Raw genomic sequence first — 284,578 nt, forward strand, 5'->3', positions numbered from 1 at the left:
ACAACAGCTATGCACATGTATTTTACTCTGTGTGTGTGTGAATGTGTATGTGTGTGTGTAACAGTGCTCATGGACACTGTGACAGCTGTACACACCAATTACTCTGTGTGTGTGTGTGCGTGTGTGTGTGTGTAACAGTGCTCATGGACATTGTAACAGCTGAACACACCCATTACTCTGTGTGTTTGTGTGTGTGTGCATGTGTGTGTTTGTGTGTGTATCTGTGTGCAGCAATGCTCACACACACCCTGACAGCTGTATGCGTATGTGTTTAGAGAAGCAGGTCTAGCTTTCCTTTCTCTTCTTTGTACTTATAAACACTTTGAAATGTTTATTTTCCTGAAATGTAAGTGAATAAATAAATAAAACTTTAAACCATATTCTTGGTCGATGCCTCTTCTGGTCATTTCTAAAGCAGAGGACTTTACTTTATATTAATGAGGATCCTGTTTACACTTTGAACCTTACCTGTAATTACCGGGTGAACTCGGGTCAGTGAGCTCATTACCCATTAATATCCATCGACAACAGCAGTGCTGTGAGATGCCCGAGTCCCAGGATCTCTGTAACAGAGCAGCTGTTCTTGTGAAGCAGAGGGCTCAGATCACTTGGGACTCTCCTTTGAGCCTCAGTTTTGCCTCCTGTACAAGATGGAGGTTAAGCAACAGCTGTGGTCACTGTGTGCCCAGAAAGGAGGAGACACCAGCTCACCGTCAGGGTTAACTGCAGGATCTACAGGGTCAATATGCCTCCTAGGGGTTCCCATGGATCAGAAAAGGAGTGTCACGTCATATACGGTTGAGCATCTCATGGGGGACGTCCATGTCTTCTTTCTCCAGGAAGGAAGGGCATAGCTGGTGCCAGCAGCCTAGCTACCTGTGTAGCTGCTACATGGGCAGAAGCCAGGGCAGCCATGGGCAGCCTGCCCTGTGGTAGGTAGCTCAGCCCTCAGGTGCTGTTTAGTCCTAGTCTCCAGTGTGGGGGATGCAAGCTGTCCCGCCTGCTTCTTGTCCCTGGAGAGCCAGCTCGCTTTTGCAGGAATCTGACAAAGAGCTTGAAACCTCCATGTTGCACACACCAATATGTGTGTGATGAACAGATACAAACACAGGGTTATGGGTGAGTGGTAGAGGGCAGGGTGAGGTCACAAGGCAAGGCAAAAGTGGCCACTGTCTGGGCAGGTGTAGGCTAGAAGGTGGAGTTCAAGTGCTGTGTGCACAGACACATGGAAAGCAGCTGTGTAGGTGAACACTGCAGATCACACATGCCCTGTGCCTATAAGTTTTGAGTGCCTCCATGGGTGGCACCCGGCTGTTCACATATGCAGCCCTGATGCCTGGGAGGGTCCCCAAATATCTGGGAGGTTAACTCATGGCGCCCAGCAGTGTAGGGATTGGAGGAGGCTGATAGGAGCTGGTACCACACATGCAGATTCCCAGATCTCTTGCCTACTGGGAATGGTCTTGAGGCTACCCTTACTTCGGGGCCTCTGCTTGCACTGCTCAGGAGTGTGGGACCCCAGCCACTATAAGGGTCATGCTCTATGGCTGCCTCTTCCTCTAAGGCTCAGGTCTCCATTTCACCCCTGCATCCCAGTCCTTGTTTAAAGGTCGGCTGCCACGAGGGGCTGACTGTGGAATAGATTTGTGTCTGAATATTTAACACACAGAGCCAGAGAGCTGCAATGCTGTGTGCCAAGACCATAAGGCCCTGAAGGAGTGGTGGCACCCCACAGGCAGACACGGGGTTCAGACATGGGATTAGAGTACCAGGATGTGTTTTGAAAGCGTTAGTAACAGAAATACCAGGGCAGAGTCCGTGGTGAGATACTTGTGGTCTGCACTCAGTGGGCATGTACTACACCATTTTTGTGTTTGGAAAAAGAGAGGGAAAGAAGAGAAGGGAAGGAGGAGGGAGGGAAGGTGCGACCGAGAGGGAGGGGAGGTAGGAAAAGAAGGGAGGGAGGGAAAGATAGGAAAGGAGGGGAGAAGAAGAGAGGGGAGGGAGAAAGTGGGGAGGAAAGGGAAGAAAAGAAGGGAGAGAGGAGGAGGGGGAGAAGAAGGGAGGGGAGAGAGAAGGAGGGGAGGGGAGGAAGGAGAAGAAAAGGGAGGGAGAAAGGGAGGGAGGGGAAGGAGGGAGAGAGAGAGGGGAGGAGAGGGATGGGTTGGGAGGGAGGGAGAAGAGAAGGGAGAAGAGGAGAGGGAAGGGAGAGAGAGAGAGGAAGGGAGAGGGAGGGAGAGAGGAAGGGAGGGAAAAAGGTAGTAAGGAGGGCAGGGGAAGGAAGGGGAAATAAGAGTCACAGCAACTTGACGTCTAACCTGGAGATGTTGAGCATAGTGAATATCCTCTGTGACCTCCTTGGTCAGAGCCCTGTCAGGCCCAGCTCCTAACCAGGCCACTCAGTCCCTCTTTTCAGAATCCACAGCATCTGCCTCCTTTCATCTCCAACACAGACCGATGCTGTCAACGTTGGCCAGAAACACCGAGCTCCTACCGCATGCCTCCTGACTCCTCCACCTACCCAGATCCTACCCAGACTCTCCTGTGTCAGGGACATGTTCCCCATCATGCCTGGAATCCCCCACAGACAAGTTTCCCATACCCGATGGCTGACGCCTGCTTCCGGTTCCCATGGCAGCACCTAGCACGTGCCCACGAGACCCCCTGCTCAGCTCTTACATCAGACCCGAGGCTTCTCTGGAGAGACTCAGAGTTCTGGAATCTTTGTCCACACTATACCACTCCCAGCCTCAAAACAAGCCAACCAAATAACAGAAAAAGCATCCAAAGTCTGATAAAAAAAAAAAAAAGCCTTCAGCAAGTCATCTTGGCACAACAGCAGCTTCTGTCCCAGTCAAGACTGTCTCAGGCAGCTTAATTATCCTAATTAGAAGCCACATTAAAGCATGATTATAACATAAAATTTGAATTAGCTGTATAACACGCCCAAATTTTTCGGTACGTTTATCGATTCTGTTCCTCTGTTCATCGGAAGGCCACAGTAAAGTTAGATACATCTAGTTCAATTAGAACAAGCCCCAACCAACGAAGCTCATTAGCAGTTGTCCCTTGTTGGGGACAGTGAGCTGGGAAGGTGCATTGTCACAGGCAACAGGGACCACAGTCCTTCTGGATCCTGCATGGGCCAGGCTGTGCTATCCTCCCTCTGGATAACTGTTTTGAAAACAGATGTGTGTTGGGAGTATGTTAAAAAAAGGAGATGTGGTTGGTCCTAAGGGAGAAGGTGTGCTCCACTGGTGACCGGCAGCGCACAGCATGTTCAGGTGTGGCAGTGTGGCTTTGAATCCCAAGAGCCTCACGGTCATGGCCTCACCGCCCTTCACTACCTCTGTGGCCTGAAGAGTCTTTCATTTGGGGCTAGGGAGATGGATCAGGCCTAGCCTAAGGCAAGTTCCAGACCAGTGAGAGATCTGGTTTCAAAAAGTAAGAGTGAACGGTGCCCGGGGGACAACACCTTCAGTTGTCCTTAGTTAGCCCGCATAGGTACCCACACACATGAACATATTCACACACACACACACACACACGCACACGCACACGCACCACACGCACACCACACACCACACACACACATGCACACACACACCACACACACACCCGCACACACACCACACCACACACACACACACCACACCACACACACACACACACACACACCACACACCACACACCACACACACACACACACACTAATGATAATAATAATAGTAATAATTTTGATTTTGCATAGCAGAACCTCGTCTCCCACAGCTGTGGGCAGAAGCCCAGCAGAAACCTTTCCTTCAGCAAAGAATTCATGTCAGGTGCATGTAAGCCCAGTGTCTGAAAGGCTTGGGACACAGTGCCTCAGGATTTTGGATATTCACACGTTCATAATAAATTACCCTGGACCCAAGTCTAAATCTGACACTCGCTCGTTTGTTGTTTTTTTTTGTTTTTTTTTTTGTTTGTTTGTTTTGTTTACGAACACTTTCCACACACAGATGACGATCGCTTTAGCAAATATTCTCAGTGTGATTCATTTTGACTGAGACCGCCGAGGTCAGAATTTTTCCACTTGGGCCTGACTGTTGTTATGCAACAGAGTTTGTGTCTTGGAGCACATTGGAGTTTGGATTTGGGGATGTGTGCCTCCCGCTGTCTCCTGCTTGAGAGTTGCTGTGATCTTCATTGACGTCACTGACACCACATCTTTAACTTCACCCGGTAAAACTACCCTGGCTCTGAAGAGCTCCACAGTACTGTGGAAACAGCACCGTAGACTTCAGGTCTGGGAAGCCTCCAGCCTGGGCCACACATTGGCTTGTAGCTTAGGTCTTCTGATCACTGCTCACATTTGCAAAATAGACATGACTTTCAGGTTCTGCGTGTGAGGAGAGATTGGGACCACCCAGATATCCTACCCTGTGCCCTGAGAGATGGTGATGACACACCTCAGGTGTCTGGTCACCTCTGCAGCCAGTGGCTTGCAACATAATAACTATACCTCAGCCCTGATCTTTTTCTGGGCACTGTTTCTATCCAGCCAGTGTCCCCTGTGCTCTGGTGGATTCCCCATCCTCCCCTGTGGTGAGGATGAGGTCATTTGACAAACTTCTGACCAGGAGAGCATAACTTGGCACCCCACTGGAAGGCTGTGAGCATGGGGCTTGGTTATCAAAGTGATTGGATCTGGAGAAAACTGAGCCAAACCTTGGAGGGGAGGGGCCTGAGTCGAGGGGCTTCTGTGAGGACATTTCCTAGGATTAACTGAGAAGGACCCTTACCAGAGTGGGAGCACCACCAGGGAAAACTCACTTTGCGTTTCCTCTTCTCTAGCTGCCTCTGCCGTCAGAACCCAGCTTCTTCAGCCTCCATCGTGGACTGAGGACTAACACCTCTCCAGAAAGCTTCCAGGCTGCTGGGACCAAGCTAGGGCTACTGAGATCTCCAGACCCTGGGTACGGCTTCTGAGAGAGCCCAACACCCTCTCTAGTAGTTGGAGTGCCAAGCTGTACATGTATGTTAATATGACAAACCTCTTTATGTGTACAGTTATTCTACCAGTTTGTCCCTCGGCTCCTAGTACGCAAGGAAAGGAAGAATCACCAGGATATCACACAGCCACAGCATGCAAGTGACCTAGGTCCTCAGGTCATCAAAGGGATACAACTTTGGGGAGCACTGAACCTTACAGACTCCAGTGAGTGGCCACCAAAGCCCTTCTGCACAAAACCACTAAGTCCTGAAGCCCTTCAGCATGACAGACTGATGACCCTGTAGATTGATGTCATTATGTAGGTGAAGGCAGACAAGATAAAGCGAGGCCTGTCACTGGGCAAGAAGGAAGGGTGGTGGGGAGAGAGTTTTTAGAAGGGAGGGAGAAGAGGAAAGAGGAAGCTGGAGTGAGGAGGAGGGAGCTGACGACGGCCGATGTTAAGATTCTTCTCTGCTCATAGATACAGGTTATTATGACTATTTTTAAGGTGTGGGTGTGTACAGGATTTTGTGTTATCTAGATGGGAAAATTATATCTTATCAACTGGACCAGAGGATATTGTATGGTGTGTTCTTTCATGTGGCAACTTAATTGAGTTGAAGAGAGTGTATGGTGGCGGGACACACCAGGCCCACCACGTAACTTGGATGTGTATGCCTGGCATGGTGGCAACCCATCAAGAGAGCTATGAGTGAGGGTAGGGTGGCCTGACAGGGTGCTGCGGAAATGCCTCTTGGACTGCCCAGGTCAGAAAGTACTTGGGGACAGCGTGAAGCCACTGAGACAAATTAGCGCTAGTTCCAATGGCCCACCAGAGTCATAACTAGCAAGAGCGTGTCCACCAGGGTATGCTCGAACCAGTTGTGCCTTTTTTATTTTTTACTGCAACATGACCCTGCCTCTAAACCAGACCTACCGGGAACTTCTGGGCCCAGGGCTTATGCAGCTCAAGGCTGGTCCCTCACAGTTCAGAGGCCACAGGTGGCCCAAACAAACACAGAAAACAGAAGAAACCCACAACATAGCTATGTGGCCCTCTCATGGAGCAGAGTACGCACACAAGTAAACACAGCCAGTGCCACCAGCATCGACTGCTTCCCCTGCACCCTAATTACACCTACTTCTACTTTGTGCTCATGTCATAGATTTGTATTAAAAAACCTCTTGTTGGTGACGTGGGGAGACGCTCAGTAAGAACCAAGTTCAATTCCTGCTACCTACTTCAGCTCACTCACAACCACTGTAACTCTAGCACTAGAGGATTGAGTGCCCTCTACTGATCTCTGACAGCACTGTATTCTTGTGCACATACTCTCACATGAGTGCATGCATGTGTGAGAGCATACATACACACACACACACACACACACACACACACACACACAATTTTAAAAAGAAAAACATAAAACTCCACTCACTGGATGCAAGCTCTGGATTTGCCCACTAATGAAGTTGTCTTAGTCAAAGTTTCCATTGCTACAATGAAACACCATGACCAAAAAGCAAGTCCGGGAAGGAAGGGTTTATTCAGCTTACACTTCCACATTGCAACATTGCAGTAGAAACAAAGTCAGGACAGGAACCAAAGGCAGGAACCTAGAGGCAGGAGTTGATGCAGAGGCCATGGAGGTGTGCTACTTACTGGCTCGCTCCTCATGGCTTTATCAGCTTGCTCTCTTATAGAACCCAGGACCACCCGCCCAGTGATGGCACCACCCACAGTGGGCGGGACCCTCCCCATCAGTCACTAATTGAGAAAATGCCTTAGGGCTGGATCTCATGGAGGCATTTTCTCAACTGAAGCTCCACCTCTCTGATGACTCTAGTTGTGTCAAGTTGACACAAACCAGCCAGAAGTCTTCCTCCTCTGTCCATGAAGCAGGCAGATGGCTCAATTAGGTGGTTGGCAAGTATAGTCATGGGCTCATGGTGGCTTTTAGGTATGCAGTGTCTTCAACAATGAGGAGCTTAGCACACTGTAGTTGGGACCTCTAGCACACTGTAATAAGGACCAATAGACTCTGGGGTAGATTTGGTTCCAGATGAGGCCCTGGACATTCATCTGTGGCTGCAGCTTGGGTTAAGAGCCTTCAGTCCAGTGTCTCAGAGGCTAGGTTGCATACTGTTTCCCAGAGCATGATGGGTAACCTTGGTTGGGACCCAGGCATGGGAAAAGGACTGTCAGAGGTTTGTTAACATCCTGACATGTATTCTGGAAGGATAAGATGCACCCAGGCACCCTTCAGCATCTCCCAGAACTTCTCTCCATTTTATGTTTTTTTTTCTTTTAATTCGGTTCAACCAGTGTTTATTGGTTTTCTACATGGTCCATATCCCGAGTTTCGCACTCCCAGATTCAACCAACTGTGGCCGAAAACGGTCAGTGACACACCTCGGATCGAAGACTGGCATCTCCTGCTGGCACCTGACAAACAATATGGGAGATCAGTACAATTCCACAAGACGCACGGCACCTAGAGGTGAGTGAAAGGATGGGCAGGCGCTGTGCTATTTGAATGATTTTGTGTCCCAGGAGGATTCTGAACCTCATCAACTGTATTAGACCTTGCTGGACACTGTACAAGACTCCAATCTTCTCCAACTGGAGAACCTTGGGGTTCAGGATCCCACGAGAACTAAAGTATGTTTGAAGGGACCATGGATGTCAGAGAAAAGGAAGCTACCAATGGAGAGGATGATCAAGGAAGAGGCGAGCAGATATGGGGGAAGGGGAGATGTGTGAGGAAGGAAGTAACCAGAGAGGGAAGCCAGAAGACAGGGGCTCCCAGCAGACAGAGAGCCAGAGACACTGATACCCATGCTAGGGTTTGCAGCCCCTGATAGTGTAGAGTATTGGGGAGTCACGGAAGCTGTACATTAGGGGCAGTGTTTATCCTACCCGTGAGACTTCAGGGCATGGCTGTTATTGAACTGCCAGCTTGAGACACAGACAAGGGAGAGCCTTTGTTTGACAATCGACAACTCCCTTTCCTGTCCTGAGCAATTTTGTATCCATTCCCTCCCATCAAGCAGAAACCTGAAGTTTTCCAGACAGCCCCGCTGCCATGGCAACATCAGGAGAAACAAACAAAGCTCACATCAAGCAACTAAACACAAAGCCTGTGCGGTCTCCATACCATTATTTTAATAATCAGCCATGGCCATGCAGGGCCTCGAGCAGCAGCAGGCTTTCTTGGCACTGCCGCCAACATGTGTTTCTCTCTTGAGATGGCTTCAAGTGCTCATGGACACGTGGGCCTTGGCACTCAGATCAGTAGCCAGGAGTAGTGTAGACCCTTACTGTCAACAGTGGTCACCAACTCCTGGGCTTGGGAAAGCCAGGTGGCCAAATGGTTAGAGGCCCCAGCCTCAAGCCAAGCAGCCCTTGGGTGTCCAAGATGCTTCTTCCAAGCTGATGGTGGTTCATTACATCACCCTGCTGAACCTCTGTTTACCTGGTGCAAAGTGAAGATCTATTCGGCAGTGGGGGTGGGGGTGGGGGTGGGGGTGGGAGTGTCATTCGAAGTTTAACCAGGCTTTGTTGAAAACCTGCTGGAGCTTCATGTTGCAAAAGGTCCCTGTGTTTACCAAGCCCAGTCTGCACAACATCAATAGTATGCATACAAGCACCTAAATAAACACAGAAGGTGTGTGGATAGTTTCCTAAGCTAAGAAAAATCTCAGAAACTGGAGGAGGCCTCTCTGGAGTGGAACCCCAGGGAAAGATTTGGCAGGTCTTAGGTCAGAAACTTCAGAAAGGGGTACAGACAGATCTGAACAAAGAGATATGCGATGCCACAAGGCCTTCCCTCCAGTACTGGGAAATGGGGAGAAGACTCTGAGTTCAAAGCCAGCAAAAAAGTGAGACTCTATCTTTTTTTTAAAAGGTAAACAAAATAATGGTTTTTTTAAAGATTTTTTATGCATATGAGTACACTGCAGCTGTCTTCAGACACACCGGAAGGTGTTGGATCCCATTACAGTTGGTTGTGAGCCACCATGTGGTTGCTGGGAATTGAACTCAGGACCTCTGGAAGAGTGGTCAGTAATCTTTACCACCGAGCCATCTCTCCAGCCTGAGACCCTATCTTAAGCGATGAGAAGGGATCCCATAAAGAGGGTTCTGTGGGTTGGGTAGGAGTTCAGCTTAGTATAAAATAGTATGACCTCTTTGAGTGGTTGTGAGGACTCGGTGGACATCAGACGTTGAACTGCTCACAAATGTCAGCTTTCTCTCTCACCAGGGTAGGTACGGTAGAATCTGTCAGTCACTGGGTATGAATGAAACAGTGTAGCAACATTGATGTTCAGAAGTGGGAGGTGCGATGCAATCCGAATCAAAGAGAGTGAGGCACATCTAGACTGAGCTCAGGGGTCAGACTTTTGGGGTCCACAATGACTCAGGCTCTTGAACTTTAGACTACGCCAAGGTCAAAGTCCTCTGGCACAGTGTCGGAAAATGGACCCGCACAGACTTAGTGAGCTTAGGTGTGTGGCTTTTCCCTGCAGGCCTCAGAAGTTCCACAGACGTTCCTGCCCTCTGCCCCTCCTCTTCTGTCCCCCTGAGTACTGAGGCTGGGCTTTGGCTAGGAACAAGGATGGAATACAGATTAGCAGGAGGCTGACCCAGCCTGACCCCTTCCATATCCCACACTGAAGAGACTGGTAAGGTTTGAGAAGGAGGCAGAGAGCTCTGGTATGTTCCCGGAATTGAACAGAGCAGGCTGTCTGTGTTAATTCTGCAGGAAGCCAGTCACCCAGAAAACGGATCTGACTGGCCGAGTGTCTGGAAGGCTTGGGAGCATTCGTTTCTCGGTGCCCTCGGCCTCAGCCAGACTTGTGCCTCGATTGAGATGCTGATAAATTTGCTTGGTGAACCCCACCTGAGCGGCTCTCTGCCCCCACCCTGTGTGAGCGGCTCAATACCCAGTGCTGACCAGCAACTCCAGAGGCAACAGCATTCACCCCTGCTGAGAGCCCTGCTAAGTCAGGCTGGGTGCTCAGCTCCCTCTGACAGTGACACTGCGGTCATTGATGATCCATCAAAGATGGGGAAAACTGAAGCAGCTCACAAGCTACGTCCCAGGATGGAGCTCTAGCTCAAATCAAAGAGTGTCTGACTCCAAATGAACCCACTGAGCCCAAGCACAGTCATGCTCAGGCCTTCAGAATCACGAGGCTTAGGATAACCCACCATGCAGAGAAAGGCTGCTCTTAGTGACCTGGAAAATGGGTGTGTTATGGTTTGCAACACCAGACTACGTAAATACAGAGTCCTTAATTAATGTTTCCTCCCTTTTGAGGCTGGGCACATAACCCTTCATGAGGAGAATCTCCCCCACAGGCTTGTAGATGTCAGCGGCTGTGGGGTGTTTCTGTCCCCCATCTTTGAGCTTTTTCTACGCCCGTGGTTGTGCTTTTTTCCATGCTCTTGGCTGTGCAGTAGCTTCCCATCCCCTCTGGCCTCAGGAGAATGCACATCAGTCAGCAGGCTGGCTTTGTGTTATGTCAACTTTCAGTTGGAAAGTAGAGGCCCTGTCTTCTAGCAGCACATCTCCAAGGGAGTCAAAGGGGCAGAATGTCCCCTGCAGGTGATATGGGTGCCTGGGTGGGACAGGCTACCTCACCTCACACTTGGCTATGTTCTTGCCGGCTTCCAGTCTGAGAGTGGTGTGGGCCCAAGCTTCCCACTAGGGGTTGCAGAAGCTGTGCTCCATGATGAAGACCAGATAAGATTCTGGAGCCTCCGTCTTCAAAGACATGAAGGGGGAGGGGTGAAGGAGGTCCATCTCCTGAAATACCTTCTATTGGCATTTTTAAATTAAACCCTGCTTGTCAGTGACCTCTCCTTTTATATTGGTTCCTCTCTGCTCAAGACAGCATATATTTTCTCCTCCAGTGTCAGGTGATAAAGTCTTTCGGTACACAGATGTTCCTGACAGCACACACTTCGTCTGAACAGCACATGAAGAAGCATGGACCTCGATGGCCTTGTTGAAGGAGACACAGTCATTAGTAGGAACATATTTAAACTGCAGGCTGTAACGTTTTGAAGCCCAGACTTCCAGACGCTGTGTGAAACTGATTCCCTGGCACAGAGCATTGGTCAGCTGGAAAGGACATGGGCATTTGGGTTGGCAGGCATCACTAGACAGCCCTAGAAAGCAAGAGATGATATCCACCGTGTTTGTGGCCTGATGTACTGTTTGACATCTAAGAACCATTCATTGAATGCAAAGAAAATGGGATGGTGGGTAGATAGATGGGCAGATGGACAGAGTGATAAATAGTGAATAGGGAAACAGAAGGAAGAAATGATGGGGCAGAGGGAAGGGAAGGGGGAAGGAGAGGCTAGTGGGTAGATCATGATGCTTGGATGGGACAGTATGTGATGTACCTTCATACTGTGAAGAGACAAACAGCTAGATGGAAAGGTAGTGCATTATAAATGGATGGTTAGAATGGGAGGATGGAGAGACAGACGGCTGGACACATTAATGAATGGGAGGAATGGATGGGTGTATAGATGTACAGCTGGGTGTGTGGATTGTTGGGATGAGTGGATAGTGAGTGGATGGATGGATTATGGATGGATGAATGGATGGGTGAATGGATGGATGGATGGGTGTGTAGATGGATGGATGGATTATGGATGGGTAGATGAATGATGGATGGATTTGTGGATGAGTGGATGGATGGATGGATGAATGATGGATGGATTTGTGGATGAGTGGATGGATGGATGGATGGATGATGGATTTGTGGATGGTGGATGGATGGATGGATGGATGGATGGATTTGTGGATGGGTATGCCAATGGGTAGATAGTGCATGGGTTGGATAGAATAGATGGTGAGTGCTTGGATGGTTATGACCAGATGGGTGGGTTGGTGGATGTATGGGTGGGTGGATGGATGAGTGGATGGATGGGTGGGTGAGTGGATAGATTGAGAGACCAACTCCAGAGAGGCTACACACTCACTCACAGAAAGACACTCAGAAAGGCAGAGAAAAGGTCAGAAGCTCCAGCTTCCTCTCCACTCAGTGTTGATAACAATTGCTCAGACTGAGGCCAAGCCCCAGACTATGCTTTGAGCTGACCTACCCCTGAGGTCCTCTCCTCACCCTGTAAGCCTGCACAGTGCATCCTGTCACAGTTTGAGGATACTGTTGCACATTGTCACTCCACATGGAAGGCATCATTTTTATTCCTACTCCTCTGGAAGAGGCAACTAGAACCCAAAGAACACAAGTCCCTTGTTCTTGGCCTTCTGCGAAGGCATAGCTGAGACCAGGGTCCAGCCTTTGTCCTCACTGCTGATTTTAACTGCACAAAGGGGATTGCACACACACAGCAGGATGTAGGGAGGTCGGACCTACAGGCTCACTCCAACTGCAGGAAAAGAACCTGGGGTTCTCAACCCAACTGGCAGTGGGCACAGGAGGTCCCCACTGATCCCCCTCCCCCAAGCGAAGGCCAGGCATTATCTGGCAGTAGACAGAGCACAAACCTGGGCACAGCTGGACCGTGCATGGTGTTGAGCGTGTCACCTCACCTCCCCACACCTCAGTTTGCTCTTCTTTAAAATGGGTCTGGCAGTGGGGAAGACCCTCCCCCCCCGCCCCATAAGCTACTTCTGTTCCCCCTCTGACCCCAGCTGGATCTCCTTTCTGGTGACCTTCATCTGCCCGACACTCTCAACACTGTGTCTTCAGACTACTGCCTTTCCCCCCTTTACAGTTTGAGCACACGTGGAACTAGTTAACTCCTGCTGTGGGCTCAGTGGGTTGAGAGTCTATGGCACTGTTGTGTCTCCCCTCCCTGACTAAGAGGTGACTGCAATGATGGACTTCTAGCTGCCTGCTGGGAGTAGGGGAGAGGGTGAACATCCAAGAGGAGCCACCATGTCTCAGCCCAGAGGCAGCCACCTTGTTGCAAGGAAGGATTGTGTTTGGGGACAGGAGTCTGATTTTCAACCCAGGCCCGGCTTTGAATCCATCCACCCTATCACATCCTGGGTGAGTGGCTTTGGTCAAGCGGGTTCCAGGGGAGATATTGATGATCACCGCGATCACTGCCGATCATTATCAAATTGAAACAGAGACCACTCCAGAGTCTGGCAAGCCGTGGGTACTGACAAGCCTTCCTACCCTGCTCTCCTATCTCCGTTCTCCCCTCCGTGTTTCTGTATCCCTGCCCTCTGCTTCTGATCCTCAGGGTTTACTGAACGTCCTGCTGCTAGTCCTAGGCAGGCCTGAGAGTGAGGGGGTGGGCCAGGCCCCTCTTCACAATGGGCCCACCCTCATGCTTCAAGACAGGACAGCATGTCATTCCCCTAGAGGAGGAACCAGGACTCCTGCATGTCCTTCTCAAACACCCCCCCCCCCCCACACACACACACTTTCTGAGACTTGACTGGCCAGGCAGAAAGCTTCCTTCAGCCCAGATGAGTATGGAGGAAAGAGGATTCCCTCCATCACCTTCAGCCCTCTAATCTGGGCTTCAGGCAAAGAGCATCCCAAGAGTGAGTGAGGGGGTCCTCGGGAACCAGGAGCAGAAGAGTCCCTCCTCCTCCCTGCTCCCCTCCCACCTCCCATGCTCTCCCCTCACCACACTCCTTTTTCAGGGATTCCCAGTCTCTCCACTCTGCTAAAGACTTTTTTTAACCCCCAATTGCTACAACCTTCTCTCCATCTGCTCCCTGCTTGAGCAGAGTGTCAAAGTAGGGTGGGGGAGGGAAAGGCGTCTAACTTGGGGTGAGGGGCCTGGGAAGCCAGCTGGGCCTGTTAAACTCTGCAGAACAAGGAGAGCAGTCTCCCTTGGTGTGAGGCATCTCCCGCCTGGCCCTTGGCCAACGCCTGGCTATAAGTGGCTGCTTGTCTTCCTCACCCACTGCGCCCCATCTCCTCTGTTTATGGAAGAAAGACGCGTTGCTAGAGAATTTGAACTGGACAGAGGCAGTCAGAGGATGGGCCTAGACCCAAAGCTTTCGCTGGGGGGATGGGGAAGGGGGAGGTAAAACAGGGCTCAGACTCTGGAAGCTCGAAGGATCTGCAGGGCCCTGTTGAGAGTGCTAATGTAGCAGATGGAGCTGCAGTCATAAAATGGGTGGTGGGTCTTCACCTAAGAGTCTGTGGCTGGGCGTTTCCAAGGTGAAGAACCTCTTGGTATCAGACAGGATTCCGTGGACCTGTGTATTGGTCCAGCGAGGTCCCTGGATGCAATCGGTGTGGCTTCCTAGGTCACCAGGACTCTCTGTGGAAGCACCAAGGCATTCGGCGGATAGGGAAGAGTGGGGGAGGGGAGGAAAGGGTGGAGGCGGGTGGGGCCCTCAGGGGCCAGAGAGGGCTGTACAGTGGGGATACAGGCCAGGCTGCTGGCGGACTGGGTTTGCAAGGACACATCGGGCACTCTTCCGCCTCATCTGACTGTCCCAGCATCCTCAAAGAGAGTGGGGACCACTCGGGACCGGGCGACATCACCAACTTCTCAGGGCCGGAGGGCCAGGCTACCCCGGAACGGCCCTCGGCCGCCTCCTCGTGCTCACTTCCCTAGCTCGCTCGTTCGCTCTCTCTCTCCTGCTAGCTCGCTCGGGCCCCAGCCCCCGCCCTCCGCTCGCTCGCCGCCCGCGGCTCCTCCTCACTCGTCCGTCGCCCGCGCCCGGTGCAGCTCGGCCAGAGCCACGGCGGGCTGCGTGTCCGCCAGGAGCCGCTGCCCTGATCCTACTGCCCGGATCCCTCTGCCTGAATCCCGCTGCACCAATCCCTCTGTCTGGACCTCGCTCTGGGGTCCGGCTGCTCAGAGCCTTCGGTCCAGATCTCTCCCTCTCCCTGGACCGCACTGCCTGATTCCGGCTGCCCGATCCTTCTGCCTTGATCCCACCGCACGGATCCCTCTGCCTGGACCGGCCACACGGATCTCTCTGTGCCGACCCCGGCTCCGTAGCTACAATGACTGTGGCACCGCCACAAGCCGCGGGACCCGACAGGATCTCTCTGCTCCTGGTCGCCTTGCTTCTGGGGAGCCCCGTGGCAGCTCGGGCGGAAGGTAAGAACCCTGAGGGCCCCGGCCCAAAGAGGGTAAAGTTGTTGCGGCTGACCCGAGCGGTCGGGGGTCTCGGCTGGTCCGGGAACACTCGCGCCACCCACGGGACCTTCCGGAATCCGGGCTGGGCACCTCGTCCCTGCCGGAGAGCGGAGGCGGGGACGCATCTGAAGGACTCCCGCCTTGGGTTGCGGGTCCTTCGTCGGTCTCTGGGCTGAGGACAGACTCCCTTTTGCAGTCCGGAAAAGCTTCCCGGAGAAGCTCCTGGGAGTGGGGTCCTCTCCAAACCTCCAGATTCTGGAAGCTCTCTGCAACTGCACCCAGGGCTGGCTGCCAGGCTATTCTGCCAAGCTCTGTGGAAGAAGATAGGTATAGGAAGCGGACAGCTGACTGCCTGTCTCCAGAACCAGATTCCCTCCCATCCCACCATCCCACGCTGTCTCGGACTATTCGGAGGGGTTGTCTCCTGGATAGAACCTAGCCAGGTGTCAGAAAATTGGACTTGGGTGTGGCTTCCTCCGATGGAGGGGAGCTCAGGGCTCCCAGAAGTTGGTGAGAAGAGAGATGTTAGAACCTCGGGGGATGGGCCCCTTTTTTGCCCTCTACAGTCTCATGGATATTAGGAATGAAGAGAGGGTGCTAGTAAACCCCACGTGCTTGCAGCTTAGGAAGGAGGGACTGAGTTTGTGGAGATTGTCGGTTCCTTCATCTACCTGGGGTACACCTTCGCTCCACCCTGCTGGGGTCCCAGGAAGTTATAGTGAGATGCTGAAGTGTCGAGAGAAGGGAGGCAAATAACTCACCGAAACCTGACCCCACCCCCAGCCCCGGAGCTATGAGGTGAGCTAAAGACATCTGGAGAGCCTACTGTGTCAGCTATCGGGGTTGGACCACTTAACCTCCCATTCTCTTGGCAAGGTGTTTCCTCTCGTGGTAACTTACAAAACAAAGCTGGGAGTCTGCCTGAGCTGGTCACAGCCTGGGGCGCTCATCCCCCACCCCTGTCCATCTGGAGTTCCATTTCATTGGGGTCTTCTTGGTCTGGAATTCTGGAAACAGACACGCATTGCCGCTTCACCGCGGGGAATTCTGGGCCCCTGAGTTCAGCACCAGAGTCCCCGGACAGCTCTCGGCTCCAGGCCCTAGCTCTGGGTCCCATCTCTTGCTCAGGGCCTGGAGTGCCCTCCTCAGCATACATTAGGCCTTTTATTCCCAGTCTGTTGGGCCCAGAAATGAACAAGGGGAATGATTTGCCCTCCTTTATTTAACAGAAGATATAATTAAGAACACCTCCCGCCCCCACCCCTTGTGAGACAATGGTATTTCCAATTTACACCATGTCTGGGCAGCTTCCCTAGAAAAGATGGGAAAAGAGATTTGGTTTGAATCAATGGTCTCTACCCAGCATGCCCTTTCTTAATTAGCTGCCTCTTTCCAACAATCTCGTGGTGGCCTTGAACCGGATCCAGATTGCCCTGCCCCAGCTCTTAAATACACATACACACACACACACACACACACACACACACACACACACACACACACACACTGAACAAACAGAACTCAAAGATGTCCAGAGGCTCACCATCTTCCCAAAGTGACCCTACCTCTGAGTTCGACATTCTTCTCTAAGGCATCACCATGGGCATGGGGGTGGGGTCCTAATGGCATGTAGGAAAATGTCACCCAAGATCAGAATCCTGTATCCTGATTCCTCAGTATGTGCCAGAGTGTAGGAGGGAGAGCAGGATGTGTGCGTTTGTGATTTCAGTTTTTAGACATTTTATATTTTGCAACTGCCCCACACCGTGGTTGGTGAGCATATAGTTTTAATTAACTTCAGGTCACTGCCAAATTAAAGTCCACCAATGTACTTCATCCAAAGGCTCGTTACTAACCGTGGGGTTCCAACTGAGTCATAAGAAGGGAGCTAGGGTAGCCCACGGGCACTGCCAGTTCTCATGGTCCATTTGGAAACAATTGATCTTCTGCAATAAATTCTATTTTTAGCCGGCAGCTCATATCCACAAACCAGAGAGGAGAGGCACCAGAGGAGCCCAGGGTTGCAGACTTGTCTTCCTGCTTGCGGTGCGAGGGGTGGGAACTTGTTGCAATGTTCCTATGCAGGGTGCGCATTCTCTGGGCCGTGGTTGCTGAGAATAAAATGTAGCTTGTTTTTCTAAGAGGGCCTTTGTGGCCTAAGACGTGCACGTGAGAGTAATGCACATATAAGCTAAGACTGCAGAGACTGACGTTTCTTTTCTTTTTCCCCTTGGACTAACAAAGCAAATTCAGTATTTTTCAGTAAGCCTCTGACATGTAGTGATAGGTATCATTGTTACGTTGGTGTACTTCCGTATGAATTTGCTATCCTTTCGCAAGGAGTTTTGGCTGCCCCCACCAGAGACGGCCGGACCCAAACTTGAAAGATTCATCTTTTATCCACACAGTTCTGCTGGGCATTAGGGAACAATACCGACTTCCTTTCCTTCCTCTTCCATGTCAGAAAAAGATATTTCCTGAACAATTTGGTTTATGACTTTGGGTTAGGAGTCCGTTCCTGCAAGCCGTTTTCAAGGGAGCGCAGTATACAGGTTCTCCTGTGTGCCGGTTGAGGCGGCATGGCAGGCCCATACTGCATACCTCCACTAGGGGCGCTCAAAGCTGCAGCTGGTGACTGAGGGCAGGAAGGAGGCAAACACGTGTATGTCCAGTTGAAAGCTAGGGTGTTCCTCAGCCTGGTAGCTTGAGCACCTGGCTCTACACCCTCCGGCTGGAGGTACTTGGTCCTTATTTCTCAGGGAGAGATTACTGCCGGCTTTTGGCATACAGTGAAAAGGGGGATGCAGAGAGGGGAAGTTTGCAGAGGATGCTCTCCTGGAAAGTGTCATTGCAACTCAGACTCCAGCTCCCGTTTGGACTCCGCTATAGAGGCAATTGCAAAACGAGGGCCGCGCAAGGCTGCTCTGGTGAGCGGTCGGGCTGAATTTGAAAAGCAGATCAACAGGGTTCAGGAAATTTTTTTGAAAATCAGAGCTGCTTCAGCCCAAGATCTCAGTCTGTTCATTGCTTAGGTGCGCTCGACCTTCAGAGAGATCATCTTGACTGGGACTCTATTCTGCCATCTGTGGGACATAAATAGAATGGGGGCTGATGGGATCAACCTGGAAGGGTAGTTGTAGGATTCGGTAACTCGTGTAAAAGGAACTAGCATACGTTCGCACACAGGCAATGGTTTCCTAGTCTCCTAAGAGCAAACTTCCTTCCAAACAAACAAACCAAGTTGGGGAGGAGGGCCAGCAGGCAGCCGTACTTCCCTGTCCACCGCCATTTAGAGAGGGGGATCTCAGTAGCACACAGTGTAAACTGCTTTTCTTCCCAGACACGGGACACTGCATGGCTTTGAACCCATGACCAGGAATCACAGTTAATGGCAACAAAAGATGACAGATTGGAAAGATGACATTAGAGGGCCGTCCTGTGTGCCAGTTTCTGATATGACTCGCTCTGTTAAAGCTACTGTAACCCAAAGGGTGAAAAAAAGAAAAAAGAAACCTCAGATTCTGTGGCTGGAATCCCTAGTCTATAAATCACAGTTCTGGCGGCTGGTAGTCCTAGTTCATGGAGCTAACAGAGTTTGTCTGGTAGGAACTGTCTTCCTGGCTTGCAAAATGTCCATTGTCTCATGGGGCTGCAAAGATAGTGGGGTCTGGTGCCCTCAGTTTGCAAAGGCAACCATCTCATTTTGGGGCTCAGCCTCCTCCCCCTCTCCCCCTCCCCTTCCCTTCCCCTCAGCTTCACCATAACTCAGTTGCTACTGATTGGTAATTTGTGTCTTTGATGTACTGATGGGAAGGGAATTGAGGAAAACTCAGGGCACAACTTTCCTTTGCTGGGCACCACTTCCTGTACCCCAGCAAGAGATCCACAGGGTCCTAGCTGTCAGCTGTGTGCTTTAGTGGAAGAATGGAGCACTATGGAATCTGACGGGTGGCTGTGTGACTTTCGCCAGGGCTCCAGGGCTGGCCCTGGAGGGAAGCAGCAGATACCAGGAGGAGAATTCTACACAAGGCAGGGAAACCCTGGAGCCGGCTTTACTCTTGGGGTTAAAAAGAGAACAGGAGACAGCAGGAGGAGGGAGACAGGCACACTTGATGATCCTCATCTCAAAGATATAGACTGTGATGGTTTCAATATGCTTGGCCCAGGGAATGGCACTATTAGGAGGTGTGGCCTTGTTGGAGTGGGTGTGGCCTTGTTGAAGTGGGTGTGTCACTGTGGATGTGGGCTTTGAGGCATTGATTCTAGCTGCCTGGAAGATGAAGATATTAAGCTCTCAGCTCTGCCTGCGCCGTGCCTGCCTGGATGCTGCCATGTCCCCCCTACCTTTGATGATAATAGACTGAACCTCTGAACCTGTAAGGCAGCCCCAATTAAATGTTGTCCTTCTAAGAGTTGCCTTGGTCATGGTGTCTGCTCAGAACAGTGAAACCCTAACTAAGACGTAGGCCGTTGTCCTCCCTGTGCCCTGAATCTCAGGAGTTCCCTAGATGAAAGGGGGGAAAGGATGGTGACTGAGTCACTCATTATCCTTCGTTATGGACGGAGAGTGGCCTTTTCATAAGGGACTGGAGTCCAGTTGCTAAGGACAGACTGGTTCCCATGCGGCTTCCCACTGGTTTGTATGTGGAAGCAGTTCTGAGGTGGCCATGACAATGACATAGAACAGACATGCTGACTTTGTAGGGGGCTTGAAGCAGGGGCATGGGGTGCCTCTGCAGACCTGTGTGGACTCAGTTAGCTGTAACAGACTGTGTACACAATGAAAACGCTAATTATGGAGTGTTGGTTTTGTTCCAAGCCTTGCACTGAGTGGTTTGTAAAGATCATGGAGCAAATCCTCACCACAAACCCACCAGGCAGAAGAGTGTGTTAGTCCTGCTGTGCAGATAAGGGAAACTGAGGCTCAGGGAGAACAGGTGAAGGGTATAACAAATGGGTCTCAGACGGCATTAATCCCAGTCCTGTACTCTGCTCTCCTAACAGGGAGGGTAGGTGTCATATTTAGGAATCTCATCATGGGAGGCAAGACATGAGAAGGGTGTCAGTGGATTCTGCTGGGATGTCTATTTCATTACAACCAGTCTCTTGGCTGATTGTGGCGGCACACCCATCATCCCAGCACTTGGGAAGCTAAGCAGAGGATTGCGATTTCCAGACCAGGCCATATAGTGTGTGTGTGTGTGTGTGTGTGTGTGTGTGTGTGTGTGTGTGTGAGAGAGAGAGAGAGAGAGAGAGAGATCTTGTGTGTGCTATCTTGTGAGTGTATTTGTGTGTACTATTGTGTGTGTATAATCTTATGTATGTGTTTGTGTATGCTATCAGGTGTGTATGTATTTGTATGTGTGCTATCTTGTGTGTATACTCTCATATGTGTGTGTGATCTCATGTGTGTGTGCTATCATGTGTGTTTGTGCTGTCTTGTGTGTGTGTTTTCTTGTATGTGTGCTATTTTGTGTGTATGTATGTGTGTATGCTCTCCTATGTGTGTGTTTTCTTGTGTTTGTGCTGTCATGTGTGTGATCTCATGTGTGTGTGCTATCATGTGTGTGTTATCTTGTATGTGTGCTATTTTGTGTGTGTATGTGCGTGTGCTATCATGTGTGTTTGTGTGATCTCATGTGTGTGCTATCATGTGTGTTATCTTGTGTGTGTGCTATCTTGTATGCATGTTTTCTTGTGTGTATGCTATCTTGTGTGTGTGTGTGTGTGTGTGTGTGTGTGTGTGTGTGTGTGTGTTATGCAGATACAGTCACCTGTATACACAGGTTTGGAGACCAGAGGCTAACATTGGGTTTCTTCCTCAGTAACTCTCAACTTTTCTTTTTGGAACTGAATCTGGGGTTCACTGATCCAATGACACTGGCTGACTAGTGAGTCCCAGGGGTCCATCTGCCTCCATGTCGCCAGTGGTGGAGTTGCAGACACACTTGCTTGCTGCTGACCTTCACAGGGTGCTGGGGTCTGCATTCAAATCCTCATGCACATCCTGCAAGCAATTTACCCACTGAGCAACTTCCACAGCCCCCAAATCGTATCTTCAAAATATACCTCTTGACACCAAGCCCCATGCTGTCTCCCTACCCAGAATCCTCTGACACAGCAGAAGCTGACTGGCTCCAGAGACATGGATGTTGAGTGCACTCTGGTGACTGGCACCATGCCTGGATGAGGAGGATAAACTGAGTCAGAAGTGAAGGTGTAGGGGGCAGTGCCAAGTTACTGTGATAGTGACTGGTTGGTATGTCATGGGAACATGCTGTGGTTATAGTTCCAGGTCTTAGTCCTCCCAGCATCCCTCCTTTCTGTAGGTGGGGAAACTGAGACTTAGAGCAGCAAAGATTTCACCTCTAGCTGTCATCCAGAGGGGACCAGGGAAACTGTGAACCCAGCCAGTTCTGTGAGAATGGCTGCTTACTCTGGGTCCTGACCTGTTGTAGAATCATAACAAGGGGGTAGGGAGAACTTCACTTCCACCAAGGTACAGCTACCAGGTGTGGCCATCTCTGAGCTCACTAAGCACCAAAGGCTGCTGGGATGGAGATCTCAGTCAGCTAGAGTTGCCCTAAGTTCTCAAGAACTTTGGAAAAGGAAGCTTGGGGTTTATTATGTGCAGACAAGAAGCCAGGCCAGGGAATGACCCGACCCCAGCAGCCTTGGTTCACATGGAAACTGACTGAGATTCCTCATTAGTTGAAGAGAAATCAAAATACAGGACCCAGGTTCAGCACGTCCTAGCCACAAGCCAGAGTCTTTCCATCTGCTGGTGGATTGCAGCAAACATATTGCCAGATTCATGAGGCTGCCCTCACGGGACTGGGAAAAGGCAAATCAGGAGCTTGACACTCATCAAGTAGTCAAGCTTCAGGAAGGTGTGGCTACTCTGGAAGCCAAAGACCCCCCAAAATACCAACTTCCTTCTCTTCTCATGAGGGGAGATGGATTTGAGAGTGTGAGTGTACTACATTCTTCTCTACATTCTCCCACACGATCTTTGTCTGTCAGCTGACATCCCTACCTGGGTTCTACAGAAGGGGAAAGTGTATCTCAGGAATTTCTCAGGCGCTTTCTCAGGATCTGTGATGTCTTGTTTTATGTCTACTTGAAACAAGTTAGAGTCACTTGGAAAGAGGAAACAGCAGTTGAGAAAATGCCTCCATCAGATTGATACGTGGCCAAACCTATGGTACATTTTCTTGGCAATTGACAAGGGAGCAGGGTCATCCCTAGGCTGGTGGCCCTGGGTTCTACAAGAAAGCAAGCCATGGAGAGAAAGCCAGTAAGCAGCACCCCTCCACAGCCTCTGCATCAGCTCCTGCCTCCAGGTTCCTGCCCTGCTTAAGTTCCTGTCCTGACTTCCTTCAGTGAAGAACAGTGCTGTGGAAGTGTGAGTCGAGAGTAAACCCTTTCCTCCCCAAGTTGTTTTGGTCATGGTGTTTCATCACAGTAACAAAAACTGTAGACAGAGGTCTCACGGGCAATGCATGACAGTGGCAGGATTCAAACCTAGGATCTTCAGATTCCAAAGCCTAGCCTTGTTCTAGATGGTGAGCCATCCTGAAGAACCCTCTGTCAGCACTCCACACTGGGATGTGTCAGCTTGCCCTGCAACAGAGCAGTCACCCCAACTTTACTACAGGATGGCTCCTATGTGAAATCTATGTCCCCACAGCCCTGACTGTCAACCTAGGACAACTTCCTGTAGGCTCAACTGAGACCACAGATAATATTCCCAGTGGGAATGTTTCAGAGGCCAGTCTGGAGCTGTTTGCTGCAGCTCCCTGAGCCTTGGAGATTAATGTTCAACTGTGTGGATGTGTCCAGCTCGTTGCTCAAGAAAATAGTTTCTATTGCTGCTATGATGATTTGACTGGCCAACTCCTATTCATCCTTCATCACCCCATTCCTGTAGTTTCTTCTCCTGTGAAGCTACCAGTTGCTTCTCTTCTCCGGTTTCAGCCTCCTCCTCCCACTTCATCCTTCAGTGATGGGCAATTCACACACCGTTTGTTCACATGCCTCCCTTTCCTTAGATGGTGTCCTCTTCCAGAGGCTTGGCTGGATGTTAATGTGTCTGAACACCCACCCCTCAGCTGGGTCTGGCCCCCGGTGAAAGGGCGCAGACCATTTGTCAAAGATGCCAAATTACTTTCATCTTTGTGGTGAGCTTGGGTTGAACCTCCCAGGTTTGTTTGGTCTCAGGCGGCCTCATCTTAAAAGACGGCAAAGACACGGTCCTCCCTCGTAGGGTGGCTGCAAGGAAAATCAATGAGGTAACAGAGGTGAGATTGCTGAAGGCATCTACAAGGAAAGGATGAACAGAGGGAAACCAGACATGAAGGAGGAGAAAAATACACCCTGTAATGAGGGAAGACCCCACTTGGAGCAATGCTGTACAATGACGGGTGTTCTGGAGGGCCTCCAGAAGCCATCTTTCTTTCCAGAGAGTGTGCTGGGTGCAGTCAAGCTCATTGTCAGATAGAGACTCTGCAGATGCCCTACAGGGTCTCAGGCAGCTCCAAAATCAGCACATGTCCCGCCGAATGCTGGGATAGCACAGCAACATTAATAAATGTCGGACTTCGGAGTCGGCAGCCTTGTTTTTTAATGTGCTGCTAGGTCCGTCCTTACGGGAGTCACTTTGAGTCCTGAGCTGTGTAACGCCAGCCTTTCCCGCTGTGCAACAAGCAGACAGTGGGCCCCCACACGAATCAGTGTGCAACCCCTGCAGCTGTATGTGGCAGCCCTGGTTGTAGATGTGCACCACACCCCTACATTAATCTTCAAAAGGAGGGCACAGGGCGCCCGCCCCCCATCTCATTCCCTGAAGATTTCTGAACAGCCCTCTACTTTCTGCACCCCTTTTAAAGCAGGTTTAGCAAGTTGTAAAGCTAATTTGGGGCCAAATGCCTTGGAAATTAATGCAAAATATGTGGAATCAAGCCTCATTTTCCAGGGCTTCGGGAGGGGAAATTTGCCTAATTTATGGCATAAATAAAAATAATGTGTCGAGGCTAATCTGCATACTTTTACTTCGATTGGGGTTAAAGACAAAGGTTTTCTTTTTATTATTTTGTCTTTGCTCTTTCTTCCTTTTGTTCTTGTACTTTTATCTTGTTTTTAAGGAGAGCCTGTGATCTCTCTTATTAGTCCAAACGTCAAAGGCATCAGCATGTAAACAGGTCCCCCACTATTCTCTGTTCCTAGCCTTCTCAACTATGAAGTGAGCATGACAATGGCCCCCAAGTGTGGCTACAAGGAGGACTTACATGCTGAAGAACTCAGAGCCCAAGCGTGTACTAACATACAACAGGACCCTTGTGACAGGTGTGCAGGACAGGTGTGCAGGGCAGGTGTATCACCATCAGCAATAGCCACACCTGTTTAGAAGTCATGCCTTCCTTCCTGTATCCTGTGATACTCCAAGGCAGGACGGAGCCTCGATTTTCTCCATTGTCAGCTCTCGCTACTACATGCAAGTGGAAATATGCCACCAGGGTCAATATTCAGGAAGTGTCTATGTTGGAGAGAGAGAGAGAGAGAGAGAGAGAGAGAGAGAGAGAGAGAGAGTAAGCACACTCACCTCTGCAAGCACAAACGGTGGTCAGAGGTCAACTTTGGATATGCACATCTTTTTCTATGACTTTTCATTTTACATTTTAAGACAGGGTCTGTCACCAAGCCTAGCAGTGACAGTTGGGCTCTACTATTTGGATAATAAGCCACTGGTCCTCTCGTCCCCCACATCTGTGGTTACCAGAATGCATAGGTCATGCCTAGTTTTAAAGTGGGTTGACTAGGTGCCAGGCATCCAAACTCAGCAAGCACTTCACACTTAAGCTGCTGTCCTGGGGAAGTGGTTCTTAAACACACACACACACACACACACACACACACACACACACACACACACAGAGACAGAGGCAGAGAGAGACAGAGAGAGACAGAGAGAGACAAAGACAGAGACAGAGAGACAGGGAGACAGAGAGACAGAGACAGAGACAGAGAGACAGAGAGAGACAGAGAGAAAGAAAATGGCAGAGAGAGACAGAGACAGAGACAGAGAGACAGACAGAGACAGAGACAGAGAGACAGGGAGACAGAGAGAGACAGAGACAGAGAGACAGAGAGAGACAGAGAGACAGAAAGTGGCAGAGAGAGACAGAGACAGAGACAGAGAGTGGCAGAGAGAACTGGTGTGCTCCTTGAAAACTCAGGGCATCAGCAGGTTTCCCTTGGGAGTCTCTCACCTTTGCAGAGCAAGCATGTACTAGAGATGTAACCATGCCCTCCCCACCCACCTGCCCGGTTTATGAGCTGGGTATGGATGAAAGTTGGGCCTTCCCCGGCATCTCAAGACAGCAGTATCCTCTCGGCTTATAATAACAACCAGGGACAGAACTCGCACTTTTATGATTCCCAGTAGATAAAACATTTTGTGTAGTGCTGAAGAGTGGCATGGCTTTACAACCTCACGTCTGTGCTCTCCTTCCCCAATTTAAGGCATTTTACAATCTCCTTTAATAAAATTGAAGCGCTGAGCAAAAGGCTCGGGTCCAGGTGAATGCATCCCCCTGCTCTCTCACTGGTAGCTGATGAGCAAAGATCGGCTCATCCTAGCCACAGGCCTTGGGACCTCCCTGAGCCTGGGCCCCCGTGTGCATGAGGTCCTCTCTTGGCCACTCAACTCCCTGAGTTCTAAATCAAGTAGCCCCAGGACGCCACAGAGAAGAGACTTGTGGAATGTACTAGAATCCCTATGGTTATTTCATGGACAGGTCCACAGTCAATGATAGAAAGCCACTTCCTAGTGAAGTCAGGATCTGTTCACTCTTGAAGATCTACTGTCCGTCTGAGACAGTCTAGCCGTGCTGAGTAGGTAGTAGGTGTGTGGGTCATAGCAATATATGAATAAGGAGTTTAACCTGAAACTGAATTGTTTGAACCCGGGTGACATTCTACTGCACCGCCTCTCCCGTCCCTGGTGAACCAGTTAACTCCAAGCCGCCAGCACCGGAGGCCCATGAACCCCAGGACTACTATCCGCAGCCAAACAACCTGGCTCTCTTTTCGGTTTGCCCTCTTCCCATCCTTATAAACGACTACCTAGTTAATGCTCTCTAATGAGCCAAATAAATGTGTCACTTCCAGAGAGCCTGCAATACCCATCCCAGAATTCACAGGGGCGGGAGCAGAGCCTGCTCTCTATGTGCCCAACTCCGTTGGTCACAGGAATGCACCTCCATTTCACTCTGGGCCAAGCATGGGCAAACATATCCCGATTGATGCTGTGTGGTGGGGTCCAGAGGTGCAGCCGAGTGTATCTCATAAAGTATTAACCTGGACAATTGGTTAATGAGATTTGTTCCCAAGCAAATTAATGATCCCAGGTCCTGGGGGAGGTTGATCGTAAGCAGCAATGAGAAGAGCCGTTCCTGATGCATGGCATGGGATCCTGCTACTGCGCCTGTTGTTCACAAGCAAAGCTGCAGAGCCTGTGCTGGGGAAAAATGAGTCCATTTTTCAGATGAGGAAACTGAGGGCCATGCAGCTCCATGACACAGCTGCTTGGCTCTTTGCTTTCCCAGTATGACCTCACCTGAGGTGTTCATTTACACCTCTGATTCTTACACACTGGTGGCCTGCCATTCACAGTGGTCTGTAACTAGTGGTCTCTTTTTTTGTGGTTGGAGTAAGATACAGGATTCCTCACAGATTCCCAGCAAACCCTTCTCAAATCCTACTGCAGCTGCCTCCCTCCTCCCACCACCTACCTCATCCTCATTGAACCTGATAGGTGTGCGGTCTCCTCATTCACAGTGTTTGAGCATCTCTTTGCCAGGAGGGCATCGAAAAGGCAGGGCCTGACACAGTGACTCATCCCTAAACAGCAAACAGTTCTGTTGTGTGGCTCCTTCCTGGGCTCCGCTCTGGCTGTTGGAGCAGGAGAGAGCAATACCACCCTCTGGGAGCGTTGACTTTCTCAGATCCACCCACCACTCATTCACAGAGGCCATCCGTGCGTGCATGCCTTTCAGTCCATCGCTACTCATTAATATTTCATGAGCTGCGCTGAATCCTTCTAGCATTTACATGGTGGGGTTAGTGATGCCCGTGTGTTCTTGGAGTGTCAGAGACAGGGTGGGCATGCTTGCCTGTGACCACACAACATAGGAACATTGGGACCAGCTGGTAAAGTGTACTGTATGATTTTGGAATTGTTGCTATTCTTCTCTGGGCCACCATGTCCTCATCTCTGGAGTCTGTGTTGAATCAGTAGAAATCACACAGGATATTTGGTAAGACCCAGAAGCCCTGGTAACACCATGTCCACTACCTGGAAACCACAGGTGGGCTTCTCACGCTGGCTTCTGGGTATTTCTGGTGCTTTGGTAGACTGTGTGTGTGAGTGTGAGTGTGTGTGTGTGTGTGCGTGTATGTGTGTATATGCATGTACGTGTGTGTATGTGTGTTCACTCGTGCATGTTCATGTGTGTGGGCTTGATGTTGACACTGGTGTCTTCCATCATTGTTCCTGGCCATATTGTTTGGGGCAGAGTCTCCTACTGAATGTGGGGGTCACCAGCTCAGTGAGGAGAACTGGCCAGTTAGCTCCAGGGTCCTGCCTGTGTCTGCCTCCCTGGTTCTGGAATTTCAGATGTGTGTTTCTATGATCACATTTTTTATGTGGGTGTGAGAGACTCAAACTCAGCTTCTCGAGATTGCGCGGCAGCAAGCTCTTCCCTGACTGAGCCGTCTCCCCGGCCTAGACGGCTGGTCACTAGCTATCCCCTCAGTGTGCGGTTGTTACATTTGTGTTTATGTTCAGTGAAGCCTGCACATTGGCCCTTTGAGCCAGCCCTACCTGTACAACGGCCACTGAGGCCTGAAGAGATGGGCTGACTAGCTGCAGCTCACACAGTAGGTATGAGTCCTGCCTCTGTGAATCTAGAAGGGTCACCTTTATCCCGGTGACATGTACGGGGTAGATTATCCTCCCAGCCACCTCATTCTGTTCTCAGTGCAGCCAAATTCCCGTGGCCCCTCTTCCTGAAAAACCCAGTTAACTCTTTTAATGAGCCACAGAGATGTGGACCGTGAAGTGTGTGGTCAATCACATGCTGACCTCCTGCGTGCTGGGTGCAGGTCTTTTGTGTTCCAGGGACAGCATGGCGAGCATGAGCCCATCAGCCTGCTTCTTTGCTCCTTTGTTTGCAAGAGAGCAGCTGCAGCTGGGGTAGGTGGGTGCCCCTGCCTCACTCCATGAAGAAGTGGTCTGAGCCTAAAGCATCTTAACGAGTGATATAAAGCTGGTGAGGTTGGTGTCCCCCAAGAAGAGGGCAGGGCAGTTCAGAGGTGATGTTAAAGAGAAAGGTTGCTCCAGGCTGGGGAGATGCCTCAGAGTCTAACATGTTTCTGCACTAGGAAGGGACAAGAGTTTGGGTCCCCAGAACTCACATAAATGCCAGTCCTCAAAAGGCAGAGATGGGTCCTAGCAAGCAGGCTAGGTAGGGAGTTGAATTGGGAGCTCTGGGTTGAGTTGTGAGACCTTGCCTTAGTAAATATGGTAGAGAGCAATCAAAGTAGACCTCAACACTAATGCCAGGCCTTCACACACACACACACACACACACACACACACACACACACACACACACCACATATACACCACACATATACACACACATACACCACCCACACACACACACCACACATATACACACACATACACACATACACACACATATACACACATACACACATATACACATATATACACACATATATACACATATACACATACACACATACACACATATACACACAAGCATACATACATACACATATATACACACATACACAGATATATACACACATAACACAGTTATACACACATACACACAGATATACACACGTATATACACACATATACACACATACATACACATATACACACATACACATATACATGTATACATACATACACATGTATGCACACACATATACACACATATACACACACATACACACACACACACACACACTGACACAAGCACACTAGGAAACAAAGGCATCCCTGAGGCCAGGTGGAGAGTACAGACTGAGTGGATATGCTGTGTTTTCAAATACTCGATATCAAGAAGAGGTGGCCTTGCTAAAATGCTATGATTTGAAGATGCAGTGTCCCCTACGAGTGCCTGTATTTGAAGGCTTTCTCCCCACCTTCTGGAGCTGTCTGGGAGACTGTGGGACCTTCAGGAAATGTAGTATCATCAGGGACTAGGGGAAGTAGGTTTATAGAACCAGTCATTCAGGCTTTTATAGAACCAGCCCCTCGTCCTCTGCTCCCTGGTTCCTGACTGTGGACATAACTTGAGCAGCCATCTCACACTCTTACCCTCGAACCCTCCTGGTTTCCACAGGCTACCTTCCTAAACCATGAGTCAGCATAGATCCACCTCCCCCTTAAGTTACGTCAAGTATTTGGCCCCAGCAATGAAAACCCTTTTAACACTAAGCAGATGTGTGGAGGTCTTCCTCTACATTGGGCTTGACACAAGGTTCTGGAAACTGAGGTGTTAGACAGACAAAATTGTCAAAGTAGAAGAGACAGGACCCCTCAGGAACATGTGAACAGATGGGAGATGAGAAGAGGGTCTATCTAGCTCAGTTCACAAGCAGGGTAGGGCCTGTTTGAGCTGGAAAGAAATGTTGTTTATGAGGCAGGCAGGGGCATTGACGAACAGGCCAGGTCCCCTGGGAGCTCCTTGACAGTTTCCAGACCCTGTGTTCCCCGTAATGTAGCCCATGGGCTGCTTTGTGCCCCAGCTAAGGTCAAGACATTGAAGTGCTGCCCCTAAAGCCCTCTCTGGGTACAACCTTTCTCCAGCACAGGAAGGGAAGGGTGGGTGGGTGTTCAGAGGCTGCTGGAAATCTACAGGCTTCTAACCTGGCTGGAGTCTCTCGCCCTTGCCCTCTCCCCTACATGCCAACCACTTGGAAGCCCTTCTTTGTTCCTCCCTGAATATCTCGAACACAGAAAAGGCAGCAGAGAAGGAACTAGAAGGTTATCAATTAAGGCATATGATAATTAGTTCACGGTCCCTCCTCCTGAATCCCGATCAGACCAGACAAAAAGAATTGGATGTATGCTACCTACCATTTACTGCCTGCCCAACGACACTAGGTAAATTAAATGACATTTATGGTACAGCTTAACTATAAAAATGTGCTTGGGGCAGAAATTAGACGTAGCGAGCTTGTTCTGGCAAAAGACATTTTTATAAACGCACGAACACCTGAACCAATTTGGAGGGCCTGTCGTTTTGATTTAAAGCAGCGATGGACGACGCTGGGCTGATCCCTATAGAGAATGTGTGATTATCCAGATGAGAGAAAGCTTGCAATGCCAGCGTCCTCAGGGGTCTGTCTCAACTCAATAGCACCATGAGAAGAGTGGGACTGACCTGTGACTGCAGCTTTGTCCCTGCATAGGCACCATACATATACCCCAAGTTGTCCAAACGTCCCCTCCTCCAGAGAGCCCTCCCAGGCCTGTATGCTGAATTAGCAGCATCCCAACCTTTGAGCTAACTACTGTTGCTCAATCCCAGAGCTTAATGGCTTGAAATAACAGGAGTCTCATGAGCCTGTTATTGCACTGGGATCAGCATGGAAGCTGCTTCACTGCACAGGGTACTTAGCAGAGCCCAGGGCATCCAGAAGCTTCAGTGGGCTGGAAGGTCCTTGGGGATCACCCTTGATGACTCTGCTCACCTGGACCTGTAAGTGGAGATCCCCTCCTATACACCCTGCCCCTGGCTTGGGCTTCTCCCAATGTAGCCCCATTCCAGGAGTCAGGGGTGAGCTTGTCTAGTAGAAAAAAAAAACCAAAGTTGTCCTCAGAGGCAGCATTAGGTTGTTCACTCTGCATTCTTGAAATCAAATCAAATTCCTGAGGCAAACTTGGATTCAAGGGGGTGTGGCAGAGACCCTGTGGCCTCTTTTCCCTTCCTCGAGGTGTTGTCCCTTCCTCGAGGTGGGCTGTCGACCCAACAGGTGCTACACTGTGCTCTCCTTTCCACACTGAGTTGTGGGTTTCTCCATGTCTGTTTATTCAGAGAGGAAAGCCCTTGGCTTGTTTGTTTTTGAAATGCTGTGGATTCGGCAGAAATACCACAATCCTGCGTGCTTACTTCAAGCACAGTCCCTCTTGACCCGAGAGAGTACTCTAAAATGTGGTGGGATCTAAGGGTATTAGTATTCATTTATAGAGTTGGCGGCTATAATGGTGGCAGGTCGTCATAACAAGGATTAATATCAGTCATAAGTATTAATAACGGAGGAACTCCAATTGCTTCAGCACTAACAGATGCGGCTCTGCCTACACTTAAACCGTGTTTGGCTTTTAGAATAGGCTTCTATTTTCATCCACTTCCTCCTCAGCCTGACCAGAAACCTTGTGAGCCCCACAGAGACATCCATAAGAGGCCTGTTTACACATATGGAAACTGAGGCAGCAATCGGATCCATCAGCTTGCTTGCAGATCGTTTATAGGGCGCTTACTACGTGTCCCTCACAGAAGAAAGTCAAGGTCCTGCAGCGATGCCGTGAGACTGGTGCAGAATGGTCATGGATGACCGTGTCACGGATAAAGAGACAATCATGCAGATGTGAACTCCTGTGCATGGCTTCACAGCTGAATTCACCTAGAACACAGAAGTCCACAGATCTTTCCAGAAGGCTACCCTCACTTTCTCCCAGATCATTGGTAGGGAAGAGGAGTGAGACTCGGTCTCACTGTGTAGGCCAAAAAAGCCTTGAACTCACCATGTAGCCTCTACCTCAGGACCCTCCTGCCTCAGCTTCCAAACACTGGATTTACAGGTGTGAATCACAAGTCTAGCCTCTAAATCCTATTACTTTGAGCTGAGATCGGAGATAACCTCTGTATAGAGAGGGCATGCCAGTGTCTGAGGAGATGTCTCAGGAGATACGGCACTTGCTGCACAAACCTAAGGGTCTAAGTTTGATGTCCAGAACTCCAGTGAAAGAGGAAACCTAGGGGCACCTGCTTCTAAATCCCAAAGAGCTTCAGGTCCCAGCGAGAGACCCTGCCTCAAAACCAAGACATGTTTCTGAAGAACTGCACTGTGACCTCTGACCTCACCACACACATGTACACTCACCCACAAACACCCACACATACAACATGCTAAATTAATTTAGGAAAAAGGCCCACAAAATACAACTGAGGGCTCTACCTTGCCAAGACCCTCCAGTTATGTCATGACCCTTTTTGGGCACATGAAAGCATTCGTTCTTGGTCTCTGTCCTGCCATTGAGCACTGCTGATGCTGATGTGAGCGAATACTAATTATCTGCCTGTGGGTTCCCAAAACAGACCCCTGTGATTTTGGAGCATTTTCTACACAGCCCAAGTTCAAGTCTGAAAGGCAGGTTAGTTCAGGGTTATGCATGTCCAGGCTACCTGAGTTCAAATGCCTCCCTGTCCAGTTGTGAACTGTAGAGCCACAGAAACATTATTTCATTTCCTGGTGTCTCAGTTACCTCATAATTAATGGGGGTTCATCGGTGTGTGCTTCACAGGGTTGTGGAGGTACTTAGGCCCCACAGAATGCCGTGGCTTGCAGACTCGTCCTTGAACAAACCACTGCAGCTACTGTGTGCTTCAGGAATCCATCCCCCACCCCTGGGTTTCCAGGATATGGACTGAGAGAAAAAGACAGAAAATGGGAAAGCCATCAGCTGAGAAACACCACAGGAGCACCAAGGAGATGTCAGGGAATTGAGGACCTCCCTCTTCTCCTGTTGTGTCTCAATTGACAACACCCCAGGGACTCAGGGAGTGAGCACAGAATAAAGTACCACTGAGTTAAGCAGATGCTCCTCCATGGAAGCGATGGCAGAGTGATATGAGACCGTCCTGCCTCCTGGACAGCAGGGGACTGAAGGAAGATGCTGGGGTTCACGGCAGGAGCTACTCTTGGTTATAAAGCTCACTCTCACACCAGGGCCAAGAGACTGGAGCTAGAGATCATTACGAAACAGCCATGACCCAGTGACAGCTCCCAACCTGCCACCAGTTGAGCCCCTTCCATTCCCAAGGCCTCAGTCTCCTCACCCATAAATGGCAAGATTGGATTGTACAGTCTCTCTCTCTCTCTCTCTCTCTCTCTCTCTCTCTCTCTCTCTCTCTCTCTCTTTCTCTCTCTCTCTCTCTCCTTTTGTATTTATTATATAAATATAATATAGCTGTCTTCAGGCACACAAAAAGAGGGCATCAGATCTCGTTACAGATGGTTGTGAGTCACCATGTGGTTGCTGGGATTTGAACTCAGAACCTCTGGAAGAGCAGTCGGTGCTCTTAACCACTGAGCCATCTCTCCAGTCCAGGATCACACAGTCTCTAGGATGCTTCCACACTTGACCTTGGGCAAACACTGGAGTGTTAATGCTTTTCCTGAAGGACAAAGTGTGAGGAGCCAGGGGACAGCCACAGACCCACTGTGTGACTCTGAGGAAGTCACCTCACCATTCCCTCCATGTGTCCTCCCGGTGATGTGTCTGTGTCTGTCCACGTGTCCACCCATCAGGATCTCCTACCCATTCATTGTCTATTCTACCCTTAGTCATCACCTAAGCATCTTTCTGACCTTCTGTCCATCCATGCATCCTCAATCCATGCGTCTGTTAACCCATCACCTGTCCATCACCCCGCCATCTGTCCATTACTGGGACATCTATATAGATGGTCATCTCTATCTCTATTGCCTCCGTTAGGGTTTAACTGCTGGGAGCAGACACCATGACCAAGGCAACTCTTATAAAAGACAACATTTAACTGAGTCTGGCTTACAGGTTCAGAGGTTTAGTCCATTATCATCAAGGTGGGAACATGATAGCATCCAGGCAGGCATGGTGCAGGAGGAGCTGAGAGTTCTACATCTCCATCTGAAGGCTCCTAGTGGAAGACTGACTTCTAAGCAGCTAGGACTAGGGTCTTAAAATCCACACTCACAGTGACACACCTCCTCCAAAGCCACACTTCCTCCAACAAAGCCACACCTACTCCAACAAGGTCACACCTCCTCTAACAAGGCCACACCATTTCCAACAAGGCCACACCTCCTCCAACAGGGTCACACCTTCTAATAGTGCCACTCCTTAGGCCGAGCATGTACAAACCATCACATTTCAAACGCATTATTGCAAGCTTCTTTATAATGGCGCAATAAAGAGGATTTGAATTTGTGGGTTTGGAGGCAAGTGTGAGCCTGTTTAGTCCAGCCCGTCTATATCTCAATATAAGCCAGACATCCACGGATCATTTATCCATCGGTTCCTGCTATCTATTCACTAACTCATGCAAGCCTCTTCAGCTACATTTATTGGTTTGTGTGTGTGCTTGCGGAGGTCAGAGGACACCTGTGCGTAGTTAACTCCACCCCGTAATATGGATTCCAAGGATGAACTCAGGTGGTGGGCGTGGTACCATTCATTGTCCCTTTACCTAGCCAGAGAGCTGTCTTGCCTTCCCTAAATTGTCCCTCTCTCTCTCTCTCTCTCTCTCTCTCTCTCTCTCTCTCTCTCTCTCTCTCTCTCTCCCTCTTAATGGTTCATCGAGGACACACACAGACCCTTCCATACCTCCGTGTATTCGCAGTGGCTTCCCAACCCCCCATTGGTTAACATATAGATCGTTTTATCTACCCATCCCCCTTTACACTGCAGCCCGACTCACACCAGACCATTTGACTAAACGGGCTCACGCTGGAGCCCCAACTCCTCCTCAGACAAGTTTAAATCCTCTTTATTGTGTCTTCATAAAAGAAGCTTGCAAAGTGGCTTTTGAAATTATTTTGTTAGTAGCTGTGTTCTCATTCTATATTTTTCCTGTAATTTCCTCAAAGTCACCACGTATCCTCAGAAATCCTTATAAAATGAGACTCTAGCCCATCAGCCCTCTCCAAACATAATGAAACTTTTATGAACACTAAATTTATATATATATAAAAATAACACCGACATAATGGAGTAGTCTAGAAACATTTCATTTAATCCTTTATTAATTTTGCCTCCAAATTCTTTTTTTTTCAGCTAATATATTGTTGGCAGCTCTCAGGTGTTTTCGTGGGCTCTTAAAAAGCATGTAGGCCTCAAGGCCTAATGGGTAAAATGGGACGTTTCCCAGGCTGTTCAGCCTGCAATTCCAGGTTCTCACTGAGCAGAGGGGGCAGCAGGTGAGGCAGAATGGCTGCCTGGTCACTGAGGGAGTGGGAGTCCAAGCCAGATGGAAACAGCCAGAGGGCTTCAACCTCCACAGGGCGTGGTGTGGGTTGTCTCACCTATCTCTGCCCTCTGGACACTCCTGTCCCTAACAGAAACACTAAATCCAAGTCTTCACTGTATTCCAGCCCCTCCTCCCACCAGTGCATGGGGTGGGGGGAGGTGAGGCAGGTTGATGGCATGTTGCGAAACTGCAGATATATTTCCTGTAATCACAAAGGGAACAGAAGGTCCCCCTCCCCCAACCTCCCGACATATAAAAGGAAGTTTAAAGAAATGTGAAAGGTTCAAGATGATGAAGGCAAATTGTTTTTACAGCAGTGGGGTTGGGGATGGAGTGTGTGCACTCCACACACATGTGCACGTGTGCATATACATGCATGCGTGTCTGTATCTGTGCATGTGTGTGCAAGTGTTTGTGTGTGTACACGTGTATGTAAGTATGTGGGTGTATGTATGTGTGTGTCTGTGTGTGTTTGTGTATACATATCTGTGTGTATGCATGCATGCATATGTGTGGGAGGGGGTGTGCTGCATGTGTGTGTGTGTGTGTGCCCCCGTGTACATGTGTGCATGTGTATGGGTGTGCCTGGATGTCTCCATGAATATGTGTGTTTGTGTGTGCGTGTATGTCTGTGTTTTTGTGTGTGCATGCATGCATAGGTGTGTTGGTGTGTTGGTGTGTTGGTGTGTGTGTGTGTGTGTGTGCGCGCGCGCGCGTGCATGGAAAGAGAGGAGAATTGTCCACAGAAAAACCCAGGAGAGACAAACTTGGCTCTGCAGAACATGCCTGAGCTGGTTTTACTTAAGGGCAGGGGGTAAGGTTGAACACTCCTGTGGTCTCTGCACTTGATGGGTGAAGGAGAAGGAGTCCAAGGTCTAGGCTGGCCTGGGTCACATCCAGACTCTGAATCAAGAAGCAAAAAAGCAGAGACTAGGAAGGCAGCTTACTTAGCAGACTGTTTGCCTCATAAGCACAAGGACATGAGTTTATCTGAAGAAGCCACACAAAGAAACCCAGCACTGGGGAGGAGTAGAGAGACAGATTCCTGGCCAGTTATCCCAGCATCTCCTGAACTGTGCCTGGTCTGGTGGTTTCTTCATTGTGTCTGCCATATTATCCAAAATAGCTGATGTGTGTTAGCTCACAAAGGGCTCTGCACTTGCTTTTCGTGTATTGTATCTTCTCAGGCATTTGGGGAGGAGTAGAAAACTAAGCATAGCTGTCCCACCCCAACTGGTGGCCCACCCTGGAAGCCCCTTGCAGACCTGTTCTGCCTGTAGTTTCTTGTCATGAGGGTTACTCAGACAGACTCTGCCCACTTCCCTGAATTCAAAAAGTGGGAGCTCTGTGCACTGGTGGGCCAGCCATCTGTGGTCTGTGGTCTGTCTGCACATCCCACCAAGCTGAGTGTGCTCTTTGGGGTCTGCACTGACTTGACCAATGGGCTAGTGAGTTATAGGGTCTGAGGGAGGAGAGAGCTGGGGACTCTGGCAAGGGTGAGAACATCAAGCCCACTCGGTAAGAGCTTGCACTCTCCACCTGGACCTTCCTCAATATGTATCCTAGTCCACCGATCACAAGCTTGGGCAGCCACATCTCAGACTCCCCTTAGAGGAAGATGATAGGATTGGGGCCCACAGGTCATGGGGATGCATCCCTGTCTGCAATCCCTCCTCAGGAGGCTCAGAAAGGAAGCTTGCTAGGTCGAGACCAGCCTGGAACTAGCTTTGACTGCCTAAGAAGACCCTGTGTTTAAAAAGAAATCAATCCCTGCCACCCCCTAACGGTACCCATGTGAAGGGATTTTGTGTGAGACACGGAAGACCATTCATCACATCCTAAGCTCCAAAGAAACAGAAGCGGCTTGCATGGTCTTATTTTAACCCAGCCTAAGTCCCCCTCAGCCTCCAGAAACCATTTGGAGCCAGCTCCCCTCACTGACACATTTAAAAAGCAGTTGGTGTTGGACATAAAGAGATGGGGAGGTGCGTGCTGCAGAGCGTCCCCACATGCCCCCAAGCCTCCCAGGCACGGTCAGGAGTGACTCAGGGAGCCAAGTTATTTCTGCTCACCCTTAGTCTCCTACATGCTTGTTGTTCGGATGGGCAGACTCTGCCTCATTTTTTCTAAGCTAAGTTGAGCCCTGGCCCTTGGGTTCTCTGCTACACACACCCCTGCTACCTGTGAGAGAGAGGCTGCCCTGTTACATACAGTGCAGGAAGAGGCCTGGAGAATGATGTTGCCCAACTGTGCAGGGAACACCAGCAGCTTCATCTGGTCACTGAGACAACGGAGAAGTCATGGGTACCTCATTGACTTATCATGAAGATCTAATTGTGTCTAACCTTCGAGTTCAGGGTACAGAGGCTTCAGAGACTTCCAGCAAACTTCCAGCCAGTCTTTGCTATTGCAGCTACACCTTTTAATTTTTTAAAGATTATTTTTAACTGTGTGTGTATGGTGTGTTGTGAGGTGTGTTTGTGTGTATATGGTGTATGTGATGTGTGTGTATAGTGTATGTGCGAATGTTTATATATGTATGGTGTATATGTGATAAGTGTGTATGGTGTATTGTGAGGTGTGTGTAGTGTATTTGTGTGTGTGTATGTATGGTATATGTGATATATGTGTGTATGTGGTATGTTTGTGTATTTATATATGTATGGTATATATGTGTTAAGTGTGTGTGGTGCGTTATGTAGTATATGTACGGTGTATGTGTGATGTGTGTGTGGTATATGTGTGATGTGTATGTGTATGGTATATATGTGATGTATGTGTAGTGTATTGTGTAGTGTGTTTATGGTGTATATGTGATGTGTGTGTACTGTATGTATGTAGTGTGTATGTATGGCATATCAGTGATATGTGTGTGTATGGTGTATGTGTGATGTGTGTGTATGATATATGTGTGACATATGTGTTTGTATGTGTGTATAGTGTATGTGTATGTGTGTTTTGTGCATATATATGTATAAGTTTATATGTATATAGTATGTATAGTGTGATGTGTATGTGGTGTATGTGTGATGTGTATGTATGGTTTGTGTGGGTGTGTTTGTGTGTATTTCCAGATGCTAATGGGTACTGGAACAATGTGACTGGGTAGGGGAGCCTTAAACTTTGATCTCCAGGATAAGGGGCTCATGGAGCAAGAGCAGTCAAAGCCGTGACAGCAAAAGTCCTGAGGAAACTGTGGGCTGATCCTGGTGGTGTGAGAGCCATGGCCAAGGCCAGCAGGGCAGGGATGGAATTTGTGGGTGAGGACAGGTATATTGGTGACTGAAGCGGGAGAAGCAGGCTCCAGAATGGACGGAGCCTTGCAAAAAGAAAAACCACCTAAGCCCAGCAAAGAAGTTCTGACAGACACCACAGAGTGGGTCTGAGCTCAGTGTCGGAGATTCATTTCAACTGCTTGGTGGAGAAGCAATCGGGGAGCATCTTCTATGTTGCGGGGAAGCGGGGAGCACAAAGCCATGGCTTGAACTTGAGTGAAGCTGTGCAGGCATGGGGAGGAGGCAGGCCGATGTCGTCAGTCCTGTTCACGGTGCATTGGACTGATTGGGCCGCCATTGAGCATAAAGAGGGAGACCCGAGAGCCTGAGGAGTTCTTGTCAGGTCTGGGTGGAGAATATCAATCCTCGGCCATGCAGGGCTAAAGTACGCATGCGCATCTCAAGATGCGTGCTGTCATCTCATGCTGAAGCGGGTGGACTGTGAGTTCCAGGCCAGCCTGAGCTTCATAGTGAGACCCTGCCTCTGAGTGACAAATCAAGGTACCCACAGATAGCCTGACATGTGGGCACGCTCCTCAGCCCTCCGGGATCCTCTCTGGGCCGTACTCGTTCCTTCAAAGCCTCTGCAGCAACCAGAACGATCCCGTTTATGGATTTTTTTCCCCCTCACTTCATGCGTGTTTTGTCTTGTTTTTATTAAGAAAAGGTCTCACTTTGTAACCCAGGCTAAACTCAAATTTTACTATTCTCCTGCTTCAGACTTCTGACTGCTGGAAAGACAGGTGCACACAATCATATCCGCCTGGGTCATCCACCCCTTTTCATTCCAATTCATCCAACATAAATGGGCATGGGGAGGGGCCGTGGGAGGGGCTGTGGGAGGGATTGAGGGAGGGGTATAGGGAAGGGGCCTGGGGAGGAGTCCTGGGCCTGCACGTGGGAGGGGCCAGGGAGGGGGCGTGGGAGAGTCACGGGGGAGGGGGCAGGGGGGAGGCACAAGCTACCCAGTTCCCTGTTAATCCTCTCTGTTTAACCTTGGTCTCCACACATAGTGGATGCTCATTCGTCACTGCCGGTGTTTACCCCACGGCCACCTGTACACATGGCTTTGGCTGCTTGCCAGCTGTTGTGTTCCAATCAACACGGCCCAGTGGGTTCTTGATGCTTCTCCAGCCAGTGGAGACTCTCCCCAGAGAGCTGCATGTACATCCTCCCTTGGGGGAGAGATCTGCAGTTCTGGGGCAAAGTGACCAGGACCATTTGCTGGTGTAGGGACAAATGAAAGTCGGTGTGAGTGTTCTGTTATGGAAATGGGGTGGTTGGTGGCCTTCCAGGGAGACCCAATGTCAACTGACTGTGGGAAGAGTTAATAACCACTCCCGGCCCAGCCAACTGGGCTCGGTTGCTAAGCAACTGCCTCCCGGAGTTACATAATATGAAAGAGAAACACTTATTTTTTCCTAAATGGAGCAGGGTTTCCTCGGTAATGGAGGCATTTTCACCTTGATGTTTCCTGTCTCCAGTGGACCTGGTGACTTAGATGTGACCATAGCCTTGTGGTAGCCTTGAAGCTGCTATGACCCCCATCTAAAAATGTTCCGAGATAGTAGCAAATGAGACAGACCACTGGGTTTCTCCCTCATGTACATGGAATTCCCAGGCACCCCCTGGCTCCATCTCTCTCTGGAGATTCCTGAAAGGGATCAGATGACAGCACTTTGACCCACCTAAAAGCTAGGTTACTGCAAAGTGGGACAGGGTGGAGTAGCTCCTGCCACTGGCTGTGTCCTTGCTCCAAGCTCCCAGATGTATCCCGAGCAGAGATAAAGCTGGTTATCCTTCAAGGAGTGGTATTGGAGATGAGACCTCACTGTTCTCATCTGTGAAATGGACTCAGTGTTGGTAGTGGTGGTATCCCTTTGTGATCAAACCAGCCTGAAGAGTCGTTCAAGACTGCAGCCAAAATCTGGTGGACTGAAAGCTGAAAGTACTCCAGAAACCCCGTATATGTTAGGTGTCAGGGAGGTGGGGCCAAGGCTAGAAACTGAGCAGAGGGTTCCTGTGGCCGCCTGGGGTGGACAGGAACTGCTGAGGCTTCTGGGCAGAAAGAGATGGCAAGAACAGATAAACCGCAAACAAGATTTGGCAGGCAGGAAATCACCACTGAAATAAAGTATCAGAGACTAAGGCATTTGTAAACAATAGAAATGTATCTCTCACCCACGCTGGGCATGCTGGCAACCTTGCTCTGGGATAGGAGGGCTTTCTCCTTCCGAGGTGTCCTGTTACTGCTGTGTCCTCTGGAGGGGACAAGTGGTCTGATTTTGAAGAAGCCAGAAAGCCAGAGAGGGTTGCAGTCAGGCCCACCACCACTTCATACAGTACTATCCCATTGGACCTTGAGTTCGGGTTTTGAACAAACGTTTAAATCACAGCAAGAAGGAACTACAGGGTCAAAGCAACTTCCCACAGAGATGGGACTATGAATATTCATGACAGGCACATCTGATTTGCATACTAGGTAAATGAGGAATTGATTTATAGAAAGCCCTCCCACTGAAGTCTTTTAATTTAGTCATTCTTGATTCCACGAGGAGCTGCAGAAGTTTTTTAAATGTACAGGTGGCCAGACCCCACCCTGCTGGTGGGTTCTAGAACTTTCCCTTTAATCCCCCCCATGCTGACACAATGTGAAGGGGCAGAGTGCTCTTCATCAAGGTCTCCACTGAAGCCAAGTGACTTGCCCAAAACCACACAGGCAGTGGTGTAGCTGAGACTCCGCTCTGACTCCAGAATCTTACTCTCACGTGTTCCAGGATTCTGTTTCTCCAGGCACATTGAAATCGTGAGTTTTGGCACCCTCGGTTCCTTTTTCCCGAACATTTCCAGAATCTTCTTTTTGGGTAGAACAAAATTTCCTTTACAGTTAGTGTTGGCAGTGTCCTGGTGACTGTCCAGACATCAAGGTCAATAGGTTTCTAGTGTACTTGAGGCAGCAATGAGTTGCTCTGCCATGCCAGAGTGGTCAGTCCTGAGCCAGGGAGGTAATTCCAGGTTATCCGGGGCCCAGGCTCCTACCTCCTCAACCTCTGGCTTCCTTTCATTATCAAAGATGGTTGCTCTAGAACCTGACCCTCATATGCATTTTTTTGGTCCAAAAACAGGGTAGAGAGGAGGTCAGGACTTCCTCTCCCATCAGAACTTAAAACTTTCAGTTCCACTTGTTTCCCATTGGCCAGAACATAGTCACGTGACCATAATCAATGCATAATTCTAGAACAGCCTCGTGACCCTCCACTGGTCAGGCGTGTGCTGAGAACTGTGTCACTAGACAATCCTACTATGAAACATGGGCTCTCACCTTCCCCCATGGGGCTGGCCTGGCACAGTTCAGCCACTGACTAGAACACGGTTGTGTGGTATGAGGCTGAGCATTCTCAGTGGCTGTGTCTTTAGTTGAGAAGTAGAGACTTCATCTAAAGTGGGGTAGAGATCCACAGGGAGGGGATGTTAACAGTCTCAGCTTTGCCAGGTTCTTGGAGGTTTCCTCAAGGACTTGGGGAAGATGATGATGATGATGTGTGTGTGTGTGTGTGGGGTGATCCAGGACATTAGGAATCATCAGTTCTGGACAGATCTGTGAAAGAAGGTCCTTCTGCCATTGAAAATATGAGGCTACTGATGTGGGGAACAGGAAGCATGTCTCAGGCCACCTGCAGATCAGCCACAGAGAAAACTAGCTCAAAGGCAACCCTGATCAGTTACTGTGTCTGAGACTTTGGTCCAGGAATGAAACCAAGGCTTGATCCCAAAGCCCAAATAACCCCAGTGCTGAGGAAGCAGAGACAGGAGGATTTCTGGGGCTCACCAGCTAGCTAGTGGAGTGAAATTGACAAACTCCAGCTCCAGGGAAAGGCCCTGTCTTTTGTCTCGTGTCTCTGGCTCTGGCTGCTGTTTCCGCTCTGGGCTGTTCTCCAGGCCCCTCTCTGGCAAGGGGAGAGCTTGTGACAGAGGATGTCTGAGATGGATTTATTTACCTTGCTTTTGTTCATCCAAGGAGATCCCATGACTTGACGGCATAGGAAGCCACTTTCTACACAACGATAACTCAGGAGAGAGGAGACACAATCTTTTTAATTACATTAGCTTCCTGATGCCCTGGGAGAGAGGTTAATTTAATTGAGCCTCTCCTATATGAAGTCCCATTACCTCTGGCTGTTTTCCAAACATATTGATGTGTCAAAACTTGAAGCAGAGAGGGATTCCCTTGAGATAGACGGGAAGACTCACCCGAATTGTCAGCTCAGCTTTGCAGGAGACTTGGTTACCTTTCTTCTACCTGCCACTCAGCAAACAGTGTCGATCGAGCACATCAACATGGGAGATGGCTGCGGTCTCTCAGCCCTCCCCCAGCTTTCAGGCCTAGCCAAACAGATAAGATTGCAGAGAAAGCTAGCACGCACAGGGGATCTCCTACATTTCAGGGCCTTATATGCATCAGGAGCCCAGAATTGACCAAGCATACCATGTGAATGCCCTTCAGATCTCTCCTCCGCCCTGGGAACTTGGCACTGCTCATGAAGTTTTATTTTAAACTCACAGATAATTGTATATGTTCAAGGAGGACAGGGAGAAGTGTGTCAATGAGGCTACAGGACTTGGTAGTCACCAGCAAAGATCACACTCACAGGAACAGGAAGTCAAGGCCCAGCTGCTGCCCTGCTCCTGCCTCAAACCCATCCTCCTCACTAAAGCCTTCCCCTTAACTCCCCTCCCCAATTCTAGTGGAAAACCTATGAAAATGTATGTGTGTGCATGTGAATGTGTGTGCACATGTGTGTGCATGTGTATGCACAAATGTGTGTGCATGTGTGGAGGGTGCTGAGGAATCTGTGAGGTGCCTGTGCGCCCAGCCCCTTCCTTTGGGAGACCACGGCTGCTCCCTGAGGCCCGAGACATCTTGGTTGCCAGAGTTTCTTGTTTTAAGAATAATTTCTTTTTCAAATGATTTCTTAAAGTTACATGTTTTGAAGGTTTATAAGAGAACAAGAGAAGGCCTTGCCTCAAACAAGAAGAGACTCTCCATCTCAAACAAGGTAGAAGGCAAGGACTGACCCCAAGGTTGTACACACACACATACACAGAAAGAGAGAGAAAGAGAGAGAGACAGAGACAGAGACAGAGACAGAGAGACAGAGACAGAGACACACATAGAGACACACACAAAGACACACACAGAGAGAGACAGAGACAGAGAGACAGAGAGACACAGAGACAGAGACACAGAGAGAGAAGGGGTGGGATGGGTGGGGTAGAGAAAGGGGGCAGCTGAGGAGTATTCTCTCTTCCCCCTCACTCCTGGGTCCTGGCCCATCATTATCAGCAGCTCCCCACTGAACAATCCCTATGGGTTCTTCTCTGTCAGAGGTGGCGGTTGCTGATGCTAGGGCATCCAGTAAGGCAGCAGGAAGCTCATTTCCTGCCTTCATAGCCTTAGCCAGGCAAAAGAGACACACGGGGCCTCAAATCCATGATGGCACACCCTCTGAGGAATGAATGGAGGAGGCCTGCCTGTGCTATCTGTGGAATTGTTCCTAACCTCTGAGAGAGATGGGTGAGCAGCCCTGTCTGCCTCCTCCCCCATGCCTCCCTTAGAGGCACAAAGAATCCTGAGCCAGAAGGACCAGAAGGCGCCAAAGGTCAGCTCCAATTCCCTTTTTGGTAAACACTTCAGGTTCCCTGTGCCCCTTTCCTCTGAGGAGGTTAGTGGCGGAAGAGAGGGATGGTTTAATACCACCCAAACACACACACACACACACACACACACACACACACAGAGAGAGAGAGAGAGAGAGAGAGAGAGAGAGAGAGAGAGAGAGAGAGAGAGAACAGAGATGGACCCTGTGCGATTGGGAACATTTCCACCAGCTGTGTCATTGAGCTTGTGGGCCATGGGTCATTAATTACCATTAACTAACATTTAATAAAAATAGTATAAAATAATAATTGTCACCGGGCAGTGATTGCTTTCCTTGGTTCCAATAAGCAAGGGCTTGGCATTTTGGCATTTTGCATTTTGGCAGCATCATTTTGTGGGGAGGTGCAGGCCAGTTCCCATCTGCATCTGAGCTGTTCTCTGAGGACAGGAGGTCTCGGCACCCTAGGACCGACCTCAGCGAGGCCATCTCTTCTCTTCTTAGTATTGATATACAATCCATCATTAATAATTAGCTCATTGTACAAGGTAGTGGGTCTCACTGTGACGTCTCCAGGCTTGTTCGTAAGGTGCTCTGATTGTGTTTCACCCCTTGGTACCAACATTTACCCACTCTCCCTCCTTGCAGTGCCCCGTCTCTCCCCACGAGGCCTCCCCCCCCCCTGTGTTCCTGTTTACAGTTCACACACAGAGAGAAACTTGTGTCCCTGAGCCTGATTTGTTTTGCTCTGAGGGCTGATCCATCTGCTCCCCGCCACCGTGATCATTTCATCTCTCTCTGGGGCTGAGCACAAGTCCCCTGTGTGTGTGTGTGTGTGTGTGTGTGTGTGTGTGTGTGTGTGTGTGAGAGAGAGAGAGAGAGAGAGAGAGAGAGAGAGAGAGAGAGAGACTTGTCTCTATGGCAGGCTGACTCCTTAAGGTGCGTACTCAAGAGCAATTATCGGGACGGCAGTAGAGCTGATTAGGGGGTGTCTTGGTCGGGGTTTCTATTCCTGCACAAAACATCATGACCAAGAAGCAAGTTGGAGAGGGAAAGGGTTTATTCAGCTTACACTTACGCATTGCTGTTCATCACCAAAGGAAGTCAGGACTGGAACCCAAGCAGGTCAGGAAGCAGGAGCTGATGCAGAGGCCATGGAAGGATTTTACTTACTGGCTTGCTTCTCCTGGCTTGCTCAGCTTGCCTTCTTATAGAACCCAAGACTCCAGCCAAGGGATGGCCCCACCCACAATGGGCCCTCCCCACCCATCCCTTTGACCACTAATTGAGAAGATGCCTTACAGCTGGGTCTCATGGAGGCATTTCCTCAAGGAAGACTCCTTTCTCTGTGATAACTCCAGCTTGTGTCAAGTTGACACAGGAAACCAGCCATCACAGGTTGGGTAGTTGGTTCCGTTGTTGTTTGTGTTTGAGGAACCTTCATGCTGATTTCCATAGCTGAAGGGAACCTGGCTGGTCCTCTGTCCAGCATCTCACTCAGCAAGAGGGTGTTATAGCCATGCCTTTGAATTTTGGGAGAATGTCTGAAATTCCCAAAATGCATTCTTGAGTAGCCCAGATCTTTGGGCACATGAGTCTAGAACCCAACCTCTGGGCCTAATTATGTGGTCTGTCCAAGACTTTGAGGAGCCTCGTTAAGATCATTCTCAGCATCAGCATCATCAGTCATTATTATTGTTATTATTATATTGTTATTATTATATTATTATTATTATATTATTATATTATATTATATTATATTATTATATTATTATTATATTATTATATTATTATATTATTATTATTATATTATTATTATATTATTATATTATTATATTATTATTATAATTATATTATTATTATTATTATTATTATTATTATTATTATAGTCAATACTATATTCCATCATGGAGCATGTGTGGAAACCAAAGGACAACCTTGTAGGAGTCAACTTTCTCCTCCTCCGACCACAGGTTGTTGGGTTCAAACTCCATTTGTCAGGCCTGACAACAAGTCCTCCTTCCATGCTGGGTCCACTCAACAGTCTCAAGCCTCTTTCTGATCACCGTGACTCCTCGGTTTCCCATTCATACCTTATTTCATCATGTACTGTCCTTCCATGGGGATTGGGCGTCCACATGTGCAGGGGACTGGAGTGGCCATGATTGCCACACAGACTTGCTCTTTTGGGGGCTTTTAATCCATGGGGTGGAGTGGGCAAACAAGTAAAGCCAAGACTCCTAGCAGAGAGATTCCTGGGAAAACAGTATTGGAGTAGTTAAAATACGAATCTGGGGCTAGAGAGATGGCTCAGTGGTTAAGAGCACTGACTGCTCTTCCAGAGGTCCTGGGTTCAATTCCCAGCAACCACATGGTGGCTCACAACCACCTGTAACGGGGTCCGATGCCCTCTTCTGGTGTATCTGAAGACAGTGTGCTCATAGACATAAAATAGATAAATCAAAACAAACTACAGTTTGGGCAAATGTAAAGTGACAGCCATTTGCTGGCCACCATCTCAAGCAACATTACATGTCTTAACTAGGTACCAGTCATGCTGAGAGAACACGCCTGTAACTGACATCCCCCCACCCCTATTTTACAGATGACAGTTAGAGAAATTAAGCCATCTCCCCAAGGTCACACAGACCATTAACCTGCAAAACCCAAACTTAGCCTGTCTCCAAAGCCCTGAGAGCCAGTGTGTATCAGGGTCCGTTGCTTCAGCATACCTACCTTCAGTGTGGGATTGTGTTCAGCGGTAGGGAAAAGCTTCCACAGGAGATGGCTCCTCACCAAGAGAAGAAAGATGTGAGAGGTAAAGAGAACTGCAGGCCTATTGAGCTCATCAACTTGTCTCTCGGAGGGTCAGAGGCAGACAAGCAGGCTCAGCGCAGGGCGTTCTCTAGATCCTCAAACTGCTTTTTCCAGAAATGTTCAGCAGGGCTAGAGATTAAAAGCTGAGGGGTGGAGAAGGGGTCGACCCCTGGGCTCTCAGGCTGGACAATCAATCCTGCCTGTGCAGCAAACTCAAAGCCAGTAGAGACCGTCCCAAAAGAAGTGGGCATGGCTCTCGGGAAATGACACCCAAGGTTTCCCTCCAGTGTCCACACGGACACCTTGCCGGCCTCTCCTGTAGCACTCCCTCAAAACGTCACACGTGAGAAATTGCCTTATTGCCAAGGTTCCTCCCAGGACTGCAGAATGCTCCCCTAAAAATGTCATTCCTTAGAAAGTACCATCTGGAGCTGGAGAGGTGGCTCGGGGGTCAAGAGCATTGTCTGTTCTTTCGGAGGTCCTAGGTTTGATTCCCGGCATCTACACAGTGTCTCACAACTGCCTATAACTCCAGTTCTAAAGGAACTGATGATCTGATGCCCGCTCCTGTGCTGTAGTAAATCTCCAACCCCGATAATCCTGTGCAAAGAACATACAACTCAGTTATAATATTTATGAGCTGCACCTCTAGATTGGGCAGATTTACCACTACACTAATCTATTTCCCAGCTATGAGGGTGCCTTCCTATTTGCTGCCTCTCCAAGCCATGTGGTTCTGTCCCATCTTCCTTCCCTCTCCTCTTCCTCTGTCTTCCTCTGTCTCCTCTATCCCCTTTTCCCACGCTCCTCCTTCCTCTCTCTCCCTCTTTAAAACCTCTGGTTCCACCTTTCCCTTCCACCGCCCAAACACAGGCTCTAGCCTTTACTTGACCAGTGAAAATGGGGAGAAGGTTCACATGAGATCACCTGAGTATGTGATCTACTCCTCAGTGGGGGAAGCCCCTTTGGAGGAAACAATTAGCATCAGAAAACCAGGAAGATCCGCACCACTCCTGACCTTCACAGACACCAGACATGCACACCCAGAGCTCAGATATACACGATGGCAAACACCTATACGCCTAAAATAATAAAATACTTTTCACTTTAAAAGATAAGGAGAAAAATGCTCCCCTCCCTGCAGGAATCAGCCTAAGTGTCGTTCGGTGTGACTCCTCCCGACCTCCTGAATCTCTATCCGGGACACAGATAATAATGTGTTCTCTGGTTTTAGGGCTCTGCGGAGTGCATAAATGGGATTTCAACATTTAATTAAGGGCTTACTGAATAAGCTGCCTCTTTGTGAGGTCTCCCCTTCCCATATCAGCCTGACCTTTATGAAGTGAAAACTCTTGTTATCATCCTTCCCCTGGAAAATGAGGAAGCTCACCCAGGAAGATAAGAGAGCCCACGGCAGGGGTCCACAGAGGATCTGAGTAGTGACAGTTCAAAACCACAGACACAGAGGACTCTTCTCTCCTGGAGAGCACAGAATCTCAAAGACTCCGAAAGCTCGGTGACCCCAAAAGCTCTCGGTGACACTGGTTACAATGCAGCCTATCCAGATGCCCCAGCTCTGGCATCAGGTAAATAGGAAATCCACTCATTCCGGAAGAAACCCAAGGCACTAAGGCAGGACCCTGGGGGCAAATGTGTTTTGAGCTAGGAAAAGTGGTGAACCCAGAGACACGGAGCCATCGCTGTCTGGGCAAGCAATTTAGAATTCGGCTGAGGCATCGTGCTCAGAGCTAATCTTCTGTGCCTGATGAAGCCACAGTCATTTATTTTGAGAGCTCCGAGGACAATCTGTTCCTAAAGGGGACCGCTGGAATGAGCCGGCATTGTTATGAACCCTGACAACCCCGATTTCCTATTTAATGAATCTAACATCCCTCTTAAAGCAGAAAGCATGAACTTCAATTTTAGCTTCATTCATTCTGACATGGCCGCTCTTGCCCGTGGTAAATCTTGGGGCGGATGCTCTCTCCTGTTTCTTGCCCCACATTGTGTCTCAGGCCCCTGTACACACCGCGGCCGCCATGTGATGCGAGGATCAGGGTACTGCAGCTCTGTGTAAGTGCCTCAGAGGCCGGGCGGGCACTGTTAGAGGAACTGACACCCCCGCTTTTAGCTATGTTAAGAGCAGCATCTCAGGGCCTTAATCAAACTCCCCTTCTTCAGCAAAGGTGTGTTTCTTCCTCATGTTTGCTGGCAGAATCCTAGGAATGAGTTGGAAAAGGCGTTTGCTGCTAATGTCTATGGCTGTGGGTGGATGTAGGGATCCCATATTAGCAACACTCTCTGTTTTGTCTTCCTTCCTTCCTTTCTCCCTTCCTTCCTTCCTTTCCTCCTTCCTTCCTGTCTTCCTTCCTGTCTTTCTTCCCTCCTTCCTTCCTTCCTGTCTTCCTTCCTTCCTGTCTTTCTTCCTGTCTTTCTTCCCTCCTTCCTTCCTTCCCTCCTGTCTTTCTTCCCTCCTTCCTTCCTTCCTGTCTTCCTTCCCTCCTGTCTTCCTTCCCTCCTTCCTTCCTTCCTGTCTTTCTTCCCTCCTTCCTTCCTTCCTGTCTTTCTTCACTCCTTCCTTCCTTCCTGTCTTTCTTCACTCCTTCCTTCCTTCCTGTCTTTCTTCCCTCCTTCCTTCCTTCCTTCCTTCCTGTCTTCCTTCCTTCCTGTTTTTCTTCCCTCCTTCCTTCCTGTCTTCCTTCCTTCCTGTCTTTCTTCCCTCCTTCCTTCCTTCCTTCCTGTCTTCCTTCCTTCCTGTTTTTCTTCCCTCCTTCCTTCCTGTCTTCCTTCCTTCCTGTTTTTCTTCCCTCCTTCCTTCCTTCCTGTCTTCCTTCCTTCCTGTCTTTCTTTCCTCCTTCCTTCCTTCCTGTCTTCCTTCCTTCCTGTCTTTTTTCTCTCCTTCCCTCCCTCCTCCTTCCCTTCCTTCCTTCCTTCCTTTCTTCTGCTCTTTCCCTCAAAACATTTAAAAATGTTTAGAATTACATTTTATCTGGACTGCTGACCTGGCACAGCCCCTACGATCCTGGTGACCTGAGTTGAGTCCCCACATAAAGGTGGTAGGAGAGAAGTGACTTCCACAGAGTGGTCCTGTGGTTTCCACGTGAACATCACACACAGCACACGTGTGTCCCCAACACACACACACACACACACACACACACACACACACACACGCACGCACGCACGCACGCACGCAATAATAAAATAAGCTTAGAATTATACTTTCTCTGTTGATGGTTTTACCAGATCTTTGCAGTTTGGGGAGGCCATGAGAGGATTACAACATGCATCCTTAACTTCTCCTGCCATGCTTACAGTTAATGCTGAGCCACTTTACATAAATGTTGGAAAATTCCAAGGCCTTGACCTTGGACCTACAGTCTCATCCTTCAGGGCTCAGTTCTCAAATTATCATACCACAAGGCTATGCTGGCTGGCTGTCCATCTGCCTGTCTGTCTGTCTGTCTTTTCTTTCTTTCCCTTTCTTTCTTTCTTCCTTTCTTTTTTCTTTCTTCCTGTCTGTCTGTCTGTCACTTTCTTTCCTTCTTTTTCTTTTTTTCTTTGAGCTAGAGAGATGGCTCAGTTATAACTGGCACTATTTTCTCTTAGAAAAGATCTGGGTCCTATTACCAGCATCCACCTAGTAGCTCACAACTGTCTGAACTCCAGTCCCAGGGATATGACATCTTCTGGCTTCCCTGGATACTGCATGAGTGTGGTGCACAGACACATGTACAAGCAAAACAGCCATGCACATACTCATGTGCATATGCACACACACACACACAAACACACGAATAGAAATAAAATCCAACTGTTTATGTTTTTTGTGTGTGTCAGTGTATGTCTGTGTGACAGTGCGTGTGCCTGTGAGTGTGTATGTGTGTTACTGTGTGTCTGTGTATGTGAGTGTGTGTACCTGTGTATGTGTGTGTTAGTGTGTGTCTGTGTACCTGTGTATGTGTGTGCCTTAGTGTGTGTCTGTCTACCTGTGTATGTGTGTGTATTAGTGTGTGTCTGCATGTGAGTGTGTCTGTGTATTGTGTATGTGTGTTTTTGTGTATGTCTGTGTGTGTCTCTATATGTGTGTGTGTCTGTGTGTGTGTGTGTGTGTGTGCACACACACGTCCACATGCAGAGGTTGGAAGACAACTCTCAGAAGTCATTCTTTCCTACTGTGCAGTCCCAGGATTCAAACTCCAGTTGTTGAACTTGGCATCAGGTATTTCAACTTCCAAGGCTGTCTCCCTAACTCTCTTTTGTCTCAAATAGAAGGAATGTGTCGAGCTGGAATGTAGTAGGTTGTTAAAGTGTTTCCTGCCTATGCCTATATGGCATAAAGTCAGATAATGACACACACTTGTGGCTCCAGCTCGCAGGAGGTAGAGGCAGGAGGATTAGTAAGGTAAGGTCATATGTGGCTACATAGTGAGCTAAAGGCCAGTCTGGGCTGTATGTGACCTTGCCTCGGATAGAAGATAGGTGATAGATGATAGATAGATAGATAGATAGATAGATAGATAGATAGATAGATAGCTGATAGACAGACAGACAGATAGATGATAGATAGACAGAAAGATAGATAGATAGAATGAAAACGGCCCTATATATCCTAAAGATAGTAAGAAAATATGAATTGCTTACTTGAACTTAAATATTGATTCTTTGCAATATGCTAACACTTTTTGGTCATTATTTCTCTTCAATCTGTGGGCTTCCTTTGGTGCTGGGTGTGAAATGTGTTCTATGATATAATTGTCTTCATTTCACTTTGATTCTTGGAAGGATGCAGAATTTGGCTTTGAGGGATTTTGTGTTTTTATTTGTTTTTGTTTGTTTTTTAACACCTCTAAGACACTAGCCCACTGAGTATCTGGTCCTATAGCCTACAGGACAAGTTCATGAGGCATCCTGGGCACACACATAGTAGGTGCACATGATTCATTCTGCACCTACTGTGTTGCATTCAGATTATGTCTCGGATGTCAATGCTCCGACCAGACTGTGCCCTGGGAGACTTTTCTTTAAACTTGCCATGTTCAGAATTTGACTAACCTGAGACTACAGATGTGTTTGTTTCACCAAATGGGACAGTTTATGCCATCATACATTTACGTTTCCCGCCTTTGCCGTGCTGTTTCGTCTGAGATGAAATTACACTGTGTGTGCCATCGCTGATGCTGTGTGTCCCGGGAATCCTTTTTCAACTTCCCTCCTTCATGTTGAAAAAACTCCCTGTGGGTCTGTTCTCCAGCCTGCTCCGTCTCTTTCTTTTTCTCTCTCCTCCCACAGCCCCGTCACCCTACCACTTTTAACTTATTCTGTGGGTTTTAGACCCTTTTATCCATTCTAAACTTCGCACCCATTTTTGTGCTGTCTGACTCACTAGTGGTGTCTGTCTCCCCACTGACTTCTGGGTGTATTTATTGACTTTAGTTAAAGCAGTTTTCTTAAGATCTACACATCCAGGCTACTTGGGATGTCTGTCAGCTAAATGTCTTTTTCTTTAAATTATATGAAATTTTCCTGATTCATGTGCAGTGCGCATGTGCATGTGTGTTTGTGTGTGTGCATTTTATGTGCATGTATGTTTGTGTGTGCATGTGGTAGTGTGCATGTGGGAGTGCATGCGCATGTTTGTGTACTTGTGTGTCTGTGTGATTGTGTGCACACGTGTGTATGTGTGTGCATGCTTGTATGTACATGTATGTACATGTGCATGTGTGTTTCTATCTACGTGGACTCACTTGGAGAGATGACCATACATGTATGTGCATGTGTGTCCACGTGTGTGCATGTATGTGCATACCTGTGCACGCGTGTGCATCTGTGTACATGTGTGTGCGCACATATGTGTACTCCTGTGTGTATGTCTGTGTGTGTGTGTCTGTGTGTGTGTTTATATATCTGCCTATGTGTGTACTCTCTTGGAGGGATGAACATGTATGTCTGTGGAGATGCATGTGAGAGACGTGTGTTTCTCTATGACTCCTCCATCTTATTTTTTGAGACAGAGCTTCTCACTGAACCTGGAGCTCACTGATTGGCTAGACTACCTGTCCTTCAAGCTCCAGGATCTTTCTGTCCCCACCTCCCAGTATATGTACTTGTCTCTGCATCTAGCACTTTATGGGTACTAGGAACTGTAACAGGTCCTCCTGCTTGGGCAATTGTCACTCCCAGGCCTTCCTAATTCTGTGTGGGGATATTTGGGGTGTCTGGGTACTGCTCATAGCATATTGTACAAACTTAAGATTTTGGTATATCCCTCTGAAGAGTGTTGACTTTTGTTTTTGTTGGCAATTGATCTGGTTGGACTGTACCCAAACTCTGCCTTTTCCTCGGCAGCCTGACTCCCGGTTCAGTCCTATCTTTAGCTCAACTGCCTACTGTCGACTCTCCGTCAGATGTGTAAAGCTTTCAAACCAGACTAAGACTTAGGCAGTTGATACATGGAGCATAGGGCTTCTCCTCCACTGTCTCCTTTCAGGAACTCTCCCCTTACTTCTTATCGGCTGTGGTGGTGGCCAAGTCTGCCTTCTGCTCTCCACACCAGAAAGATGAATCTTTCAAGTTAAAGAAAAACAAGTAAACAAACAAAAGCTGGAGCTGAAGCTGCAAAGCCACAGGAGCAGCTCACCCCACACTGTCTTCTCTGTTCATACTTCATCTATTTTACAGCCTACTTTTGTTTATCTTCTATAACCTTCAGTGTTGGTAGCTGTTGCTGTGGTCTGTGTGTCAGTCTCAGGGTTAGGAGGCTCCCACAGTGGTAATGTTGAGAGGTGATGTTAGGATGTGGGGTGCAGGAAGAGTTACAAAGTTGGTACCTACCTGCATCTCCACACGAGCTCCCACCCTGTGTACATTCACACCTGCTCTCCTCCTTCATGATGGGACACACGTGGAAAGCGTCCCAGGGCCAGTGCCCAGCTGTCACTCAGAAGCTGACCCTTGTTACTGCGTTTCTATATTTTCAAGATCAAATACACCAGGAAGCACTACTGCTGGAATTCCAGACTGCCCTTGTAGGAGCTTTTAAGGGCACCAACTAGCAGGAGAAAGGGGGTGGGTCAGAGAGAGAGAGAGAGAGAGAGAGAGAGAGAGAGAGAGAGAGAGAGAACCAGAGACACAGAAAGACACAGAGAGTGTGTCAGAGTCTCATGTATGATGTACTTTCAGTCAGTATTTTGTCTCTATTTTAAGAAGAATGAAGCCACCTAACTAGAACATTTCAGCCTGACCCACACGTGACTGAGTGGCTTCTGAACAGCACAGACATGCCTCATTCTGATCTCCCACCCCTAAAGGCCGTGTACACATCCCAGTTGTTCAGAGGCATCTGTGTGGTGGGCACTGGGTGGCAGTAACATCTGCTGGGAAGATAACACCCCTTCATTGTCTTGTCTCTGGAGGATACTCCACTCAGAGTGGTCAACTCAGACACACAGATGAGGCTCCAAAATCAGCTCATGAAGCCGATGTCACATGGATGGGACCTTCTGGAGACTACTCTGCTGTCATGTCCATGCAGCCCCAGTATGGATTTCTGAGGGTTCTGGATCTCCTGGGTGGGCTCTCAGCATCCATCCAGAAGGCTAGGGAAAGGCAATGAAGTCACACAGGGAAGTGGTCCCACAATGTACCCTTATGCCATACAACTCAGTCAGTATGTAGCTGCAAGGGAGGCTAGGTATGTAGTAAAGCTCTGTACCCCAGAGGAAAACAAAATGTGACCTAGTGAGTGCCCAGAAGCACCTGTCACATGGCCCAGTTGTCATCTAGAGGTGTTCAAGATGTCCACTCTCAGAGGGAGAAGGGACAGACGCCACCTCTGGTTTTCAGGCTCCTTCCTGGTAGGTGCTTGTTCTGTAGAATGAGCCGGAGCATGCAAGCTACCTAAACGTCATCCCCCAGAGCAGGATGAATTCATGTACAGCAAACACAGAGAGTTTGCCCACAGCCTTTCAACTTTGTAGAGCAGCTGCACCACAAGACCTTCTGCTCTCCACTTTCAGTGTCTGACAAGTCACATGTGGCACTCAAGCCCAGGTTATGTAGCGCAGGCCTTGGGTGAGGTGGTTAGTTTGGCTGTAATCTGCTTTGGAGAATTCTGAGTGTGCTTACATTAGGCTGGGCTGCGCTGTGACTTCGTGTATTTGATGTAAGATGTCCTTAGTTTCTGGTGAGCCCACGGAAGGATGGGAAGGGCAGAAGAAAGAGAGGAGGGGAGAGAAAGGAGAGGAAGTAAAGTGGGGCAAGAAAGGAGGAGGGAGGAAGGGGGTCAAAGAAAAGCCACCTCCCAGCCTCCATACCCACCACATTCCTACACGCAAAAGAGAGCGTGTTCCTGTAAAGCAAGGAGAGAGAACTGAAGGCTGATTCTCAGCTCGCTCTGCCGTGGGCAGCATCACCTGTCCCCACCTGCAGGCAGGGTGCACGCCCATTGGCCCTGCTCTGGGGACCATCAGCCAGTTTCTATTGTTAAAAAGCCAGCATAACTGTAAAGGTGAAACAGCTTTCCCTGAGCAACCAGGGAGCCTGTATCCATCTCTTCTCCGCCCCCAGGGGAGGCGGGGGCGGTACCACCAGAACACTCATTTCCCTGAGTGGGTTCTGATCAAGGCCAGAACATTAGGGTGGTCCTTCCCTCCTCTTTAAGGGAACATGGTGCTTCTTTCAGAATTCATCGGGACATTTTGGAACACAGACAGCAACAGCGGAAGGCACTCTCTGGTGATAATTTGCCTTAATTCCATGTCAGTGGCACGCTGCCTGGCCCCACCAGCCTCCTCGGAGGCGGATGCTTTTGTGCTTACTCTGTAGAGAGTGGGTGAGCTCCTGGGCTGCCCAGCACCTCCATAGAAGCTTCCTCCCTTTCCATCTCCTCTCTCAAAGCAATGGTCTGATTCCATTCCAAAAAACTCCGGGGCCCTGAAATGAAAGGAAGTCTCCACGTTGCCAAGCAGAAGTCTGAGAGCCTGAACTATCCATGCCCGTGTTGTACTTTGGTCTGGAAAGTCCTTTGCAGTTCCTTGAAGTTTCTTGAAGTCGTTCCAATATCTAAATGTAGGATTTTACGTGCTGATCATGGCTGCAGATATCCCCAGGAGATACAGCGAAGGTCCTATATGGGACTCAACATTCCCAGAAGCAGAAAGCTTTGCTTCCCTGAAATGCAGGCTCCGCTGTGGGGAACATTACTGTTTCTTCCCTCTGTAGACATCTGGCTCCGTCTATCCTACCTCTGAGCCCCAGGTCCCTCCAACCCTGGAGTTCTGTGCGGAGGGGAGCAGGCTCTGCTGGGTGGAGATTACCATGGGGCAGAAAGGAAGAGGCAAGTTCTAGGCTGGTTTCATGCCATAGGCCCTTCCCCCTGTCAATCTCCAGTCCGCCAAGTTTTTAATCCAATGGAGTCTGAGGGAATGAGCTTGGACGGATGGCTAATGACGCTAGCCATTTTGCCGAGGATTGTTGCCCTCTGGAAGCAGGCCACAGGCAGTGCTATAATTTAATCACCTTCCTGTGGATTGGGGAGGCAGACTCAATTCTCCCATAATGGAGATGGCTTCATCTCATGTTCACTATAGAGCTAGAGTGTCTGGTCCACAGGGCCCCTTGCACTCAATCCAGTCAGCCCCGTGGTTCATGGAGATCCAGCCGGCATCAGGGAAATGGACCGGCAGGCTGGAGACCTTCCAAGCCTGCTTAGGCATTCAGGAACTATTCACACACACACACACACACACACACACACACACACACACACACACACACACACTGCCTGCTATATGCCTGGCAGATGATAGCAAACCAAAGAAACACAATCCGTCATCTGACAGAAGTCAGGAAGAAGCGAAGAACCAAGGGTCTCCCAGGGCTTGTACTTAAATGATGGCCTCCAGCAGCCTAGGTGCACAGATTGGAAAGTCCTACCACCATGTGATTAAAATACGGAGCAAACACGGATGATAAGAAGGTGGCAAGCTGGGGGTTGGGGATTTAGCTCAGTGGTAGCCTAGCAAGCGCAAGGCCCTGGGTTCGGTCCCCAGCTCCAGAAAAAAAAAAAGAAGAAGAAGAAGGTGGCAAGCACAGGAGTCCCGTGGTTGAAGGGAAGAAGAATCCTTTTAAAAATTAGACACCTCTTGTTCTATTGTTCTTACCCTCTTTCCCCTTTGTCCCTTCTCTCCCCATTCCCCTCCCCCTTCTCTCTTCATGTGCTCATGGCCAGCCTCTACCTCTCTCTCTCTCTCTCTCTCTCTCTCTCTCTCTCTCTCTCTCTATCTCTATCTCTATCTCTATCTCTATCTCTCTCCTCCTCCTCCTCCTCCTCCTCTCCTCTCCTCTCCTCTCTCTCCACCTACTACCCTCTTTTTTTTTCTTTTCTTTTTTTTGGAGCTGGGGGCCGAACCCAGGGCCTTGCGCTTCCTAGGCAAGCGCTCTACCACTGAGCTAAATCCCCAACCTCCCTACTACCCTCTTAACACCCTTCCCCATGCCCTGAATAAACTATTCTATATTAGAAGAAGAAGATGGAGGAGGAGGAAGGGGGGGAAGGATGAGGATGAGGAGCAGCAGCAGCAGGAGGAGGAGAGAAATTGGACACAAGCCTGTTCCTTGAAAGGAGAAAGGGGGCAGAGAAATCTCAGGCCACCCAGGACACTTCAGACCAGGGCATGACTTCTCTAGGAAAAACCTATTGGCTTTGTACCCCTCTGGAGTCAGCCAGAAAATTCTACTTTTATCTCTATTATGTACTGAGATTCCTTTTTAAAAGGGGTGTGTGTGTGTGTGTGTGTGTGTGTGTGTGTGTGTGTGTGTGTGTTCCAAAGCAGGCCAGAAGAGAGTGATTCATCCTTCAGGTTGGAGTTACAGACAATTGCGCAGGCAGTTGTAAGTCACCAGACGTGGTGCAGGGAATGGAATTCGGGTCCTGTGCGAATAAGTGCTCCTAACCTCTGAGCCTTCTCTCCAGCCCCTCCTGGGGTCTTGATGTTCTTATTGGAATAAGAGGCCCTACAAGCCAAAAGAGACGGGTGAAACATGCTACCCAGGACGTCTCAACACCAGAGGCCCAGGAAGCAGACCTGAAGCCTCCGGATTGAGAAACCCTGGGTGGGGAACGAGGGGGAGGCAGGGTGTGCGGTTTAATGAGCAACCTGTAAATGGCAGTCAGGTGTCCGGGCAGCAGTGGAGGAGACGCTGAACTGGAGCCTGGGTCGCTGTAGTCCTGTTCTTGGGATGGAGTTTGGAAAGAATGCCACACAGCAGGCACACTGTGTGCTGTGACGTCATGCAGGAGCTGCAAATTCTATCACCTGAGCCCAGCGCAGTGACAGCCATCAAAGTAGCGAGGACAGCTGAATCCTGGAGCCCAGAGTGAGGCTTGGCGAGATGTCTCCATCGTCCCTGTCCCCACAGTGGTCACCGTCCCACGCCTCTGTTGCCTAAAAGGAGGTTTAACTGCCCCACAGCACCTCCCTCCAGATCTAGCCCAGTTGCCACTTTATCCCAAGGAAGGACTTTTCTGGTATCTCAAAATGTCATCCTCCCAAAAGAAACCACCCCCAGTTTACCCCAGAGCGTAAGGGAATGAATCCGGTTGCTGGCCCCAGTCACTGACTAGAGGCTACTGGCCACATCTATGGGCCCCTTTGTTTTTTGCTCTGCAGGGTGGGAAGGATACAGTCCACTATTATCAGGGAGGCTGTTACAGAGGTTCCCATCTTCACCACTTTAGAGGACCATGGGCCACAGTCAGCTACAAAGGAACCGTTAGTGGATCTGTAACCCAGCTTGGCTCACAGGCCACACCCCAAAGACTCCTGTGCTGTGGCTTGGGAAACCCAGCTTCCCCCTGTCCTTTCATCTTTGGGAAGAGTCACTCACTAGATCCTTCTCTCGACTGCTTGGCCTCTGCTCTCAGCTAACTACGGTTCCCCAGTGAGAGCACACTCAAAGGCTCTGAGCCATTGCTCAAACTGAACACTATGGAGACCCAGAGCTGGCTTGGTGGTTGCATGGTGTTCTTCTGCCCCCCAACACTTTCGAATCTAGGGACAAGCAGACTCCTCAGACCTTCTTCCCCTTCAAGAGAAACTGATACCTACTTGGAGCAAAAGGATCTGTGAAGACTGATGCTTCCTGGCTTTGTCCTACACCCTGCTGTGTGTCTTTGGCTGGGTCACTTCACCTCTCTGAGCCAGTTTCTTCCTCTGACAAGGGGAAGTGACTCGACACCTGCCTTGCCAAGCTATTCTAGGATTCACAGAACCGATCCGTGAGAAGCATCCAGTGCAGGGTAGAGAGAAGTTATAAATGTCAGCTATTCTTAGCTACTCCTGTTCTAGACCCATTTTCCCAGGGAGGACATTTGGCAGGACCCCAGATCACAGGGCATAGCTTCCCCGGTGAGAATGAAGAAAAGCCACGAAGCCTGAAGGAGTCAGAATCCCACCCACGGGGTTTCTGTGAGAGGCCCTGGCTTGGGCAGTTTCCGAAAGGAAGCAGCTTGTTCGGAAGCAATACAGCTGTCTTGTGCCTCTTCAGAAGCCTCCACAAAGGGCTCCTCGCCCAGCCATTCCTAATTCAGAGAGGAGGGAGGGACAGACACACGGGCAGCCTGCGGGGACAAGCAGTCCAAGAGCAGACACTGAAGCAGAGCGTGACGTGGGATCCGAAGAACGAACCCGATGTGGGTCTGTCTCTACCAGAGACATGGAATTCTTAGGACTTTCCCCGCTGATGATAAGACTTTCTATAAACAACTCCATAAGATGGGCGTATGCCTGCTCGTAGTGTTAGAAGAACCTGGTGCAGGGCTAGAGAGGTGGCTCAGTGGCTGAGAGCACAGAGGACCCAGATTTGATTCCCAGCACCCACTGAGCGGCTCATAGGTGCCAGTAACTCCAGTTCCAAGGGATCTGTCGCCCTCTTCTGTTTTCCCTCGGTACTGCAGGTATCTGGTGTGCTTATGTAGAAGCAAACAATTAACACACATAAAAAAATAATAAATTTAGAAGCATCTGAACAGCTAGGTATTCGGTGGACAGGAGCTAATGGTGGTCTGTTGAACTAAAGAAGTGTCTAGAAGGAGGGGAAGAAAGGCTACAGGGAATGTTTCTCAGAACTGTACTGCTTTGAATGACTGAGATACATTGTATAAATATGACATTTACATAAATTGGTTAACTTATCTATTGGTTTTGTTTTGAGTTTTGTGTTGAGACAGTGTCTCACTGCATGACCTAGGCTGGCCTTGAACTCTTAGTCCTTATGGGCCCCCACCACCACATCCAGTTTTAAACTAATGTTAATTGTAGTGCTGAGTAAGATTGTGGAGGGCCCTGTTCCTCTCTTTCTTCACCTAGAGATCTTTCTGTGTAGATTCTTCCCCACCAGCTTGGAATAGTTGAGCAAAAGTACAGGGGCCGTTCCTCTCCCTTTCAAAGAAAGGTTGACACTGAAATGAAAGAAAGGTTCTGTCTGTGGGGAAAATTAGAGGCCCAGTTCCCTCTGGGAAGGACAGAACCAACTAAAGGAGACATAGCCCACCCACTCTCTCCCACATACCCATACTCCTCCACAGCACACCCCACTCTGTAGTCTGAAGACAGGCTGTTGCAAGTGGGTTTGTCTGAGGCTTTCAACCCAGTGGCCTCTTCCAATGCCTCACCTCAGGGAAGGAGGGTTCCCTGGAAAAGCTGAGGTATCAAAGGTGACACTTATTTGATGAACAGGGACACCTCTACAGATCGTAGACAGTGTCCTGAGGTTGGACCCAGACTCACAACACTGAACTGTCCTCTTGACCAAAGCCCCTACAGTTCCTCATTTTGTGAAGGAAGTGCATGATGAAGCCATGGAAACTGACTTGAACCAAGTCCCTCTTCCCCCTCCCTCTCCTCAGCCTAGAGATCTCTTGGCCTGCAGCAAGCTTAAAGGGCTGGCCTCTCAAAGAAACCAAGACAAAGGGGCTGAGATCAGAGGAGTAGGGTGAACTGCAGCCTGGGAGGCCCATAGGGTCAGCAAGGAGAGGTGAGCAAACACCTCCCCTACATTAGCCTGTCCATGGAACTGGTTTAGAACTCTCCAGAGAAATCACTTTACTCATAGAGGGTCATCTAACCTGCCTCAACATGGTAAATATTTGCGTCATTGTCCTTGGGTGATTAAATAAACTTAGTTGCAAAAAAAAGAACAGCATATGCCTGCCTGTATTCCTGACTGCACTCTAATACATTCTGACAACTCCCATTAGAAAGCATCCTCTATTGTCCCAGCATGTATCTGAAGAAACTGAGGCACAAACGGGGAAAGTCTGGTGATCCAGGCCTCGCAGGGGCTGGGGGCAGGTCCTGAATGCACCAGCAAGTGTTCATAGCAACAACTCACTAATGACATGTCACCTTGTTCACCCAACAGCCTTGGGGACATTGTGTTTCCTTTCTGGACCACAGTTAAGAAAAATCTCTTTAGAAAGTGCAGGATTGGGGTTGGGGATTTAGCTCAGTGGTAGAGCGCTTGCCTAGGAAGCGCAAGGCCCTGGGTTCGGTCCCCAGCTCCGAAAAAAAAGAACCAAAAAAAAAAAAAAGTGCAGGATTTACTGGTTCCCTGGGCTCAGGGGAGGGTTCTCATCAGGAAGGTTCCAGAACATTGTGAAGTTCACATGGGCAATGGATGACAGGTCCTCAGTTTGGGAATGAGTGGTCAGCCCCTGATGTTTCCCAATCCTGTTTTTGTTGCTACCTTGTGGGAACATCCTGGACCTTCCTGCTTTTCCTGGATGTTTGAGGCTCACACACCTGGAGCACGGTCCATGAGGAGGAGATACAATGTTCCTCTTCTCATTTCATTTACCCATGAACAGTGCCTTGTGAGGAAAGAAAGTCAACCTTACTTGGTTAGTTGGGGAAACTGAGGCTGGGAGAACAGATTGCTGCCTTTCAGTCGGGGACCTGCCCATGTGACAGCAGCCATCTTGCCCAAGACACAGGAGAATGCTAGGATAGCTGGAGAAAGATCTGCAGAAAAGAAGTGAAGCGCACATACTCTTTGGTGAGGAGGCTCAGGTTATTTCTTCACGAGGTACCACGTTTGAAAAGTCAGCAAAACGGAGGCATGACTGTGCTCCTTAACACCTGTGATGACTGTGCTCCTTAACACCTGTGATGACTGTGCTCCTTAACACCTGTGATGTTGTGTTCCTTAACACCTGTGGTGACTGTGCTCCTTAACACCTGTGATGACTGTGCTCCTTAACACCTGTGATGGCTGTGCTCCTTAACACCTGTGATGACTGTGTTCCCTAACATCTGTGGTGAGTGTGCCCCTTAACACCTGTGATGACTGTGCTCCTTAACACCTGTGATGGCTGTGCTCCTTAACACCTGTGATGACTGTGCTCCTTAACACCTGTGATGACTGTGCTCCTTAACACCTGTGATGGCTATGCTTCTTAACACCTGTGGTGACTGTGCTTTTTAACACCTGTGGTGACTGTGCTCCCTAACATCTGTGGTGAGTGTGCCCCTTAACACCTGTGGTGATTGTGCTTCTTAACACCTGTGTCTATGCTTCTAAAATACCAAAGGAGAAAAGTTTGATTTGGGCTCACGGTTTCAGAGGGCTCTGTCCATCACCACTGGCCTCACAGGCTCACAGAGCATGGGGGTAGCAGGAGTATGTAGCTGAAAAGAGTCAAACACATCATAGTGTCCCAGAAAGGAGAAGACAGGCAGGAAGTGGACAGGGAGAACACACTACCAAGAACCCACTCACCACGACCGACTCCCTACAGCCTGGCCCTAGCTCCCAAAACTTCATAGTTTCCCAAGGGATCAGGTTTCAACAGTGGTCTCTGGGGATCCCCCGAGGCTCCCAGCCCAGATGTAGCTCTGTGATCAGGAGGGACATCGATGCCTTGTGGTCGTGGAACAGTGAGTGTGCTAGGTAATAAATTACTCCTGCGACGAAATTCCTGACAGAAGTAACTGAACGACAGAAGGGTTTGTTGTAGCTCATGGTTGCAGAACACAGTCCACCATGACAGGGAAGCCAGAAGCGAGAGGCAGCAGTTCACGTGGCACCCAGTCAGGAAGCAGGAAGATGAAGGCTGATACTCAGCTCACTTCTTTTTATTCAGCCCATGGGATGGTGAGGCCTACACCCAGGGTGTGCCTCCTTCCTTGGTCAAATCTCTCAGGAAACGTGCCCTCAGACAAGCTCAGAGGTGCATCTCCCAGGTGTCTCTGAACCCAGCTGAACTGAGAGTGAAGAGGAGCCATCCCCGTGGCTACAGAGTGAATAAAGAAGCAGCCGGTTGAGACTGGCGGACGCACATCACAGGTGGGAGTGGTCAGGCACTTCCACTAAACCATAGTGGTAGCCTATGGAACCTCTGGTGACCATAGATGACGTCCCAGGTGTACCACGGTCCCACTGTGGGCCGTGACGCTGTGGGCAAGTGGATCTATTTCTCTGGGCCACAGTTGTGATGACCGCAAGATACAAACACAAACTCCTTCAACAGATGTTAACTGAACATATGCTGCCGTGAGCAGGCTTGGACCCAGGCTCTGATGCTACAAGGCTGAGGGAGAGGGGTAAGTCCATGCCACACGCAGTGCTGGTATCTGTAAAGATCTGAGAGTCAGCAAGTGAGCAGCAGTAACCACAGGGCCCTGGATGCTGTGCTGGATTCCCTGGTATGTTCTGCGCTAAGGCAGCCAGAGCAGCCAGTGTGCCAGCTCTGCAGAGGAGCCCGAGGCTCAGGAGTACAGGTGATGTTAGATGACGAGATGATCAGCTCATTTACATGGCTCTTCCTGCTGGACCCTCCTTAGGGGGTTGACCTCGAGAAGATGTCTACTCTGGGGCTGTTTCGTCATCTGTAACTCAGGGACCTGACCTAATCTGGCTGGAAGGATGCTCTGCGTGGCCTTTGATCTGTGGGATGCTCTCATAACTGTGGACAGTATTATCGTCGCAAAGTCTCTGGTAACACTGGCTGCTGGTGGCCATGAAGCAGCGGAGGCTTAAGCTGCAGAAAGGAGAGAAGTCTGCCTCTCCTGGGAATTCCTAAGAGGACAGAGTGTTGTCCCACAGGACGATACGGGGATATCGTGTGTGTTCCTCCACAGAGAGGCTGTGTTGTAAAGCAAAAGACAGCCAGGCTGGGGGCAGAGTGGTTGGCCATGGCTAGGCCTGGCTGGCCACGGGCAGCAGTGGTTCAGAGAGTGGTGGGAAGATGGGAGAGAGGCAGGGGCCACAGAGGTGGTGAGAGTCTGTGCTGACTCTAGGTGGGATGTGAGGTCCCTGCTGAGATGACCCCAGATCAGGACCTGACACTATGCAGTGGCCAGAGGTCAGAGTGCAAAGAGCCCAGCAGGAGGGCAGCTGGGAGGTGCTGCAGTCTTCAGGATGAAGGCTGTGGAGGTGGAGACAGGACGAGTGCCATGGCGGCAGAAAAGAGAAGAGGCAAAGAGCTGGATGCCTTCGTGTGTGTTCTGTCTCTCTGACTCCCTCTCTCCCTCTCTCTGTGTGTATGTGTGCACATGCGTGTGCGAGTGTGTGTTCATGTGACAACTTAAACCCATAGGCTGGGACGTTGACAAAGAGCAAACGTCCTCTTGGCTCCACTTCTGGAGGTGGAAAGTCCAAGGCTATGGCGCTGGGATGCTGTCTGTCTGGCACGCGAATGTGAGAGTCAGTTATCCTACACAAACCATTTAGGAGACACATTTAAACAGAGCTCAGGGTATGTTTGTTAAGTCAGGATGGCTAGAAGTTCTGTGAACGCTCTCAAGAGATACAGACCCAAGAGAGAGAAAGAGGGGGAGGGGGAGGGGAGGGGGGAGGGAGGAGGGGGAGAGAGGGGGAGAGGGGGAGGGAGAGGGAGAGGGAGAGGGAGGAGAGGGGGAGGGAGGTTAGTAAATTGGCTGACAAGATCATGTGTCAATTTAGGAAGGCAGAGAACAGAAACCAGGCTAGCAATTTTATAACAACTCACTCCCACAGAACTACCCAGGGCCCCAGGAGACCAACCCTAATCTCTTCCAAGGGTGGTGCTCTCTTGATGTAATCACCTCCCTCTATAAGTCCCGCTGCCCCTCACCATCACCATACAAGGCACTTCTAACTTCTAACACAAAAGCCCTGAGACAAACCACATCCCACCACAGCAGGTCCCAGGGCCAAGTGCAGGGTTTTGGGGAGACGGTTCCCATGTTAGAGCTGAAGTATGTGGGTAGATGAGGGTCCCTGCATCAGTCAGCTCTCACGGCTATAATGTTGCGTAACAAATAGCCCCACTTCAGGAGCTCCAAACTACAAACAGGGAGTCTGAAACCATCAGACGATTTCAAAGGAGGAGACCCGATTTAGGCATGGGACTATGGCTACAAAAGTTCTCCAACAAACCTGTTTTCTTTTGCGGTGTGGAGGAGAAGTTACTAAAATGGATGAGGAACTCTGGACAGAGGGAGGAGAGAAATTAATAGTCGGGGAAGCTGTGGAGATACAGTTCCAAAGCAATTTGTAAAGCTCCATCCCAGCCGTCCTACGAGAGAGAGAGAGAGAGAGAGAGAGAGAGAGAGAGAGAGAGAGAGAGAGAGAGAGAGAGAGACTTGTTCGTGCCCATTTATCCCAGGCCCAGGCAATTTCAGCTTTCTGATTAGCTTCCTGTAGCCAGCAGGGACTTTATCAGGCGGATAGCTTGTCACGTTAAACACAGGACGAACTTGTCACTGGTCAGGGAGCCAACTTGGTGGGAGAGATTGGCTCGCCTCCCCTAATCGATGCCAACCCCGCGGTGCTGCGAATCACAACTGCCGCCAAGTTGGCTCCTGTTCCTCCATCACCGGCTTTGAACTGTGGGATCACTCCATCTGTCAGAAGCCATTAGATGCTCAGGCGGCTGATGGGGAGACGGGACGGGCGTCCTTTCAAGGACAAGCTGCTGCACACATAAGAAAGAAAGGGGTTCTGACGGCCACACTTGATGGGCGTGAGGCATTGGATGGTCGCAGCGGAGTGACATCCGGCAAGATGCCCGCAGCCATGTTGGAGTGATACACCGTGGGCCTGAGGAGAGAGGGATGTGGTGTTTTTCTTGAGGAAGGCTGTCGCTGTGAAGATGGCTGTGAGCAGCGGGGACAGAATTCATCAGGGGAGCTGTGGGACTTTGTGGGCTTTGTGGAGAAAATGTACTTTCCTTCCTGGAAGCTGAGCTTCCCTAGAATCTCACCTCTCAGCTGAGATCTGTCCCTGCCCCCACAGGGCGTGCTGGCTCAGAGTCCGGCACTACTCAGCCCCGTATGTGTTGGTGGAAGAAAGTTTGGAAGCCGTTCAAGACTCTTTGCCCCTCAACATCCCCCACTCAGCCAAATGTAGTTCTCTTCCCACAGGTTCTTCAAAGTGGCCTGTTTACATTACCCCAGCACAGGCCTGCCTACACCACCATCACCTCTTTCTGGACACCTCAAGACACACGCACCCCCAGTCCTCCCCCTCCCAGCTTCATCTCCCCATTGCCCTGTGAGCAAAGACCAAAATGATCCATCCAATTCGCTGTTACCAGCATGACCCGGTTGTCTGCCCGCCCCTCACTGCTGCAGGAGCTGCTCCAAGGTCTGGAACTGCGTCCTTGCAGCTCCTCTGAGTTCACTTCACCATATTCACATTCTGCATCCCCACCAGACATCTATGGCCAGGCCTTGAGGTCTGAGCTGCCCCAGCCAGCACTAGCCTCAGAGGGCAGTTGCCCTCTTTGTTTTCCCATAATTGTGTGTTTGCCTCTGACTCTGGACTCTGCGGTGAGCTCACTGAGCACCCATGTGTGTCCTCTCTAGCCTTTCTCTGCCACAGCTGATGTCCCAGGCTCCATGACAGGAAAGAATGGCCATGTGATGCTGTCTGCCCAGTAAGACCTAAACTCCGGCCAACGCTGCAGGTTTTCAAAGGAGACCAGGTTCCTCTTTGATGTTCTTTTTCCATTGAAGGTTCTTTGAAATCTATAGACGGTGCAGACAAGCCTCATGGTCAGTCTCCAACCGCTGTAGAGTGAAGAGCAAAGGCAGGTGGGAGGCTTTCCTGGCTTCTGTCCACACATCACCCACCTCTCCTCACTGTTGGGTTATTGTCCTATTTCTGGAAGCTGACCTCACTTCTCAGCCATGCAGACCCCATCAGGAGACAAACTGTGTTTGTTGTTTTAGTTCAGCTTGCTGTTTGTTTCTGGTCATCTGGGGACAGCATCTGCCCTGCAAACACTTACTGCATGAGTGTCTAGAGGGAGTGCCATTCTCCCTCAGTTCTGACCTCACTTCCTGCTCTGTGGGTGGTGAGCTCTTTGAGCCACAATTCCCTTAAATATAAAAACAGCTGATAATAACAGCATGCTCCTCGGAGTCTAAGAAGGTTCTCCAGGAACCAGTGACATACCACCTTAGAGAAACTCTAGTCACTGGCTAATAGTCACTGGGTCTGTGCTCATGAGTGACAGCTCTCCTGCAACCTCCACCCTGAGCTCCAACGAGGCACAAAGCTTGTGGTGGGTGCTGGAGGCAAGCGGGTGGGTAATGGGCTATGTCTTCCGGCTTAGAGCCCAAGAAGAGGTTTGCTCGAATGTAGGAAGAAATTGCAGTGCCTCTCAATAGATGTGGGCTGGTGCTGCAGAAGAAAAATTATGCAAGAGTTTCCCTGGGACGGCCTGGAGCCCAGCTTTCTCTCTCCCCTCACTAACAAGCTCATGCCTATCCTGAGGTGACCAAGTGTCAGGGGAACACAAGAACATGGTTACCACAGTGCGTGGATAAGAACAACCTGTCCACCTTGAAGGATGAACTGGAGAAGTGAGTGTTTGTGAATGAGTGGATTCAGAGATGGGCAAGTGTTCCCTGGGAGTCAGATGAGTTCTTAGCAATGGGCATCTGGAGATGGTCACCAGCAGGAAGTTCTTCGGTGACAGTTTCCTAAGGGTGGGGAGCAGGGATGAGAAAATAAAGAAAATAGGAAAATTGGGACCAGGAGATCTTGCATAGGCCGGTGGCTCACACAAGCTAGTTTATTAAGAAGTTCAGCGTCTTATCTACAGATTTCAGGGTGATGTGGGCAGGAAATGTGGACCAAGTCAGCAGAAAACCATCGTGCAAAGGGACAAAGTCAGCAGCAAGTTAATCAAGCAGCATTGTGCAAAAGGAGACACAGTGTATCTCAGGGGTGTCACCGACAGAGCACATAGAGACCTTGGGACTGGTAACGCCAGTCTCTTCAGGAGGAAAAAGCTGGGTTCCCAGGAACTGAAACCTTAACTCTTTCAGACTGGACCTTGTGAAGTCTGTCCCTGGGCAAGGACACCCAACATCCCATTGTGGCTTCTGATAAACCAGGCTGCAGGCCAAGGACCGGAGTGGGGAGGGGTGCATATGGTGAGACAGAGGCCATGGATGCTGGGTATAGTTGGGTGGGATGTCGGCTGCTACACACTGTCTGCCTCCCACCCCAAGGTCCCAGGTGTGACAGACTGTCGTTGCTTCCTCCAAACTGGGAGCCGGGGGAGCATCAGAGCTGGGGGAGGGGAGGGAGGGGACGGAGACATCACAGGTATGCCTCTTCCTCCAGGACCCTCCATGGAGGGGAACAGATGAAGGATAGGACTTTGTCCTTGAAGCCAGAGCTGGGCTTTGAGGGTAATTAGGGTCCAATGAGGTCACCAGGGCGGAGCTCCTAGGCAACCATGATGGCTTTACAGGAGCAGAGAGATAGCCTGAGGGGCCCTGTAAGCACGTGACCTCCTGCTGTGAACAGGCTGAGGTAAATCAAGCCTGTTCTCTCTATAGCTTGCCTAGTTTGGGGTGTAGCAAGCAAAGAAGAACATTCCAGTACCCCTTCTGAAGGCCAGCGTCCCCCTCTGGCCCTACCAGCAGTATGGCAGGGACGCTGTCATGCCGGACAAGAAAAGCAACGGTTTTGAGCCAAATGCTCTCCCATCACCTGACAATGACCCCCATAGCCCGGGGAACCATCCTGAGGTCAGAAACAGGGAGCGAGTGATTTCAGGCCAGCGAAGGAAAGCATCGGTGGACGTTTGTAGGGTGGTGGTGGTGGTGACTATGGAGGCTACGTACATTGTGAGAGAAGTTTGCCCCGGAGTCCCTGGCCCTTTTTGTACTTTTTTTTTTCTTTTCTTTTTTTCGGAGCTGGGGACCGAACCCAGGGCCATGCGCTTGCTAGGCAAGCACTCTACCACTGAACTAAATCCCCAACCCCCTTTTTTGTACTTTTAAGACAGTGTCTCACTAAGTTGTCCCCAGGAAGGCTTTGAACTTACGACCTTTCTGCCTCAGTCTCCCCAGTAGCTGGGATTACTGACCTGGAAATTCAAGCCTGCCTTATGCCTCGTATCGTGACCCTAGTAATAGTTTCAAAGGTGTGTGCATGTCGGAACTTAAAACCGAGTCATGATGTTTACTCGGGCACTGACCATGAACGAACACTGCATACGATGTACACAGCCACACTGGTGGTTCCGTAACAGCATGTACAAGGGGAAAACAAAACTGTTTTTAAAGGTAAACAAAACACCACAGTGGCTGAAGAGGTGCCATGGCTTTGGCCAGAGTGGAAACAGACATGTGGAGTTTGAGGAACCGTCCGGTCGGTGCCTTGACATCCTGCCCCTGTGGTGTGGCCCATGACCACAATTGAACTTGAAAGATTAAAAAAAAAAAAAAAAAAAACTCAAGTCCTGGGGGCTGGAGAGATGGCTCAGCAGCTAAGAAGAGCACTGTCTATTCTTCCAGAGGTCTTGAGTTCAATTTCCAGCACCCAGACGGTGACAGCTCACACCGTCTTTAACTGCAGCCCATGAATTCTGATGCTGTCTTCCGGTGTGCAGACGTACAAACAGATGAAATCACCACCACCACCACCACCACCACCCGCGCCGCCGCCGCCGCCGCCGCCCAAAAAGCTCAAATCTTGGGCCTCTCCCCACATCTGCGACATCTCTCTGGTAATGAGTCTCAGCCTGGCAGGTCGTTTTTCGATGGCTCTAAGCTGCGGGCATACAGAATGGGTGCTGAGCCAGCATGAAGCCAGGTTCTGAAGAGCCAAATTAAGATGTTAAGCAGAGGCCCCACCCTGTCCAGACTAGCCTAGGAGACCCCGGTGCTCAATCATGCCCTCTCTGTCTCAGAGTTCCCATCACATGACACTCGCCACTGTCATCAAGGCACAGGTACAACTCAGCAGTTGTGTGGACCCCTGTCATGTAGAGCTGGCCCTGAGCCAAGATCGTGGCACCAGGGCGCTGGGACAGACCATCCTCCAGCATGGAGACAGAGGCAGGCAAAGCTTCAGGGTCTGTCAGAGCCAGCACCAGAGCTGATGGCACGGCGAGCTTGTAAACGTCTATTTTACAGTGGGGGAAACTGAGGCTAGGGAGAGGTAGCCACTTGAGTCCTGCTTCAGAGAAAGACTGAATGCTGATTGCACAGGTTCCCATGTACCCTGAGGGAGGGTCAGATTTACTCAGCGCTAACTTGGCCACAGTCACAGGGCTGAGTGCCGGAACCACAGCCAGGGGCACACAGATGACGCTCTGCCTCCAAGAAATGGCAGTTTCCAGAGCCATGACGTTTACGATGCCCATGAACTCAGGGGAAGAAAATGCACACACTGAGTATAAAGGAAGCCTGTCCAGCTGTGGGCTGGACCAAACAGGAACCCAACTCCCACTGGCCCGGCAAGAGGCACAGCTACACAGTGAGGCTAGGAGCCAGGCGCTGGAGTCCTGCTCATCTGCACAATGACCAGGAGATGAAGTTTGCCCAGGCTGCCCTTCCGTGGTGCCTCAAAGCTCATGACTCTCTGTCAAGTCCCAAGAGACAGACTATCATCTGCCTGCCTGACAGATCATCTTCTGCTGGTCTCCTTGGAGACTGAAACCACCCCGACCACCCTCATACCCACCCTGAGATGCACAGTCCCTGTCCAGTGGGTGCATCAGCTTCATCTCCAGCTGTAGCCCTGACAACCAATGTAAGCTTTAGGGTTGGGGGTCGGGAGAAGCCCCAGAAGCCAACTTGTTCCAGCATAAAGTGATGTGTACTGTTACATAGTGAGACTTGTCTCAAAAAGAAAAGGTAAATGTACCCTCAGGTCTGAACCTTATTTTCTATGACCTGTGACCTATGACCTTGCACGAGCTATAGGGTCCCTATGAGCCTTTCTTTCCTCTTCTGTATTGGGGTGACCTTGACCTGTCAGTGGGATTCCATGGGTAGCTCGGGAGAATCAACTCTCTTTGTTCTGTAGCAGAGAGCGCGAAGCCAGGGTCTCCTTCAGGCCAGCAGATGAGGTGTACCCAGCACACAGTAGCCTGCATGTCAGCCGGCCGACCCTGCGCTCGGGCAGCCTGGCCCCACCATGGGTTAATCTCACATCAGAATGCAAACACAAGGGCTCCATTCAGGCTTGCGAGCTGCTTTGTCCCTTAATAGACTTTAACAAGGCTCAGCTCTCACTGAATCAGCCCTGGTGTCACATTGCTCTCTCTTTAGAGATGTGCTGTCCCCTCGTCACGCTGCAGGAATGACAAGGGTGGCTTCCACCTCACCCACAGGGTCCCAACCTGGTCATGCAGATGAATGTCAGAAGGGTGTTTGTAATGAACTAGGGACCCAGGGGGGCCCTGAAAGGACTCCTCTGAGTCCCCATTCCCCTTCTTGACAAGGAGAAAGTAATATCAGCCAGTGAAGAGAGCAGCTGTGCGTTCCCATTACCGTAATAATTGGATGTGCAGGGATTAGGAAACCAGAGAAGCCAGGCACACAGCCTGAGGCCACACAGCTTTCTCCCCATCCCTGATTCTCCAGGAGATGTGTCATAGGACATGTATATCCCTTCATCCCACATCTGCAGTCATAAAGCAGGGACATTCAGAGACAGACATCCACAGGTGGTATTGTCATAGCGCATGCTTGCAAAAACTAGAATCCCCATGCCATCACTCAGCAGCAGAATATTAAGGAACAGGCGTCCCCGCTGAGTTCGTCCTTGGCTGATTGCGTATGGGGCACACGGGCATGCAGCATGTGCCTAGTACACAAGTCCATGTCCAAAGCCATGGGACAGGTGTGACTAGAAGTCAGGGTGGGGACACATGGCTCCTTAGGAACACAGCACTTGAGCTGAGGTTGGGCAGTGAGGAGGAGGCAGACAGTGGAGTCCTGGGACAAGAGGGCACAGGGAGCAAGCAGCCTCTGAAGCTGGGCATGAGGAGGGATGCTGAGAACCAGCAGGGGCTGCTCTGTGTTGCCAATTTAAAAGTCTGAGCTTAGTCTCCGTCAGGATGTGAGTTGGCCACCCTGCCCTTGATGGGACCTTTCTGACCACCTTGTGGAAACCAGGGTGAATGGATACACGGGAGCCAGGCAGCAGCTCCTGAAGCATCAGGCAGATTCCCTGTGGCATTCTGGGAAACTCCAGGGAAGGGTGAGGTGGTGGTGGTGGTGGTGGTGGTGGTGGTGGTGGTGGTGGTGGTGGTGATGGTGATGATGGTGGTGATGGTGGTGGTGGTGATGGTAGTGATGGTGGTGGTGGTGATGGTGGTGGTGGTGATGGTGGTGGTGGTGGTGATGATGGTGGTGATGGTGATGGTGGTATTGGTGGTGGTGGTGGTGGTGGTGGTGATGGTAGTGATGGTGGTGGTGGTGATGGTGGTTGTGGTGGTGGTGGTGATGACAGTGTTGATGATGGTGGTGATGATGGTGGTGGTGATGGTGGTGGTGATGATGGTGGTGGTGATGGTGATGGTGGTGATGGTGGTGGTGATGGTGGTGTTGGTGATGATGGTGGTGGTGGTGGTGATGATGGTGGTGGTGATGGTGGTATTGGTGGTGGTGGTGGTGGTGATGGTAGTGATGGTGGTGGTGGTGATGGTGGTTGTGGTGGTGGTGGTGATGACAGTGTTGATGGTGGTGATGATGGTGGTGGTGGTGATGGTGTTGGTGGTAATGGTGGTGGTGGTGGTGGTGGTGGTGGTGATGGTGGTGGTGATGGTGGTGGTGATGGTGATGATGGTGGTGGTGGTATTGGTGGTGGTGGTATTGGTGGTGGTGGTGGTGATGGTAGAGACCAATGTGCAGGGCAGAGGTCCGGGCAGCATGAGACCTTCAAACTGTTCTTAATGGGAGGTTTGGACAAGACCAGTATTTCACAGGTGGGTGTGAGCCCTGGGTAGCAGTTCACCTCCCTGGGGCAGCTTGTGAGGCCAGTGTTCTGTGCACCGAGGTCAGGGTCAGAGCCACTGCAAGGGGCTTGGAAAGGAAACCAAGCACTTGTTCTCTGTGGGCCACAACACTCTTCCTCCATCTGTCGCCTCCCTCTTCTGCCTCTCCTCCCCCCTCCTTCATCTGATTCTCCCCCCTCCTCCTCCATCCGGCTCTCCTCCTCTCTTGCCATTGCTGGTCTCCCTCCACCCTTGCCGCTGCCTTAGCATGTAACCACACCCCTCTTACATCTGAGACAGGGTTTCCCTGCAGTAGCAGGCAGAGTTATCCATCCCTGCCTTCTGGGTCCTAATCCCAGTCGTGCCATATTCTAGCTGGGTGACCCTGGGTAAGTGTCCTGTCCTCTCTGAGCCTCCACTTACTGTACTGCCAATTGGAGGTAGAAGCCTACTGTATTTACAATGTGGGGATTTCCAACAGTGTCTCCTTTGTGGTATCCGGTCAAACACATTCAGTGAAAATATGGATTGGACGCACTCCAAGACTGGTTTATAGACTACCGCTGCTGTCGTGGTAATAAACCGACCGTTTCCGGGCCTGTGGGTGTTGTTCTTTCTTCCCCTATCCAATTCCCAGGCCACCGATCACCAGCTTCTGGGCCCCATATATCAGTCTGCATCCTCGAGAGCAGGTTTTCTGTGACCTCCTACGCACTGTGTGCACAGTGACGGTCACATGCACTCTTCCATGGACAGGCATGTCACTCCTGCCATGCACAGCTGTCACTCACAAGAGAGACAAAGCGGCTCCCTACACAAGACTCCGCATGGACGAACGCTGTTGTTTCTCTTAAGTAAAAGCCAGGAGTGGGATTTTTTCTTTTTAGGAGTAAATTCACCTTGTGATTATTTTCTGCAGCAACTGTGGCATTTGACAAGGTCCTCGCTTGGCTCTGCAGGGAGTCCCAGCTTGGGCATCCTGATGACGCCCCTAGGACATGCTTCTCCCTTTCTTCCCTTCAACACTGGGTGAGCCTGGCTAGGCGAGTGCTCTGCCACCCAGAGGCACCCCAGCCTCACCCTGCCTTTAGGTTCAGATTATTGGCTCTCCCTTTCTAACCTGCATGAGCCGGATGACTGGTGCCGTGGATCCCGGTCTGTGTGTGAGCTTCTTGCCGCCCATCTTTTGGTTGCACCATCTCTCTGAACCCCATGACCCTGGGGGAGGTGGCTGGCGTCCTTGGGCTATCAGACCAGAGAGGCTGACACTCCCTCCGTGCCAGACTCTGATTTTCGTCTTCGTGCCGGCATTCTCCAAAGAGCTTTTCTCTTCCTGACATCCAGTCTTGCTCCTTCCCTGGGGTTGGTTTTGCCCCTGGGATGTCAGGACCGGTCTCCTGATTCAGCATGCAGTGCTCACCAGGTGACAGACGTCACCATGACCCTATGAGGAGAGGATGGAGCAGAGGGCACAGCGTGGCACCCGGTGCCTTGTCTCTGTCTCTGTATCCCTAAGTCCTCAGTTTCCCCTTGTGAGCAGCGCCTGCTCAGCCACCTTATCTCTGAAGTCCGTTCCTTGCATGGACGAGTGTTAACACCTCCAGAGATTGCGAGTGCATAAGAACATGACGCTCAGAATATCAGAAGCACCCCCTACACCCACTAAGAACCTGAAGCCTTCCTCTGGAGCAGGTGTAGCTACTGAAATCTTCTTGTTGGCATTTGGAGGAGGCTGGTATAACCCCTCACCCTGAAGATGTCCATGTTCCCCCCTGGGGTTCTGCTAGGATTCGGAAGAAAAAAATAAACAAGCCTTTGGGCCAGAATTTGAGCCAGGGTCCATATGGTGCTAAAGTCAGAGCTCACCCTCCACCAGGCCTGACTCTGGAGGGGGGTGGGAAATAACAGGGACAGCACATGGGGACTGGAGCCAAAGAAATGTTCCATCTCAAAGATGCCGCCGTGTATTCCCTCCAAGCAGCTGCAAGGAAGAAAATAGAGTGGGCTGGACTCAGCGGGGAGCCGGGGGGTTTCTTTCCCATTTAATTTGTGGCTTGCTTAGCTGACATGATCCTGGGAGGGTATCTCTGCAGAGAAGACCCTGGTAAGGTACTGGCAGCCAGGACAGTGTTCCTCCTCCCTGGGAGGTCACTGGGTGAGGGACAGCTCTTCAACCTGGCTTCTCTGCAGAGGGGTTCTGCAGAAGGTAGCAGCCCTTACTTGTTACCTTAACAACTATAACAGGCCTGTTTCAGATGTCCACTACCTCCCCCCCAAAAAAAACCATATAACAAACAACATAATATCCACTAGTGATTAAAAAAGAAAGAAAGAAAGAGAGAAACAAAGAAACAAGAGAGAGAGAGAAACAAAGAAATGAGAGAGAGAGAGAAACAAAGAAACAAGAGAGAGAGAAACAAAGAAATGAGAGAGAGAGAGAGAGAGAGAGAGAGAACTGTCTAGCTCATGGTGCCACGGAGAGACATCTTATGCAGAGGACAGAAACCTCAATGAGTGGGGGAGAGGCAGCGGTTAGGACTGAATTGTCAGGGGAGGCGACTGGAGACTGAGAAAGAGTTCAGTGGGGCAATGATCTGTAGTTTATTAATGTCCCGTACTGTTTTATGAAAGTAAAATTGGATGTGACCCCTTGTGTGTTTCTCCAGACTACATACACACTTGCAGGATATAGGAACAAGGTCTTTCTCTCATCGCTTGGAGCCATGAACACAGGACCTGGACCTCAGAGTCCAGTCTCTTGAACCACTTGGGATTGGCTATTTCTGGGGGCAGGGCTGCTCTCATCTGGTGGGTTGCAACCTCCTTGCAGGTTGAATGACCCTTTCACAGGATCATGTGTCAGTTAACCTGTACATCAGGTGTTTACCGTCATAACTGTAGCAAAATTACAGTTACAAAGTAGCAACGAAACTAGTTTTATGGTTGGGGGTGGGAGGTCACCAGACCATGAGGAATTGTATCAAAGGGTCACAGCATTAGGAAAGCTGAGAACCACTTCTATAGAGCATTTGATCACACTTCTAGTCTCCACTCATCAAATACCAGGACCATCCTGCCTTCCAGTTGTGTCTATGGACAGTGCCCAGTATCCTCCAGGGGCAGAGTCATCTTTAACCTGCTACCCTGGAATCCCCACACATGCTTTCTACTCCTTATTCAAACCCTGAACAAGTTCTAAATCTGTATGTGCTCGGCATTGGGGATCCAGAGACATTTAAGAGAACTCTCGACCAGCCGTGTGCAGAGATGGGCAGTGCGCTCTGGCATGGAGGCTGTGAGACTACAGGGATGTGTGGATGTGTGTCTGAGGGTGGCTCCCTGGGAGAGCAAACACTTGGAACTTGGGAAGGCCACAGGCAGGGCACCAAGGAAGGCAGCGAAGTCTTTAAAGCCACGAAGCTCACGGCAGACAGTGTCCCCGAGGCTTGGGCTAGTTTTATAGTATCGGCTGATAACACACCTGGAAAGAGGGACCATCAGTTGAGGGATTGCCCCCATAAGACTAGCCTGTGAATAAGTCTTTGGGGGCATTGCTTTTATTGCTATTTGAAGTAGGTGGGCCCAGCCTACTGTGGGCCGTGTCACCGTGGGCAGGTGAGCCTGGAGTGTCTAGGAAATTCGGCTGAGCAAGTCGGGAGGAGCAAACCAGTGAGCAGCCCCCCTCCAGGGCCTCTGCTTCAGTTCCTGCCTCCAAGGTCCTGCCCTGGCTTCCCAGGGTGATTAACCATGGCTTTAAGCACAAATAATCCGCTTCCTCCCCAAGTTGCTTTGGGTGGGGAATACCGAGGCAATAGAACACAAAGAAATGCAGTTAGCCTGGCCCTTTGGGGTAGCACCATACCTCTATCTGTCCCTGAGACACAGGGACAAGATCAAAGGATACGGGTGTCACCGAGAAGAGTCACATGTAGTCCCCAAAGCCACAAAGAGAGTTTCAACTTAGAGGCTGAAGACAGAAACTGGGGCAGATTAACTTCAAGCACAGCCATAGACACAGAGAGCCTCAGGATCTCCTGGAGCCAATGTGTGTGAGGCCTGGAAAGGAGATCCAGGACATCAGTGACCTCTCACAGCATAGATCTGACTTAGCTCTGCATAAGAGAGCAGGCTGAATAAGCCATGGGGAACAAGCCAGTAAGCGGCTGGAGGGTCTGGTCTCCACCTTGGGCCATTAAGTCATCTTATCTCTGCCCACAGAGATCTCCATGCACCCAGAGACAGGAAAGCCTGTCTTCATTCCCCTTGTCACTGGACCTACCTGAGCCTTTTGAGTTGAAATCAAGCTGGAGCCGAGTATGCTGTGCCTCTCCAGGGAGCTGGCCCTGTCCATCCATTAGGTCCGTGGGCACCGTGGGACTGTCCATTACATCTGGATGGTATGCGGCTGTGGGTGGCTCCTACCCGAAACAGAATCCTCATTTAACAGTTTATCTTGTTAGTGCAGGAAGTCTGGCAGATCTATCCAGGGACGTTGGTGCAGTTTATGCTAAGAAGGCAGAAAGTGACACGTTGTTAGGTTCTATGGACTTAATTGGTGTCTTAGGTTACCACTGTTGTGATGGGACATCTTAATCAAAGACTTGGGGAGGAGAGGGTTCATTCAGCTCACACTTCCACATTGCCGGTCATCTGCAAAAGAAGTCAGGACAGGAACTCAAGCAGGGCAAGAAGCTAAGACAGGAGCTGATGCAGAGGCCTCCGGAGGGGAGTTGCTTACTGGCTTGCTCCCCATGGCTTGCTCAGTCTACTTTCTTATAGAACCCAGGACCACCAGCCCAGGGATAGCCCTGCCCACAATAGACTGGCCCCACCCACAATGGGCCTGCCCCACCCACAATGGGCGGGGCCCTCCCAACCAGTCTCTAATTAAAGGAAGGCCCTACAGGTTTGTCTGCAACTAGGTCTCAAGGAGGTAATTTTTTTTCAACTGAGGTTCCCTCCTTTCAGATGAGTCTAGTGTGCGTGTCAAGTTGACATAGGACTCTGCCAGCACAATTAGTATGACTCATAGGATTCGCCAGCACAATTAACACGAATTGTGACATTTATTTTCAAAGGCCGCAGTTGAAGAGCTAAGCCGCAGTTGAAGAACTAAGCACCGGAGGTAGCCAGCCCCACCATTCTGGAGTTACTGAGGCAAAATACCCAACGAGAAAAACTTGAGGAAGGGAGGGCTTATTGCGACTCACAGTTAAGTATACTAATTACCTTTCTGTTGCTGTGATAAAGATAACACAAAAAGCAACTTACAGACCGAAGTTTATTTTGGCTTATGTTTTCACCACGGCGGGCATGGAGTGACAGGCAGTGTTAGTGCAAAGCTGCCTGATAAACACCGCGTTTGTGCAGGAATAAAAACAAACAGGAAGTGGGGCCAGAATATAAACTGTCAGAGACCACCCATGATGCACTCACCCAACAGCGCCACCAGCTGGTGACCAGTGTTTCTGCTGGGGACAGTTGACTCTGAAACCATACAGAAGACCTTGGCTTGGTTCCCGGTCAGAAGGAGCAATGAAGCTAGCTTGCTTTCTCCTCTGTACTCAGTCCAGGGCCCCAAGGGATGGGGCTGCCCACATTTAGGGTGGATTTTCCCACCTCGATGAGCCCAGTTGAGAAACTCCCTAAAGGTATGCCCAGAGATTGGTTTCCATGGTGATTCTAGATCTCGTCAAGTTGATGGTAGTAACCATCAAACCCACCCTGAGATTCTCTGAAAGGGACTGAGAGGGGTCAAGGCTTTTGGAATCATCCTGCAAAGGCCTGAGTGGAGGCTGAGAGCATCAGGCAAACAGCTGCGGCTTCCAGTTGGGGAGTGTGTGTGTGTGTGTGTGTGTGTGTGTGTGTGTGTGTGTGAATGGGCATGTTGCATTCGTGCATGTGTGTGTACAGGTGTGAGAGCCTGCATGTCTGTGTGTGTGTGTTCTCGAGTACACTGTGTGTGTGTGCACACACGTGTAAGCCTGCATGTCTGCATGTGTATACATGCACATGTGGGAGCTTGTATGTCTCCGTGTGTGTGTGTCTGTGTCTGTGTGTATGCATGCACATATGTGTGCACATGTGTGCAAGCCTGCCTGTCTACATGTGTAGGTGTGTACACATGTATGAGTCCACACACTCAAGAGTGTATGTGCACACATGTGCAAGCTTGCATGTGTGAGTGCAAGTGTGCCATGTCTGTGTGTGTATGTATGTGTGCATGTGTGTGAACCTACATATCTGTGTGTGTGTGAGAGTGGGTGCACACACTCAAAAGTGCACACATGTGCAAACCTGAATGTATGCATCTGTGTGTTCGAATGTGCTCTCTCTCTCTCTCTCTCTCTCTCTCTCTGTGTTCGCGTGCGTGTGTGTGTGTGCGCGCGTGCATGCACACGCGCGTGCTCGCGCTTACCTGTGCCTGTGGAGGTATGGAGGTGTTAGGTATCATCTTCAACTGCTTCTCCACCTAACTTTCTGAGACAGGATCTTTCATTGGACCCAGAATCCACTGTTTCTGCTGGGCTGCCCAGCGAACCCCAAGGGTCCTCTCATCATTATCCTCCAGGCCCAGTGTTGGGACGGCAGACACATGTAGCCATGCCCAATTGTAACATGGATATTGGGGCTCTGTACTCAGTCCTTGTGTTGCTCAGCAAGCACTCAGCCATCTCAGTCCCCTCATCTCCTTCTCCACATATTTTCACAACCTCTCGAACAGGACAGGGTGGCCCTCAGAATCTAGCAAATACAAAACTCCTCATGTAGAGGGCTGGAGAGATGACTCCGTAGTGAAGAGCAGTGGCATTTCCCAGAACCTACATGGCAGCTCACAACTATCTGTGACTCCAGTTCCAGGGGATCTGTTGCCCTCATACAGACATGCATGTAGGCAAAACATCAATGCACATAAAATAAAAATAATTTATTAAAAGAAAAACTCCTCATGTATTTGCAGGAGGGAGAGCTGGGGGCTTTGTTCAGTAGCAGAGAGCCTGCCTGGTGTAAACAAGACCCTGGTTTGCATAGCTAACACTGCAAAGAAACTGAATAAATAATTTAATTTAAAATGTTTGAAGGAAAGATTGCAATGTCAGAGGACACACAGCCACTCTGCAGCTGGGCCAACCGGGCTGAGCCTCTAGCACTCCCTGAGCCCCATCTTGTTGTTCCGCATCCTAGAATGGTAGTGGTACCAAGAGGGGCTGGGGGGGATGGGACATGTCATACCTGTGAGGTGTTTGCACAAACCAAACACTGTACAGGTCACTCACAATACGAAAAGCACAGAACTGGGTGTTCGTTATTTTACCAATGCAACATCAAGCACAAAATCATCTCCTGGCTGAGAAGACGCAGGGAGGATGAAGCACACCAAGAAGGACCCTCCATGTGGCCCTACCCCGCTCCACTTGAGCCTTGGCCTCCAGGCCCATAACTGTAGAGAACATCTGGAGGATATTTTGGTTTATTTTATTTTATTTTTTTTCCTAATCAGCAGAGTGTGGGCATGCCATTTCACAGACTGGCTGCTTGAGTGTGCACCTAGTTACAGCTGACTGCCTCGGATGATTGGTTGAGGGGCAAGTTCCTGTTTGTCCCTAATCTGTCTGCAAGCTGAAATCATCTAGAATATTCATTTCCCAGTCTGGATCCAAAGCCTGGGAGAGTTCTTGACGGACGAGCTGCTGGGTCCTGGAAACCCTCAGATAAGATAGAGAGTGATGAGACAAAAGCCGTCCTTTGAGCCACGTTTTATTTGATGCTACAGACAAGCAGACAGACAGACAGACAGACAGACAGACAGACAGACAGGCAGGCAGGCAGGCAGGCAGGCAGGCAAGCAGGCGGGCAGAGACACAGACAACAGAGTGACATTTCCTCAGAATGATCTCTGAGGAAAGAAATCAGCCCATGTGGCAGATGTGGTGTCTCTCAGACCTTTCTTGGGCTGGGGCAGTTTCACAGCATAAACCTGCAACCAGGCATCTCTCAGGGACAAGGTGGGAGGCAGGGTGAGTGATACCAACGTCCCCTCTCACATAAATTCACTTTCCCAGGTGAGATCCTGGCACTTGGGAGGATGTTAGCTGAGGCCCTGCATAGAGTGTCTCATGGTGGGGTATCTGTGATGGGATTTTGTCTGGCTGGAACGTAATGTGGGTTTTATGCAAGCTGTCTGGTCCTTGTGAGTTCAAATGTGCATCGGCCCCGTGGTTTCCAGAAAGCACTGCTTCCTTGGCGTCACCCAGCACCTCTGCCTCTCACAGCCTTTGTGCTGCTTGCCCACATGGATCCCTGAGCCTTGAGGAGAGGGGAGTATGGTAAAGACATCTCATTTAGGGCTGAGTGCTCCAAAGTCTCTCTGCACATTGTCCCGTTGTGGGCGTCTATGTTAGTTCCCATCTACTGCAAGAAAAAGCTTCTCTTGCCAGGCTTGAGCTAGGCACTGATACAATGTATCCATATGTCACTAGCAGTCATTTTATTGCTGTTTCTTTAGCAGAATAACGGTAGTGGGTTTTCCCGTAGCCCCATGACATATCTAGTCTCAGATTAGAAATTTGTTCATCCATGCTCATTGCTGTTCTATTCGTAATAGCCAGAAATTGGAAACAGCCCAGACGTCCATCAGCTGATGAAAGGGTAATGAAAACGTGATACATTTACACAATAGAATATAATTCAGCTGTTAAGAAAAATGAAAATGTGAGATTCACAGGTAAATGGATGAGTCTAGGAAAGAAAAAAAATCATCCTGCATGAGGGAACGCAGACCCACGAAGAGAGAGACTGTATGTTTCCTCTGACGTGTGGATGTTAGCTTTAAGCTTTATATATGGGTGTTTCATTTCCACGGAGGCTGAGAACAGAGTTCCACAGAGAGGAAAGAGGGGGTAGAGGGTATCCCAAGGAAGGGGGAATAGAACACAGTGGTGGAAGACAAAGGGGAAAACAGAATAAGAAAATAACATAGAGAGGTGGGAGATCTCAGTAAGGGAGTGACATAGGGAGGGATAATGAACACTAAAAGCCTCTTGAAAAGCCTTGTGGAACCAACCACTTTAAAAGCTTCCTAAAAATGCGCACACACACACACACACACACACACACACACACACACACACACCACATGGAATTTAGAATCACTATCTAATGGGGGAGACCATGTCCTAATTTAACATCTCAGGCCACCAAGTAAAACCTCCAGTTCCAGGAATGGGTTACTCCGTGTTAAGTCATCTACCATAGAGGTCTGTTCCACTAAATCTCCAGAGAGGAGGAGGAAGGAGAATAGTCATACCCCTGCCTGAGATCCAGGAAAGTAGTTCCCAGATGCAGAGATTGGAGCAGGAGCTGACTGAAGGAGTAGAAGGGGGTGACCTGTATCTTGTGCTTTGATGATAAGGTCTTGCTTCAGATGGGACAAGGCATGGATTCTAGGATGGGCTCTCTCTCTCTCTCTCTTTCTCTCTCTCTCTCTCTGTCTCTGTCTCTGTCTCTCTCTCTCTTTGTGCATGCATGTGTACACATGTGTGTGAGTATATGTATATATGTGTGTGTGATTGCAAGTTATGAGTTCATGTGTGTATATGCATACATGTGTATGAGTGGTGTGTGTATATTGTATGGCTGTGTTTTATAAGTTCATGTGTATGTGCATACTCATGTATATACATGTGTGTGAGTGTGTGTCTATATATGTGTGTGTGTGATTTGCATTATAAGTTTGTGTGTGTGTTTGTGTATGTGTGTGTGCACATGCATGCCCATGAAGAAATTGGCATATTATGACAATTGACATATGTGTATCATGGTACACATATGTACCATAGAGATCAGAGAACAATTTGCAGGAGTCAGTTCTGTACTTTCCCTTCCACCTTGGGGTTTCTAGTGATCACACTCAGGCTGAGTCACCTTGCTGGCCCCTCTATGTATTTTGAGACAGGGTCTCTCACTGAACCTGGAGTTCATCAGTTGGGCTAAGCTGGCTGACCAGTGAGCTCTGGGAACCTGATGGTCTCCTCCTCCCCTGCACTGAAACATGCTGCTGTGCTGCCTTTTATGTGGCGGCTGGGAGACTGGGAATCCAAATTCAGGTCTTCGGGCTTACACGACTGGCACTGTACCAAGAGCCGTCTCTCAAGCCCAGGCTGGTATTGCATATGCTTCTACATGAGCACCGTTGGGCTGAAAGCTCAGGACGGGAAACACAGTGAACCTCCTAAGAGCTAAAATAAGCTTTCGATCTGGAAGACACTGAGAGTTGGAGAGGCATTCGTAAGGATGGCTCTGTGACAAGACAGCATCCACTCTGCTTGTCTTTCGATCATGTCTAAACTGTTGGTGAGCACCAAGATGAGCAGGCATGGTGCCCACCCTTCTACAGTGCCCAGCAGGAACAAGGCTTAGTCCCTGCTTCCTGAGACACCGCAGTATGCAGTGACTGCACCAGCCACTGCAGATCTGCCATCACAACCCCAGCCCAGGCACATCCCCGCCCCTGTTGTTGACAGACTGTGACCATGAGTCAGGCTTCCTAGAAGCAAATTGGTTCTACTTTCCACTTCCGTTGGCAGATAGTAAGCCTGAGGCACAGAGAGACCGAGCTGCTGTATTGAGGGTCACACAGCTCGGCTCTTGGGAAGGAAAAAAATCAAATCAGGTTTCTGACAGGAACCCATTCTGGTGTCCGATGGACTGCCTGACCTCTCAAGTGAACCGCTGTGAACTTCCCCTGGTAGGATGTCTACAAAGCCACCAGCTTGGGGTGGTGGGGTGAGCAGTGACTTCAGATCCCCTCCCCCAGATCATACCTCCACGTCTTCACAGTCAGTCAGGAAGTACAAGCTGGTGGACCACCAGGCTCTCTCGAAGCCGTAGGAGGTGCTGTCAGACCATTTGGGGTCATTTGCACTGACCTTTTCATCCATTAAATGAGTGAAAAGGGATCAAAAAAAAAAAAACTCATGTTGCAGGGAGTGGTGAGAAATGAGATTTAAATCCAAACTCAGTCCCCAAGACTCTGAAGCCTGGTTGTTTCCCCTGACCTTGGAAAGACTAATTCAGGACAAGTGAGCAGCCTCACCCTGAACCCTGTTCCTAACCCTGTCCCTGACCCTGACCCTTCCAGCCCCTCTGCTACCTCCTCCTCTCCCACATGGGCTTGAGCAGCGCGTGCTGGTGGTGGGCTACCATGTTCTAGGGCACAGGAGGGTAGAAGAGCTGAGAGGTGAAATCTCTCTACACCTTCCACACTGCCGGAGGCCATCCTGAATCAGTGGCTGTGACTGAGTACACCATCTCATGTTTTTCTTTCCCTCCCCAATCCTTGGAAACTCCAAGGTCCTGGTCCCCCAATCTAGCCAGGGACTGGAGCCATTTGGGGTGACACTGCTCTTCTTTGCCTCTTTTTATTGTCTGCTGGTGTTTGTGGGTGTTGTTCTTCCCCTGCATCCACCCCCGACTCCCAGTTAGGAAGCGATGGCTATCTTTGGGTCCTGCTGTGGCATCAACCAGGAAAGATGCCCTCCTGACCCTCCACCTCTGCCCGGGGGTCACCTCTGCTTCACGTGCCCTGCTCCCATTTTCCATTTTATAGGAGCATTGGAATAACACCTGACACACTGCTGTTTGTGGGGCTGCTGTAGGTGCCAGTGATCAGTCAGCATTAATTAGGCCCTTACTGCATACTAGACACCAATGTAGGTAGTTGGAGTGCATCCCAGAAACAAAAGCACAGGTCTGTGGCCTCGAGTGACTTAGGAGCAGCTAATCATCAAGAATTATGGGGTGGGGGCTGGGGACCTGGAAGGGATGGATCAGTAGGCAAAGTGCTTGCTCTCACAGGAAAGCCAAGCCTGTGGCACATGTCTGGAAGGCCAGCACCCATGGATCGGCATGGAGACGCAGGATCCAGGAACACAGTGGCAGCCAGTCTTGCCAACATTGTGAGTTGAAGACTCAGAGACTGTATCATAAACCAAGGAGAAAGAAGGGTGATAAAGTTACTTTGTATCATTATACTTTGTATCTTTATAGTCAAGGTTGACCTATGGCCTATACACACACTGTGGAGCACAGGCACACACACACATACACACATATACCATGGAGCATACACACACACACACACACACACACACACACACACACACTATGGAGCATTTACACCATGGATCTCTCTCTCTCTCTGTCACACACACACACACACACACACACACACTATGGAGCACTCACACCATGGATATCTCTCTCTCTCTCTCTCTCACACACACACACACACACACACACACACACACACACAGATGCACAGCAAGAAGCACGGGCTTTTGAGCAAGGGTGTCACTTGTTAAGAAAGGGAACACAACAGTGTCTTTGAAGGCTCCTGAAGATGGTGTTTGACCTTCAGACCCACTGACCTGCAGCCTTTTCCAGAGGCAGGAGTAAAAGAGTCACCTATGGCCACTGTGTCCCACGCCCATGTGATATGCTCCACCATGTGATAGAGTAATCTCCATGGACATGCTCTGGGCAATGCCACACTCAGTAGATGGTGCTTGAGACCCTCCAGCCATCAGCATCCCAGGCACAATGCAAGCCGCTGTGGTAAGGCAGAGTTGGTGCTCTGGGCTTGAGGAGAAGGGGGAGGGGTGTGCCCAGCCAGGTTCCAGATGTCCCTCCAGGAACCCCAAGCACCTTGCCTTTTGTCCTCCAAGGGACACAGCACACATGAAAGAGAGTGTGTCACAGTCTGCTCAGAACCGGCTCCTCTGTTGGAAAGCGAGACTGGCTACACCTGCTGAACCAAGCCCCAGCATTAAAACGCCCAGTGAAGTTCATTGTTTCTGCCTTTGATACATGGCAATTACACGGTGTGTTTTGCTCATTAGCAGCAAATTGACATGGACGCCATCCTGCTTTGTAAATTACCACCGAGCTCGCTGCACCTGTTTGAGAAAAAAAATAAAATAAAATCCGCAATCACCATTTCAAGACACTTTAGAGACAAGCAGACGCTTCTGGTACTCCCTTAAAAAACATCCTCTGGGCTGTTGGGCTTCTGCTTGCTTTGCAGAAGGGCCACTCTGCTTCATGCTGCAGGTTGCAGAGACCTCTGTCAGGGACAGAGCAAGGGAGACCTGGAAGACAGTCTGATCTTCCTGGACAGTTAGGAGGGAGATGTCACAACTACCTCTGAGGTCAGGGATGTGGCAGCATTGTTGGGAACCCTAGTACTCAAGGGGCCCAGGAAGATGGACTTCTTTGGGGGACCTGGTGGGGTACAGATGTTCCACAGGGGCCCCAAATCTCAGAAACAGAAAATCACTTGGCTAAATCACACAGCTTGCCTTCTCAAGCTAGTGTCAGGCTGGATGCTAGGATCATGGTGCCTGATCTCCTTGCCTCTGTCTCACTACAGCTGTGCGGGACACTGAATGACTTTCCACACTCAGCACTTTTTACTGGGTCTGGATATGCTGCCAGCCAATCATCTTCTGAGTTCATATTTCTAAAACCATCACGTGCATAAGAGTGGGGACAGGTTTGAATATGTCACTTTAGGGACAACAATTTGAGCTGCTACAAGGAGAGAGAAGTAAAGGGAACACACACACACACACACACACACACACATGCTATGTCAGGTGGAGTTAAGGACAAAATGGTGAGCATGTAGAGAAGTCTCCTCTGAGGAGAAATAGATGGATAGATGAAAGGAAACAAAGCCCTCGCAGGCAGCTGGGAAAAGAGCATTTACCTTATAAGAAGAGCAGGTGCAAAGGCCCTGAGGTATGGCCATGTTTGGGTTTTGATGTCAGGAATGTTCTTGACACACTTGCTGCTTTGTGAGGGTTTTTCTGGTTTATGTATGGACGGTGGGCTGCAAAGAAGCACTGAAGGGGTGTTCCTGGTCTCAAGCCGTGGCTTAGTGCAGAAGACTCTCCGAGAAGAAAAGCCAGCAAGTGACAGATGGCTCAAGATGTGAGTGTGCGCACATGTGCGTTTGCTTGTGTGTGTATGTGTGTTTGTTTGGGTGTGTGCATGTGTGTGTGTTTGCTTGTGTGTGTATGTGTGTGCTTGCTTATGTGTGTTTGCTTGTGTGTGCACATGTATGTATGTTTGCTTGTGTGTGCACATGGTGTATGTTTGCTTGTGTGTGGGCAAGTGTGTATTTGCTTGTGTGTATGCATGTGTGTTTGCTTGTGTGTGCACATGTATGTACTTGCTTGTGTGTTTGCTTGTGTGTGCATGTGTGTGTTTGCTTGTGTGTGTGCATGTATGTGTATGTGTGTGCTTGCTTATATGTGTTTGCTTGTGTGTATGTGCATCTGTGTTTGCTTGTGTGTGTGCAAGTGCACTTGCATTCACTTTGGTCAGTGAACTATAATGTACGTTGTCCCAGTAGAGAAGTCTTACAAATCCTGACAGAAAATCCCAGTAGCCTCTGGTGAGCAAGACTTCAAGCCTTAGTTATCTGCTGAATGCCTTTGGTGGGAATTCCTGGCCGCTTGGAACCCCAGAATGAGACACTAGCTTCCCATAGTGCAGCGGTGAGGAAGAAATGAAGTTCTTCACTGAAGACAGAGGCCTCGTTTGTCTGTGTATTTTATTCCATGTGTATGTTTGCCTGTGCGATGCATGTGTGCCATGGGTGCAGAAATTTGGAATGGCCAGCAGAGGGCACAGGAGCTCGTGGAACTGGAGTTCCAGATGGTTTTCAAGCCCCACATGTGAGTGATGGGAACTGAACCCAGGCCCTCTGCAACAGCGCCACCTGGAGGGAAGCCCTCTAGAAGGAGGTGGGATCAAAGCGAGCAGTGAGTGGGTGCTCTCTGGCAGGAGTGGAGTGCGGCTCTCGTCTCTGGATGTGGTTGTTGGCTCCAATCGGTCTCCCGGGTGGCCAAAACCGGAGCTCTGTTGGTAGCCGACTTGGCAGGAACTCTGTTTCCCACATCTTTCTTCCATGTGCCTGCTGTGGGATCGGGGTGCTGCACAGCCCTGAGGAAGCAGTCCTGTACAAGGACTTGGATGCCCAATGGGCAGCTGTGTTAGGACGGGAAGGGAAGCTCAATGCCAAAACAAGGAGCGTGTGCTTGCTTCTTTGGGGTATGCAGAGCCAGGGACTTATAAGCACGGGAAGAGCCAGGATTTGAACTTGGCAAGAGATAATCATTTGGACATCCTGTCCAGGATGGATATTTGGAAACCAGAGGCCCAAAGAGGAAGTGCTACCATACCTCTGCCTGCATAAAGTTCTGTGTGGTCCCCCTGGCCCTGTGAGGTGGGGAGGCTGAGCATCCAGGGAAGGAGAAGAGGCAGCAGGTCTGGGAAGAGATGAAGGGTTTCCATGGCAACCTTTGCTTGCCTGTAGCCAATGTAGCTATTCAGATTCCCCAGGCACCGTTCCAGTGGACCCTGAAGCCTTTATCCCAGGGAGCCAAGCCAAGAACCTGAATTTAGAGACTCGATGCTGTGCAATTGGAGAAGAGAGGGAGAGAAAGGCCAAACAGAGTTGTGTTTCTCCCTAAGACTGGGAGGCAGGCACCCAGGCAGCATTTGAAATGCCCCTGGCCCTACTCCCAACAAGAACCTCTCTTCTCCAAGCAAGAAAGCCTCCAGGCCTGCCCACCCCCACTGGCTGGTGTCCTACACCGTTTTGGGATCAAAGGATCTGGGAGATGGGCTACTTTGAAGGCTACTAAAATGGCTTTTTCCCATTCCCCAGGTTCTCCGTACACCTCTAGGTGCCAGGGTAGGTGAGGCAAAATACCAGGGGTCATTTCCTCTCTGCCATCACTATTAGAGAATGACAGCTTCGTTATCAGGACATCATGTTCTCTCCTCCGTCTGATGACACACTGGCAGGCGACCTTCACAGGGACCAGTAGCTTCTGTTCCATATCCTGACCTCACATATCCTATGGGATGTCTGCCCTCTCCTGTGCCCCCTGGGCTAGTATTTAAGGACCTTGTTCCTGCTTTTGGCCACTGATCCCTGCTCCAAGAATTGAAAAAAGTGAATCTCCTTTAAAGGTCCCCTTTTAATTAATTTTTGAGACCAAGTCTGGCTTATGTAGCCCAGGATGACCTGGAACTCATGATTTTCCTACCTCAGCTTCTTGGGTGCTGGGATTACAGGTGTACTCAACCACACACGAAGCTCTAAGTGATCCATTTAGCTGACATACTTCAGTACCAAAGGGGGAAGCACACGTCTTTTGCCTTCCCTGACTGAGACACAAGAACAGACTTGCTGAAATGAAACCTAATTACACCGAGAAGGATTGGGCTGTTTCTGCTGGAGTCTGGCTGGGACAGCTTGACTCCAAGCACTCTGTCTCACTCTAACTGTATGTCCTCTGCTCCCTGAACATCTCCACCAAGTGTGGCCGGTAAGCCTTAGTTCTGAACCACAAACCCTAAATTAGATAGAAATGTCCCAGTTCAGACTGTTACACAAGCAAAGTCCCAGATATACAGATCACCTGTGCATCCAAAAAGTAGGTTTGGCAGACTCTGCACCCCTGCTCTCAAATAATAACTTTATACTAACCCTAAAGATAAACCTACCCTAACCTCAAATCTAACTCTAACACCGACCTCAAATTTCAACTTTAAGACCACCCCAATGTTAACCCTAATGCTAACCCTAACTCTAACCCCTAACACTAACAGTAACTGTAACACACAGTACTAAACCCTAACCCTAACCCTGATCCTCATCTCAAGCTATAACATTAATACTAACCCTAACCCCAAGCTATGAAATTAATACCCTAACCCTAAGCGTAAATCCAAAGCCAAACTCTAACCACAACACTGACCCCTAACCCCAACCCTAACTGTAACACGGATCTCAAACTACAACTTTAATACTATCCCAATGTTAACCCTAAATCTAACCCTAATTCCTAACCCAAACTGTAACCCTAACCCTAACAGTAAACGTAACCCCTAACCCTAACCCCTAATCCTAAGTGTAACCCTAAACCCTAAGCCTAATGCTAGACCTATACCAAGTCTAAACCTAACCTTAACCTTGTAACCTAACACTAAACATAACCATAACCCCTAACTCTAACCCTAACCCCTAAGCCTAACCCAAACCCTATAACCCTAGACCTAACACCTAACCCCTAAATCTAATCCTAACCTTAACTTTGAGTTTACTCCAACCCAACCCCAACTTGGTTGGAAGGATAGAAGGGAGGGGAAGGAAGGGAATGGGGAGGCCAGCCGCCCCTGACTTCCCTGCGTCTCCTGTCTACTCCCACGGACTGCCCACTCTAGCCGTGACCACCGTCACCCTGTCATCTCCATACCAGTGCAGTTGGCAACAGCTACCACACCCACACTTGTCCTAGTGGACAAGGGATCATTTTCCCTCACCCTGTCCGAGTTTCCCCTTCCTTCACTCGCCAGCACTCAAAGGAAGAAAAAAATACTATTTCCAAGAACTGAAGGGTCAATGTCTCCGGCCACTGTGGCTTTCCCTCACAACACTCATTCTCCTGGGATATTACCGTCAATTAAATTAAATGCACTAACATTTACTGGATGCTTGAGGCATACCTGTAAATACTTGCTGCCTGTCACTGGTCTGCAGAGTTGGGGCGGCTCCTCTGGAGGACTGAATTAATTACCTCTTCACAGAGCTGGGGAGCTTCCAGCCCAGTTTCATATGTGTCCCTCCCAAGACACCACCTCAGCCTCAGCTTTCCCATCAGACAAATGGGGTGATAACGTGAACCTCAGGACACCAGGTGGAGGCTACCTACAAGGAGCCAGGAGTAAAGGCTCCGGACAGACTTTGCAAGGTCCAGAATGTGCTTCACTGTGTTTGAGTGAGAGGGAGAGACAACTCTGACAGAGATGTAGGGAGCCCCCAGATGCTCTTCCCTCATGGAATGGCCAGGCCAGCAACATTCATTTCACCAATACTGAGCACACCAACTCTAGTGATTGGAGGATGTTAGGGTAGAGCACACACACATGCACACAAACATGCACACAACACATACATGCTCACATGTGTACACACACATACACATGTATACACTCACACATGCACATACACCATACACACATGCACACATATGTACGCATACATACCACATATAGACATACACACATGCACATACACCATACATACATGCACACATGTACACATACATACCACATATACACATACACACACTCCACATGCTCATGTACATGCACATACACTGCACATGTGCACACATACCACATACATGCACACTATACACACAATACCACACACATGTGTACACATACACACACTACACATACACATGCACATACACCACACACATGCACACACATGCACATGCACACACATGCATGTGCACACACGGGGGCAGTTGGGAGGGAGAGAAGTAGAGAGAGAAGGTATTTCTCCTCTTGCAGTTCTGGAAGGTAGAAGCTCCATGTGAAGATGTCAACCGTCCTACCCTCTTTGCAGGCTCCGCAGAACCTTCTCTGCCTCGTCCACCTTTCTGGTTCCTGGAGGCCTGGCTCTTCCTTGCCTCAACCTCATCTCTCCGTGGTCATATGGATGATGGTCACACGAATGCTCATGGAGGCTAGAGGAAATGTCAAATGCCCAACTCTGTTACTCTCCTCCTTAAGCTTGTATCTGTTACTGAAGTGGATGCTCATTGTGCCACAGCGAGGCTGACTGGAAAGCAGGCGTGTGTTTGCGTGTGCATGCAGAGGTCAGCCTCAGGTGCTGCTCCTCAAGCTACATCCACCATGTCTTCTAAGACACTGTCTCTCACCAGCCTGGAGCACACTGATCAGGCATATGAACTGTGTTTTCTGTTGGTGCGTGTCTGGGCTGATTTGGAGTCTCAGCTCTTGTGAATAAAGCCTGATACAGCCAGCACACAGGTTTCTGCAGTGGGACTGGAGTCCCCTGAGGACATGGTGGACTGGGGCAACTGGTTTTTAAGTGCTTTATTTTGTGTCAACGCTTAGAAGCTGCAGCCCAAGCACAACCCTGTGCCTCTGGGCTAGAAACAGACAAAAAACGAATGACCCTGCTCACTTCAAATGGCTATAGGAAGGACTAGACTTAGGTCCCACTATCCCATGTCCATAGTGACCTAAAGTCCTCAACTAGACCCTGCCCCTTAAGGGCACCATCTCCATCAACAGTGTCACCCTGGGGCCAGGCCTGTAACAGGAGACCTTGGGGGACAGTCAGCATTCAAGGGCAATGATATTCTGGTGACGGGATCATAAAGAATCAAGAGGGGTGAAATGTAGTTGCAGATCACAGAGAAGACAGAGACCCTCTTCCCACAATTCCCTCCCCTCCAGCCCAGGGCTTCTTAAACTCCAGTGTCTACAAGTGGCCCTGGGAGCTGGCTGCAGTGTGAGCTTTGGTTCAGTCAGTCTGGGGCAGGCTCCAAGACAGTGCATATCTGAAGAGCAACCTGGTAAAACTGCCCGACCATTGGTTGGTGGTCTTGGAGCGGGGTTCCCTTGGTGCTCCAAGGTGTTGGAGGGATGGGGATAGAGGCAGCCAGGGAGGGATAGAGAGAACATAGAGAGAACAGACAGCAGTTCTCTCTCTCTCTCTCTCTCTCTCTCTCTCTCTCTCTGGAATGCCTGGCTGCACACAGGCCTGGCCCTGGTTCAAAGGCAAGACTGGATACATAATTGTATTTAGATGCAACATCGCCCAGCCTGGCACTGAACTGGGACTTTCTGCTCTGCCCACTGAGCTGTCCCTGAACCAAAAGCCTCTCTTCAGAAGGCTTTCTCTAGAAAGGACCTTCCCTACAGGGACTAACTGAAGCAGGGTTTGAACACAGAGCTGACTCCAAGCCTGCCCCTCCCACCTAAAATACACATGTTAATTCTTAAAGCTCAGATCCTGCCTAATTTGCAGGAACATGAATGAACTGGTTGTCATTATGTTCAGAATCACAATATGTGTGCCTTCTGGTGTGTACCTGTATGTATCTATGTGTACCTGCATGTGTGTGTGTGTGTGTGTGTGTGTGTGTGTGTGTAGCAGTATGTGCCTGTGTATGTCTGTGTGCACACCTACATGTGTCTGTGTGTGCCTATGTGTGTGTTGTGTGTACATGTGTTTGTGTATGTCTATTTGTGCCTTATGTATATATGAGTATGTGTGTGTGTGTTTGTGTGCTGGTATGTGTCTATGTATGTTCATGTGTACACCTACATGTATCTGTGTGTGTGCCTGTGTGTGTTGTGTGTACATGTGTGTTTTTGTGTATGTCTCTATGTGTCTGTGTGCCTGTGTGTGTGCCTATATATGAGTCTTTGAGTGCATGTGTGTGTCTGTGTATATCTGCATGCATGTGTGATTGTGCACGTGAGTCTGTGTACACATATGTCTGTATGTTGTGCTTGTATGTGCCTGTGTATCCTGGTTTGCCTTTGTGTGTGTGTGTGTGTGTGTGTGTGTGTGTGTGTGTGTGTGTGTGTGTGTTATAAAACTAGAAAGCAGGCCATGAAGGGGAAGGAGATTTTGCAGAAGAGAGGAAGCAGGGTGGTTCACACATGTAGCAGAAAAGCAACTCTTCGAAGAGGAAGGGACCCAGCAGGCTGTGGAGGTGGGAGCGGATAGAACAAGGCAGGCAGGAACATGCCACAGAGCAGTCCGCTACTTTGAATACCTATTGAACAATGAAAACAAGTGAATGAATTACCCATAGCAGCTCATTAAAGGGTGGCAAGCCAGCACGGTCCCTCTCCCCCAGACACCTGGCCACACACAGGCAGCTTTGTCCAAAAACCTTCTGATCCTTACAGGCAGCAGTCTGGACCTGGCATCTGAGCTGGACCCCAAGCTGGCTGCCTGGGGGCTTTAGCTGGTCCAACCCTCACTCCTGTCTGAAGCACCCCCATACCCCCACCCTGCGTGTCATAGAATGCAAGTCTAGGATGATGAAGGCAAGCTCAGAACCCACCAGGTCTCTGCTAATAGGCCCCTGTGTGACTCCAGGCTTTGCTTGCATCTACGGCCTCAGCCTCCAGCCTCCAGCCAGCTCTTCCCAGAGAAACCCGTCTGCCCACCTTGCCTTCTAACTACCCTATGTTGTTTTGCTTCTGTTCGTTACATTGTTACTCTTCCATTAGCCTGGCCCTCCTACCTTCTTGTTTATTTGCTTTAAAATACCAGAAGAAACCGGGTCAGGACTCTGGATTCTTCATTTCTGAATCCAACACGCTGAGTAATAAAAGAAGTCCATCGAGGGTTCCCTTGTCGCTGTTTACACATTACTAATGAATTTGTCCCTTCAATACATCACACGCATTCTCGGGGGGATGGTTCAGTCTCTCTTAAAAGCAAACCTAGCCTCTGGGTTCCCCTGTGCACATAATTCTACCCAGCACCGAAATAGACATGGAATGTATCTTCTGTGTTAAATTTTTATGGAAAATTGTGTTATAAAAAGAAAAAAGGATCCATGGGATGAGCAATAATGAAAAAAATAGATAGGGCAGTCAATTACGATGAGGTAATTCAAAGATACATTTTTTTTTGAAAAGTGGTTTTTTTTACTTTATGTGCATGAGTGTTTTGCTTGCATGTATGTCTGAGTGAGGGTGTCTGATGCCCTAGAACTAGAGTTACAATTGTGAGCTGTCCTGTGGTGCTAGAAATTGAGCCCCGGAGTGTTTGGTACTCTTGACCACTGAGAGACCGCTGAGCTGTCTCTCCAGCCCCCAAAGTTGTATTTTTTAAACATAGATGGTATCCAATCTAGAGAAGATATTGAAAGTCTTACAAGGACACAACGTAGGTGAGAAATCACAGGAAGTGTCCTTCATGGAGAGACACATTCCTCAGACGGTTACACCAACAGCAGGAGAAACTGGCCCAGCCCAGGTGCGTGAGAGGCAGGGTTGTTTTGAATGTGAAAGTCTCCTTGTAGCTTGATGAGCAGCTCTGGTGAGGAAGAACTGTAAGAGCTTCCTGACCTTACCCAAGGGCTTCCATTCCTCTAAGAAGTCTGTGGCTGGAAAGGGATGGACAGGGACAACATTGCGAATGGAGATGTTGATCAACCTTGTAGTTGCCATGGGGACAGGAGAAAAGGCAGACTTGAAGAGGGAGAGGACAGAGCAGGGAGACACTGGCATGTGATGAAGGCTCCAATTAATGCCCCCTTCAACCAGCATCTGGGTCAGGCACCTGAGCATCGTCTTATCGGGGATTCCTGGGTGTTGGGGGTTGTCATAGTTTCATTCTGACATTGTGATAAAACACTGGCCAAAAGCAACTTAGGAGTGGAAAGGTCACCCTTTGTCTTAAACTTCTAGGTCACATCCCATCACTGAGGGAAGAAGTCAGGGTAGGAACTCAAACAGAAGGTAAAAGCAGGAACCATGGAGACTAGTGCTAGCTGGCTTTCTTACACAGCTCAGGCCCACCTAGAGAATGGTGCCGCCTACAGTGGACTTGACCCTCCTGCATCAATTAACAATCAGGAGAATCTCTCACTGGCACACTCACAGGCCAGCCTGATAAAGATGAGTACTCATTTGAAACCCCTTTTTGTTTGTTTCAGGTGAGGACTAACTAACTGGCTGGTTATACTAACTAGGACAAGAGTCGTAGTGAGAAATGTCTATAATACAACCCTAGGAAGCAACAAGTTAAGAGAGTAGCTAGCTACAAACACAGAAGGACACCTTTGAAGCTCTGCAGACCGCCAGAGTATGCCTTCATCCTACCTCCTTGCTGGGGTGCTAGAAGGGTAAACAGCTACTGTCCAGAGCAGTCAGACCTTGCCAGGGGCAGACATACTAGAGTAGGCTGCAGCAGATGCCAGCATCCTAATAGGATGTTTTAAAGCAAGCGTGGGAAGCACTTGAACAGAGTGCATACTAACCAGGCCTTGGGGCAATAGCATGTGAGACAGGCAGGGCCTCGCCTTCATGAAACCTGTGCCCTACTGCACAGACAAAAGGTAATCTGTTTTAAAGTTCCTGAATGTACAGTGTTGCACGGTAGTGGAGTCGCTGGTCTCCAGGATCCAGGGAGAGATGATTAAGCTGAAGTTCTCTGGAAGATCAGGAGGGCAGGGACAGGTGGGAAGAGGGAGCTCTATTACACGGAACATCCTGTTGTCTCAGCCACCCTGCCTCTGTGCTCTGCTCACAAAAGGAGCCAGGGAAGTGAATGAGCAAAGAGATTAAACTGGGATCAGAGAAGCCAGGAGCAAAAAAAAAAAAAAAAAAAAAAAAAAAAAAATCGGAGTCTGAGGGAGTGAGAGGAGGGGAGGGGAGGGGAGGGCTGTGCCAGGGGACTGGACTGGTAGATAAGCTGACAAGTGGCTAGAGGAGAAGAGCCAGCCCTGAATGCAAAGCAGGCTTCTGTTTCCCAAGCCCTAAATCTAAACAGCCTGAGGGTTTTACACCAACAGAATGCAGGAGAAGGCGGCTGTTCAGGCCTCTCTGGTCCTCAGCTCCGAAGACAGAAGATTCACACCCTTGTCTGCAAGGTCATCAGCCTGAAGATGTCTTCCTACTTCTTGCCCTACTCCAGACTCTGCTTGGTCAAACTGGAGCAACCCAGTCCCTTAGAGTATCTTCTGATCTCTTTTTTTCAGACTGTGTCCAAATACACAAGGAGCAAGAGATAAACTAAACTTTAGAGGGAGAAAGGTGAGAAGGGGGTGGGGGGAGGTTAGGCCATTTTCCCAGTCGGAATGCAGAAAGCAGACAAGAAGTTAATCTTGGCTATAAAACCTCAAACCCTGCCTCCAGGGACGTGCTTCCTCTATTGAGGTTCCTCCTACCCTGGCTTCACAAATTTTCTTCACACCCCTACTAACTGGGACCAGTGCTCAAATGCATGAACCTATGAGAGTATTTTGCAACCAAAGTGCACAGTTTTTGAAGGCCTCTATCTTGCTCTCACATACAAGGCTGTCTATCTTTCTATCTTACCTATCATCTATCTGTCTATGCATCCACTCATCCACCCGCCCACCCATCCATCTATCTACACATCCATGCATCTATCCATCCATCCATCCATCCATCCATCCATCCACCCACCCATCCATCTATCCATCCATCCACCCACCAATCCATCCATACATCTACCCACCCACCTATCCATCCATCTACCTACCTTGTCTGTCTGTCTGCCTGTCTATATCTCCCAAGGGACACTCATTACATTTGGGGACCCCTGACCCTACAACATCAGTACTTTGTCCCCATCTAATTGGAAATGCAAAATGTAAGACCTGTCCCAAACCCAGGGCCTCCATTCATTGTGTGAATGTCGAAGAAAGCCTCAGACAGGTTGGTTAATGAGAAGCAGGAATGCACTTGACTTTTGATTCTGGAGATTAATGGATCCAAGGTCAAAGGAGCCACAGCCAGGAGAACCTGTGTGCTGCATCATCCCCTAACAGAAGCCAGGAAGACAAGAGTGCACATTCAGGCTAGCTAGTGATTCACGTTCATTGTGGTGAAAGATTTGTCCCAGAAAGGTGAGCAGGGATCTGTTCCCTAGGCACAGGCTCAGGACTGCTCACTGACCTCCCACAGTAAGTAGGTAAGTAGGTAGGTAGGTAGGTAGGTAGGTAGGTAGGTAGGTAGGTAGGTACGTATGTACATATGTAGATAGATAGATAGATAGATAGATAGATAGATAGATAGATAGATAGATAGATAGATAGGGTGGGTGGATGATGGTTGGATGGATGAATGGGTGGATGTATAGACAGACGATGATAGGATAAGAAAAATAGACAGACAGGGTGGGTGGGTGGATGGATGAATGGGTGGATGCATAGACAGACAGATGATAAGATAAGAAAAATAGATAGATAGATAGATAGATAGATAGATAGATAGATAGATAGATAGATAGATAGATAAATAGATAGAGTGGATGGATGGATGGATGGATGGATGGATGGATGGATGGATGGATGGATGGACAGATGGACGGATGGATGAATAGATGGATGGATGGGTTTTTGTATGGATGGGTGGGTGAGTAGATGGATGGATAGATGGATAGATGTATAGACAGATGATAGGATAAGATAGATATATAGAGATAGACAGATAGACAAACAGACAAATTCCTTAACTGAAGGTGGCTGGAGAAGATGCTGATGCTGAGGTGGGGCTTATGCTGAGGTCTTGAACTGAATCAGGAAGCCCCAAGGCAAGAACACGGGTGCTGTCCTTCAGCCTGTGTGGAACAACTTTGTGGTCCCTGCAGTTGAACATCTGGCATCGTGATGGGGGAGGGGGGAGTTGCAGATCCAGGAGGAAAGGGAGTGTTTAGCTTCAGCCAGTGTCCAATGTCTTTTAGAAGCCCCGGGAAGTTATCACATCTGACCCTGATAACATCTGTATTAGGAACAAGAAGCAGCTCGGACTGCTCACTCAAGATTAGCCTTAGCTATTTCAGGAGGATAAATGGCTCTGCCAACCCCACACCGCTTTATCTGTATGCTCTGCCAGCCGGCTGCTTTCTCCTCCCGCTGAGACAGCCATGGGAGGACTCCTGGAATAAGCCTGTCATTTCCAGTTGGTTCAAACTAAAATGTCTATTGTGGGTATCTAGCTGGCCCTGTGGAGTAAAGAGCCACAGGGAGCAGGGCCAGCAGAAGGCACAACCTTATCTTTGTCTGCCCAGCCTGTGGAGAGGAGGGTATGTAGCTCTCCATCTGTCAGACAGATATGACCTGAAGGCACTATGCATGCTCAACACTGAGGAAACAAAACACTAGCCCTTAGCACTCAGGTAAGACAGAGAGACACGACCAGCTTCGATCATGTAAGCGTCATGGAATGAAGAAGAGAGATCCCATAGCTAGAAACAAAGGAAGTAACCTTGGAGAAGTTTGGCTCAGTCATCCGGGGGACATGAAAGTCTGATCTGGTCGTCTCCATTTCTCTTGCTTCTGGTGCAGTAGGTGCATGAAGCACATGAAAGAGAAATATTCTGGGAATATTAGGGTGGCCTCCAGGCACCCAAGAGGCATCCATTAAGACATAAATAAATCCATTCCTTGACAGAAAGACAACATATAATAGGCATGTGCCCAGACTGCCAATCTTCAGAGATCACCAGGAAAGACAAAGCAAGTGATTGACCCAAATGTGGCCACCAGCCAGAATGAAGCTCTCTCATTCACTCACCTACTAGGTTTACCGTCTGCTGTACCTGGCTCCCTGAGGCTTCCGGATCTCTAAACAAAGAACCAGCACCCCTAGAAATGCCTTCTACTGAGCCTTCTGATCAACTTACTAGAATTTCTATGATGAGAAGTTAGAATGTTGCAAGTCTTGGACTAAGTTATCTTCAGGCCCCTTCAGCTTTTTGTTGCCCTCCTCTGTGTAGTCTGACATCTTTATGAACTGTTGCAAAAATTCGCTGCAAAATACAGGTCCTAGCTTCCACCAACCATGGGCTAAAGATGCTATTAGAGAGCAGAGACAGAGGGAAGATCTCCATCCTCTGTGGTAACTCATCTGCCTGGGGGTTCAGCCACAGTGTGTGGAGACTTGACTTCTAAGTACTTTACCCTGTTCCTATGAAACTTTATAAAATGGCCCCTCCCTAGAACATGGAGTCTGGGGTAGTCTGCATCTGTGTTCCTAGGCTGTGGTAATTAGTGTAATAAACTCTCTCATACCCTTTGAAATAAGAGCAGTATTTTTGCACCTACATAGGCTCCTATTGAGCAGGGCAGATGTAGTGTGGAGATTGCAGACAGGACTAACACATGGAGGCAGAACTATCCAGAAACCTGTGGAGATGATGTCCAAGCAGAAGCCTGATAGCTGACCAAGAAACACCAGCCTGTGGTAAGGAGGCTGCCTGCGGGTACAGGGTTGCACTCAAACACCCCAGGCCTGAAGCCCAGCATGGCTGATAAATGCTCTACAAGAGATCTGCGTGAGGTTACCAGAATTGAAGTCCGTGTCAGGAGGAGGGGATGGCTTAGCACTGGTTTTTCTTATTTTATACTCTGAACAACCACGTCAACTTCACCCTGTGTCATATGCCGCCTGATTGACAGCTTTGGAGGTCAGACACTCTCCCACAGGAAGCCTCCCAGAACATCCCGCAGTGAGATTCCTCGTACCTATCCCTGTGCCCTTCTGCCATGCCAGTGCCGGAGTGTGGTACCCAGCCATGTTCTTCGACCTCCAGCCACATGGCGGCGCTATGACCACAGCGGTCACTGCAGAAGCTCAGGCATGGACTAAGCATGCGGATCCGCCGCCATTTGTGTAACATGGGGCAGGTGTGCTTACCTCTCAGAATTTCGTCGTCCTCGTGTGTAGAACGAGGCTGTTAGTTGTATCAATACCTGTCAGGGCACACGTGAGAACTAAAGGGGGGACATGAAGTCTCCAGCCTCTAGTCTCTGTCCCTCCCCGGGAATCCATGGCTCAGACCCAAGAAAGACGCCATGCTGAGATGAGGTATCCACTCTCACGCAGCGAGCAGCAGACCTGCGGGTTGGAATTGTCATCGCTAAGACTCTGGGGTCAGCGCGGTCCCTGCCCTGCCTTAATGCATTTGCTCGTCCCTTCTTATCTGTGCTCTTGAGTGAAATGGGCTGTACATGCCTCCACTTGACATTCTAGGCAAGTGTTTGAAACAGTCTCCACTTCCTGCAGTGTGGCCCTCAAGGCACAGCCAACCATCTCCCAGCCTCACATTACTCTGGACCGTCTGCCTCAGGAGAGCATCCATCCTCACCAGGGATGTCCAGTGTCCTGCTGGCTGCCCCCTTCTCTGACACCCACCCCGGCACCTCATCCAAATGAACGCTAAGACCCTTGGTTCCAAAACAACCTGTCCAGGTTCCCAACAGCCCTTTGAGTCTCCGTGGCTTCAGCGTCCCCTATCTGGACCAGGTGTGATGGTGGAGGATGGAGTGACCCTTGGAGGTCTAATTAGGGTTTCCTCTACACCGTACTCCAAATCCAATTGCCAAGTCCTGAAGCTTCCAGCTTGTACCCAGGCTGCCTGCTCTGTCTCAGGTCGAGGGTTTCAGTCACAGCTCTGAATCAGAGCCAAGAGTCAGCCAGGGCCCTTCCCATTCTGGATTCCCAGTATGCTCCAGGGCAGGCAAGGCAGGGCTCTGGTGACAAGGAGGAAAGAAGCATGTAAAATCTGGTCACATGTAGTCACATGACTACAGAGCTCAGATTGGAGAGGCACAGAAAGCAAGCAGAACCTCTATGAAGCCTGTGTTGGTGTTTGCAGCTGTGCAACCTTGGGCCAGTTACTTAACCACTCTGAGCCTCCATTCCATTTACTACACAAAAGATAGTGTTTTCCCTTTTTAAAATTTATTTATTTATTTATACCTTCTAAAACAGCCATTTTCACGTGTCCATACTTCAGACAGAGCTTAGCAAGATTTTCCTCTAAAGCGCCGGGTTGTAACTTAGTCTGCCTGATACAGCTGAGGAAACCAACAAAAGGCAACCATTGACAGCACATAAAAGGAAAGGCACACTAGGTCCCAATAAAGTTTTATTTACACAAATAGGCAGCGGGCCAGATTCGGTCCAGGATCTACAGTTGGTATAATTTTACTTTCTTTGAACCTACGTGTTTTCCACTATGGAAGGAAAACAGAAAGTAATGGAATGAATCCAGATCTATGTCCAACTCTCTTGTATCCTCTTCCAGACTAGAATCACCCCCAATATCCTGCAAGCACCATGCTTGAAGTGAGGTGAGAGCTCACAAGCCACACCCACACGGAGTCGGCCTCCCTCGCCCCGCCCACTCTTGATGACATCACGGACCATTCCTCTAAACCCAACCCCCAAGCTCCTCCCTGTGGCCCGGCCTCCTGGAAATACATAGGGAAGCTGGTGAGGATCAGGTGAACCTTCCTCGAGTCACCCTGTCCTCCCTGTGACCCAGTTGTCCTATCTACAGCTCTGCTCTCCAGCAGAGCAGCGTCCCCGGAGGCTGATGCGCACTGTAGTTCACCCCAGCGCACGAACGAAGGAGTGGGTGGAAGTTCTGAGAGGGAAGGAAATGGATGCTTCCAGAAAATTAGGCCAAGTAATTCCCGTCTTCTCCAGGGGGAAATTATTTAAATAGCATCTAAATCAATTTCCGTGCCATTAAATATTCTGGTCTTCGTTTTAATTGAGACGGTGGCATCTTCCCTAAAAAAGAGAATCGCTGTTTGAAGCGCGGTGTAGTCTTTCCCTCTCGCTGGAGCCCACAAGCCCACTGGGAGAGCAATTATCTTGCAGGCCACAGCCTGGCTCACTTCTAGAAGGCTAGCCTGAAGTCTGGCTCATGTCTTGAGGGCTAGCCTGCAGTCTGGTTCATCTATAGACAGCTAGCCTGCAGTCTGGCTCATCTCTAGAGGGTTAACCTAAAAAGGTCCGTCTGATCTGTAGAAGGCTAGCCCACAGCCTGGCTCATAGTTAGAGGGCTAGCATGCAGCCTGGATCAGCTTTCAAGGAATAACCCACAGCCTAGGTCCTTGTTTTTCATCAAGAAATGAAGCAGATCTCCGAGTGTGCCCGGGGTGCTGCGTGCTCTGAGTCCTGCACGTAACAAGCCAGGATACTCTGTCTCCTTGGCAGCTGGGGGTTGGTTGCATGTGGTCAGGTTGCCTTTTATCCCAGGGGCTGACAGAAATGTCTGATTACAAGGGCCAGGGATGGGGACACAGGCTCACCCTAAACTTTGAAAGACCCCTCCCTTCTCATCAAACGTTTAGGCATCCTCCCCACGGTTCAAGGCATGAAAGGGGCTCCCAGTCAAGGAGGGAAGAAGCATGTAAAATAGAGAGAGAGACAGAGACAGAGAGACAGACACAGAGAGAAACAGAAACAGAGACAGAGACAGTGAGAGACAGAGATTCAGAGACTGAGAAACAGAGACAGAGACGAGCTTTTAGCAACCACGGACATTCCCAAGGCTGCCATCCCAGGGCAGGTAAGCCACCATTACTGATTTTTGGTCCTTATCTGGCTTCATCTAAACTCTGTAGCAGGTACAGGAGCCTGGCTGGAAATCAATCAAAGAAAAAGAGCAATTAATTCTGTAGACACACCAGAAAGGGAGCCTACCTTGCAAAGCAATGTGATGTTAGGTTGAGCCAGGGGCTTGTGGGCTGGCAAAGAGGTAAAAGGTCCTGATAGTAGAAGCGTGTGACTGAAGTATCTCTGTCCCTACAGCCAGTGCTACTCGGAGTCCCTTCTGCTGCCACTCTGAACTCTGAACTCTGAACTCTCAATTGCTGGTGAGGTGGTGCCCACGCACCCATTTCACAGATGAGGAGACTGAGACTCCTCCCTCAAACTCTCATTCCCAGCAACTGCTGACTTCAGTTTCAGGCTTGGGCAGCAACTACTGGTCTTTTCCTTCCACCCTTCACAAACACAAGGTGTTTTCCAATGCTGACGGGATGTTGGGAGTGTGGTGTGCCTCATGGTAGGGCAGGACAGTGGGTACTGGCGAGACTTCCCCTTCAGAACCTTGATTTTCAGCCTAAAGATTTTAACGTAAGTCTGGATGAAACCTAAGTTCTGGGAAACGTATTTTACGATGTGTGAGCGAACTGTGAGTCAAGAGAACGGAGGGAACACTCGTGCGCGGATGACTTGGGAGTCGGGTATTTCAACCGAGCTGAAGGCATTTTCCTCTAGTTGTGAGACTTCCGAAGCCCTGACCGGGAAGGTAGGCTCCACAGTCTTCTGAGACTCCGAGAAAGCATCTGGAAGCTCAGAAAGCATGCCAAGCTTTCCGGAGGCTGAACAGCTAAACCGGTCATAGAGCCAGGGAAGGAAGGAAGGCAACGTAATGACGTAAGGCAACCGCCGCAAGGTCAGAGGAGACTTCACTCCCAGACTCCAGACAGAAAGAGGTCAGAGGCAGAGCTGGGGTGGGGGGTGCTGGATTCTCACGGGCAGCATACAATGGAGCGCTGGGATAGGGGCTACCTCAAGACCCCTGGGGTCTGAGGCACACCAGATGTGCACACACATGTCACCCTATGGCTTTCCAGGCCAGCTTGACGACTGTAGCACCTCCTCCGGGCCCTCCATTAAACTGCAGTCCAATCTCCATCCAAAGTTTTCCTCTGCACTGGGACCGGGTCTGGCTACAGAGGCAGGAAAATGGAGCTGGCGTCCAAGCCCCTGTATGGCTTGGTCTTGCCCGGGCTCCAGCCCCTCAGCAACTCTCTCCCTTCCAAAGCAGCTCATCCTCTGCAGCCTCGGGCTAAATTAGACCCTGACACCGTTTTAAAGCCACGGAAAGAATTCAGAGTGGCCGAACTGTCCACCCTGATCACCCTGGGGTTGCATTTCCCACCCCAAGGTGGACGCACTTCCCACTTCTCCTGTGTTACCTGGGAGGAAACAGGCTCAGCAAAGGGGTAGGTCTGCCAAGGTCAGGAAATGTCAGATAAGGTCAGTCAAGGTCACAAAAGGTCAACCAAGGTCAACCAAGGTCAGAGCTTCTTAACCAGTTGACCCTCTATTCTCATCTCTCTTTCTCTACCTCCCTCACTCCCCACCTTCCTCCTTCCATGTGTGTAGTGGTGGGTGTTGCACATGTGTAGTGTGTTGCACATGTGTGTAGTGTGTGCTGCACATGTGTGTATTATCTATATTGCACATATGTTTAGTGAGTGGGGGTGGGTTGCTCATGTGTGTAGTGTGTGTGCTGCACATGTGTGTTTTTCGTAGGGGTGTGTTACACATGTATATACCATGTGTGTTGCATACATGTGTGTTGCCCATTTGTATTTTGGGTAGGGATGTATTACACATGTGTGTACTATGTGTTTCACATGTGTGTGCTGCTCGTATGTGTAGCGTTGCACATGTGTATAGTATGTGTAGCACATGTGTATGCTGCACATGTGTGTAGTGCATGTTTTACATACATGTGTGTTACCCATGTGTTTTGGGTAAGGATGTGTTGCACATTGTGTAGTGTGTGTTGCACATGTGTGTGGTATGTGTTACACACGTGTGTTGTAGATGTGTGTGTTACACATTTGTATAGTGGGTGTGGAAGCAAGAGGTCAACCTAGGGTGTTGTTTCTCAGGTGTCATCTACCTTATTCTTTTGAGACAAGGTCTGGAGCTTGACAATGGACTAGACCTGCTGGTCAGTGAATGCAGGGATCCCCCTGTCTCTGCCTCTCCAGTCCTGGGACCACAAATGTGCACCATATGACCAGCTTTTTCTGTGGTTTCTGGACTCAAACCCAGTCTTTATGCTTGCACAGCAAGCACTGTGCCAGCCAGGTTATCTATCGCCCCAGCCCAGCCTTTCTTTCTCCTCTTCAATCTGAGCTTCCCTCAGTACCCAGGGTTCCGAAGCCTTCGTCAGGACACATGTGTATAAAATGCATCCAGCTAATGAGTTGACCTAAAACCTGCACGGACAGGGGCGGGGTGCACACAGCCCAGACCTCTCCACTGGTCACAGTGCACATCGGGACTCCTTCCCTCTTCACTGGGAAAGGACTTGTCCCTCCCACTGTGGGACAGAGCAGCACCCTGGCCTTCCTAATGCTGAGAGACCCCCCCCCAACTCTAGCTGTCCCCAGCAGTGACCATGCAAAACCCCCTCAGCTGGAAACCGCCAGCCACAGAATGTCACGTGATGACTGCAAGGGAGGTCACATGATGACTGCATGGGAAACCACGTGATGACTGTAGTCATGCAGATGTGCTGGCCTTGGCCTTGGTATTATGGGATGTAGTGTGATTCTCATGGGACAGTGGCGCTGTGACTCGTTTAGGGAAGGTTTTGCCCCACCACCCAAAGGTCTAACCCAGAGCATCGGAAGCATAATTTCAATACCACCCTGGGAGACTCACGTGAGAAACACGGGGCTCCCAGGCCCTCCCCCCTGACTCCACACTCATGTCACTCAGCTGTCTTGAGGGGCAACCGTGCCTGGAGTGCAGGTGGAGAAAACGCCACCACACTGGCTCGGGTGCTCATCTGAGCAAATGTCCCTCTGGAAGTGACAGGCAAATCCCATCCTCTACCTCAGCAGCCTTCACCCCAAACTCTGACATCTGCTACTGACACAGCATGGACAACCCCTAAACACCCTCCTCAATCCCGCTACAGCCTCTGATCAAAGGAGACGGAGAATATGGCGTCTTCGTGAGGCTAATAAGCATGAGTAAGCATGAGGCCCCATCTCTCCCTACCCTGCTGACGCTGTCTGCCAAGGCCACGTGTACAAGCTACTTTCCTCGTGGCTCCAGGAGCTGAGCTACCTGGCCCACAGCCTCAACAGAATGTCGCAAGCCTCATGCCCAGAGAGACACCCTGGGGGAGAGGAAGGGAGCCCTGGGGTTAGGTAAAATGACTGCAGGAAAGCCCCCTGGAAAAAGGGGACCAGAACCTAAGGACATTATCCCAGGGTTAGACACACCCAGGCAGGCACGCGCTGGCTTCCAGAGCTGGGTGATAGCAGCTCATTTTTCTGAGCCTCGGTTTCTACATCTGCTAAATGGACCCCCCAACTGAGACCCTGTCATTTTTCCTTCCAAGTCCCAGAAGTTTTAATTATAACTACAAAACCAAAGCTATCCCTTAAAATCACCGTCCAAGGTCATCAGTCTGGAAAGAACACTGGGAATTGACAAATTATGCTAGATCCATTCTATTGTATCCCAGATGTATTCTTTTGAGGGGGGGGGTAAGCATTTACATTTCTCTGAGCCTCAGTGTTCTCTTCTGTGGAATGGGATAATACCACCACCTGCCTCTCAACTGAGCAGAGGGTAAATGAAACCACCCATGTAAAAGCGCTGTCAAGAGGGCTTGGCTCATGAGCTCTGATCACCAGCCGTCTCTGCCGTCCCCAGCATCACTACAAAACTACAGTCAGGAGCAACCCTTAGAAACAGTCCTGAGAATCCCACCCCCACCCTGCTTCAATCCACATACTCGTGTTTTGGCTGACAAAGTTTCTCGGAGACAAAGTTTCTCGGAGACCACAGCTTTCATTGTGTCCCATAAGTTTGGGTATGCTGTACCTTCATTTTCATTAAATTCTAAAAAGTCTTTAATTTCTTTCTTTATTTCTTCCTTGACCAGGTTATCATTGAGTAGAGCATTGTTCAATTTCCACGTATATGTGGGCATTCTTCCCTTATTGTTATTGAAGACCAGTTTTAGGCCGTGGTGGTCTGATAGCTCGCATGGGATTATTTTAATAATTGGCTCATCTCTAAAAGGAAGGTCACAATAGCACTATTCCTCAGACCCCCAAGCGAACTGAACCATTTCTTCCCTGGCTGCTAATTTTTGCAGTGAGGTGAATTGGCTTCTGATTCATAAGTCAATCATCTGTACACACACACACACACACACACACACACACACACAATCACACACACACACACACAAACACACACACACTGTGCATTTGCTTCTTTAAGGATGAGAATGCATCCGTTCGTGCCTTAACTTTAGAAAGTGGGGAACACGCTTTGGGAGGTGGGTCCTCGTCCCCTACCATCCTGGCTTGACACACCTCCAAATCCATGTTTATAGGCAGGCTGTGTGGGCTCTTCCTTTATTAAAGCCGAGGCTCCCACCGAAGGAGACAAATCACTAACTTACCCTGGGTCTTTGAAGCTCATCTCTGAACAGTGCAGCTCCCCTCACGGGTCTGATTTCTCATCCATGGAATGTGGGTGACCTGAGGTTAGCAGGGTTTCCCACTCGGGCTTCCTTCCCCCACCTCCCCAGACTCAGATGTTCATTTATTTAAATGAATCACAGTGTGTCCTCTTCTTGGGGCTGCATTGCAAGAAGTCACGAGGTCCAACATGAGCCGTGAATGGAGGGGGTGAGTGACAGAGGCTGGGGAGAGAAGAGAGGCAGGTGTGCAGGGTGAAGAGGGTTCAACTAGTAGGGAGCCAGCCCTGCTAATCAGGGTTAAAGACGCAGGCGCAATCACACAGTGCCGGCAGGTCTCTGTGCTTACTCACAGCGAGGGAGGATGCACAGCTTGCTGATGAAATGTAAATGAATATAAAGAATGGTCCAGGATTTCTGCACCCAGCATGAGTTAAAAAGGACGCCCATGGGTTGGAAAAGAGCCAGGGCGGAGAGGACAATGGTCAAATAGTCACTCCTGTCCTGTGACATTCACTATGCGATCTTATCCACTTGGCACCTGTCAGAATCCCCTGCAGCCCCCAGGCTCCTGAGCTACCTTGGGGGCAGCTTGGGGGTCGCTTTGCACGTATACTCCCCTGTGTTTGGAGAGACATGTGTCTGTGAGCACAGTGTGCTAATCAGGGTCCCAAACCATGACATCAACCGAGCAAGGGCACCAGCTGAGCATCCGTCTGTCCTGCCGATGCAACCAGGAGCCATATGCCGTGCGTGACTCAGCTGCCTCTTGCTCTCTGCATGTCAGCTGAAGCTTGCTTTCTGGGAAATGGTTTGACCAGCGTTAGCATCCCTGAGGCCAGAAGTAGCTCCTGTTTGAGTTTGTTCAAACCCAGAACTATTTACACACAAGCACAGTGTCTTGGGGGTAGAGCGGAGGCCGGAAACAGACTCCATTCCGTTTTGTGGGCGCCTTACATACTCGGCCTTGAAGCTACTCCCTTACAACGTTTGTTTTCGATGATGCTGTTCATGAAACCAAGTTTCGTGGCATGAAATTTTCCACCCGTGGTGTGATGTGGGACATTTTGGGTTTCCAGATACGGGATGCTCAGCCTGTAGTGTAAACAGCCCAACAAGATGTCATTTAGACAAGAAGGCCCTGTGTAAGGCACCAAGTCTGACCGTCTACACTGCAAGTGAGCTCATGAAGAAGTGTTTCTCGGGGTGCCTTGTGTGTCAGGTCTGTAGTCACAGAACAGGTTCTAGAGAGGTACTGAAGAGATGTAAGCGATGCCTTTAAGCGAGCTACCTATCTTAAAGGGAAAGTGGGGTACAGAAAAGACTGCACAGGGGAGAGAGCTCCCCAATTCTGTGTCTGGTGACCTTGGTGGTGTTGAGAATTAAGGGAGGGGACTAAATCCCAGGAGATAAAAACCCTATGCAAGGGACAGATTTTTTTTTAAGATTTATTTATGTGTGTGAGAACACTGCCCCTCTCTTCAGACACACTAGAAGAGGGCATCAGATCCCATTACAGAAGGTTGTGAGCCACCATGTGGTTACTGGGAACTGAACTCAGGACCTCTGGAAGAGCAGTCAGTGCTCTTAACTGCTGAGTTATCTCTCCAGCCTCACCCCTCCTTTTAAGATGGAGAAAGTTAGACGCTTTAAATCACAGACATTATAAATCAAGTAGGCACTTTAAATCACAGACATTATAAGTCAAAATGCCATTGATGCCTTGGACTTCGATCCCTGGCTGCTCTTAAGGGTGGTTTGGCTCTCTAGAAGCTGCACTGTGACAGTGTGAGGTCGGCCAAGAAATAACAAAATCCTAGGTTCAAAGGGCAACCCCTCCTGAGTACCGGAAGATCTCACATCTTCATAAAGCTGAAAGCTCGCCGTGATAGGAGCCAAGGCTGTAAGTCAGGAGCCAGGTGTGCTAGAGGGGAGGGGAGAGGTACACAGATGGGTGGGACTTAGGGCAACTGAAGCCCCTGAGATGCTGAGACAGATCTCCGGAACCTTCTAGGGAAAGATAGGAAGTTGAACTGACAGTGAGCTTAAGGGGTGTGGCTTGTACGGGCACGGTGGTTGTGTTGGAAGCACGGTGGCACCAGGAAAGGAAGTGGGAGAAGAGGCCTGCCTCATAGTGAGGCCTAAGGCAGGTCTCACCACAGCTGCTGATGGGGATGAGCTGCTCCGAGCTCTTGCCGAGGTGTGATGTGAGGGAACCAGAACCTGCCAGAGAGGAGCTTGAAACAGACCATGAGGATATGGATGGATGGATAGATAGATAGATAGATGGATGGATAGATAGATAGATTGATTGATTGATTGATTGATTGATTGATTGATTTTCACGTATACTGATGACTACACCCTCCCCCTGACACATTCAGAACACGCTAAAGTTTATGGACTCAAAGGAACATCATTAGACCCCCAGCACATACTCAGCACCCTGAACCTTCCTCCTCACTCCCCCAGTGCCTGGCACCACAAGAATCCAAACATGTCTCCTAGACAGCTTTCCTTGCTCCCTCCTACCACCACACCCCATCTTCTCTCTGTTTCCCTCCTCACCACCCCTGGTGAGTTCAGCAGACACCTGAGGGTGTCTGCTACACGGAAGTGTTATCTCATCAGGCAGAAGGCAGCACCTTGTTGCTTGGAATTCCCGGCTTTCCCAGGACCCAGGCTGATGAGCTCTAGTGCTCCAGTGCCTCTGTTTTCCTGACAGAAGGAGAGAGGAGCCGAGGCACAGAGGGACAAACGGACGATGCCTCCCAAGTTAGACAGCATAGCAGTTGCTCAGCTTGTCCCTGGAGAGAACAGCCACATCAGGTGTGTCTCATTGACACACACACCCCTCCTGTGTTGCTGTCACTAACACGCACCCCGTCCTGCATGGCTGTTGTAGTCTGTTTGCCATGTGTGTCCCGCTAAGAGCAGGGGTGATGTCACACAGCGCTGAGGGGCGGCTGGAGGAGAACGTTGGTAGGCATTCTCTCACAGACGGGCTGGTGGGTGAATGGGTTGATTGACAGCACCCTCGCAGAGTGCTGAGTGTGCGTGATAAAGGAAGAATCAGCCATGTGTAACTGAGATTTCTAAGTGCTCCGAAAGAGAAGAATGCGTTTAACTCAGTGGTCCCTGGGGCCTGGGGAAAAGCCCATTAGAGCGAGTTATTAACTCGCTGCATTTCTGAAGCCCAGGATCCAATTTGACTGAGTGCAGTGGGACTTGGTTTCGCGTGGCTGTCAGCCGGCTGGCGTTTGAGCTGAGTCCTCGGGCTGAGTGAACTGCGGGCTACAGGCACAGCTCATCAGCCTTGAAGTTGGCCCCGAGTTCGGAGTTAGTCAGAAAGATTTGCTTTGTGTGCAGGCAAGGGCATTTCAGTACAAAATCAGAAAGTCCTTGCATGGGCAGGGTTAGCAGCCAGAACTGCCTCCTGCGGGGCTGGCACCCAGGGCCTCAGAGGATGGGTGCTATGGCTGTGAGTCATGGAGTTCATCTTCACATGAATGTTCCCTTCTGCTCCTGTGAAGGTTAGGAGGTTTCATCACAGCACATGGTAGCCCCCCAACACACACACACATACACACACACATGTGCACATACACACACACACAATTCACACACACAAATTCACACACACATGCACACACAACCACACACACATGCACACAGATGCATACACACACACGCACATGCACACACACATGCACACACAACCACACACACATGCACACAGATGCATACACATGCATACAGATGCATACACACACACGCACATGCACACACACACACACACATAAGTGCACTCAGGCATGTACACCTGCACCTAGGAGACAAAACTGAGTAGAAGCACAGGAAAAGGAGAGAAGGCAGGTCTCTGATCCTCCCAAATGCAGGGTATCACTCGAGCCCAGTTAGACCAGGGACTATCAAGACAGATGAATTAAAAGGCAGCAACAATAAATGCTAGCATGGGTGTGGAGAGGAAGCACTCACTCCCTGCTGTGTACAGATACTTGTGGCCCTTACAGAGACGGTTTGAAGGTCTTCAAAACATGAAGTTCACCATCATATCTGCCAACCCCAGTCTTGGCAAGTACTTAAAGGATGTGTCTATGAGGTACCTGCAGGCCAACACCTACTGCAGACCTCACAAAGCAGGGGATATGGGATGAGGGGTGAGTGAAGATGTCTCCTGACAGACAGATGGAGGGAGTCATTGTGCTCTGTGCTCACAGTGGAATACTATGCTGTCTTAAAAGAGGAACACTGACACTCGAAGGGGCGTGGGTGGGATTGGAACTCATGGTGTGATGTGAAACAAGCCCAGAACAGAAGGGAGACCCCTTGCTCATTTGTGACCCTGGTGTCTCGGGTCTCCTACAAGATGACAGGAGAAAGTGGTCTCTAGAGATGAGGAAGAGCTGCAGGTGAGGAGAGAGAGAAATGTGGGTAGGCAAGGGTCTTGATGATGGTATTTGGAGGCACGGTAGGGGCTCTGAGACCTGCAACAACCTATAACATTTCATTTCAAAACTTCTGGAAAAGAGAGGCCCAGGGCTGGGTCCCTCAGTTTCAAGACTGCTTGTTGCTCTTACAGAGGACCTGTGTTCAGTTCCCAGAATCCGTGTTGAGTGGATTACAGCTGCCAGTAACTCCAGCTCCTGAGAGGCCAACGCCCTCTTCTGGCTTCCCTGGGTATTGCACTAACATGCAAGATCACAGAGAGAGAGAGAGAGAGAGAGAGAGAGAGAGAGAGAGAGAGGTGCACTAACCTCCATGTGCATGGAGAGACTCATATGCACATAAGTAAGTGCACTAGCATGCATGTGCACAGAGCAAGACACACATATGTGCATAAGTGCACTAACATGCATTTACACAGAGACACATGTACATATAATTAAAAATAAAATATAATTGTTTTTCAAAAGAGAGAGAATCAAAGATTCCCAGTACATGAAAATGATCATAGTTCATGCTGGGGATGTGGCTTCCTTGATAATGTGCTCACCTAGCATGCACAAAGCCCTGGATTCAATCCCTAGAACTTCATAGTGTGGCAGCCCTTGGGAGGTGGAGGCCAGAGAAGCAGGAGTTCATATCACCCTGGCTACAGGAGAAGACAGAAGTGCTAGGTGCCCTGGTTTCATCACTGCACACGGGAGCAAGTTCCACACTTTGCCCACTTTTCTGACTTCCTTTCTCTTGCTGTGATGAAATCACCCTGACACAACAGAACACTTAGAGGAGAAAGGGTTTATTAGAGGTCAGGATTTCACAGTCCATTGATGCAGGAAGTCACCATGGCGGTGACCTCACAGCCAAATCAATGTCTCCTCTATTACACAGGTCAGGTCCTCTTGCCTAGGGAATGCTGCTGCCCACAGTGGGCTGAGTCTTCCCACATCGATTACCTTAATGAAGGCAATTCCTCTGATGTGTTGATAGGATAGTCCAATGTAGACAATCCCTCATGGGGAGTCTTTGCCCAGGGGATTCTGGGTTGTTTCAAATTGGGCATTAAGGTTGACTGTTGCTGCCATAAGTGCCCACAAACGATACATACGTGTGATGGTTTTCACTCACCAGCAGAGTGTTTTAATCCTCAGATTCCCAAGATGGACTGCTGTAACCTCAGATGTGGTGGGGGGAAGAGGATAAGAATAGCTTGGGGGAGGTTTTGAGGTATAGCTTCCAGAAGACCACAGGGAATATGAGGGGAAAACACCAATGGTCATGGCACCCAGAGGTTCCTTAAGGGACGCAGAGGCAGGAGTCCTGCCTGGAATATGAAGCCATGGAGAGAATCTCTATGTTGGACAACGGAGTGGTAGATTTGGAGTGAGGCTGTAAGAGAAGCGGTAAGCAGCTCACTCTGTGAGTCCAGATAAACCTGGGACTGATCCTGGCTTTGCAGGGGTGGCCTGTGAACGCACCTCGTGCCCCAGCCTCCATTTGTTCCTCTAAGGGATGTATAATCTCCTTCCTAACGAAGCCAACAAAGAGTGACATGGAGCACCAATGACAGCACACTGTGTCTGCCTACCCTGTCACCAGCAAGGTCCAGTGGAGCAAAGCAAGAGACCTGGTCCGTCACTGCCACTGTGTCAAGGGGGGACGCCTGGCTTCCTGTCCCTGATATGGTGTCACTCGTCCTCTCAACCATGCTTACAGGTGCTCCCCTCCTCCCTGTCTCTCCCTTCTTCTCCCCCTCCTCCTCCTGTCCCTCTTCCTCCTCACCTCCTCCTCTCTGACTCCTGTCCCTCCCCCTTTCCCTCCTTCTCCTCTTCCCCTCTCCTCTCTCTTCTTACCCTCCCCTTCCTTCTCCTCTTTCTCCTCCCCCTCTTCCTCCCCACACCTTCTCCTCCCTGACTCCTCCCCCTCCACATTTATCTCACCCCTCCTCCTCCCCCTCCTCCTCCTCCTCAAATTTCCTCATCCCCAACTCCTTCCCCTTCTGCTCCTACCCCCTCCCCTTTCTCCTGTGACTAGAAGAATGGGACGTATTTACGAAGGGCTAACTGAGCCAGGCCACAGCAGCTCACCAGTCATTGTAGCCATTCATCAGTCACCTTGCCTGACTGCAGAGTCATCAAGACCAAGCACCGCTCTTGCTGCTTCCGTCCCCGTGGTACAGGAGCTGGCAGCCCTGACATCATCCTCTCTGGCTGCACACTTGACCTGTGGGGAGAGGCAAGGAGTCAAAGCATTTACACCAGTGGGCTGTTGCCCACCGAGAAACTCAGGAGCCAACCCTGACTGCAGCCACATTTACACCCAGTCCCAGCTGGGTCTCTCAGATTGGGTACCCTGACCTGTCACCTCTTCTACGTAAGTCTCAGCCCACCTACAAAGACAGTCACCATCAATCCCGAGATAAAAGCCCTGGGGAATGCCAGACCACAGCCTTTTGAGCAAATCCACATCTCTGATCTTTTGGGGCAAATGGAAAAATTTCATTCCAGAGGAAGCTAAGCTGTGGGAAGGTGGATGAGCCAGCTTCCCTCTCTCCCAGGGTATGTGACTACAGCTGGCAGGTCTTGAATCCACATCCATGAATTCTCAGCACTGGGCCAGGACCCCATGTTTGGTTTCTAGATGACCTTGATCTTGTCACCCATACCCATCCCTTCTCCTTGATTCCTGGCCCCTGCCCCTCTGGAAGGATGCTGGCTGGTGGTCAGCGCCACCCAACAGGTGCTTTGGTTACTGCCAATCTGTGACTGTTGAGGTCCACAGAGATCACAGCTGTTCAGCAGCTCCATGAAAGTTAGCTAGACTTTCCAACTGCTGCTCAAATCCACTTAGACGGTGGCACCTGACAGGCCAGAGACTGTGGCTCAACCACTGCTGTGTGCACAAAACAGTCAGTCCAAGGACCACTGTCCGCAGAAGGAATCTCTCAAGACCTTTGCTGCGGTGGTGGCTCACACTGCTCTGGATTCCCACAGAGAAGACGCTATGATTTCCACGAGGAGAGACAGCAGCAGCTGGCACCTGCTAAGTGCTGGCTGAGATGCAGACCTTCTCCTAGGAACCCTGCACATCAGCTCGCTGAGGGATGACAGCCCCAGTGAGCAGCAGACAGTTGCCACACTGGACAGCTGAGCAGACAGAAGTGCTCGGGGAGGAAGGTGCAGCATCTCAGGGATGAAATGAGGTTGATTTCAACAGCTCTGCTGGGCAGTTTCTGGGCCAAGCTTCCTTAAAGAAACTATGTATCTGCCACAGTTCAGCTTAGAGTTTTCCAATCTAGGATGCTGTCCTGGTTAGTTTTGTGCCAACTTGACCCAAGCTAGAGTCAGCTGAAAGGAGGGAACCTCAATTAAGAAAGTGACTCCATTAAGATCCAGTTGTAGAACATTTTCTTAGCTAATGATTGTTGGGGGAGGGTTCAGCACATTGTAGGTGAGGCCATCCCTGGGCTGGTGGTCCTGGGTTCTATAAGAAAGCAGGCTGAGCAAGCCACAGGGAGCAAGCCAGTAAGCTGTGTTGCTTCAAGGCCTCTGCATCAGCTCCTGCCTCCAGGTTCCTGCCCTGACTTCCTTCAATAGGGAAAGGAGGGAGCAAGCTGAGGGCAGTCTCCTCTCTCTCTCTCTCTCTCTCTCTCTCTCTCTCTCTCTCTCTCTCTGTATGTATGTATGTGTGTATGTATCTATGTGTCTGTGTCTCTACCTCTGTCTCTCTGTGTACATCTCTGTCTGTCTTTCTGTGTGTCTTTGTTTGAGCCTGTGTCTCTGTCTATCTCTGTCTCTCTGTGTGTCTCTGTGTCTCTGTCTCTCTGTCTGTATCTCAGTCTCTCTGTCTCTGTCTCTCTCCCTCTGTGTATGTCTCTGTGTATGTGCATGTATGTGTCTGTCTGTGTCTTGTTTATATCTCTGTCTGCCTCTGTCTCTGTCTCTGTCTCTATCTGTGTGTCTATGTGTTTGTGTCTCTATGCCCCCCCCCGCAGTTCTCCAGTTCTCAGCCAGCTTCACAACCTTACCTCCTTGCTTGGTGGACAGAACCTAACTGTGAGCTAAAGCAAACCCTTTGTCCCTAAGCAGCTTCTTGCTGGACGTTGGGCCACAACGATGAGGAAAATTCCCAACATGCTGCTGTATATTATTTCAGTTCTGCCCGAAACACCTTGTCTTCCTTCTAATGCTCTCTCCTTTTTCTTCTATGCTTCTCTCCTCTGCTGGGTGTAGTGCCAAGCACACTGGGTGGGCTGCTCTCTTTAATGTGCACATCTGCAATAACTCTCCTCCAACAGGGCACGAGCCAGGTTTCAGGGAAAAGGGGATCCAGTGCGCAAGATCACACAGGACCAAGTCAGCACTAGAAACTTACAGCTTTGGGGCTCGGGCATGGCTCTGTGAGTAGAGTACTTAGCTAGCATGTGAGGACCTGGGTTTGAGCCCTGACACCACATGGTATGGGCATGGTAACACATACCTGTAATCCCAGCGCCCCAGAAGTAGAGGCAGGAGAATCAGGAAATCTGGTTCTTCAGCTATGCAGCAAGTTTGAGGCCTTCAGGAGCTATAGGAGACCCTGTCTCTAAAATGAAAGAGAGACGGAGAGGGGGGAGGGAGGGGGAAGGGGAGAGGTAGAAGGAGGGGATAGAAAGCGAGGGGGGTGGATTTGACAGTTTGACTCCAAAGGGGCACGGTGAAGTTTAAGCTTTCCCTACAAGACCTGATATCTTCTGCAGTGCTGTTATCTGCTCCTTATAGATGGTGTGGAGGCTAATCCTCTGTCAGAAAAAAAGAAAGTGCTGATTTTAAACCATCGAAAGAAAAAGCAGTGATGTTCCCAAAGCCATTCTCTGATGGAGCTCAAATCTTTGCCTGGGCAATTTTTTCTCTGGTGACACTGGGCACTGTGGGGAGCTGTGTCCCGGTCACATGTGGGTCAACAGGGAGAGCAAGGAGCACTCACTCCAGGACACATGGCTGCTTAGCTGTGAAGCCTGGTGATCTGCTCTGGTCTGTGTGCCTTCAGCTTGCAACTATTGTTGCAATTTGTTGTGACATAATTTCAATGTTACTCGAGGACCATGTTTTTACTCTCAAGGTTAAAAGCCACATACTAGCAGGGTCCACAGGTCCCACCCACCCTTACCAGCTCTGGCCCTAGAGCTCCTCCCTCAGGCTCCTTGCTCTGTGGCAAACCTCATTCCCAGCACCAGGTCTCTACCTGTATTCACACATCCCTCATGAATCTGCCTCAGGACTAATCAAATAACTGTGTCTCTTGCAAAGTCCAGTGTCATGAAGTCTGTACTCTTGGCTTCTGTAGTCTTAACCCTTTCTGGGTCCCAGCACAATGGGCCTCTACTTTTTAAGAAGTAAGTGGGAGAAGAAGGAGAAGAGAAGTCTGTAAACTAATGGCTACCTGCCCAGTCTGGGGTGTCATTTTTAGAGGCTACCGTCTAAAGCTGACAGGAGGTGAGGCAGGCCCAAGCTAATGTATTTTCTCTCCTCCCCAGATGGTGGTCCAGAGGGAGACATGCACCCTTCCACCGCCTACCTCCTGCCCTCTGCCTTGCTGGAGGGCAGCCTGGAAGAGGGGGTGACATCAGCAGCCCCAGGTCCCCTGCCATCCCGGGAAGCACTGGAAGCACTAGAAGGGTCCTTGCCCCCTCTGTTCCCCGATGAGGCCAGAGTCCAGCATACCCCATCCCTAAGGAAGGCTCTGCCGTCCCTGAAGCAACTCAACTCAGCCCGGAGGCAGTTGAGGCCCCTGGCTACCCCGACAACTCTGCAGAGACTGGGATCCCCTTCCTCGGCTACCACGAAGCCACGTGAGCCTGGAGACCCGGAGCAGCCTACAGCGCCTGCGCCACTGCAGATCGCACCCTTCACCGCTCTGGCTACTACACTTCCACACAGCCCGCAGCCCGCGCAGGCCCCCGATGACAGCAGCCTCAGTAGCCCGCTGGACAAGGGTGACAATGAGCTGACCGGGTCTGCCTCTGAGGAGAGCCAGGAGACCACCACGTCCACCATCGTCACCACCACCATCATCACCACGGAGCAGGCCCCAGGTATACGAGGCTCATCTCCCACCCTTGCTGTCCTTCATTTCTGGATTCTCCATAGTGTGTGTGGAACTAGAGGTGGGGGACATGCTGTCACTGAACAGTCACTCCAGCTGTCTTTTTTACTTTGTTTTTGGTGGGAGTGTGTGTGTGTGTGTGTGTGTGTGTGTGTGTGTGTGTGTGTGTGTGTGTGTGTGTGCGCGCGCGCGCGCGCGTGTGCATGAGCATTGTAAAGAGAACTCAGGTCTGGCACATAGCTAGGCAAGCAAGCGCTCTACTATAGAGCCACACATGCAAAGTGCACTGACTTTTCCCGTCTACTGGCTGTCCCTTACTTTGTCCTCTTCCTCCATACAGTAAACCAAAGTATTCAGAAAATTTAGTTGTATCAGTCCTGTGAACCCCACCCCCCAGACTTCTTCTTCCTATTTCCTAGACACTGCTCACACAGCGTTCTGCCGTCATGGGGCTGGGGATTTCTTGTAGGTGGTCGAGAGCCTTTGTAGGGAGGATGCTCATTTCCTAAACCTTTCTATGGAAGGGCCTGGAGCTTAGGTGGAGGCTGATATGCAAGGGAAATACGGAGACCCCCAGCAAGATGTGGATGGATTGCTGAGCCTGATCTCCCAATCTGGGTTCTGTGCTTCTCTGTGTTGGGGCCTCACCGGTCAAGCTCGCCTCAACTTGGCTGCTCACTGTGCATGGAACTAGAGTTCTCCGTGGGTGGAAAGAAAGGTCCATTGGGGAATGAACTGCCAAAGCCATCTGCACCCGAAGAGTAGAAAGTTGGAAAAGCAATCAGATTTTATATGACAGCAGGATGTGGCGGGTCTTTGAGCTGAGACAGGCTGTTAAGATTGACCTGGAACTAGATGCCCTTGCTAGAGCATCTTTGGGGCAGATTATTGGAGGTTCCTGGTTAACACAAAGTCACTTTTTTACTGCATGTTGTAGGGAGGTGGGGTGCCACTTTGGATATAGTAACTGTGCTGTGTGAGCATAGTCCAGACGGGGGCCCTCCCTGTGCTTTGGTTTGCCTGCCTTACGGTGGCAAATGGAATGGCATTCTGTCTAAGAATGAGCAGGGCTGCTCCTGGTGACTAGTTACCAGTCAGGACCGGGCAGAGTTCAGCACGAGTCTCCTCTGTACCTCCATAATAGCACATCTGCAAGTGAGCTCCTGGGCTGGCCACGCAGCCGGGTGTATCCTGATGCCAACGTTTGTTTCATTGTAGCTCTCTGCGGTGTGAGCTTCTCGGACCCCGAGGGATACATTGACTCAAGTGATTTCCCTCCTCAGCCCTCCAGCAGCTTCCTGGAATGCACCTACAATGTGACTGTCTACACTGGCTACGGGGTTGAACTGCAGGTAGCCTAGAGTGCGGACCATGTCCTGTCTGGGTTGCCCTTACTGTCACACCTCCTTTCCCCAAAACACGGCTGCTTTAGTTGGGTTTTGCAGAGAATGGGAGTTCCCAGGTGTATGTCCTACTGAGGCCTGAAGATGTACAGAGGCTATGTTGGCAAAGCTTTAGATGTGTTACCCAGAAAGGAAGTCCCTTAAGGTCCTGTTTATTAAACACTAGCAGGTACCAAATACAGCACATGTGTGCACGTGTGTAGGGGTGCACAATACCTCCCATCCACACTCTCCAGCATAGACAGCAGAAGTAACAGCAAGAGCCTGGCCTGGAGAAGGGTGGGTCACCCTGCAGTGCAGCCACAGTAGAGAAGAGAGACCTAGAAATGAAAGAGTGTCCTTGCTTGCCCTCTCGTCGGTCCACACAGACAAGATAGACTGTGTGAGTCAGCACCCAGTGCACTGTAAGCACAGGAGCTCCTCCCCGGCCTGTTGCCCCAGCCCTCTCTGTCTCCCCCATGGATTCCCAGGTGAAGAGTGTCAACCTATCTGAGGGGGAGCTGCTCTCCATCCGAGGAGTGGACGGCCCCACCCTGACAGTCCTGGCCAACCAGACTCTCCTGGTGGAGGGCCAGGTGATCCGAAGCCCCACCAACACCATCTCTGTCTACTTCCGGACCTTCCAGGATGACAACCTTGGGACCTTCCAGCTACATTACCAAGGTAGGGTCTGCTGAGGCCAGCCAGATGGAGACACTGGCCTCACTTTCCTCTGACACCCAGTCACAGTCTTGGGGGTTTTGTGTGCCAGGGACCCACTGGCACTCCAATTAAGTCAGCAGAATCCTCCTCCATGACTGAAAGCAATGGTTGTTAAAGCCAAGAAAGGAAGATGCATAATTTTGGAACTGGAGAGGGCTCAGGGAAAGAGCGTGCTCTGCAAGCATAAGGAGCAGTGCTCCCATCCCCATAAGGAGCAGTCCTCCCATCCCCATAAGGATCACAGCTCCCATCCCCATAAGGATCACAGCTCCCATCCCCATAAGGATCACAGCTCTCATCCCCATAAGGAGCAGTGCTCCCACCCCCAGAAACAACATAGAAAGTCAAGCCAGGACTCACCTGTAGCCCCAGTGGTGAGGGATGGAGACAGGAGGATTCCTGGGGCTTGGTGGCCCGCCTGCTTAGCCAAATCACCAAGCTCCCAGTCAGCGACAGAACTTACCTCCCCAAATCTGGTAGAGAAACAGCACCCAGCCTTCCTCCCAAGAGTCGCCCCTCCATCCTCAGCACAGTACAGAGCCGCTGCCAGGATGTGGGTCACACGGCCTCCTGCCCACGGCTGAAGCGCTTAGGTTGCTCCTTTCTCCGCAGCTTTCATGCTGAGCTGCAACTTTCCCCGACGGCCCGATGCTGGAGACGTCACAGTGATGGATCTGCACTCTGGCGGGGTGGCCCACTTCCACTGCCACCTGGGCTACGAGCTGCAGGGAGCCAAGACGCTGACCTGCATCAATGCCTCCAAACCGCACTGGAGCAGCCAGGAGCCTGTCTGCTCAGGTACCACCGGTGTTCACCAACCAGGCAGGGGCGGGGCAATGCGAGGCGAGGGGGCAGCACCCTCTACAGCGGTGGTTCTCAACCTTCCTAACGCTGTGACCCGTTAAGACCTCGTGATGTGCTGACCGCCAAACCATAAACTCATCCCATTGCTAGTTCATAACTGTGGTTTTGTTGCTGTTATGAGTCTGATACGCAGGATATCTGATATATGACCTTTAACCCCCAGAGGGGTCGCGGGCATCTCGGGTAAGGCTCTTCCCTCTAGGCTGTGCTGTAATATAGTGCACGCAGTATGAAATCGGCTTCTGAAGATACATACCACACGGCAGTGTTCTGTCCAGTGGAAACTTTGCTCCCTAGCAGTCACTCGACAGCGGACTTGGTGGTGGCTGTTGTCTTCCTTATTCTGAATTCCCTCTCCATAATGATGAGGTCCTGCTTATCCCTTGTTTCTTTTGTTGTTTGGACTTTGGGGGTGGCTTCTGCTGTTCTGTTTTGTTGTTTGAGCTTAGTCAACGTGGACTCAAAATTTGGTGACGGCCACCAACTAAGGTGGTCTGGTGCCCTCTGGTGGCGAGAAGTAGATGGTGCAGGCACGCAGGTGGAAATCTGGACTTCAAGGACAGCGGGATCCTTGGCCAGTGGATCTGACATCCTTCAAGGACCCTGCCAGGATACACTAGCGTCCACTGTTACCGGGTTCTGCAGCCACGGTTGGAGCTGTGAGGGTCTGGCTCTCCAGGAGTCCCCGCCCTGGTACAGGATGCATGTCTAAGTTACTGCTCTGTGGCTGTGAAGAAACATTGTAACTATGGAAACTCTTCTTTAAAAATACAGAGAGAGCATTTCGTGGGGGGGGGGGTTGCCTACAGTATCAGAGGGTGAGTCCATGATCATCACATCGGAAAGCAAACAGGCATGGGGCTGGAGCAGTAACTGGGAGTTTTGCATCACAGTCCACAAGCAGGAAGGGGTGGAGGAGAGAGAGACACAGACAGACAGACAGACAGACAGACAGACAGACAGACAGACAGACAGACAGACAGACAGAGACTAGGCTTGGCATGGGCTTTTGAAACTGCAAATCCCACCCCCAGGAACTAACTTCCTTCAACAAGTCTACACCTCTTAATCCTTCTCCAACAGTTCCACTCCCTGGTGACTAAGCATTCAAATATATGAGCCTATCAGGGACAGCCATTCTTATTCAAGCCACCACAATATGTGACCAGATGAGAAAACATGGAGGTGCAGAGGGGGGCAGAGAGTGCCAGAGAGGGGTCACAGGGATAGTGTCACAGAGCAGGTGGGGACAAGAAAAACCCTGTCACCATGACAGATAGGACTCAGGAACAAGAGGTGATGGTAGGCCAGAAACCAGGGAAGGAAGGAGACCCCAAGGAGCCAGCCTGTTAGAAGCTGAGAGGGAGGTACCAAAGGGAAGATCATGGGTATGGGTTTTCCCTGCCAGTGAGCTATCCTGGGCAAAGGCTCAGCAGATTTGAGGAAGCCAGCATGTATCTGGCATGCAGAAGCAGATGGTTATCTGTAAGTTCAAGCCCAGTCTGGTCTACCCAGTGAGTTCCAGGACAGCCAGGGCCACCTAGTGAGACCTTGTCTCAAAAACAAACAAGCAAAAGAAGAAAACACACACACACACACACACACACACACACACACACACACAGACTATACTGAGGTCAGAAGAAAAGCAGCAGCCTGTTCCTCGTGAGGGATCTGTCAGGGGTGAGACCATGTCCCCCGTTGCCCCACCCCAACCCCAGTCACCGATGGCACACCCTAGGTTTCAAGGGCTCCACTGGCTTGTGCAAAGTCTGTCACAGGTACATGACACAATGGAGGTTTGAGCCTCGGGCTGACTGACAGAGGACAGCATCCGTGGGATGGAATAGGAAGGGAATTTCATGCTCAGGAAGGAAGGACGGTTTCTGTCCACCCTGTCACACAGCCCAGTCCAGGGCAGAGGAGAGCTGTCATAGCTTGTCTCCTTCTGCCAACCCATTCCCACCACATTGTCATTCAGCAGTCCGTGAACATCTACCATGTGTCAGGAACTGAGCTGGGCCTATGAGGGGAGCCAAAGCACCCTTTCTTCATCTGTAAAGTGTCCACTCTGCCCTCCACCCCCAACCCTGGATCCTTTCTGAAGAATCAAATGTCACTGTAAATGGGAATGGCATGGAGCACACCTGGCCCATATCCCAGGGACTCTACTCATTAGCTGTGTGTCCTTGAGCAAGTAGTTTAATGTCTCTTAGCATTACGCCTATTAGAATTTTTTACTCCTTTGCAAAATGAATAGTTGTTATTTGTCCAGCAAATGCTTTACGAAGTCAAGCAGAGCGACAAAGAATGGCCTCAAATCCCAGCACTTGGGAAGTTCAAGCAGATTCACAGCTCAAGGCCAGTCTGGGCGACAAAGGGAGACCCCCTTTCTCAAATTTTTAAGAATTAAATGAATAGGAATTAATATTTGCTGAGAACATACTACAAATCATGCCATCCGGCGCTGGGAGCCACTAGGACTTACTGTCATCACAGCCAAGAGCCCAAGCTGTTGTGAGATGTGTTTTGCAGAGAAATTCTTAGAGGGCAGCAAGCAAAGGGCTGTGTCCCTGCTTGAGAAGATGTGTGAAGAACTCAGAGATGGCGGTGAGTGGCTGAGGCACACTGATCGGAAGTCTTGCCTAGGGCATGCTCAAAGCCCCGGGGTTCCATCCCCAGCACGTGTGGAATCTCAGGAGCTGGAGGGAGGAAGATCAGGAGTTCATGGTCATCTTTGCCTACACAGTGAATTTGAGACCAGCCTGGACTGCATGAGACCTTGTCTTCAAAAGAAAAGGGGTGAAGAACTCTCGGAGAGCGGACTCTCAGGACATGGGGGGGGGGAGCCAGGAGGACTCTTTGTCCTCTGAAGAAGAGGCCAGCTCTATAACACAACTGGTCGGATCTGCCTGCTTGTGCATTTCTGCTCCTTTGACCCTGGGGGAGAAACCGGGGTTCCTGTGTATCTTCAATCCTCTTCAGGGTCCTTGGGATCAACTCCCAAACACCACATTAAAACAGACCCTCCATTTGACCCCCTGAGACCGAATCCCGGCATCTCTTCTCTGCCGTGATCTGACAGCCGTGCAGCTCCTGTGGGCCACAGATCATTTGCGGCGTCACCTCGCCGTATTATTTTAGCGTAAAAGTGTTTTACGGCTCTGGTTAAAAGAAGATTCCAGAGACACAAATGTACAGAGGACTAGGACAAATCACCTTTCTATCCCATGGTCTCAATCTACCCCTGCGGGTCACTCACAGGAATGGGCCAGGCAGGGCATCAGCTAGCACACTTCTTCAAGCTCTGGGATTCGTAAACAGTGTCTGAGAACGCAGTGTTGGGTGGCTCTGTGAGACCCCAACGTGTGCGGGGGAGATGTGCTCTGGCTCTGGCTTTGAATCTGAGGATGAAGGCGGAGATGCACAGCTTCATCCACAAGCCAGTTCAAATCTCCAAAGCTTCCCCTAGGATTCACTCCCAGAGCTCTTTTCTGGGTCAGGGTGTTCCGACATGGTTTTAAAAGCTTTTTTTTTTTTTTTTTTTTTTTTTTTTTTGCTGAATTGCACCTCAGGAAATGGTCATGATTCTCCTGGTGAGATCCTCGTGAATAAGTAAAATTATGCCTACAGCCCACACTGCTGTTTTATTGATCTGTTTCAGCCGGCCGTTGGTTGGGTAAAGTAGAACACAACCGGAGTTTCTTCCATTCTTACACTCCACGCGTAGTCCTAAATTGCATGCTTCTCCCCTGAACTGCTTCTGTCTGCCCTTGGGAATGATTTCATAACGAAAGTCTAGGCATCAAGCCAGGGAGATGGTTTGGTGACTTAACACACTTACTGCCAAGTCCCCAAGACCCACATGGTGGAAGGCAAGAGTTGATCCCTGTGAGTTGTCCTCTGGCCTCCACACAGGCGTTGTGACGAGCACACACATGCACACACACACACGAGTGAATAAATGTGAATTTTTTTAATGAATGTCTAGGCACAATCAGCACCACAGAACAGTCTTAAATTGAGGTTCCCCCCTGCAACAGCAGAGTGGCATTGGCAGATAGAGGCATGGAGGGGGTTAACAGGACAGTGACCCCTTCATGTGTTCCCAGCTCCACCCTGGCTAGAGGGCTTGAGTGCAATCAGGGGAGACCAATCCCACCACTCCTCTCTGTTCTTCCCTCACCTCCTGGCATGTCACTTTCTGCACCCAGCCCCGTGTGGAGGAGCAGTGCACAATGCCACCATCGGCCGAGTTCTGTCCCCCAGTTACCCGGGAAACACCAATGGCAGCCAGCTCTGTGTGTGGACCATCGAGGCTCCAGAGGGCCAGAAGCTTCACTTGCATCTTGAAAGGCTACTGCTGCATGAGAAAGACAGGTGAGCTGACTGCACCAACTGCTCCTCCTCAGCATAGAGAGGGTGGAGTGGGTAATCTGGGTGTGGCTGAAGCCCTGGGGAAGTTGATAAAGATCTTATGGCCCTCTGCTTCTGGTCAGTATATTGAGGCACTCTGTGGGAAAGGAGCCTTCCTGAGCCACCTAGGAAGAGAGGGAAGAAGGAGATGGGAAACATACACAAACATACACACCCTCACACATGCCCACACACAGGTACACATGCATTCGCACACACCTGCATGCACACATTCATGGGTGCACACATAGCCCATACATCCACACACAGAGACATGCACACATCCACACATGCATGCATACATACATGCATGCATACACACATACAGACACAATGCACACACACATGCACACATGTACACACTCATACCCTGAATGCACATATTCATGTTTGCACACACCTCCATACATCCACATACCCAGCAATGCATGCACACACATGCATGAACATACACATACAGGCACACATGCATATGCACACACATGCACCCTGCATCACACATTCATGCGTGCACACACACCTCCACACATCCACATACCCAGGGATGCACACACACACACACACACACACACACCTGCATGCACATATTCATGCATGCATGCACACACATGCCTGCATACATACTTACAGACACACATGCACATGCACATACATACACACAGGCATGCATGCATACACCTGCAGGCACACATTCATGCCTGCACACACACACACACACAAACACACACACACACACGCGTGCATGCATGCACACATACATGCCCACATACGCACATATAGGCCCACATGCACATGCACAAACATGCACACACATGCACACACATGCACGCACACACACACACCTGCAGGCACACATTCATGCCTGCACCTCCACATACCCACACACCCACACATCCACCCAAGCATGCATGCACACACACATGCACACATACACACATACAGGCACACACGCACATGCACTCACATGTATGTGCACTCACATGCATGAACACACACACACACACACACATACTGCCTGTGACTTGCTCTCAGGCATCTCTTCCCTGAGTGGAATGAGAAGGTGCATATATTGAGCACCCCTCTGCACAAAGCCATGATTAGGCTCCATGGAGAACAATTACGATACACACAGCACTGTCCTGGGAAGACAGGAGGCAGGGATGGAGAAACTCCCCTGGAAAGAATTAGGCAGGCTGGGTGGCAGACCTCTTCCTGCATCGTGGGACACTGCCTAACTGCACATTGCTGTCCAAGCCCCACCTCTCAGCGCAGAGCCACCCATGACACGGTAACTACTCCTGGTGCCCCTTACTCACCACAACCCACCCTGCACCCCGAGAGACTCAGAACAAGCAGGCGGTTTCCATTTCTGTGAGGGATGAGGAAGACCGAAGGGGCAGGATTTGAGTTCAGAGGGAGATCCCGGTGAGCATCCCACACACACCCTCTCCACTCTGGCCCGGTGTCACCGACCCAGAAAGACATGTCAGTATCCCTCTGCCTTTCCTCTACCTAGGATGGTTGTCTACAGTGGACGGACAAACACGTCAGCCCTCTTGTACGACTCACTCCGAACAGAGAGCGTGCCCTTCGAGGGCCTGCTGAGCGAGGGTAGCAATATCCGCATCGAGTTCACCTCTGACCAGGGCCAGGCAGCCTCCGCCTTCAACATTCGCTTTGAGGGTGAGAGGTCCCCTCCTTGTCAGGTCCGGGGGCAGGGAAAGTGGGTGAGGGCTGAACCGGGACCTTGGGATGGGGAATGTGCTCAGTGTGAGGGACCCAGACTGACCCACGATTTCCAAGACAAGCTTTCCGTTTTATTGTATTGATATCAACTTCCTGCTAAGCAGCTCTTGTGCTGGTGCCTGGTCCTGTCTTCCCTTTCTCTTTCATTCATTCATTCATTCATTCATTCATTCATTCATTCCTTTGTTTTGAGAGACTGTCTTAAGTGCAGATCTCATGCAGCCCAGGCTGGCCTCAAACTCAACAAGCTGACCAGGATGACCTTGAACTTCTGATCCTCCTGCTTTTCCCTTTCAAGTACCAAGATCACACATATGAACCACCTTGTCCGGCTCCTGCAGCACCGGGGATCAAACCTGAGGTTTCCTGAATGCTAGGCAAAACTCTTAACAGTGGAGCCCTATTTCCATCCCTTCCCCACTTCCCTTTTGGCTTTTTGAGGCAGGCCGTCTCTAATATTCCAGGCTGGCCTTGAACTCACAACCTCCCATCTCAGACTCACTATCGAAGGACTCGTACCTGTGCACCACTACACCAGGCTTTTGTGTGTGCTCCCTGTGTGACTCTCACCACACAGAGATGTGGAACTGGTGTTTCTGCTCACAGGAGAGAAGCCAGGGATATCTGGAACCTCACTTACAATGTGGCTGCAGTGGCTACCAGCCTGCCTCGGAGCCCTCCTCTGCCCACCTCAAGCAATGCCTCTGGGGGCCTAGCCTCCTTCCAAGAATAGGTTCTCTGACCCAGACAGACCATGGTGTTCTGTGTACCCTAGGGACTGTAGCTCAGGCTTTCCTGGAAGTGGGTGGTCCCATTGAGGGACAGACATTGTGCATCCAACAGCAGGACCCAGAGTGCTGGCATGGACAGAATGTAGGGTCCCAGTTAGACGGTCCTATCTGCATCATACACAAAAAACACAAGGTCGGAGGATCCAGGTGCCTGGCCCACGTCAGAAGCATTCTGCTCTGGAGCAGGGTCCCCTCAGAAGCCCAGGCTGGCCTGGAAAATAGTGTAGCCCAGGCTGGCCTTAAGCAATGACCTGTCTGTCTTAGGCTCTCTAGAACTAGGATTACAGATGTGAGTTTCCATGCTCTGAAGTACCTTGCCTTTATGAAATGTCTAAGCCACAGGGCTGTCTTTTACCTCATCTGTCCACTAACACTCTCTGTGTCCCAACCTCAGCCTTTGAGAAAGGTCACTGCTACGAACCCTATATCCAAAACGGGAATTTCACCACATCGGACCCCACCTATAACATCGGTACCATTGTGGAGTTCACCTGCGACCCTGGCCACTCTCTGGAACAGGGCCCAGCTGTCATTGAGTGCGTGAATGTGCGGGACCCATACTGGAATGACACGGAGCCTCTATGCAGAGGTGAGCCACCACCTTCCCCAAGGCCAGATTGCCCAGAGCCTGGACCCCAGCAAAGAACAAGACCCCAGCCTAGAAGGGGTAGTCACATTACACACTGGTTTCAGGATGAGACATTTTCCAGACCATTGGTCCTCTGGGTCTGGTTGCTGCTGGTTTTGAGAGTAATCAGAAAATGGCACACCTTCCTGCAGGCTCAGGACCTGCAGTGCACAGCAGCTGTGACAGGTGAGCCCTGAAAGGGTGTCAGCTCCTACAGACCCATCCTGTTTCACATTCTGCTGCAGTGCATAACCCAGTCAACAGCACGTGGCATGGTGACATGGGTGACCGTCACTGTTGATCATAACTGGGCACGCTGTTGAGAGCTGCATGTCCTGTGTGACAAGACCTTTTCTACAGCCACATTCAGTAGACACCAGCCCCATTCATGATGAGGAATCAGACATGGAGAGAGCGCACCCAAGAGCATTGTAGGGTCAGTGGAAGAAACAGTGGGCTTAGCTTCCCTGTGCTCAGAGCCCAGACAATATCGGCTGTGACAAACTTTCCCCAACACTGGCTCCCTAGGTCTTGCATCCAAGGCCACTGAACCCTGGCATGTGGAGGAGTGAAGGTTGCCCTCACTCCTGGTGACCACCTGGCAGTTGGCGAGATGTCATTGCCTTGCCCTGGTGAGGGACTGGCCCCTGAACTAAATGTGCTCCGTGAAGAGAGAATGTGTTGAGGCTTCCACCTCTGCCATGCTGAGGGCTTGCCAAGGCAGCAAACACTGGGATTGAGAGGCTAGCCGCTGCATCCCTGCTGCTGATCCAGGCTAAACCTTTCAGAGACTGGAGCCCGGTCGCCACCTGAGCACTCACTGGGGCCAGCCAAGGTGCTGCAAGCTGGTGGCCTCAGTCATGATCCATCATGAGCCAGCATTTCCTGACGTCTCAGAGAAGGAATCTGATGCAGTCAGACCATATACACACCTCATCCAAATCTGGCAGAACAGTGGGAACTAGTGGGAAGTGGGGGCTGTCCTTGATGGGGAAGACAATGCCAACCTCCGCCCTCTCGGAGCTGCAGGTGGGGCCAGTAGCCTTTATTCAGCACATGTACAGACACGTGCACACACGTACATGCACACATAGACACATAGACACATATGCATGCACACTCGTGTAAATGCACACATAGACACATATGCATGCACACTCACGTAAATGCACACATGCACACATAGACACATATGCTGCCCCACCACTCCACCCCATGCCACACAGGGACCCACAGATGCCAATCTCACCCCTACCCCCAACCCCTGCAAACTCCTAACCACTTATGCTGTGTTGGCTTCCTCACAAGGGTGTCCTCTTGTCTGTCTGTTGCAGCCATGTGTGGTGGGGAGCTCTCTGCTGTGGCTGGGGTGGTGCTGTCTCCAAACTGGCCAGAGCCCTATGCAGAAGGTGAAGACTGTGTGTGGAAAATCCACGTTGGGGAGGAGAAGCGGATCTTCCTGGACATTCAGTTGTGAGTGTCTGAGGCGCCTTTCACCCAGGCCCACTGCAGCAGGCAGATGGGGGAGGAGCTGACTTTGGCTTTTATTGTTCCCACCAGGATTAACTGAGCATCTAGTACATGCCAGGGAGCTGCAGAGCCCTGGGGTTGCTACAGCAACACAACAAGCAACTATCACTAATTCCTTCTGCTAAAGAGACTGATGTCCAGGGAGGGCGTACACAGATAAGCACACTCAGTTGACCTCAGTTGGTCACAGCCACTGGGGATTTGACAAGAAGGAGGGGAAGGAGGGTTTCCATAGCAGAGTTCAGTGTACAGATGTGCAAGGGTCCCTTTATTTTATGTTCAATACTAGGTACTTACATATCTATCGTGAGTGGAGGCTGGGGTGTGATCGTCATGGCATGTGTGGGACAACCAGGGGACAGTTTATGGGGGTCAGTTCTCTCCCTCTACGTGTGGGTCCCAGGAATTCAAAACCTGGAGGCTGGCAAGATCAAATGGCCAGTGTGGGCAGGAGTGAAGGGCGCTGGGCTGTGAACCCCTGCTATACTACAGTTTGTTTTTCCTTATCTGCCTTCCGATGCTAAGTAAAGATTTTCCTGTCAGTCTGGGGGGGGGGGTCTCGCCTTACTCCACCTTTCTCAGGCTTAATACAGACCTTGGATGGCACTTGGTGACTGGGAAGTGTTTGCTGAATGGGGACAGCTGCCCTAGGCTGCTTCCCACGTCCCCTGGGCATAACCACAGTGTGCTCACCCAGAATACCTCCCAGCTCCCCAGGTGGGGAACCCTGAGCTCGGAGTGAAGGTTCTGGCTCTGGGCTCTTATATCTGATGTTGTCACCCTGCCTGGAGGGCAGCTTCCAAGGATTGCTGGGGGCGGGCAAAGAGAGCAGCAGCCTCTGGTGGCCTCTCAGCCACTCCACCTGTGAGATGGAGACAGGGACAGATGGTGGTGTCTGGAGATAAAAAGGTTTTCTGGCATACCCAGGTGGCTGGGAAGAGGCCAGAAGCAGGAGTCCAAGGGCCTCTGACTCTCCAAGCAGCAGACTGGACCCACAGGCCTAGTAGCCATCTTTGGAGTGTATATTCGTTGTGTAAAGTGATGGTATCTGTGGTGCAATTTGACCAGATCCATCCCCACCCTGCCTTCCCCCTATCATCACCCTCCAACTCTTTCAGTCCCCTCAAACAATTTCCCTTATCTTAAAAAAAAATCCAGATTTTTTTTTTCATCTGGGAGAAAATGCAGCATTTGTCTGAGTCTGGCCATCTTGTTCAATTACAATGGTCTCCAATTCCACCTAATCTCATGCAAATGGCATAATTTTGTTTTTCTTTGTGTCTGAACACAACTTGCTACGCAGACATGGCCACGTTCTCCTCACCCATGTGTCTGCCCGCAGATGCCTGAGCTAGCCACATCACCTGGCCGTTGTGAGTTGCCACAGGCCTACATGTGTCTGCTCCCAGTGAAAGGCTGACTTACTTCCTGTGGAGACTGCCCTGAGAACTGCTTGTGGTCCTACTCTCTACCTTCAGGTTCCAGAGACCCCCTCCCCCACACGCCAATTGCCAACAAGATATCCTAGTGCGGACCCCCTCCTGCCATGACAAAGTGTTGCCAGAGTCCGTGTCAGTCTGTGTTGTCATTCATGTTCTCGACAGCAGCCACGCAGACTCTGGCGAAACGAACTTCTAATTTGTCTGTCCTTTTTGACTAAGGGCGCTACACACTTTCTCATCTTTATGGGTCTGTGTTGGCTTTTAGGAACCTGTCTGTCCGGTTCATTTGCTCATTGATTTATAGGGTGATTGGAGACTGTTTACTTTTTCATGGTCTCTGTAGACAGTAGCTATCGATCCTTTGATGTGGGGTTGGCAATTGTCACTCCAAGCTGTCATTTCTTAGCCCTGCTGGTAGCTTCTCTTGCTTTCGAATTCCCTGCAATCTCGTCTCTTGATTCTTGCTGCTGCTGAGCTGGACTCCCTCGGAAATCCCTCTGTGTGCCGGTATCTTGGAGTGTTTCCTTAAATTTCCTCTAACGGTTGTAATTTCGGGTATTAAAGTGACTTTTTTGATCCATGTCGAATGCATTTTTTCCGGAGAGCGGAATAGATCCGTGTCTGCTATGTTACACGTTTCCCTGGCACCTTCTGTTGAAAATATTCTCTCTCTCTCTCTCTCTCTCTCTCTCTCTCTCTCTCTCTCTCTCTCTCTTTCTCTCTCTCTCTCTCCTCCAGTGTCTGATTTGGGCACCCTGTCGAAAATCACATGGCTGTCACTGTGTGGGTTCACTTCTGGGTCCTCTATTTTTTCCCTCAGGTCTATGAGAAAGGGCCAGTCATGGAGGTCATCTTGGGGCTCCTCTGAACTGAAGCTTCAGAGAGAAAACTCCGTTCTAAAGCGGTGTGGGGTCTGGGAAGACATCTCGGCCAGGCTTGCCTCACAAGCATGAGGACCTGAGTTCAAAGCTCCTGCACTCATGTAAATGACAGATGGGTGTGGCACTGGACATCAATCCCTGTCTTCTACATGCACACACATACATGGGCATGTGCACCCATGGAACATGCATGCACAAGGATGTGCACACGAGTTGTTGCCTCCTGCTCTTGTGATGAGTTACAAGCATACAGTTCTGCTTATGGGAACACCGACCCATGGAAGCTATCAGGCAAACTCCCCAAGCTGCCTCAGAGAAGGATTGACTCCTAGCTTCTTGTTTCTAAGGGTTCTTGTCCCACCCAGCATCAAGCTCCACCCAGTAAGTTGTTGAGGATAACCCCCACCCCGATTTCTACTTATCTTGGCCTCCTCTCTTTGCAAGCCTCCCACGTGTGCAGTTTTGCCCCGCATCAAACCATCCACCTCCGTGGGCGCCTCACTTGGCTAAGGGTGGAGGGAAAATGGAATCTCTCTCATCTGCCCTGCTGCGCACCAAACACTCAATTAACCTTCAGCTTAGCACCAGATCAGTTTTGTGTCCATCTCAAAGCCTGCACATGACAGAGAGGCTCAAACCATCAACTCAGAGTCCTTCCCCACAGTCAAGCCAGGGCAGCAGCATCAGGTGGAGAATCGCAAAGAACTGGTGCCCTCTCTCCTTGTTACACAGGCAGATGAACCGCGTGTTGGCACCCCAGTTTCCCTCCTCAAAGCATTTTGGGGCTACTCTGTACAGATGTTAGGAAGGAGCTGATGGGAGAAGGGACCCCCAGCCCTGTAGGGCCAGACAGTGATGGCAGGAAGGGAGAGACACTAGTAGGGCATCCCAGAGACAGAGATCGGGGGCTGAGGGAAGCCTCAGTTGGCTGTGGTCAAGCTTCTGTGGGTCTCCAGTGTGTGAACCCTTCCCTCTTACTGGCTCTTTCCTCACACCTCCTAATAGAGAAAGTTATATCACCAAGGAGCTGGGCAGGCAGCTCCGTGGGGAAGGTGCTTGCTGCTTGAGATCTGAGTTCAAGACCGAAGCAGTTACATAAAGCCAGGTGTGGTACCATGCTTCTGTAATCCCACTGCAAGACAGGAGGCAGAGACATACCAGTTATCTGGGCTGTGCCCACAATCTTCTCAGCTCCTCGGAAGGTCGCTCCTCTGACTCCACCTTCTGCCACACACAGCTGGACTTCTAGGCTTCAGCTAGCCCCATTCCATTGCTGCTGCTCTTGGTGGTCATCCCATGGTACTGGCATCTCCAAAAATGCTTGGTCCCTGCTGCAACTGGGCTGTGCTTCACCAACAGCCTCGCCACGGCTCTCTTCAGGGATTCCAAACCTGCCACACAGTGCCAAGCCTCAGCTGCTCTCCAGGACCCTTTCACACCTTCAAAACCAGTACTGCCTGTGTGACTCTTCCAGCACCAAGTTCAGCTGCCGGCACAAGGTACAACATCGGCAGCTTCTGGAACACAGCTTCTGTGTGCTGACCCTGAGGAAACAATTCCCGGGAGATTTCACCTCAATGATGCTGGCCTCTTCTTATTGACAGCCGATTCTTCACCCGCAGCTGAGCAGCATCCACCCTCCCACTGAAGCAAAGGTTTAACTTTATTTTTTCTTATCTCATGTTAATCAAGCTCCAGCTAGTCAGACACCACAGATGTACAAAACATGCACTAAAGTCTCGGCTCCCATCTTAAACCTCACAAGCCAGGCCTTCTTCGTCTATACTGCCCTTAACCGTCTCATCTTCCAAGCTCCTACAGGACAGCTCACTGAGCTCTCAACACTCGATGGCTTTCCAAGTTCAAGGTTCCAAAGTCCTTCCTCAACTCGTCCCATAACACATGGTCAGGTCCGTCACAGCAATACCCCATTCTCCTGGTGCCAATTTCCGTCTTGGGGTTTCTACTGCTGGGATGAAACACCAGGACCAAAGCAACTTGTGGAGAAAAGGTTTATTTGGCTCACACTTCCATATCATTGTTCATCACTGAAAGAAGTCAAGACGGGAACTCAAGCAAGGCAGGAACTCAAGGGAGGCAGGAGCTGATGCAGAGGCCATGGAGGGTGCTGCTCACTGGCTTGATCTTCATGACTTGCTCAGCCTACTTTCTTATAGAACCCAGAACCACCAGCCCAGGGATGGACACGCCCACAGTGGGCGGGGCCTACCCACCCCATCAATCACTAATTAAGAAAATTCTCTACAGGCTCACATACAGCCTAATTGTATGGAGGAGTTTTCTCAAGTGAGGTTCTTTCCTTTTGGAAAACTTTTAGCTTGTGTCATAAAACCAGCCAGCACAAGGAATAAGAAAACTCTCCATGGGTACCTGGCTAGAGCTCACCTGTATGACATGAGGGTAAAGCACCTAGCTGTATGTTGCCTGTGTCCTGAGAAGTTGAGTAAGGCTGGCCAGAATCAAGCTTCTAGGCATGGCCGAGGTTCTTGGTTACCCTCCGGGTCTGCAGTGAGAAAGAGCCTAAGTTGAACAGAATGACAGGAAGCTCACAAGGTTTGGGGCTGTTGAAAGGATCAGGCCTTTCAGAAACCACTAACTCCATACAGGATAACAGGACAGGCACTGGGAGGGAAGAGCCCACGTGAAGGCTCCCACTTGTGAGCGAATGAAAGCCTTTTTAAATAAGCCTGAAGTAAAAATGGCCTGAAAAAACTCCTTGTGGTGAAGGGAACCCTGGAGACTTGTACCAGGATTCCTGACAGCAGTCCTGCCATACAAGGCAGGATCAGAGAGTCTCTGCAAAGAGGGCCCAAGAGGCCAATGCATGAAGCTATGAAGATGAGGAAGCCTTGTCATGATTGCAGGATACCAGAAGTGCCAAGACCATGGGGGGCATCCACCAAGGAAAGGTGCAGACACAGAGAAGAGGCAGACCAAGAGAGGATGTGGGAGCTGCAGGTGGGAGAGCTGGAGGAGAGGGGGACACCTACGTGTTTATTCCATCCTGAGCCCCAGATGCATGACAGACATGAAGCTGAAGGGTTTGGGGTTTCCCCGGCTAGGCTTCTGTCTTACTCTGGTCTGATCTTTTCCTGTCGTGCCTTCGTTCCTGCTATTTGGAATGACACATCCACTCTGCCATCGTGTGGTAGTCCCACAGAATTTGCCTTTTGACTTGAGGGAGTCACAGCTAAAGGACTGTTTAAAGGCCATTGGCGACTTTGGACGTTGGGTTGGGTGCATTTAGAGCAGAGATGACCATGGACCGATATATGGGCGTCAGGGATGGAATGCTGTGGTGTTGTTGTGAGATGGCTTCTGCAGATCTGCGAATTCGATTACCTAGTTCCCAACTAGGTAGATACTGTGGAACCTTTAGGAAGTGGAGCCTACCTGGAGAAAGTTAGTCACTGGGGAAAGGGGTTCCGGGGTCCAGTTTTGAGATTTTTACAGTCAGCCCCACTTCCTGTCCACCCTCTACTTCCTAAGTGCACATGCAGTATGACGGGATGATTCACATTTGTGCTGCCATGCTACCTGGTCAAGATGGACTGTGTCCCTTGAGGCAAAACCACACACCCACACACTACCATGCTCCCTTGAGTAGCTTCTTGTCAGAATGGGATCACAGCCAACTAATACATCGTGGAAGCCTGGAGGATCTGGGACCTCATTTAACAAAACAGAAAATGGCCAAGACCGAACTCTGGACTTCACTGGGTCACGGACTAAGCAAGTGGGTTACCTTGCGTGGGCTATGTTTTATTATTTTTACAACCCAGTTCCATTGCCAGCTGACTTTCGGGTGCCCTAAAGCTGCATATAAATGGGCTTTCCTCTCTGCTGAAATCAGCCGTTTGACGGATGAATCACAAGCATACATGTGTGTATAATTCATATTTAAATGAGTGTATAAGCTCCAGCATTCTTCTCTATGTTTGCCTGCCTAAATCAGCTCACAAATGCCCCTTGGACAACCTTTCAGGGGCAGGATATCTACATCAGGGTCCAACGCTTGTCTGGAAGGGATAAAGGAAGACAGGTGTTGGCTCATTGTTTCTTCCCATGTACACTGTGGAAGGCAAACTCCAGCTGCATAGTTACAAACCTCATCTACCACCTTCTCCCCATATCCGGGCTCCAGACCAGCCCCTCTCCACCCCCACTTTCCTATCTTTCACAGTGCTTCTAAAATACTTCCAAAACACAGCCCAGATGTCTCACTTGCCAAAATAAACGCACCCAGCCTTGCAAGGTTCACATTGGCTTTGTTACATACTCTTAACAACAATCCATGAAGCAAAGTTAATAGCCACTAAGAAATATAAAATAACCAAGCTAAAATAACGCAGGGTGTCCCCAGACAGCAGAGAACCTCTCTTAAGGAAGGTCCCGACATCTGAACAGACTGCACTATGTTTGCAACAATGTAGAAATTAGGGATGCCACCCTTGCCGGCAGTGAGACCCATTCCCGTGGGTTTGTAACTATTTTCTGACATGTAGGCCTCCAGGTGGCCTCTACCACATTTCTCAGGGACATGGACCTGTGGCCTTTCAGAGAATGGTGTCATCTACGAGTTAAGATCCCAGGCTCCCTGGGCGGTAGTGATGTATGTGCCTTTAACCTCAGCACTTGGAAGGTGGAGGCAGGTTGAGTTCAAGGCCAGCCTGGTCTACAGATCAAGCTCCAGGACAGCCAGGGCTATACAGGGAAATCCTGTCTTGGAAGAGAAAGAGAAAGAAAAAAAAAAGATGCCAGGCTTGTCACAGACAGACCCACTTGCCTTGAGCTGTAGGTCTCCTGTGGTCTACATAGGCGGCTTCTTTCAGTTTCCCTGTCTGCAAAGTGGAAACAGTCCTCCAAAGTGGAGGTAGTGTGAATCCTTCACAGGAAACATTGTTTCTAGGTGAACATTGAAGCTAGGTGTGGAATCAAGAATTGTTCGCAGCTGTCCTGTAGGGCTGGCTACTCTGGTTGAAGGCTCTGAGGACGACAGAGGTCAGTATGAGGGGTGAGAGCCCCAGCATGGGTCACAGAGGTGCTTGGGGCAAGGCCAAGTTGGACAAAACTTGAAGATGTGGTCCATGATGTGTGCAGGGTGCCCGACCTGTCAGTTAACTAGTAACTGTCAGGGCCAAGAAAAATCAGGGTTCGGGCCTCAGCGAATAATCTCTGGTAAAGCATGCCCCCTATACGCCCCTATAGACTCCCATAGGCCCCTATAGGCTCCCATAGGACCAGGCGATAGGGGCCCGTTCTAATGTTGAAACGGGAAAATGTAGTGTTAGGGTCCTACCTTAATTTGGATTATATTGCTGTGGTAGAAGACCAGGACCAAAAGCCAGTTGGGGAGGAAGGGGTTTATTTGGCTCACTTCCACATTATTGTTTGTCACTGAAAGAAGCCAGGGCAGGAACTCAAGCAGGGCAGGAACCTGGAGGCAGGAGCTGATGCAGAGGCCATGGAGAGAGGTGCTTCTTACTGGCTTTTGGTCCTTCGCTGCTCAGCTCTAACCAATGGACACGGCACACACAGCCATAAACGCTCCAGAGGGAGCTGAATGGAGATGGCAGGGGGACAATTGTCCATCAGCTTCAAACACAAGGACTTGGTCACCTGCTGGACCTCATGGCCTCTGGCTGGGGGAGTCAATGTGCCACTGCCTCTTAAACCCTCCAGGTGTCCTGTTCCCAATGAGAAGGACAGCCAACACTGAGACTCTGATCTTAAGTCTTTCCCTGTCACACCTCTACCTTCCACCTTGTGTGCCCTCTGACCCTTGTCTGTGTCCTCTGACCCTTGTCTGTGCCCCTGACCCTTGTCTCTGCCCTCTGACCCTTGTCTCTGCCCTCTGACCCTTGTCTGTGCCCCTGGCCCTTATCTCTGCCCTCTGATCTTTGTCTCTGCCCTCTGATCCTTGTCTCTGCCCTCTGACCCTTGTCTGTGTCCTCTGACCCTTGTCTGTGCCCCTGACCCTTGTCTCTGCCCTCTGATCTTTGTCTCTGCCCTCTGACCCTTGTCTGTGCCCCTGACCTTGTCTGTGCCCCTGACCTTGTCTGTGCCCTCTGACCCTTGTCTCTGCCCTCTGACCTTTGTTTCTGCCCTCTGACCCTCACCATCATGTTTATTTTGAATAATCACAAATACACTTTTGTTTTTTTGTTGTAGGCTGGTGGGTCATGTGATACTGAGTGGTACCTCACCCTGCACTTGTCTCAGCACCTCATGAAGACTTAGCTGAGTGTGGCAGCTTTGGAGAGATTCTAATCAGTCCTGACACCCACCTCTCTCCTCCACACCACCCCAAGGCAGCCTCTCCCAATTGCAGCTGTCTGCCTTGCACATGTCTCAAGATGTAGGTCCCGAATTCCTGTCCCCCAAACGTTTCCAAGTAGCTGAGGGCCCCTGGAGACCTACTATGTTGAATCTGTGGAGTATCCACCTTCCCCTGCACACAGTAGGTGCTTAATAATAATTATGGGAGAGTCAGGTCGAGTCTCCTGAGCTCCAAGAACCCCGGGCATCAAGCATCTATTGCTCCAGCAAGTGCTGGGTGAAGCTTGAGTGAGCAAGTGGAGACTGGCCAGTCCTGCCGGACTTGGACTTTGTGGTCATGTCATAGCTCCAGGCAGGAGTTCAGGCTGGCTCCCCTCCTCTATCCCGTAGCAATCTACATGCAGCCTTAAAGGGTACAAGCAGCTTTTGTTTCAAGTCCTCCGAGGTTTATTTGTTCTACATAAAAAAAAAGAGCTGTGTGTTTGGGTAATGATAAACAGACTTTTATTTTGAATAATCACAGGTAGGCTTTTGTTTTTCAATAGCATTTCATGTGCAAGTGGGCTCGGTGAGCCAAAGGTACATTCAGCAATTCATTTTTAGCGCAGTTATAAATGAGTTCATGCTATTATAGCTAAGTAAAAGTTAAAATTCTACAATGTAAGGCTGAGGCTTTTTGCCTGGAGCAAGGCCCAGGACTCAGAGAGCTGCCTGTATTTTGTCGCATGGGAGCACACGGCCCAAACACGGGGCCATCACGACGCGCAGCTCTGTAAACAGTCTAGCCTCAGCCAGACACAAATGCAAAGAACCCAGTTCCCCAAATGCCACCCTGCACCCACCTAAGACACCATGCTCCTACTGTGAGATGGGCTGACAGTGTGGAAAGTGTCCATTACAAAATGCACCCTGTCGTCCTGAAGGCCACACTAGAGCAGGAATTGAGCACCGAAGTCTGGATTGCAACAGGGAACACAGAAGGTATGGCTTCTGAAGAACAAAGCCTCCCAGTGCTGGGAAGCTTTCGGTTAGGGTGGCCCTTTGGGCTGCTATGTGGGAGCCAAGCCTGAGAGAGGCCAGGCCAGGCCCCCTCGGCCCCTCTGAGAAGCTCAGCTCTCCGTACCCTGGTGCTTTTGTCCTCTGCATCATCAGACACCATTGTCATTCTTTGTGTGGTGGCCCCAGCTTCAGCTCCAGTCAGCTTCCTGGGGCATGGCAGCCCATTACTTAGGATTGGCTTTCGGCCTGGCACCCAGTAGACGGCTCAGTGCTGGGTGCTCCTGCTGCTGTCGGTGGTGCTCCCACTTCTGCCTCCGGTGCTCCCGCTCCTGCCGGCGGTGCTCCCGCTCTTGCCGGTGGTGCTCCCGCCGCTGCAGGCGCTCTCTCCCCCGAGTCAGAGCCTCCAGGTACCACTGCTGCTCTTTCCACTGCTGCTTTTGCCATTCCAGCTTCTCCTTTCTGATCTCCAGTTTGCAGAATTCCTGATCCAGCTGCTGGAGCTGTGTCCGCAGCTGCCTGTTTCGTGCATTGACATCTTGGCAGAAGTCCTCGTGAGCCTGTTTGGCTGCAGTGTCCCAGGCCTTGGTCTTCTTCTTCAGCTCCCTGGTGATGTCCTCTCCAGACTCCAGCAGGTTCATACCCTCCACTTGCTTCTCCAAGGCGGCCCTCTCCCTCAGGAACTGAAAGTGTGCCTCTCGGTCCATGAAGGGGATGTTGGCTACTATGCTAGCGTGCTCTAACTCTAAGGCTTTTATCTCCCGATCCTGGCTCTCCTTTATGTGTGCGATGGGCTCCAGGGCCTGCAGCTTCTTCTTCAAGCTGGCGTCGAGCTTCTTGTTCCGCATCAGCTCCTTCTGGAGGTCTTCCCTCTGTGAGGTGAAGGTGGAGACCAGCTCTTGCCTCCTGTCCTTGATCTCTTGACACTGCTGGATGTAGTCTTTCCACAGGGAGTCGTACTTCTCCTGGGTTTCCTGGTTTTTCTCCTTCAGGTACTCCAGGAAGGGCTTGTTCCCTGCTTCCTCGTAAGCCTTTTCATCCTGGAGCTCCCTAGTATCCCTCAGTAGCACTGCCCTCCGGAACTTAGCCGATTCCTTCTCATGCTCCAACTGATTCATGACCACCACGGTCCTCTTCCTCACTTTCTTCTCCAGTCGTGTCATTGACTCCGGCTTCAGGTAGCTGTTGAGAATGGTCACATGAGGAGACTCTGGAAAGCCTTCTGCGAGGCAGCCAGTGAATTCCTTGGGATCCTCGAGGTCGCCATGGCTGCTCTCCTGATTTTTGAGGCTGATGCTAGCGGAGGAGCAGGAGCTTGTGTCCGTGGGCTTTCTGTCAAGGGAAGGGAGTCCAAGGAAGGATGTGTCCTCTTTCTGTGGCTCCTGTTCTGTGGAGACTAGCTCCGGCCATCTCACCCTGAAGTCACACAAGGCCCTTTTCCTGGTCAGGAAAGTCTTGTATCTGGTTGTCAGGAAAGCAGTGTCTTCATATTGAGCAAGGAACGTAGAGGGTACCGCAACCTTGACCCCTTCTCTCTGGGGGAAGATGGTAGCACGCCTGCCCCTCGTGTCCCAGTTTGGGTAATTTTGACCTCGGGGTTCCATAGTCCCTTCGCCTCCTGAGGGCAGGGCGCTGCCCTTCACAGATTCCACTACCAGGTGCTCAGCACCTTCTGCAGGCTAAGGTAGCCCCAGCCGGCCATCGTCTGGGTCCCTAAGCCACCACTTTCCCTACATTGCCCCAGCTCTAGCACAGCCTACCACCTTTGTCCAAGCCTTGGAACCAAGTGGGTTCTCTGCACAATGATGGCTCGGAATGTGGAATGTCCTGGGAGTCTAATTCTTTGACCTGTGAAGGCCCAGGGAGAGGTGTCTGCTGCCGCGTTCACACCTGCTCGTTTCTGATTCTACTCATTTGGGTCCTCTCCTCCCGTGGGCTAGTTGGGTAAGGGTCCTAGATTCCTTAATTCTTTGCTCTGTTTCCTTTCTGTTTGGTTGGTTTCTGCTCTGATTTTTGTTATCTAGTCCCATCTCCTCGATTTGGGTTTGGGCTGTCCCCATTCCCCCAGGATCTTTGGCTCCACCCTTAAGCCATTTCTTCATGTTCTTTCTGGTGTTTTCACGTAAGCACTTAGGGCTAAAAGCTTCCCTCCCGCGACCGTTTTTGATGTGTCCCAGACACTTCCTTATGTCGGTCTTCATTTCCATTTAATTCTGGGATTTTTTTTTTAATTTCTTTCTTGATTTCTTCTCCAACCCGTTCACTGCTCGGCGACATGTTGTTTAATCTCCAGTTTTTGCACCACTAGAGATTCATCTGTTGTCGATTTTAAGCCTTATCACACCGTGGTCAGATGGAATACACAGATTTGTTGCTGTTTCCCTCGATGCGTAAGGATTTGTTTTCTATCCCGGGGTGTGGTGTGCGTTAGAGAAGCTCCCATTGCCCGCTGAGCAGAACTCGTGTTCTTTGACGTTTTGATGAAATGCCCTATAGATAACAGGCTCGCATAGCACATGATGTCGCAGCGTGCTTACGTTTCTCTGTGTGCTTTTGTTGTCGTTGTTCAGATAACCTGCCTACTGGAGAGAGCGAGGTATTGATCACTGAGTTGGAGTCAATCTGTGTCTTTAAGTCCAACAGGATACTTTTTGTGAAATTAAATGTATACACATTTAGGATTGTAATGTCTTTTGGGTTAATTCCCTTAATTAAAGGAAATGTCTTTCTTTACCTCTTCCCGGGCCCATCTGCTTGGTGTAAGTTTTTTTCACCCTTACACTTTTAAGGTGGTTCCTACCTTTGAAGGTAAGTTTGGTTTCTGGTACATGAGAAGATGCATTTGTTTGGCCAGCCTGTGTCTTTTGATTAAGAAGTTAAAGCTGTTAGTATTTAAAGTTATTATTGAAATGTATATGGTGCTGGGTACGGAGGCACCTCTAATCCCATTGCTCTGGAGGCAGAGACAGACCTTTGTGAGTTCAAGGCCAGCCAGGGCTACATAGTGAGACCTTGGTTGTCTCAAAAAAAAAAAGAAGAAGGAGGAGGAGGAGAGGAGGAGGAGGAAGAGGAGAAGGAGGAGGAGGAGGAGGAGAAGAAGAAAAAGTAGATGAAAGAAAAGTTTGTGTTGATCCTGCCTCTGCTTGTGTGTGAGTGTGTGTGTGTGTGTGAGTATGTGTGTGAGTGTGTGTGGGTGTGTGTATGAGTGTGTGAGTGATGTTTGTGAGTGCGTGTGAGTGTGTGAGTGTGTGAGTGAATGTGTGTGTGTATATGTGCATGAGTGTGGGTATATGTATGTGTGTATGTTTGTGTGTGTAAATGTGTGCATGTGAGTGTATATGTGTTGTACGTAAGTATGTGTGAATGTGTGTGTATGTGAGTATGTGTGTGTATGTGAGTATGTGTGTGTGTGAGCATGTATATGAGTGTGTGAGTGATGTCTGTGTTAGTGTGTGTGTGAACATATGTATGAGTATTGTGAATGTGTGAGTGTGTGTGAATGTGTGTATGTGTGTGAGTTGTATATGTGTGTGCATGTGTGAGTGTGTGTGCATGTGTGAGTGTGTGTGCTTAGTCCTATTTTGTATTTCAACAATTATACTTTTATTTCCTTTCTGTACTGTCTTGGCTGTGCTTATTTCTCTGTTAGGTCCAAAGTATCACTTCCACTATGCACTGCAGAGTTCTTTAGTGGACATGAATTATTTTAGCCTGTTCATAGCATATTGGGAAACTTTTTCTTTTTTCCCTCAACTATGTCAAATAGCTTTTCTAGTAGCCAGGCCTCTGTGATCTTTCAGAACTTGACGTACCAGACCATTCTGGCTTTTAATGTTCCCATTGAGGAATCAGCTGTTAGTCTGGGTTTTCCTTTAAATGTGACTTGTGATTTCCCTCTTGCAGTTCCCAGTGCCCTCTCTTTGTTTTATATTTTTAGTGCTATGCTGTGGGAGTTTCTTTTCCGGCTCCTCTATTTGGTGTTCTGTGTGTTTCTTGTGTCTCTATGGAAGCATCTTTGCTTGGTTTGGGGAAGTTTTCTTCTATGATCTACTGAAAGACGTAGTCGGTTCCATTGGTCTGGAATTCCTCTTCAATATGCCTATGAGTCCGAGACTTTGTGCTTTCCCAGTGCCTTGAATTATCTTCGTGTTTCTATTGAGTGCTTTTAAATCTGTTAATATTTTGCTCCTGTCTAATAATAATTTACTTTATCTTCCAGTCCTGGCATTCTTCCTGCTTACTCCATTCTGCTTATGAAGCTTTCCACTGTGGCTCTGATTGGGTCATTGGGTTTTTCAAATGCGTCTTTACTTCAGCTTGAGCTCTCTTCAGTATTTCCGAATCTTTATTCAATTTGAGTTTTATAATCCTAAATTGTCTTCATTCATTCATTCATTCATTCATTCATTCATTGTGCTTTCCTGGGGATCCACTCGTTGCTAATCTCTCTAAATTCACTGAGCTGTTTGTTTTGCCTAAACCCTTTGCATTCTTCGATGGATTTCATAGCCGTTCTTGTAAACTCTTATGTCCAGGAGTTCATCTAGGTGATTTGTTATTGGGGAACCAGTCTACGGTGGGTCTGTGGCTGGGAGGGGTGCTTGTGACATCCTGTCCTGGCCCTTCATATTGCTTGGGTTTTCTGGTAAGACCTGGACATACAGACTTTCATGGTGGGTTATATGTCTGAGGTGAGATTTAAGGCAGCTTCTGTGGTGGCAAGCTTGGTTTGGGGTTTGCTTGTGGATCTTTCATTTTTGGTTTCTGTTGTCGCCCAAGTTTCTTTCGTTTCCGTCAATCAAACATGAAGAGATGGTAGGAAACCCCCTCAGTTGCTCGGGGACAATTTCGATTGGAGGAAAGGGAGTGACTCCAGTTAAGAAGTGTCCAGGAAAGCAGGCAATGGGACCGATGGTGGGATCTATTTAGGCTTTGGTACCTGAGTTCTGCCAGGGAGTTAGGGATGGTACGGGCGGGGTCTTGGGCACATACCGGGCTAAGCTGGCACATGAGCTGTGAGACCCAAGTTAGGCTTAAGACGTGGGGATGGTGTGGGCAGGCAAGGTTCCAGGAATTTACCAGGATACACAGGAGCACAAACGTGCACCCGATCCCAACCTAGGTTAGAGGCTGGGTGGAATGCAAGCTTCCTAGGGTCTTTGAAACTCACCAGACTGGACCAGTGCACAGGATGTGCAACCTGGGCTGCATTTGAAGTTGGATATGGAATGGGTGGGCTAGCATCCAGTGACACACCAGACTGAACTGGAGCATAGGAAGTATGACCCTTGCTAGGTATGGAGGTTAGACATGGCGCCAGGAAATGGGGTGGGGGGGAGCACTAGGGTCAGGTAGACTCAGCCTGCTAGGCTGGTGTACAGGATGGGCCTGTAAGTTGGGAAGGGCGCAGGAGAGGCTCATGAAGCTGGCCTGGTGCAGAAGATGAGATACTGACCAGGTCCGGTGATTTCAGAGGGTTCAGGTGGGCTAGGATCAGGCAGACTCGGCAGGCTGGGCTTGCACCTGCCCCGTGTGTCAGTAACCTTCACCTCAGTCCTCAGTGTCGGTGGCAAGGCCTTGTCCTGCAGATTCTCGCATCACCCTTGAATTTGGGTAATGGTAACAGGCTGGAGCGCAGCTCCTGCATAATGCACTCACCGTTCCTCACACAAGGGAGAACTCCTGATTCTGAGGAATCATAAGAAGCAGCTCGCCCTTCTCCCTCGAACAGGCAGGCTGTGGTCAGCAGGGCCCAGAGAACCACAGTAATGTCAGGTGACCTCATCACCTTCGCTCAGCTTCTTCTGCGTCAAAGAAAAAAGACCCACGGCACATCCCCAGCACACAGCCCCATGCCCAGCATGCCACTGCACCATCAAACACTGTGGTTGATGGGATAGTGAAACCAGCCGGTTACTGTGCAGGATATGGCTGCACAGACCCAACTGGGGAGAGCCACTTTATAAAGGCACCTTCCAGAACCCATGCGTCTACAGGTCTGCCTGTGGTGTTTATGGGAGGGAGCAATGTGTCCTGGTCCCATTTACTGCCTAGGCCTTTCCAGCCCTGCTTCCTAGCCTGCAGCCTGGCACAGTGCATATCTGAAGGAATTCTGTGTCCCTCGAAAGGTGACACGGCGTTTATGCAGACAGGCAGGAGTCTCCAGTGACCCCCTCCTCCTCTTCTCTCTGCCCATCAAGCCTGAATCTAAGCAACAGCGACATCCTGACCATCTATGACGGAGATGAGGTTGTGCCCCACGTCCTGGGCCAATACTTTGGCAACAGCAGCCCTCAGAAGCTGTACTCCTCCACGCCGGACCTCACCATCCAGTTCCACTCGGATCCTGCTGGCCTCATCTTTGGCAAGGGCCAGGGATTTATCATGAACTATATAGGTAGGTACCCTAACCCATCCATCTTGGTTGTGTCGGAGGAAACGCATGGTGGTTTCCCATGGGTACATCTGTGTGGATGCTGAATCTGTTAGTGCGCAGGCATGGTCATGTGTGGCTGTAGAGGGGTAGGCTCTCGAGTCATGAGGACCAGGGTTTATGTCCTAGCACCATTGTGGAAGTCTGTGTGATCTTGTGAGAGTCAGTGAGCCACTCTGAGCATCTTCTCGTGTGTGTAAAGTGGAAATACTGAGTGGTCTTAGTTAGGGTTGTACTGCAGTGAACAGACACCATGACCAAGGCAACTCTGATAAGGACAACATTTAATTGGAGCTGGCTTACAGGTTCAGAGATTCAGTCCATTATCATCAAGGCGGGGAGCATGGCAGCATCCAGGCAGGCATGATGCAGGAGGAGTTGAGAGTTCTACATCTTCGTCTGAAGGATGCTAGTGGAATACTGGCTTCCAGACAGATAGGGTGAGGGACTTAAAGCCCACACCCACAGTGACACACCTCCTCCAACAAGGCCACACCTCCTCCAACAAGCCACACCCACTTCAGTAAGACCACACCCACTGCAACAGAGCCACACCCACTCCAACAAAGCCACACCTACTCCTCCAACAAGGCCACACCTACTCCTCCAACAAGGCCACACCTCCAAATAGTGCCACTCTCTGGGCCAAACATATCCAAACCATGACACTGAGGAACTGATGAGAGCACTTAGAAAATGTGACCTCCCAGTACTAAGGCATGTTGTATTTTGCCCTCTGCCCTGATGTCACTGCACATACCCACCTCCCTCTGCTGGCACCTTCTCAACCCTCATCTGCTCTCTGTCTCCTGACCTAAAGCCAGCTCTTCCTAAGATACCCTTTCTGCTGAGTTCTTAAACATGGCAGCACCACCTGCCTGTCCTCCTTCACCTGCTTCAAGGCCTGTACGCACAAGCAGGGTGCATCTTCCTTGGTTCCTCAGAGTGACCGATGAACCCTCCATAAAGCAAAGCAAGAAAAACAGCACATGGTCAAGGTTAAGGCCAGTTCACATCTCACTCTCCATCACCATAACCACCATCACCACCACCGCCATCATCACTGTCATCACCATCATCACCACCACCACCACCGCCATCATCATCATCACCACCACCACCACCACCACCATAACCCACAACACCACAACTGCAGTAGCCACCACCATTTACACAACCATAGTCACCAGCCCTTTAGCTCTAACTAGCAGGACATGTATACCACAGCCACAGGACCTATACCCACACCACCATCATCGCCATCATCATCACCACCACCTCTATCAGCATCACCAACAATACCAATAGCAACAGCCACACCCTTTCCTAGCAAGTGGGATGACAGCTTCCCTGCTTTTCCTGTCTTCTTTCCTTGCCTCCCTCCATCCGTACTCCTGCCTTTCGAGACATGTCTCAGATCCACACACATCTCTCTATACCCTTCCACGAACACTCCCTTGGCCCAGTCCACCATCACCCACATCAGTCAGGAAGGTAGGACACCATGACACATTTCTTACCTAGCACCAAAGAGACTTGGGCATCCAGCAGAGCCAACCCTCTCCCAGCCTGGCAGAAGCTGCCCTGGGTCGCAGAGCGTGGCCGGGATTGGTGAATCAGGGTGGAGCCGAAGCTCACACCCAGGTAGCCTGGTTCCCGGCTCTCCATGTCCCCTGTTCTGTGATATTCTTGTTATATGTAGATCTCCTCAAGGTGAGAGGGATGGTTAATGCCTGACCGCTCATGGCCGGGATGGTGGGACACCCTGCACATCCTGATAACAAGGTTAAACTGGTGGTTGTGGTCTGTGCTAGCTCCTCCCGGAAAGTGGCAAGGCATCTTAAATTCAGGATGCAGCAGGGAAACAGAGGGCTCATCCAGCCAAGCCCCTGATTTCTATACCACAGAGCTCCTTGGGATGAATGAAGGTTTCCCATGCTTCGCCTGGGAGATTTCTGGCCTCTTTCTAACACCGACTTTCCTGTCTGCCCTTCTCTAAGTTGACAAGGTACACCTCTGGCCAGTAGTGACCCCAGGAGACTGGCACGGGCTCCCATAAGGCAGTTACTTTTGTCTTCTCAGCTGGCAAGCAGCCTTCACCCTCATCTGCCTCCCCCACTCACTTCTCTGACTTTCCAAAAGGCTAAGGCAGGCATGCACACTCTCCATCCTGCTTCTTGGACCTGGCTTCCTCCCCCTTCTTATGCTGCAGATGGGATGTTGCTGCTGCAACTCCTGAGATTTTCTCATGGGCGGGGCACAGATGGATGCCCTTCTGATGAGTGCCCTTTGGAGGGAAGGGTTCTGGTGGCTTTGCTCCCATCCGTCTCCAGAGCCTCCCTCTTCCTCTCGGCTGTAAGATGAGGTCATCCCATGGTTCCTCTATGGCCCAGTGCCCGAGCCAATCTTACAGAATGGCATCAGCTAGATGGCAAAGATCTGACTCCATCCAGGGCTGATCAAGGTGACCCCGGCATCTGGCCAGTGTCCTAAAGAAGTGTTCTTGTACACTGAGTGTGAAGCCGTGTGTGCTGTGAAGGTTCAGGGCTGGTCATGCGTGTTACGTGTTCACTCCTCTAGTTAGGGAGTAGTAAATGAACTCTAACCTAAGGGATAATGTCCCCTGCAGTGCTGTACTGAGGACTGAAGGGTTCCACTTGATCCAAAGGCAATCAAATGATTGATTACTGATACCTGCTATGAGCACAAAGTAGGCCCATGGTGCTTGTCTTAGGGTTTTACTACTGGGAGCAGACACCATGACCAAGGCAACTCTTGTAAGGACAACATTTAATTGGGGCTGGCTTACAGTTTCAGAGGTTCAGTCCATTATCATCATGGCAGGAAGCATGGCAGCATCCAGGCAGGCCTGGTGCAGGAGGAGCTGAGAGTTCTACATCTTGATCCCTACCAGGATGTAGAACTCCTGGCTGCAGCAGGAGACTGTGTGCCACCATAGGCGTAGCTTGAGCATAGGAGACCTCAAAGCCCCGCCTCCAATAGTGACACACTTCCTCCAACAAGAACATGCCTCCTCCAAGTAGGCCACAGTTCCTAAGAGTGCCACTCCCTGTAGCCAAGCATTCAAATACAGAAGTCCACGGAAGACAAACCTATTCAAACCATTACAGCACAGCATGTTTGATACTTCTGGGCATTTATTTTGCCCAGAGATTGGTTAGATCCTGGTGCTATATGGCCATGAACATGAAGTCATTAATTCAGATTCCTAGTGCCTGCCAAGGCCTTCACAGACCCATAATCAAATACACAGAGGTTCATACATCTTATCAGGCCTGCGTTAACCGCCATTTGGCTGTGCCATGTGGAATGGACAGTGTCATGATCCTTGACCTCATTCTGCAGTTGAAGACGGTGAAGCCAAATGTGTGTCTCAAAGATGACTGGAGCTGTACCTCTTCTTTAAAAGAGAGGAAGGGCTAGCCTGGGCTCTGGCTTGCATGAATCCCTAAGAGCCAGGCAGGGTGGGATATGCTCTTAATCCTAGCACTCAGGAAATGGATGTGTGTGGATCTCTGTGAGTTCAAGACCACCCTGGTCAAACAAGGCTTTATGGTGAGATCCTATCTTTTTTAAAAGGGGGTGGGGGAGACTCATGAAGCTCTGGGTTCTATCCCAAAACTTCATAAATGACTCCCAGCATTTGGGAAGAGGAAGGTTAGAAATTTAAGGACATCTTCAGATAGGCAGTGAATTCAGGCTGACAGAAGACTTCCTGAAAGTGGAAGAAAATGAAGAGGCGAGGGAAGAAGGGGGAGGGGAGAGACAGAGACAGATCAAGACGAAGCAGAGAGAGTTGTTTGACTACCAGAACGTCTCCTTGCTTGCAGCAGGGTTAACAAGAGCTTAAGGAGACAGACAGTTTGGGCATCTCCACACCCCTGGGGGAAAACAGAATTTCCATTTCCCTGGTAGCGACCTCTGGAAACTGAATGGTGTGTGTAGGTGACTCAGTCATGCTACCCAGGGAGAGAATGATGTGGAGAAAGTAAAGTCACTCCTGCCACAGAGGGGACAGAGTTCTGCACAGGGGTATGGTACAGCAGCACCCACTGAAGGTCGGATGGCCAAAGCTTTCTGTCTAAATGCCAGAGAAAGCCCACGGCGTCCGTCCCATCTCTCCCTCTCAGTCCACCTTCCAGCACAGGCAGCTGCGTCCCAGACTTAAAAATAGGGCCCCCTGTCCTCCCCTCCAGGCCACTCTAGAAGCAATTTCCCTTGTCCTCTTTCGGCAGACAGCCTGGAGAGGTCCTTTCTCCAAATAAAACTGCAATAACATCCTGGGGGGAGCTTCTACTTCCTGCTCAGGGCAGCTTTCCTTGGGCGGTCAAGAACGCCGCTGTCCTTAGAAGGACACAACACTGGGTCGGGTCTGCTCACTGTACACTCTGACACGAGGACAGTTAAGAGTAAGGTTTGGACTGTCACCTCAGTGACAGGGTTTTGTAGGAGGAAGAGAGGATCCCACCAGTGGATAGCTCAGCGACGCCTTTGAGTGTCCTGGGTTGTGGACAAGGTTCTCCGCTGGCTTGCACTGGCGGTAAGCTGTTGTCCTGCTGTGAACTAATCCTCCTCAGGCTTGGGGGGGGGGGTAGCTGTAAAGCACATGACTCTGAGTCTGAAACCTCTCCTCCCAAACCTAAGGAAGATGTCTTTGTTTTAAAGAGGTGTCACGGAACGACTCCTGCTCAGACTTGCCTGAAATTCAGAACGGCTGGAAAACCACTTCCCACACGGAGCTGGTCAGGGGAGCCCGGATCACATACCAGTGCGACCCTGGCTACGACATCGTGGGGAGTGACACCCTCACCTGCCAGTGGGACCTCAGCTGGAGCAGCGACCCCCCGTTTTGTGAAAAGAGTAAGTCAGCTTTCTTCTCCCTAAGTTGTTGAGTAGAAAAAGCCACCCCCAAGGGCACATGCCACATGGTGTCAACCACATGTTTAAGGTAGGAGCTGGCTTCCTCTCTTGAATATTGGAACCCTGGTTTCTGGTGCCTACAACCTAGTGGAAACGTGAATAAATAAAGTGCATGGGGTGGAGGGTGACAGGGGCAGTGGGGGCTGTAGTAAATGATAGTGTGTCCAGCCTGTGTGGAAGCCATGTTGACTCTTCAAAGCCAAACCCATCCTGCTCCAACTTTACCTCCCTCCTAGGCAACTAGCTTCCTTCCTGCTGACTTTAGGATGCTGCCCCAGGAGTACAGGGCCAGCCATGAGTAGTGGCTATGCTCTTCGTCCTGAAAGGGGGATAAGAAAGGGAGTGCTGCTGGCTTCTCCCTGGTGTCCTACAACAAGGGAAGGAGCTGAGCCTGCAAGCCGCTGGCCTCTCCTCCCAGCATCGAAGTCCCAACCCCAACCCTGTTGCAGGGGATGTCAGGGTGATAGTCTGATATTCCTGTTTCTCATGATCAGAATCAGAACAGCTCAATAATGACATATGTCGGCAGAGGATGAGGGGGATGGGAAGGGATAGGGCAGGAACTGGGCCATGTAAGAAAAAAGACAGCAACCGGGCAACACAGGGAACTCTACTGAAGAGCTGCAGTCAGTCACATGTGCACACACACACACACACACACACACACGAGAACAGGTGTGGAGCCTGCAGCACCTGGCACACTCAGACAGACACAGGCAGGCAGGTAGGTGGGTGAATGGATGGATGGACAGATGGATGAATGGATAGATGGATGGACAGATAGGCAGATGGGTTGATAGGTACAGATGGGCCAGGTCTGTGACATTTCCTGTGTGAGTATTTCTCTGTATCCATGTATAGATGTACACCTATATCTGTGTGTGTGTGTGTGTGTGCGTGCATATGTGCATGTGTGTGGAATAACCCTGGACATGGATATATATGCAGATAAAATGGAGTTGTAGACCATATGTTTAATATACAATGTGTATGATATATACATATACATTATACATATACATACACATGAGGTAAGTAACACAACTGTATGTGGCATATAATATGTCTCTCTATATCTACATAAAACTATATCTAGATGGATGGGTAGACAGACAGATGGACAGATACAGACAGATAGGTACATAGGTGGCTACATGAATAGACAGATAGATAGGACCGACGGATGGGTGGCTAGACAGACAGACAGCTTCAGGTAGAAATAACTGCAAATAGATACTGCATGTGAAGGGATGAGCAAGAAGGGATCCGTGTGAAAGGATGCGTGTGAAGGGATGTGTGTGAAGGGATCTGTGTGAAGGGATGCATGTAAAGGGATGAGCGAGAAGGGATGCGTGTGAAGGGATGCGTGTGAAGGGATGCGTGTGAAGGGATCTGTGTGAAGGGATGTATGTGAAGGGATGCGTGTGAAGGGATGCGTGTGAAGGGATGCATGTGAAGGGATGTATGAGAAAGGATGCGTGTGAAGGGATGCATGTGAAGGGATACGTGTGAAGGGATGCGTGTGAAGGGATGCGTGTGAAGGGATGCGTGTGAAGGGATGTGTGTGAAGGGATGCGTGTGAAGGGATGTGTGTGAAGGGATGCATGTGAAGGGATGTATGAGAAAGGATGCGTGTGAAGGGATGTGTGTGAAGGGATCCGTGTGAAGGGATTCATGAGCATCAACTGTCCATGGCGGCTCTGACTAGGATGGTGGACACTGTTCACATCACTCAGGTGTTCACTTCCTTCCTTTTTAATTAGTTTACTGTTTCCCTTTTATCTGTATTGATTTTTTAATTAAACTGTAATTGATGCTTGTTTTCTAGTGTCAGGCATCACAGAGAGAAGAGGGGCAACCCTCACTCGGTTCCCTCCACTCTGGACATTGTTCAGAATTTCATGGAATGGAAGCTCAAACTGAGCTGTCCCCTTTCCACCATGCTCCCCACCTGTGCTCCCCCTCTTCCATGCTCCCACCATGCTCACCCTCCTCACAGTGCCCCCACCCATGCTCACCCTCCTCACAGAGCTCCCCACCCAGGCTCACCCTCCTTACAGTGTTCCCCACCCATGCTCACCCTCCTCACAGAGCTCCCCACCCATGCTCACCCTCCTCACAGAGCTCCCCACCCATGCTCACCCTCCTTACAGAGCTCCCCACCCATGCTCACCCTCCTCACAGTGCTTTCTGCCCATGCTTACCCTCCTCACAGAGCTCCCCACCCAGGCTCACCCTTCTCACAGAGCTCCCCACCCATGCTCACCCTCCTCACTGTGCCCCCACCCATGCTCACCCTCCTCACTGTGCCCCACACCCATGCTCACCCTCCTCACTGTGCCCCCACCCATGCTCACCCTCCTCAGTGATGATGTATACTATAGCAGTAGGTTCAAGACCTAGTGGAAAATCCTGGGACACATTCAGGAATAGCATTCTGGGTCTCTTCCCGCCTGTCCTGTTCTCCAACCACTTCTTTGTATCTGCGTGCTGTGTCCTCAAAGGGCCAAGGGCTGACTTGGGAAGCTTTCACAGGAGAAGATCCTCCTGTAAACCTTGGTGACCTGTGCATCACTGTGTGTCCATGTGTTCTTCTCTTGGCAGTTATGTACTGTACTGACCCCGGGGAGGTAGAGCACTCCACCCGCCTCATCTCAGACCCTGTGCTGCTAGTGGGCACCACCATCCAGTACACCTGTAGCCCTGGGTTTGTGCTTGAAGGGAGCTCTCTTCTCACCTGCTACAGCCGCGAGACAGGAACTCCCATCTGGACGTCTCGCCTGCCCCACTGTGTCTGTGAGTCCGTGTTCAATCCGGGGTCATTGTCTCAGGCTTGCTTCCTGCTGCAGAAGAGAAAGGCCTGGGGTGGGGAGGCATCACAGTGCACACGCCACCAAATGGCTGGCACTGACGGGGAGCTTATGTGAACAAAGGCTTTCAGGGAAACAGGGCAGCCTGCTGCCAAGCCTCCCTCACTTCTCTCTCAAGGACTTGGCTGTTGTCTTCTTGTTAAGAAGAGGGTGCCGGGGCTGGAGAGACTGCTCAGTGGATGAGTTGCTGGCCACACGAACTTGAGGGCTGGAGTTTGAATCCCCAGCATCCCAGGATAAACATGATCAGGATTCAGAGACAGGAGGATTGCAGGCTAAGCGTCTGTCTGGAACTCTGTTCAGAGAGAGCTACCACCTCAGTAAAGCAGAAGGTAGTAGAGAAAGATGCCCATTGTCAGCGTCAACCTCTGGCCTACACACACACAAACACACACACACCACACACACACACACACACACACACAAACACACACACACACACACCAAAGTGTGAATTCAGTCACACATGTATGCCCACATGATGCCAACACACACATGCTTGCAGGACAAGCATATACATGGAAAAAAAAGAGGGAGGGAGGGAGGGAGGGAGGGAGAGAGAGAGAGAGAGAGAGAGAGAGAGAGAGAGAGAGAGAGAGAGAACAAAGGGAAGATTTTAAAGCGAGGTATGGGACATGTCTGTCATCCCTTTCGGGGAAACTGAGGCAGAAGGACTGAGAGTTCACAGCCAAGCTGGGCTTTACAGGGAAACCTTATCTGAGAGATAGAGGAGAGGAATGCCAAGGTTCAGAAAGGCCTTGGCCACCAGCTAGTTAACACTAGTTACCAGCCGGCTAACAGAGAGTTCAGTTGCAAGGCCAAGCTTCTGATGAGCCCCAGGAGTCCTGTTCAGCAGTCCTGCCCTCAGCAACTACTGACCAATGTGGTGCAAGGCAAGAAAAGGGCTTCACACATCACCAAGGTTTATTTAAAACAGTTGTGTTCACAGCACCCATTTTGGGCGTCTCACAACTGCCTGTAACTCCAGCTCCAAGGGACCTGACTCTGGATACACTGACGACACTGAGACACACTGAGACAGACGAACAAAACACACCTGAGCCTCGGGAGTCTGGGGGACCTAGGAACTGATACTTAGATAAGAAGAGGGAGAACAGAGCCCTGGCAGCGAACACCTGGGTGGCCTTGGCTCCCCCTCCAGGGGGAATGCCCTCTGTGACCTGTTACCCAGGTCTGGCCCCCAACAATTCCAGCAGCAAGTAGCCCCACCAGCAGACAGGCAAAGCCAAGTCCTGCTCGACTTGGGCAACACACTGCTGCCTCGGTGCCTCTGCTCCTGTGAAGAAAGGAAAGGAAACAATCTGAGGTGTGTCATTTCTGATAGAGGAGAGAAAGTAGTCAAAGGTGAACACGTCCTCTCTCCTTGGCTTGTGACCAAGATCCTGTTTGGCACCTGTGTGCAAATTACAGAGCTGGGTTCACGGGGAACAGTAGCCTGCATATCCATAACTAGATACTTGAGGCAGACTAATGTAGACAGAAAAAGGGATCGTTGAGCCCTACTGCCCCAGTCTGTCATCTTTAGTACAGGGGGGTTGATCTGATGTGCATCTTGGTCAGAGTTTGTGGCCAAGCAGAGAGCTGGGTCCAGGGTCCCTTTAAGGGAACAGCCAGATGACTCCAGGGCCTCCACTAGACCCCATCTCCCAGTGTCACCCTTAGGAGCAACCCTCAACACAGAGACCTGTGAGGAACACTCAACATCAGACATAGGAGCAGACTCCAGAGCCCAAAGTATAAGCTCTGGGCTCTCCCAGAGATACCCACCTATTCAGAAGCCCCATTCTTGCAACCAATGCAGCAGAAACCCCAGGCGAGAGGATGGGCCAAGCCAACTATCTCCAAAGACAGCCCCTGCAGCAGGCTATGAAAGCCCCAAGATCCTCAAACCTGGAGCCTCCCTCCACTGGGTCCCAAGTTCCTGGACAGGTGCAGGACTGAGTGGAGCCAGCTTCCCTGACACCCACACTAATGAGCTCACAAGTCACAGCAGGTGTCAGGACACTAGGAGGCTCAGGGAGAGCCTGAGGAAGTGGGGAGAGGAGGAATGGGGCAGCCTCACTGGAGGAGGGGAGAGCCGGAGTATCACCAGGCTGGGATTAAAGCTTGACCATTTTCTCCTTGTGAGACACTGGACAGATGAGTTACCTGGGCCTCAGTTTACTCAGTCTGTGAAATGGCAATGCAGCAAGTTGTTGTCAATGGGTGGCAACTTCTCAGAAAGCCTGTCTCCACTGGCTAATGGCCAAGCAACTGTGGCAGGTGCCCCAATAGTTCTTTGCCACAGATAAGAAGGGAGGGAGAGGGGTTGGGGATTTAGCTCAGTGGTAGAGAGCTTGCCTAGGAAGCGCAAGGCCCTGGGTTCAGTCCCCAGCTCTGAAAAAAAGAACTTAAAAAAAAAAAAAAAGGAGGGAGGGAGACGGTTGTATCTGTCTCCCAGGGTCATTGGAAGATCCTATAAAGACATGATTTTCTGAGCCAGCTCTGGTGGTGTATACCTGTAATCCCAGCAGTGCTGAGGCAGGAGGATTGCAAGTTCAAGGCCAGCCCGAGTTGCATAGTAGCAAAGTGACAAAGCTGGCTGCAGGCTGCTGCTGGAGAAGATGCAGGCATTTTGGTGATGACTGCTGGGACCTCAAAGGCTTGGGTATCATCTATCCAAAATGAACATTCAAATACGTCAGCTGTGAACAAAGTGACAAATTAGCCATACCGTGATGTCACCTCTTCTCCACGGCGGCTGGAGGGGACACACCTCTGGACACGTCCGTGTGGAGTTTCCAGAGAAAAGACGATACAAAGGGGACTGCATCTCAATGCCTCCTGACTGTGGGTACAGTGTGACACTGCCTCATGCTCCTGCGTCTGTGCCTTTGTCATCCCGGTGGATAATGAACTGTGAGCTAGAATAGACCCTTCCCTTCCTTAATAGCTTGGGTTAAGAATTGTATCACAGCAACCAAAAAGCAAGCAACACGTCAAAATGAACTGTCCATTTCAGAATAGCATCCTGCAGCCAGGCACGGTAGCCACACCTATGATCCCAGCATGGGGAGGGGTCGTCGGGGCAGCACCAGGATTGTAGCATCATTCAATAATTCAAGATCAGACAAGTTTACATCATCAGAGGATTATAGAGAGATTCCCTGGGGTGCCATCGCCATCTGCTGGTCACTTCTGGGTACTACAGGGCACTACAGGGATTGCAGGGGGCTTTGCAGGGTACTATGGGGGATTTTAGGGGGCTCTATTCTAGGAAGGTGGGGACCAGATCCTCCTTAATGCTCAGCATGGCTGAGCCCTGGAAGGACTGAACAGAAAGAGGCTCACAGTCTACATTCCTGCTGGCCTGGCACAGTCGGGTTCTAGTCAGCCCTCCCTTCACAGAAGGAGGTTCTCCAGCGCACAAGGCTGCATCTGTCTCCTGCACCCACCATTTGTATCAAGCTCCTCACTTGTGTGTCTATGGACTCATGAGAACAAGGAGTGTACAGGATCTCAAGGGCAGAACACTGAGTGACCCACCCCAGTTTCTCTGCAGGTCCCACATAGCTCTGGGAAACGGAATGAGTGTCTGTCGGAACTTGCCTATACTACCAACTGTATGGTGGCCTAGAAGGTCCCTTTCTGCCAGCCAACCTTCTAAAAGTTTTTGTCAGGTTTAAAGACAATAGCTCCAGTGTCAAGGGTGGGAGCCAGTGTCCACCAGCTGACCTGTTCCAGATGAAAGCCCCAATTCTTCCTGGCCCTGATGGCTGTCACTGATAGACCTTTATCCATTCATTCATTTTCTCTCTGGGAAACTGAGACCACTTACACGGCTGACTGAGCAAACATTGGCTGTGAGGTAATAGGGCTGACGGAGATTGTGGCTAAGAAGCATTCGGGCTGCTCTGCCCCAGCAGATCACTGCCATTTGACTACCAGCCTAGCCAGTAGTGCCGCCTCCAAAGAAGCAGAGATCCGGCATGACAGGTCCTGACTCCTGACACTACAGAGCTACTGGGGGGGGCTCATCTGTCTTCTGCTGTGAGCCTCCAGCCTCAGTCCCAGGGAGGGAGCCAAGTTTAGATTTATTTTCTTTACTTCTGTGAACAGTTGGGACAGAGCGCCATCTAGAAGCAATTTCCAGGGGAAAAGGGTTGATTCCAGCTTAGCGGCATGGCGAGGGGGAGGTGGAGGGGAGGCTGAGTTCGGGCTGCTGGACACATTGTATCTGCACTCAGAAAGCAGACGGTAAACAGGAAATGAGGCGAGGCATAAAACCTCAAGGCCCACCCCCCCCCCCAAGTTTTCCAGGGACACTTCACCTCTTTTTTTTTTTTTTTTTTTTTGGTTCTTTTTTTCGGAGCTGGGGACCGAACCCAGGGCCTTGCGCTTCCTAGGTAAGCGCTCTACCACTGAGCTAAATCCCCAGCCCCGACACTTCACCTCTTAAAGGTTACACCACTTTCCCAGTCAGGCAACAAGTGTTGAGTCACACGAGCCTGCTAGTGGCGTTTCACATTCAAAGCACGACCCTCCTCATTCTAGTGTGCTGGCACATCATGTAGCATGTTAGTGGGGTATGTTAGGTGGCTGAATCACTGTTTCCTGTGAACCAAACCCTGCACTGGGCTCTGGGATCCTGAAATGATTGAGTTCCCGGAAGGAGGAGCATCAGAGAGAGAACGCACACCATCACCTCTTTCACGGTGCTGGGGACACTAAAGAAGCTTCGAGGGCATTGGAATCCCTAGGGACAGACCTGGGCCAGCAAGTCCTTAGATGCATTTTACAAAATAAAAGCCAACACCATTTGAGGTCCTTGCCGTAGGCCACAAGTCTGGGGTCCTTGTGGTGGAGCCTGGACAGGGAGGGCAGGGAAAGGGAGAAGACGTTCAGCAAGTCTCAGGGGTCCGGCCATACTCAGGGGATGGTCCCAGAACTTGCCTGAGACAAAAGGAAAGTGGTAATGCAGAGACAGAGAGAGGAGGAAGGGAGAGAGGAGACAAGGCAGAGAGGGAGAAGACAGGTAAGGGAGGGAGGAGAGAGGGCAGGGAGGGAGGAAGAGAGGAGAAGAGAGGAGACAGGTCAGGGAGAGAGGGGAAAGGGCAGGCAGAGAGGACCCCTCACTTGCCAAGGCACATGTGTTTAGTGCAGGCAGGCACAGTCATGGGAGAAAAGACAAAGTAGCCCTGGAGGGCAGTTGGGAGCAGTTGCCAAACACCTCCAGTTCCTGTGAGCTTAGGCAGGCCACTTCCCCTGAGTCCTGAACCAGCAGGGTTACACCAGAAAAACAGATGGAAGCCACAGGCTTTCCTCAGGCCCTTCTCTCCTGAGTCCTGCTCACCTAGGAGCACCTAAAGTCACTGATGAAGCTCTCATCTTCCTGAATGGCCGGCAGCAAGCCCAGAAGGTGACACTAAAAACTGAGGCTCTTCTCAAACCAGCGTGAGGGCCCACAGGTGGGGCTCAGATAGAGAGATGCTGGAACCTGCACGTCGTTAGTAGGACTATAGCATGGAGTACCTGACACACCTTCAGAAATCAAAACGGGCTGCCCTGGGACCCAGTGGTTATTTTTCTGGTGGTCTACCCCAAAGAACCAGAAGTGGGACTTGGTTGGATTTGCACCCCCACGGTGATATCAATACTGTTTACATTAACCTAATAGTGAAGGTAAGTCACGTGTGAAATTGGGGCACAGGAAATGGTCTGCTCATCCATGGAATGCTATTCAGCCTTAAAAAAAAAAAAAAAAAAAAAGCCCTAGGACTGGAGAGATGGCTCAGCGGTTAAAAAGCACCAACTGCTCTTCCAAAGGTCCTGAGTTCAATTCCCAGCAATCACAACTATCAGTAATGAAATCTGATGCCCTCTTCTGGCGAGTCTGAAGCAGCAACAATGTACTCACATAAAATAAATATCTTTAAAAAAAAAAAAAGAGGAAGAAGAAGAAGAAAAGAAGAAAGCGAGAGAGGGAGGGAGGAAGAGGGAGGGAGGGAGGAAGGAAGGAAGGAGGGAGGGAAGGAAGGAAGGAAGGAAGGAAGGAAGGAAGGAAGGAAGGAAGGAAGGAAGGAAGGCAGGCAGGCAGGCAAGCAGGCAAACCCTAGCCGGGCTGTGATGGCACACGCTGTTAATCCCAACACTAAGGGAGCAGAGGCACGGGGGAGTCTCTTCGTTCCAGTCCAGTTTGGTCTACAGAGTTCCAGGACAGTCAGGGCTACAGAGAGAAACCCTGGCTTAAACAAACAGAAAAACAAAAACAGAAGTGCTTATGATTCAAGGCAGGAGCCTCGAGGATCGAGAATCTGTTCACCCAGGGTACAGTCACACCAGTATGAGTTCACACGGAGACCGGAAGCTGGAGTACGGTAGATGGGCCTTAACGATAGTGGTCCGCCTCAACAAAGGGCACTGGGTCCTAGAAGTAGGCTGTTCACGGATAAGTGGGTAAACTTTGTGAGGATTTTGCCACAGTTTAAAATCTTGTGTCTGAGGGTTTGTGCGGAGCGGTGCTTCCTGGCAAATGGCTCACCCAGAGAGTTCCACCTTTAGGGTCTGCCTCTGCCTGGACTTGGCGTCCGCAGTACCCAAGAACAGCCACCAGGGGGAGGCGTGAGCCTGTTGGTTGCAGCCACTTGGCTTTTGGCTCTCCAGGCAGTTGACCCGGGTAACGCAGTGTTTTACTTACTGCGTGGGCACTACAAGTTGGAGGGAGGAAACAGTAGACAGTCCGTGGCAGGTGGCGTCGGGGAGAGATTCCTGGAGGTGAAATGAGTGGTGGGACTAGATCGGAACACACCAGACTGGCTCTGAAGGAGTGGACTGTCTTTTTAATTGATAATCGATCGCCACCATCATCCATCCCTTACTGAGCGCCCTCTACAGGGCGAGGACATTCTCCATCTCTTACACCTGGGCCCTTGTGGGGTCCTGCAGCCATATTCCCATTTGCTAAGGAGAAAAACTGAAGACCAGAAAAGGTGTAATACTCTCCTTTGGAGATCTCACAGCTAGTAAATGGGAGAACTGCGTTCTGTTTTGTTTTGGTTTGGTTTGGTTTGGTTTGTTTTGGTTTGGTTTTGTTGTTTTGTTTCTTAACCCTTTGCCTTCTGTGGTACCTACATGTTGTCTGTATCCAGAGATGGTAGACAGAGTGGGAACCATTTGGGCGAGCCGGGTGGAGGGTGCGAGGTGGGGTTCTGGAGAGAGGATGCCGCCGGGTGCGGTGCGCTATGTCACCCAGAGACTGGGACTGCCTCAGAGTCGTGTCTGCCTTCATTTCAGCCGAGGAGTCCCTGGCGTGTGACAACCCAGGGCTGCCTGAAAACGGATACCAGATCCTGTATAAGCGGTTGTACCTACCCGGAGAGTCCCTCACGTTCATGTGCTACGAGGGCTTTGAGCTCATGGGCGAAGTGACCATCCGGTGCATTCTGGGACAGCCGTCCCATTGGAGCGGGCCCCTGCCCATCTGTAAAGGTAAAGTGACCCAAGGAACCAGGGAGAGGGGAAACTGAGCTTGCTCTGAGGGCGAGTTTCATGGAATCCAAATCCAGTGGCTGCCTGTCCAGTCTGGTTTCTTTTCTTTTTCTTTTTCTTTTCTTTTCTTTTTGTCTTTCACATATGTGTTTCTTGAGACAGGGTCGCATGTAGCCCAGTCTAGCCTTGAATTTCCTTTGTAACCAAGGCTGGCCTTGAACTCCTGTTCTCCTGTTTCTACTTCCCAAGTTCTGGGATGGCAGGTGTGCACTACCAAGCCAACTCTTGATCCCGTTGTGTTTATTACTATAACAAAATACCTGAGAATGGATACTTTATGAAGAAGTCTGTTTGGTTCAGGGTTGTGGAGGTTAAGGCACGACTGGGCACCTCTGGGGGATGCATGCCTCCTGCTAACGTAGGGCCACCCCACGGAGGGACAGAGAGAACACACCAGCTCTTACAGAGCCACTGCAGCCCAGTCATGGCCCCCTCTGAAAAAACATCAACCTATAAATCTGCGCACTAATTCTCCAGTTGAGAAGCCAGCCAGCTTCTCAGCAGAGGGCGTCACGGCTCCATTGGGGGCTTCAATTAGTCTAAATCTAATCAGGAGCCCTGGGACTTGCAGAGCGTGCATGCACGGTGGCCAGCACAGCCTGCCCGCTGTGGGTGTAATCTCCCGCTTAAGCCTTCACTTGCACACTGCACCGGGGAGTGTCCTGGTGGGCGCAGTTCAGTGTTCGGCCAGCAGGGTGGCGCTGGTAATGGAGCGTGGGCTATCATCCCAGCACCTTGAACATCAGGGCTTTATAAGAAATAGGAGTTTATGAAAACAACTTATAAGATTACTGCTCCCAGTCAATAAATAGGGGAGATGAATATAGTCGGTATCAGGATCCTGAGTCACACATCATTGGAAACAATATAAAAAGACCCCACGAAAATATTATATAGTTAGAGGTGGTGCTATACGCCCACCAGAACAGCAACTGGGAGGCTGACAATGAATGTTCAAGGCCAGCACAAGAGGCTGTCAAAAAAAAAAAAAAAGCAAAACAAAATGTTATGAGCTGTGATAGAGGCTAAGGCTGTGGGTTAGAAGCTGTGTGACCTCCAAGGCCTCGCCGCACCTCTCTGAACCCATTTGCTCTCTGTAAAGCCATGGTAATGAACCATCCCGTGCAGGAGGGGATTGGCAAGGGGTGGGCAGGGATGCACGAGCTCTGGGCATGGTACAGAATGTGTGGCATATGCCACCGCCATCCATGACACTGAGGTTGCTCACCCGTCTTGTTCCTCTTGACGTCACGGGAGGTACCATGGGGAGCTGTCCTGCTAGACACCATGGGCACCACGCTCACACCGCACTCTTGGGGCCCAAAACCTCTGCTTCTGCAAGCAGTGAACTCCCTAGGCATTGACTCTGCTTCCTATTTCCCTTTCAGTTAACCAAGACAGTTTTGAACATGCGTTGGAAGGTGAGTCTTACTCCCTCTCGTAAGTTCTAATACATCAGGCAGCTGTGCCTGATAGCTTCTTCCCAGGGCCTCCAGACATAGGTACGAGGGCTGGAGAGAGGGATAGGCAGTTAAGAGAGTCCACAGCTCTGCAGAGGACCTAAGTTTTGTGCCCCACACCCATGTTAGGCAGCACACAACCACCTGTAACTCCAGCTCCAGGGCCCCAACGCCCTCTTCTGGCCTCTGTGGGAACTGTACCAATATGGCGCACACACACACACACACACAGAGACAGAGACAGAGAGACAAAGAGACAGAGGATAAAGAAGGAACAATAATAAAAGCAAGAATAAATAATATATAAAAGCAAAAAACTAACAAAAACAATAATAAAAATTCACTTACGTCCCTAAGTAGAACCTGAAGAGATTTTACAGTGGCCTTTCAGTCAGAGAAGCTCCATCATGCCCAACAGCTTCCAACCTCCCCCCACCCCCCGGTGCTGTAGAGATGAGAGACTCACCTCACATCCTGGGCAGAGCATCCTCGTAGCTGCAGTAGCAAAAGCTGCTGGAAGCAACCCTGCTCCCTCTGACTCTGCTCCCTGGCACAGCCACCTCTCCTCCTGGGTGTGGCTTGTTCTTGTGAACAGGTGGCAATAGCTAGCCAGGGTTCTCTCATTTCTGAGATTCCTCCCTTCAGTTCTTGTCTTAGTCACCTGTCTCCTTGCTGTGACAAGACTCCTGGTGAAGGCAGCTTAAGAGAGGAAGGGCTGATTGTGGTCCAGGGTACAGCCTGTCATGGAGGGGATGCACAGCAGCAGGAGCCTGAGGCAGCTGCTTCACCGCGCCCATAGTCAGGAAGCAGAGATGGACACTGATGCCCATTCACTGTCTCCTTTGTCTTTGGTCAGGGACCCCAGCTCCCTGGTATGGAGCTGCCTGTGTCTAGGGTGGGTCTCCCTCCCCATGTAGACCTTTCCAGATGTCTCATAAATACACCTCAGAGATGTGTCTCCTAGGGGATTCCTGAACCAGTCAGGACAACAGGAAAGATGAACACTCCCCACACCTGAAGCAGCCTGCCTTCCACACCATGTCCAGTCAGTTCAGTGCAGGACGGTGACCTGCTCATCTTCCCTAGGAAAAGCCATAACCAGTTCAACAGCTCTTCCCGTTAGTGTAGTGTCTGGCAATGTACAGCATACACCCGTGAAGTACAGGTCCTCAGCCGATGGTCCTATGACAGATGCATGTTAATCCAGCAAAGTAGGGCAGGGGACAAAGATAAGTCTTGAGGGTAGTGGGTCAGCCATTCATCTTAGGAAGCAGCGTGTCCTCACATCTGTCCCTCTGCCTGGGACTCCCTGGCTTCCTTTTGCTGTGCAGTGAGCCATAGTAGCAAGGCCACCGGGGGCCCGATGCTCAGGGGGTATGAACGGAGCCAGGGTCCTGGGTGTGCGTGTTCATTGTGGAGGTCAGGGGTGGTTATTTTCACCCATGAAGGAAGTGGCTGAGGGGTTACAGATGGAAGGATAGGTGGGCTTTGTGAGACTCTGCCACAGAGGGGCTCAAGCCTCTAGAACCAACATGGGAGAGGAGGATCCACCCTCAAACTGTGCTGGGATAAATGTCTGCCCATTTATCCGCTATGATCTCTGCAACTGTCACATGTGCTGGGAGCAGCAGGAAGCTGGGCAGTAGAACTGTCAGAACTGCCCCCAGGTCACCCCTAGGTGCATCTCACAGACAAGCTCATGAAGGGACCCCCAGCCTGGTGCAGCTGCTCACAGAAGTGTCCAGAGAACAAGGCAAGGTCGTTCTGGAACTTTATCCAAGTCACCCCCTGAATTGAATTTTAACCAAATTCCTGCTTTCCAATGGACCCCATAGCCTAGGGTGACTCTGGGCTCCTTAGCAAGGGCCAGCGACCCTCTCTGTCTCTCCCTGGCTCTCCGGTGCCTAAGGCCGTGGGATGTCAGCTAGGGAGGGGCACTCACATGACAGCCAGGTTCCTCGTGGGTGTGGGGCTCGTGGGAGACATGAAGCTCAGTGGTTTGTGTGCTTAGTAGCAGAAGCAGCAGCAGAGTCCTCACTGGAAGGCGGGAACATGGCCCTAGCCATCTTCATTCCGGTCCTTCTCATCTCCTTGCTACTGGGAGGAGCCTACATCTATGTCACGAGGTAGGTGGGGTCGTGCAGTTGTGAGCCGCACCTCTGGGCCCCCCCCCCCCCCCCGGCATCTCTGCCTGATGCTTGGAAACGGTGGCCTCTTGGGATATGAGAGGCTGCGGTCAGGATCAGAGAGCGTCTTGGTGCCTCCCGGTTCCCCTGTGGCTTCCCCGGGACCACCATCATCCCTCTTTTCACCAAACAAATGCAAGTGTTGATCCCTGGTGCTGAAGGTCACAGCAGTTGCCCTCAAAGTGTCCATGTCTAGAACAGTCACAGACACATCTACCACATGATTTCAGAGCCACTGCCCTGTGCCAGCGGCCTCTGGGCTCTGGGCACATCACGGTGAGCAAAGCAGACTCCAGTGAGGAAAAGTAGCCGTTCTCCAAAGCACGGGAGGAAAGCAAGGACCGGTAGTTGATCAACAGAAGAAACCCGGAGCAGAGGTTGCATGCTCTGGTGGGGTGGGTGGAAAAGACCATACTGAGTATAGCTTTTGAGCGGACTTTAAAGTGCTAGTGAGTGACATGGGAGACTGGCAGGTAGAGAAAGCTGTGTGAGTCGTCCTTGTAGACCTCACCCCTGCCTTCCACAGCACAGTATGTGGTGGGTTAACCACACAGGACGAGGGTTAGAAAGATATAAAGTACTTCCCAAGTCAAATCGAGATAGAGAGGCGTCGAGGCTGGCTTGCTGAAGCCCTATGGGGTCTCAAGGGGAGAGCGCTTGGCCTCAATGGGACCCCACCCGCTCAGGGCTGTGTCTAGTACCCCATGCCCTTCACAGAACCTCCCATCCCTCCGGGGAAGCAGGGCAGAGGTGCAGCTCTGTTGTCTGTCTTGCAGGTGCCGACAATATTCCAGCCTCCGCCTGCCCCTCATGTACTCCCATCCCTACAGCCAGATCACTGTGGAAACTGAGTTCGACAACCCCATCTATGAGACTGGGGTAAGTGGTCCTGCTGCTCCTCCTGGAGGGTTTCCCCCTTGCTCGACCTAATCCCTGAATGAGCAGAGTGCTGGGAGAAGCCAGTTCTGCTCATTGGTGATTAATTAGAACTCAGCTTGGAGCATCCAGGGGCAGCATCCGTGCCTAGCTGAGCTCCACTTCTTGAAAGCAGCATGAATCCTGCTGCTGTGCAGGCTCCCGTGGATGCTGATGCTACAGCCGTGCCTCACTCACAGACAAGCACGTGATCTGACAGAGAGAGAGAGAGAGAGACAGAGACAGAGACAGAGACAGAGACACAGAGAGAGACAGAGACAGAGAGACAGAGAAACAGAGAGAGAGAGCGTCTTTTGGCCTCCCTGTCAGGAAAACAAAGCACTCTTCTATGAACCTGGGTGGCCAGGTTCACTCACTTCTTGGGGCCTCTGGGTGCATCAGGAGTTAAGCTACAGATGAAGCGTGTGTTGCTGGCCTCAGGTGACTTGCATTTTGAGTCCCGCTCCTTGTGCGGCCAGGATGGCCAGTAGGAACACAGAGAACGTGTTCGGGCCCGGGAGCTCCCTGTCCTCTTCCAGCTTTGTGCGTCCATCCCGCATTGGATGCGCCGGGTGCCACAGCCCGGCTGCAGGCTCCAGAGTGCCGCAGAGGGTGGCTATGTCTGCACTAGGCAGCGGGGCCCTTTCAGCTCCCTCAGAAGCTTCCAGCGTCGCCAGGAACCGCAGTGGGTTGTAAAGCTACAGGTACAACCACTCGCTCTGGCGAGCAGAAAAACCTGGCAGAGCACACGGGCATCCACGGTGGTGTGGGATGTACCACTCGATGGGCGCGTGACCCTCAGACTCTTCTCCGTGACTCAGGAGGACGGGGAGGTCCAGCGAGATGACAGAGGCTCAGACAAGACTGTAGAGGCTTGACTTGACATCCTGAGCCCTCCAAGCCCTCCTGCCTCCCTGAGCCTCCATCAGACCTGCCCATAGTCTTGATTAGTCATCATCCAGGAGGACCACGAAGAGCTATCAGGTTCCGTGGCCGCCTGGCGGGGACCCTTGAGGTGGGCAGGAAGAGTTCGTGAATCTGAGATGTAGACACGGATAAAGGTTAGAAGATGTCAGGCAGGCGGAGCTTGTGAAAAGATCCAAGGTGCACACGGGAAACCTCCAGGCTTAGGGCTGTGTGACAGCTCTGTCCTCAAGCCAGTGTGTCGCAACTGCCGTTAGGAAAGGGGCAAACCTGCCCCTTGTCCACACCGACCTGCCACCATTTCCTGCTCTGACCTCGAGTGTGTGGACACTCAGCTTCAGGGCTCACAAGCCACAGTTGACCGAAGCTTGGCCGGGGAAGGGTTCACACCACCCTGGCTCACAGCACCTCCATGGTCCCTGGGACATGGAGATTTGTGGGTAGTAACAGTAAAAGAGGCAGTTTACACACGGAAGCGAATGAGCTTGCAAACAGGCCAGAGTTGGATTGTCCAGGGGCCTGTGACCTCTGACGGGTCCCTTATGAATGGTAGAAGTTACCAGTTGAATCTAAAGCTGAGGGCGGGGTTCTGGTCATCTGAGCTTGGCTTTTTCCACATCTGTCTTGATGCTTCCCCCATCTCCTACCTACCCAGGCCTAACCTTTGGAAGGTGGGGACCAAGAGAACACTGCACATTCTGCCCATGGTATTTCCCATCTGCCAGGAAGTGTTGGTGTGACTGTAGCTGTGTTAGCCTCGGGGGAAGTGACTATGGCACTTCCAAGGAGGAGCCTGTGACTTCATTGGCTCCTGGTTCCAGCTCAGGGAGCAGTGGAGAAGGGGACTGGCCACAGCTGTGTGGTCCTTATTCCCCTCTCAGATAGAGGCAAAGGTCCTTGGTGGATGGAATTTGAAGGATGGATTCCTATTGGCTGGGGAGGTTCCGATCACCTGAGAGCTAGATCACTTCCTGAGGCAAAGGGAGATGCTAGTCCCATCTGAGGGTTGGGGTTCCCAGAGGACCAGCTATATCAGCTCTGCCCCCTCCCCCACCCCACGTTTTCAATCCCTATGGTCACAGTGTTGGCGGGAGCTCAGACCTAAGAAGACGACACAGCTCATCCATACACCTGTAACAGTGATTGAGCAGAGCAGACGCAGACTACAGTGTAAGGTCCCAGGCCCCAGGCTAGGGACATAGGGAAGTGTGGCACCCTGGAAGCCTTGGGATGTCACTGTGCCACTCAGGGCTTAACCCATCTGTGTCGCTCTGTCCTGCAGGAAACGAGAGAGTATGAAGTTTCCATCTAACAAGAGCTGCCCCGGAAAGGGGGGGAACTTTAGAGACAGACATACATACGGACGTGAACTGTCAGGACCTCCTCGGACATTCATCAGAGACCCTGTGGCATTGGGTTGCAGCCCAGCGTGGCCGCCATCTTTCCGCTACACTGTTTCTTCGCTGTACTTAACTATATTTAAAAATTGAAGGCATTGACACCGGTGAGTTTGGTACATTGCGGCTGCAGCTAAGGTCACACAAAAGCCTCCATTCCCAAGGCAAGCAGAGTGACGAACAGCAGGTCAAGTTGGGTCAGCCGTACCAGGCTTGGGCTGCACTGTCCTGCATGGTCTTCAGCCACACACCACAGCGTTCTCGGGACAGATGGAAGCCCTGGGGTTGTCGGAGTGTGTCTTGTAGGGTTGCCTTGGAGCGGAATTTAGCCTAAGTACTTAAGCCCGTATTTCCCCCTCCAAAACAAATTCTGTGTCCTGTTCTCCGATTTAAAACTCCTCTAAAAGGTCTTAGCCCATCTTCTTCCCATGGCCTTCCAAAGGTAGCAGAGATTCTCCCAGAATTCCCTGGGCCCAAGATGAGCAGGCAGACCCTTTCTTAAAAGATGATTAGGCCCAAAGCACCATCAGGGAAGAGGCACAGGGGCCCTGGGGAAGGGGACTTCAAAGAGGGATGGATACCAGATGAGTACTGGAGCCCACCACAGATGGCATGGTCATCCTGAGGCTAGGGTCATAAATCCACAAGCAGCTTGGACTACAGAGTCCCCAGGTCTGCAGGGGGGAGGGAGGGATATGCCCTGACCTGAAAGCCAAGGGTCTGCTCCGATTGTCACCTGGGCTCCTAGACAGGGTTAGGATAAGACAGCACAAAGTCCAGCCTGAACCACAGTGAAAACAAAATGTTTCCGAACAGCAGACCCTCCCGGCCTTCAGCCACTTCTCTGTTAGCCTTCGTTAAAGATTGTGACTCTCCAAAAGACTATTTTCTAAGTACAGTCATAAAGAAAGGTGTCAGGGTTATGTTCTGGATGAGACAACAGGCATAGGGGGATGATCACTTGAGGGCTATGTCTTGACCAGGGGGTGCTCTGCAGCCAGACATGGCCATTCAGCCTGGAGGATCCTCCCTGTGTTCTCCTGTGCTGTCTAGGGTAGTTGTGTTAAATGCCTGGGTTTCAAAGAAGAAAAAGCTCTCTCTGGATGCAGGGCTATAGGAAGTGCCTCTTCTCAGCCCTCATCCTAGCAAGGATGGACCCATCTCCCTCCAGGTATGTGTCTGACCACTGTGGCTGGAGTTGTGGCAGGGGGCATTCTGGTCACCCAGCTAATCTACCCACAGAGGAACCAGAGGAGAAACTGTACAGGCTCTAGGGAGCAGGGGCCCCTTGTGGAAAGACCTATTATGAGTCATGTGCCCTTTCTCCCAGAGGCAGAACTTATTCAAGATGCTTCCAACCCCAGCCCTGGGTCACCTGGGAATTCTGTCTGTGCCGTTTGATATTAGTCCACTGTATGCTCCTGTGGAAACTAAGCACTTGCCTTCTATAAAGGCTGACTGTGTGTCACCCTTCTAACCCTGCTCCCTAAAGCTGACCAAGTCATCTCTTGACTATTGGGGGTGGGGGGAGGGTAAAATGTTGTTTTTTTTTTTTTAAACAGGAGACCAATGTCTCAGTTCTGACTTAGTGGTACAGTCGGTGTGGCCGTGTTTTAAAATGTTGTTCTAGCCTAGAGGTGGATCACAAGAGCTCACAATGTACAATGACTGAAAGAACATGCTGATGTCTTTGTTTTGACTTGTTTTTTTAAATACCTGTGTATTTGTAATATGTAAAGGTTTGATTTAAAAAAAAATGTTACCAGTGACGAAGTACCAGATGCCAGTCCCAAGGCATTTCATGACGGCCCATCCCTGTCTGTCTTTATAAGATGGAAATTTGAACCCATCGGGATTAAATATTTTTCGAACGGGATACACTCGTGAACCCTCCCACAAGCACCTCCCTGTTCTGACGTCAGTGGGGACACATGTCTCGGAATGTGCGCATCCTTCACACTGATTGGCGCAGGCAGCACTGTCAACACGCACAGCTCCTCCCTCTTCTGCTCAGAGCTCATCTTCCCCCTTTAGCTTGCCTTTTGGTAGACTCATTTTGCCAGCGTAAGCATTCTGACCTCTGCCGTGGGGGAGGGGCGCGGGGGGGAGGGCCATCTTTCCAAGCGATCACACCCCGAGCCTTTGAAGACAGCTCTTTGGAGAACTCACAGACCTCAGGGGACAACTCTGGAAATCCACACACAGCCCTGGAGAAGGAGAAAGGTTAGAGCCTGATTTGGCACCATGGAGACGCCAATGAACCAATGGGTAGCTTCAGGAACCATAGGCAAAGTGACCTCTTCCTTTGGTGGTGACCTTCCTGCGTCTTTGATGAGGCCCGGTGAGATGGCACTCCAGGCCCGGTCTTGTGCGGCACTCGGCACCCACAAAGTCAGGCGTCTTCTCGGATGCTTGCTCTTTCATTTATCATCAAAGAGAATTTAAAGAAAAAAAAAGGCAAACTTTCTAAGCTAGGAAAAAAAAAACCGAAATGAAATCATTTTCCACTTTGTATATATTGCTCTTAATAAAACAGTTGTAAAAGAATGCTGGATCTGGGTTTTTGCTCTGAAGCTGCTGGGTGACACCAAGGGCTATGTTTCCGGTTTCTGGGGGATTGTTTCCGGTTTCTGGGGATCGGGGTGAGGTAGCAGGTGCTGATACTTCAGATGGAGAGGCAAGACTTCTCTGCAGTGGCCCCGGGCACCCTAAGAACAAGACCTGTCGGGGGAACTGCTACAAAAAGAGAGACCAAAGTTAGCAGAGTTAGGTGGTTCAGTGGTTAGAGCCGCCAGGTCCGACGACCTGAGTCTGGTCCTGGGACCCACAAGGTAGGAGAAAGTTGGCTCTAGCTATCCTCTAACCTCCTGGTGCACGGTATGCACCCTACACATAAACAAGCACACAAAGGAAGTAAATATAATCGTAAAGCTTTTTTATTTTTTTAATTTAATAGACCAAAAAAAAAAAAATTGAAAGCAGTCCACAGACTTTTTCCTTCTGGTAATAATGTATTTGAGCTCTATATAATTTTCAACTGTGTTTTCCAAAAGAAGACACCAGATCATTACTAAGGAAAGAGGAGGAGGAAGAAGTGGAAAAAGAGAGAGGGAAGAGGAGGAAAGAGGGAGGAAGAGCCAGGAAGGGACATGCTCCTATAATCGCAAGACAGAGAGGCAGGACTATATAATTCAAATCTATCCTGGGCTACATAGTAAGACTATGTCTCAAAAACACAAAAGTTTCCAGAGATTTCAATGTTCAGTTTCAAAGTTTTCAATTCATATATCTATATATCTTTATCTGATAGACTTTCTCAGTAAACAGGAGTGGAGAAATGCATTTGTTGCTACATCAGCACTTTGTGCTTCTTTGTTCGTTTCTTTCTTGAGACAGGGTCTCAGCCATGAGCCATAGCTTTCTCAGCCTCAGGCAGTGCCTTGTGCTTGATTTCATTAGCAACAATACTGTTACTTTTTCCCAATCTGCCTCACACTGGGCTTGCTTCCCACACACCTGCTGGTTTGGCAGTCTCTAGAGTTAGCTTGAATGGGTGGGGTACCAGTCTGGAGAGTACCCCATCTCCTGATGAGGAGGTAGACTGGAGGCCGGTCTAGTCCCAGCCCTCTTCCTCCCAACCTTAAACCCAGTCAGGTGCCTTGGAGGACAGCAGTCTCTCCATGGAAGCACCATCATGATGACAGAAGTAAAAGTGCAGCGGACAGGTGAGGAAGCTTGGGTCTCAGAAGAGCTTGCATTCCTAGCAGCAAAAGATCCAACGGTACAGCACGAGCCAGTCATCAACCACGAAGGAGGTGGTGGGCATGCATATTCTAGGGCAGCAGGAGTATGGGAGTTTAGAAATGCCATTTCCAACATTCTACCAGCCTTTCAGGGTTTTTTTCCCCTGTGAACTTTCATCCAAAGTGTCTCCCTCACATTTCTTTGGTACGCAGCCTGTATGCACTTGTGTATATAGAAGTCAGAGGTGCCTTAGTTAGGGTTTTACTGCTGTGAACAGACACCATGACCAAGACAACTCTGACAAGGACAACATTTAATTGGGGCTGGTTTACAGGTTCAGAGGTTCAGTCCATTGTCATCATACCAGTGCTCAGGCAGACATGGAGCCTGACATAGGAGACCTCAAAGTCCACCCCTACAGTGACACACTTACTCCAACAAGGCCACAGTTATTCTAACAAGGCCACACCTTTTCCAACAGGGCCACACCTCCTGCAACAGGGCCACACCTCCTGCAACAAGACCACACCTCCTCCAATAAGACCACACCTCCTTCAACAAGGCCACACCTCCTCCAACAGGGCCACACCTCCTTCAACAGGGCCACACCTCCTCCAACAGGGCCACACCTCCTTCAACAAGGCCACACCTCCTCCAACAAGGCCACACCTATTCTAACAAGGTCACACCTCCTAATAGTGTGAGCCAAGCATTCAAACACTTGAGTTTATGAGGCCCAAACCCCTTCAAAGCACCACAGAAGGTAACACCAAATATCATCCTCAGAGCACCATTCACTCTTTTGAGGCAGGGTCTCTCACTAGTCTGGAGCTCACCAAGTCTCAGGGATCCTCCTGTTTCTGCCTCAAAGTGCTAAGTATCTTTTGAGAAGCCCAGGCAAGTATAAAACCTACAACAATCATCCTGCCTCAGCATCATAATTGCTGGAGTTACAGGTGAGCCTCCGTCCCCATGTGGCTCAAACTAAGCCACTGTGGCAGAGAGATTTTTTTACCCTGGGAAGGGGGGCAGGCATTTTGCCCCAGAGCCGGAGGTCCTAGTGAGAAGCCAGGAGTCACAGACCTGTCCTACACTTGCAGATGCAGGCAGGTGTGTCAGCAAATCTCATTTCAAGGCTTGTCAAGAGCAGGCATGCATGTAGCTTAACAACAGCAGCCCATGCTGTCAGCTGCAGTCTCCTGCCAGCTGAGGCCAGAGGACCTTGGTGTGCAGAGGACTCTGCAGGCGAGCTTAAGGAGAGGATGGGCGAGCAGGGAGGGCATGTCCCATGCTCATTGTCCCAGGCTCTGGCAGGCCCTCAAGGATGACCTGTAATGGGATCCCCCCTCTCATAGGCCTCCCTGCACAGAGTTGAGGCCACAGAGCTCAGAGGGCAATGGTTGTAGTTGATGGGAGTGTGTGATTGCTGAGGCCAGCCTGGGCTGTGTGTGACCCAGAAGAAGGGAGAAAATGAACCCCTGAAGGTGGGAGGTGAAACAAGAGGGTGTCACAAGGTGGAGGCAGCATGGGCTCAAGACTGAGACTCTGTCAGAGAGAGAGAGAGAGAGAGAGAGAGAGAGAGAGCGCATGAGAGAGTGCAAGAGAGAGAGCAAACAAGCAACAGAGAAAGAGAGGAAGAGAGAAAGATGGAGAGAGAGAGAGAGAGAGAGAACAGAAGAGAGTGAGCAAGCAACAGAGAGAGAGAAAGAGAGCAAGGGAGAACAAGAGCTAGAGAGAGAGTGGAGAGAGGAGAGAGAGAGAGAGAGAGAGAGAGAGAGACCTTGCCAGAGAAAGACAGCAAAAGAACATGAAGGGGGGCGCAAAACCCTGCCAGAGAGAGAAAGAGACAGGGTAGGGGGAGGGAGGATACTGAGAGAAACTCTGAGTGCCTGTGAGAGAATTTGAGGACAAAGCAGGTCAGGTCTAGCAGCCAATCAGGTGGTCATGTGGCTGATATAAGTAGGAGGAGCTATAGGTAAGGAGTAGGCTCTGGGGAAGGGGGTGAGGTGGGTTGAGAGGAGAGGATGGTGGCTGGTGCCTTGCGTTCTGGCCCCTGGAACATCTTCACTACTCACAAAAAGCCACTAGGTCAAGGCAGGGCCATGTTCGTTCCCAAGGCTACGGCGTGTGGACCTGTGCCCACACTTTCTGTCACCAGAGAGTGTCACAGTGAACATGTGGGCTGGATGTGCTCAGTTCATGACTGTGGAGCAGGATGACTCGTGGCAGTGAAGGCTGAGTACACGGAGCCCAGGCAGGCCATTGCCAAGGCTCCTCAAGACAGTCCTGTGGCCACAGCCATAATATCAGTCTCCAAAATGTCCCTGCTCCCTTGGCAATGGACACAACTTTGTATCCTGACCTAGCAGCCAGGCAGCCCATACTGATCAGGCCTAGATAGAGACACAAGGTGTCACAGCAGGACCTGTGGGCAGAGGCATGGGGCATGAACACAGCTTGGTCTCCTGGTCATCCAAGTGTGGGCCTGCCCTGTCCAACCTTCAAGAGCTCCAGCTTCTGGGTCCTGTACCTGCTGACTGAGCTCCTACTCAAATATATCAGAAGTGAGAAGCCTGTCACCCCACAGGGCTTCATGCAAGCCTGGGATACTGGCTAGGGGTCTCTGGGAATGGAGCCAGTGGAGAGACACTGCATGGCACCCGAAAGTACACCCACCTCTGCTTCTGTGAGGTCAAGCCTCCTCTGAGGAAGGGAGGTGATGAGGCAGGAGGTTAGCTTGGAGTCTGCAAGGACCAAAGGACTGAGACCAGCCTTGTGATGCCCCAGAAAGGACTCTTCCAGTCTGCTTTCCACTTACACAGCAAATGTGTCCTCATCTCCCCACCCCCACCCTGCTCTACAGCAAGGCCTCCTTACCTCCTCCCACCGCAGTCACTCCATACTTGACATACTTGACAACAGCTAGAATTAACTAGAATCAAAGCACCTGGGCACACTTGTGAGGGTACACCTGGGAGAGCACACCTGGGAGGGCACACCTGGAAGGGCACACCTGGGAGGGCACACCTGGAAGGGCACACCTGGGAGGGCACACCTGGAAGGGCACACCTGGGAGGGTACACCTGGAAGGGCACACCTGGGAGGGCACACCTGGAAGGGCACACCTGGGAGGGGTTTCCTTGATTGGATCATTTGAAGTGGGAAGACCCACCCCCAATCCAGATCATCTGAGAAAAAGCCACCCTTAATCTGGGTCACACCATCTGGTGGCAGCCTGCATAAAAGGACACAGAAGAATGAAGTTTTTGCCCTTTGTCTATTTGCCTCACCCTCGATGAGGAGTTCATCCACCCTGCTGCTGAGGCGTCCCTTCAATGGCATTAGAGCACACTTCTTCAGGATCCCAACACATACTAAAGACCAGCCGAGGCATCCAGCCTCATGGACTGAACAACTGTCGGATTCTTGGATGGTCAATTGGTAGACAGCCATTGTCGGACTAGCTGAGTCATGGCCTGTAAACCACCTCTAATAATAACTCCCCACCCCACCTATGTGAGTGTGTGCATGTGTATGAGTGTGTATGCAAGTGTGTGTGTTCGAGAGTGTGTGTGTGCCTGCATGTATGTGTCCACATATGTGTGTGCAAGTGTGTATTTAAGCATGTGTGAGTGTGTATGTTTGTGTGTGTGAGTGTGTGCACATATGTCCATACACATGAGTGAATGTGTCTGCATTGGTGCATGTGTGTGTATGTATGCATGTGTGTGCAAGTGTATATTTAAGTATGTGTGAGTGTGTATGTTCATGTGTGAGTGTGTCCATATATGTGTGTACACGTGTGTGCATTGATGCATGTGTTATGTATATGCATGTGTGCATATGTCTGTTTGCCTGTGTGTATGTGTGTGTATAAGTGTGTATGTAAGAGAATTGTGTACACACGTGTGTAGTCTATCAGTTCTGTTCCTTTAGAAACCCCAACTTATGCATCATTCATCTCCACACTTTCCCTGCGGGGAGCTGGCTGTTTTCTGTGGATAATGACATCTGATGAAAGGGGCCCTATCCAATGAAGCAGAATTCTGTCTGGATAAATGCAGGCTGCCTTTCACTCTTGTCAGGGAAAGAGAAACCAAGGTCATTGCTATCTCTCCCTTGCTCATGAAGCATGCCCAGGCTTTATTTGTGTGTGTGTATTTATGTATATGTGTGTATGTGCATATGTATGTGTATATGAAGAGAGAGAGATGACAGAGGAGACAGATACAGAGCAAGAAAGAGACAGAGACACACAGGGAGAAAGAGATAAAGATATAGCTATGGTCACAGATACAGACCACAGATAGATTTGCATGTTTACCACAGTCTCCTGGCTTCTATAATGTTTTACTCACAGAGACTCATTTCTAGCACTACAAAGACGTTTAAGGCTCTTAACTTCTAGACCTGTGGTAAAAAAAAAAGGGGGGGGAGTGGGGATGAGTGGGAACCAAAGCACCAGGCCCACCACAGGGAAACTCCTTTCAAATCCCCTGTCGGTCCCTGCCAGAGTCATGTGTTCCCTAACACCTTTTCCAGGCTCTACTCTTCCAAAACTTGAGCAAAACTCTCAGACCCAGGGCTCTGGCCCTCTCATCAGTCTTGTCTGCACCCCCAAAGCAAAATGACCAAAAAGACAAGATACACAGTGGTTTTTATAAATAATCGAAAAGCATGTAAATCGAAAGGCACCTGTGCCTTTAACTCTGCGGTGCCCAGCCATGGTTCTGAAGACCGTGTTCAGATTTCAGAGGTACCCAGTCATGGTTCTGGGTGTCTGGCCACAGTTGTAGGATGCCTGCCCATGTAGGAGAGTACATGATCATGACTCTGAGGTGTCTTGCCATCTTTCTGGGGTGCTTGACCGTGGTTCTGAAGTCCCTGGACACTGTGTAGTCAGCGAGATGTGTCCTGACCCCATCTGAGCTGATGGGGGGAAAATGGAATTTGAATCATGCTAATACCGAAAACAATGTTGTTATTGGAAATTAAAACCATTGTGAGACCACCTGCCTCGGCTCACCGTCATGGCCGTCAACATTAAACCTACAATGAACGTCAGAGAGGATGGGGAGAGAAAGAAACCCTATTCGCTGTTGGTGGGAGTGTGAATCAATGAAGATATCATGGAATTTAGCTCAGGGGCTAACCAAAAGAATTAAAAATAGGATTATGACATGACCCAACCACCACTCCTGCATGCATACCAGGAGAACTCCATACCCTTCATAGAGATATTTGCCTGCCGTAATTATTGTGGCTCTGTTCCCTAGAACAAAGAAGAGTCAACCAAGTTGTCCCCAAGTGGATGGATAATGAAATTTTGGTGTGTAGGCACAGACTGGAATAGTGTCCAGCCCTGAAAAAGAAAAAAATGGAATCTCGAAATCTGCAGGAAAAAAAAATGATTTGGCTTAGAACATTTTTGGTTATGAAGTGAGGTCACATAATCGCAGAAAGAAATAAACCACCTGCTCCCTCTCACGTGTGGAATCTAGACAGTAATATATGCACGTATACAAATGTACACGTAGATACAGCACACCGTGCAGACAAGAAAGGCTGAATACATCTGACCAATGGTGGTGGCTCACACCTGTGATCCCAGCACTTGGGAGGCAGAGGCTGGCGGGTCGCCGAGTTTGAGGCCAGCCTGGTCAATCATACAGGTCGAGTGAGTTCCAGGACAGCCAGGGCTATGGGGAGAAACTCTGTCTTGAAACCCCCTTCCATCCAAAAGAAAGGCTGAATATCGGGTGGGGGAGGGGCAGAATGGTCTCCTCTAACAAGGCCGCACCTCCTCCAAGGCCGCACCTCCTCCAACAGGGCCACACCTCCTCTAACAGGGCCACACCTCCTCTAACAGGGCCACACCTCCTCTAACAGGGCCACACCTCCTCTAACAGGGCCACACCTCCTCCAACAGGGCCACACCTCCTCTAACAGGGCCACACCTCCTCTAACAGGGCCACACCTCCTCTAACAAGGCCGCACCTCCTCCAAGGCCACACCTCCTCTAACAGGGCCACACCTCCTCTAACAGGGCCACACCTCCTCTAACAGGGCCACACCTCCTAATAGTGCCACTCCCTGGGCTAAATTTAAACAAACTACCACACGCACGCTGTGCTCTTGCCACAGCGGAGGTTTTAATCACAAAGAAAAATAAAACTGCCATCCATCCTGTGTCCGTGCACAATCCCATAGAGTCCTTGAGGTTTTCCTGTGCTTTACTATGTGTGAAACTGATAGACATGCTAAACATCACATTCCTGCTAGCTTGGGTGGTACAGGACTGCAATACCAGCACCTGGGAAGCTAAGGCAGGGGGATTGCAAGTCTGGGCCAACCTGAACTATGTTCTAAGTATGAAAAAGAGCCGTGTCCTAGTTGTAATGAGTTGACAATGCAGGGTGGTTCCAGAAGGCAGGAAGTGCCCGTTCTTGGTGCCCAGACCCAATATCTTTGCACACCACATCCGTGAAATACAGCCTTGTTGTGCCCTTTGATATCTGCCCTTCCCCACTGTGCCTTCTGCTCCTGAAAGCACCAGAGTTCCCATGTAACTAGAAAGAAGCAGGGAGCACCTTGTCCTGTCTCTGATGGTAGCTGATGTGAGTTCTTTGCGGCGGCGGGGGGAGGGGGGGGAGTCGATGGAGTCTTAGCTCTCCATGGATTTAACTTGGGGTAATCAACAGCCCCCAGATACACCTCAAGCCAGTGACTTAGCCTGCCATTGTCTCGCACCCAAGAAGAATCAGGGCAAGAAGAGCAAATGAAGATTTATTAAGGAAAAAGGAAAGCGGCTTGGCGGGGGGGGGGGGGGGGGGAGCCGGGGGGGGGCGAATCTGAGGAACGAATGCCACAGTGTGATCTTCCCAATGGCCTCTGGGAATTAGAGCCAGAGATCGGCCAGTGCCTACGCAACCCAGACTTGGTCCCTGCGTACTTGGACCATATAAAGGGAGATCACATGACTGCAGACTGACCGAGATGCTCTGCAGAATTCCAGAACTGAGAAAAAGACCGGCATTGTCCTCCCACACACGTGCAAATAGGTGAAGACCACAGACTCCCAGCGCAACGAGTCCTGCCTGGAATTTGCTAAGCTCCAATACCTGGGACTGCTAAGACCATGTCCCACCAGGAACAAATCTCCCGGACTGGGAAATGCCAGGCGGTGACAAAGTCGCCCCACAATCACAGGAATAATACAGGTGCCAGTCGCCACACCTGCTCCACTGGTGGCTTCAAAGGCGAAGACATTTGAAATGGTGATTTAAAGGCATGTGACGGCTCCCAGGCCCCAAAGGCTGGAGCTGGACTTGGGGCTCATCTCACTCCACTTCCCTTCCTCGAGAAGGTCAAGCTGACAGAGTCAGAGGAAACCCCCAGAGCACAACCCTCTCACCGTCCACTTTAACCAACAGACTGACAAGTGTTCCCAGGTGGCAATTCCTTTGCACCGAACCTGCTGCCGCCTCTTCAAAACACTGCTGGTCTCCATGGAAACCAGAAAAAGCACTCTGGCTGGGAGAGCTGCTGGGAATTGCAAATTGAGATGCCCCAAACTACCCCTGCCGCACACTTCTAAGCCCTCATTTGGAAAAAGAAACAGTAGCTCACTGGGGGTGGGGAGGTCTTTAAAAAAAAAAAAAAAAAAGACTCAGAGAGCATTACCAGAGCCCAGCTACCCTGTCTGATCCCCAGCACACTTTCTAGATCCCAACCTCCTGACTGGATTGCTTCCTTTTCAAAAGAAGCTCCCTCCGGGGAGATGCAGAGAGGGTATCTGAGATGCTTAGGCTCCTGGAGTTAAGGTCCTGTCTGCTGTTTATAAAAACGCATGCCCTGACAAGGCTGCACAGGTCACGATGTGCCTGCAGGCACCACGCCACCAGAGAGTCCGCTGCTGCTGATCTCCCTCCTTTCCAGGGCTAAGAAGGGAGCTATCTGCACAGAGGTGATTATATTTCTGTTCTCAAAATCTGCTATCTGAGACAGGAATGCAGAATGAAAGGCGAGGGCTCCTACAAAAAGACGCCAGGCTGGCACAGCCCAAGAAGGGATTTTTTTTTTAAAAAGACAACCAAAGTCATATTTTTAAAAAGTACTTAGAGCAAAGCTGTAGACCGAAGCTAGCCGGGGCGGCACAGTGCTTGCCGAGCAGAGGCGGGTGGAGCTGGACACGAGGTTAGCTCAGACTACACGAGACCCTGACTCTAAACAAGGTAGCTAGACAAAGTGAATTTTTCCATCTTTTCTTTTTCCTTTCATGAAGTCTGAGCTTGATGTCTGGTCGCTCTTCTCCACCTTGTACTAGGATAGCTTTGGGGGCAAGGTGCCTGCCACGCGTGTAGGCTGTGCATGGATGCCGTGCACGGATGCATGAGACCTGGCTTTCAATCCCTAGGACCCACATAAAAGGCATCCACTTGGAATCTTAGCACTGAGGTGGAAGATAGGAGGGCAGCTGAGGAGGGTGGCCAGTCAGCCCGTAAGAGCCGTTGTCTCAAGGAACAGGTGGATGGCATTTGAGGAAAGACGCCAAGGTTATTTTCTGGCCTCTACATGCTCACACGTGTGCACACAATGACACTTTACTTCCCTGTTTCAAACTCATGCCATCCCATCCTTCCCTCCAGCTGCCCAGGAGAGGAACCTGGGATTAACTCTGTCCCTTCTTCAGCCCTTCATCCACTGTCTCCACCCATTGCCATGACAATGACTGGGTATGGAGCACAGAATTGGGAAGGTGAGACAGGAGGATTGCTATGATCTTGAGGCCAGCCCGGGTTACAGAGCAAGTTCCAGCCTGGGCTACAGAGTGAGAGCGTTTCAAGTATTCTGTTTTTATTTGGGACTCAGTCCTGGAGGCACAGAGTCGGAGAGTCTGACCTGCTAATGACCTTCATGCTGGCTCCATCCCAAGGTGGCACAGAATACCATGTGGCAAGAGACAGCAGGTTCGTGCGTGTCTGGTCTCTTTGTTTCTTCCTCTAAAACCACCAGAAACCAGTCATACAGGCTCACTCTCACGACCTTGTCTGGTCCTAATCACCTGAGACCACACCCTGGATGCTTAGTCGGATTTCTGGATTTCTCGTACCACTCAGAGCCTGATGATGGGGACCGAGTGACTTCAGCATGAGCTCAAACCACAGCCTCTGCTAACCCCTGTGCTCATTGTATGTTGTCATATGTTCAGTCTATGTTCACCTTATGTTTAGTCTATGTTCACTGTATATTCATCTATGTTCACTGTATGTTCACTCTTTGTATATTCACTGTGTGCTCACTTTATGTTCACTGTATACAGTCCATGTTCAGTCTATGTTCACTGTATATTCATCTGTGTTCACTGTATGTTCACTCTTCGTATATTCACTGTGTTTACTTTATGTTCACTGTATACAGTCCATGTTCACTGTATGCAGTCTGTGCTCACTGTATGTTCAGTCTATGTTTACTGTATGCAGTCTATGTTCAATGTATGTTCAGTCTATGTTCACTGTATGCAGTCTATGCTCACTGTATATTCAGTCTATGTTCACTGTATGTTCACTCTATGTTCATTCTGCCTTCATTCTATGTTCACTCTATGCTCATTCTATGCTCACTGTATGTCCAGCCTATTTTTACTCTATGTTCACTGTATGTTCTCTCTGTGTTCACTGTATGAACATTTCTCAAGTTGTTCTGTCTTTCTCAAGATCACAACCACTATCCTGCGTCAATGCTCTTTACTTCTTGCAGTAGCCTCTGGCTAAACCCTCTGCTCATGAACTCACCCTCCTCCTCGGGGCTATCCTTGGGCAGTCAGCCTGTTCAAGGGTAGACTAAAGGCTCCACCACAGTGGGACTGTGGTCCGCAGCCTGATCATTGACACGGGGAACAAGGACAGAAATCCAAACTGTATGTAATCCATGAACTTCAAGTGATGAGTTGGCTGTTGAAATACAGTTTCCAAGAGGATCCATCGGCCCTGGCATGCAGGATGAGTGGGAGGGAGAGCAGGCTGGAAGGTTTCATGAGCACAGTCACTATGGCCACGGGAGTGTGTGTGTGTGTGTGTGTGTGTGTGTGAGAGAGAGAGAGAGAGAGAGAGAGAGAGAGAGAGAGAGAGAGAGGATCACAAGGGAGACAAAAGAGCTAAATCTGGGGGTAGCAAATGAGTGAACAGGGCTGTGCTTGGTGTCCAATAGTCAAAGCAAGGGGTCTGGAGGAATGTGGGCCAACAAAAAGCCAGGCAGTGTGTGACAGTTTGTATATGCTTGGCCCATGGAGTGGCACTATTAGTGGGCGTGTCATGAATCACATGAACCACAGGTAGTTAGGGCTGGCACATGGGTAGGGTGAGAAAAGAAATTTAATGTAAATGTGCCCAGAGTCAGTGACCTCATGTTCCAGTCCTGCTAGGCTGGGCCCACCATTTGTCCCTTTGACCTTGGAGAACAGTTGCTCACTTGTGGGGCCTCTGTTAGATGTCGAGACTTGGGTGGGTCACAGGTCAGAAGCCAAATGCACAGGCCTGACACAAGGACGTTGAGTGAAGGAGCAAACGTCTTTCAGAGGAGACTCGGTCTCTGGAGAATTTTGTATTAACTTGGAAAAGCTGAGAGGGTTATGCAAATTAGCCTATTGACCCAGAATTTTCCTAATATTCTGCATTGTGCATAAGGTTCCCCTCTGCACAAGTGGAAAAAAAACTCCTTGGCGCCAATTATGGGCTTGTTGATGCATGTCTCTCTGCCACAGCGACTGGGTCCTATGCAAGTAAGAGCCCAGCTGAATAGAGGTGTGGTCTCATTGGAGGAGGTGTGGCCTTGTTGGAGGAGGTGTGGCCCTGTTGGAGGAGGTGTGGCCTTTTTGGAAGAGGTGTGGCCCTGTTGGAGTAGATATGGCATTATTGGAGTAGGTATGGCCTTGTTGGAGGAGGTGTGGCTTTGTTGGAGTTGGTGAGGTCTTGCTGGAGTGGGTGTGGCTTGTTGGAGGAGGTGTGGCCTTGTTGGAGTGGGTGTGTCATTGTGGGTGTGGGCTTTAAGTCCCTCACCCTAGCTGTCTGGAAGCCAGTATTCCACTAGCAGCCTTCAGATAAAGATGTAGAACTCTCAGTTCCTCCTGCACCACGCCTGCCTAGATGCTGCCATGTTCCTGCCTTGATGATGATGGACTGAACCTCTGATCCTATAAGCCAGCCCCAATTAAATGCTGTCCTTATGAGAGTTGCCTTGGTCATGGTGTCTGCTCCCAGCAGTAAAAATGCTAACTAAGACACAGTGGGGTAGCACCCACATTTAATCCCAGTACTTGGAAGGCAGAGAGGTAGATGGTTCTCTGAGTTTGAAGACAGCCTGGACTACAGAGTGAGTTCCAGAACAGCCAGGGCTAAACAGAGAAACCCTGTCTTGAAATAAAAGAAAGAAGAATAAAATAAAAGAAAGGAAAGGAGAGAAGCATGTTTTGGGTCTGGACTTGGACAGAAGTATCGAAAAAAATTATCTGCTGCAACACACTTGCACGAACATGCACACATCAGCACCATCACTACCAACCGCCCTATTGCCATGACAACTCCAATCACCTACCACACTGCACTCCCTGCACTGTCCCCGCCCTGCAGGATGCTCCAGGCAGGCTTGGGTCCCAGCTCCACCTTCCCACCAATGCTTTGTCATCAGAGACGGACCTGGAGCCTAAACCCTCTCTGCGAGTCTGGAGCATCAGGCCGTCTGTCCTGTCAGCATGCGTCTTAAATTTCAGGAAGTCAGCAGAGGCAATTGTGCGGCTCTCCCTGTCCCTCTCCCTGCCAAGCCCACCCCTCCGTGCCCATGGAAACATTGACTGTGGACACATGCATCCTGAGGCCAGCCGAACAAGCGCCCACAGGGACAGCCGATGTCGTAGGGGAGAAAAAGAAAGCAAGAGAATCCAAAGAGCCGGTTAGGAAATAATAGGAAAATTCCTCCTTCCTACACGGAGTCTTCTGGGGAGTGGAGGAGGACTGGAGGCATGTTTCTGACCAGACCCTGTCAGGACTTCCCTGCTGTCCTCATGTTTCCATTCCAAGCATTTGCTTAAGGCCCAGCTGTGGCTGCTAATTGGTCACTGAGTTAAATGTGTTAATGGCACAGCCGGCACAGCTGAGTAGATTCACTCGCAGACACATCAGCTAAAGACGGCAGTATCTCAGCTCGGGAGCAAGTTGGGCATCTTGTCATGTTCTGGGCACAGTGAAGAGGGACAGCCTCAGTGCAGGTAACTCTTAGGTTCATAGTTCATCCTGGGAAGCTTTGACAAGGCTCCTCGTGTGACTGTTTTGAGCTCAGTGCCTGGATGCCTCCGAGAGATTCGGAGGTAAGCTGGGAGAAGTCCACACCACAGGGAGGCACTAGTTATGTTCGATGATCCAAGTACTTCCCAGTGTGAACCCTCCCCCCAGGTCTTTGCACTGGCCGTGTGAGCCACAGCTTATCGAATCCAGTCCTGCCCTCGAGGTTCTGGGTCCACCCGTGCTGGCTGGTTCTGGTCAACTTGACACAAGCTAAAGCTGTCTGGCATGAACTTCAGTTGAGGAAGTGTCTCCAACAGACTGACCTGTAGGCAAGTTTGTGGGAAGTTTCTTGATTACTAACCCAGCCCACTGTGAGTAGGCCACCCCTGGGCGTTTGAGAAAGCAGGCTGAGCAAGCCAGTAAGCACTGTGCCTCCATGGCCTCTGCTTCCAGATTCCTGCTGGGGTCCATTTGTTTGAGATAAGGGTCTCACTACGTAGTCCTGGATGACCTCTCTGTATAGACAAGACTGCCCTCCAGCTCACAGAGATCTGCCTGCCTCTGCCCCCCAAGTGTTGGGATTAAAGTCACCCCCCCTCACCCTCCCACCTCCTCCTTGAATTCTTTTTTCAAGGAATGACCCAGGATATAGAAGCCAAATTAACGTTTTCCTCTCCAAGATGCTTTCCATCAGAATACTTCATCTCAGCAACAGAACGGAACTGGATCACAGACAGAAAAGCTTGTGGAATCAGCTTGCAAGTCTGCTGGTGAGCAGTGTGGGAAGCCCAGGCATGCTGGCCCTTAGGGCTCAGATGCCAAATGTCCCTTTCTCAAAGGATCCTTTGCTGGGCCTCAGTGGGTGGATCCCATCACTGAGTCGTGATTGGATCCCAAGGGCTCCGTCTTCCTCCTCGGTGATGGGCATTTGATAGCGTTATTGGAAGTGATGGAAATCATGAGACTAAGACTGGGAATATGTGTGTCCTTGAAGGGTAACTCTTGCCCCTCCCTGGTCCTGACTTAGGAGACTGGGGGATGTGACCTTGAAGGATAACTCTGCCTTAGACATCATTGTCATGGTGACACAGAGCACGGTGGGGTCCCAGAGCATCCCAGAAAACTAGTGTACGTCCAACGTTGAGAAGGTTCCCTCTAACAAGTGCCACCAAGGAGGTGCCCAACGACTCTGAGTCCTCTGAGGTCACCACATGTTTGTCCATTGACCCACTCCTCCCCCAACTTTCTGGATTCACTCACTCACTGACACTGATCAGGGTCCTCCTGCCAGCCACTGGCTTCCAGGCTCCCTGCCCAGCCCCACTTGGGATGCTTGGTTTGCATTCTCAGGGCTTCCCAGTAGTTCCCTGGCTTTTCACAGTCCCATCCTGATCCCATGAGTCCCTTCTATGTGTCCCACTCCATAATCACCCCCTTCCCTTTTCAGTCCATCTCTGTACATGTGAAACTGCCCAAACCAACATGTCACTCAAATGTGCAGTTGATCTATGTGTGTTATATGTGATGTGTATATGCATACGAGTGTGCATGGGTGTGCTGTGTATGTGAGTTGTGTATGCATGTGTGGTATATGTCCATATGTGTGTGTGTGTCTGTATGTGTGTATGTATGTATGTATGTATGTATGTATGTATGTATGTATTGTTGTGTATGTGGTATATGTGTGTATGAATGTGTGGTGCATGTATGTACCTGTGTTATATGTATGTATGTATGGGTAGTATATGTGTGTATGTGCTTGTGTGTGGTATGTGTGATGTGTATACAGCACATGTCTGTGCTGTTTCCGTATGTATGTATGGTATGTGTGTTTATGTATGTATGCTGTGTGTATGTATGTTGTGTTGTGTCATATGTGTGTATATGTACGTGTGGCATATGTACATATGTGCATGTATATGGTATGTGTGATATGTATATGCATGTATGTGAATGTGCATGTGTGTGCTGTCTGTGCATGACTGTGTACTGTGTATGTATATGTGGTATATGTGTGTGTAGACCAGATATCTTCCTCAATCACTTATCCACTGTTTTTTACAGATATTATACATTGTATTACTATTATTTATTATTAATTAAATTATTATTATCGAATTGTGCATTAGTTTTGGTCTATATGTGTGTGAGTATGAACACACCACATCCATGTAGATGTGAGAGAACTGCTCTCAAGCATCCGTTCTCTCCTTCCACCATGAGATCTGGGATTGAATTTAGTCGTCAGGCTTGTGCAGCAATCCTCTTTATCCACTGAGCCATCTTGCCAGCCCCTCCTTTTCTGACACAAGGTCCGAAGCTCAGTATTCAGCTAGGCTGGCTGGTTAATGAGGAATGTGACATTCTCTATAATGGCTAGCTGAAGGGTTGGCCAGGGCTTGGTGATGGCTACACCCAGAGAGGTCTGTGGGCAATGGTGAAGCTCTTCCTGTCTGCACAGACTGGCAGTTAAGCAAGACCCTGACTGGAGGACCATGGCTTCAGGGACATGCTCCCTGTGGCTAAGGAAGCTGAGGGTGCACAAACTGAATGCCTGTCCCTCCCAAACCAGAATGTGTGTTAGAGATGTGCCTAGGTCATCTGACTTAAACGGGACAATGCTCCTAGATAGTAATGAGCCCATTACTACAGATGGAACACTGAGGACCACTGAGCCACGTCTAAGGCCACGTAGGTGGTGATGGGTAGAAATGGGATTCTTTCACACTCAAGTCTAAACAGCACAGAGCACGGTGAAGGGAAAAGTGGCTCCCTTCACCCACTGCTCACTCAGTGGACAGAATCTGGACTTCGTGGCCTTAATTCATCAGTTAGTGAGTCTACATCATCATGACCTGACCACCCCCGACTCCACCACCAAATCAGTGAGATAGAACCTGGCAGAGCTGATAAATTACTACCGGGGAAGGGAAAATGCAGACCAGGAGGCTGCATAAGAAAAGAGAGATGTCCCTAAGCCATCTGTCCATCTTTCCATCTGGTCTAGGACTCTACAAACTCCCAGGTGTGGGAAAGCCAAACCAGTGGATGAGGGTTGCACGTACAGAAACAATCTGTGGAGCTAGTTATTCTGTTGTTTATTTGTTTATTTACATGCATTTATTTCCAGGGTCTCAGCTTAGAACATCGACCTAGATGAGTCCTTGCTCACCTCTCAAGGAGTGTGGCTGGTGATCAGGGCACTTGTTATCTCTCCCCTTGGACTTAATGGTTTCTTCTCCTTGCTTCCTTCTCCCTGAATTCCAGGAAATTCTCCCTACCTGCAGTGTGCCAAGCCAGCTGGCCAGGCGAGGTATCTGTGCCGCCCAGGCTCCTCCCTCAAGGTAACACGAAGCTCAGCAGGACAGACGTGCTGCAGGCCTGGCCCTATACTGCAGAGACCTTGGTCTGGATGTGCACTGGGCGAGCCATGCCCCAGGCAAACTTTCACAGGAGTTGCAGATCCAGGACACATCTCCAGGGACGGCCAGCCAACAGAGGACGCCGCATGCTCATGCAGGCTGCGCTAAGTCAGCACCTGGAAACCTTACGGTCTGAAGTGATGCTGAAGTCTGCCCTTGCTCTGGGCCTCAGGGTTCCTGAAACTCAGACATCTTACTGGACGGAAGTTAAAGGGGTTGGGCAATAGTTGAGTAGACCCACAAGAGGCAAAGTTGGCCTCTGGTACTCCAAACAGGGATCCCACATTCTTGATGTGTCCCATTGGTGATGAAGATATTGTGAGCCAATATCTTCCTCTTGTGTCTCAAAGGCCATTCTTGGACCTCCCTCTGTCCTGATGTTCTAGCAGGCTCACTGTGAGGACACACCGGTGGGAGATCTCCTCTTCCGCATCCCGGTGGAGATGCGAGGAGGATGCCACCTCTGGTCAATTTCCTAAGGAGACTGAGTAAGCACTTAAACAGCGATCCTCCTCGGCTGCTGCTCCTCCTCGACTGCTGCTCCATGCTCTGCCTAGAGTACCTGACTTCTCTGAGGATGAACCGACACCCATAAACAAAGTAAAACCTTTCCTCTTCGAGTTGTTTCTGTTTGTGGTATGTATCCCAGAAACAGAAACCAAACTAGGATACATTGTAAATATTTATGTCTACAACTGTGACCTGGGCTATGCTTAACCTTGATCAGAGAAGGGCCTTTGTGCGGAGAGCAGCAGCGGATGCTGAGATGCATGTCTGGTCAAAGCGCTAAGAATATGAGACTCAGTGCTAAGTGGGACATCAGCCCCACAGCTATTATGACCGAGGCTTGGGAAACATGGAAAAGTAGTCAAAAGGGATATAGGCGATGAGGAGGAAGATGGGTTGTGGAGCACCATCTTTCGGACATGATCCAACCATTGCACTCAGAAACTCAAAGCAGCAACGATCACCTGTGATATCAAGTCAGCCAATGTGATATATCCAGTGACCTCCAGGCCCCAGCCCTTCCTGAGCTAGGAAGTGAGGAGAGTGTGAAGGTTTGTATATGCTTGGGCCAAGTAATGGCACTATTAGGAGGTGTGGCCCTTTTGGAGTAGGTGTGTCACTGTGGACTTGGACTTTAATACCCTTACCCTGGCTGCCTGGAAATCAGTATTCTGCTAGCAGCCTTCAGATGAAGATGTAGAACTCTCAGCTCCTCCTGCACCAGGCCTACCTGGATGCTGCCATGTTCCCACCTCGATGATAATAGAGTGAACCTCTGAACCTGTAAGCCAGCCCCAATTAAATATTGTCCTTATAAGAGCTGCCTTGGTCATGATATCTCCTGACAGCAGTAAAACCCTAACTAAAACAGGGAGGGAGAACCATTTTTTTTTTTGGAAGCTGTGGCCATGAATGGGTTTCCCACACTCCAGTGGATGCCGCACACTCTTGGGCAGCACTAACTGGACTTATTGGATAAATAAACAAATAAAATAACATTAAAATTATTTTTATTTTTAAATTTATTATTACTTAATTTATAATTATTTATTTTATTTTTAATTTATTTTTATTTTTTAAATAAAAATTAATGAGTGAATTAATGAGAAAATTTTAAAAATAAAGTCACCTTAATATTATTATAAAAATAAGAAAGAAAGAAAATTGGGAGAAGGATGTTTTGGAGGAGCTATGGGGGGAGCTGGAGGAGAAAATGGGATTAGATATTGTCTTATTATTAGATATTTTGTCAACAGACACATATACACACCCATACATACATACATACATACATACATACATACATACATAGACACACACACAGACTTGCACACAGACACAGAGAGAGAGAGAGAGAGAGAGAGAGAGAGAGAGAGAGAGAGAGAGAGAGAGCCCTTTCCTCTCTAACTTTTTCTTCCTATGGTTTAGGGAGCTTCAAACCCAAGGGTCTGTGGGACACAGACAGGTAACACAACCTGCCAACTGACCAGCCTACTGACTTGGTCTGGCTTTTGTTTCCTCACTTCTGATGGGGATGAGGAGTCAGGGGAACAGCTCCTCCGTCCCAGCACTCACAAACACTCACAATGTAAAGGCAGTCAGCCAGCACCGGGGATCATGACCATGGCAAACTTCATATATACATCCAGCCACTATGTAATCCCATAAGCACGTCCCACTGTGGCTGGGCAGTCTCTTTTCAACAGAGACTGGAAAGTATTCTTCTTTAAAAGACTTTAAAAATGGTTATCATTATCGTGGGGGTGACACGGTGTGTGTGTGTGTGTGTGTGTGTGTGTGTGTGTGTGTGTAGGATCAAAGGACAACTTTGTGAAGTCCGTTCTCTCCTTCACCACATGGGTTCAAGATATGGGACTCTCCATGTGTGTGCAGCAAGCCCCTCTTCCTGATGAGCCATTTTGCCTGTCCTGGGGTGTTTGTTTGTTTGTTTGTTTGTTTGTTGTTTTTTTTAAAATTTTTTTCATTGGTATGATCGTTCATCTCAACTTGATAAGCCGAGTGGATGGGCCTCTGGGAAAGCCTATGGAAGATTACCTTTATTAGGCTCAGATGGGAAGACCTGCCCACTGTGGGAAGCACCATTCCCCAGTCTGGTATGCTGGACAGAATATAAAGACAAAAATGCGCTGAGCACAGCCTTCCTTGATCATTTTTGGGGGGAGTGGGTTTGGGTTTTTTCGGGGGGGGTTGTTGTTTTTTGCTTTTTATGTTTTTTCTAGACAGGGTTTCTCCATATGACCCTGGCTATCCTGGAACTCGCTTTGTAGATCAAGCTGGCCTTGAACTCACAGAGATATGCCAGTCTCTGCCTCCCAAGTGAGAAGATTAAAGGTGTGCACTATCTTGCTCTTCCTTGACTGTGGATGCAACCTGAGTGTCTACTTCACAATCCTGTCATCTTGGCCCCTCCCTGATGAACTGCCCCCCCCAACCCTTGAGCCAAAATAAATCCTTTCTCCAGGAAGTTGCTTCTGTTACCTGTTTGATCCCAACTAGACAAGAAGCTAAGACAAGAGATGTCTTTCCAATGCTGGTTTCTTTGGAAAATCTCTCTGAAGACTACATTGCAGGCCCCCTGGTGCTAGGTTTCACAGTGCTGGCCCACATTCATTGATGCCGTGTGTCTGGTGTGCTTAGTGAGTAGTGTAACCCCAGAGGCCACCCCAGGGAGCTTTTCCAACTTTAGAAGTAGAATCCTCTTCTGCTGGGGCCTGGAGAGGTGGGCTGAGGGCTGGAGCAAGTCTGTCTGTCTCCTGTGGGGAGCCCATGTGTGTGCCTGGTAAAGTATACACCTTCAGTCTCAGCCCTGAGGCTGCCCCGGGTGGGATTTCTGTAGGCTCAAAGGCATCCTGATCTATACAGCGAGCTCCAAGCCAGCCAAGGCTACATAGAGAGACCCTGTCTCAAAAAATAAATAAAAATAGGTTCTTCTATTTCTTCTTGTTACTTCCGGGGCCAAATATTGATCAGTCTATTGACATGTCTGTGCCTCATTTGTACAGCCAGCATCCATTTGAATGCCTGGCACATTCAGTCATGGGCTATCAATAATTTACATATGTGTGGTGCATGCTTGTATATGAGGGGGTGTTGCACATAGGTATGGAAGCTATGGGCAACCTTGGCTGTCTTTCTTTGGGAGCTGTCTGCCTTGTTTTGGCCTGGAACTTGCTGCTTAGGTTAAACTGTTCTGTCCGGGGTGTCTGTCTCTATTTCCCCATGGCTGGGATTAGTCACAGGCCTCTACCCTTGATTCTGTTGGTTTCCTTTTTCTAAGGTGGGTTCTGGAATCAAACTCAGGTCTTCACCCTAGCACTTCGACCGCTGAGGGAAGCCCCTAGTCCAAGCCCAATAGCGTCAGCATCACCCCAGCTGGATGTACAAACGGAAACCAGCATTTGGTCCCAGTCTGCTCCCATAAGATGTTCTCGTGGGGACAAAGTGTATCGTCGAGACAAGAGGGAATCCTACGTCAGGTTTGGCTCCAGGCAGCTTCTCATCATTTCGGACTTGAAGCCATCTTTGTTTTCCCTGTAGGAGACATGAGGGGTGCACACCTGTATCCTTTGTGCCTAACCTGCCTGTCAGTTTGATGTCATTATAACAAAATGCCCCAAAATTCAATGCTGTATAAAGGAGTGAGGATTGTCTTTGCTTTGGAAGCTGAGAATCTGTGATTGGGCAGCCCTTTGTGTCTGACTTCTGACGGATCCTGGTCTTTGTCAAAGAGGGAGGTACTACATTACAGGGCAACATAGAAAGCCAGAAAGATTCAGGGGCCAGACTTGTTTCTTTTTATAACACGCTGCTCTCACAGGAACTGACATAATTCACCCGGAGACCTACCTTAATCCCTTTTGAGGCTATCAACCAACAACAGAGATCTGGCCACCTTCTACTTCTCCCAGAAACCCCCCCCCCTTTAACACCATCACCTCAAGAACCCATGTGTCAGCACATGTCAGTTGCCCAGAGCTTTTCCAAGGCACCTTAGGGACAAAGAGGGACCAGATCACACTGGTTAGTTAGTTTTGACATCCGTGCGGCAGGATGCGGACATGGCACACAGCACATCGGGAAGGTGTGGTGGTAAACAGCTCAGGTGCGACTGGGACTCCTCACTTCCTTATAACTCAGGGGGGCAGAAAAGAGCAGACCGGGAGAGGGTCTGTGCTGCAAACCTCAAGGCTGATTCCAGCAAGGACGTCCTCCTAAAGACGTCACGACCTTCTAAACAGTTTCATCAGCTTGGAACCAAATCAGGGCTTTCCACATTCAGACGGTAACACAGTGACCCAGTAAGAGTAATGAGGAAGCGAGGCAGGCTGACCCAGTGACAGGCAGTGGCCAAAACAAGCAGTCTCTGCAGAGAGGTTCTGGGTAATTCAGTTACTCCAGCATCTGGAAGCAGGTCCTGGCTGCCGCGTGTCTGGCCCCACAATTTACGCCATAAACAGGAAGTTCAAATGCTAAATGGATGTCAGCAGTGCGTTATTGGATTAGTGTGGGGTGATTTTGACCATCCTTGGAACACTTTCACTTTGGAACACCTGCCTGTGGCTCTGTTTTCTGGATGGAATGCCTGGGTGTCCATGCCAACCAGATGAACGCTACCATCCAGTGCAAGACCCGTTTGGAGAAATGCAAACTCATCTCCTAGAATGCTGGGCTCTGACTTCTCTTGGCGGTTCCCGGAGCAAAGGTTCCCTTTCCTCTGGGGAGCAAGTGGTCTCTTAATTTACCTCCTGTGTTAGTTACTTCTCTCATTCTTGTGACCAAATATCTAGCTCAGCGACTGCAATCTGCCGTGGTGCCCGGAGTTCTTCCCTCCTTAGTTAAATATATCTGAAAACACTCTCACAGATTTGCCTAGGTATGTCTCCCAGAAGACTTCAAATCCTGTCAAGTGGATGGTAACATTAACTATCACACCACACACACACACACACACACACACACACACACACACACACACATGCACACACATGTGCACGCACGCACACAATGGTAACTTAAGCAGACAGGAAGTCCACAGAGCCCCCAAAGGTGGTACCAGGGACACCAAGTTGAACCACACTGAAATGACCTCTCCTGTGCCTCAAATCACTCAGGTCACATTAGAAAACCACAGTCCGAACTTTCAAACACTCACTCTCCCTCCCTAGTTGGGTTAACCCTTCTTCATCTGTGACATTTCAACCATTTAGAGAAACAAATCAAAGAAACCATGTCATGGCTCAGCTTTATCAAATCATAACATTTTGCTTCATAGATTTGGTATTTTAAAACCTTTTTAAGGTTGTGGTTATTTATGTGTATGGATGTCTACCTGCATGTAGGTAAGTACACCACATGCATGCCTGGTACCTGTGGAGGTCAAAAGAAGGTGTCAGATCTCCTGGAACTGAAGTTACAAATGAGCTGCCATGTGGGTGTTGGGAATTAGACCCAAGTCCTTTGGAAGAGCAGCCAGTACTTTTAAGAATTGAGCCATCGGTCCTCCTCCGAAAAAAAGAAAGGGGGAAAAAAAAAAGAATTGAGCCATTTCTCTTGCCTTGGCTTTGATATATTTTAAGAGTGCATATGTGAGTGTTTGTGCATATGTATGTGTGTGCATGTGTGTACACATGTATACATGTGTACAAGTGTGTATACATGTGTACATGTGTGCATGTGTGCGTGTGTGAGTAGTGTTTATGTATGTGCACATACATGTGTGTGCATGTGCATTGCATGTGTGTTTATGTGTGTGTGCAGATGTGTGTATGTATGTGAATACATGTGTTTTCACAATCATGAAGGCCAGAGGAGTGCCCTGCTATGTCACTCTCTGCCTCATTTCCTTGAGACAGAATCTTCCTCTGAAGCTGGAGTTAGGCTGATGGCCAGAAAGCTCCAGTGATACTCTTGTCTCTGCCTCTGGAACATTGAGTTCACAGGCTCACACACAGCCATGCCTGGGCTCCTATGTGAGTTCTGGTGATCTGAACTCAGATAGTGCTTGTATAGCAGGCATACTTACTCAGAAAACTGCCTTGTCAGTCCTTGCACCACAAATGTGCTGCCTCTGCCTCTCCTATTGCTTAGCGGTAACTACCAATCTGCATTTGTACTGCTTGGTCTCACACAATACTCTTATTGTTAATATTACTATATATTTTATTCTTTACTCTGCAGTACACACCAATACAAAGTTTGTCTTAATTCAATTGCTAATTATAGGCTGACCTTAAACCTGTGGCAAAACTCCTGCCTCAGCCTCATGCAATTCAGACATGACACTTCGAAGAGCTTTCTAGGCTGATGCATTCTGTCTCTGGCTTGTGCCACCATTTTTCCTCTTTGTGAATTTTGTTTTTCACTCCTTGAAAGTTCATTGTGTTTATAATTTTTTCTATGTAAAAAAATGGAAGGAACGTTCTTGAACATATACCCTACTCTGAAAAGGTATCCAGAGCAAAGGGTGTTAAACTTTCCTAACTTCCAGCCACTATCAGAAAAGTACGTTATGCTGGGACTCGGGTCTCTCTCTTCACACATGCAGGCATGGACACATGCATGCACGTGCATGCGTACACACACACACACACACATGCACACGCACGCGCACACACATACACATATACACACACACGCACACATGCACAGTCATTTTCTGTCACTCCTACTTTGCTCTGAGTTCTTAGGTATTGAATTTTGTCAAAATTGTTTTCTGCCTATTTATGATAATGGTTGATTTTAAACCATCAGTAGGACAGGCGAGATGGCTCAGTGAGTAAGGGCTTGTGGCACCACGCCTTTCAGCCTGACCTGTAACCTGGACTACAGAACAAAGCTCTACCTAAAAAGCAAGTTAAATTAGATACCGTGGAAAATGCAGACACTCCCTCTGCTCTCCGTTCAAAGCCCTTCACACACATACACACCACATACACACAACACACACATATATGCACATATATATAAATACACACATGTACATGCACACACATAATATACCCATACACACTACATACATGTACATGCACATATACATGTACATGCACATATACATGCACACATACACACTACACATATGCACAAACATACACATACGTGCACACATGCAAACATACACACATGTACATGCACATATACATACACAATACACAATACACAATATACACATGCACACATACAAACCTACACATGAACATGCACACATACACAATACACACATGTACATGCACACATACACACTACACACATACACACTACACATGTACATGCACATATACATGCACGTATATACAGTACACACATGCACAAACACACACATACACACCACATACACATACATGTACACACATACAAATACATGTGTGTACATGCACATATACATGCACACATACACATTACACATATACACACGTACATACACACATACACACACATGCTCACACGTACACAGCATCTGCAGAAGCAAGGAGTTGGGTGGCCCACAAGCTCCCACGGTGGTGTAATGATAGGCTGTGCAGTCTGTAGTGGGCTGCAATGGCCGCCCTCAGCAAGACAGGAGGGAGGAGAGTACCATGGCAGCTGAGCTGAAGGCAGGCAATTTAGAGGCACCAAGTCCTAGTCTCTGCCCTTCTGATGGCACAGTGGCAGTGTGTCCATGACTCTCACCCCATGTACAGAGTCCTGAGCACCCTTTTCTGCCAGAACTCACCTACTAAGGCCGTTGGAGCTTGACATAGATTGGAGTGATTTTCATCTTCTGAGACTCTCAGCAATTTAAAAATATGAAATGGCCAGAAAGGTTAGCAGAGCCCTGTCTGTAGTCTGGCTACCGAACAAATAAACACGCTTAACAAACACAGAGCCCTGTAATCACAGTGGTCACAAATAATTACAAGGTTCGTCAACAGTATTAATTCGTAATGCACTGCAGATGGTGTAGCCCGGGAATGGAACGCATACAGGGGACCGTGTGAAAAGACGGTGTTCTTTATGCATAAGTGCCTTGGACAAAAGCTAAATTTGGGCAACTTTCGGAATGTGAAACAGGACACGAGCCCCATTCTTTCTCTAGCCACTCAGCCCAGATACTCAGAAGGAGCAGGGATGCCTTCAGTGCGCAGCCCTCCATTGTCAGCCTGCATTTGGCACCCATCCTTACGTACATCCACCCTTGGTGCATTTTACAGGCTCCTAATTGTATTGAATGCACGAATCTAAGTCATACTCATGGTCTGACCATTTGTTCTCGACTTATGGCTTATGGCACCGGTTGCGGAGGCCCTGGGACTTACAAGAGGTGGGCCTGGTTGCAGGAAGTAGGCGGTTCAGGTGGGCTTTGGCTGACCCTGTTTTTTGCCACGATTTCCTGAGCCTACACCACACGTTTACATATATATCATCCCTCCATGGGTTTTCTGCCACAACGGACTGAAAACCGACGACCCGTGAGCCCAGATGAGCTTTTCCACCTCAAGAGGTTTCTGTCAGGTGTCTTGGTGGCATCCCTGCAAAAGAACCTCCTGAGCCAATGAACGTGTTTTGAGTCACTGTATTAAAATAAAAAGTGGCAGGGGGAAATGCTCTACTTCTGGAGTTGTAGCAAGAGATCAAGTGACTGACGTGGGGACTCCAAGGCATGAAGTGGGTTCTGAGCCAGGAAACAGAGGTCTTGGGTGAGGGAGATGGGTTCTCGATCACCAACTGTAGAAGTGTGAGCTTGGTTGAAGGGCAGGGGGTTCTGGGACCTGCCCGAGGTGGATCCTGGACAAAAATGAGGATTCTAGGCCAGTACAGAGATGCATGCTGGGATTGGAAGCAGTAGGTTCGAGGACAGACACAGATGGGCTGTAGGCTGGCATCCCACCCCACGCTCCCAGAACGCCCATGCACTGTTCCTCGGAGCCCACGCTTCCTTGGGAACTCGCAGCGCGATGTCCCCAGGCCAAGCTGAGCAGCCCCTTCTCCCTCCAGTGAGCTGGGCATAACTGGCCGTGGCTAGCTAGACTGGGCCTCCCTGTGGGCAGGCGCCAGGTCTGCAACAGCTCCAGTCGGCAGCGCCCAGGCGGGGCCGGGAGCCGCCGATCTTCCAGGCTGTTCTATTTGCAATTTCATCCCACGTGTCCGCGGGGCCTCAGAAGTGTGTGTGGGATCCATCACAGGCAAGAGGGGCAAAGGGAAGGACACCGAGGGGAGGAGATGCGGGAGGGAGGAACGAACGGAGGGGCTGCGGGAGGGAGGAAGGATCGAGCGGGAACCAGGGAGACTGAAACGCGAAGCCCCCGGACCTGATGCGCGTACCCGGCGCGCGGCGGGGCGGGGCGCGCGGAGCCCCCCGCGGGCACGCGCGGCAGGTGCACGCGCCGGGGGTCCCGCGAGTCCCGCCCCGCCGCCCCCTCCCCGCCGCCAGGCGCGCGCGGCATTGTGGGAGTTGTGGTCCTCGGGGCCGCCGAGCGCAGCGCGGGCGGCACCGGCTCCGCGGGGCTCCGGGCTCGGGTCGGGCAGCGGCTGCGGGCGCGGCAGGGGGTGGCCGTGTCCCTGGGGCAGTGGCGTCGCCCTGGTCCCCGCAGCCGCCCGCGCAGGTAAGCAGCGTCTCGGGGACTGTGGGGCTACTGAGGACGATGCTCGGGGTGCCCGCGCCTGCATCCCCGGCCGGCCCAGGGCCCGCGGTCGCCTAGCACCGGCTGCGTGCTGAGCGCCGCTCGGGCTGGACCGCGCAGCGCAGCATCACCCCCACCTTCAATCCTCCCCCTCCTCCTCTCTTTTCAGCTTCCTCCTTCTTCGCCTGTTTTCCTGGTCCCCCATCCTCCTCAGCATCACCCACTTTGACCCACCTCCCTGTCCCGTGAATTGTCACGCGCCCTAAACCTCCTTCTCACTTTTCCAGGTAACCCTCACCATCTCCTCCCCTCAATACCTGCGTTAACGCATCTTTCTGACCTCTCCGGGGCCTGTGACACTGGCGGGAGATCGTGAGGAGGGAAGGTCCCTAGAAGGGAGGGATTCTCTCAGGACAGCTCTCTGCCCCCTTGGTACAGAGGATAACAAGCAACGCAGCCACCCGAATCCTCTCTTGTGGTGTGCTGTACCTTGTGATGCTTTCGGGGGTCCCTGGGCTTCACCTCAGGGTGACCCGGGCTGTTTAGCATCAGAAAACCTCCTGAGCTGGTCATCTGATCCGGGTTAACTGGGTCAAGTGGAGACTGCCTCCCCAGGCATTCCTCACGTCAGAAGTTATCTTTGATTGGACTTGGAATTTGGCCTTTATTCCCCAGAGCCCACTGATCTTTGAGATCTGAGGTGCGGGGCTGCATGATGCCGGTCCCTGATGGGGACCGATCTGTGAAGAGAGCCAGAAATGTGCCTCTACCCATCATCTTGCTGCCACACATTCTATCCAAACCAGAGTTTATTTTCTTGTCACAAATCCAGCTCTGGCTTTATGTGTCCCTCTCTGGGCGTAGGGGCCGCCAGCCTCCCGGGTTGTAAGTCAGGTCCCAGCTCCCTCTCTTAATGCTGGATTTGGTCTTGTGGAGAGATTGGAGTCTCTCCTTGCTAAGTATTTACTGCTTTGCCTTAGGAACGGCTCCTGTCTGCTTTGTCCCTGGAGTCTGTTCTGAGGAGGGGAAGGGCTGGTGGTGGAGCGCTCTCTCAGCCACCCACCTGGTGTTTTTGTATCTACTTTTGACATGAGCAGGTTGGCGGTAACTCAGTTTCAAGAGTCAGGTATTACCTGTCACCAACCCAGTCTCCGGGCATCCGAGGAAACCTCGGCAGTTTTAAGAGTTTCCTCAGAGTCTATGAACACCAGGTGAGAATCTCATGCAGAATCTTGGGAACTCTGGGCTGTCTTGAAGAGCAAGTGCAAAACAAAACACCTTTCTGGGGCTTTCCCCCTTTTCCCAAAGAGGAAGCAGCTGGGACCGATGGCATCACCCATGGAGGATGGGTGTCAAGCCTAACTCGGGCTCTGCATCTTGAGAAGAAGCTGACTTCTCCTCTCTCTGCTCCTGTACTTTTCCTAGAAGCATGAGTCCCCATGAATATTCAGCGTGTGTGTTTTTGTCTTCCTGAACATTATAGTCAAGTGATTCTTTATTCAGCCAACACCGGGACGGTGCCGGTAGGTGATGAATGAGCGCCGAAAGTTTTCCTTGACTCGGGGAGTGGACATCACCCCAGTCAGGTTTCTTCAGCCTTTGCCTTCCGCTTGGGGTGGGAGCCTTAGAGCATGCCCCACCTTCAGTTTGCCTGTCGATCACGCATGGCAAATTTATTGTGACATTATCCCCAGCCAGCTGACCGGTGAAAGCACTGGACCTTAGAGAGTGGGCGTGCCCTGCGGAGGCAGGTGTGTACACCTGGTCCAGCCTATGTCTAGTTTGGGTATATAACTTTTCTACTGTAGACTTCCAAGAGCTAGCTGGTCCAGATGTGGGGGGGCTGGTCTTGTTATTGTCTCTCTCCTCCCCTTGGGGAGGAGGGAGGATCACTGGAGTGCTCCAGCTGTGCTCCCCCAGGTGCTGTAGACTTAAGGCCCAGCTGGTTCAGGGAGTGGGGGGGGCTGGGGGGGAGGTCTTGTTATTGTCTCCCTCCTCCTCTTGGGGAGGAGGGAGGATCACTGAAGTGCTCCCCCAGGTGATAGAGCATTTTTGGGAGAACATGGATCTGACTGCACCACCTTGGAGTGTGAATGGGGAATGGTGCGTGGCAGAGAAACCTGGGGACACTCTGGGTTCTAGAGCCTTGAAGGGGGCACAGTCGGGCTTGCATCGTGTTTTACAGTGATTTGGCCTCCACGTCCCCCCACCCTCCACCCCCGCAAGCAGGGTGGTTGGCAAAGCTGTGTCAACCAACTGCTCTCAGAGGTGAGAAACTGAGTCAGGGGCTTGGAAGGTTTTCCCTTCTGTAACCCTGTGGGCGAGGCCACTAGGTCACCTCCTGGCTGAGTGGCAGAAAGAGCCCTGCCCCCACCACAGAGGTCACTCCAGGTCACCCACTTGCTCTTCCAACTGATATTAACCTGACTTACAGTGTGTTTGGGAAGAGGAGGGGGAATGTGATAGCCCTCTACTGTATGAGGCTGGATCTCCATCTTCCTGAAACTGTTAGGCCTTTTCCAGTCACAACACTCATGCTGCCGCTCTCTGGTTTCCATCCCAGGTTTGGACATCATGAAAGCCCTTTCATGGTGGCTGACTGCATTTGCAAATGGGACCTAAGGCAGAGCCACCCTCCGCCCCACTGCAGTGACTTTTCCTAGTGGGCCCAGCTGGCAGGCCTCACTGTTGATCAATGGAGCCCTTGGCAGGGACCGAGGGACAGTGGCAGCCATGCCTCCCCCTGCCACCACCACTCCTTCTGCCGCCTGCTAACCTGCACGCTGTGGGTGCCCTAGAGACCCCCAGAGGACTGACCATCTGAGCCAGCTTCCTTCGAGCGCCGAGTCCCCCAAGATGTGGCTGGAGTGGCTGGTAGCCTGGAGCTGGTCTCTGGACGGCCTGAGGGACTGCATCGCCACTGGTATCCAGTCCGTGCGGGACTGTGACGGCACAGCTGTCATCACTGTGGCCTGCCTGCTCGTCTTGTTTGTGTGGTACTGTTACCATGTGGGCCGAGAACAGCCCCGACCCCACGTATCCGTCAACTCCCTCCTGCAGGGTGTGGATGCCAACGGGTTACAGAACGGATCCATGTACTGCCAGTCCCCTGAGTGTGTGCGCTGCACGCACCACGACGGCCTCAACCAGAAGCTCTACCACAACCTGCAGGAGTACGCCAAGCGCTACTCATGGTCTGGCATGGGCCGTATCCACAAGGGCATACGGGAGCAGGGCCGCTACCTCAGCAGCCAGCCCTCTATCCAGAAGCCGGAGGTCTTCTTCCTGCCTGACCTCCCCACTACGCCCTACTTCCCCAGGGACGCCCAGAAGCACGATGTGGAGCTGCTGGAGCGGAACTTCCAGGCCATCCTCTGCGAGTTCGAGGCACTCTACAAAGCCTTCTCTAACTGCAGCCTCCCTCAGGGGTGGAAAGTGAACAGCACCCCCAGCGGGGAGTGGTTCACCTTTGACTTTGTCAGCCAGGGCGTTTGTGTCCCCAGGAACTGCAGGAAGTGCCCTCGGACTTACCGCTTACTCGGCAGCCTCCGGACCTGTATTGGGAACAATGTTTTCGGGAACGCCTGCATCTCAGTGCTGAGTCCTGGGACCGTGATCACGGAGCACTATGGGCCCACAAACATCCGAATCCGGTGCCACCTAGGTACGTGGAGGGGCAGAGAGAGTCCCCAGCACGATCTCTGGAGGAAGCCTCAAGTCCGATGGTGCCTTGGCTTCATGGGTGCTTTGGTCAAATACCAAAGGCGCTCATTCAGCTGGATGCTGCAGTGGCATGCACCTGCAGTCCAAACACTCTAGAGGCTGAGGCAGAAGGGTCAAGGCTTGAAGGGCTAGCCTGCACTATTTGTGTGCACTTGTATGCATGTGTGTGCCAGGGCCAGAGGTCAGCCTTGAGTGCTGTTTCTCAGGTGCTGTCTACTGTGTTTTGACAGGATCTCTGGGGGGGAGGGGGCGGCACTCACTGGTTAGGTTAAACTGGCTGGTCTCAAGCCCAAGAGGGCTCTATCTCTCCATTATCAACTCCCCAGCCCTGTGACTACAGTGTGTGCCGTGGTGGCTAGCCAGTTCACATGTCAGTTCTCCAACTCATGGTTATAACAAAAGCACTTTACAAAACTGAGCTGTATCCCCAGTTCTAGAAGACAAAAAAAACCCTTTTCTTGGTGGCGGTCTGTAAACAACTGTTAGTGCAGAAGGCAAAACTTGTTTCTTCTTCTTCTTCTTCTTTTTTTTTTTTTCTTTTTTTCGGAGCTGGGGACCGAACCCAGGGCCTTGCGCTTGCTAGGCAAGCGCTCTACCACTGAGCTAAATCCCCAACCTCAACTTGTTTCTTCTTATCCTCTCAAACTTTGATCCATTCTCCTGTGGTGCTCACACATGCTCTCTGCCAAGGGGGCCTTACACCAACCTAACCCTAGCACCTGGCAGGAAAAGCTCTATCTGAAAGAAGTCTGGAGGGGAAGGTGGTAACAGTGTTCTCAGTCTTTCCTGTCTATTCCGTGAGCCGCTGGCCACACGTGGCTGCGGAGGGCTGGGGCTGTGGTCAGTACAACAGCTGGTCTAACGCTCTCACTTGACTTAAGTTTGCGTATCCAGGTATGTCTGGTCGCTGCTGTGCTCTGCGATGGCTGACACAGAACCCACGGGGGTTCTGCTGGTGACAGAGGTCCCCGATGGCGCCCAGGAGGCTGTGTTTAAACTTTCCGAGTTTATCACATGGATAAATGGTGCCCGGTATTCTGGTCACTCTACTCAAATCTCAGGGGTCTTGTGCACTGTGTGCGTGGTCTTCAAATTGAGTCTCGAGTTCAGCTGCCCCTGTACCTAACCCAGAAAGCAAGGCCAGAGATCCCGTGGCAGAAGTTCTCCCTTGGGGATCTGATAGGATGAGGTGTGTCTCAGAGTGGTCACCAGAACTATAGATCATGGAAGCAGAGTTCACAAGTATACAGCGTCTTCTTCCTGGTGAAGAAAGCTAGCGACAGAGGCCACGGCCTCACTGGAGAACACATTAGAGCAGAGGGTGCTGAGCTGGGCGGCATGGCTTGCAGAGGATGAGTGTCCTGTTTAAGCTCTGGTGGGGTTCCCTAGTGTGCTTTTCAGGGCATCTGTGCCAGTTGCTAAGTTTCCCATCCCCTCTCCCCCCAGCAGCTCTGCTCCCTCTGCTCTCTGGGTGAGGATTCTGGGTAAGGTAAGGTTTGGACTGGAGATGTGGGTGCTGAGAAGCGACACTGTCAGAGGGTGACTTCAGAGGGGATTTGACAGGCAGGCAGGACAGGGTGGAAGCTCTAAGCTGGAGTCTAGATCCGTGGGCAGCAGGGGTGCTGGGCAGGGTCTGAGTCTCCACTGCCTCGCTCCAAGATGGACTCCCGGCACGCGTGTTGTGGAGAAGTTTGGGGTCACAACTCACTAAGTGGCCATTTGGCAGAGTGCCTGGCAATCTCCTCCTGAGTGTGGCAATGACTCTCATGACTACACAGTGCTGTGTAAGGCACGGCCTCTGCTCCAGGAAACAGTGGACCACAAGGCTCTGGAGGCCAGCAGGTTTGGACTCAGTCCCTTACCCGTCCACCAGGGTCAGACTCTGGGAACCCCCGGGGCTGTTTGGGGACCACAAGTAAGGGTGCATGTGGAGTTCTTGGCAAGTGGAGGCCATCACTACTACCAGGTAGGCTCTGATCCACACTATGGCTTTGGTTAATAAAACTCCGGTTGTAAACAGAGCTGGAGGGATGGGGTAGGAACAGACCAGGCGGGAGCAAACGGCAGACTCGGGCCAGGCTGCCACTCGGGGCTGTTGGCAACGGGAGTAAAGGTTTTTCTTTTGAAAGCTGATGCCTTGTGGGAGCTTTTGATTTACACGGCACTGGGATGAACCCCGAGTCTCCCGCATGCTGGGCAAGTTCGGAAACACTGAACTGAGCCTCAGCTACAGTGCTGTTCAAAGGCTTTGGGATGCGGAGGAGGGGAAGGCCTGGGAACCCATGTGGTAGGGATCCAGGTTGTTGGGTAGGCAGACTGGGAGCAGGGCATGTGTGGGCTTTGGGCTCTGGCGTTAATATCTGTGTGCAGGCACGTGTAGAATGTACACGCCTTGCAGTTTTGATCCTTGCCTCGGGCCAGCTAGCAACTTACAAGGAGTAATGCATCTTTGATTCCCCTGGGTGCAGCAGGAAATTGTCCTTTGGAAAGGGTTCTGCTGTAGGGACTTTTGCTTGGATGAAGCTAGCTGGTTTGAACTCAGCATCCTGGATTCCCATGGCTCCCAGGTCCTGAGGTCTTGAGGGCCTCCAGCTATTAACATAAGCAAAAGGGTCTAGGACCCAGACCAGATGGAACCAGCAGAGGAGGGATTTTGCTGGGAAACTCGGTGGCAGCCAGCCCGGCCTCATCAGTCCCCTGTCCTGAGAAAGACTGACCTATCTGTTGGGCTGTGAGGAGAGTCCCATATGCTGTTGGCTTTCATCCAACAGAAAGGGGATGGGGAGGTGGCTCAGTGGGTGAGGCACTTTCCCTAAAGCCTGTTGTGCTGAGTTTGATCCTCGGAGCCCTCAGAGGAAGGACCGAACCACCTCATGTAAGTAGTCCTTGAGTACTCATTCATGTGTGGTGTCACGTGTACACCCCACACAACACGGACACAAAGTTTTAAGTTAGAAAAGGAGTAGAAACAGTGGTGGTGCCTGTACCCAGAATGCTCAGGTAAGAGAGTTGAGAGTTCAAAGCTAGCCTGGGCAACACAGTGAGACCACACCGAATAAACAAAATAATGGTTCAGAGTTGTACTTCTCACGGCCCTGTGAGGCTGAGGCTGTGCTGGTTGCTAGGTGGATGTCTTAGTCAGGGTTTCTATTCCTGTGATAAAACACCATGACCAAGAAGAAGTTGTGGGGGGAAGGGTTTATTTGGCTCACAGTTCCACATAGCTGTTCATCTTTGGAAGAACTCAAGACAGGAACTCCAGAAGGATAGGAACCTGGAGGCAGGAGCTGATGCAGAGGCCATGGAGGGTGCTGCTTACTGCCTTGCTCCCTATGACTTGCTCAGCCTGCTTTCTTATAGAACCCAGGACAGCCAGCCCAGGGATGGCTCCACCCACAATGAACTGGCCCCTCCCACAATGGGCGGGGCCCCTCCCACAATGGTGCTACCACATCAACCACTAATTAAGAAAATGTTCTACAACTGTATCTTACGGTGGCGTTTTCTCAAATGAGGTTCCCTCCCTTCAGATGACTCTAGCTTGTGTGTCAGGTTGACAGAAGACTAGCCAGCACAGTGGGCGCGGCATTCTCTTCCACTCATGACCTACTCCACAAGGATCCCTAACACCATCGCCTCAGGGTAATCTTAGTCTTGGCGTGGTCGCAGATAGTGCAGTGTGGGCTCCAGGGGAATGTGTGGAAGACTGAAGCTTTTGTGTGCTCCGCAGAGCAGCCCAGCTCCGTCTAGCAACCTTGAAACCTGGCCACCTTCACTCTCAATCCTGTGCTTTTCCCCCCCAAGGTCTGAAGACTCCCAATGGCTGCGAGCTGGTGGTGGGGGGTGAGCCCCAGTGCTGGGCAGAAGGCCGATGCCTACTCTTCGACGACTCCTTCCTGCACACCTCGTTCCATGAAGGTGGGTGTCGCCTCTTTCAGGGCTTGCCCACCTGCTTGCTTTGTACTTATTAGACTTTCCAAAGAGAAGTTTTAGAGTACCAGACAAAACTTACCAGGAAGTCCCACGCCTCCCATGTCACCTTCCCATGCAGTGTCTCCACGTGGGTATTACAGGTGACAGGTCAGCTTCAGCCACCGTGACCTAAAGGCCGTCATCACAATCAGGCTCACTCTTAGTGTCAGATGATCTGTGGGTTGGGACTGCATCTAAACTGTCTATTCTGACAGTCTCACTACCCTGCATCCAGGCAGGCTTGGTGCAGAGAGAGGTGAGAGTTCTACATCTTCATCAGAAGGGAGCTAGGAGAAGACTGACATCCAGGAAGCTAGGAAGTGGGACTTAAAGTCTACACCCACAGTGATACACCCACTCCAACAAGGCCACACCTCCTCCAAGAGGGCCACACCCCCTTCAACAAGGCCACACCTCCTCCAACAGGGCCACACCTCCTCTAACAAGGCCACACCTCCTCTAACAAGGCCACACCTATTCCAACAAGGCCACACCCCCTTCAACAAGGCCACACCTCCTCCAACAGGGCCACACCCCCTTCAACAAGGCCACACCTCCTCCAACAGGACCACACCTCCTCTAACAAGGCCACACCTATTCCAACAAGGCCACACCCACTCCAACAGGAACACACCTCCAAATGGTGCCACTCCCTGGGCCAAGCATTTTCAAACCGCCAGAGTTTCCTTCACCCACCTTGCTCCAAAGCACAGGAGGCCTCATGAACATTCACCATTTGGGAAAGGGAGGTCTTTCCATGAGCACTGGCCCTACAGCTCAGGCCATGTTGAGTTGTGCCAGGGTTAGCCTGAACCCCTTATGCTCCTCCTCATCAGGTTCTGCTGAGGATGGCCCACGGGTGGTCTTCATGGTGGACCTCTGGCACCCCAACGTGGCAGCTGCTGAACGTCAGGCCCTGGATTTCATCTTTGCTCCAGGACGATGAGAACATTGCCTGGGCCGGAGCCAGGCTGAGTGGATGGGTAGACTGTGTTATTGCCTACCCTGACTGTGCTCTGATCTGTGCTGGGAGCATGAATGGCTTCCTGTCACTGCGGGGCATCTTTCCTTTGGTTACTGGGAACTTCCTAGGTTTCTTTCCCTTTCTGGCTATTTGCTGGGACTTCTGACCTACTAGTGTGTCCCTTTGGCTGTGACCAGAGGCTCTGTGCCTCTCCCGTCTGTGTCACTTTGCTACCTGGTGTCCTCTCCGTGTTCTGGAATAGAGTAACCAAATGGCTGTTTTGTCTAAATGTCATCATCTTAAACTTGTGTAGCTGTCTCAAGAGAGACCAAAAACAAAACAGAACAGAATGCCACAGACCAGAAGCCATTGAACCAGACGGCTTGGCCTCCGAGGTTGGGGTTTCAAGGACCCTTCACTGTCCCAGAGCAAGAGACAGCCTGCTGCCTACACATCTGGTTGGCCTCATTATGGGCTTGCCAGATACCATCAGGGTGGCGCGAAAGTCAGAGCCTGGGGAATCCGTCATTATTGCTGATAGACCCCGAATCTATATAGGCCCTTGTGGTGGTGACCAACCTGGGCCTTTTCTTTAGCCACAGCTTCCTACAGAGCGGGAGACCAAGTGAGGGTTCTCAGGTCAGCCATAGAGCAAGGATCCACTTAGCTCACTGCCTACAGAAGCCTACTGGTGAGCCCGGCCTGACACATGCTGCTGCTGTGGTTTCGAGTCCACAAGATTGTCAGGAGGCATGCTGGGTCGAACCTTTGCCACCCACCATGTGATCAGAGTATCCATCATGCTCAGCAGTCTATTGCCTAAGCGTTGACATTCATGATGCCTGTGTGTCCAACTTTCACACGCTAGACTCAGAGACGGCAGAGTTGTCGCCAGGTCTGTCAGCACTGTCACAGGAGCCCATGGGTGTGATGACACCAGAAACAGCTTCAGACCCCCGGATCCACAGAGGTGGTGCTGAGTCTTCTGTCTCCTGAGAAGACGCAGTTCTGTTTCCAAAGGGAAGGCCGGCTGGCGTTTCTGAGTCCAGCTGATGGGAGAATTCGGTCAGCCAGACACTCTCAGTACACACTCCGGAGCGGTGGCCCCGGAGGGGTGGTCTGGAGCGGGACAGAATAAACAGGTTGCCTTACAGGTCCGACATTAGGTCCAAATGCAAAACCAGCCACCTCAAGAAGGTAATTTGATGGTGTCAGTCCCACAATGGAGGGAAAAGCACCCAGAATATTTCTCTGCTCAGAGTTGGGGAGGGAAGGAAGGAAAAGCATCACGCTTCGGGGCTTTTGCACTTGGGGGTCTCAGCAGAGCCCCTCGAGGGGCATGATTCCCACATACCCTGACTGTCCCCACCACATGCCAAGGACATGGGTAGGGAACAGGAAGTATAAACGGAGCATTGCTGGTGAGCGATGCGGTCAAGTAGCTTGTGAGAGAAGGCGGGACCTGAGCAGTGTGGGGCTGTGGCTTTTGGTTCCCGAGTGGCATCACAGAGATGGCTGAGATCATGGTCAACACTGGGTGGGGACAAATGGCTGTCCTAACAGAGAGGAGCAGGATGTAGCTCAGAGTGGAGCACTGGCCTAGCAGGCCTGAGGCTCTGGGTTCCATCCCTACCAGGTACAGAATGTAAGTATGGGTAGGAACAGGCCTCTGTGATGTGAAGTCAGCTCCAGTGGTAAAATGGACAATATTTGTATTGTAAGAGTTACAGATTCTTCCATTTTCCTGAAGAAAGAAAAAAAAAGTCTTCAAGAAAGGTGGACTCAGGCTCGGCTCCTGGAGTTCACTCTCCTGCGGCTTCTGGAAAGCCATGTCCCCTCTCCTGGTCTCAGTTGGTTCCCTGCGGATAGGACCTGGACAGGCATGGGATCCCTTTGCATAGCAGAGCCACAGATTACCAAGAAGGGAAGGAGGAAGGACAGCCTCCTGGGCACTGGGTTGCTTGTATTTGCTCTCAGTGCTGGGGATGGATCTTACGGTCTTGTACATGCTAGCCAAACCCCCTACCACTGATCCCCACGCAAAACCCTAAGAGCCTGGCAAGTTTCGATTTGAGGGCTGGACTGGTCCTGACCAACCAGAATCCTGAATTCCCATCCTGTTATGTCAGGGTTGGGTGTGCGGCACCCAAGTTCTTATGCTGGGACTATTGAGCAAAAGACAGCCAAGATGCCCACATAGGAACTGCAGAAGACTGGCCGGTCCCACTGTGGAGTCCATCGGCATCCTGGGGCAGCTATGCTTGAAGCCAAACCTGCCTGTTGACTTTGAGGCTTCACAGGCAAAGACACCGCACCGATTACTGAGCCAAGTTTGAGTGGTGCTTTCTGTCCTGAGCCACCAGAAGTCCCAACCCACTCAGTCTTGTCCTTGGCATGAGTCTCCTGCTTGCTTCATTAGCTTAGCCTGACTTTTTTTCATCAGGCAGTATGATGTCAGCATTCTGAGGACGAGAGGGCCTGTGCAGGTACACACATGCACTAATGTGTGTAGGCTAGGGGCCGAGGCTTTTCTAAGGATCCCCGCTTCGCTGCAGGCACCGGAGCCAGCAGGCTTCCCCGACATTTACTCCTTAGCTGACTGCTGCTTGCCAGATGTAAACACAGCGAACGGGGACAGAAAGAGGCCACGTAGAGCTGCTGACAGATGGCCATGGACACACTCAAGCTGACTGTGGTGCTAGGTGGCAGGAGGCGTCCATATGGGACCTTCTGGTCACCTCCCTCCTACCTCTCTCCCTAACTCCACTTCTTCCCACGTGGGAGCTGACCTCGAGTTCATGGTGACTGCTTAGGGGTTTTCGTCTGGTTTGTTGCACGGCTGGGGAATCTAGGGCTGCATGCATGCTGGGCAAACATTACTGTTGATTTACACCTACGGGTAGGATTCTAGGCACCCAGTTCACCATTCAGCTGCCTTCTAATCCTGTACTGGGCAGGTGCTTTGCCACTGAGCTATGCCCCCAGCCCCTTGCTGGAGGAGTCTAGGGAGGGGCTCTACCACTGACCCAAGCTGTGTGAGGCCTGAGCTCCGTCCCAGCTCAGCTGTGGTGCTGGGGATGCCTGCTCTTTGTGTTTCTCCTCAGCAAAGACTCACATAGCCTCTTCTGATGCGAGTTAAAATGTAGCCATCCGATTTACAATGTAGCCATCCCGAGGCAGTTTAAGGTGCTAGGATGGCTACCCCACCCCCCACCCCCACCCCCGTGTAATCTCCAGTTCAGATTTGGGTGTCCTGCTGGAGCCTGTGTATTGCCCATCTCCTAAGGCGTGGACATATACCCAGGCCCCACCTTGGTACGGAGGCCCCAAACAGCTGATGTCCTTCCTAGACGCTCCCAGAATGCCTTTTACTGGGGTGCCTGGAGGGCCAGCATCTTCTAGACTTTGGCAAGAAGACAAAGACATTGAGCAAGCTGACCGGGAGTGGGGCTCGGGGGTGGCAGTGTGGGGGATGGAGAGACACAGGACACGATAATAGCTTCTCACTGTCCCTGGTAATAAGCGCTGTAACGAGAGCCCAGGCTGATGCCGGCACCAGCTTGGCGCCTGGGGAGTGGGGTGAGTACAGTGCCTCCACAGGCCTCTGGCCAGAGCCCTGAGCCATTACCTTGGCATGCTGGGGCCTGACTGTGGAAAGGTGGGACAGAGAGGGACTGCCACTCAGCAGTTTTCACGCAGGAGTCAAAGACACACAGGAAGAACACTGGCCACTCTCCCCTCGGGAGCCAGCAGTTGAGGGCTGGGAGCAGGTGTGTATACTGGGCAGAAGGTGGGTGCAGACTGTGAGCACCCTGGTGCATGACTCCCCGGAACTGCATCTCAAGATGGTAGGCACCTGTCATCCATCAAGTAGACTGGCTCCTTTGTCTACTGCTAGGTCTGTCACTTACTGTGCATCCTCTCTGGGCTGTGGGCCACAAGCCCTCCCCAATGACAGCCACAGCCTTCAGGAAGCCCTGTCGCCACTGCTCTCCCTGCTTTCTGCCCACTTGGGAGTGGTGACCTCCCAGCCAAGGACAGGCAGAGCCTTTCGTGCTGAAGCTCCTTTGATAGGCTGGCTCCTCAGCGTCCTCACCAGGCCTGCCTCTCCCACGAGCTACCTACCTAGCCCCTCTTCACACTCAGCATCCGGTCTGCCGATACATAGGTGTGGCAGAATCCTGCAGCGCCCGTAACCGATGACTGTACGTTGGCTTGGACATCCAGAATTCCCTCTCACAGCTCTGGAGGGCAGGAGTCTATCTGGGCCTCTTCACTCAAGCAGGTCTGTTCACCGGTTCCTGGTACCCAGTGGCCATTGGCTTCCCCCTCAGCCTCCCTGAATGCACCAAGAATGGCACTTAGGGTCTGCCTGGACACCATGGCACCACAGGACTGTTTCCACACGTGTCACTTGGAAGTGATGTGACTGGATTGTTTCCCGGGGGCCCAGGTCATTTCCCTCGTGGGAATTGATGGCCAGATGAATCTCTCCTGGGAACAGTGCCCCACAGTTCAGAGTGGGGCAAGGAACTGCCCCTAGCAAGGTTTGGTGTTCTCAATCCCCTGTGGTTTCTACTGTGGACAGTGTGTGGGATCTTTTATTCAGGCACACGGTGACATTCTGGGTGTCAACTATGCAACTGAGGATAGAGCTCTCCTGCAGACACTGGCCCCTAGCACTACCATGGAGGGCCTGGGGTTCACCTAGTACAATGTGAGTCTGCCATAGACCAGGCAGAGCCTCTGCTCTGGGAACATCCCACTTTTAGAGGGTGATTTTAACAATGTGGGACTGGGGCCATATACAAGCTGTCCTGCAAGGCCAGACACCTAGGATGCTGGAGCAGAAAGCTGGGGGTGGATCTTCTTTCCCAGCAGCCTCCAGGACAGCCACTAGAGATTGTGGGAGCAGTATCAGGTATCCCCCTTGACAGAGCAAATCGAATGCCTGCAGCAGTTCAGGACCTGAATTCCTATGTTAGCCCTGGGGTAAGGGGCCAGGGGTCCTGCAGACCCAAGGGGAGTAATTCCCAAGACTCATTTTGGTGTAAGTGGCAAACAGCTTACATATAGAAACCACAAAATAATCATCATCATCCCCTAAAAACTGTTAATGTCGAGCAGCCCCCCTGCTTCAGGCAGCAGGAGGCCTGCCTGGCTGTGACCAGGAATGGGGAGGAAGGGGCCTTCATATAACTTCCCCAGTCCTGCCCATCCACACCCTGGAGAGGCTGGCTGGCAGTGAGCTCGCACAGTAGTTCAGGCAGCCCCGAACATGCATCTTCCTGCCTCTCCTCAGAGCTGGGATTACAGGTGTAGACACTCAGGTGGCTTAGCGGGTAAGAGCAAGCACACAGTGCAAGCCTGAAGACCCAAATTCAGAACCCAGTACCCTCATAAAGAGTTCACCAACCCACACATGCACATGACGGCAACCACGGCACTGAACAGCCAGGTTGGTGAAGCTGTGTCTCAAAGGAATAAGGTGGGGAATTACAGAACACACCATGTCCTTCTCTGTCCTCCACACATGTAACACACACACACACACACACACACACACACACACACACTAACCACTCGAGATGTCCATGCTGAAGAGGGTCGGTGTTCCTGACTTATAGAAAAGCTCCCGAGGATTTTTTTAAAAGAACCTCCATTCAGGGCTTCTCACCCAGTGGTGCTCAAGCCATACCTCATCCTGTTACAACTGGATTTAGAATAAGCTCATGGGAGGTACTCAGCTGCCCAGCACTGGTCCTTAAAATCAGCTGTTTTAGTAGAAGGCACTGACTGGTGGGTTCAAAGTCACCCTGCTAGGGTGGACGGGAGAGGCTATGGTTTACAGACAGCAGAGGGAGGCCGGTGACATTCCTTGAGATAGCTTTCTGGAAGGATCCTCAAACACGGTAGTTGGTAGTGCCACGAGCAGGAAGATTCAGTGCCTCTGCACTCCTGAGTACCGAACTCCAGCCATACCATAGGCTGTTGCTCACCAAGGTCAGCACCAGGACTTAGCACCAGTTAGCAGAAGGGAGAGCATGCTGTGCAGTGCACCTCTGTCAGAACAAGCTGTAAATTAATCATGAGGCTTCCTGAGAACTGGCAACAAACTCAGAATGAGTTTCTTTCCAGAACTGGTCAGGGGCGGAGATCAATATACCTGTGCCTGATTGGAAGCAGGACAATCATGGAAGACTGGAGATCACTGTGGTGTGTATCGCCACTGACAAGCACACTGGTGTGTACAGTCCATGGGGAAACATACAGGCAGCCCTCCAGATCCATGAGTTCTGTACCTGTGAGGCCAGGGAATATGGGGAAAGAATTCCCATCTCGCCACCATGCACAGTCTCTACAGCATAGTACAGACACTCCCTGCACAGCAGGCTTGTGGGGTTGGTGCTGCCCATCACCTGAGGTGAGGTCAGTCTACAGGTCTGTGTGTATGGGTTCTATGCAGAGGCTCTGTGCTCTAACGGCGACTTTAGAATTCTGTATGGAGAAGGGGCAATGAAAGAGACTGCACAGGCACACTCCGCGTCCACACTGACCTTTACTCTGTCACAGAAATAAATGCTAGTCAGTTACTCAGAGCTCAGTTTGGTCATTTTATTTTTGAACCTTTGGGAATCTGCTTCATAAGCCTGGAACTCAGCACCATAAGGTTGCAAAGCACCATGGGTACCGCAAGTAAAGTCAGCTGAGACTCCTGCAGCTGCCTTCCTGAGCCTGCAGCCTGCTCTGCACTGTACTCCAGTCACTCGCACATGACAGAGCCTGAGCCCACTCAGTTTCATGCAGCTGCCACTGAAGAGCAAGGTCCTGCTCAACCGTTAGCACTGGGGACACGGCCCCGTGACAGCAGACCGTTAGCACTGGGGACATGGCCCCCTGACAGCAGACCGTTAGCACTGGGGACACGGCCCCCTGACAGCAGACCGGCTGCACCCAGCTCACAGCAGGTTTACCCCATGCTTCAGCAGCTTCTGCTTGGCTTTGCCCGAGAGGCTGAAGGCACAATCCTGAGGGTTCGGGAAACCAGAGCTGCGGGCAGTGGGTGCCAGCTGCTGGAAGTAGGTCTCCTGGGCAGGGTTGCTGCAGGCGTACACAGCTGTGGAGGCATTCCTATCGGGAGGAAACAGGACAATGGCTCAGGGGTGGCTGGGGGCCCTAGCTGGCCACCCCAACACCACTAATGCCTGCTGTAGCTCGACTGTTGCTTTGACCTTCAAGCCTGGGTAACAACTGTCTTCTTGTCTTTTCAGCTCTGGGTCTGAGGTGGTTGCAGCAGAGCCAGAGCCCTGCTCTGGGCCTTCACTCCTCACAGTAGGAGGGACTGTCCCACCCACCAGCCAAGGAGCCTGGAGCCTGTCAGGAAGCAGGAAACCTGGGCTCTCAGGTTGACAGAGGGATGGAGCGCTGCACAGAGGAGGACCTGTGATAGGGATTCCAGAGGGTAGGTGTTGGGTAACCAAGGAAACCCCAGCTGCATATTGGTAGCGGAGCTCCTGACAGCTTGCTGCTCATCTGCACCGTGTCCTTGAAGCCATGCTGCTCAGAAACTAGGACAGAGGTGTCCCACACACACATGCACACTGCCCAAGGGTCAACATCCACCACATCCATTTGCACTGCAGATTTGATCCCCCACACCCCTGTGATCTTTCCCTAAAACCTGCAAATAAATACCCTAAAGGGGAAATTTGGGGAGAAAAAAGGGTTACCTTACCCCATGAGTATGACACCAATCTCATAAAGTTCATAAGAACACCTTTACAAATCCACAAAATGGGGCCAGAGGGAGCTTGACAACCTCAACTCCACCCCTGAAACCTCATGATAGAAGTGGGGCCCGACTCCTGCAAGCTGTCCTTTAACCTTCATAAAAACATATGCACACACACACATGCACACACATCACACATTGATGCATGTGCACACACAGAGACACTTGTGTCACATCACACACACACACACACACACACACACACACACACACACACACACACACACACAAAACCCCACAATCAGCATCCACTATGATGCTCCCCCACTTTCAGGAGAGACTGCCCCAACTTCTCCACTTTGTGAAGTAAACTTCATCTTAAACTGTGTCTCAGCTGAGTCCTTCCCTGGCAGGGCACAGGATCCAAGAAGAGATCCTCACCTGTCAACCTCCCCCTGGTCCCCCCTGGCCTCTATACTCTTCCTGCCTCAAGCCCACCAAGACTCAGCTTCCCTAATTCTATTGATAGTGGGGTCAGGGCTGCTAGGGCTCTGTCCTTCAGCTGTCTCCTGTTGGATGAGGGGTTTTAAGCCCCCGGAGACATCTAGAAGTTTCCTCTCGAGCCTCAAAGGGAGTGGAGCCTGGTGGGAATCCCCCTCTCCCCAGTCACTCCTGTGGGGCAATGCCAGCCCTCCTGCTGGCAAGCAAGGAGCCCCTGGCTTTACTAGAACCCACAGGGGTCTATGTGCCAAGGAGCTGTGTCTGCATTGCTGTGGTAAGAAGCCACCCAGCACACACCTGCCCTGGGCTCAAGCTCACACTGAACCCTCTTGGCTCTAAGAAGCTGGCGTGGGGCAGGTGTCAACATACGGTTGGTGCCGATTCCCTGTCCACAGCCACACTCAGCACACCACATCCCAGGGCAGTGGCTTCAGATGCAAGTCACACTTAGGCTGCCAGCTGTCACCAGCAGCAGATGATTCCAGGCCAGACAGCTGGCGGGCATCCGTGTGGCAGGCTCTGTGTGCCCCACTGAGCCCAGATCCACAGTTCTCACCCCGCTACTGGGACCTGTGGGGAAAGAGCACGCACTGCACAGCCATGGAGGCCTGGGGTCAGACCCTGGCCTTCTGCTCTGTGAGAGAGTGACCTGGGATGTCACTGTCCCCACACGTGCTCACATTTCTCACTCTGAATGAGTGAAGAGTCCTTTCGTGGCCAGTTCCGAGAGCCACAGGCCAACAGAGGCAGAGGAGGTTCTCCCTCCAGCCATCTAGACTTTCTGCTAGCTTCAGAAAGCATGGAGAGAAAGGACAGCTTGTTTTAACATCTGGCTTCAGAAATAATCCACAGATGGTGACAGACACCTGAAGATTAGGTAGCATGACAACAGGAAGGAAATGGAGCCCATGTTGTCGGTGTCAGTCACAGATAGTGGAAACCGAGACAGCAGTGCCTCCGAATGGTGCCACAGGTGGGCTCTGTGGGTGATGGGCAGTGGAGAAATGTCTGATTCTGAAGTGTCTGCACAGTGAGCTTTGTTTGTAATTAGAACCCCGTAGTGTTGTCTGGCCCACCCTCAGGAATGGTGCGGCCCTGCCCTCTGTGATGGTGAGGACTTAGGGCACTGCCATTATCGTAATCTGACCCAGACAAGCATGGAAGAATGGCCTCTAAAGGGACCAGCCAGGCCTGGGAAGTACCCCAGTGAGTGGAACTGTGAGGGGCTGCTAGAAGAGGGGTTCAGAGGCTCACCTGATGGTCATCTCATACAGCATAGGCAGCTGGGCAAAGTCGGAGTGCATGAGGTTGACAGCCTGCAGAAACCGGCGGTTCTGGGGAGCAGCCACCAGGGGCAGGTTGGCTTCAGGAGGAGACAGAGGTGGTGAATGGCAGCCCTGCCTGACTCCTTGTGCCCAGTCCTGAGTGGAGGGGGTGGGGCGGTGAGGCTGGAGCTTGAGTGTGGGCCCTCAGTCCATATTACCGCCCTACCGCTACCTTGGGAGAAAGCACTGCTAGCCCCACTGCAAGCCACACCAGCTCCTCACTGGGCTCTCCTTACCGCGGGTGAGTTCTCACTGGGGAAACAGCAACAAGAAAGGCGCAAAGGACGTGTGTCAGTGAGCTCAGGGGCCACTGCCTGGCAGAGTGCTATGTGCTGTATGCTATGAGCTGTAGCACTGCTATGACTGGGGCTGGGTTTTCCCCCCACCCACGAGGAGCTGGTGTCTGTACCTGTCCCTTACCTGAGAGTACGCTCTGGATGCGGTCATAATGCAGGAAGTTGTATGTGCTACCTGTGGGGCTAGTCTCATCTCTGGGCAGTGTCTCCTTCAGATGGACTTCCAGCCCATTCAGTGATGCCAGGCTGCTGTGGTACTGCAGAAGGGATGGGAGTGGGTCATAGGCTGGACCTGGTCACAGTTGAAAGGTAAACACCTAGATAATGCCTCAATGGTCACCTAGCAAAAATAGCCAGGCACTGTCTCCTAAAAGATTGTTACACTCATCTGCTGCTTGTTTGTTTGAGACAGGCCTTCTCTCTGTAGAGCCGACTGGCTTGGAACTCACTGTGAAGACCAGGCCGATCTAACCTGTGGAAAGCTTCTGCCTCCTCCTCCTCCTGACTGCTTGGATTATAGGTGTTCCCCCCCATCCCTCCCCCGGCCCCTTCTCCTCATGTGGTATGTGGTGTACATGCAACTCAGATGAGGGCAACAGTGCCCTTCAACAGGGGTTCCAGGTGACTGAACTGTCCTCTGTGGGTGCTGCCATTGCACTCAGGGCCTCTGAACAAGCATCAAGAACTGCTCTGAGCCCAAGTTGTCTCTCCAATTCTGGGACTGTCTGTTTTAACAGTAATGGTGGCCTGGTGTTCCAGTGTTCCCCAACACCAGCATGGCCTGGGTGAGGCTCACTGTGAATTGATCTCTCCCATGAAGCAAGTACAGCTTCCAGGAGACAGAGGAATGCTGGTCCTGTGGCCTGTGCTCAGGGCTTGGGGAGGGACATGAGCTGAAAAGGCTATAGGAAGGGGCCACACACTCTTGGAGCTCCAGCAAGGAAGGAGTGTGTGAACAGATTTCAGAGAGTGAGCCACTGGGTGAACACAGCCAGTGCCAGGCACTTGAGCCACTGGCTTCCCCTGAGAGGGCACAGCTGAGAAAGCAGGTACAGGCAGAGCCACCTCTGTCACTGACGGTCAAGAGCTCACCAATACTGGGTTAGCAGACATGAACGAACGAGCCTAGGTTTGAAAGTTGTATGTGCCTGAGGGTAGGAAAGACACTGGAACACCCAGGGGAGCTTGACACGCAGCCACACCCCACCTTCTGGACCTCAGGGACCTGATAACAGCCACCCACCTCAAGTTGCTGACAAGGGAGAGGAAAGTGAGCCAACTGTATCCTGTTCCTGCTAATGTTCTGCTTAGCTTGCAGTCAAGGTAGAGTTGCTTAACCACAGAGCAGCACAAGGCCTGACCTGTGGAGGAGGCTTCTCACTGATGACTAGGTGCTGCCATGGGTACAACAGGTGACCTGCATGTGTACTGATCAGCAACTGTTACCGTATTTACTGTGACACGTGATGAGTCTACGGGGTGGCCACTGAAGGTCACACCACTCACACACTGCCTGGTTTTGAACCACACAAAGCTGCAGAGCTTGCAAAACTGAGAATGCCTGCCTTCTGGGTACCTGAATAAAAAGCCCACTGACTGGATACGCAGCATGATCTTGGAATGGCCCGAGGAGATGGAGGCATCTGACTTCAGTCCACACTGCATCTGAGGGCGGGTGACTGAGCACTGTGGGCTGGAACAGTGTGCACGCAGCCTACATGGTTGAGATAGGAAGCTTCTCCACTGAGCATCTCACTAGGTGCTCCCACCCTGACTTCAAGTGGGCATCGCCTCTAACACAACCCTGATGCAGTGGAAATCCATAGTCCATGTAACTATCATGTGTGCAGGGCTGAAAGCCAGGCCCAGAGATTCTAAGTGCCTGGTGGGATCCTCCTGCACTTCCCCTCGACAGCACAGCTACATTCTCTTCCCAATCACCCCCTGGGCCGCCTCCTGCCAGCCCTGAGAGATCCACAGGAACTCAGCCTCTTCCAAGGGCTGTGCCTCCATCCGCCATCCTGTGGGACCACTCTGCAGAGACTCTGGTTGCCTCCAGAAAGCAGCAGGAAAGCCGCAGCGAAGCCAAGGGATGCACTTTCTATCTAAGACAGGGACAATAACGAAAGGTCTCCTACAGAGCTGACTTGGGGTCTGTGGTTCAAATCCATTCTAGACCAGCTCACTGCTCAGCTCTTAGCTCTCTCCTCCAGAAAGCACTGATAACTCTTGTTTCCCATGCCCTGCATCCCATTTCCTGGGCTAACCAGCAACAAGCACAGGTAAGCTGGAGGCTGTGGTGGGCACCATGTGGCTGGCCTTGACAGACACCTCCCACAGCGGAGGCTGCAGAGGCCTGAACCTGCTCCTCTCCCCTTCCAACCTTTCTGCAAGGGCAGATTAACCTGGGGACAGAGGTGAGGGCAGGGCAGTGAGAGGCAGGGGAAACTCTAGACCTGCCTCTTGCATGACTTCTCTTCCCAGGAAGGAGTTGTGGGGCCTGCCTTCCAGGACACATCAAACACATATAACATGCAGACCACCCCTCCCCAAGGCAGCCTGGGCTGGGTCTCTTCAGAAGGGGCAGAGGCAAAGAGAGAGGATTCTGTCTATTTTGCTGCATCCAAACACCAGGCCTTCAAGGCAACACTCCTGAGGTCCAGCATGGTGAGATCTGAGGGGAAGGAAGGCCCAGGGCTGCCCTGTGTGAAGTGGCAGCCAGTACCCTCTGTTACACTAAAGCAGAGGTGGACGCAGCCATGTTATCACGGCCACATGAAATGAGGACATACAGAGAGCCTCCATTCTGGGCTGCGGGCAGGGTCTGTGGAACAGAAGGTGCCAGGCAGCCTGTCCTGGCTCCAAGGTGACCAGCTCCTTAGTGCAGGGCCACATGGCCTGCATGCCAATGAGACTGCCTCAGAATAATGTGGGTTTAAGAAGAGAAACAAGTGGAGCCCCAGAACACAATTTGCCCTCAGCAACTTCTCTTCCTGCCAACTATAGTGAGGCTGTCACCATGGCAACTCTATCGCCAGCCTAGACCCTAGAGCTCAGTTCACTGCTTCAGGAAAGTGGTTATTCAAAAACAGCCCTGTAGCGACATTTTTGAGAATTCTGGAATTCTGGTTTGAAAAAAAAAAAAGCACAGAAATATTATAAAACTGCCCAGGTGGAGATGTGGGGCTGCTCGGATGGTCCGCAGCAGCTGACCATGACTTGACTGGTGCTCTAGCAAAAGCATGGTTTTGTCTACTGCAGATAATTTCTGCAGCATGAGACTTTTGGAATTTTGGTACTTTTCAGAGAGAAATGTGAAGGCCCCAAGAGGTGGGTGGGTGGGTGTTGGTCGCTTAGTAGGGCGGATTGTAGTTTGTTAGTAGCTATCTTCAAAGAAGAAACAAAAGGAAAGAAATTAGATTCAGGAATCTCTCTCTCTTCCTCTCTCTCTCCCCTTCCCCCTCTCTCCCCTCTTTCTTTCCCTCCCCCTCTCCCTGTATCTTTCTCTCCACTCTCCCCTCATTTCTCTCCTATCCAGTGTGAGGCAGTGAAAGCAGGGGGGGGGGGGATAAAGGAGGGAGGGAAAAGAAGAACCCACAAAGTAGCCAAGGCCAGCTACAGAGCCTGTACCGCCAGTTTGGATTCCAAATGTACTCTGGGAAGGAGCACCAAGTCCCCACGTGAGGCCCCCACCCCAGGCTGCCATGTGCTTCACAACACTGATGCCGCTGCAGTGCCTGTGCTGCCTCAGCCAGGAGCTGGGCCAGGAGCTGGGCAGACTGGCCTTGCCCGTGTGGCCTTGCTACCTCAGAATGGGAAGCTGACCACTGCTGCTGGAAACATGGCACCAAGGGAGGAGCTGTCACTCACACTCAGCTCTACCTTCTCCAACACCTGGGCTCCAGCAGGAAGCAGGAAAGGAAAAGCCCAGAGCCTGTCTGCCTGTTACAGTGACGTCACACATGTATGGCTACAGTGACGTCACGCATGTGTGGCTACAGTGATGTCACGCATGTGTGGCTACAGTGACGTCATGTGTGTGTGGCTACAATGATATCACACATGTGTGGTTACAGTGATGTGACGCATGTGTGGCTTACACGCCCTCAGGGAAGTGGGCACCTCAGGGAAGTGGGCACTGGCTGGTCCACATTCTAGGGGAAAGTGAGGGTACAAAGGAGCCAGGGGACACTCACCACCTCCTCAATGGCTGCAGTATCACTGCCAAGAGTCTCTTTGGCCAGCAAGGACAGCACTAGTCCGTTCACACTGTGAGTGTAGAGGTTCATGGGCATGAGCCCTGCATGGGGCCCAGATGGGGATGGATTGAAGCCAGTTCTGTCTGCAGAGGGGCTAGGGCCCTGAGAGTCAGCCGAGTGGGAACTGCGTGCCAGGGCTGGGAGTCTGTCCTGAGCTCCACTCCCACAGGGCTCCACACCGGGCTCTACACCCTCAGGATGTTGGGGAAGAAGTACCATAGTTCTGCTGCTGGGGAGAGGTTCTGTGCCAGGAACGTGGGTGTGGCCATGGGTGAGGGGAAGGTCTGCAAGCGCCTCCAGGCTTCCGCCCTCGGGTGGCCTCTCAAGAGGGGAAGGGTCCAGGCAGCTGCAAATGGCTGTGTCTTCAGGTAGTGTGGGGGTGTCCCGGCTGACGCAGAGAGCCTGCAGATCACACGAGGCAGGCACAGGCGGGAATGCGTCCTGAGCCTCAGAAAGGTGCATTGCAGACAAGTCCAGTTCTTGGGAGAGACACAGTTCCCTCTGCAGCCTGCCACTGAGATCAGAGCTCCGGTCACAGGCCTCGGTGCACAGTCCTGTGGGCCCAGCACGCTCCTGCTCAAGCCTAGGTGAGTGTCCTCCACCACATGGTGTGGGCTCCAGGACGGTGGCTGATGTCCAGGCATCTTCCGCCCCAGTAGGGGTGCTTTGATCCCAGGGAGGGCACTGAAATGAACTTTCCTCCAGTCTGGCAAACAGAAGAGATGTCGCATCAGCAAATGTGGGACAAAGGCCTCCATGGGGACACTGAGGCTCTGATCCTCTGAAAGGCACAGGCATTGATGGCAAGTATATGTCTGTGTCTAGAGAGCTCAAGATGCCACAGTGGTTAAACAAGGAAAGTAAAGAGAGACAATAACTGGTCCTCGGGGCTGGCCGCAGTAAGTCACACACAGCTCAAGGCCCCTGAGACCCTGGCTCCACACTCAGTCCACACTTAGCTTGCTCCATGCCCTGATGCCAGGATACTGCTGATCAACACGGACAAGCAGGGAGGAGACAAGGGAGGAACTCACACTGTGAGAAGCCCTGGGAAGCCCAAACCTACCGAGGGTCATGCTCTACTGGGAACTCATGGAGGCTGGCCACCTCCTCCTCACTCAGGAAAACAGGGGTGATCTGCACGGCAGGGGGTAATGCTGGTCCTGCAGAGAAAGCAACATGGGCAGGACCCCAGAACGAGGCCGCCTGGCCAGAGCTGCAGTGCAGCGAGGAGAGGGGAGAAGGGAGCTATAGACAAGACGCACTGTAAGAACGGTTTCCAGCTTGCTAAGGACTCGGCCAAATGAGGCTTCAGAATGAGGCCAGAGCCCCTTGGGGATGCCACCTCATCCTGAAGAGATGGCGACACCAGCTTCCTTCCTCTCTCCATCACTACACACTGGACATGAACTAAGCAATGTCACAGATGGAGTCACAGGGGGGCATGCCCCAAACCATGTCCTTAAAGATCAAGGTGCTGCAGGCCAACTGTCCTTACAGCTGTCCTAGACCCTGCTGCTGACATGGAGGAAATCCACACAGGAGCTGGTCCAGTTCTCTCTGACTCACCCAGGAGGAAGACAGCCCCACCACTGCCCACCACAGCCCACCACAGCCCACCACAGCCTACCACAGCCCACCACAGCCCACACTGCCCACCACAGCCCACCACTGCCCACCACAGCCCACCACTGCCCACCACAGCCCACCACAGCCTACCACAGCCCACCACAGCCCACACTGCCCACCACAGCCCACCACCACTGCCCACCACAGCCCACCACTGCCCACCACAGCCCACCACTGCCCACCACAGCCTACCACTGCCCACCACAGCCCACACTGCCCGCCACAGCCCACCACTGCCCACCACAGCCCACCACCACTGCCCACCACAGCCCACCACTGCCCGCCACAGCCCACCACTGCCCACCACAGCCTACCACAGCCCACCACAGCCCACCACAGCCCACACTGCCCACCACAGCCCACCACAGCCCACCACTGCCCACCACAGCCCACCACAGCCCACACTGCCCACCACAGCCCACCACTGCCCACCACAGCCCACCACTGCCCGCCACAGCCCACCACTGCCCACCACAGCCCACCACCACTGCCCACCACAGCCCACCACTGCCCACCACAGCCCACACTGCCCACCACAGCCCACCACTGCCCACCACAGCCCACCACAGCCCACCACAGCCCACCACAGCCCACCACTGCCCACCACCACTGCCCACCACAGCCCGCCACAGCCCACCACTGCCCACCACAGCCCACCACAGCCCATCACTGCCCACCACTGCCACCACAGCCCACCACAGCCCACCACTGCCCACCACTGCCCACCTCAGCCCACCACTGCCCACCACAGCCCACCACTGCCCACCATAGCACGTACCTGTTTCCTGTGTGGCAGCTCCTGCTCCAGGCGGCCTCTGAAACAAGCATATGCTTAGGTTGGCACCAGACGTCACGCTCTCTTGATAACCGTCAAGAACTCATGGCGCCGTCTGCTCACAGGACTCAGCCAAGCCCAGGGAGCTGGAATGACCCTGGCTGGCCCAAGAGCCCAGCAGATGGAGCAGGGCCACTGGCTCTGAGAGGCCAGGAGGAGGCAAAAACTGGGCCCACTCAGGCTTCACAGCAGCAGCTCAGAACTAGTAAGTGTCTCCCATGAGAGTTCAGAGCAAGGGTTCCCACGCGAATCTACCTTCGCGAACCCAGTGTAGAGCACAGCCACAGAGTCTGGGAACACAGCCCAGTGGCAAAGCTCAAGTGGTCTTGGGGTCCATTCCCCAGCAACACTGAATAAACAAACAAACTTATGTAATCTCTTACTCTAAAGCTAACAGTCCAATAATACCTGGGAACTTCCCCTTGAAGTAAATGCCTTTTACTACTTTGAGGCATTAGTAAAATTCAGTAGTTCCATTTACAACTGCATAAGCAATTACACTCACTGTAAAATCTCTGACTAGGACTAGAAAAATCTCTGAGGAAGTCTGCGGCAACTCATGCAAACCAGCTGACCCTCAGCCACAGACTAGAAACTAGTAGTCACCCTGTACAGGTGAGAAAGTGTTTCCACTCTAGGGGCCATGAGCCCTTGTCCCAGCCACAGACCACCGCTGTTGCACTGGGCAGCAGCAGCAGGAGCAGCCAGAGCCTACAGCAGCAGCAGCAGCAGCAGCAGCAGCAGCAGCCAGAGCCTACAGCAGCAGCAGCAGCAGCAGGAGCAGCCAGAGCCTACAGCAGCAGCAGGAGCGGCAGCCAGAGCCTACAGCAGCAGCAGCAGCGGCAGCAGCAGCAGGGGCAGCCAGAGCCTACAGCAGCAGCAGGAGCGGCAGCCAGAGCCTACAGCAGCAGCAGCAGCAGCAGGAGCGGCAGCCAGAGCCTACAGCAGCAGCAGCAGCAGCAGGAGCGGCAGCCAGAGCCTGTGGCACCTCTGGGCAGCCAAGTCCCACATGGTGCTTTCCTTTTACTAGAAGGATGGGAACCCTGTCCTCCCTCAGTGTGGATTCCCAGAAGCTGAGTCAAGGGAGACAGACAGAATCGTCCTTAAAGCTCCCAAACGCCAACCATGAAGGTGGCCCTCCAGACGCACCACCCACAGGAAGCCATCACCCTCCCAGGCTCCACATGGCCGCTCACTCTCTTGGTGGGAGAGAGGCCAGTGAAGTGTTTGAAACAGAAATACACAAACAAGACAAGCCTGTGGCTCAGCCTAGGGCCTCAGCATTGGGGAGATGAGGCAGAGGGATCAGAAATTCAACCCTCTATGTAGAGCAGGAGAGGGGGTGGGGGCAGGCAGGGAAGATGGCAACTGTAGTGAGAACTGTGGGCTTACGTTGTTGCCCGGGCACTTCCTCCCTTCCCAAGACAGGAGTCTCACTGTCTAGCTCTAGCTGTCCTGGACTTGCATTGTAGACCAGACTGGCCTCACACTCACAGAGTTCTGCTGCCTCTGCCTTTGGAGTCCTGCTGGGATTGAAGGCCTGCACCACTAAGTCACCTGCCTGTGGGCAATTTCATTCTTGATGGTTGTGTGTGCTCCTCATACAAACACAATGACTGCACATGAACTCAATTTTTTCCCTGGGCTGCTGGCCCTCCCTTCCTTCCTTCCCTTCCTTCCTTCCTTCTTCCCTCCTTCCCTCCCTCCCTTCCTCCCTCCCTCCCTCCTTCCCTTCCTTCTGTCTGGTTTTTGACAGAGTCTTAGCATGTAGCCCAGGGTAGCTCTGCATTCAAGATTGTCCTGCCTCAGCTTCCCAGGGCCGGCATAAGAAGCAGACAGCGCCATGGCCAGCAGTTTTCCTGTCTACTTAAGGATGTACTCTTCACAGTGTGCTCACTGCCATCAAGGCTATGCTAATGGGAGCTGAATGCACACAGCTCTGCCTGGCTTGAAAGACCCAGTGCCCAAGCCCACCACACAGGGCAAGTGCCTGCTTTTTCTCCCATTTACTCTTGACCATACCAACAGATGAAGAGTTGTGACAGAGTCAGTGAAGAAGTGCCCCAGACTGTCTACCACGTGGAATCTGCCCCACCACGCTGGATGGTGAGTGTTCTGGTAAGCCTCCCAGCAGGCTGCATGGCCATACCATACCTGGTCTGCAGCTACAGTGTGATGAAGCAGGACCTTGGCAGTGAGGGAAGGTGGCAGCTGGGAATTCACAATCCTGAGGGTAAGACACACAGACAAGAAGGCCATAAGAAGAAGTGTTGGGACCTCTGAGCTCTGGAGATGCCAATGTCCCTGGACGTGGAGGGTCTCAGGGTGTAGTTGGCAGGAATTTCATGGGGTGGACTCTCCGTGAATCTTCTGTTCGCAGGAAAACAATCACTGTACCAAGCACTCAGAGCACAAAGACACACATTGTGTCAGAGGGAGGAGCTCCTGTTCTGAGGTCTAGGCCAGCCGGTGCTGTGTGTACAGTGAGACTGTCAGAAACCAACAGAAACAAAAGCACCCGCACTGCATGGGTCCTTGGGGCTATGTCTGCTTGCACAGACAGCAGAGGGAATCAGCATGTGTGTCTGTACACAAGTGCAGTGTGGGACAGCCTGGCACAGTGCTGGCCACAGCATAGCTAAAAGCCAGGTAGAAGGGCCTCTATCTCTGCAGTTGGTACACAGAGGGGTTTGGACCCTTTGGCACGTGAATTTCATCCGAGGACTCTGGAAGCAGCCTATCTTTGTGAGTTCAAAGCCAGCTTGGACTACAGAGATAATTCCAAGGCAGCCATGGCTATATGGTGAGATAATGTCTCAAAATAAAGTGTGTGTGTGTGTGTGTGTGTGTGTGTGTCTGTGTGTGTGTGTACACATGCATGCACTCACGGGAAATGCTATGGCATGTGTGGAGGTCAGTGGGAACCAGTTTTCTCCTTTTGCCTTGTGGGTCTCAGAATGGAACTTAGGCCTCCAAACTGGGTAGTAAGTACCTTTACTCACAGAACCACCTTGTCTGCCCACAGATTCTCTTTGAAGCCATCTATGTCGAAGAGACATACAAATTCATACCGAGGAGAACAGGGGAGAGGGAAGGATGCTGCTCATGGGGTCTGTGCTTGGCTCTCCACACCTGCCCATGCCTTTCACTCTCCAGCAAGGGTCTCCACGCCCCCCCAGAAGAGGAACTGGGCCCAAGCTACTTGTCCAAGACGACAGAGCAAAGAGGAACAGAGCTCAGGGCTTGAATGGCCCCCAGCCCTACCTCTGGAGAGCGCTGGGCGCTGGCTGAAGCACACCTTGCAGCCAGTGCCTTGGCCATGGCACAGTGCTCCTTAGAAGGGGCTGTCAGGCCTTGGGGCTCTGTGTACAAACAAGGAGGGCTGCAAGCAGCTGGGTAGCTCATGCAGCCCTTAGCACAGCCTCTACTAGCAGGGCTGGCTGCTGCCCACAACGGGCTCTGTACTGCATTCTACCCACTGACTCCATACCAAGACACCCAGACTGAACAGTTCCCAATTGCAAGGGGATACTGCAGACACTGACATGGAACTAGAGGGGAGAGTGAGGAGGAACCCGCAGGTGGAGGAGAGGTGGGGCTCTACTCACAGTCCTTCATAGAGGATGCAGCCAGCTAGCACATGGGGTGAGCGCTGGCAGGTCTGTAAGATGAGGGCTGCCTTCAGCAGCAGCAGGGGCTCCACCTGGGGAAGATAAGGCACACGAGCGAGCGCGTTTACAAGTGCTTGGGGTATCTGGGAGCAGGCTTCAGAGCCAAGGAGGGGGTTATAACCCAAGCCGGCCCACAGTTCTTGTAAGTAATCAACTGCTCAACCATGAAAATCACATGAGCCTGTCCAGAACTGCCCAGACACAGTAGCCTCCTGCTGGTGAAAACCAGGTGGCCAGGACAATGTAAGAGAGGCAGACACTAGCAGAGTGATGTCACTCCCACTTTTGTCCCCATCCCATGCCCACTACGGGCTCTAGGGATGCTGAGTCCCAGCCACTTTCTCCGCTGAGAGACAAGGGCCTGCCACACAGCAGACAGTGCTCACTGGGTCACTGTGAGGGTAAATGGGAGTGATTCAGAAACAGAACTTCCTGCCTCTCTCACATACAAAGGGGTTCAAATGTGAGCCAGGCACATTGTGGGAGTCATTAAAGCCTGTGCCATTTGTTTAGAGAACGAAGAGGCCCTCAGGCCTTTTGGGCCAACCCTTAAGAGACAATGATGACACCCTACGAACTGAGTGTTTGCTTGGTCCCTGTCAGTGCAGCCTCACTGGCCTTCAGACTGGTCCAGGAAGGCCCTGACCCATCAGGAGACAGCAAGGCTCTGAGAGGCAGCTTGCCTCTCGCACAGCAGCATGGAAACTGTTCAGCTGCTGGAAAGCACACTCCTCTCACTCCCCTGGCTACGTGCTCATCAGCACAGGTGTTCTGAAACACCTCACAGCCCCATCCTAGAGACTCACACCCACCGCCCCAGGCTGGCAGTGATCGGGAACTCCCGCAGACTTACTTTGGTGCGGTCCAGGTTCCACAGGGCATTGAAGATCCTGTGCGACTCGCTGGTGCTCCTGAGGACTTGTGTGATGAAGGTATCCCACTGCAACCTCAGCTCTTCCTGAGGATGGCTCTGAGAGAGAGTCAGGAGAGGTCAGTGCCTGAGATCAGGATACAGGATCTAGGTAATGGTGGCATTTCTGCTGGGGACTCCCCATCCCATTCCTGTCTGACCAACCCTGTTGCAGAATCAGGGAATACAGTGCTGAGAGGTAGAAAGAAGAGCAGACACAGGGGCACACAGGCATCCCCAAGGGCTCTAGGGTTAGCTATTTGACATGGAATCATGTAACAGAGACAGGCCCAAGGAAGGCCTGGTCCAGCAGTACTGATTTCGAAGGGCCCGATGCTCCTGGCTCCCTGCACTCTTACCTTGTAGGCCAGGGAGACAGGCCCCATGTAGAAATGAAAAAATCCAATGAGCTGATCCAGAAACTGCCTGCAGCTGGCATCGGAGAGCTCCACACCACAACCCAGAGCCTGCAGAGGGAGAGCAGACATTTCTTGTGGCTTTTCTCTGAGGCCACAATTCTCAAGAGAATCCACACTCTCTATGGCACCTGCTGCAGGCCCATAAGGTCATTTCCTAGCCAGGCATGATAGCTGAAGCTCCAATCCTAGCAGTTGGGAGACTGAGATAGGATGATCAGCCTGGGCTACAAGCAGGGTGAATTTCAGGTCAATCTAAGCTACAGTGAGATCTAGAGAATTCCTCAGTAGGGGACTGAAACATGGCTCCTCAGTGGAGTGTTTATCTAACATGAGTGAGGTCTTCATTTGAAAACAAAGGGCAATCACTTTGTGTGAACCACAAAGAAAGAGTCCCTAGCTCAGTGGACTTAGTCTCAAGATAGAAATAGGGGAAGAGCTTCAGAAATCCACAATGAAAGAGAACTGAGCAGGAAAAAAAATCACCTTGCAACCCAGAGAGGCAGCAAACACCTTGAAGATCAGGGAAAGAGAAGCCACTTCCAACAGGTGAGCAGACAAACTCTGGCAAGTCCTGCCTTCAGAACAAGCCCACAGCCCTCACAAGGGCGACAGGGATTCCTCAGGACAAGTCAGTGGCAGAGGAAAATCCCACCCTCTACAGCAGTTAGACTTCTCTGTCTCAGAGGGCAGCCCCTTAAGACCTGGAGTGTTTACAGAGGGGTGAAGAGGCAGACGAGCTAAGAGGGTGAAATACTCTATCCTTCAGAGAAGCTCCTTAGGCTCAGAAAGGAAACAACATAACACAGCTTCAGGAAGTCCCTGAAACTGAACAGATTCACTAGGCCCTTCTCTAACCAAGAGATATAAGTGGTAAACAGTGCTAAGAGTAACTGTGAGGAGCCCAGCTGCCTGGAAAAGGCACCTATCAACTGAGGCACCAGGAAAGGACACTCTTCAACCTGTGACTGCCTGCAGGCTGTGCAGAGTGCTTGAGGTTCCTAGTTTTCATAAGCTGTTGCCCATGCTGGCTGGGCTTTAGTGATGTAGCCGTCTTTGAGTTATTTCTGCTCCTGTTAGAACCCCACCCTGCTAGGAGATATCAAGGAGAAGCTAAAAACTAGCTAAAAACATCTAAGATGGTTCCGCCTGCCATGTATTAAAATCTACGATGGATCTGCTCCTGTAGGCAAGGTCCATGAGATTTCATTTTAGGAAAGACTCCTGCTATTAATATGCTTTTCCTATTGTCATTATTAAATATATATTACGGTCACTAGGCATTAGACCACTCTTTTAAGCAGATCTCTGCAGAACAACAAAGATGTTCTGTCTTGTAGTGATGCACAGTAACCAGCTGGTTTCACTATCCCATTAACCACACTATTTGATGGTGCAGTGGAGCGCTGGGCATGGGGCTATGTGCTGGGGATGTGCCGTGGATCTTTCTTTGACCTGGCATTACTATGGTTCAGCCTGCCTGGTTCAAGGGAGAAAGGTGAACTGCTTCTTATTATTCCTCGACTATGCAGGGCCTATCCCAGAAGCCTCCTCCTCAGACACCTCTCCCTGCTTCCTGCTGCTCCCATGGGTCTCCTGGCCAGGAAGCATTGAAACCTCCTGTGCCACAAGCAAGTTGGGGGTGGGGTGGGGAGTGGGGGTTCCTCAACTGTTCTTCAGAACATGGAGAGCCAACCAGTGCAGTGGCCATGCTTGGGGGGAGGGGTCCTCTGCTCTGCACAGCTGCTGTTTGTGGAAGGTTTTCCTCCATGTCTTTTCCTAGGTCAGTCGCTCCACACTCGGGGCCTTCTCAACACTGTAACTGGGGTCCAGAGGTGGTTGTGTGGGATACAATTTTGAGGCGGCTCTCCCTTCCTGGGAAACTAAGGTAGCTGGCTATATAAGCCCTACCCTTCCCATCAGGAGGACGCTCATGCCACAGGGAACCCAGACTGTGCCCAAACTCCACACTGCAAAGCTAAGTCAAAATCCTGGAGCCTCCAGGTCTTCGGCACTTTCCCTCCCTTCTTCCCTCCCAGCCTGCACAGTATAGCTCATGGGTGCAAAGGGTCCTCTGGACAGGGCTGAGAAAACCCCGATGCTGTCTGCCACAGGCTCCAAGCCTCTGAAGCTTTTCTCCCATGCTAGCCTATAGTGCTAAGCCCAGGGTTTATCCAGGCCCCGCCCCCTTGACACAAGCCCCGCCCCTCGCCAGCCCCGCCCACCAGAGTTAGTGACTAGGCTAACAGTCCACATTCTGCTCTGCCTGGGCCAAAGAGGCCTGTATTTCTAACACTGGAAAGACGTGGGGGAGGTGGTTGCCTGTGACTATAGACCTGAGGATAAACAGAAGGGGCTACTGTAGCCAGGAGAAAGTGCTGAGCTTCTGAGTTTCTGGTAGCAGGATCTGGGAGGGGCAAAGCCCTGCACCCAGAAGGGGAGGAACTATGGAGTCCCAAGGCCATGATTCTACCACCTGGGCAGCCAGAGGCAGACCAGGTACCCTTTACCCTCAAACTGGAGCTGCCAGCTTGCCCCATAGACAGGAAGGCAGGGCTGCTGGACCACAATTACTTCCTGCAAGGGATGAGACAGTTAGGATAAATGAAGACTTCTCTGTTGGGGCTTTCCTGTCCAGGAAAAAGGCCATACAAGACTTCCGGGTGAGGTGGCCAGAACTAATTCTCCTGGATGAAAAGAAAAAGGAGGAATTTCCCCTAATTGGCAAAAGTTCCTCTGAGTTTTTCCATACTCCCAGCACCTGCTCCTCAGCGGTCAGCATCACCAACACAGACCTGGAAAGCAGCCCCAGTGAGCTCCTGGACTCCAAAGGACGGTTTGCTGTTGACTCCCAAACCTCTCTTTTAGAGTCTCCACAAATGATCATTCTCAACAGGTATCTGAAGCCAGCGTCAATGACAAGGCTGGAGAGGAGAGTGAGGAAGAGGACCCTGGCGGCCATGAGAGAGCTGGAGCAAGAGATGGACGCGGTTAAGGGACGACGGTCGGTACTCATAAAGGATATCAAGGATATGAAGAAGGAACTATTATATGAGAAAATGGACAGCAAGCCATTCCTCGAGTACCTGCAGCAGAAGAAGGAGGAGAAAGAGAGGAAGTATGACTCTCTGTGGAAAGACTACATCCAGCAGTGTGAGGAGATCGAGGACAGGAGGCGAGAGCTGGTCTCCACTTTTACCTCACGCACGGCAAACCTCCAGAAGCAGCTGATGCGGAACAGGAAGATTGAGGCCAGCTTGAAGAAGAAGCTGAAGGCCCTGGAGCCCATCGCACACATAAAGGAGAGCCAGGATCAAAAGATCCAGACCTTAGAGCTGGAGTACGCCAGCATAGACCCTGATGTCTCCTTAATGGACCGAGAGGCACACCGTCTGTTCCTGAAGGAAAGGGCCGCCTTGGACAAGCAAATGGAGGATCTGAACCTGCTGGAGTCTGGAGAGGGCATCACCAGGGCGCTGAAGAAGAAGGCCAAGGCCTTGGACACTGCAGCCAAACAGGCTCACGAGGACTTCTGGCAGGGTATGAGAGCTGAGAACAGGCAGCTGCAGACACAGCTCCAGCAGCTGGATCAGGAATTCTGCAAACTGGAGGCTGGAAAGGAGAAGCTGGAGCGGCGGAAGCAGCAGTGGAAAGAGCAACAGTGGTACCTGGAGGCTCTGGCCCGGGGGAGGGAGCGCCTGCAGCAGCGGGAGCACCACTACCAGCAGCAGCGGGAGCACCACCCCAAACCACAAACAGCTCCACAACCAGCACTGGGCCGTCTATTAAGTGCCAGGCCGAAAGCCAATCCTAAGTAATGGGCTGCCATGCCCCAGGAAGCTGACTGGAGCTGAAGCTGGGGCCACCACACAAAGAATGACAATGGTGTCTGATGATGCAGAGGACAAAAGCTTCTCAGAGGGGCCGAGGGGACCTGGCCTGGCCTCTCTCAGGCTTGGCTCCCACATAGCAGCCCAAAGGGCCACCCTAACCAAAAGCTTCCCAGCACTGGGAGGCTTTGTTCTTCAGAAGCCATACCTTCCGTGTTCCCTGTTGCAATGCAAACTTCGGTGATCAATTCCTGCTCTAGTGTGGCCTTCAGGACAACAGGGTGCATTTTGTAATGGACACTTTGCACACTGTCAGCCCATCTCACAGTAGGAGCATGGTGTCTTAGGTGGGTGCAGGGTGGCATTTGGGGAACTGGGTTCTTTGCATTTGTGTCTGGCTGAGGCTAGACTGTTTACAGAGCTGCACGTTGTGATGGCCCCGTGTTTGGGCCGTGTGCTCCCATGCGACAAAATACAGGCAGCTCTCTGAGTCCTGGGCCTTGCTCCAGGCAAAAAGCCTCAGCCTTACATTGTAGAATTTTAACTTTTACTTAGCTATAATAGCATGAACTCATTTATAACTGCGCTAAAAATGAATTGCTGAATGTACCTTTGGCTCACCGAGCCCACTTGCACATGAAATGCTATTGAAAAACAAAAGCCTACCTGTGATTATTCAAAATAAAAGTCTGTTTATCGTTACACAGAACAAAAGCCTATTTGTGATTTTTCAAAATAAAATATGAAGGGTCTGAGAGCACAGACAAGGGTCAGAGGGCACAGATAAGGGTCAGGGGCAGAGACAACGGTCAGAGGGCACGGACAAGGGTCAGAGGGCACACAAGGTGGAAGGTAGAGGTGTGACAGGGAAAGACTTAAGATCAGAGTCTCAGTGTTGGCTGTCCTTCTCATTGGGAACAGGACACCTGGAGGGTTTAAGAGGGAGTGGCACATTGACTCCCCCAGCCAGAGGCCATGAGGTCCAGCAGGTGACCAAGTCCTTGTGTTTGAAGCTGATGGACAATTGTCCCCCTGCCATCTCCATCCAATTCCCTATGTAGTGTTTATGGCTGTGTGTGCTGTGTCCAGTGGTCAGAGCTGAGCAGGGAAGAACCAAAGGTTGCTGGCAGGATACTGAGCGGTACCTCACCCTGCACTTGTCTCAGCACCTCATGAAGACTTAGCCAGTGTGGAAGCTTTGGGGAGATTCCAGTCAGTCCTCATGTCCACCAATCTCCTGCACACCACCCCAAGGCAGCCTCTCCCAACAGCAGCTGTCTGTCTGTCTTGCATATGAGGCAATGTGTGCTGCTCAACAGTTTCGCAAGGTAGAAAGAGGAGGATACAACTCTTTACTACATGAAGCTGGTATTTCCCTGAGCCAAAGCAAACAAGGAAATACCAAAGAAAGAACACACAGTGCAATGTCTCTCATCAACACAGATGCAAACATTTCCAAGTCTGGTAAACTGTAATCAAGGTCACAGTGAAAGCTGGGCACAGTCATGCAGGCCTTTAGTTCCAGCACTCGGGAGGCAGAGGCGGGCGGATCTCTGTGAGGCTGAGGCCAGCCTGGTCTACATAGGGTCTTCCAGGACAACCAGGGATGTTACTCAGAGAAATTTCATCTTGAGAAACAAACAAGAACACAGTGAGAAGATCATATGCCAGGACCAAGTGGGCTTCATTCCCAGGGTATAGGCTTGGTTTGCCAGGCAGAAAGAAATCCCCTTGTAAGTGTAGGTGTAACTCAGCCCTCGAAAAGACCCAAGACAGGAACTGCACTAGCCTCTCACTTGACATGAAGAAGGCCGGCAACAAAGTCCCGCATCTCTTTGTGACACACAGGCTGAAAAGTTCTGCTCAAACCTGCTATGACCACCAGAGTGGTCAGCATCCCTGCCAGATGCAGGAGACAGAGGGCAAACTCCTCCACATTCCCTCAGTCTGGTGTCGAGTCTTAGCTGGAGCAGTAAGAGAAAGAAAGACAGGGACGGCAACAGACGATGAAGATGCCGAGCCACCCAAGCACACAGACGGCACGTTCTTCATCCCAGCCTCGTGGCGGACTCAGCGGACCCCGCTAGAGTGGGTAAACACCCCCACCGAGGGAGCACGGCACAAAACCAGACTCCGAACGAATCACTTTTCTGTGTAGCAAAACAAACAAACAAAACACCGAACAGCACAAAACAAAAATCCAGAGTGGAGGAGGCTAAACGAGGAGGAGAAAGACTGGCACTCTGAAAACTCGGAAGCACTGAGGAACTGACGGCCAGGAGCACAGGGAGACAGGACGGTCCTCGAGCTGGCCGTGGCTACCTCACTGGCAGTGCGAAAGTAGTAAACAGCATGAGGCAGTCCAAAGCCAACATAACCCCCATCGAAATTCACACAGCGCTCCTCGTCGAACTCAGAAAAATAATCTTGTCACAGGGAGACTTGACGTCAAATCACACTGCAGAGCCACGGCCAGGAAAACAGGATGCCAGGGCCACAAAAGCAAACCTGGAGATCTGTCAGAGAGCAGGGGACCAGCAACCCATCACATCTATGCCCACCTAAGTCTTCATGAAGCTCCCAAAGAAAGCAGCTTCCTTAACAGAAGAGCACATTGGGGCTGGCAAGATGGCTCAGTGGGTAAAGACTCTAGCTGCCAAGCCTGAGGATAAGAGTTCAATCCTAGAGATCTACATGGTGGACAGAGAGAACCAATGCCAGCAAACTGTTCTCTTACCTACACATACCCATCATAGCAGGCGTACAGACAGACAGACACACGTGCGCACACACACACAGAGTGAATGAACAGCAACAGGAATTGACAGAGCGTGAGGTGTGGTGGTACAAGCCTATCATCCTAGCACTTGGAAGGCAGAAAGGCAGAAGCAGAAGGTCAGGAGTGATACACAATACACAATGTACCCATGAATCGTAAGGAAGCCATGGCATCTCAGCAGATGGATGGAAACCAGTACAGTAAGCAAAATAAGATCCAAAAAGATAAACACCACATGTTTTCTATAGAGAACTTAGATTTGTTTCTTTACATTTTGGGGAGGTGGTGGTCAGCACACGTGTGTAGGTCAGAGGACAGTTCCCAAGAGTAGGTTCTCCACTGTATGGATCTTAGGGGTCAAACTTGGGTCATGAGGCTTGGTGGCAAGCCTTCTTCCCACTTAGTCATTGCCAGCCAAGGATCTTAGATTTAAATTTACACTGTGTGCATGCGTGTGTGTGTGTGTGTGTGTGTGTGTGAGAGAGAGAGAGAGAGAGAGAGAGAGAGAGAGAGAGAGGAGAGAAAGTCATATTTTTTTAATGAATGGATGTTTTGTCTGCATGCATGTCTGTATACTATGTGCATGGTAGTGCTTGGTGAAGCTGGAAGAGAAAATAGGTCCACTGGAACTGGAGTCACAGATGGTTGTGAGGCACCATGTGGCTGCTAGGAAACCTGTGCCTGAAGACGTCATGCTAGAACCTGCTGCTGCCTGTGCTGACATGAGACATCAGTTTAAAACTCTTCTTCACCTGACCCTAGCCCACTGCAGTCAGGCCAACCTCGACAGATTCCAAGCACTGTCTCCCCAGTTCTAGGCTGACCGGAAGGCTCACTGCCTAGAGACTGCCCAGGCCTGCTGGGAGCTGCACCTGCTCTGGGAGCTGCACCTGCTCTGGGAGCTGCACCTGCTCTGGGAGCTGCACCTGCTCTGGGAGCTGCACCTGCTCTGGGAGCTGCACCTGCTCTGGCAGCTGCAGCTGTGCTGAGGCCATGCCATGCCATGGTATGGTAAACTGGGCTGCCATCACAGACACTGCAGAGGTGGAGGGCAGTAGGTGACAGGGTCATGACAGTTCTAAGTGAACAATGCTGCCCCACCCCCACCCCATGATTACTCTCCAAACTCTCAGGACTCCTAGTCACACTCACAAACTAGCCAGAGTCACCGGGCATGGGATTGAATTCGGGAGAGACACTGCCCACCCTAAGAGTCACACAGAGCTGTCGATATCACAGTATGCAGGACTTCCTGACCCACTCGTGTTCACGGTCACCTAACTTAGGACCTAAGTAGGTGCTTAGGAAACTCAGCAACAGTGCAGGGATGCTGGGTAACCAAATGGGGAAAATCACCCCTGACCTCCATCCACACCACTGACCCACAGAAATCCAGGCGAGGTTACAGTCACAAATTTAAAAGGAAAACCAATTAGCTTCTTTTTAAAATAGCAGGCAATAGTGTCTTGGGCTACAGAAGGCACCGCCCACAGAGGATAACCCTGAACAGACACCTTCGAGACAGAACACAGCTCATCAAGGAAAATGGGCAGGCTGCAAAATAGACATGTATGTGCACACATATACATGACACGTGCAAACATAATAAGTAAAAATAATACAAGGACATCTGCCACGTTCAGAGCAGGGCACAGAGCAGGGGTGTCCTGGAGAAGGCCTAAGTATGGCTCAGGGCCAGAGCACATGCTTGACATCACGAGGCCCTGGCAGAGTTCTCCCCTGCACCACAGCCGTGTTCAGAGAGCACTGAGGTCTAAAGAGCAGCAACGGTCAGGGAAGGAACACGTGTTATCATCCGAACACTTCAATACCAGCTCTGCCAAGACTTACCCACAGGTAGTCCCCATCCACCCTGAGGGCAAACTTGAGGTTCCGCAGACGGATGAGCATAGGCGGGGTGCCGGAAAGGTCCCACAAGCAGCGCACAACTCCAGCAAGCTGGCCACAGAGCAGCTCCTGCTGGTCTAACAGGGTCTGTGGGAGAAGCACACAACGTTTTACCAGACCGGCCCTTAGCACATACCTTTCATCCCAAACAATGAAGGTAAAGTTAGTTTGTAGAAGGAAGAAGCATCCATGCCTGAAAGTGATGTTTAACTGAGTGGCAGAAAAAGTGACAAATCAGAGAAAGATTTGACAGAGTAGGGTATGTCCAACCCTCATGAGAAAAAGGAGGGGAGAGAGGCTACTTAGGGGGAAAGACAGACAGTACAGGAGGAAGAGAGTACAGTACAGGAGTACAGTAGAGTTCAAGGAGAGCAGTATGGTGGAGTTGAGAGGGAGAATGGAGCAGCGCAGAGAGGGAGAAGGAGGCAGTTTTACCAGGAGAGTTTTACAGAAATAGATTGAAAAACAAGCTATGTTGGGAGAAGCCTCAAGATGGCAGAAGCAGCCTTCAGGTTAAAAAGCAATTGTATTCTAGCCTATGTCAGAAAAAAAAGCAATAGCCTTAGGTTAGAGCAAAGCAGTCATGCCTAAGCCTGCACCTACAGTTCTGCCTGAATTCAACAGAGAATAAATCCGGTTGTCAGGTCACTAGGCAACCCACCCTACTTTTCCCTGCTTGGCCAATTTACCCAGCCAATATCCTGGTCATCGAGCCAGACCCATTCTTTTGTGGTTACCTAACCCCTCCCCACACTTTGTTTCTACCAGTAAATCTTCTGCCTGAGAAAAATTAAAAATTGTCAGCTTGATCAGACCTCTTTTCTTGCTGTCTGTTCTTTGCGTCTCTTGTCCCCCATTCTCTCCTAGGTGGACCCCAGACCCTGGTCAACTGCCCTGCGAGTTGGGGCAAAGCTAGACATAGCTGAAGACAAAACAAGCCAGAGAATGAGGAGCCAGAAACTTAGAAAAGATTGGTAGAGTTAGTTTCAGGCCAAACAGAGCAATTCAGAGACTGAGAGAAAAGCCAGATTGAAATCAGTCAGCTGGGAGAGGAGTTTGAGCCAGAACAGCTGAGGTGAAGCCAGCCAGAGCCCAGAAAGAGCTAGGAAGGGTGAGCTTACTCAGCAGCAAGTCCCAGAGGCTGCAAAAGTCTAGGCCTAGGTAAGACTGTACGGAGGCTGGAAGCTTCCAGGACTAGGCCCGGGTGAGCAAACGGAGGCAGTGAGCCTCAGAGACGACACTTACGTCAGGAAAATGAGTCACTTTTACATCTGTGTGTGTGTGTGTGTGTGTGTGTGTGTGTGTGTGTGTATGCTGTTAAAGATAGTTTCATACTGTGCATCCCTGGCTGTCCTGGAACTCACATTATATATATCAGGGATCCCTTTGAAGGTGATAGTGATCACAGGGCCCAGTTACTACATGCTTAAGGATCATAATAAACAGTGACACCCAGGCTTGGCAGTCTACCCCTGTAATCCTGCTGCCACAAGAGAACCCAACATTCAAGGGCAGGGACCAGAGAGGTGGCTCATCCACTCAGAGCACTTGTTGCTCTTGCAGAGATCACTGGAGTTTGCTTCCCAGTACCTACATAATGGCTTATAACCATCTATAACCATTCAATCCCAGGAGATGCCGTCATCTTCCGCCCTCTAGGGGCTCTAGGCACAGACACACATGCAGACAAAACACTCATGTGCACACATGCAGACAAAGTACTCATATGCACACATGCAGACAAAGTACTCATATGCACACATGCAGACAAGACACTCATATGCACACACGCAGACAAGACACTCATGTGCACACACGCAGACAAAACATTCATGTGCACACATGCAGACAAAGTACTCATATGCACACATGCAGACAAAGTACTCATATGCACACATGCAGACAAGACACTCATATGCACACACGCAGACAAAACATTCATGTGCACACACGCAGACAAAACACTCATGTGTACACATGCAGACAAAACACTCATGTGCACACACGCAGACAAAACACTCATGTGCACACATGCAGACAAAACACTCATGTGCACACATGCAGACAAAACACTCATGTGCACACACACAGACAAAACACTCATGTACACACATGCAGATAAAACACTTATATGCATAAAATAATAGTAAAAAACAAGTCAAGAGCAGCCTGGGTCATAGGGCAAGATCCTATCTCCAACCCTTTCCCCACCACACAAGAAAAACAGCCATGAAGAGAGTGTGGTGGAGGGGCTGGAGAGATGGCTCAGCGGTTAAGAGCACTGACTGCTCTTCCCAAGGTCCTGAGTTCAATTCCCAGCAACTACCTGGTGGTTCATAACCATCTGTAATGGGGATCCGATGCCCTTTTCTGGTGTGTCTGAAGACAGCGACAGTGTACCCACATACGTGAAATAAATAAATCTTAAAAAAAAAAAAAAAAAGAAGTATGTGGTGGAGCCCTGGTGACTGGAGTCAAGCTTTCATAATGGTGGCTGGGTGATGGGCTGCTAGAGACACAGGACAGGATGTTACAAGAAGTGCAACTGCCATCCCTGATGACATCCTGCCTGCCTCACGGAATGGAGCACGGGCCTCATCAGATATCTACAGCCTGCTACAAATGGAAAGTAAAAGGAAATCTGTGAGCAGATGTCACTTAATGTCACCACAGGGAGGAGACCATCCCAACCCAGAGTGTGGTATTCTAACAGGGCAGTTCAGCGATCTGAGGAGACAAGGAGAAGACAGGATGGCTGGTATGTGGGGAATGTTAGTAGAAGAGGGACTCAGCACAGACTAACAAGCAGGCTATGGGCGTGGTCAGGGTCCTGGTTAGGGAGTGTGGGGGAGGAGATAAGTGGGAAGTGGAGTCAGGCAGGGTGGTGTCAAAGAACACCAGTGTGAGCCTGGCTGCAGCACCTGTCAGAAGTGCTGTCACTCAGGGTCACTCCATCACTGGTGGGTGAAATGATACAATGTCTAGAGCTTGTTTTAAACTTCTCTAGGAAAAAAAAAAATAAGAGGGATCTTGGGGCTCACAGAATTTGCAGTGTTTTCAGCTGCCGACCCTAGGACACCAGAGGAGGACATCAGATCCCATTACAGATGATTGTGAGCCATCATGTGGCTGCTGGGAATTGAACTCAGGACCTCCAGAAGAGCAGTCAGTGTTCTTAACCATTGACCCATCTGAATAACCATCCAGATCTTGCTGAATAAAAGCTTCATAAAATTAGCTGATCAAAGCCTTAGGAGCAGGACGTAGGCAAAAAAAAAAAAAAAAAAAAAAAAAAAAAAAAAAAACCTCCTCTGGCTACGAGAGCCAAAAGGAAGCCTAAGCTGCTTGGGAATTTAAGATCCAGACACTGTCTGGAGCCCAGCTGCCACGGAGGCTGAGAACTCTGTGAGAACCTGTCTCAAAACTTCAAAGAGAAGTAAATAAAAAGAGGGAGAGCTCTGGGGAGAGCACAGAGCATGCACCTAGCCCCGTTTCATCCCCAACACATCTTAAAAGAGACCATAAGCACGAGTCGCTGCTTACCTGGGAGGGATAGAAGTAGCAGATGCCGGCTCTGGTTGGGTCTCCTTCTCCCTGTACCTTGGAACCATCGTACAGGAAAAAGTAGTTCCACCTGGCAAGAGAACAGAAGGAAGCCATGGGTTCCCCACCCTGCTAGTGACGATGATAAGCCTGGGACACTCTCTCCAGTTCCTGGCTGTGGGAGGGCTTGGTGCTCAGCGGTTGCCAGGAAGAGTCCAGCAGCTACAAGCAGATAACGCCACTGACAGTGCAGCACAGGCAGACCACAGATCCGCCTGTGCACAGCCGTCAGCCCATCTGCCTGCGGGAGGAGGCAGCCGCTCCTGCAGGAACCAGATCACCCAGCGAGGACTGCTGTTTGAAATCATCACTCCTGCGGTACAAGCACACAGTCTGCCATGCTTTCCCCGTCTGTCTTTAGGTTCTGGTAACAAAGTGAACCCCTGGGCTTCTCCTGAGCATGCTGGTGGAAAGCAGCCCTTCTGAGGACCCATGGACTCACTTAACAGATGTGTATGGAGGATCTGCCATGGACCTGCTCATCCATAACAGGAAGACAGCAGCCTTTGAGAAGCCAACAGAAAAACACCACACTCCTCTCAGACTCTCCAACCTTACTGGCAGTTTAATCTGCCTACTTTTCCAGATTCCCCAGTACAAAGGAATCTTTCTTCTGAGTTTCCAGAACCTTCTTTACTTTTCTAAAGACCTGGAAAGATCTCACTCTGTAGCCCAGGCTGACCTCAAACTGCACAACTTCCTGCCTTTGCCTCCCTCCCAAGTTCTAAGACTACAGCTCAGCCAGGACTGGCTCGGGAAGACTGTAGCTCTGAGGTAGTCATCACTTGGCTGTGCAAGGTGAACTATGCAGAGGCTGGGCTTCAGTTGAGCACACGGACCAGGCCAGAGTAGCCCACTTCACTTTCCTCATGACAGACACCTGTCCCAATATCATTCTCTAGGCCCCAAGGCTTAGTGTGCAACTGGCTACAGGTTACATGACGATCAGAGAACGTTTGTGAATTTTCAAAGCCTGCTGTGGACCACCATCTACCCTGGTCCCCTCCCACACTCTGAAATCACCCCCTCCTCTAGGTACACGCTATCTCGGGCATCATTTGGAGTAGCTCCCCGTAATCGATTGCTAGGTCTGCTGAGTCTAGTCAAGCCACCCACTTCACTGTCACCTCTCAGGAGCATTTGCTGAACCAGATTGTAAAAAAGGATCGAAGCTACAAAGGGTGCATGAGGGAACCAAGTTTCAGGCAGGCATTGCACAACAGCCTTCAGAGTCAGACTGGCCAAACCTCAACTTCAGCCCTCCTGCCTCTCCACAGACACAGACACAGACACAGACAGACACACCCAGGAGATCATGATTGGTTGCACCCTCCCTGTCATCTGCCTGCAATGCCTGAGGTGCAGCTGGCAAGGTATTCTGGGTTTTGCTTATTTTTGCTGTATTGAACCGAGGGTCTCTCGAGTTCTAGAGAAACACTCTACCACTGAGCTATATCCAGCCCAAAACTTGCAAGGTTCAAACACATACCCTCTGGAGAAAAATGGCTTCCACATCCTGGAAGCAGCTTCAGGCAGGCCTAGACACTTACCACGCTGCTGACTTTGTCTCTGGGGGAGTGGTGTTGGCCATTTACTCTCCAGATGGCTTCACCCTCTTCATCTCGTATTCCTGCTAGAAGCACTTCTCTGTCCCCAGCTGGTGTCCCCAGCCCAGTAATGCCAGGTGTGGTCAAGCCAGGTGGTTTCTGCCTCTTGTTCACTCTTTAATCAATATGAAAATGTAACTTCCCTTCTGGGCAGGTTCACTTCCAAAAGTATCTTGCACCGCTGAGAAGTCCAGGAAGAAACAGGCTGGAGGCGGACCAGATTGACTCAACAGTCTGTGGTCTGCTTTCAGGAGCATCCATATGGCTGTCTACGCTGGGACCTGTTCCAACTCCCCTCAGGAATCTCCACCACAGGGAGAAGCATGCTGGATGGGCGGAGGCAGCTTCTGAGTTCCTTCAAAAGGTCCAAAGTTTCCAGTTCACACACACACACACCAGTAACTCAGCCCTGAGTGAAAAACAAAGAATCGATTCTTTCAGAAACCCATGACCATGCATGTGACCCACAAGGTTCAATTTCAAAACAGCTTTCAAAGCTTATGTTTCAGAATCAAAAGGGATCGGGTAGCAGATACTTCAAAGGCCCTTCGTCTTCTCAGCAGAAAATATTGTCTGGTTTGCAGAAGGGAAACCATACAACAAGGGTAGAAGGTGGTGGGTGTAAGGAACCGCACAAATCAAATGGTCCCTAAATTAAGGAACTGGCACTCAGGCGCCTAATCAGAATGTGTGCCTTTCAGAGTACAAGAGAGAACTTTGACAGAGGGCCCTTCATTACAAACTCCCACCAGGGGAAGATAACTCAGTGTATCATGGATACTCTGACAGAAAGAACCTTGGCCTCATTTACTCTAATCCTTGGCTCCTCCAAGGGAACTGTCCAGAAACAGGTGGTTCGAGCCATTAAAATTACTATTCAGAAGGCCGAAATCTCCTGACAGACATATTCACCGTGTGGATAACAGTAGGGGGAAACACAAAAATGATTTAAAATGACAACTTTTTGGTCATTTTCATCTATAGTCCTAATCCCACTTTTCTGGTTAATTCCTCCAAGGACACGGTCTCCAAAGCTGGCCACAATTCTGCCATCTGTGGAAAGACAGCGCGTTAAAGTCTCTTAGGGAAGGAGTCAGGCACGGTAGCTCAGGCCTTTTAATCCCAGCAACGGGGAGGTTGAGACAGGCAGATTGTTGAGTTCCAGGCTAGCTATGGCTACAAAGCAGGACCCTGGGTACAAAGTAGGACCCCCTCTTAAAAGCAAGTAAACTCTCTTAGAAAGAAGGAAATGGGGGTTGGGGATTTAGCTCAGTGCTAGAGCGCTTGCCTAGCAAGCACAAGGCCCTGGGTTCGGTCCCCAGCTCTGAAAAAGAAAAAAAAAAAAAAGAAAAAGAAAAAGAAAGAAGGAAATGCCCCCCTACACACACTTGCGAACCAGAAAAGGCCTAAGTATCTGTCATTTCAGCTACACACACACACACACACACACACACACACACACACCCCTCGTTCTGCAGAGTACCAACGTCTGTGCAGGGACATCTCAGTTCCTGGAACCCACCCTTCCCATTCCCAGAGGTCTGGTCGAAGGACCTAGCAGCTAGTTCTCAATGGTCCCGATGAGGTCAATGATCGTCTTATGGGGACCTGAAGAGGCCCTGGCAGCCTGAGGGGACAACAGGAGGGCAGTCCTGGTGCGCGCGGGGACGGAGGGAAGTCCCTCGGTGGTCAGGAGCCGGGACCCTGCAACCCGATCGCCCGGGTCTCACGCCCTTAAGCCCTCCGAGAGCCCGGGCTCCGTACGGGCCGCGGGACAGCACCCAATACCTGCGTCCTACAGCCAGGCAATCACGCGCGGACCCACCTCCCGCCTGTGGGGGCTTGGCGATGACGTACGGTGTGACGCGAGCCTGTGATGTCGGCGGCTTGGCGGCCGCTCTGGCGCGCTGGTGACGTCAGTGACATGGCGGCGGTCGTGGCGGCTTCCGAACGGTGGAGTGCAGTGGCCCGGCGGAGGAAGCGCGCGGCAGGGAGACGGCCGCGGCAGGGCGAGGAGCCCCAGGCAGAGCCGGAGGCGGACAGCGAGGCGGTGCTGCGCCGCCTGCTGGAGGCCGAGTGAGTGTGGTGCCGAGAGGCCACTTCAGCCTGGGTCTCCCCAACCGGGAAGTGGGTGTGCCAACACGCCTGGGAGGGCTGAGCTCCCCTCGGGTTGCACTGTAGCAAGCTCTTAGTAAAACTGCCATTCCCGCCGCTGCGGTTATAGCAGATTGTCATTCTGTGCCCCTGTCTGCCGTCTTTGAAATGGAGATTTTAATATAGGAATGCTCAGAGGGTAATGTGATGAAACACTCCCCGCCACCTGGTAAGCTCCAGGGCCAGGGCGTACAGTTCGTGTTAGGCCCAGTGATGATTGTTTTCTTTAGTTCGTTGGTTTTGGTTTTATTCGTGGTGGGGGAGGAGGGTGTCACGGTGTGTGTGTGGAACCCAGAGGACCACTCCATTCACTGAATAGGTTAGGATCAATCAAACTCAGATGTCAGGCTGATCCTTTTACCCTATAAACCATCTTTCCAGCTCTGGATATGGAGGCAGAATCTGGTACTATAACGTAGGCTAGTCCAAAAGGCTTAGAACTGGAGGAGATCCTGCCTTTGTCTCTCCTAGTGCTAGGATTACAGGTGTGGGCCACACACCACATTGGTTATTATCAACAATGTAAATCGAGGTTGCAGCAAACATAGATGGCAACGTTTGCATCAAAGTTTTACTGAGCAGCAACTGTGTGCACGCTTTTGCAGCCTACGTATTTCACAGCCCCCATTGAGATCCTGGGCACACCAAGAGACATACAAAGATTATTGTCTCAGTCCCAGGCCTTGGTGACTTAAAACCCCATGCTTCCACCTCTCCATTATTCTGGACTCTCCTATCTCCCCATAGCCTGGTCTGTACCTTCTTACAGGCTCATAGCAGAGGCTACGGCATGTTCTGCCTTTTCTAGTTGTGGTCTTGCAGGGCAAAGTTACAAATGTTGGAAGCATTTCAGATGGGTCAGAAAGGCTGTGATGAGGCAGACAAGTGAGACCCAAAAAGCAGTGGTGACCCAGAAGTTATCTCTGAACATAAAGGTGCAGCTGAGGGGACAGATAGAAGCAGCCAGTGCCTTAAAGTCTCCAGATTAGTGAGATGACAGGGCCTGGGCCTTGAACTCTCAAGACATGCACCAGATAGTCATTGTTTCCTCAGCTACTACAGAATCTCCCAGAGTGCCCTGCTTCTCCCAGCACCCTTCCTGGGGTGTGGTCTTCACTCCAGAGCATGGAGAATCTGGTCCAGGACTACTTAGAATGTACAAAGGACCTCAATGTATTTGTAGGTCTCCTGGAGGCAGTTCCTCTCCTCTGTGTCCTAAAACATTGCCTCTGGCATATTTAAATTCATCGTTGATTGTTTTGCCCTAGGCTGTGGAAACCAGCGACTTGAATAAAGAGCTGACCAGACCCTTAGACTTTCCCTTTGACCTTCCCTTTAGAGTTATTGTAGTGGGAAAGCTGTATATTGAGTTCCTGCTGAGTAGCTTTTTCATTCCCCCTGCTACTCCCCAGTCTTGCAAGGACACCCCCATCAGAAAGGCTAAGTCTGAGGACTTCCTAGTATTTATTGAACTGCATCTATGCCAGGCCAAAGAGAAAAAACAGACCCAGACCATCCCTGGGCAACCAGAGCCTCTTGATGGAGAACCTTTTTAAAAAGGACCCAGCAGTCTACATCCAGGCCTTGGGAATGCCATTCGGTACGGGATGGCTCTGCATTGGAGGGTCCTCCGTCCCCCATGCATATGGCTCATGGTCAGGGCTAAGAGAACGGAGATGAGCTGGCCATATCTTCTCAACAGGGAGGACCTGCGGATCTCTGATTTCTGCAGTTCAGCTCTGGGTGAGTAGGGGTGAGTAGGGGAGGTGGAGGGGTGGAAGGAGGTGCCTACCTGAAGGTGGGAAAAGGACACTCTCCATCCAAGGACATTTTGCTTCACAGTCTTGCTTCTGGTGGGTTCTGATGCTGACTTCCTCAGAGCTGTGTCTTCAGCACTGTCTACTACAGTGGAGGTGGTGGTGTATATATCCTGTAGTGTAGCTGTGAGAATTAAGTAAGGTGGGAAACTCTTGGCTCTCATACAGAAGGCAGTAGGTGCTATTGGTCATCAGGATGGCTAGATTATTTACGGATCCCACTTTTTCCTTTTCAGTGTAGACCTTCCCCCTTGCAGATGTGTTCTCAATATAGTATGTTCAGCATGGTCCTTAGGGATGGACAGACCATGTTTACACTGACTCACAGAGATGGACAGGCCGTGTTTACACTGTATTACAGGCTCCTGTCTTAATCACTCAGATGAGCCTCACCTGTAGGCTGCAGTCCCCAGAGTTGAGATTGGTAAATGAAAGGCAGCATCGAGCTACCATCCAAAAAGGTTTTTAGGGTTCTCTTCCCAGCAAGGATTTACTGTCTCTGGATCAGCCTTTCCTCACAAAGAACCTCTACAAAGATGACTTTGCCACGTTGGTGAACAAAAACAGCTTGCTTAGTGTTGAGACAAACAGCTTCTTTTGTTTAGGATAACCTAGAAGGAAGGCCAGGAGGTGATGTGGGCAGTGGTTTGAACCTAGCCTTTCAGTTGTCTTTATAGAGGTCATCAGCATTCAAGAGCACAAACAGGGGTTGGGGATTTAGCTCAGTGGTAGAGTGCTTGCCTAGCAAGCGCAAGGCCCTGGGTTCGGTCCTCAGCTCCGGAAAAAAAAAATAAAAGAGCACAAACATCTCTTTAGACACATGGCTTTAGAGGCTTTTATCACAGTCTCAGGTTCGGGGATGTAGAGTTCAGGGTCCCTCCTCTAGTGGTCCAGACGCAGATCTTAGAAAGCTTCATTCCAGGTGTGGAGGGGTGTTGGGCTTCTTTCACAGTCCTGGCTCCAAGGGATCAGAGTATGCGACATGACCACATTTGGGGGAATGACCTTTCAGAAACCATCACCGAGTGTCTTAGGAAGCAGCTGGAGCAACTGCAGTCCCTAACGGAAGCTCTTGGAAGACTGCACCTTGGCTCATCACCTGGTGGGTCCGGGGAGCCCTTGGCCTTAAGCACCTCGAATGTGAAGTGTGTATGCTATGGTCTTGGGACCTTTGCCTCCTGCCCCGCTGCTCGGATCCAGCTTGCTTTTTTGCTTCTCTTTCTGGAGAAGTGCCAGGTGAGCTTTGCCTCCTCTCCCACCCCTAGCAATAGTGTTTGTGTGCCTGGAACTAAAATACCCCTTTTCCTTTCAGATCCCCAGAAGTCACTGCTGGGTCTATGACCCTCTATTCAGTCAGACTGAGGTTTCCGTTCTCACCTCCCTGGGTGTGACAGTCCTCAGTGAGAATGAGGTAGGTGCTTTCATCTCCAGACCACCCACCTCTGCTAGTGGTCAGGCTTTCTGTGACTCGGTGCCCCACTGGCCCTGGCATGCTAGCCTTCCTAGAGCCCAGTAGTCACTCCCAGTTCGGACTGTTAAACCACGAGAACTTGAATCAGCAGCATGAACTCATGTGTAGGATTTGCAAATCCCTCCAGTCCAGAGCCTGGAGAGATGGCTCAGCTGTTTTTGTTTTTGTTTTTGTTTTTTTTTTTTTCCCGGAGCTGGGGACCGAACCCAGGGCCTTCCAGTTGCTAGGCAAGCGCTCTACCACTGAGCTAAATCCCCAACCCCCGGCTCAGCTGTTTTAAAACAGAAACAAACACATGGGTAGAACCTTGTGGGTCCTATCTGGGTTCTGTATGAGTTCTGGGAATCACTCAGGTTGGACTGGCCTGGTTAGGTGATAAACACTTTACCCACCTCCCCTTTTTTAGGGTCTCTATGGCCCAGGATGGTCTTAGCCTCATGATCCAGCTGCTCAGAGCAGCTTTGAGTGCTGGCTCTATGCAGGGAAAAGCAAATAGGTGGGGCTAGAGGTCACCTATAATATGTAGAGACCAAGTACAGCAGCAAGGTTGACCTGTGCACTAAAAGCCCTCAGAGGGCTGCGTCCAAGACCACAGGCAGCTCCTGTGGAGGCAGCCATAGGACACCAGCATGGGCTGATGCCTGACAGAAGCTGCAGGGAGAGTCTCACACAGAGGCAGCATGACCAGACAGCCATTAGGTGACCGAGCCCCCACTGTGGTGAGGATGCGGTGATGCAGGGAGCCTGGAAGATCTGGAATGTAGGACGTGGGGACAGTCATCACATGGAATACCTTTCTTTGGTCAGCATGGGTTCCTTCTGGACACAAGTCCTTGAGTCCCATACAGACATCCAGCCTGCTCACACTTGCCAATGCAGCCCTGCCACAGCAGAGCTGGGATCTGCACTCAGCTCCTTAGCACACGTCCTGCTGACTCCACAGGAAGGCAAGCACAGTGTCCAGAGCCAGCCCACTGTCTTCTACATGCCACACTGTGGGACAGCTCTATACAACAACCTGCTGTGGAGCAACTGGTCTGCAGATGCCCTGTCCAGGGTGGTCATCATCGGGAACAGTTTCCAAGGCCTCGAGGAAAGGTGAGTGTCAGGAATGCCAGCCCCGCCTTCCCCATGAGGAACCGAGTTAAAGGTTTAAGGCAGATGTCAAACCCTGGGTCCAGCTTAAGGCACTGAAGGAATCTGCAAGTGTCCCTCTTCTGAGGGCAGCATGTTTGGGCAGCCATGCTCTAAGTGTGCGGACCACTCCTGATCTGCTTCCCAGTGCCTGCCTGTGCTGCCCTCCTGCACATCCCTCAACCCTTCTGAAGTCATCCTGTTTTTTACCTGTTGTTAGTTGAGAAAGAAAACATGTACTTCCTAATTGCATATGTGTTTTTTATTTGTAGGTTGTTGGCGAGGATTCTTCAGGAAAATTACTCATACATTGCAAAGGTGTCTGACAGAATAGCTGGGCTGGGGTAGGGGTGCAAAGCCACACTGTCCATCCACAACCAGCTGGTCCCTCTCCTAATCTGTGCCCTTCACCCTCGGGGTGAGCCCAGCATTCCCACTACCCGTGGAACTGAAAAGTGCTCAAATACAAATCCCCATTTCTTATCTCAAAAGGACAGTGGGGTAGGCAGGTGAACAAAGAGTGGGCCATGCCTAATGCCTGTGTCTGGCCCTTTCCACTCAGATTCTGAAAGGCCTGGAGGAGTTCCCACTGCCTCAAACTCCCCAGTACACCGACACCTTCAATGACACATCTGTCCACTGGTTCCCTCTTCTGAAGCTGGAAGGCTTATCTGAGGACCTGTGGGCATCCCGGGAAGAGCCTGACTACCAGAACTGTGAGGACCTGGAGATCATCAGGAAACCCACAGCCACTCAGCTGGAGTAGCAGGACACCATTCTCTCCACCTGGGCCAGGGGCCACAGTGCACACCACACCAGCTCTTTGCTAGGCCGGGACTACAGCCCGACTGGGGACACTGAGTCACATCCTGCCCTGGTGCCATGGTCTCCCAAATAGAGACGTTATTTACCAGCTTGTTTCACAGTGCTGTTTATTCGCCTGTCTGTCGTGGCCCATGTCTACTTGGCCATGTCGATGAGGCTCTGCAGGGAGGTGGGCACCCACGTCTTCTCGCCCTGCACAAACACCACACCCCGGTCAATGTAGATGACAATGCGGCCAAAGGTGTAGAGCTGCTTGCCCTCGTGCCGCTTGCCAATGACAGGCATGAACACGATGTTGTGCTCCTCCGCCTTGGTCTCAATGAGGTCCTTAAAGTTCATGGGCACAGAGCTGGCAGCCACACCAATGCCCCTCTGTGCCATGTTCTCAGCCTCCCGGCGCTCCTGCATGGCCTCGTACTGGAAGTCCTTCCTGCGCTCCGTGTGGGTGAGGTAGGCAATGTTCTCCCTCGCACCTGGCTGCATGTAGGCACCTGAGAGAAGGGAGAACAGTGAGGAGAGGTGACCCCGGGTACGCAGAGCCAACACCAGAGCATCATGATGACATGGTATATGACTTGCTGCTTAAGGACCTGGGCAAGAACATGATTTACTGCATGCTTGGGAGAGTCAGTATCACAAAATTGGTCCAGGAGCTGCGTAGCTAATATCAGATATCAGAAGTGATCCTCTCAGTATCAGATGAGATGTGGACCCTAAAGTCACCATTTATGAGGTCACCTTATTGTCTAGCATGGCCTACAATTGTTATTCTATCCCTTGCTACAGAGGCCTCTCTGTAGAGCGGAAAATTGGGATCATTGGTTAGGAGTATGTATTATGTTTGCAGAGTTTGATTCCCACACCCACTTCAGATGGCCCACAACTCTCTAACTCCAGGTCCGTGGGTTCTGATACCCCTTCTGTCCATCCCTGGCACTGCACTTGTGTACAACAGGATCATCCACCAGGCACAGACACAAACATAATTAAAAACTTTAAATGGAAAAACGTTTGAGGAGCTAGACTATGGGGACTGAAGGACCACAGTGTGACCCAAATGCAAACTTGTGAGAAGTACAGGAGAAGCAGTGCTGGAAACATGGCTGGGCTGGCTGAGGTGACATGGGGACAGGTACAGAAGACAGCAGCTCCCTTCCAGCCACCGCCCTGAAGCCTCGGAGCCCTCCATAAACTCTGGGCCTCACTGAGAACTGAAATAGTGCCGCTGTGCATCAGGCTAAGTAAGAGGCAACACCCTTTGCTTCTGCTGTGACCACCTTCAGTCTACTCACAGCGCAGCGCTGTGACTTGCATGGCCCTTGACAGTGAACAAGGACCAGGTGCTGTGGACATGAGCTTAGCTCTCGTAGGCTGTGAGGAAGGCACTGATACTGTCTCAAGGGCACAGAGCATGCGTCACACAGAAGGAAGCGACTATCACCATGTGTTTTCTGCACAACAGTGTGGGAAGGCTGCCTGGAGCCAGATTCAGCTATCAGCCTATGACAGGACAAAATGGTGGGGCCTCATAAGTAACTAGGTCCACAGGACACTAGACAGAGTAAACTCCCAAAGGACCAAATAAAAATAAAAATGTCACGTTTAGGAAACAGTCCCAGGACACCCCCAGTAGGAACCCTACTGTGGTGGTTTGAATATGGCTGGCACTATTACGAAGTGTGGCGTTGTTGGAGGAAGTGTGTCACTGGACGAGGGGGCTTTGAGAGCTTCCTCCTAACTGCCTGAGAGTCAGCTCCTCCCTCACCAGCCTGCATGGACACTGCCATGCTCCCACCTTGATAAAGGCCTGAACCTCTGAACCTTGTCCTTATAAGAGTTGCCTTGGCCCTGGTGTCTGTCACAGCAATGAAACCCTAACTGAGACACCTGCTCACCAACATTAGAGGACACAGCCCTGTTCATGATGTCGAGCGCTTCGTTGAACTTGTCCTTGACAGAAGGGTGTGCCAGCACCTGGTCTGAGAACATGGACTTCCAGCCCAGGTACCACTTGGTGATCTCCTCGTAATTGGGGCTATTACTGAGCCAGGAGCACAGCACCTGCCAAAGAACACAGGATACTGAGTGGTGACCACACATGGACCACAGCACTGAGAGCGAGTGTCCCCAGGAGCAATTGCTGCATTCAGTGTTGCTCCTTCCAGCAGCCCACACTACAGAGCACGGGGAGCTGCGGTGTCTAGCAGTTCCAGTAGAATCTGGAGCCAGACTGTGGCCTCTGTGCTACACACTTGATCTCCACATCCCTGACAGGTTCTCTGAGGAGCTGAGACGAGGCGCTTCGCAACTCCACCCCATGTCCCTCCTGTGCCACAGTGCTCACCTGAAGCCACTTGGGGAAGAAGTGCTTCTCCAGCAATCCCACCAAGCTGGAGACGGAGATCATGCCCTCCCAGTCCATCACCCAGTAAAAGGCGTCCATGTGCTGCTGGTGGGGGTTGATGACGAGCTCACCCAGGCACATGCCTGCAAGAGAGATGGCAAAGCAGACTCTCTAGTCTCCTGTCTGCTCTGTCATTCTACCCACAGTGAATTCCGAAGATTCACAAGCACTTAAAAGGCCAGGGCCGGGGCTGGAGAGATAGCTCAGCAGTTAAGAGCACTGACTGCTCTTCCAGAGGTCCTGAGTTCAATTCCCAGCAACCATATGGTGGCTCACAGCCATCTGAATTGGAAACTGATGCCCTCTTCTGGTACGTCTGAAGACGGCCCCTACAGTGTACTCACATAAATAAATCTTAAAAAAAAAAAAAAATAAATAAAAACAGACCATTGGCTTTCTGGTTCTGACATCCAAATCAGTCAGGAAACCACAAGGCACAGAGAGCCCAGAGCCATCACTGCAGACCTTGGCCAAGCTGTAAAGGAACAGCAGGAAGGCCCTGGTTCCACTCCCATCTATCTCTGCTCTAAGTAGTATACCTTCTGGTAGACACTGAGTAAGCTGCACTCGGCCTCCAGGTCCCTGTGTCCTTACCCAGCTTGGGCACGATGTTCCTGAGCATGAAGGCCTCCCAGGACCCAGGGGTGAGGACCTCTTTCCAGGGCTGCAGGATGAGCTTGGCTGAGGCATCGCTGGGGTGCCATTTCTGCAGTGCACTAGACAGCTTGCTGCGGACAGGGGAGTAGAGCGGCTCCAGGCGGGCCTGCATGAGTGGCAGCCACGGGTGGATCCATGAGTGGATCGGGACGGTGTCTGTCAGGGGGTTCCAGTTGTCCACCTACAGGATGAGTGGAATGAGCAATGCAGCCCATGGGCAGTTAATGACACTGCAGTGCTGTCCTTAGGGAGAGGCCTGTGTGTAGGGAGGGCAAGACCCACCATGGAGGTAAATAGTAGGCATTCTGTACTCTAGGTCCCTCCATAGAAGAAAACCAAACATTCAGGCCACCAACTCAAGCCTCAGCATAGCTCAAGGTTCAATAAAGACACTGAGAAAGGCAACTCCCACTAGAGGGAGGTAGGGGAGGGGTACTATGGAGAAGACTACGATTAACACTGCAGGCCACCAGCCATGCTGACACCCTTCAACCTCAGGACTTCAGTGCACAGTTAAGAGACCCAGTCAGAGCCCCGCCCTACCTCCTTCTGCAGCTTAGGGAAGATGAGCTGGTCCAGGATATTGTCCAGGATCCACACAGGGATGATGTGTGCCCAGCTGTCCAGGAAGTCCACCATGGGCTCACAGTTCCTGGGTTGCCACTGGGCGACAACATTCCGAACAAAAGGCATCCAGACCTCCCACATGAGCCTGCGAGAGGCAAGGCAGCTGGTCAGCCACACTGCTGGCTTCATGGTGCTCAAAGTGTACCAGCCCACAGACCACCACAGGAAACCTCAGGCCAGTCCCCACAGGGGTCCCTGTGATGTCTTAGCTCTCAGCCTTGGGCTCCTCAGTGATGCCAACACTGGCAGGGTTGCTACAGGCTCATGTGGCTGACAGTGTCAGCACAGGGTCATCAGCTGCTTTCCCATAAGAGCCTCAGTTCACAGCACCTCTCACACCTGGGGTCACAGCTTGAATGTCCCCTCCTGAGACACCTGTCCTCTCCACGCCTGGCGCATTCTTAGTTCTTACTAGTGCCCTGCACTGCCTTTTCCAGACTGGGCCAAAGGTGCGCATGGTCAGGGTGAGCCCAGCTCCTGGACACTCAGGACTCTCAATAGACACATGGGTGAGCACATCTCCAACACCCCCAGCCCAGAGCAGTGCTGGGGTGGAGCAGAGTCAACAGGGCCAGAATGGCTGTCACCCAGCCTTTAGCACAATTCCTGCTCCTTGGAGAAGCAAGGGAACACAGTGGGGTGGGGCCTGGAAGGGAACACAGTGGGGTGGGGCCTGGAAGGGAACACAGTGGGGTGCGGCCTGGTACCTGTGGAAGGCATCTGAGGACAGGTCCTGGCTGCTGTGAGACAGCAACTGGTCGTTCTCCAGGAGGCTCTTCCACTTGGAGATGATCTGGGTGCCGTAGTTGCTGTCCTGCAGAACACCAGCATCATCAGCCTTCCCAGCTCGGCAGCCATGCCCCAGCCCAAGAGCAGGCTGCACCCTAGCTCACCTCAAGGGGGTGCCAATCCTTGAAGTAGTCCTTCACAAGCGGGTAGACGATGGCCACAGCGAGGTCTGCGCGGTCCGCCAGGCGGTATTCCTCGTAGTACTTGTCCTGCAGTGTCTCAAAGATGCGGGCACACTCATCCAGCGTGAGCGGGTCAGCGCCATGGGGCTGCATGCGGTGCTCACATTCCTCCACCAGGGCCAGCACCTTGCTGAGGTTGGAGATGACCCGCTCCTCGTGAGCAAGCACCTCGGCTGTCTTCTCGAGCTCGTGCGACAGGCTGACCACCATGTCCCGCTCGTACTGCAGCTGCCGGTCGCTCTGGATGATCTCCTGCTCCGTACGCTCAATGAGCAGCTGCAGGTTATGCTCCAGCTCAGGCAGCGCGAAGCCCGGCACCTTGGCTTCCTTGCCAGCTGTGGGAGGCAGCTGCGCGAGCAACGGCACCCCTTCATCGGGCACACTGTGCTTGTGGCTGATCTGGCTGTAGCTGTAGTACACCTTCTGCTCCCGGCCTGTCATGTCGATCACCTATGAGAGAGACAGGTCACCACCCCTTAGCACCATTGATCAGGGGAGATACAACACAGAACAAGTGTCAAGAGCTCTGCAAACAGACAGAGCTGTCAGACCGACACCACCTCACACTAACGGGTGACAGGCAGCTGCTAGCACTGCTGTCTAGCTACTTAGAAAGTGGTAACACCCCCAAGTGTCCATCATAGAGATGGTGGCCTTCCCCAAGATCCAGCTACCCCAAAATCTCACTTCATGCACAACTATGATAGGCCTGATATCTGTGGGCCAGGCAGAACCACACATCAGAAGTCTTCAAAGGTGAGAGAGGTCTTACTCCTGACCCATCAGCAGGCCGTTCCTACCTGCTTACTGCATTCCCAGAAACCCTCTCCTCCATCTCAAACAGTGCAAAATTTACCTACAAAGGAATCTAGGCCAAACCCAAAGGAAGCTGCAGGCTGCATACAGGCTCCAGGGTTGGGAGCTATGCTTATGACAGTCAGCACAGGGAGGTGTCGGGCATGGAAGCCAGGGCCTGGCACGTGCCGTGCTCAGATTCAAAGTACTTACGTTAGAAGTGTTACTGAATTCACTAGACATGAGGACGTGTACTTGTGCACACATTCATACACGCTGACACACACACACACACACACACACACACACACACACACTCACACACGCTCACATACACAGACACATACAGATACAGCGTCACCCCACCCCCACCCTAATTATCTACTTATCAGGCAAAGGTTTCAGAGGATAGTCAGGGGGACCGATGTGAGACCCTCCTACCTTGACCTGAGAGAGCTCCTTCTGAGGTGCTGTGAGCTTCTTGCTGACCCTGCCTTTGGCTTTCAGCTCCTCCACAGTCTTGTAAGAATACTTTGGCTTCTTCTTGCTCCCGCTGGGGTCTTTTCTCCACTGGCTCAGCTCCTTCTGAAACTCCTGAGGCAGAGGGATGCAGTCAATGACAACAGGAGGGGCCTGTTCCATAGTAGCCAGGCCAAGGCTTTTAGCATGCCTGTAGCCAACATCCGTGTATAACACAGTGGGATGCCAAAGGCAGGGGCCCCAAGGGAAGGGAGAGGCTCTGCTGGTCCTCCGCTGACTCTTACAGAACTTAGAAATAGCACTGAGGATTAGAAAATGCTGGCCCCAGCCAGCAGAGCTCCATAAGAATGGTGAGCAGAGGGTAGCAAGTGAGAACACGCCTGCCCTACAGGCCAGATCCATGGCTGACATCTTATTCTCACACCGACTTAACATGTCATTTCTTTTCTTTCAAGTATCTAGAGTTGCAGCTGTTCAGGAATCATGGCACCTGCTCTCCCAGGCCCTCTCTGAGCTGACAGAGCCTACCATGCAGTCAGAGTGCATGCACCTGAGTGCCTCAGTCCCCACCCTGTCACTGTCTCACAGCTGCCCACCTCACTCACACCTAAGCCCAAGACACCGTGTCGGCATCAGGTGAGCAATGATCCCCAGCAGGGCCTGCCACATAAGTGGGTGTGGGGACATGCAGAGGCCATCAGCATGTGCAGGCCACGTGTAGCAGCTGCGTGCAAATGGCCCAGGCCATGTGCCGCCCACATAGCAGGCCCCCACAATACCTCTTCTGCCTCCTCTTCGGAGTCGGCCACAGGGAAGTCCTGCAGAGACTGAGTGGTCCTCTCCGAGCCGTAGGCCCCCACAGCTCCCTTGCCTTTCCTCTGCTTGGCTTCAATGGGGTTGATGATACCTGAACACGGGCAGGAGAAAGACCAAAGACTTTTCAGATCCCAGCCATCTATGTGAGGATACCAGGAAGAGCTCTCCCTGCTCCTCACCAACAACACACCGACTCAGGTACCTTCTCTGTGCTCAAGACAGTGCCACACACGCCTGGGACTCAACAACTGAGGCACTTCTGAGGATTCGGCCCTACTGTACTGACCAACACAGGCACCAGAAACCTGCTGAGGACAGCTGTGGGCTGGTAAGGGCTCACAGTGCTTACAGCTAACTTGTGTAATACGGCTAAGCCCTGGAAATAAACAGGAACAGCATCTTCACGAGGACTGCTGCCCTCTCCAGGTTCTCCTTCCACTTCCTCACTCAGTGTTGCTGAGACCTCAGGGATGCTCTGCCATGCTCTTCCCAGCACTGTGTCAGCACTACCTGAGACAAACCGGTACCTTTGGGGCCTTGGGGTGGGAACTACAGAAGACACTTCTGACTGGGACCCAGTTCATGCTAAAAGGGGCTAAGTTCTTGCTCCTGGTGGCTCTGAGCCAAGGTGGTGAGCTGTGTGTGCAAGGGCTGTTTCTCAGTGGAGCTTGTCAGGGAGACAACATGGGTTCTAGGTAGTGAGCAGCACAGGTGCATCTTCAGCCAGTGAAGGTTGCCATGCTGTACCACGCTGTGCCACACTGTGCCACGATGTGTGCACTGGCCTGCCTGACACTGAGTTGCAGACTAAGAAAAAAACCCACAAAGCAAGGACTGCAGAGCTGGCCGCTCACACACATGACCGCAGCAGGGCAAGTGGCTGAGGACGCTGTGCTTAGAAGAGCACACTCTGCTGCAAAGGCAGCTGTGAAGCAGCCAAACTCCCATCAGGAAAATCTATGGAGCTGTAGGTGAGACTGCCAGATTTCAAAATGTTAGCAGGTGCTTCTGTAGAGGCACAGACCAAGCTAAAACAGATATATTTTAGGGCTGTAGACCCTAGCCCTTCCCTTCTGACTTAACCAAGTACTCTACTGAAACTGGGTTCTGAGAAAGTCGAGCAGCTCGGGAGTGGGAGTGGCCCATGCTGCCAAGCCCGGCTGCGGCGTTAACAGCTACTTCTGTTCAGTTTTGAGCTTAAGCTTCCTTCCCTGGACATCACCCATACTTGATGAGCTTCCTACAAGGAAGAGGTAGATAATAAGGCGAGCCTCCCATGCCTCCCCTCCACCACACTCACCCTGGGCGTTCTTCCCCAGGCCCCGCCCAGGGACGTAGCCCATCTTCTGCAGCAGCTTCTGCCCGATCCCTTTCGTGTGTCTCTCCCAGCTGCCAAAGTCCATGAACGACTTGGTTCCTCCAGCAAAGCCTTTCTGGCTGGGCTTAAAATTGCCACCCTGCAAAGAAGGTGAGATGATTCTGGGTGAGAGAGAAAAACAGAGAATTGGAGGGAGCTCAAGCCTAAAGCCACATTGCATTATGAAAAGCAGCATTTGGACCAAAACCGCATTAGTGACATGGAGGAGGAAAGAAACTGCAGGACCCAAGGGGCAGCACACACACAGGAGCTCACTGGGCTTCTCCCTGTGGAGGAAGCCACTGCGCTGGTGACCTCCAAGGGGTGCGACTTGGAGACCATCCTGCAGAACCTACCGTTTTTAACTTCTTTGGTCCTAAGTCCTTGGGAAAGTCTTCCTGTTTCACAGGCTTCTCTTCGGCATCAGAGTCCTCCGAGTCAGCCTCCTCAGCCGCCCCTTTCTTGAGCCCCGCACTGATGAAGTTGACGGGTGCAGAATAGTCTCGGGCCCTACCAACACACACAAAGTCTCCAAGTCGTAAAGTACGCTTCTGCAGCACCCTGTCCTAGAAGCTGCTCACAAGAGAATTCCTTAGAGAGAGAGGCCCTCATGAGATCCACTTTAGAGCAGTAATATGTGGATTTAACACCAAAAGGGACTCAAACCTGCTCTCCAATCAGCTGACATTTAACATTTTAAAAACATTTAGCTGTGTGTGGTTGAGTGCATGACCGTATGGGTCCCCTGTGAGCCAAAGCAGATTCCCCGAAGATGGAATCAGGGGCAGTGTGAGCTGCCAGCCGTGGCACTGGCTGGGAGCCACACTCAGGTCTGCTGGAGCAGTGCTCAATCTTCATTGCTACTGAGTCCTCTTCCAGCCCACATTTAACGCTCATGTGGTCCGTTCAACTCAAACCTGTAGCTGAAGACTTGCCACTGTCAGTAGTTGATTATGAGTTCAAATTGGGATGCAATGATCTCACTTCCCTTTGACACTTTCAAAAATGGCGCTATTGCTGCGTGCAAGAACAATCTGTAGAGTGGCTCATCCCTTTCACCCTTCATGTAGGAACCTGGTGATGGAACGCAGCTAACCAGGCTTGCCCTGCAGACATCTCCACCTCTAAGCCATCACACTGGGCCCCTTTCACAACCGAAAAGACTGTCTCAGCTCCCTGCTTGCTTTAGAGTGGTACAGTTCTTATCTAGCGTGCATGTAAAACACACACGGCATTTGTTTTAGATACTCTTTCAAGTGTAAAACTCAAACAGAACAACCCAGATAGATAAAAATCCTAATTAAAATTAATCAAAAAATCATAAGTAAAATTAAACAAAATATTCTGAGTGAGGTCAGCTGGGAGGCACATGCTGTTTTCTTGCCTTGAGAGACAGCATCTTACTATGTAGCCCAGGCCGTACTACCACACGTCCCCTGTGGACGACGCCTTCATTTGGGCCAACAGTCTTCTCCAGAGTGACCTTCCCTGACCCCCCCTGTTCTCTAGTGCCCTGCAAGTGTTCCTTGGCACAGCATGGTCCCACAGCTGCCATGCCTGTGGTGGACCAGCACGTCTCTGTCCATATCCTGCTCCCGTCACACAGTAATTGCTAAGGAGGATGTTGCCATCCCAGCTCAACAGTACAGAGCAGGATGCTGTAGTGTCTGGACAGGAGCAGGGCAGGAAACTCTTCTAGGGTGTCCTCCTGACCCTCCAGACCAAGGGCATGCAGCCCAGCACACAGTACCGTTTGCCTCCGAAGCTGGGCCTCTCCTCGTCTGAGTCACGCTCAGCCCACACTCCATAGGTGGCCTCCTCTTTGGTCTGCCAATGACGCTGCCGGTTGGGGTTGAACTCATTCTGGAGATCCCAGTCAGTGATCTCAAAGTTCTCACGCTCGTCATCGTCATCATCAAGGTGGCCTTCCCCATCCCGGTACAAGTGGGACAGAGACATGGCCAGTCACTACAAGAAGAGGGGACAAGAACAGCACTGTGAGAACCCACGGCCAGCAGAAGATCCTCCGGAGTCAAAAAGCTATGAGCCTCATAATACAACTCAGTAAAGCAGCCATTAAACACAGGATAAAATGACCAGCTCTGCAACAAGTGAGACGAGTCAGACCCGGTCATCACAGGGGTCTAAGGAACAATGCCTTTTCAGAGTCAAACATAGTGCATGCATGGGGTGGGGCCACAGACAGACGGCAGACATGCCACAGAAAGGAAGCAACAGCTCCATGTGCTATTACCTCAGAAACCAAGTTGGTCCTTTCCTTCTCCAGGGAAGTTGTACCTAGCTGATTTGCAGTTCCAGGGAAACTTTAGAGCATTTTCTGAAATACTGTCTCACAAAACTGAAGGTTTCCTTCCCAAACCTGAATGGCTTCTGAGGGATTGGAAGGAGGTGGTCTTTCTGGACGACACTTCACAGTCACGCCTAGAGGGTGTAGAGTAAACAAAGTGTTCTACCCAGGTTATCTACTTAGCTCTCTCTCATAACTGCATTCATTCAGTTCCAGAAGTAGCTTGCAAGCACTAAAACAATCCTTTAGAAAGACAAAGGCAGTCCATCTCAGTAATTTCAAAGCCAACCTGGTCTCAAAACAGACAAAACAACAAAAGCTGAACTCCCTGCAGGTGCTCAAGAAACAGCACCCTCACCAGGCAGGATGATGACCATCTTTGATTCTAGGAATAGGGAGGCAGAGACAGGTGGATCTGAGTTCAAAGCCAGTCCAGGACAGTTCCAGGACAGACAGGGCTGGCTGTTACACAGAGAAATTCTGTCTCGAAAAAAAACAGTAAACAAGGTGGGGGGAGGGGAGAAAAAGAAAAAAAGAAAGAAAAAAAAGTAAGAAAAAAGCATCTTCTACTTCCGTCCCGTGGTCAGGTGGTTTCAGGATCACCGTCATTACCAGTCAGGGCTGAGAAGTGAACCCTTCAAAATGACTGTGAAAATCAGGAACACTCAACACTACCGCCTGAGTTTAAATCACGCTTCTATGAACACCTCTGTGTGTGGGTATCACATACAAAGGCCCCGACACTGCACAGCAATGTCCTCACTATGTGACTCCATGGTGTACAGATGCACCAGTAATTGACAGCGGAGAAAGCGCTCCGTTGTTATAAACATCTCCCTACTCCTCACTATGCACCGGTTCATCACAACAGGTCTCAACCTCAGCTAAGAGTTGAGCGCAAAGTTCTCAAAGGAGCAGGAAGCCCTGGGCTCATGAGATTACCACCTCCCCAGCACAGGGGATAGTAAAAATCCCACAGTGGTCAGGAGACACTCAGCTTACCCGCGTTCGGGGCTGGTTATTTAGTGTCAGCGTCAGGACGCTCCCAGGTCCCGTCCCGCGGCGGGCCGGGCTGGAGACCTGGGCGCGGGGAGAGCATGGGACCGCCGCCATAGAGCATCAGCCCGCCCTCCGGGCCATCCCGCCACCCCGCCGCCCGCTCACCTCACTCAGCACCCGTGAATCACACAACTTCGGTCCACCTTCCCAGAGCCTGCGAGGGACCCGCTAGCCGAAACCCGGATGTGACCTGCCGGCGCACAGGAAGTGCGTCACTCGCTGGCGGAAATGGCGCGCTGTTGCCCCGGCAGCGACTTAACGCTAAGGGGGCGTGTCTGAGTACTGGAAGGCCTCGCTCTGCTTCCGGTTCCCATCGGAACTGAGGCCGAGTGGATGTCTGGTCCCTCTGCAAGCACTGGGGTCTTGGTTTGTCAAAGGCGGAGAAGGTGTTATCCCAAGGAAGCCACCGCCGGATAGAACCGCCGTGCCCATAGTGCCTGAACCAGCGTCACGGGGACCCTGAGTGATTAAAATGTCCTCAGGACCCCATGTCGCGAGAAGGAAAGGCTAAGGGCCCAGCCCCAGAGGAAGAGCTTGGCTGCCGGAGGTCCTCGCGTTGTAATCGGCGAGCGTGCTTCCTGGCTTTTGCTTTATCTTTTCTGTAACTCTGTAAACAGGAAAGGCAGAGGAACCGAAGAACTTATCTCTAGGCAGCTGTGCACAGCCTGTAATAAATTTGTTTTTTCTTTGTCAATCCCTGGCCCTATTTTGTTCTGAAATACCTGATTCTTGGGTTGTCTCTGTTAGGATAAACCAGTGTGGGCCTGGAACAGTTTAAGGAATGAGTTTCCGAAGGAGTGCCCGGGCGTTCTCGCCAGGAAGCAGTTTTCCTCGCTGCTGTAGTTATTTCTCTGGTGCTGAGAAAGAAAGGAGTTGGGCTTTTTTGTTGGTTTGGTTTGGTTTGGTTTTGGTTTTTGGTTTTTTCAAGACAGGGTTTCTTTGTGTCCCTGGCTGTTTTGGAACTCAACTCTGTAGATCAGGCTGGCCTCGAACTCGGAGATATGCCCGCCTCTGCCTCCTGAGTTCTGGGATTAAAGGCATGCACCACCACTGGCCCACAGGACGGGGGCATAGTTCATCTTACACTCTACACATCTTACAAATCTACACATAGTCTGATGCCATCTCTGGTTCTGAAACACGCTCGTTTTCTCTAGTACACTAAAAGGCTGCGTCTTGGTGGGTTTTGTTGTTGGTTGGATTTTTGTTTTTCCCCATCAGCTTGATACACACTAGAGTTATATGGGAAAAGGAACCTCAGTGCTTCCATCATCCTGATGGTCTACAGGCAAGACTGTGGGGTGGTTTGCTTGATGAATGATTGGTGTGGGATGGCCCGGCCCGTTGTGGGTGGCACCACCCCTGCTCAAGTGGTCCTGGGTGCTGTAAGAGCGGGAACAAGCCAAGAAGCAGTATTCCTGTGGCTTTCTGCTTCAGTTCTTTTTTAAATGTCTGCCTTGGACTGAAATCTGTAAAGCAAATACATTCTTTCCTTCCCAAATTGCTGTGGTCTTTACAGCAATAAAACCTAACTAAAACATTCAGGAAGATATGTTACTGAGGCTCTTGGGAAGTCCATCAGAGCCAACGTGATACTGTGGAATCAGGGTTCCTTCTTGGGGCTTATGGTCCCATGAATGGAAGCATCTAAGAACTGATACAAATGAGGTGTGTTGGGGGGACCAGGGGGTCCGGGAAGGGGGGCAGGCAAGCTGTAACTCACAGCTGCCCAGAGGAGAATGGAGAAGGGAAAAGGTGTGGTGGTGTGAGAGGGTCAGCCAGGAGCAGGGAGGGGACCTTCAGAGAATGAACAAGGATTCCCAGTACAGGGAAGTTCGAAGCATACTTGTGTTGGGAAAGAATATTCCTGCGTGTGAACAAAGTGAAAGTAAGCCAGCGAGGCAGTGACCCCGAGGTAGCAGGCAAGCACACCCAAGCTACAAGGGTACTTCAGTTCCATTCTGACGCAGGCGCTGTCTGTGACTCACCCCGTTGGTGGGAGCTCAACGTCAATCTGATGTGACTGGCACTTCGTGGTCCCCACAAAGAGGAAGCTTATGATGGGCAAGTCTCAAAAATGTCTGCTATTTGGGGCTTGACATATACTACCAGAGTGTCACAAGATGGGGGGAGGGGCTGTGAAATACTGGACTTTAGGTAAGCTTTGGTGAAATGAAACAAAAAACAAAACAAAACAAAAAACCCTTCTCCAGCTTAGGCTGTGACCAGAATTCAAATGGAAAAGACAGGAAAGGAAAAGAAATCTGGTGAGATACATCTTTAATCCCAGCACTGGGGGAGGCAGAGATGGTTGGACCTCAGTAACACCTGGCCTAGAATTCCAGGACATCCAGAGCTAAAAACTGGGACCTTTGGGGGGTGGAGGGTGGTGGTGGAGAGAGAAGAAACCAAAAAAGAATAGTTATACCCTTCTGAGTCAGAACTCTGAAAGACCCAGCAGAACCTGGGTGGATGCTCTGGGATAGACATTAGTTTAAGATGAGCATCTTTGAGCAGATCCCCCTCAGTCCTCCTTTGATTTGTCCCCCACTGGGTTAACCCTTAAGGGAGGAGATGAAGGCATGGCTCCACTTAAAGCTTCGGTTTTCAGCCCAGGTCATGACCCCTTGGCAAGCCTCTATCTCCAAAAAAATTTACATTACGATTCCTAGCAGTAGCAAAATTACAGTTATGGAATACCGATGAAAATAATTTTATGGCTGGGGGTCACTGCCTTAGGAAAGTGGAGAGCCACTGCCCTAGAGGCAGATTCTGTTCTTTAATGAGTCTGTTGTTGAGGGAAATCTGGACAGGAACAATGGAGGAATCTGCTCGCTGGATGTTCTGGTTCATTCATAAGCTTGTGTTTATACATCTCAGAACCATTTGCCATGGTGACATTCGCAGCAGGTGGGGCTGCATCAAGTCATGCTAGGATCAAATATATGAGTCTCACCTAAGTGCTGCCATTTTGTTTTCTGACTTCATTTTGATCATCAGGTGAACTGAAGTTCAGGTTCCCAGGCTCTAGGGGAGCTTTTCACCGGGCTAGACAATTTCCTCATTCTTTTTTCTTACCCCAAAGCTTAATGATTGTTCCTAACCATAAGAGAACAAATGGTTCTGACTGTAACTTGGCACAGATGTTTGTGGATTTTGGACTTTTAAACTCCGTAATGTTCTGGCGTGGGGTTGCAGTTCAGCTCCTGAAGTCTGTTCTGTGGCCGTGATTGATCAGTAGCGGTCTGGGTATACTATTTACTAAGATGAGTGTCTGAAAACACAGCCAGCTCCCGAGTCTGAGTTGTCCCCGATGGGTCAGCTTTTGCTCCCTGATTAAAGAAGACCTTGCTTTTCTGGATTCTTGTGACTACTTGTGTTGTTTGGAATTTTTCAGATCCCAACAGCAACTATCAAGACCATTATGAATACCTATGCCCACAGGCCAGTCTGATCTGGATAATTCATCAAATCTTTCCTTTCAGATGACTGGGTCAAGTTAACAACAAACACAACTAGGACATCTAGAATTGGCTGATAAATTCATTCATTCACTCATTCATTCATTCACTAGTCCTTTTAAACTGAACTGAGTTCCTAGAAGCTGGACCCGAACAGTATACTAGGCAACATGGATGAAGAAGGGTTTGCAGGAAGCATTAAGAGGAACACCAAAGCAGATCGCTGGTTAGTGACGAGTTCATTAGAAAAGCTATTAACACCACAGGCAGACAGAGAGTACCATGGTAGAGGCTCTGAGGAGAGTTCAGGGTCCCAGCACCAGAGGTAGACAGGAGGGTGGGGGCTTCCTATAGAGGACTCAGAACCCACATGGCAGAAACAGAGGTCTGTCTTTATACCTTTCTGAGGGTGGGGAGATTTCACAGACATGAGCCTAGCTGTCCCCAAGTCCCAAGGGTAATATGTATGTATGTATATATATATATATATATATATATATGTATATATATATATGACATGGAATTTATTGGAAGGACTTACAGACTGTGGTCCAACTAATATAAGAATGTTGGCTAGCTGTGAATGGAAAGTCCAGTAGCTGCTCAGTACCACAAGGCTGGGTGTCTCAGCTGCTCTGCTATGTCTGCAATATAAGCTGGAATCCTGAGGAAGTGGGCTCCAATGGATGTGCTGGCAAAGTGAATGCACGCAGACAAAGAAGAATGAATACTTCTTTCTTCCATTGTCCTGATATAGACCTCCAGCAGAAGGTATGGCCCAGATCAAAGGTGTGTGTTGATCCCGATTAAGAACTGTGCCCCCCCCCACCTCAAGATCTGGATCAAAAGTGTATGTCTTCCAGCCTCAAGATCCAGATCAAAGGCTTGTTTGCCTCAAGATGGGGATAACAGGTGTGACCCCCATTTCTGGATTGTAGTTCATTCTAGATATAGTTAAGGTGACAACCGAGAAAAGCCATAGCCATCACAGCTAGTTCTCTCTCTCTTTCTCTGTCTCTGTCTCTCTGTTTCTCTCTCTCTCTTTCTCTCTGTTTGTGTCTCTCTGTCTCTCTCTTTTCCTCTCTCTGTCTCTCTGTTTGTGTCTCTCTCTGTCTCTCTTTCTCTCTCTGTCTCTCTGTGTCTGTGTCTGTGTCTGTGTCTGTCTCTCTCTCTCTCTCTCTCTCTCTCTCTCTCTCTCTCTTTCTCTTTCTCATTCTGAGAAGTGACATGAGGTAGAATGGATATGAGACCCTGGAATTTAAGCCAACAACTTTGGAAAGCCCCCCAAACTCATAGGTTGGTGCTATGTCCTTTTTCATCAAGATTTCTCAGTTCAAGGCTGGATGGTGGCGGTGCATGCCTTCAATCCCAGTACTCTGCAGGCAAAGGCAGGTGGATCTCTAAGTTCAAGGCTAGCCTGGTCTACAGAGTGAGTTCTAGGACAACCAAGGCTACACAGCCTGTTGCCTAAAACCCTGTCTCCAACCAACCCCCAACCAAAATCTTCTCCGTTCAAATGCTAGCCTTGGGACTTGGGGACATTCAAGCCCGTGCCTAGATTCCTAGTGAAGCAGTCACATTTGTAGCCATCTCAGATGGGGTTCCTAAATGACAAGGCCATCAGGAGTATGGCAGGGCCCTAGGACACTCATTTTCATCCTGTCCTATCCCCCATTCCTCCATCCCCGCCTCCACCCCCACCCCCCCATTCCTCCAGGCCCACCCCCACCCCCACCCCCGAAGGCCGTGAAAGAGGGCATCAACACGCAGCAAGTTGGAATGTAAGCAGATGAGCTTCAGTATCCACTCTCTTCTCTTAGGTAACAGAGAGCGCCTCCATTGCCGCCCCACCGCGCGTGCTCCTGACCGCTCCCGGTGCAGTTTCTGCATCCACTCAAAAGATCGTGTGGGGTGTGGGGAGCCGGGCTCTGTTACAACTTTAAATAGGCTGGTACCATAGAAACAATCCTTAGGTGGCAATTTTAAAGCTGATATTTTTAAAGTCTAGCACATGTACTCTTTCTTAGGACGGTGACATTCTGCCATGGCACATGTCCCGTTCTTATTCTGAAGCCTGTTACGAAAATAGACGCGATGTACTGAACTTGGCGGGGTTGGAAACCCAGATGGGCTGAGATCAGCAAACCTGGTTTCCCTTTAAATGCTTCGCGCAGGGTTTCAGCTTTAGTCTCTCCGGAGGCCCTGCGCGACAGAGAGAGCTGGGCTGCTTGGTGAGATCTGCAAAGCGGACCGCCTCTCAGAGGCGCGCAGGGCATGGGGGAGGGGTTGGATTCATGGCTCAGCAGGTAGAAGCACTTGTCTCTCTCTCAGAGGACCTGGATTCGGTTCCCAGCACGCACATAATGGCTTACAACTGTCTGTAGCTCCAGTTCCAGAGGCAGTTCCGATGCCCAATTCTGTCTCCCTGAGCACCAGGCATGGGCGTGGTCAGGTAGACATACTGGTGGGCCAAACGGCTATGAATTAACTATAAAAATATTTAGGGGAAAACTTAAAGCACACAGGTGTGCTGGGAACGCAGCTTGATGGATAACGCTTGCCTCAAAGCCTGAGGAGCTAAGCCAGGTGTAGGGGCGTACACCTTTAGTCCCAGCTATTGCGAGACAGAGGCAGGGAGATCTTTGAGTTACAGGCCAGCCTGGTCTACAGAGTGAGCTGTAGGCAGAGAGCTGAACCCCTGAGGCTTGCTCGCCAGCCGGGCTAGTCTCCATGGCCAGTTCCAGGCCACTGAGAGACCCTAGCTCAGCAAATTAGTGGGCGGTGCCAGAAGAACAACCTGGGGGGTCTGCCTACACCAGCGTTTCTGACAATGAGCATGCCTGAGGGGGGATATCCCAAGTCTGTCTGTGTGCTCTTCTATAAGTGACTTCTTCACGGAGAGAGCATTGCACACAAACTGAAGCAGAAGACTGCAGGCTCATGTCGAAAGATTACCAGTCACTTCTGAAACATCTGTTCAGGGATGCCTGGACAGTGGGCAGCCTGGTTATCTTAGACTGCCCTGTAATAAGGAAGCTCGGCTATGAGCGTAGAGAACACCTAACTGGAAGTTCAGGAAGCCTCTGGGCACTCTGGCTAGGAATGAGGAAAGCTCTGGAAGATAGGACTGTCAGTGTCTGCCTGAAGTGTCACGGAGCTTGACTCAGTAACTCTCAAACCCGAAGGTGCCACAATGGTAGGTTGAGCTCTCTCGGCATGCAGCTCAGCAGAAGGACGGGAATATCTGAGTGTTTTCTGCTGCCCAGCCGTGAGCCTCCTGTGCATGCAAGTAACAGTGTCCGTCCTTGGAGGCAGAGGCTCCTCTTTGGATACATGTAAGAAGGGGTTTTTGTTGTTGTCCCCTGGCTGGCTTATAGCTTGCTATATACACAAGGTTGGCATCAATTCACAGAGATCCCCTGCCTCTGTCTCCTGAGTGCTAGGATTGAAGATATGAGCCATTGACCCCAGGTGGAAGAAGGTGTGATGGTTTGTATATGCTCATCCCAGGGAGTGGCACTATTAGAAGTTGTGATCTTGTTGGAGTGGGTGTGGCCTTGTTGGAGGAGGTGTGGCCCTGTTGTAGCGGGTGTGGTCTTGTTGGAGTGGGTGTGGCCTTGTTGGAGGAGGTGTGGCCTTGTTGGAGGAGGTGTGGCCCTGTTGTAGCGGGTGTGGTCTTGTTGGAGAAGGTGTGGTCTTGTTGGAGAAGGTGTGGCCTTGTTGGAGAAGGTGGGGCCCTGTTGGAGGAGGTGTGGTCTTGTTGTAGGAGGTGTGGCCTTATTGGAGGAGGTGTGGCCTTGTTGGGTAGGTGTGTCACTGTGGGTGTGGATTTTAAGACCCTCATCCTAGCTGCCTAGAAGCCAGTCTTCCCCTAGCAGCCTTCAGATGAAGATGTAGAACTCTCTGCTCCTCCAGCACCAGGCCTGCCTGGATGCTGCCCTGCTCCTGCCTTTGATGATAATAGACTGAACCCTGAACCTATAAGCCAGCCCCAACTAAATGTCCTTATAAGAGCTGCCTTGGTCATAGTTTCTGTTTACAACAGTAAAGCCCTAACTAAAACAGATGGGTTTGTATTGTGTGTTATATGTTTTGTTTGTGTGTGTGTGGGCGGGGGGGGGGGGGACACCAGTGTATGCCACAGTACTCATGTAGATGTCAAAAGTCAGCTTGAAGGAGTTGGTTCTCCTTTTCTACCATGTGGTTCCTGGGATGAACATCACTGTGCTTTGTAGCAAAGTGTCTATTGTGAGGTGCTGTTCTCCAAGCCTAAGTGTAGCTATCTGCAAGAGACCAGCTGTGTCTGCTCACCAATGATCACCATACCCCGGGCTTGTTGACCATCGATCGACGTTCCCTCAGAGTGAGAAGTCACTGAGCCACTCCCAAGCAATTGTCTGAAATTTTGAACTACCTGTACTTGGTCTGGGGTCCCAAGGAGGGGCCGGATAAGGGCAGGAAAGACTAAGGGAAGCTACTATCCTACCTGTGAGGACTTCCCACTGTGTCTGCTCTGAGGCACTTACACTACTGCCAGCAGCCCCCAACCCAAGCTCTGTAAGGTCTTCTTTTTTTTTTTCTTTTCTTTTTTTCGGAGCTGGGGACTGAACCCAGGGCCTTGCACTTGCTAGGCAAGCGCTCTACCACTGAGCCAAATCCCCAACCCTCTGTAAGGTCTTCTTACATTTCCGTTCCCAGGAACTGCAGTGGGATCTTGGTTTGTCAGGATCTAAGGACACTGTTCACACCTCCCCCAGGAAGGATTCTTACCCACAGACCCTCTCACCAGCGTCTTAAAATGGAAATTATTAAGCTTTTTGGAGGAGCTGATGGCATAGGCAGGCCAGTAGCAGTTGACAAAAACTCCGTAACCAGTGTTTTGGGTGCATGGGCAGGTGTACAGTCACAGCCGTGACTCCTTCTGTGGCTGGACATCAGCCGCTTGGATGTACACCTTGAGGAGGAATCTCCATTAGGCCCATCTCTTCTGTGTGTGGAGATCAGAGGATAGCAGGGTGGGGTTGGGCCTCTTCTTCCAGCTTAACATGGATCCCAAGGATCGAACTCACTGCTGCCTGTGTACTTTGAAGCTCCTCTCCATGACTTACAACGCCTGACACAGTAGGACACCGGAAACTTTTGCTAGATTCTCTCATATGAAGGACATGAGTTTGGGGCCTCTGCACCCATGTAAAGTCATATGTGGTAGTGTGTATCCCACACGTGCCTGAGCCCACAAACACACACACAGAATTAAATATTAAAAAAAGATTTAAAAAACTTCAAGACAGGGTGTCACATTGTAGCCTGGGCTCAATGTGACAGCTCACTACGGTGCACTTTGCCTGGCTCAACTGACCAGAAGCAGACCAAGCCATCAACAATTTTCTCCGGCATTATTAGCCACACCTTGCTGATCCTGTAAGTGCCTGGCAGAGACACAGGGGGTAGGCTCCATGGATGTGTATGCACGGAGACCAGGAATGCCTGATGCCAGCAGGATGGGGGTCAAGTGGAAGGAAGCATGCCCGGCAAACTGAGGACGTTGCTGAACGACCAGAAAAAAATCACAGAAGCCATAGGCAAAGGTGCTTGCTACCAAGTCTGATGTCCTGAGTTCAGTCCCCAGACCTACATGGGGTGGGACAGAATGGACTCCCACAGGTTGTTTTCCGACCCCTACACATATGTATGTGGGCATCAGCATCCCACAGCTGGGGGTCAGACTCAAGAGGAAGGGAAAGGGACGACCCCTTGGGCCCTGGGACTCCCTTCTCAGCATCACATCCCACTGTGACCTGAAATCTGTCCACATGCGTCCTGCCATGATGGAAACTACGGGCCAAGGTAAATCTGTCCTTGCTTGTCAGGTATGGGAGCAACGCAAAAGTCAGCCTGCCTCCAAAATCCATAATCCCAGGATGCTGCAAGCCATGGCCTTCCTAAGCCTCACAGCTGCTCCCAAGAAGTCAGGCCAGGTGTGGGCGCTTCTCAGCCCTTATGAAGTTGTTCTTGGCCCAGCTGGTTACAGAGCGTCTAGGGACCACGATGTACAGCGAAATCGGCAGGCCCAAGGCTAAAATGGGTCTTTGGCGGCCCGAGAGAGATCATCTCCAAGGTACTAACTAGTACATTCTCCCCGAAAGAAGTATCTAGAAGGTCTTAAAAAAAAAAAAACAAAAAAAAAAAAAACAAATAAGAAAGGAGCCCCGAGCCACACCCTCCAGAGGGCGGAGGGAGCCTCGGGCCACACCCTCCAGAGGGCGGAGGGAGCCTCGGGCCACACCCTCCAGAGGGCGGAGGGAGCCTCGGGCCACACCCTCCAGAGGGCGGAGGGAGCCTCGGGCCACACCCTCCAGAGGGCGGAGAGAGCCCCGGGCCACACCCTCCAGAGGGCGGAGGGAGCCCCGGGCCACACCCTCCAGAGGGTGGAGGGAGCCTCGGGCCACATTCTGCAGAGGGGCTGGTAGATGTGTATCATGTCTGCTTGCTTCATCTCCAACGAAACCCAGGTGTAACAGCTGAGCTGAGCGCTCTGTCCCTGTTGTCATTCATCCTTGTGGAGAGAATCACCCATGTGCACACAAACTTTACCTCCCACACTGACCCTTCTGGACTCTGCCTGTGATCTCACTTTTTCATTTACTGTGGGGGTGACGGGAGCCAGCAGTGCCTGTGGCAGCATTGGCATGTTCTCCCGTGTCACCAGTTTCCGCTTGTGAGGGAAGAGAAGACATCTATTCACTGTGTGAAGTAAGGCACAGACAGCAGCCTGTCTACTTTATTCAAATAATTAATTTCTTTTCTCTGTGAAACTGAGTAGGACTAAAGAGAGGAGAGCCCATATATTAAACTCTTAAATAGATCCTTTGAGTTCAGCGTCCAGTCAAGGAGAGGCACGGGTCACAGGTCTTATCCCAGGAGATGAGGTCACCAAGGAGCCTGTCCATTAGGGAAGATAGCAAATTCAATTCTTTTAAAAAAAGTTCTCAAGGAGAAAAAAAAAATAGAAAATCCCCAAGTCTCTGAAACCGAAGTAGTCTCTCCCTCCTCGGTGTTGCCCAGAACAGAGGTTCTGAGCTAGCTTCTGCCGAGATGTATGACTGCTCCATCCTGGCATGACCGAGAGCCATGTGCTTGGGTTAGTCCAGCTTCCGTGTGCAGGTCGAGGACTCAGGCATCTGAGCCCTGTGGAGACTGAGAAGGGGAGGTGGTGTCAGTGCGGGCGATGCTGAAACACAGCGTTTCTGCTCGTTTATTTTTGAGACAGGTCTCGCTGCATAACACTGGCTGTACTAGAACGTCATATATAGACCGGGCTGGCATAGAACTCACAGAGATACAGCTCACCCTGCCTCCTGAGTGATGGGATTAAAGATGTGCATAACAACACGGGACCTAGTTTGTTTATAGTGTGTCTGTGCACATGTAGGTGCAGGTGCCCACAGAGGTCTCTGTTCCTAGGAGTGCTCAGTACACACACACACACACTCTCTCTCTCTCTCTCTCTCTCTCTCTCTCTCTCTCTCTCTCTCTCTCTCTCCAGATGGCCTGGGAGAATCTATATTTAAAACTGGCTCTTGGGTTCTCACCTACATTTTAATCTGGCCTCAACTATCTTCTCTGAGGGCTGTTGAGGCTACAGAGTGAGTTGAAGGCCACACTGGGCATAAGTGAGGTCCCATCTCAAAGTAAGAGGGCAGGAAGACAGCTCCTTGGTACATCTGTTGCCTGAATGTGCGTGAAGCCTTAGCTTCAACAGCCCCGACCCTCCAAAAAATGATGAGTTTCAGAGAAAAGAGGCATTGATACAACCATTCCAAGCCAATCCACGCCAGGCTGGCTACTGAACCCTATATGTCGCATCTCATTTAAACAGCCAATCAGGTTAGCACCGGCTGTAGGCTGACTGAGGACCCTAACAGGAGCAGGAGGTGAAGGAAGCAGCAGTCAGGGGGTGGGGTTCTCTTCCATGTCCTTTTCTCTGGAATGAAGCCATCAGCAGAGCCACTGAGGGAGTCCTGATAGTCAAGAGACTGCACATGCCAGCTCAAAATCCCTTCCCTACCTCTTAGTGAAACAGGCACTTAAAGTCATTCTGACAGAGCCAAGGCTGCAAACAGGACTGGAGGAAGCCAGCCTCCTGCTGTGTGACACAGAAGGCCGTGGGCTCTCTGTAGGAGTGGAGCTGTGTCTTGTCACCTATGTGCCTCTGGCCCAACACCTCATGCACTCTTGGAGGAGCCCAAGGATGAGTACTGTGAGAACAACTGTATGCCCTGAGCCAAGGCTGAGGCTGTTAACACGGGCGAGCATGATAGGTGTGCCTTAGGATCTCTATCTCCATGGTCCTCCATGTCCTTCCCAGCATGAGAAGCCTCCTTTTGCTTTGGTCTAGCATTGGTCCCTACTAACCCCCTCCCGACCCCCAATCCAGAGCCCAGAGTAAGCCTCTATTCTATAAATAGGTCCCTAGCCAGTCGCCATGGAAACGAGATGGGGATGGGGCTGTCCACCTTAGTAGACCTATCCGAGAGAAGGCTTAAAAGACGGGCACTGCAGCCAGGGCTGGCAGCCTCAGTGGTGCAGTGAGAAGGCTCACCTGGAAATCACGAACTTCCCAGGTGTGGGGAGGTACTGTTCTGGTTCACCTGCAGGGAGACAGGAAGACGGAAGACTTCAAGCTCAAGTGGTGGGTGTGGGGGTTTGCTTTTCCCTTCTGGGGGGCACACGAGGACACACTGTGCTTAAGACAGACGACTGTAGCTGTATCCGTAGGATCTCCTAGGTGACAGGGCCATATTTTGTTTGTAGCCATCTGTTCCACAGCCCCAGGCCTCCACCCCCAGTGCCAACCCAGTCCTTAAAGCTGTGATCTAAGAGAACACGTTTGGTGTTTGGTGTTTGTTTTGGTTTTTGGTCCCCACATAGGACATCTAGAACTCGTGGGAAGAAAGCATCTGATACGGTTTGGCTAGGCACTCAGTAAGCCCGATGTGGTCATCCAAAAGGGCCAGCACCTCCCCCAGCAGACAGGGAAATCCTGTCAGCAGGCCACGGAAGTACAATCAGCACAAAATGTGTACGGGTGGGCCGAAGAGGGCAACAGCAAAAAGCAGCTGTCCCTGAACTCAGACAGGGTAACCTGACCATTAAAGTGGCGACTTCGTGGGCTAGTCCATTTTTCTAAAATGAATGAAACACAGGCTGGGGAAGCGACTCAGCGGGTGTGCTTGGCATGCCAGCCTGAGTTCAGATCCCAGCACCACCTAGACAAGGGGGCAAACAGCTGGCAAGGCAGAGGCAGGAGGATGCCTGAGGTTCAGTGGCCAGCTGGTGCAGCCCAATTGGTGAACCCCAGATTCACTGAGAGACTCTCACAATACAAGGTGGAAAGGGTCCATGTGTGGAGATCAAGGAAGATGCCTGAAGTTTGCATCTGGCTTCCTTGGACATGTAACCATAGGTACAAAGGCGCAGCATCTGCACGCAAAAACCAAACAGGCTTGCAAGCTGACTGTCTCAGGATCGTCCCGCCACCTGAAGGACAGCAGCTCAGCCCCTGAGGAGCAGCCTGTGCTGGCAGCGGTGAGGGCTCCACTGCCCCTGACATTGCACCATGGTCCTCAGGGACACCCCAGGACGGTGGCCCTCAGGGACACCCCAGGACGGTGGCCCTCAGGGACACCTCAGGATGGTGGCCCGGCTGTGGGAGGCGGAGGGAAACACACACCCTGTGACCCCGCAGCTCTCATTTCCTGATACAGAAGAAGCATGTCGGGGGATGTGCATGGCAACTGTCATTTTAAGTGGATGGTGTTTAATTTAGAAGCATAAAGTCCTCAGACTCCAGAGCCACCTTCCAGCCTGAGAACAAGGGGCAGGAGAGCTCAAGAAAAGGACTGCTAGGATTGACCGTAGCTAGGTGAGTCACTTAGAGACACCCCTGACCCAGTCCTACCTAGGCTTATGACAGGGGACGTGTCATTCATTGCCCTGCTTGCTCATCCATCTATCCATCCATCCACCCACCCACCTCCCATTCCACCTACCTACCCACCTACCCACCTACCCACCTACCCACCCATCCACCCATCCACCCATCCACCCATCCACCCACCCACCCATCCATCCATCCATCCATCCATCCATCCATCCATCCATCCATCCATCCATCCATCCATGGCAACGTAGAGTAGCTATGAACCAACTCTGAGCTGTGGCCCAGCCAGGGAAACCCACTCAGAATTTCTAACCTGAAAATATCCTTTCAGATTGGCTGGCGTTTTATAGTCTCCTTTCAAGACCTAGGAGAGAACATAAGTGTCACTGTGGGAGAAAATGGCAGAGAGTGAAATCCAGGTCATCACTGACTTATCTGTCCCTCTACCCAACTGTCAGGCACACACTTCTTACCCACACCCTCCTTTCATCTATGTGTCCTATTGACCTACCCATCTACCCATTATTCCATCTATCCATCACAAATCCATCAGTCTGTCCATCTACCTACCACCCATCCGTCCGTCTGTCCGTCCATCCATCCATCCATCCATCCATCTCCCCACCCGCCCATCCATAAATCCATCCATCCACTCCCATCCACCCACCCACCCATCCATCCACCTGCCTGCCTATCCGTCCGTTGTCCAACCATCCACCCGTCCGTTGTCCAACCATCCACCCACCCATTCACATACCCATCCGTCCATCCACCCATCCACCCATCCATCTGCATCCACCCATCTGTCCATCCACCCATCCACCCATCCATCTGCATCCATCCACCCACCCATTCATCCATCCATCAGTCTATCTACCCATCTTCCTTCAGCAACATTTACTGAGTGCCTCTTACTCTCCATACATGGGACAGTGTTAATCAGGTGACTAGAGTTCTTGTTCCCCTGCAGCATCTTTTCCCAAGAGGGGCACCGATGATTTGCAGGTAACAGTACACATAAACCAGCACAGGCATGGGAGGTGCCAGGAAGGCAGAGGGGTGTGGTTGGCAGTGACCCTGGGTCGCTGCATCCACATAAGGGCTGAGACCCGAAGGACAAGTAAAACCAGCCAGCTCCGACAGAGAAGAGAAAGTACTCAGGCAGAGGGTAAGCCTTAAGGGTGTGGACAGTGCCCTGACTGTGGCCTAGCTCCTGTGTCACAGCTACCTGTGGCTTGCAGCCACAGTAACCAACCACATGGGAACAATGTCATCACAGAGCTACCGAGGTCCAGGGCCCATGGGGAGACAGACTGCCCAAAGCACTCAGGCACTCATGCCTGCCCACTGTCTCCCACATGGCATTTCCTCAGCGGGGTTCCTTTGCAACAGGGAGTTGCAACGCTATGGAGATCAAGACAGGGCCCTTGCCAAGACCAGAGACCTAAGGAGGAAATGTTTCTGGCTCTTTGGGAGAAAATGGGGCAATGTTTCATTTCAAATAAAAAAGGTGCAAACAATTGATCTGATTGATCTGATAGCAGCATTCACTAGAATTCCTGTTCTATACAACAGAACCTGACTTTCCTAGGAGCTTTAGACCCGTCCCTGTGGCACACACACACAAAACTGCGCTCTCTCTCTCTCTCTCTCTCTCTCTCTCTCTGTCTCTGTCTCTGTCTCTGTCTCTCTCTCTCTCTCTCTCTCTCTCTCTCTCACACACACACACACACACAGGAACCTCAGTGTGCACTCCATTTCTGTTATTGTGTTTCTGTGAGGGCTCTGCTTTTAGGTCTAGACTACTGTTACTTGGGATGGAACCCAGGGCCTCGTGCATGCTGGGTTACCGACTCTACCACCACAGCACACCACAGCACACCACAGCACACCACAGCACACCACAGCACACCACAGGACACCACAGCACACCACAGCACACCACAGCACACCTGGCCTTTTAATTTTAACTGACATAAAGCCAACTACTCAAACTGCTTACAGTGCTGGGTGACGCCAAGCAGATTCGACCATGAGCCAGTGAGCTGCTCTTACAAAATGCCTGTGTCGAAGCCACTTACTCCCCTGAGCTGTCTTAGCCACACGGAACAGTGATTTCAACAGCTCCACTGTGAGAAATCAACACGATAACTTAGGGGACAGTAATAGTGTGTCCATCCTTTGTATGTTTGCTCTCAAGACTTGAAGGGACACACACACACACACACAGAGCCAGGGAGACGGACGGGAAGGGTGAACAGGACTACACATGAACATGAGTAGCCAGGGAGACAGGAAAGGCAGTGAAGTGAGACCCGCGACACAAATGAATCTGCTTTGAGAGGAATAGGGAAAGAGGACACCTGTGGGCCTTGAGCTCCCTTTTGGCCCAAATCAAAGTAGAAAACCTGCATCTGTCCATTATTTCTGTCAGGCAGAACACGTAAGGTTCAGGAGCCCAGAGACTGGAGCCCCCACTGAGCCAAAGCCTATTCTCACACTCCTGTGTGCACACACTCACCCGGTGTGTGTTGTTGATGACAATGGGGTCGGGGTTCCCATAGTTGGGTGGATTTGCGTACGGATCATAGCCAAGCCGGGCCAGCATGGGGGCAATCTGGGCCATGTCCCTCACCACGTCTCTGGGGATGTGGCCAGTCCACTTGGAGAGAGCTTCCAGGTTCACGGGTTTGATGACCTGGTCCGTGGACCGCTCAATCCTGGGGAGAGAGGGCAGACTTGTCAGGCTGGGGAGTGCTCCCTTCTCAGAGGCCATGGGGCAGTAAGAGGCCTGGGCATCCCTGGTCCCTGGGCATCCCTTCCCCATCAGCTGTCAGAGTGCAGCCAGGATGCCATGCCTCATGGAAGCTGCACATAGGAAAAAGCAGAGCTGTGCTCAGGAGCCATGTGCTCTAGTGATGCTGTCTAGCTTCCTTCACGTGTATACACGCATGTACAATGCTATGTGTGCACATGTACATGTGTACATGTCTATTCATGAGTATTTGTACAGACTCCAGGTGTGGATGCCCTCCATCACTTCACTGCTTTTTGGCAGTCTCTCCTGTGACTGCCAACTTCACTGTGCCCAGTCAGGCTGGCCAGTGACCCTCCAGGATCTGCCTTCCACCCCTTTGGGTTCACGAGACAGCCACGTGTAGCTTTTACATGGGTGCCAGAGATGCAGAACTCCGCTGTCATGCTTGCATGGCGAGTGGCGAGCACATTATAGCCACTGAGCCCCAGCTCCTCTTTTATTCACGATTTATTTTTCAATGTGTTTACTTATTTGTGTGTGTGTGTGTGTGTGTGTGTGTGTGTGTGTGTGATGTGTAAGGGCCAGACATGTCCGTGGTGCAGGTGTACAGGTCAGAGGTCAACCCTGTGGCATGGCTTCTCTTTTTCCACTTTTATGTAGGTTCTGGGTACCAAACTCAGCTTCTGGGCTTGCATAGCAATTCCCTTTACTTGCTGAGCCATACTGCCAGCCCTGCCTGTGCTTCCTTAAAAATAACTCGTCACATCTACGACTAGCATGGGCAGCTCAGTCTTGAGAAAAGAAAATATCAAATACTAGTGTTGAGCCTGAAGGTCTCGTGAACGTCCGCTTCCTGTGGGTGCCTGGCCTTCTGTCTGCAGTGGGAGATTTCCATGTACTGTCTGCACTTTTCAACAGCCCAAGACGGCTATAGGGGACCAGAGACCCAATTCCCAACTCTTTCCCCATCACACAGAAGGATGCTGAAGCTCAGAGAGGCACAGACACTTGCCTAAGGTAGCACAGCTCAGGAAGGGCAGACTTGACCTGCTGCCTGGGGCCTGGGAGGAGCTGTGGGGCCCCACTCACTTGGACAAGGAGACGCCCCCAGGCTTGCCAATGAGGTCCTCGTGGTGCAGGACTGTGTCACTCCAGGCGATGCCCAGGAAGTCCAGGATGCGTTTGAGTGAGCGCCGGGGATGCAGCACCAACTGCTCATAGTACACAGGCAGGCACTTGTCCCTGCCCACCTCCATGCACTGTGCGTACATCACCTCGATGGCCTTGTTCCACTTGGTGAGGCAGTCTCGGTAGCTGCTGAGGTCAAAGCCCGCGATGGTGACCTTGCGTGTGATCATGGAGTGCACGGACGCCCGGCCATCACGCACCATTAGCAGGAATTTGGAGTTGGGGAACAGGCGTGCCAGGTAGACGGACGACTTGAGTGTGAAGGGGTCCTTGTTACATAGCACGCGTGCCGGCTCGCCGTGCTTGGCGATCACCTCCAGGATGAAGGCCTGCATGGCCGCGTCCAGCACCTCATCTGTCACACCTGCCTCGTCCAGTCGCAGCTTCTCGCGGCCTGACTTGGTCCAGGCCTGCCGCATGGCCAGCACGCGAGGGATGATGCGCGTCTCCTCCCCACAGCGCACCTCAGGGTGCGCGTCCAACATGGCGCGCATGAGGGTGGTGCCACTGCGTGGCACGCCGCCCACAAAGATGAGCGGCATGGTCTTGCCGTAACGGTACTCCACGTGGTCGGCGCCGAGCATCACCAGTTCCTCCTGCTCCGGTTGCATCCTCCGTGGGCTCCGCACGCCCCCGAGCACCGCCCGGCACTCCAGTACTTGCTGCCCAAGCTGCACAGCGAGCACCAGGGCCAGAGCGCAGCCCACGGCCAGCAGCACCTTACGCACCGACAGGCGCATGCCCAGCCAGGGTCGCAGGCCCAGCCAGGGGGCCCGCCTCATGGACGGGTCAGCAGGCCCACCTGGTATACATCTGTGGAGAGAAGGACTGTGTCAGCAGGCCCATCGCAAAACAAACAGGATGCTGGGACAAGGTGAGCTCAGTGTCAAGTAGGTGCCTACTTGGTACTATTCCCCCTTCCCCCAGGGGAACATGGTGGCCTCAGAACCTCAGGTAGACAGCAAGACTCTGATCACCATGGCTGTGGGGCTCCAGTGAGGAGGGGTTCTGTATCAGTGATTGAGTGGGCTATGTGATAACAGAGGGCAGTGATGGTGGTCATTATTGAAATGTTAGAAACACAATCACAGGCCTATATACAAGCTAGTTGGGAAGCTGAGGCAGGGGGAGTCCAAGTTCAAGCCAGCGTGAAATAAATAAATAAATAAATAAATAAATAAATAAATAAATAAATAAATAAATAAGTCAGTCAGTAAGTAAGTAAGGATTGGGTGCAGGGAACCGTGGAGTATGCCTGACCTAGCTGTCTGGAGAGGCACGTGTCACAGGTTTCTCAGGTTCGAGTCCGAGGCTCCTGGGGCACAATGTACCTTCTAGGTCCTGAGAGGTCGACGCACTCCCTTAGGCTGGGCAGCGTTCAGGCCATTTTTAGTTTCTCTGACATGATTATTGGTCTCGGACATTAATCTTATGTGCCCTGTACAGTTTACATTATTGTATCCCGGCAACTACAGCTGTATTGATCCTGGCAAATTTCCACTATATTCTGTTTCTGATGGGGTACACAAAGTTGGATAGCTTTCAATAAATTGTCACTGCCTTAGTCTTGGCTGTGGCCCCTCCAACCCAAGCTTGGTTTAATTTCCTACCAGCCATATCAGGTAACCATGGCCTCGAATGTAGGTGCAGGCGCTCACAGCTGGGGATGTAGCTCAGTGGGTGCACTGTGCCTGCCCAGCAAGCGCAAAGCCCTAGGTTTGACCCCCTCCCCACCAGGACCACATAAACCAGGCATGGTGGCTAATGGTTGTGACATCTGCTATGTGGGAGGTGAAGGCAAAAGGATCAGGAGTTTGAGACCAGCCTGAAAAACAGGAGATCCTGTATTAGAAAAGCAAGCAAGCAAGCAGGTACGCACATAGGAATAGCCCACAGGCCTGATCCCTGCAGCACGGACAGGGGACTGTGTTCTCAGCTCCCTGCAGCACGGACAGGGGACTGTGTTCTCAGCTCCCTGCAGCACGGACAGGGGACTGTGTTCTCAGCTCCCTGCAGCACGGACAGGGGACTGTGTTCTCAGCTCCCTGCAGCACGGACAGGGGACTGTGTTCTCAGCTCCCTGCAGCACGGACAGGGGACTGTGTTCTCAGCTCCCTGCACGAGCTTGCTCACTATTGCTCAGTTAATAGCGATGGAATGAGTGTCTGTACGACCAGGACGTGGCACAGAGGAGGGAATGAGGCTAGGAGAGATACCCATGGTTACCCAATGAGAAAGCAGCCAAGCCAGGGTCCAGACTGAGCTGCCCCCATGCCCCATGCCCCATGCCCCATGGCAGGGGGGTTCTGTCCTCCCCTCCACCTGCAATTGGGACTTGCTCATCAAGTTGGCACTCAGGTCCATGCACCAAGCCCAGGAGACAGGAAGGCAGGATGGCAGTCTCCAGAGCACAGGTCCTCGTGAAGAAGTAGGGAACTCACAGAGGACACGCTTAGTGTGATAATGAGCTGGCTGCTGCTGGAAGGACCCAGAGGGGAGGAAGTGTCTCAGCTGGGAGCTAGTGCAGCAGGACTGGACCACAGCAGGGTCTGGGCACGATGCTCCCAGCCCGGGAGAGGAGCGGAAAGAGGACTCCTGGGCTGCAGGGATGGAGATAGGCTCAGTGCTGGAGGCTCCAGACCAGGTGGCTGGGGAAATGCTTGAAACAGGAAGGTAACATAACCTCCCTCAAGGCCTTGCTGACCAGAGGGTAGGAACTCAGTAGTGCTTTTCCAGACAGGGGCTTCCTATGAAAAGAGGAGCCAGCTACTCTCAGTCCTGCCCAGATCACTAGAAGACAGAACAGACAATGGGGGATGCTGTGTGTTCTCTGTCTTGACCCTAGGGTCTCTCTGAGTCTGAGTTCCCTGCTTTCCCTTTGGCCTTTTGCTGGAATCAGCTGGGTGGGTCCAGATTTATCTCCATCTATCACTTCCAACTCCGCCAGCGTTGTAGGCTCACTCTGAGGGGGTAAGAGGTCCACTGAGAGGAGCAGCAAAGGCCTCTGCAACTGAGCCCCAAGCTGAGGTCTGGACAGCAGAGTGTTAACAGGTGGTAGGCAGGGAAGAGTGTTCCTGGAAGAGTACACAGTCACTGTGGAGACTGTGTGACCAGGAGCCACGAGTGTCTCAGATCACACCTGAGAGCATAGAGAGGTGAGAAGAGGCATGACATTGGCTTTCACCTGAGGCTTGACAGAAATCATCACAGGAGAAGTTTCAGAGCTTGCCACCCACAGGGGCATGGCAAGTGAGAAATGAACACTCCATGAGGAAGCAGTCTCAAGCCTGGAGGCCAATGTGTTGAGGCCAGGATGGCTGCGGCCAGTGTGGCCACAGCCAGGGCTCCTGGTGGACACCATCTCTGAGGAAGTCAAGTTTCCAGCTCTGTCACAGACAATCTGGGACACTGCACTGGCTTAATGGGCTGCATGCTTGAGAAGTGCCTGCTAAGGCAGGTAACTCTTGCCCAGGGCCAGCAAGCTGAGCACTAGACCACAGTGGGGCCTCTCCTGGAAAAGAGCTGCTCACCCCCTTCTGCTAATGCTGAGGCTGCCCCCTGCTTCAAATTTGGGTCCATGATGGGCAAAACTGATTCCAAGAGGACAGAGCGGGCTGCCGAGGCCACAGCCACTCAGATATGGAAGGATGCCTTCAAGTGGTTCAAGAAACTCGCCCTGTGGACCAGAGATCCAAACTCTGCCACCTGCAATGGCTGCTGTGCCAGGACACCCTGGAAGTTGCTAAGCACACTCTAGGTGGAATTAGAACCACTGTTCTTTGGGGTGAAAAGGTGCTCTGTGTGTGTATGTGTTGGGGCAGGGGATGATTTAACTGTAGGCTGCTTGCAGAATGGGGCTGTATGAATGTGCACACGTGTGTAAGTGCACAAGCATGTGTGCGTGCATGCGTGTGTACACTTTCAGTTGGTGACTGACATAGTGACCCTAGAAGGAAAAGGGAACACAGGACTGGCAAAGGTTATCAAATGGCCAGTTTGTACCTCATTAAGTCACTCGTGTGTTTCAGAATCTAAGGTCTAGCAAACATCCTGCCCGCGCTTTGTGGTTTTATAACTCTAGAATGCCCAGAGTTGCACAGCCAGGGTCAAGCCATGCTTTTCCAGAAGAAAACGCTTCTCTTAGGCAGCTGGGACGAGACAGAGGGCAGCCCGAGGAGGAGCCATGCTGCCCTAGCAGTGAAGGCAGCAGGCACGACTTCCGCAGAACTGGGTTCAGACCGCACCTCTGCAGCTTGCTGGCCCACAGTGTAGAGAAGAGACTTCTTCCTCCAGCTGAGGGGAGCAGGGATAATGGAATTCATCTCCAACAACAGCACAGGGCCGCAGGAGGTGCAGCAAGCAGTGCCCAGGCTGCCCTAGACCCACAGTCCATCTCCTGGAGTGAGTCAGGCTTGGATGCTCCTGAATTTAATAGACAGCTGTACAGAAAGTCCCCCCACCCACCCAGTGCTGGAGACGGGAACAGGGGGGCATTAAGGGGCTGTGTCAGGATTACAGGGTCTCAGCGTAGACTCACCTCCCCTGGAGGCTCTCATTTCCAAGCACCAGTCCTCGAGCCTGGTCACCACAGCTTCCTGCCCTGACAGTCCTGTGGAGCAATGGAGATGCTGTGTCAGGGCAGGCTGAGGCAGAGGGCCTTTCGGGCTCCCCACAGCACCAGACGGCCTTTAGGGGAGAGACCTTTGCTGCCACGGGGAGTCCCTGCCACCCTCTCCCCTCTTCTCAGCCCTGGGCATCAGGAAAAGAAAACAATACAACAGCATGCCTGTCACTACCCAGGGAATGCCAGGAATGGTTGCCCAGGCTGGGCACTGTGCAGCTCCAAGAGTGCCATGTACCCGGATATGGCACTCCCTGCAGTCAGATAATGCGTGGCTTCCACCACCCAAACTCAACCAGTGCCTTCGTAAGTGCCTGTGTGTCTTGAAGCCTCACTGAGTAGAGAGACCTTTTCTAACCAGCTAACTTTAGAACTAAGGAAATCTGTTTCCCATCTCGGTCTGTGAGCATTCATAACTCAGCTTGCACACGGTGCTTCAGGTACAGACCTAACAGCCAAGAGGGCACTCGCAGCCTGGGAGGAGCATGGGGAAGGCAGGCTTCACAGACACACATGCATCACCTGACATTCTACAACCCTCCTTGGTCCTGTCTCAGAGGTTGGGATACGGATGCTACAGAATGTGGCTCTAGAGATGGAAAAGTCCCTGACCTCTGAGACCAGAGTCTCGGTTGCCCTGTCTGTACACAGGGGCTGTGAGGAGGCTTCGGCCATACAGGAGGACCCGGAACACCAGCAGGGACCGCCATTTGTGTCACAGCCGGAAGGAGCAAGGAGTGGCTGCCTGTATCTCAGATCTCCCTCTCCCGAGAATTCACTCACTCCTCACCTTCATCATTTAGTTTGTCTGTTGCAGCCTTTTCTGGAAATCCAGCTGGAGAAGGGTCTCACCTACCCCACAAGACACTCAGGCTCAGGATTCCTGGGCCTGGTTACTGACTTCCCGTGGGAAGAAACTAAGCAATCCAGGGAGGCACTGGAAGCTTCCAGAGAAGATGGAGGCAACCTGGCTGCCCCCAGGAGGCTCTTGAAGAGCTAGGTGTTCCCAGGTCTGCCAACCCCCAGCTGGCACCAATCACCCTCCAAAGAACACAGGCTCACTTGTTCTCATGAACCAACTGATGGGCCTTCCACTTTAGAGCAGGCACTGATGCACTGCCACAGGGGTTGAGAAGAGGTATAAATTCAGCCAAACTGAATAAAGTGAAAGAGTCACTTTGCTTTGCCTTGCCTCATATGCCAAAGACTCAGAAAC

The 284,578-nt window shown here is 50.9% G+C and overlaps 8 protein-coding genes across 36 annotated transcripts in view; 4 read left to right on the forward strand and 4 right to left on the reverse strand.

The window, feature by feature from the left end:
• The first annotated feature begins 14,641 nt into the window (after positions 1 to 14,641).
• Sez6l (seizure related 6 homolog like) lies at positions 14,642 to 171,534 on the forward strand. Of its 2 annotated transcripts, none has more exons than NM_001415749.1 (17): positions 14,642 to 15,047; positions 118,047 to 118,604; positions 119,834 to 119,967; positions 120,489 to 120,681; positions 121,333 to 121,518; positions 125,799 to 125,964; positions 127,517 to 127,683; positions 128,932 to 129,126; positions 130,500 to 130,638; positions 146,515 to 146,711; positions 151,434 to 151,628; positions 154,293 to 154,484; positions 161,852 to 162,046; positions 163,495 to 163,527; positions 165,578 to 165,692; positions 166,529 to 166,631; positions 168,874 to 171,534. In NM_001415749.1, the coding sequence occupies exons 1-17, from the start codon at positions 14,951 to 14,953 to the stop codon at positions 168,901 to 168,903; spliced, it is 2,895 nt and encodes a 964-aa protein (NP_001402678.1). In that variant the 5' UTR covers positions 14,642 to 14,950; the 3' UTR covers positions 168,904 to 171,534. The 2 variants fall into 2 exon arrangements, with proteins under 2 accessions (NP_001402678.1, NP_001402677.1); NM_001415748.1 differs by having other exon boundaries at positions 165,581 to 165,692.
• Positions 139,800 to 142,124, reverse strand: Ccdc121l2 (coiled-coil domain containing 121 like 2). Its single transcript, XM_008769357.4, has one exon. It carries the CDS (start codon positions 141,916 to 141,918, stop codon positions 140,542 to 140,544), a length of 1,377 nt encoding a protein of 458 aa, XP_008767579.1. The 5' UTR covers positions 141,919 to 142,124; the 3' UTR covers positions 139,800 to 140,541.
• A 26,316-nt stretch (positions 171,535 to 197,850) lies between the features above and the next one.
• On the forward strand, positions 197,851 to 208,372 carry Asphd2 (aspartate beta-hydroxylase domain containing 2). 9 transcript variants are annotated; one of them, XM_017598414.3, is made up of 7 exons: positions 198,272 to 198,538; positions 198,726 to 198,843; positions 199,654 to 199,767; positions 199,865 to 200,079; positions 201,120 to 202,220; positions 206,084 to 206,197; positions 207,088 to 207,491. In XM_017598414.3, the coding sequence occupies exons 5-7, from the start codon at positions 201,413 to 201,415 to the stop codon at positions 207,195 to 207,197; spliced, it is 1,032 nt and encodes a 343-aa protein (XP_017453903.1). In that variant the 5' UTR covers positions 198,272 to 198,538; positions 198,726 to 198,843; positions 199,654 to 199,767; positions 199,865 to 200,079; positions 201,120 to 201,412; the 3' UTR covers positions 207,198 to 207,491. The 9 variants fall into 9 exon arrangements, with proteins under 9 accessions (NP_001009716.1, XP_017453903.1, XP_017453904.1 ...); XM_017598415.3 differs by having other exon boundaries at positions 199,982 to 200,079; XM_017598417.3 differs by lacking the exon at positions 199,865 to 200,079.
• Positions 208,373 to 213,755: 5,383 nt separating this feature from the next.
• Hps4 (HPS4, biogenesis of lysosomal organelles complex 3 subunit 2) lies at positions 213,756 to 244,513 on the reverse strand. 11 transcript variants are annotated; one of them, XR_358770.5, is made up of 15 exons: positions 244,305 to 244,425; positions 242,460 to 242,925; positions 240,850 to 240,940; positions 237,250 to 237,393; positions 228,733 to 228,840; positions 228,317 to 228,433; positions 227,401 to 227,495; positions 225,947 to 226,019; positions 223,736 to 223,772; positions 222,395 to 222,491; positions 221,266 to 222,034; positions 217,194 to 217,326; positions 216,703 to 216,811; positions 215,818 to 216,018; positions 214,208 to 214,346 (listed from the first exon to the last, which is right to left on the reverse strand). XR_358770.5 is itself a non-coding variant. In XM_039089506.2 (14 exons), the coding sequence occupies exons 2-14, from the start codon at positions 242,498 to 242,500 to the stop codon at positions 214,175 to 214,177; spliced, it is 1,986 nt and encodes a 661-aa protein (XP_038945434.1). In that variant the 5' UTR covers positions 242,501 to 242,925; positions 244,374 to 244,513; the 3' UTR covers positions 213,817 to 214,174. The 11 variants fall into 11 exon arrangements, 10 of the variants coding, with proteins under 10 accessions (NP_001100618.2, XP_038945434.1, XP_006249606.1 ...); XM_039089506.2 differs by lacking the exon at positions 215,818 to 216,018 and having other exon boundaries at positions 213,817 to 214,346; positions 244,374 to 244,513; XM_006249544.4 differs by lacking the exon at positions 215,818 to 216,018 and having other exon boundaries at positions 213,817 to 214,346; positions 244,342 to 244,480.
• On the forward strand, positions 228,840 to 235,848 carry LOC134481211 (coiled-coil domain-containing protein 121-like). The gene is given in 2 exon segments (XM_063271794.1): positions 228,840 to 232,610; positions 232,612 to 235,848. Coding segments are annotated over 2 exon segments (1,626 nt in total). The 5' UTR covers positions 228,840 to 231,236; the 3' UTR covers positions 232,864 to 235,848.
• On the forward strand, positions 244,393 to 250,005 carry Srrd (SRR1 domain containing). The gene is made up of 7 exons (NM_001305154.1): positions 244,393 to 244,592; positions 246,373 to 246,413; positions 247,500 to 247,723; positions 247,800 to 247,898; positions 248,902 to 249,056; positions 249,365 to 249,410; positions 249,655 to 250,005. The coding sequence occupies exons 1-7, from the start codon at positions 244,441 to 244,443 to the stop codon at positions 249,856 to 249,858; spliced, it is 921 nt and encodes a 306-aa protein (NP_001292083.1). The 5' UTR covers positions 244,393 to 244,440; the 3' UTR covers positions 249,859 to 250,005.
• Positions 249,337 to 261,569, reverse strand: Tfip11 (tuftelin interacting protein 11). 2 transcript variants are annotated; one of them, NM_001008291.1, is made up of 14 exons: positions 261,497 to 261,569; positions 260,279 to 260,466; positions 259,775 to 259,992; positions 258,381 to 258,534; positions 257,968 to 258,124; positions 256,631 to 256,758; positions 255,813 to 255,965; positions 254,499 to 255,026; positions 254,313 to 254,419; positions 253,522 to 253,690; positions 252,916 to 253,159; positions 252,262 to 252,404; positions 251,813 to 251,978; positions 249,337 to 250,408 (listed from the first exon to the last, which is right to left on the reverse strand). In NM_001008291.1, the coding sequence occupies exons 3-14, from the start codon at positions 259,981 to 259,983 to the stop codon at positions 250,053 to 250,055; spliced, it is 2,514 nt and encodes an 837-aa protein (NP_001008292.1). In that variant the 5' UTR covers positions 259,984 to 259,992; positions 260,279 to 260,466; positions 261,497 to 261,569; the 3' UTR covers positions 249,337 to 250,052. The 2 variants fall into 2 exon arrangements, with proteins under 2 accessions (NP_001008292.1, XP_063127286.1); XM_063271216.1 differs by lacking the exon at positions 261,497 to 261,569 and adding an exon at positions 261,335 to 261,445 and having other exon boundaries at positions 249,340 to 250,408.
• A 10,023-nt stretch (positions 261,570 to 271,592) lies between these two features.
• The window catches only part of Tpst2 (tyrosylprotein sulfotransferase 2), a 42,209-nt gene continuing 29,223 nt past the window's right edge, over positions 271,593 to 284,578 (reverse strand). For 2 of the 9 annotated variants that reach the window (XM_039089270.2, XM_039089272.2), the window contains exons 2-7: positions 283,279 to 283,350; positions 278,643 to 279,554; positions 277,317 to 277,515; positions 275,109 to 275,159; positions 273,455 to 273,503; positions 271,602 to 272,049 (exon numbers count right to left, since the gene is read on the reverse strand). In XM_039089270.2, the coding sequence (XP_038945198.1) occupies positions 273,462 to 273,503; positions 275,109 to 275,159; positions 277,317 to 277,515; positions 278,643 to 279,554; positions 283,279 to 283,350 (1,276 nt within the window). In that variant the 3' untranslated portion in view covers positions 271,602 to 272,049; positions 273,455 to 273,461. Of the gene's footprint in view, positions 272,050 to 273,454; positions 273,637 to 275,108; positions 275,160 to 277,316; positions 277,516 to 278,565; positions 279,555 to 283,278; positions 283,351 to 284,578 lie in introns of those variants that run through there. The other 7 variants (XM_063271218.1, XM_063271220.1, NM_001008508.3 and 4 more) reach the window with 6 other exon arrangements.

Source organism: Rattus norvegicus, chromosome 12 (genome assembly GCF_036323735.1).
Source record: "Rattus norvegicus strain BN/NHsdMcwi chromosome 12, GRCr8, whole genome shotgun sequence".
Classification (NCBI taxonomy): domain Eukaryota; kingdom Metazoa; phylum Chordata; class Mammalia; order Rodentia; family Muridae; genus Rattus; species Rattus norvegicus.

Excerpts from the sequence above, each read along its gene's own strand:
- Srrd (NM_001305154.1), top strand. The coding sequence starts at position 244,441 with ATGGCGGCGGTCGTGGCGGCTTCCGAACGGTGGAGTGCAGTGGCCCGG. Across the intron at positions 244,593-246,372 it reads CGCCGCCTGCTGGAGGCCGA|GGAGGACCTGCGGATCTCTG; the intron begins GTGAGTGTGGTG and ends TCTTCTCAACAG. Across the intron at positions 249,411-249,654 it reads ATTACTCATACATTGCAAAG|ATTCTGAAAGGCCTGGAGGA; the intron begins GTGTCTGACAGA and ends CTTTCCACTCAG.
- Tfip11 (NM_001008291.1), bottom strand. The coding sequence starts at position 259,983 with ATGTCTCTGTCCCACTTGTACCGGGATGGGGAAGGCCACCTTGATGAT. Across the intron at positions 258,125-258,380 it reads GACCAAAGAAGTTAAAAACG|GGTGGCAATTTTAAGCCCAG; the intron begins GTAGGTTCTGCA and ends CCTTCTTTGCAG. Across the intron at positions 255,966-256,630 it reads CCGAAGAGGAGGCAGAAGAG|GAGTTTCAGAAGGAGCTGAG; the intron begins GTATTGTGGGGG and ends CCTCTGCCTCAG.
- Sez6l (NM_001415749.1), top strand. The coding sequence starts at position 14,951 with ATGACTGTGGCACCGCCACAAGCCGCGGGACCCGACAGGATCTCTCTG. Across the intron at positions 121,519-125,798 it reads CCAGGAGCCTGTCTGCTCAG|CCCCGTGTGGAGGAGCAGTG; the intron begins GTACCACCGGTG and ends TTCTGCACCCAG. Across the intron at positions 165,693-166,528 it reads GCCTACATCTATGTCACGAG|GTGCCGACAATATTCCAGCC; the intron begins GTAGGTGGGGTC and ends TCTGTCTTGCAG.
- Hps4 (NM_001107148.3), bottom strand. The coding sequence starts at position 242,500 with ATGGCCAACACCACTCCCCCAGAGACAAAGTCAGCAGCGTG. Across the intron at positions 240,941-242,459 it reads GAGACAAAGTCAGCAGCGTG|GTGGAACTACTTTTTCCTGT; the intron begins GTAAGTGTCTAG and ends TTCTCTTGCCAG. Across the intron at positions 228,841-237,249 it reads TGGATGGGGACTACCTGTGG|GCTCTGGGTTGTGGTGTGGA; the intron begins GTAAGTCTTGGC and ends CTCCCTCTGCAG.
- Asphd2 (NM_001009716.2), top strand. The coding sequence starts at position 201,413 with ATGTGGCTGGAGTGGCTGGTAGCCTGGAGCTGGTCTCTGGACGGCCTG. Across the intron at positions 202,221-206,083 it reads CCGAATCCGGTGCCACCTAG|GTCTGAAGACTCCCAATGGC; the intron begins GTACGTGGAGGG and ends TTCCCCCCCAAG. Across the intron at positions 206,198-207,087 it reads GCACACCTCGTTCCATGAAG|GTTCTGCTGAGGATGGCCCA; the intron begins GTGGGTGTCGCC and ends CCTCCTCATCAG.
- Ccdc121l2 (XM_008769357.4), bottom strand. The coding sequence starts at position 141,918 with ATGGAACCCCGAGGTCAAAATTACCCAAACTGGGACACGAGGGGCAGG.